The sequence below is a fragment of the Muntiacus reevesi genome, chromosome 2 (assembly GCF_963930625.1).
Source record: "Muntiacus reevesi chromosome 2, mMunRee1.1, whole genome shotgun sequence".
Taxonomy (NCBI): Eukaryota; Metazoa; Chordata; class Mammalia; order Artiodactyla; family Cervidae; genus Muntiacus; species Muntiacus reevesi.
Window position 1 is genome coordinate 181,338,296 of NC_089250.1, and position 275,195 is coordinate 181,613,490.

A 275,195-nucleotide genomic window follows, 5' to 3' on the forward strand; every position below is an offset into this window, starting at 1 on the left:
TCTTTCGCTTAAGCATGTTTTTAAGCCTCATGTGTGATATAGTGTGTCGTGGATAATAGATGTTTAGTCATTACCAGAAAAAAGCTTCTGTTCAGAAAGTAAGTACTGTAGTTTCAGGTGCTGTGGTAGGACATAGCTTTAATAGAATAAAATCATGCAGTGTTTCATGTTCCTGTTGTTCCAGGGCTGCTGAGAAAGGGAACTTTGAAGCTGCCGTGAAGCTGGGCATTGCCTACCTCTACAACGAAGGCTGTAAGTGCTGCCGGGTCTGGGGCTGGCCTCGCCCTGATTGACGTTGACACTTTAGAACAAGCGCTAGGGACTTCCCTGGTGGTCCAGGGTTAAGACTCCAAGCTTCCAGGGAACTCAGATCCCACGTGCATTACATTGCAGTCAGAAAAAAAAAGAAAACTAGAACTCACATAAGCCCATGCCCGTGTTAGCAGTTTAGTCGCTGCTCTCGCTGTGTCTGGCTGTGTACCATTGTATCTTGGGAGCTTGTGTCAGAGAGGCGTCCTGCTCAGGGACTCATTGATGAGCTTTGATTCTGTAGGTTGGGAGGTCACCTCTTACTTAACGAGCCTTTAATTTCGATTGACAATGAGTGGCTTTGAGTAGAGACTCGGAATGGGGACTTCTCAGGCGAGCTAGCCCTCCCGGCTCCCTAGTTAACACCATAGCCCACAAGTAGACCCCAGCTTCTCTCCTTGGCCACAGCTAATTTGAGGGACTTGGGGCAGCAGTCATAGCATGCCTGATGCCTGGTGTCGGTAACACAGGGAGGGAGCCAAGGCCCTCTGCGGGAGGCAAGTTCAGGCAGGCCAAAGCCAGCTGGTACCTAGATTCCTTCACCCCCAGGGGCAGGTGCTGCTCAAAAGAGCTTGATACAACCCTCTCTCCCGACTCCTGCTGATCTGCTGGGCTCACTAAGGAACCTCATCCTGGTTCCTCCTGCAGGCAGGAACCAGCCTGCACCTCATCATGTCCCAGCTCCCAAAACACAAAGTCTTGAGTACCTCCACCATTTTTCTGCTTCTAAAAGACCTGGCACCTTGCTGAGAGGTCGCCCCAGTCATAGTTGGTTGACTGGACTGTTGACGTGGAGACGATGAGCCGTCCTGTGCCCACCCTCCCGTTATCTGATCATCCCATCATCCAGGCTTTGCCCAGAGAATTCCCACCGTTCAGCTCACCCATCCAGGTGTGCAGCCCAGTCAGTGTCTTCAGAACTGTGCGACCAACACCGCTCGTTTTGAAATGCTCTTGTCACCCCAGAAAAAAGCCCCTGCTAAGCGGGGGCTGGGTGGCAGTCGCCCACAGGAGGGTGGGCCTGTGATACCTCCATGGGGTGGGGGGTGGGGGGCACCTTCCTGGATTTTCAGACTCCAGGCTGTGGGTGGAGCCACAGGGCACTTGGTTCACAAAACACAGGAAGAAAAGCATGGAGCCCCCATCCAGGCTCTTCTGTCCTAAAGCACCAACAACCTCGCGTGGCAGCGGCCTAAGGCCCTAGACTTTTCGAAAGGACTGGGGGCACCGCTGTGCCCACCCCCAGACATCCTGGCTCACTCTGTCCGTCTCTGCAGTGTCAGTGTCTGACGAGGCCCGAGCGGAAGTGAACGGCCTGAAGGCGTCTCGCTACTTCAGCCTGGCGGAGCGGCTGAACGTGGGCGCCGCGCCCTTCATCTGGCTCTTCATTCGCCCGCCTTGGTCGGTGTCCGGGAGCTGCTGCAAGGCCGTGGTTCATGAGAGCCTCAGGGCGGAGTGCCAGCTACAGAAAGTGAGTCCCTGCCCGGGGTGCGGGTGGGGCACCCCACAGGGTCCCAGGAGAGGAGACTGCCCTGGGGGGAGATGCTGTGGACTGGGTGAAGTCAGGGACTTGAGGGCAGCGGAGGCTCTGAAAACAATGTGAATATGGGAGCATCTGCAAACAACCAGCAGGAGACGTCAGAGCTAGGGTTGGGGGCCTGGGGGCAGGGCGGGGCTGCAGACGGTGCCCGCGGAGAGGGACGGCCAGAGGCTCCGTGACACGGTTGGCAGAGGCCGGCCGGGGAGCAAGAGGACCTGCACACGGGGGTGCAGCGGGGGTCGGGGGCCCCAGGAAGTTCCCCACTGACGGTCACCCTTCCTTCTCTAGACCCACAGGGCGTCCATACTGCACTGCCTGGGAAGGGTGCTGAGCCTCTTCGAGGTGAGTCCCCCGCCCGCCCCCGTGCTGCTTGGCGTCCTGGCCCGGGTGGGCACGGGCACAGCGGGTCTGCGGCTCTGTGCTGCTCGCCTCTCCGGCAGCTGCAACCACCGAGGACTAGGACGCTCATGAGAGGCCGCGGGAGGGGACCGGGAGGTCTCCCAGCCGGGAGGAGCCTGTCTGTACGCCGGTGGAGCCAGAGCGTCTGATAGGCAGGACGGCCCGCATGCCTCCCGACCGGCTCCGGGCGGCTCCCTCCGCCTCCTCACACCGTCGACTCCACTTAGCACAGGGCCCCCAGCAGCAGTTTGGGGAGGGCGGTGGCCTCTGGTGACAGGCGCTCTGACTGCAGCAGGGCGGGATGCGGGGTGTGAGCGAGGAGCCAGAGGGCCTTGGGGATCTCCACCACCCCCCATCTTCGTCACCGAGCGGGCAGCTCCGGGCCAAAGCCAGCCCAGCCCCAGGCAGGAAGAGCAAGGCCCGAGGGCAGAGCTCTTGGGCTCACACCACCTCGGTTCTCACATGGCATATTTCCAGGGAAGTTGTTTCTCTGCTAATTTAGTTGACTCATTTTATTAAAGGTGAGCACTGCATGTGTGGTTACTTATTCTAGGATGAAGAGAAGCAGAAGCAGGCCCGGAACCTGTTTGAAGAGTCCGCTAACCAGGGGTGTCTGACCAGCTCATACCTCCTCTGGGAGAGTGACAGGCGGATGGATGTGAGTGGGCCTAGGTCTGGGAGAGTGAGGGTGACGCGGGCCAGAGGCTTGGTCTCAGAGCAACCCTGGACAAGGGTCTGCCAATGCAGGGAGTCCTCCTGGGTCCCCCGGGGCTGCTCTCAGCTCCACCCTGGGAACGACCACCACCACTCGGGGCAAGAAGGGTCAGAAAGAAGGCCCAGCTGGGGCCCCTCTGGGGGTCTTGGGGGAACATTGAAGAACCCCGGGGGTTGGTTCTGAGTTCCTCCAGAGACACGCCCATGTAAGGGCATCTCACATTGACAGATGCTGGACCCCGGACGGTGCCTCCACAGCTTCCGGAAGCTCAGGGACTTTGCTGCCAAAGGCTGCTGGGAAGCGCAGGTGAGCTGGGAGCCAGTTTGGTCCCAGTGCCTCCTCTCTGGGACCCGGGGCAGGGCTGCCAGGCTCCCGTGGGGGGCAGGGGAGTCATGGCAGGGCAACTCTGAGGGTGGTCAGCTCTGAGGTGTGCAGGGAGGGCAGCCTGGGGACGCTTTACCCATGGCACTGAAGACAGCCAGCCTCGTCATCCTTACGTGCTGTGGACTAACCACAGCTGCTGTCAGTGTGGACAGCTCCCTAAAGCAGGCCTGCGGGGACAGCATCTTGGCAGCGGGACCTGAGGCTCCTTAGAGCAGGTTGGCGTGAGGAACGCTATCCTCTTCCCAGTATCTGACCCCTCACCAGGTGGTCCGGCGTTGGACCTGGACGTTGGAGGGTTGTAGTTGGCGTTCACCATACACTGTCCCTGTGCAGCTGTAAGGAAGTCACTATTTCCAGACAAATCAGAGGAAGTCCCCGTTGGCCAAGCTGGTGCCTGTGACCCCATCAAGTTGGGACTTCAGTCACTGGCCGTTAAAAACTTGGGACAAAGTCTGCAGCAAGGATGCCCACCTGCCACATGACAGGCCACTATAATGTTTGTGTCCAGGAAGGCACGCAGCACGTTTACGAGAAATGTAACGATCAACAGTGTGTTGCTAAGACAAGGTCAGACTGATGAGTAAAAACAGTAAGGCCCCATAGAAGTACACAGGGCCTCAGTATGCTCAGAAACGAGCGAGTAAATACTAGCCGTCAAAATACGGGGCAGGTTTGACCTTCACTGTTCATCGGAAAGGCGCCCGTTCAGAGAGGTCATGGCCAATCCCACGAGCAGATCACACACATATTCTTTGCTTCTGAGTGGCTAGCTAGTAACTTCTGAAAACAAACACTCTCAAGGAAAGCAGTTTGGGCCAGCCAAGATGTGATAAGATAGCCTTCAGTGTTCCTGTGATGGGGGTGACAGTCCGAGCAGGCCTTCCAGAAAGCGTCAGGGCACAGGCAGTGCCCACCTGGGGGTCAGCCACATGGCAGAAGGCGCACAGGCGTGCACAGCGGCGGCCCCCCAGGTGACAAAGCCGACAGAAACCCCCTCAGAGCAAGAGCAGGGCGAGGAGGGGCCGACCTCCGATTCTGTACCTTTCATCCGTTTTAAACGTTCTACCATGACTTACTAGTTACTTCCAAAAACGTAAGTAAAATTGTGGTCCTTCTGTTCCGGCAGGCTTAGAGGGTGTAAATGGGCCAGGGTGTTGACAGACAAGAAGGCCCTGCCCCTGCTCACCCCACGACTCTTCCGCCCGCAGCTGTCTCTAGCCAAAGCCTGTGCACACGGACACCAGCTCGGATTGGAAGCAAAAGCCTCCAGCGAGATAGTCTGCCAGTTGTTCCAGGCCTCCCACGCTGTCAATAAGCAGAGGGTCTTCTCTGTCCAGAAGGGGCTCAATGACACGATGAGGTGAGGGGCCAGAACTGCCCATGGTGACGAGGTCCTGTGACAGGCCCACCGGGATTCCCCACCCCCACCCCCGGTGTGCGTGTACATGCATGCACATGTGTGTGTGTGTGTTTTCTAAAACCAGTAATGCCCGAGTTATCTAGGGCTTTGGGAAAAAAAGAAAACTCCCATATGAGTGTCTGTTCTCTCCAGTTTCCCTTTTTAAGCGTCAGAAAGTGTTAAACCATTTTAAACACCTTTCTAAAATGACGCCAGAAAAACCACCTTTTTTTTCCAACCCATCCTCACGAGCATCAGCATCAGCAGGGGAAGTGGGGGCCTGCAGCCTCAGAACCCCGTGACCTGCCTCTTTCCGCAAGTCCTTCTCCTCTGAAGTTTGGAGATGACACACTGTTACAATCACAGAACATGTGAGAAAGCAAAATGGAAAATGTGAATAATTTTTCAAGCTTATGCGAGGGATCTTAAATGCGTTTTAGATGTATAACGGGCAGGCCCTGGCTGTGCTGCTACCTCTCCGCTCACAGCAGGGGGGCAGTGTCCCCTGCTCCCACGCTAAATGTCACCAAACTGCTGTACCTTTTTTCTTTTTATTTGACTAATTTATCTGGCTGCACCAGGTCTTAGTTGCAGCATGCAGGATCTCTTAGTTGCAGCACGTGGGATCTAGTTCTCTGACCAGGGATCGAACCCAGGCCCCCTGCACTGGGAGCTTGGGAGCTCGAAGTCGCAGCCGCTGGGCCACCAAGGGAGTCCCAAGCTGCTGTGCTCCTGAGTCGACCTGCCTTGGTGGTGCCCCTCCTGCCTTGTGCCCTCCCAGTCTTTCCGTTTTTTTGCGGGGGTGGGGGGCACTGTTGCTATTCCTTTTGTGTGTTGGGAGTGAGGGTTAACATAGACAACCTTTTTTGCTTTTCAAAAGCTAAAGTAGTTTTATTGAAATAATAACATAATATTATTTCAGCCACAAGTTGAGCATTTGTCTGTTTTCCTCCATGTCAGACAAGAGCCGACTTCTTCCTTTTCTTTAGTTGAGTTATAATTGATTTCCAACATTAGTTTCGGGTTTAACCACTTTAAAGTGTGTGGTTCGGTTGGTCGGTTTTTGTCAGGTCACTGTGTTTATCCAGGGTATCCTCGCAGGGAGCATCGTCCTCTGCTCCCAGTCGTGGCTGGTATGGCCCTCACACTCCTGGGTGCTCCTCCCGGCCGCCCCCTCTGGTCCCCTGCTCACTCTGCCCTCACCCCCCTGTGCCTTCCCTCTGCCTGTGAAACACGCTCCTGTCTGGCTGCCCACCTGGAGCCGCCCTCCACCTGCACAGAGCCCCTCGCCATCACGGCTCGTCCCTCTGGCTTCTGTTCTCCCATCTCCTCTCCTTTGTCCACTCCGCCCGGGCATCCTTGCCGCTGCGTGCAGTGTACCCTGTGACGTCAGGGTCCCGGCTTGGCCTTGGCGCCATCGAGGAGGAGGGACCCTGTGTCTGCTAGCTCTGCAGCCCGAGCCCTCCATCATGGTCACCTGGTGGCTGAGAGCTCAAGCACCCGGGCTCAATGCATCCTGCTTGGGCTGCATTCCTGGCTCTTTGCTCAACCTCAGGGGGTTGTGACAAATGACCCCATGGTGAGGGTTCTTCAGGGAGGAGACAGGTTTCCAGGATAGTAACCTTTCACCTGTGACTGTCCCCAGTCTCCAGAGCAAATCTGCTCTGCCCCTTTATAAGTGACAGTCCAAGTTTATCCAGTGCCAGGGGGCCCCTGGGTGGGGGTGGGCAGGGTCCATATGTGTGCGCCCACCTGCCTCCCAGGAACCAAGTCAGGAGTGGTGGGGCCCCCACCCCCTTGGACGGCTGCCGGCATAAGCCCGTGACGCCCGAAGTGACCACTTGCCCCTCAGGATGGCTGGCTGGGCGGGACTGGGAGACAGGACCCCGTGGAGGTTCGGGGAGCAGGAGACAGGACCCCATGAGGTTCGGGGCCCTGCAGAGGCTCTGCCTGGTGTTCAGGGCCCCATGGAGGTTTGGGGAGTGGGAGACAGGACCCCGTGGAGGTTTGGGGAGCGGGAGACAGGGCCCCGTGGAGGTTTGGGGAGCGGGAGACAGGACCCCATGAGGTTCAGGGCCCTGCAGAGGCTCTGCCTGGTGTTCAGAGCCCCATGGAGGTTTGGGGAGCAGGAGACAGGACCCCATGAGGTTCAGGGCCCTGCAGAGGCTCTGCCTGGTGTTCAGGGCCCCGTGGAGGTTCAGGGAGCGGGAGACAGGACCCTGTGGAGGTTCGGGGAGTGGGAGACAGGACCCTGTGAGGTTCGGGGCCCTGCAGAGGCTCTGCCTGGTGTTCAGGGGCAGCACTCTTCCCACAGGTACATCCTCATCGACTGGCTGGTGGAGGTCGCGACCATGAAGGACTTCTCGAGCCTGTGTCTCCACCTGACTGTGGAGTGCGTGGATCGATACCTACGGAGGCGGCTGGTGCCCCGGTACCGGCTGCAGCTGCTGGGCATCGCCTGCATGGTCATCTGCACGCGGTGAGAAACCCCTGGCTGGCCCTGCCCAGGTCACAGGCTGGCTTCTCAGTGGGATGAACAGGGCTTCGGCACCCCACCTCATGATAATGGGGCTCTAATCTCAGGGGTGCCCAAAGCAGGTGGTCTTCCCCACACGGGGGCAGCAGGGCTGACCCTCCATGCGCGGGCAGCCGCCGTTCATCCCTGTGGTGGCCTTGCTTGGGCAGGAGCTGTGTTCCCCTGGCCCCTGAGGGCAACACGGAGATGCGGGAGGCCACAGTCGGCTGCCCTTCCAAGTCAGGCTGTCAGCTCTGTGTCTAGAGACCCACGTCCAGCCAGGTTCACACCCCCTCCTACCCTGGGGACAGGATGCGGGCTCCTCAGAGGTGGCTGTTCTGACTCTTCCCGTCAGCCGTCTTAAGTTTCACGAAAGCCCACCTTCCTAAAATCAGCACTTCACCCACCCAGTTTTGCCTTTGGACAGAGCGTGGGTGGCACATCCCACCACACATGTTGCTTTTTTGTGTGTTTTAAACCAGCTTTCTCCTACATGGCCTGCCATCGTCCGGGGCAGTGCCTGTCTGTAAGGCTTAGGGGGTGAGGGGCAGGCTCACTGCACACAGTGGCGTCAACTACGGAGGACTGGTCTATCTTTGGAACAGTGACCCAGAGGCGTGTGTCACTGGGGTGTAGTGTATCTGCTTCATCAGCTCATGCAGGCGCCTGAGGCCCTGACTTGCTCTCTGCCACTTGCCATGGCCCCTGAGGCCACCCGGTCCACGCCTGCAGCGCGCTCCGTCCTGTGGCCCTGATGGGAACTGGGCGCTATGGTTTCCTGGTGGCCAGGGAAGCAGGGTGTCCACAGGCAGAGGGAGCGGGGCTCAGGCCACACGCGGTCTGGCACCTCTCACACGTGCCTCAGAACCCGGAGCTCCGGGTCTTGTCACCAGAGAGGGCTGGACAGATAGGTCCCCAGCCTCCCCAGGTCTAAACGCCATGGTTACGTCCTTGCCATCAGAGACTGGGGGACCGGCCGTGAGATAATCGCTTTAAAAGATCTTTAGGGGCTGAGACACCCCTTCGTCCACTCTGCCACTGCCTGAGCACAAACTCGCGTCCACCCCTCTCGACGTCACTGCACCCCGCACCTATGGTCCCCACTGTTCTGTCCTCTCAGCCAAGCCACCGCGGGAGCTACAGAGTGACCGAGTGGCTGCGGGCTCAGCCCCCATCACCCTGGCGCAGGGAGGGGCCCTCAGAGGCCACCAGACCAGTGTGTCCCTTGCTAACTGGCGCTGGGAGAGAGGAGAAAACAGGGTGACCACCTGCCCAAGGACCGCCCAAGTCCCTCTGCCCGACCCTGGGCCAGGTCCAGACCTCCAGACAGCCTCTGACTCTGGTTCTGCTGACTCGACTGCCTTCCGGGTTGAAGCTGTTCATGCTCGCTCCGGAGCGGCTGGCACAAGGCAGGGCAAACCCTCATTTGCCGCTCCCTCCCTTCGTGGGGAGGGATTGGCCGCTGACACCCTTCGTGGCTAGATTTTGCAGAGACACCTGCATGCCCAGCAGCCTAGCCACTCTCCTGCCACAGGTCTGTGGCGCTCATACCCCTGCCCCTCAGCCTCTACGACAGGCTCACATGACCATTACAGTTAACCTCACCCGCCGGGGGCAGCCAGGTCAACTCATTGGACTCCCCACCCCATCGCTGAAGCCTGAAGCCCGCCGAGGGGCATGAGCTCAGACCCCTTGTTGACACTCCAGGTTCATCAGCAAAGAGATCCTGACGATCCGGGAGGCCGTGTGGCTTACAGACAACACCTACAAGTACGAGGACCTGGTGAGGATGATGGGCGAGATCATCTCGGCCCTGGACGGGAAGATCCGGGTAAGCGGCCACTCGCCTTTTCCTCCTGAATCGAGGCTGAGTCGCACTGGGGGGTGGGAGGAGCAGAGGGCATGTGCATGGCTCTGGGCTTCTCTGCTCAGGGAAGCCCTCCAGGACCCAGAGGGCACAAGGCCACAGCCACTCGGCGTTTCCAGTGAGTGTGCTGGCCACTAGGAGGGCAGTGTGTCTGCAGTCCAGCCTCCCCCGAGCTGGCAGAAGGGCCCTCTGCATGCCGTGACCCCACGCCCACCGCCCTCCCGCCAGGTCCCCACCGTGGTTGATTACAAGGATGTCCTGCTGACGCTCGTCCCCATGGCACCAAGAACCCAGCACTTGTGCGGCTTCCTCTGCGAGCTCTCCCTGCTGCATACCAGCCTGGCCGCCTACGCCCCGGCCCACCTGGCTGCGGCCGCCCTGCTGCTGGCGAGGCTGACACACGGGCAGAGTAAGCGGCAGGTCCTTCCCGCCCGCCTCTCAGAGCCGGGCTGAGCCCGTGGGCGAGGGTCTCCGAGAGTCAGGAGCTGGTGCTCGGGTCCTGGGGAGGGAGGGAGACAAAGCAGCATGCTCCTCTCTCCTGAGGAGGAGGCAGCAGGATAGACTAAGAGCCCTTGTCTGGGGGTGGCTTGGTATTCCCCCTGCAGGGCGCAGCGGGCATGCGTGCCCTGGGCACAGGGCCTTTTCAGCGCTGAGCCCTAGGAAGCTCCATTCCAGAACCACTGGGGCTGTGGGTGTCAAGGTGGCCCCACGACCCCCACTTCCCTCCCCAGCGCAGCCCTGGACCACCCAGTTGTGGGACCTCACCGGCTTCTCCTGTGAAGACCTCATCCCCTGTGTCTTAAGTCTTCATCAGAAGTGGTAAGTGTGTAAGGAAGTGAGCCCCACACACAGGGTACATCCTCCACGCCGTGGGTCCAGAGGGAGTTCATGTCACAGGAGGGCTGTCGGGCCATGAGCTGCAGGTCTCAGGGTTGGCGTTTAGAAGTCCCAGGGCCATGTTGCTTAGCGAACATGTTTTTAACGTTTGCTGTGTGGGCAGCAGCTCCTCCCCACCCAAACCTAACTCCACAGACAGTAGAGCATAAGAAAAGACGGTGGTAAATCACTGGAGGCTGGCATTGGCAGACTGCAGCCTGGGCACAGGCCGGCCGCGCCTGCCTCAGGGGCTCAGCCCTTCCCCTCTCACCTCACCCCGGCTGGCAGCCTCGCTGCTCCCACGCGGTCCCACCCACACTGCGTGCTCCGAAGCCCCCAGGGTCTCCTCTTTTCTCAGGCCACGCGGCCTCAGCGTCCCCTTCCCCCACCCAAGGGGCCGGGTGATTCTGCCTCCCTGCTACCTTCCCCTACTTTTTTTGTTTTTTCAATCCAGATAAACTGGAAATACTTATTTACAAATGAAACTTTTTTTTAAGTGTGCAGTTCAACAGGCTTTTGGTATAGAGTTGTGCAGGCATCACCACCATCAATCAAAGAACATCTTCTCCCTCAAAGAAACCTGCAGTGCCTCCCTAATACCTTCAGGTGTCCCCTCCCCACCGGGCCCCACCCCGCAACACTCCTCTCCTTCCTGTTCTGGACGCTTCATCACAGGCTCGTGCACCACGAGGCCTGTAGGTGTGAGTGGCCTCCCACCTGCACGGTGTCTCCACTGTGCAGGGAGCCCCCAGGCAGAGAGGCCCTGTCTTACTTCTCCATCTCTGCATTGACAGACATTTGGGGGTTTTCTGCCTCCCCACTGCTGTGGATGACTGTGTCCAGGTCTCTGCGGGGACCTCTGCCCCCCTTTCTCTTGGGGACACACCTGGGAGTGGGCACTGGGTCATAGGTGCCTCTCGGGTTAACCGAGGGACTGCTGGGCGTCTGCACGGTGGTGCTGGGCTCGCTTCGAGGACGTCAGGTCCTCTCCCGTCTGAGCGGGGGCTGCAGGTGGAGCCTCCTGGGGGCGGTGCCAGCACTCCCTGCCCCCCGCGGTCCTTCACGTGTCTGTCTGTCTGTCGGTAGCTTCCACGATGACGCCCCCAAGGACTATAGGCAGGTGTCTCTCACTGCCGTCAAGCAGCGATTCGAGGACAAGCGCTACGAGGAGATCAGCCTGGAAGAGGTACCGAGGGGTGCCGGTGGCGGGCCCCCCTGCCCGGGGTCTTGCCACCCTCTGACCGTGGCTCCCCTGCAGGTGCTGAGCTACGGCCAGCTGTGTGCCGCCCTGGGCGTGAAGCAGGAGAGCCCGGAACCTGCGCCCTTCCTCAGCGCAGGTGATATTCACGCCTTCCTCAGCTCGCCTTCTGGGAGGAGGGCCAAGCGGTGAGTGAGCCCACGGGCCCAGCTGGGCTCCCGTGTGACCCCTGCAGCCCTTGGGGATCCCCCGGAAACGGAAGCTGGGCCGGTAGTCTACACTGCCTGCAGCCCTGCCTCCTCCCCTGCGTGGCTCCAGCCCAGCTCCCTGTGGGCTCAGTGGTCCTGAACACAGGTGGAGCCCCCCCAGGCCACGCTGCCCCACCACGCGTCGCCCCAGCACTCCAGCTGCGCCCCGAGGAGAGGCTGGGGCGCTCGGTCCCCATCACCCCATCACCCTGTCTCTTCTGTCTCAGTGTCCTGGCTGTGGTGCCTGGAATAAGCTCCCCTCCGCGCCCCCCCCCAAAGAACTCCTATTCATCCTACAAAGTCCAGATAAGCAGGGACCTCACTGTGCTGCCGGCCCGACCTCTGTGAATCAGCTGCGAGCCTCCGAGGGCACTTCCTGGGTGCTCACAGCACACGGGGCGGGGCGGGGCGGGGCGGGGCGGGGCGGGGCAGGTGCGTGCCAGGGACGCTGCCGCCTGTGACTGCATTCCCAACTCCCTTCCCCAGGAAGCGGGAGAACAGCCTCCAGGAGGACAGGGGCAGCTTCGTCACCACGCCCACCGCCGAGCTGTCCAGCCAGGAGGAGACGCTGCTGGGCAGCTTCCTGGACTGGAGCCTGGACTACTGCTCAGGCTACGAGGGCGACCAGGAGAGCGAGGGCGAGAAGGAGGGTGACGGTGAGTGGCGGGCGGCGGGCGGGCCTGGCCGGGGCTGCGGGAGCTCGTGTCCGAGGAGCCCGGAAGAGCAGAGCAGCCGGCACTACAGCCCACAGGGAGGCCACGCTGTAGCCCGGCCGGACATGTGCTGCCGGGAGGACTGCACAGGGCAGGGGCAGGATTGACCCACCTGCGTTCATGACAAGATCTTTCTAGAACATCCTGTGCTATGTGCCCCCGCTCCCCCGCTGGGTCCTGTGCCTCGGGCATCACTCCAGGCCAGGCCGCAGAGGCTCTGTCCCCATGTCTGCTCAGCCATCTGCAGACGGGGGGAAGGGAACTCGAGGGCCCGGTTTGAGGCCATGTCTATGGATTTTCCAGTTGCATGCTTCTGCGTCCACTCAGGATTAAGTGTTAGATGGCCCTCAGTGTCTTGTCCCTTCTTCCTGTTCCCCATGTCACATGGGTGTCACCCCGAGCTTGGAGGACACACCTCGCCCTTGACTTCTTAGGCAAAGGGAAGGGGACTGACCGGCAAGGGTGAGGAGCTGTGGCTGAGACGGGACCCTGGGCTCCCCTGGGTCCTGGCCGGGCAGAGGCTCACCCCGACGTCCCCCGTCCCCCACAGTGACGGCTCCTAGCGGCATCCTCGACGTCACCGTAGTCTACCTGAGCCCCGAGGAGCACTGCTGTCAGGAGTCCAGTGACGAGGAGGCCTGCCCGGAGGAGGTGTGGGGGGCCCAGGACACACAGGCGCTGGCGGCGGGCTGCCAGGCACTGCGGACCCCAGGGCCGGAGCCCCCACTGTGCGGCAGGCGGGGGCTGGGCAAGGACGTCATGACGTCGGGGTACTCCTCCGTCAGCAGTGCGAGTCCCACAGACTCCGGGCATGCGTCGGGGGGGCCCCCCCAGTCTACCTCAGAGCTGCCCATGGGCAGCAGCTTGAACACACCACCCTGCCACCACCACACCCGGAAGTCGTGTTTACAGTGCCGCCCCCCCAGCCCCCTGGAGAGCTGTGCTCCCCAACAGCAGGTGAAGAGGAAAAACCTGTCGGCCCCCAGCGAGGAGGAGGAGAACATGAACTTGGGCTTCTTGAAGCTGTGAGTGTGTCTGAGCGTGTGCCGCAGTGGACGTCCGCTGAGGGGGCGCTGCTGCTGTGCTGGTGCGGGGCGGGGGACGAGACGGGTCCCTGCGGGTCCCCGCTGGCCTCACTTGGGCCCGAGAGGAGGTCTGGAGGCGGGGACTCTTTCTCCAGGGGAGCCCATCACGAGCCGTCAGAATCTCCAAAGCACAACGAAAACTCAGATCCTTCTCTTTGGAAAGTTTAGCCTCGAAGCAGTCACACCATGCCTTGTCAGTCCTGTCTCTCTGTCCCCTCCCGTGTCTTGTCTTGCTTCCTCTGGAAAACTCAGCCCACGTCCTGGGTGAACATTCCCCACCCCCCCAGCACCCCAGGAACTGAGCTTTCACAGCTGAGAACATGTGTAGCCCAAGTGTCCACACACAGCTCCCCGTACCCCCGTCTGTTTCGTCTGGGGTCCTGGGAGATCCAACAGCCCTGAGCATGTCGCCATCCATGGGCCCACACTGCCCTGCCCTGGGCATGCATTCCTTTCCTCACCGGCTGGTGCCTCCTGCAATGAGAGAGCTCTTCCCCGGGCACCGTGGTGGGCTGTGCGTGAACACCAGGCTCGAGGTCCTTGATTCTCGGTCACAGGCTCGCTCCCTCCCATGTTCTCAGCTCCTTTTAAAAATCTGTCCCTTCTCCTGCAGTGGTCCATCTGTGTCCCCAACAGTTGGTGTCTGCATGACCCTCTCTCTGCACTGAATTGCTGGACCATTTCTTTCCCTGTCTTTATTTCCATCCTTCATCCCTCTAGGATAAAAAACAGAAGAAAAATTAAAAATAGAAGGTATTACATTTTTAAAAATTCTCAACATTATTTAGGCTCAACGAAAAATGAAAATTTGATTCAAACTCCTCAGTGCTCTCCTGACATTGTATGCAAAATCAGTTTTCCCAGAGAAGTTATCCAGGAAAAAATTAAATGTCATTTGTAACATCTGAGGTGACCAAGACACGGAAAAGCATGAACCAGAGGACTGGCTTGCTGGGTGAGGGTGAACCTGCTGTGACTTCCTGCAAATCGTGACCCTGACCGCTCTCCCCTGCTGGGCTGACCCCAATACACTCACCTGCTGTTGCTTTTGCTTCCTCTTGAAATGTCAGAAAGAACCACTTAACCAGGGGTGTCCCCCAAATGCTCTTGAACCAAAACTACAGGGACCAGGAGACGCTCGCCCGGAGAGGCTTTTCTGGGCTCTTGACTCCCTGTGGGAGCTATCTTTTTTGCTGCTGTAGGCAAATTCTGACCACCCTGGGTAGGCCGTGGTTGAGTAAGGGAATCCCAGCATCGGGACTGCAGACCTCCCTTGTCGACTGTGTGCCCCTAGGCTTGTGTGAGCCTCAGTTCCCTCATCTGTACGATGGGGTGACAATACCTACCTCACAGGGGTGTTGTGAGGATTAAATGTGATGAGGATAGTAGTAGCTGAGTGATGTGCATGTCTGAACTGCCTTGGCTCCTTGGCCCCTTATCAAAACCCAAAAGTTCTCTGCCTTCTGGCCAGCCTGCATCCGAAGAAGGAGAGTGCTCTGGTAGGGACCTAATACCACCTGACTGGGGGGTGGGGTCTCCCTGTGTCTGCTCCCCTCCCCTCCTTTCTCACTGAGAATCTCATTTCAGGCTTCCCATACTGGGCAAGAAAAGAGGCCGCTGCTGATGGAGGTGCCCACCCTAACAGCAGTCCCAGGGCTGCCTGGGTCCCACTCGACCTTCCCCCTTTTGTCCCAGCACCCTCAGCTCCCTTCCTTGGCATCTGTTCTCTGCTGTGGCACCTTCCTATTAGCAACAGTGAAACGGACACTCTATCTTTAAACAAACCCCCTCCCAGGTCTGTCCTCCATCCTGCTCTCCCCTGAGATTTCTTGGCCCCTGTGGGGTTGGCACTCATCCTTTTTTCTTGTTAGATCCAATTACAATGGGCCCTGCTGCCAGCATCACTCCTCAGCCAGCATCTGTCCCCACCACCCCCACTCCCACGTGTCTCCCGCGGACACTCCCTCCTGGGACAGGCTCCTGTGACACCAGGCTCTGCTGTCCCTCCACCACCCGGCTCCAGCTCCCCCTCACCTAGCCCCATCCGGGCACCCCTGCCCCACCGGGGACCAGCCTGCCCAGCCCCACTGGTCCTCGTGCCCATCTCTGGCTCCTGGGCCTTCTCCCCCTCTGCCGAGGTGCCCACTCCCGGATGTCATCACCTCGTCAGCGTGTCCAAAAGTGCACACTCCCTCCTGCCTTGTCCCTGCTCCCGACACACGTCATCCGTACCTCAAGCCACAGCAGTAAATACCTATGGGCCCGTCCGCGTTCCCGGCCCTGCGCTAGGTGCCCCGGGGTCAGCAAGGTCCCAGGGCCCTGCTTTAGAGCGCCCTCGATGCAAAGACGAAGCCGACCGTTAAGGGACCACAGGAGCCTCCATCTACCCCGTTATCCAAACCAGAACTGCGCGTCTTCCGAAGTCCCCCAGCTCGCTCTGCTGCCCCCGGGCGGGGGTCGGAGCCGGTCACTGCTCGGACCGCCGACCAAGGGGCGGGGCTAGAGGCGGGGTCGTCATCGGGGAAGGCGGGCCCTGACGCTGGGCTCGGGATTGGGCAGCCCGGCCGGAAAGGGCGGTCTTCTAGTCCGGAAGGGGCGGGATCTTCCGACGGCGGCAGATCGCGAAGATCCGTATCGTTCGTATGCTGCCAGCGGAGTGCTCGCGCCGGTGGGTCCGGCGTTGCTGGAGGGGCGGGGGCGGGGGCCCGGCCGGGCGCTGAGCCTCCGGTGCTTCCCTCCCAGGCTGGTGGCCGAGCTGCGGGACGCCCTGGACTCCTGCGCCGAGCGACAACGGCAGCTGGAGCAGAGCCTGCGAGTCTCCCGACGGCTGCTGCGGGCCTGGTACGCGAACCCGGAACCACCCGGCTAGGCAGCCCTCGGGCCGTCAGAACCCTGCTTGGAGCCCCGGGTCGGGAGGCCGGGCTCAGCGCTCACTTCCGAGTTGCGGGCTGCCAGTGCCCCCCGCTTTTCCCGAGGCCCTGAGAAGGGGCGCCGGCTCCTAGGCCAGGCGATTATGGGGGTCTGTTGGGCCCTGGCCGTGCCATGGCTGCCCTGTGTCCTTGCAGGGAACCAGCCGAGACCCCGGCTCCGGAGCCAACCCCAGGGCCAGAAATTAATGAAGAGGCCCCGTCTTCAGGTAAACCTTAGCCCCCCACCTTCTACAGGTGTCGTCCCCGACCTGTCTTCTGGCTGGCAGTGATCAGGGGCCTCTACCTGACTCTCGGCTTTCACAGCATACCCACCCAGCCCTCAGGACCTCAAGGAGCTGGAGCTTCTGACCCAGGCACTGGAGAAGGCAGTACGAGTGCGAAAAGGCCTCTCAAAGGCTGGAGAAGGAGTCAAGGCCCACAGCTTAAAGTCTGGGTCCACTTCCCCTGCCACCAGAGCCTCTGCCCCACCCAGCACCTCACACTGCGCTGGCAGCTGTGCACCAGAGACAAAACCCCCCAGGGGCGTCCGCCACCCGTGGGTGCCCGCAAAGGATCTCCCTGGGCGCAGGCTTCTATTGGTGGGAGATGGCGCCCATATAGGGAAGGGGGCCGGAGCCAACAAGCCTGAAGCAGGCCTCAGAGACCAGCAGATTATCCCCCAGGCTGCTCCTCAGGTTCCAGAAGCCTTTACACTCAAGGATAAGGGGTGAGTTCCCCAACAGACATTCCCTGGAGGAACTACTGTCTCTGCCTGATCAAATCCTGGGCAGCTGCAGGAGGCTAGGTTTGGGATGACAGGGAGGGCCCAGCAGTGTGGGTGTGGGTGTGGGCCCGGGAAGCCCCAGAATGTCACCCCATGAGGCCCCAGCCCGGAATCTGGTAGGTGGGACTGTTGGCGGTGACGGTGCCATGTTTGACGTCCTGGGGCCTGTCCCGCTCTCCTCCCTGACTGTTCTGTGCCCCGTGCACTTACCCACCCAGCCCGGGGGCTCCAGATGCGCTGGAGACGGCCTGGGTTCTGCTCCCCTCTCTGCCAGGCGGACCCCAGCTGCGCTGGCTCCCGTGGTCACTCTGGAAGCCCTGTCTGAGGGTCGGGAGAGCCTCACCCCTCACTGGGTTCTGAGTGGGGAGTGGGACCTGCAGCCCCCAGAGTGGGACAGAGCTGCCCTGAGCATCAGCTTCCCGACAGGGCCCTACTGCGGCTGCCAGAGGCCTTCAGGAAGGCGGCTTCCCGGAATGCCCGGTGAGGCTGGTGGGGGTGCGGGGCCCCGGGAGGGGAGGGGGAGCCAGGGGAGTGGCGGTGGGGGTGGTGGGGGCACGGGGTGGGAGAGCAGGGAGGTGGAGGCTTGGCCCGCAGGCCCCTCTGCTTGCTTTCCTGGGCAGTGACACTCTCACATCAGGAGAGTCTGCCGCCCTAGGACTGCTCTCGCGGACCCAGCTCAGCCTCTCCACTGTGAGACCTTGAGCAGGGTGCCAGGTGTCCCCAGGCCCCAGGTTGTGGAAGTGTCGTAGGGGTTAAGCCAGGTGGTGCTCAGGTGTACCCGCTGTGCCGGGTACGGAGCCAGCGCCCAGAGCTCTAGTTCCCAGTCAGTGCCAGCTTCTCTCCCCTTTTCCCGAGAATTCTTTCCTGGTATTTCCCCAAGTGGGTCAGCTCTGTCCCCCTTCCATGGGCAGTGTTCCCTCAGTTCCCTGGGCCCCTCCCCTGGGCCTCGCCTACCTCCCAGGGCCCTGGCCCGCTGACTGGCATCATCACATATTGCTCTCTGGTTTGCGGGCTGCCCATGTGTGCGTCCAGACTGTGGGCCCAGCTCAGCTCGATGCAGACTGGGGATTCTGTGGATGCTGCTGCTGCCACCGCCAAAACCGAGTTTCTCCAGAAAATGCAAACATCCGTATCCTTGCGGGGGTGGGATCCTTGCAGAGGTTCTGGCTCTAAACCTGGTTTAGAGTGTGAGGAGGAGCCACTCCAGGAAGGGCCAAAGCCACCCTGGGACCCAGCCCTGGGGGAGAGCGGAGGGGCCCGCCTGTGGGGTAGTTTCCCTGACCCGTGTGCAGGCAGGCCAGCCCGGCTCCAGGCTCAGCTCAGCAGAGGTGGAGCGCCTGCAGAAGGCCTGCTTGCTGCTGAGGCTTCGAATGAGGGAGGAGCTCACAGCAGGTTAGTGGGCCCCGTGTTGGGTCTCTAGTGGGACAGGGAGGGCTTCAGAACCCTCATGGACCTGGCCTGTGTTCCCCCCGGCTCTCGTGTAGACCCCAAGGACTGGATGCAGGAGTACCGCAGCCTGCTCACCCTGGAAGGGCTGCAGGCCCTGGCGGGGCAGTGTCTGCACGGGCTGCAGGAGCTGCACTCAGGTGAGGCCCGCCCGCCCTGCAACACGAGCTGAACTGTGTGCATGTGTGCCTGCTAAGTTGGGACCTTATGGACTGACTGTAGCCCGCCAGGCTCCTCTGTCCATGGAATTCTCCAGGCAGGAATACTGGAGTAGGTTGGCACTTCCTCCTCCAGGGGTCTTCCCAACCTAGGGATCGTAACCAAGTCTCCAATGTCTCCTGCATTGCAGGAGGGTTCTTTACCTCTGAAAGACTGGGGAAACCTGGTCGGGGTCAAAGTCCTCCAGGAACAGGGCAGTGTGGGGACTTGAACAGCACCCCCAGGGGAGTGGAGGCAGGCAGGCACGCCCTCCCCATGTCCCCCACGGGATCCTGAGTGCTCAGTAGCAGTGCTGTGGAGCTGGCCAGTGCAGCACCCCCGCTCCAGTCCCCCCTGCCCACACACAGACCCCACCAGTCTAAGTAGCTTGTGCATTTATCCACTTAGTGGGAAAGTTTCTTGTAAGAATCAGAGATTCTGGCACACGCTTGGTGTTGCAAGAGAGAGTTGTTTGTGGACAGCAGGGCTTCACCCAGGAGGCAAGGGGGGACTTTGCACCCCTAGCTGGAGCCTGGGAAGGAGGGCCCTGGCTGCTACTCATGGGGCGGTGTTCCCTGTTCTTGCAGCAGTGGTGGAACAGCCACAGGGGCCGTGGCCTGAGGGGCCCCCCAGGGCCGCCTCACCCTGTGGAGGAGGCACAGACCCAATGTGGAGCCCCCAGCTGCTTCTCTACTCCAGCACCGAGGAGCTGCAGACCCTGGCGGCCCTCAGGCTGCGGGTAGCCATGCTGGACCAGCAGGTCCATCTGGAAAAGGTACTTCCAGACTTGGGGGCGTAGGTCACCGCGTGTTCAGGAGGCGTGGGCCATGAGGAGGACTCCAGGCTGAGCCTCTTGGTTCAGCCCCCAAGATCCACCAGGGAAGGAGTGGGGGAGGGCACATGAGAGCGTGCTGGAGCTTTGGGAGGCAGAGGGAGAACTGGAGCGTGGTGCCTTGACTCCTGCCCTAGATTGGGTCCCCCCAAGTGTGCCAGCCCCCCCTGAGCCCTTGGCCCTCATCACCCCCCAGGTCCTGATGGCTGAACTGCTCCCCCTGCTAAGCGAGCAGGAGCCCCTGGGGCGCCCCTGGCTGGCGCTGTGCCGGGCTGCGTACTGCCTGCTCTGTGAGGGGGGCCAGCGCTTCCTCACCGTCCTGCAAGATGAGCCTGCTGACCGACTGAGCCCTCCCTGAGGCCAGGCCCACCCCAGCCCCCAAGCCCGCAACAAGGGAGGCTGGCTCTGCCCCCAGCCCGACTATTGGCAAGACCCCACCTTCCTAGTAATTAAATGAATGGGCATCAAGAGCATTTTCACTGGTGCAGTGAGTGGGGGCCAGAGGAGCCTGTACCCCCTTGGGAAGCCAGGTTTTCAGCCGGCGGGAACTGCCCCCGGCTCTTGCTGGGGAACTTAGAGCCTTCCTCACATTTGCTGAACCTGCTCGTCAGGGTTTGGCTTTGCTTGGCCTTCCACTAGCTTGGGAGAAGAGAGGCTATGGAGACTTTCTGAGCTACCTGCTTCCTCTTGCTGCACACTCATAATCCGCTGTGTGACACCAAAACTGCTTTAGAAACACGTATTTTTAAATCATACTAAGGTGGGACTTGGTGCATGTTTGCTTTTGTCTTCATGTTTTTTACTTAAAGCACATATCAAGTATATTTACCAAGAACAGGCATACTCATTTTGTACTGCAGGGAGGGGGCCCGGCCCCTCGAGGTCGGCTGCCCCGGGGCCTCACCGCTTGCTCTAGCCCTCGCACACCTGAAACCTCTCCCCACAAGCACCTGGCTGCGTCCTGGGCTTACCCAAAGAGCAGAGAGCCAGTGTCCCCGTGGGCAGCACCCATGTCCACCCCCGCCCCCTGTGCTGTTGCTCTGGCTGCTTTGGGCCCCCCAGAATGAGTCCCCTTCGGGGAATGGGCCCATCACTCTTCCCTGCTGAATGAACCACCGTTTCCTGGAAGGCAGGAAAGTGTAGAGGCAATGTCGCCGCCTCTGGGTTTCCATCGGGACTCATTCGCTGCAGTGGACCTTCCAGCATGATTCTTGAAGACTGCGTATTGTCCCCAGGGCCATTCTGGGTGGTGGTTATCACCGCTGGGGTGAAGATGAGTAGGATGGTGTTACAGGCTTCACAGCCCTGGGGCCTGAGGAGGGCTGCCAGGCGGTGGTGTCCCTTCCGTGAGGCTTTAGTGAGCACCTGTGTGAAGCAAGCACAAGCCTCAGGGCTGGGCAGTGGCCCTCTGTGTGGACAGTGATGGGTGGGAATAGTAACACCGCTTCTGCCTCAGGTGGCCGACAACTCCTGGAGAAGGCCAGGTTTCCTGTGAGCCTGCTGAAGCACTGCAGGTGTGGGAGATGAACTGGGTGATGCTGAAGCAGCCTCGGGGTGGCCCCACCCTGCAGGAGACTATTTGTAAAGGGCCCCACTGTTCAATAGGCCAGAAACCTTGGACATGGAGTCCCAGGCCTTTGGGGCTGCTGGGGACCAGGTGACAGACCAAAGTAGGAAGGGAAAAAGGCTCTCACTGCACTGAGGGGCCCCTGAGGAGTGGAGCTCAAGGAGAGGGAGCAAGAGAGAGGGGCCTGGGGCACACCCACCCCCAGAGCTTACTCCCAGGTGCTGGGATCTGGAGGAATCCGGGCGAGCTCCACCACCACCAGGGTACCAGCTGCTCCAGACTCGTTTCCATAGGAGGTGGCCTCCACCGCAGTTATCTCATCCACTTTACTGTGCACCTTACCCATTGGCAGGGGGGTGCTACCCCTCCGTCTCTAGCGGAGCCCAGAAGGTTATTGACTCAGTGACCCACCTGTCCAGGGCCAGCCCTGCGGGCCGCTGTGGGCACCTGAGTCTTCACGGGCAGGGCGGTTCCAGCAGATAACTGGGGGGGAGCGGTCTGGGTGGGTCCCAACACAAGGCCCCCCAGAGACGGAATGGCAGACCGGCTCCGGGTCAGCGCCCGCCCACCCCATTCCACACCCCCGCCTGGAGGCGGCAGCGAAGACCTCCTGGCCCCTGCTGGCGTCACCGCCTCGCCGGCCAATCCGCTCCGAGGTGGCGGGGCGAGTGGGGCTGCAGGGAGCGCCCACATTCACCCGGAGTGCAGCCTCCGCATCGCAGGCATGAGCGCGGCCGAGCCCCCGCCCACGGCCGACGCCCTCGAGCCCCCCGGGGCTCTCCGCGCGCTTCTCTTGGCCACCGGCGGCGCGGGGGGCTCCTGGCCGCGCTGCGTCCTGCCGTTCGGCGCCGTGGCTCTGCTGGCGGGCGCCGCCGCCACGGCCATCACCTTCTCGCTGCGCGGACCCCGCCTGGACCTGGCCCAGGGCTCGGCGCTGGCGGCGCTTGGCGCGGGCCTCGGGCTCCTGGCCGCAGCCTTCCTGTGCTGGCGCGCGCGGCGGCGGCGGCGGCGGCAGAGGGCCGGGCGCGGGGGGCGGCGAGAGCCGGGGGCGCCCTGAGCCCGCGCGCCGAGCCGCGTCCCCTGCGAGATCATGGCCAGCCGGCGCCTCCTCCATGCAGACCTCGCCTGGGCCCGGCTGGCGCCGTGCCACGCGCATCGCGGAAGCCTCCTCGCCAGACGCCGTCCCCAAAGCGTTCCGTTCTGACCCCTCAGGAGACCCGAACTGTGAGGGCTTCGAGTCACTTCCCTCCCCTCCCCCGACTCGGCTCTGCTCCTGTCGCACCCGCCTCCGCCCAGCGCTGCTTTTCAGCGTCTCGCTTGGCGCGCAGAGCGGGCCTGGCCGCGGTCGACGCGGCCCGCGGGGCGCAAGGCGGCGTCGGCTGGGGACTCGGCGTGGCTACCCACCTCCGGGCGAGGCACAGTGTGCTGTGTCCCCCTCCTAGCTGTCTTTCTTCCCCGCTGGTGTGGAAGCCCCTCGGGGTAAAATAAGCGCTCAATAAATGTTTGCGCTATAAATGAAAAAGTGGTGGCTTGCAAGCGTCTGGTGGGACTTTAGGCAGTGAGCTAAGTGGGGAATATTTGATCAGTTGGCCTTTTAAGGGAAAAACCCCAGCCCCTTGAGGCCTGTCGGGACCCCAGATGGGTACCCAAAGCTCACAACTAGGCGCTGCCCCTCTGCGTGAGGGCAGGGGTGGGAGGGCTGCAGGTGGGTGTAGAGGCCGGGCCTCTTCTAAGGTGGCAGGTGGCGGGCAGGGCCAGCAGAGAGGCGCAGAGCGTGAGAGGCCCCAGTCTGAGACGGACAGATGGCTGAGTCCACGAGGAGCACTGATATTGGCTGGAGGGCTGTGGGGAAGGCCCTCCCTAGCTCCCCTCACGCCATCTGCCCGGGCCACCCCAGGGCCAGGAGAGAATGAATATCTCCTGGGAAGAGCCAGCCCCACAGCCTCCTCCCTGAGGGGCTAATGGCGCAGTGACCCTCTGGCTGGAGGCCCTTCCTGCTGACCCCATGAACACTCTTCAGGCTGAGCCCTGGGGGTCTCCAGCCACACCAGAGGCCACCAGCTGTTCTGCCGACCCTAGACTCTACCCCCACCTCACCGGGAGGCTGTGCAGCACACGAAGCCTGCAGGGCTGGGCGAGGGGAGCTGCTCCCTACTTTCCTCCTTCCAGGCAGGAGTCCTGAAGTTCAGACAGCCAGGCTTTCCCTGGAGGCTTGTCTCAGGCCCCCGGGAAGCACTGTCTTGGGCCTAGGCCTTTCTCCCCACCGTGGCTAGCTCTGTGCTTGTAACAGTCCCCGCAGGATCAATCCCCACACAACCCCAATCCCCACACAATCCCACACAACCCAAACTCCCACCAGGGCCCCCCATCCCAGATGGGTTTGGGGTGATGATCAGAAGAATCTTGAAAAGAATGGTTGGGAAGGCGCTCCTTCTGCACCCGACCCATCCCAGAGCAGAACCATGCGCCCTGCCAGCTCTCTCATTCGTGCCTGGCTGTTGTAAGGGGCATGTTCTTTATTGGGAAGTTGAGGGACAGACCCCAGTGCCAGTGTCATCGCTCCCCACCCTCACATTTGAGCCGCTCAGGCCTGGTAAAGGGCCCCACCAGAGAGTGTCAGTCACCGCAGGTGGCCCAGCGCCCTTTCTTCCTGCTGCTCCTTCTCCAAGGTGCGTCCTTCAGTATCTATAACACAGGATTCTGCTTCTGTCCATTCTCCCATTCTCTTCTGTCCTTGCAGTGTCTCTGGCCCAGCTGAGGGTGGCAGCCCCGCCTCACAGACACACCCCAAGCTGTCGCCACTGACAGCTGGCCTGGCCTGGGGTCAGCCTCCCGTGGAACTTCAGGCCTCAGAGATGCTCCCCGGTGGACATATTCCAGTGTTCCTGCCCGCTCCGCGGGGGGCTGCCCCTTCCTGGGTCGCTTTGCCCTGACTCAGGTCTGTTGAGCTCCTATGAGGCTCAGGAAATCCCAACAGCAAAGGGGAAATAATAGGCATCTGGCTGATGAGAAAATTGAGGCTCGGGCAGGTTGAGGACTGGAAACCACACAACTAGAAACTGGAGCGGTGTGGATTCGAAATCAGACCTGGCCCCAATCCTGAATTCTTTCTGCTGGAGCAGACTGCTGCTTCGGGGACACCCCACAACCACCAGCCCAGCCTGGCTCCCTTTGCCCCGAGTGTGCCCTGTAGGGACCCAGGCGAGTATCCGGAAACCAGTCTTCAGCTCCAGGGCCCTGCGTGCCCCAGGGGCCCGAGGGAGGAGGCACCGGACCCCCGCCCAGCACGTGGCACAACCCCAGGAGCAGTCAGAGCCTGGCTGCGGGCCGGGGGCCGGCTGGGTGGTCCCCCACGGGCTGCGTGGCGGGGCCACCCGCTCCAGCCCCCTCCCGCCAGCACATTCCTGGCTCCGCGGCCCCTCCCCCGGCTCCAGGGCCTCCCGGCCCCCTCCCCCGCTGGCCAGGCCAGCGTCTGAATCTGCTTCTGATTCCGGCTCTGCCGACGCGGCCCCCTCCTCTCCCCTCCCTCCTTCCCGGCCGAGCAGCCCCGCCCCCGGCTGGGCCCAGGCTGGAGCCCGCTGCGCCCCCCACCCCCTTTTGGCACAGCTCGCCCGCCCTCGCTGCAGCCGGGAGGAGGCGGCGGCCCGGGCGCCCCAGGCCCCGCCCGCCCTCGGCCCGTCCCGGGAGGCCGGGAGACCTGCTCGACCCGGCCCTCGGTGGGTGAGTGGGAGCGGCGGGCGGCGGGTGGGGCCTCTGCAGGCGGAGGCGCCGAGGGCGGGGGCGACGCCTGTCAACGGTCCAGGCCCCGCGGGAGGACGCGCGGGCGTCCCCGCTGCTCCGCTCGGCCCGGAGCGTGCCCGCAGCGGCGCCCACCTCTGGGCCCCGATTGGGGCCGCCCGGGGGCTCTGGTGGCTCGGCATCCCGGGCCAGCGGGCAGAGCCTCGGACCGGGCTCTCTCTCTCCCGAGGGCAGCGACGTGGGGCCCCGGCCGGCCGGCTGACCCCCGGCGGCTCCGGCCATGCCGGGCTGGCCCTGGGGGCTGCTGCTGACCGCGGGCACGCTCTCAGCCGCGCTGAGCCCGGGGCCGCCGGCGCCCGCCGACCCCTGCCATGACGACGGGGGCGCGCCCCGCGGCTGCGTGCCGGGCCTGGTGAACGCGGCCTTGGGCCGCGAGGTGCTGGCCTCCAGCACGTGCGGGCGGCCGGCCACGCGGGCCTGTGACGCTTCGGACCCGCGGCGGGCACACCCCGCCGCCCTCCTGACCTCTGTAGGCGGCACCGCCAGCCCAGTGTGCTGGCGCTCGGACTCGCTGACGCAGGTGCCCCACAACGTGACCCTCACAGTGCCCCTTGGCAAGGCTTTTGAGCTGGTGTTCGTGAGCCTGCGCTTCTGCTCGGCACCCCCCACCTCCCTGGCCCTGCTCAAGTCGCAGGACCACGGCCGCAGCTGGACCCCACTCGGCTTCTTCTCCTCCCACTGTGGCCTGGACTTCGGCCGCCTGCCTGCCCCTGCCGATGGCCCAGCTGGCCCGGGGCCCGAAGCCCTGTGCTTCCCTGCGCCCCAGGCCCAGCCCGATGGTGGTGGCCTGCTGGCCTTCAGCGTGCAGGACGGCAGCCCGCCAGGCCTGGATCTGGACAGCAGCCCGGTGCTCCAAGACTGGGTGACCGCCACGGACATTCAAGTAGTGCTCACAAGGCCTGCCGTGCTGGGAGACACCAGGGGCTCCGCGGCCATGGCCCCTTACTCTTACTCAGCCACTGAGCTCCAGGTGGGCGGGCGCTGCAAATGCAATGGGCATGCGTCCAGGTGCCTGCTGGACCCCCAGGGCCACCTGACCTGCGACTGCCGGCACGGCACCGAGGGCCCGGACTGCAGTCGCTGCAAGCCCTTCTACTGCGACAGGCCGTGGCAGCGGGCCACCACCCGGGAAGCCCACGCCTGCCTTGGTGAGGCCTTGGAGGGTGGCCTGGGGATCTGAAACCTGGCCGGCCTATCCCTGACCCACCCTTCCCCGCAGCTTGCTCCTGCAATGGCCATGCTCGCCGCTGCCGCTTCAACATGGAGCTGTACCGACTGTCTGGCCGCCGCAGTGGCGGTGTCTGCCTCAACTGCCGGCACAATACTGCCGGCCGGCACTGCCACTACTGCCGGGAGGGCTTCTACCGAGACCCTGGCCGTGCCCTGAGTGACCGCCGTGCCTGTAGGGGTGAGCCTTCAACCAGCCACCTACACGCCTCACCCTCCCAGGGTTTCCCCAACCCCAGATGGGCTTCTGACCATCCCACTTCTGTCCTCAGCCTGTGACTGTCACCCTGTTGGTGCTGCTGGCAAAACCTGCAACCAGACCACCGGCCAGTGTCCCTGCAAGGATGGAGTCACTGGCCTCACCTGCAACCGCTGTGCCCCTGGCTTCCAGCAGAGCCGCTCTCCGGTGGCACCCTGTGTTAGTGAGTTACGGTGCCCTGCTTGGACCACCTCGGCAGAGGTCACTCCAGCTCTGAGCAGAGGTCACCCCAGCTCCGAGCTGCTGCCTACCTGGGCCCCACAGATCCCCGGCTCCCCTCAACTGTTCCCTGAGCCCTGCAGATCCCCCTGGCCCCCCTCAAATGCAGTGCATTATCCTGTCCTCCCCACAGAGACGCCTGTCCCTGGACCCTCTGAGGAGAGCAGTCCTGTGGAGCCCCAGGGTGAGCAGAGGTCCCAGAGGGGCATGTCCTTGGGGGGAAGGGGTGGTGGTTTCCCGAAGGACCCGAGGAGAGAGTGGGAGGAGGAGGGCAGAAGATGGGGATCTGTGCCAACCTCCTCTTGCGCCCTCCTCCCAGACTGCGACTTGCACTGCAAACCCGCCCGTGGCAGCTACCGCATCAGCCTGAAGAAGTTCTGCAGGAAGGACTACGGTAGGCCGCCTTCTGGCCTCCCACCCTCAGGCTTCCTGCCCGACCCCCGCCCCTCCTCACCTTGACCTCCCTACTCTCCCTTTGGAGGTCCTAAGGCCATTCCCCCGGTCCCTCAGCTCCTCCGTGATCACTGGCCCCGCCTTGCCAGCCCCCTGGGCCTCTCGGTGCTCCCGCTGCGGCGTATCCGCTTTGTTTCCCGCCTCCGCGCCCCCCACCCGCACACACCCTTACCCGCACCCTGGCTGGCGCTCTGTGCGCGTCGGCTCCGGCCCCCTCCAGGCCCCGCCCCGCCTGACCCCGCCCCTCTCGCCTCCCCCGCAGCGGTGCAGGTAGCGGTGGGCGCGCGCGGCGAGGCGCGTGGCTCCTGGACGCGCTTCCCGGTGGCCGTGCTCGCCGTGTTCCGGAGCGGCGAGGAGCGCGCCCGGCGCGGGAGCAGCGCGCTGTGGGTGCCGGCGCGGGACGCCGCCTGCGGCTGCCCCCGCCTACTGCCCGGCCGCCGCTACCTGCTGCTGGGGGGCGGGCCGGGGGCCGCGGTCGGGGGCCCCGGGGGCCGGGGGCCGGGGCTCAGCGCCGCCCGCGGGAGCCTCGTGTTGCCCTGGCGGGATTCGTGGACGAGACGCCTTCGGAGGCTGCAGCGGCGCGAGCGGCGGGGGCGCTGTGGGGCTGCCTGAGCCCCCGGGCCGGGCGGGGGCCGGGCGGGGCGCTCCCCACTTATCAAGGCTCACCTTCGTCCAGTGCATCCGCCTGACGAGAAGTCTTTGATCGCGTCGCGCGCGCCGCCCCTCTGGGCCCCCGCCCCGCGCCTCCCCCGGTGCCCCGAGCGCTGTCCAGGAGGGGTGAGCGACGCAGCGACACCCACGCCCCAACACGGAGGGGTGTGGTAGCCCCGAAAAGCGGTTTCGAGCCCTCCTTGGGCAGTTGTCATCCAAAGGTCCCCATGGCTCCCCACCTTCGAGCTATCTATCTCCTCCAGGGGGGCACCACGATGCCCCAGAGTGCTGTGAACCCCCTGCGAACACCTCAGGGGCCTCGGTGACACACACCCTCAGCCCCGCGGGTCGTGGTTCCTCAGCGTTCCCGCGTTCCTGAGGCACTGACACCGCCCCCCCAAAGTTATGCACCCCCTTCTGATGCCAGGACCCATAGAGCTCTGAGAGCACCCCAAGGACCGCCGAGACGCCACCTCCTCGGACTCTTGATTTCCCGGAGAGCGCCCCGACGCCCCGAGAGGCGGTGCGGCCGCCAGAGACGCGCTGGGCGACGCTGGTTGCCCGTCCTCGTCAGGACCGGCGGGGGGCGCCATGACTCCTCCCCCAGCGGCTGAGGCGGCGGCGGCGGCGGCCCCGGGCTCCCGTCACTCCTGCCGGCGGGGCGTCCGCGTCCCTGTCCGCGGTGACTCTGTTCGGCCTTTTCTGGCCCATTGTGTCCGTGTCTCTTGTCCCTGTCCGGCTGTCTCTCTCGACCCGGGTCTCCCGGCTCCTCCCCTCAGGGCTCGCCCGGAGGCTCCCCCCCGCCCCCCCCCCCCCCCCGGCAGCCCGGACGTCGTGCCCACAAACGACCGCGCGTTCGCAGGCCGGCCCGGCGCGACCGCTACCCCGGCGGGCACCACCCCTGCCCCGGACTCCCGATGCCCCCCGCCTTGCCGGCGCCTGGGCGCGGCGGACACCCACAGCCGCGCGCGCACCCCCTCGCCTCGCGCCGGGCCGGGCGCGGAGCCGGCGCATGCTCCGGCCGCCCGGCCCCGGGGCGTCAGCGCGCATGCCCGGAGCCGCGGCCTCGGAGCCCCGCGGGCGCCGCGGGTGGGCAGCCGGCGCTGAGGCTCGGCGGGGGCGGGGCCGCGCGCGCGCGTGCGCAGACGCGCCGGCGCCGGGGCGCGCGGCGAGCAGAGGAGAAAGCGGCGCGGCGGGCGGAGGTGGGCTCGCGGCCGGCGCCGCAGGAGGGTAGGTAGGTCGGCGGCGGGGCCGGCCGGCTGGCGGGGGGGCGCGGGGGGCGCGGGGGCCGTGGGGACGGGGGGCCGGCTGTCACCGCGGCTCAGGCGTGCTGACCGAGAGGCGCGCGGGGGCCGGCCGCGGCGCGGATTGGGGGGCCGGGGCCCGCGGCCGGCGCTGCCCACTGCCCCCAGCGCTGCGCCGCGGCCCAAGCGCCCGGCGGGGCGCGACGTGGGGCCGGAGCCGGCCTGGGCCCCGCGCGGGACCCCCATCCCGGGGGTCGCGTGGTCGCCCCTCGCCAGGCGCTGGCTGTCCGGCGGGCGGCTCCGGCGAGGCGGCGGTGGGAATGAGCTGGCTTTGGGGTACTCCTTCCTCGGGGGATTTCGGGCTCTGCGGGGTGGGAAATCCTCTTATGGATTCGAAACTGCAACAGATTCTGTGATAACGCTCTGTCTTGGAAGACCTGCAAACTGCTCCCGTCCCGACCCTCCGCTTGCCCCAGGTTGGCACCCCGCCCGCCAGCCGCCTAGGGATCTACGCAGCCTCTGAGCCCTACCTCGCGGGTCTGGGGTGACTTGTACCCTCGGGTGGCTGCTGGGCTGTGCCGGGGACAGAAGCGTTTATTTCCACAGGGCCCCTGGGCACTGTACTCCTCAGCCTTGAGAAAGCACAACTGGAGGTCGGGGATGGGACTGGAGAGGTCAAGGTCCTCTCCCAGAAAGGGTGCTGGTGGCCTGGTGGCCTTACTCGGTAGGGGACACTTGCTCAGTAGGGAGCACTGGGCCTCCTGGATCACCGCCTGCTGCGCTGACACTAAAGGCCAGAGGCAGTGTGAGCACCCACTGGGCTAGGTGAAGGCGTGGGTTGACTGTTAGGATAGCGGTGTGCCTGGGAGGCACAGTCCCCACCTCACGTGGCTGCTGCTGTGAGGCTGATCTTGAGATCTTCGGCTAGCTGCTTATTTGTAGTGAGCAGTCTGTCTGCCTTTCCAGGGCCAGTAGAAGCACTTGCAAGTGATTTTTCTTATTTCTCTGTATGTTTGCTCTGACATCAGCAGGAACTTGCAGACAATTACAGGAGGGGAAAAAAATTCCATTATTTGACAGGAATAGTGGTTTACCCTACTTAAATGTGGGGGCTCCCTCCATCTTCTTGCCCCAGCACATGGTAGCCACCTCTGAACATTTACTTAATTGTCTTGAAGATAGGTGTGTTGGTTCTTTTCTTTTTAAGGGATCCAGGCTGGAAGAAACAAACCAAGGTAAGAAAAGATCAAGAAATCTCACAAAGGTATTACAGTTACCATTTCTGAACAGTGCTATAACCCCCAACATGTGCTTTCTTTATCCTGAAGGTTGTTCCTCATTTAATCTTCTCAGACCTTAGCTAAAGCCTGTAGGAGCAGTGCTTATTCAGGATCCAGTGCTTTGTTTAGAAACTAGTCTCTCCCTGTGAACAGAGCTGGGCCAAGTCACAGTCCTCTCTGCTCCCCCATTGCGTCACAGAGAATGGTGAAATGAACTCGGTGCTAAAACAAGTGCAGTAGTTTTCATCTGGGTGAACGGTGACCTTTGGGGCATGTAGAAGTAATCTAGTTATTTAGGCCGGGTTTGCATAATGAGGACACAATTCACCTCCTGGATTTGCAAGTTCACCTGCAGGTGAGCTGTGCTAGCTGTCAGTGACCACGCCTGCCAGGACGGTCCAGCCGGCCAAGTGACCTTGGTCACACCATGTTGCTCCCAAGTCTCGTTGCAGTCTGAGCCGATCTCAGAAGACATATTTAAGTGTTTGCTTTTAGATGGTTTCTGGCTTGAAGTACATAAGGACAATAAGCAGGTTATAAAAAAGCACTTAACATTGACCCTGTTCAGTGTTTTACCTGTTTGAGCATACCTTCTCTGTTATGACAACTCTGTGCAGGGAAGAAAGAGAGCCTTTTTAACTCGAAGCAGCTGTTTCAGTGGCTGTTTCAAGTGTCACTTTCCAAATGGAGATAATATCAAAGAAGCAGTATCTCGGGCTTTTCACTAAAGACTAACCTAAATTCATTATTTGATGATTTTCGTTGTTCTTTCAACACAAATTTATCCAAGTCTTACTTCACATGATGAGGACTTGTGCCCGGTGCTCTGCAGCTCCAGAGTTGAGTGAGCCTGTGCCCTTGAGATTGGGGTGCAGTGAGGAGACAGGTCAGGGAGCTGTGGTGCAGCGGGCGGCACTCCCCCTGAGGTGGGCTGAGCTTGCTGTGGGCACAGAGGGGTGGAGTCCAGCTGGCCTTTGGTGGTGGCTCCTGAGAAGCACTTAAATTAAATTTTGAACATCAAGGAATTCCCTGGCTGTCCAGTGGTTAGGACTCTGTGCTCTCACTGTCAAGGGCACGGGTTCAGTCCCTGGTCAGGGAACTAAGATCCTACAAGTCATGTGGTGTAGTAAAAATAGAACAGCCACGTGAGGGAGCATCTTCTTGGCTAAGGGAAAGTGTGTGAAGTACCAGGGCAGTCTCCCGGCTGTTGGAAGAAGGGCAGTGGGTAGCAGTGGTATTTGGGGTGAGGAAAGGGAGATGGAGTTAGGGAGCTAGGCTGCTGGCTGTCAGGAGAGCCATGAGTACCAGTCCCCAGTTTGCATTTTGCCCTGAGAGCGGTGGGGAGCCACTCGGGGATCTTGAGTTTGTGAGTGACTGGTCAGATTGTGCCCTCATGGGTGACTTGGGGTGGGTTGGTGCAAGGCTACAGTGGGCCACAGTGGTGATAGTGGGCTACAGTGGTGGTTAACAGAACACTGGAAGGCCCAGCACCAAGGAAGAGCCGTGGGAACAAAAGAAAGAGCAAGACCACACAACAGGGGGCCGCGGGGACGGGAAGGCCCAGGGATGGAGGAGGACTTTGGGAACGCTCCGCGGCCGGGTGACTTGGCAGGCCCGGCTGCACTGTGTGCTGGAAGGGACAGGCCTGGAGTGGGTGACGGCGGGTGGTGTGGAGAGGCTGAGAGTCCTCAACAGCTCCTCGGTAGAGACTGCTCTGGAGCTGTGAGCGCTCCTTTCTTCGTGGGCACTGAAGCCAGGGTGTGGGGTGTGCCTTCCCAGGAGTGTGTGTGGGGTGAGAGAAAGAAGACTGACCCTGGAGAGGCCTGATGCTTCACGTCCTAGGACAGAGTAGATAAGGTAACAAAAATCTGATTACCTCCTGCCTTTTGAGGGGATGGGGGCAAGATAGTGGGCTTCTTGTATCTGTCACAGAGCCTCAGGTTGTTGGTTAAACAGCAAAATGTAAGATACCAAAGGTGCAAAATCACATAATTGATTCCCAGGGCCTTCCTGTCAAATGTGTTTGTTTGCCTTTCGAGAAAGTTCCAGATTGTCACTCAGCTCAAAGGACCTCATTCTCCTCCAGCCTGAGGGTTGGTCCTTTCAGCAAGTTCTCATCACTAGATCTCTGGAAAGAGACCTCCTCAGATCCAGAGAGGGATCCAAGAACTCTCTGGGTCCTCTCGCTCTCCTCCCGGGACCCGTTTCTGTGTAGTGCCTCAGTGTTAGAGTCGATGGGACTTTGGAAGGACTGTTGAGGATACAGAGGCCAAGTGTGTAGTGCTTCCTCCCAAGCTTGTCCCCACGCCGAGCGGCCGCCAGGAGAGAGTAAGGAAAGGCTGGCATTGCACCAGGAGTTCCTCTGCCCACAGGAGGCGCAGGGCCCCACAGGGCTGTCTGGTCTCTGGACGAGTGCTGTTAACAGTGACCTTCGCCTCTTATGGAACCTGCTCACGGAGGGGCACAGGAGACGAGCTCTCCTTCTGCCCTGTGCAGTCCCGGTCCCCTGCCTGGCTCTTGGACCTTAGCTGTTTCCCCTGGATATTGCCCATGGAGCTGCTGGCAAGGGGTCACGTGTGAGCAGTCATGCTTTCTTCCTCCAGCCCGCCCAGGCTGCACTCTCCTCTTACAGGCCATTGAGAAGCCACTACACATGGCTTGGCCCGTTTCACATAACCTGAAACTGTGTGTCCACCTAATCGTTACACAATTTTAATTGGATACCAGTTGTTTGCTGGTGGGTGATTCTGTTACCAATAAAAGCCCTTTCGCTGCATAGCATTCTAAATGAAGCTCAGTTACCTGAGTCCCACCAAGAGCTCTCCTGGCTTCTGTCCCTTCAGCCTTCCCTTGAATTTGTTTGTCCTCATTCCCTGATTACCCTGTGTAATTCCTTTCTTAGCAGGCGTGGTTCCTGCCTTCCTGTCTTCCTAAACTTGTGGGCCTTAGAGGGAGCCATAGGTGTGTGTTCACTCCACTTGCCTCTGGTTTCTTTCCCTGCCTCCCTGGGTCGTCTCCTCCCCCACCTCCCAGCATATAGGCGCGCACTCCTTTCTCAGTAGCCCGGTGAACCCAGGCCCTGTGGCTTCTTGGAGCCAATGAAGCTGGACTGTAGAAGTGTCTTTGAATATGAACTGTGAATGACACTCACTGGCCCCAAGCAGCTGTTCTTTCCAGGGCTGTCTCTGCTGCTTCCTGGGTGCAGGCCGTCTCAGCCTTCAGGATCTAGGCCAGGTGGGTGCTGGCGGGGCAAGGCTTCCAGGCCCCTCCTTCCTCATGGGCTGGGGGCCCAGACATCCTGTGCTTCTCCCTCACAGCATCCGCACCTGAGTTGGTAGGGTCAGTACGCCATGTCCCCACATCCTGAAGCTCGCTGAGCAATGGGGTGGCCTTGCATCCTCGTGTTCCAGCACCCAGCACTGTGGCATTCAGAAAGCATCTCGAATGCCTGTTGAAATGATTCAGCCTGCAAGATTCCCTCCCAGCCCACTCTGCAGTCACGCCTGAAGATGCTTGCCAAGAGCCTGCTGTGTGCCCAGCATTCTGAGGCACGCCTGTCACCGGCACCTTGCTTGGAATTCAGACCAGTCAGGATTCTAGCTTCTGACAGCTGGGCTTCCTCCTCCTGCTTCTCATTCCCTGCAGCTAGCTGGTTTCTCCTGTGCCCTTGGGGGGTGTTTTCCCAGACTTACTGCTGGGAGGACCTTTTAAACTCAGAAGATAAAGATCCTGAATTAGCGGAGCCCCATTGCAATCCCAGCCGTCTGTGGGTAGACCAAACCAGCGGTTTGCTTGAAGGAAATTGGTTCCTCAACTAGGGATCAGACCTGGGTCAGGGCAGTGAAAGCACAGAGTCTCAATCACTGGACCACTAGGGAATTCCTCGCAGGGAACCTTTTTGAGTGGCTAATACCGTTAGGACTTTACCCTGCTCGGGTCCCATCTTTAGGCTCAGGTGCCACCGCTAAAACCTGCATTTGAACTTCCGACCAGTACTAGCAGATGGGCCAGCCAGCTGGCCTGCGGTGCTGTGACTAATGCCTCCTCAATGGTTACACCCGTTTATGCCTGGCACGTGCCTTCCATTGTGTGCCATCAGCCAAGGGCCCCCTATCGGGTTCCCGGTAGCTGGCACTCACTGTGGAATGCCAGTTGCCACTAGTATTTGAAAAATTCCCTATGCTGCTTCAGGGCTGAGGCAGAACCCAGCTTGCCATCTCATCACATGAGGATGCCTGCTGGGAAGTGCACATACCTAGAACAGACAAGTTGCCGGATGGCCCCTGTGGTTGAGAGTTAAATTTCCTTCTTGGGCCCAAGTGGTCTGGGATTTTCCTGAGTCTCCATCTGATTCCTTCTCTGTTTCCTCCTTCTTGGATGCACCGAGTGTGGGATGTGAGACGCCGGGCTCCAAGTCACAGTAGGGGAGAAGGGCTGGACTCGTAAGCAGGTCATCACGGGCGTGCCAAGTTCAAACAGATCCAGAGAAGGAGGCGTGGAGGTCAGTCCTGCCTGCAGGGTCAAGAGTCTGGAAGGGCCGGTGAAGGAGGGAGCATTTGAAGCAGATTCGCCTGAGAGAAGAAGGAAGAACCAGCGTGTCCTAGCTTTCCCCCTTCCCACTGTCAAGACTCCTGAAGCTGCCATTGGAGGGTAGGTAGGGCCAAATGATGAAGGGGGCAGGGCCAGTGGACGTGAGGGGGTTTCAAGGGGAGAACAGGGCAGAGCTGTTTGGGAGTCAGAGCTAGCTGCCTTTCACGGGGAGTGTGTGAAGGTTAGGAGGTTACAGCAAAACACTTGGAGGTGTGGGACCTGAGAAATCTAGGCTTAGAAGAGGATGGACGTGCGCACTCAGTCATGTCTGACTCTGCGACCCCAGGGACTGTAGCCTACCAGGCTTCTCTGTCCATGGGGTTTTCCAGGCAAGAAGACTGGAGTGGGTTGCCATTTCCTCCTCGAGGCAGTCTTCCTGACCCAGGGATCAAACCTGAGTCTCCTGCATTGCAAGTGGATTCTTTACCACTGGGCCCTCAGGGAAGCTGGGAAGAGGATGGACTTCTGCAAAAGGAACATTTGAGGGACAGGAGCAGCAGCCGCCAGAGAGAGGAGGAGACAGATGGGAGGGAGGGGTTTCCGGAGGCCTGGGGGAGGAGAGCTGAGCGCAGTGGGGTCAGCTGTGTGCGTCAGAGAGATAAGAGCTCAGAGGTGTCTGTTAGGTCAGGCAGCCAGGCAGTAAAGGCATCGAGGGCAAGGACGGAGACGCTGCAGGCTGCTCTCCCCAGAAGCTTGGCTGGGGAGAAAAGAAAGAGGACTGGCGTAGCTCAAGGGGAGTGTCGGATGCTGTGGTTGGGGTTGAGGGCCTGGCTAACCAGAGAGGGAGCATTAGAGATGCAGGAGAGTCGGAGTCCTAAGAGTTTAGATCCAGAACCAAGGGTGGTGGTTGCAGATCAAGGGCCAGGGTCAGACACGAGTGGGTGCTCCGGTTTGACACCCGGTTCTCAAGGAGAGGGGGAGGTGTAAAGTTGTCAGCTGCTGTGGGGCTGGGAGAGGGTGCCTGGAGGCAAGTGGAGGGCTGCCAGGCGGCTCCGGGGGCGTCAAGTGGGGCGGTGTGACTTTACCTCTGTGGTTGGTGTGTGTGTGTAGAGAAGCATGCCGTCAGGCTGACTTCTCATGGGGGTTCTGCCGGGTAGCTGAGACAGGAGCTCGTGACTGGTGAAGCGGAGGTTTGGAGGGTCGGGTCAGGCCGAGCAGACAAGGGAGTAAAACCCCAAAGGGCTCATGGGGAGGGCAGATGGACTTGTGGCAAGTGGGAGGGGGAAGTGAAGCGCTCCAGGACAGTCAGGGTGTTTGTGGTATGTGCCCAGGATGAAGAGCTCCTGGGGCCGGCAAGGGTGTAGACAAAGCATCAGAGATGTAAAGGCTTCTAAAGCTGGGAGGGTTTGGTTTTTTTTTTTTAGTAGGTAAGGGGTGGATTTATTTAGAGAGAAACACACTCCACAGACAGTGTGGGCCAGCTCAGAAGGAGAGAACAGCAGCGGGATGTGGGGCTGTCAGTTTTCAGAGGGGTGGGTAATTTCATGGGCTGGCGAGTGGGAGGAGTGGTGGTGTGGGGATTTTGAGGTTGTCCCAGCCCCCTTCCCTCCTGCCTCTTTACCTTCTCAGATATTTTACTCCCATATTCTCACGGGAAACAGAGGGGCAATGGTTTGTCTTGTATAACTGCTTCAAGGTTGATCAGAGGCATCGTCGACTCTGCCTTTGGAGGTGTAAAAATCTGTGGATGCCTGATCTTGGGGGCTCAGGGGCAGGTCAGTGTGGACTGGAATGCTCACATAGCCAATCATCTTGATGTGAAATTGTTGTAACTGCTTCCATAGCATTTCTGTGAACCTCCTTGATGAAACTGTAAGAACTCTCAGCTGTGGCATGTGGAATCTGGTTCCCTGACCAGGGATCAAACTCAGGGCCCCTGCATTGGGAGATGGAATTTTAGTGCCTGGACCACCATGAAGGTCCTCTCCTTCAGTCTTTTAACTGTAAAACCATCAATGGACAGGAGGCCCACGTCACTCTGGCATCTGGGATATTCCCTCTTCCAATGCCCTGGCTCTTTGCAAAGGACACATAAGTTGCAGTCCTCCCTTAGTGCCCCTTTTGTCTGCACAGGGTACCCTGGTCTTGTCTGGGTACCCCTGAGCCTAGTGGCCCACCAGAAAAACCGATTCCCCTTTGGTAGTCTCTGAGTGGACAAAGCCAGTACCATCATTTGGGCCTTCTGCATATTTCTCTGGGTGTATTCAGCCTTTTCAGATAACTCCCTATTATTGAAAGCTGAGTAAGCCAATGAAACAAGTTATTCATTGGAGCCTGAGGACCAGCAGATGCTTTTTGAATTTTGTGCCTGATGTCTAGGGAAGACTGGGCTATGAAGTGCTTAGTCAAAAGGGCGTGTCCCCCTGGGGAGGATTCTCATTGCTGTGTTTCCTGAAGTCTCCACTAGTCTCCCTTGGAAGACCGCAGGCTTTTCATCCTGTTGTTCTTGAAGTTTTTTGGTTTTGTTTTTTTTTTTTTGGAAGTTTTTTTTTAGCATTTTTATAATTAACAGGTTTTACTGTTAGTGTCTTCCAACTGAAACTATGTAACTCAGATTGAATCCACATACTGGGACTGGAACCCAGTCAAAATCCACGGTTTTCCAGATGAGATCAGACACCTGGTTTCAGAGCTTAGTGAAGCTCACTTGGTGTCTCATCACATAAAGAATTCAGTAAGAGACAGAGTGATAGGTAAGAAGTGGGTTTACTTAGAGAAAAAATAAAGTGTGGGCTTAGAGTGTGGGCTATCTCAGGTGAGAGGGACCTCGGAATACAGTTTGGGTAGCTTTTATGGACTGGATAATTTCATAAGCTAATGAGTGGGAGGATCCTTTTAGCAATTTGGGGAAAGGGTGGGGATTTCCAGGAGCTGGGCCAGCACCCGCTTTTTGGTCTTCGGATCACCCTTGGAGCTGTCAGTGCCTGTGGGTGTGTCCTTTAGCTTCCCTGACATGTTGCGGTCAGTCATATGGCCGTCTGTCTCTGCCAGTAGCATTCACAAGGCGATTCCATCATGGGCCGGCCTCAGAGACGGCCTCCCACCCCCCTCAGTGCCCTGCATGGTCCCACAGTGGGACTCAGCAAAATGTCCTCTGTGTTTTTCCTAGAGTCATCCCTCCGAGCTAGACATGCTTTAAATTCCTTTTGGGTTCCACTGCCTAGATACAGAGTCATGAAAATTTGAATATAGGGTACTCTTAAAAATTCCTGTTGTCTGAATCTTTCCTAACCCTGGAGTATATGGCCCAGAGGGATATTAGCCAAATTGACGCAGCCCGACCCATTCTAGACCCAAGCCCGAGGTGATGTGTTTAGCTGCTCAGTCTGAACAAGATTTGCACTTAGATCTTAGATGCTATCCCTCCCAAAGCAGTCTTCCAACCAAGCATCAGTGCCTGAAAAGTTGTTGCAAAGGGACGGCACAGAAGGTTTCCCCAGCGGTGTTGATGATGAGCAGGAGTAGGTCAGTTGAAAGTAAAGGGTCAGCACTTGTCAATAAAAAGTCCGTCTTGGCAGTCACACAGATCTTCTGGGGTTAAGAGAAGCAAGATATGAAACAGGAGTGAACATAGAACGTAGGAGGCAAACGTCAGAGTCAAGGAGAAGTCTGGATTCTCAAATGCTGCCTCGATAGGCCTGTCCTGGCCTTGTTGTCGGACGTGCCTGAGCATAGCCATTCCATGCCACCTTCCCATAGCAGACCAGGGCAACGGCTGCCATCCCTCTGGTCCAGAGCTAGGTTCCCGATCAGAGCCCCGAAGTGTTTGGGATTGACAGGCCTGACAGAAGCGGGCAGACATCACTGGAGCGTCCTCCCCAGTACGCCTGGCTCGGGCATCGCACAAGCCTGTCTTGGACCAAGACCTAACTCTCAACGTTTTCTTACCTTATCACTGTCACTTCATAGCTCTTGAGATCACACACCTGGTCTTAGGACTTACTAACGCTCAGGTTCTTGATGTCTCATCGCAGAAAGAATTCAATGAGAAACAAGAAGTCAGTTTATTTAGAGAGAAACACACTGCACAGAGTGTGGGCCAGCTCAGAAAGAGAGCAGGTGAAGTTGGGGAGCTTTGAGCCAGGCCGGCATGCTTGACCTTTGAATGCCCTGTAGTGAGGCAGCTGAGAGAAGGGGGCCAAGAACTGGAATGAAGAGGGTGGGGGGTGGGGAGACCCTGCAGAAAGAGGGTCAGGGCCCCCTGCTCTCTGGCCTGGAGGAAGGGTGCATTAAGGGAGAGGGTGGGGCGGGGAGTTGTTTGCCACAAACAAGCTCCAGAGCAGGAAGAGAGCTGGAGCTGGGGTGAGGGTGGTAAAAACGGGACAGCGAGGGGAGCGGACGTGGCGTGTCAGGCTGCGGTCGGTGACTATCACCCCCTGTCTGTCAACCACCGAGTGGGGGCCATCTGACTGCTGAGGCCTTGGACTGAGAGAGGAGCGTCCTCCCCCCGCGTCCCTGACGGTCCTGAGGCTGGGTCCCCGAGGCCTCCAGCAGATGCTCGGGAGTGGGCTTGAGCGTTTCCCTGGGGTCTGCCCGGGGGCAGGCACACTGGGCCTGCCATGAGGAGCTCAGGCTTGAACAGACTGGGCCTGCATCCTGCACCAGACCTGCCTCGCCCAGGCCCCCCTCACCACCCCACTGATTGTCCTAGTGCTGGCCCCTGGGATAATGCTCACCGTCCCCTGCTTCTCTGCCTCAGAGCTCCTCCCACTCTTCCCTGCTCACCAGTCCAGACGCCCTGTGCCCCCTGCCCTGCCCCTCTACTCAAGCACCCTGGGAGCAGAGCCGCATGCCCAACCCCCAGCGCAGGTCATCTGCCCTTCCCTGTCCTGCCGCCACGTTCCTGCCTGGCCCCCTGAGTATCAGGCAGTGACCAGTCCTGTGTCTTTCTCACCCACGCCCCACACGCCCTCAGGGCTGGAGTGGGGCCACCAGGTGTCAGGGACCCATCGCCCTGCCTGCCCTCGCTGGGGACACTGCCCGAGAGGCGCCGGTCTCTTGGTCACTTGGGACTCCCTGGGCCTGGGACTGCGCGCCTTGCTGCCCGCCTCCCCATCTGCCACCCCATCCTTGGTCTGCAGGGCTGGACCCAGCCTCCTTCCTCTTCTCTTATTTCCTGACTGCACTCCCAGGAAACAGGCGGGGAGTGTCCCGTGAGGAGGGAACAACTGAGACAGCCTCGCCGCCCGCTGTCCTGTGGCGCAGTGACTAAGGCCCGGCCAGGCTGAGCCCCGGGAGCTCAGACCTGAGCTGTTCTTGCTGCCAGGGCGGGCGCGGGGTCTAGGCGGGTGGGCTGGGCAGGGGTCAGCGGGACCAGGCAGCGTCCGAGCCCCCCTCCCTCTGCGCTGGGCTGTCTCCTGCCAACTGGGTCGCAGTCGACTCCTCGGTGGGCTCTGGGTATGTGGAGAGGCCGTGTGCAGGCTGTGGGTGACAGAGGAGTCAGGGTCCAGTGCAGGGGTGAGGGCTGATGGCTGGGTGTCTGGGCAGGACCTCAGCACAGCAGCCCAGCTCCTCCTCCAACCTGAGCCTTTCACAGCCCCCCAGGGAGCGCCTCCTCCGCCCCACCCGAGCCCCAACCCTGGGCCAGCCTTCTCTGTTCACTGCTGGGGCCTTTGTCCCCCACCCCCAGGTCAGCGTGTCTGGTGGAGTCCACCCCCGCTCATCCTGCCTCTGCTTCTGGACTCTGCCCTCTTTCCTCCTTCGCCACCAGGGTTTTCTCTGAAATGCCGATCTGGTGCGTCACCTTCTGCCTTGGCTCTTCTGCTCCCTCGTGTGGGGATGACAGCTCCTGCCCCGCCTCCCAGGAGCTCCCCCATTTGCATTTGTCCCCATCCCCAGTGTCACACACCCTGGGGTCCTTATCCCTCCGGCACGCACGCGGAGTCCGTGCCCTGCTGGCCTCTCGTCTAACTGCGGGCGGTGTGACCATCGGGCTCCTGGAGAGCTGTCTCTTATGCTTGTGTCCCCGGGACCCTGCCCAGAACAGGCGGCTATGGAGAAGTTTGTAAAACGAATAAAAGTTTAAGTCAAGGGGGTGGAAGGGGTGCTGGGCACTCCTGGAGAGGCAGTTTATAAGGGGGCAGAGCGCCCAGTGTGGTTGGGTGGTTAAGATAGAATCTCCCCAGGCTTAACATAGGGGTCTGTTTGTCACTTGAAAGCGAGTTTTTTTTTTCAAATCCAGTTTGGGAGAATTAACATTCCCCACTTACAAGGTGAGGCAGGCAGAGGTCTCGTGTCTCCAACCACAGCTAGAGCCATGTGGCGTGTGGAGCCAGGCCTGAGGACAGGGCGGCGGGGCTGCCCCCTAGGTGAGCTGCGCTCCAGGGGGGAGGGGGTGTCAAACACGCTGCAGGCTCGCTCTTGAGGCTGCTGGCTGGGTTCTGCCTGTGCAGGGCCCCCAGAGCCTTCTCTGCATCCGTTCCCTCACTGGGAAGTTACCTGCCGTGGGGTTGAAGGAGACAGGGATGAGGTTGCATTGCCTGGCGACCCACTGTGGAGTCTGTCCAGCAGCCCTTGAAGGGGGCGGGAGGGGGCCCCATGCGTCTCTGTCCTTCGTCCCATGACCGCTTTCTCCCCCCACCCCACTCCTGGTCTGGGGTCTGTCAGGAGGGCAGCACCACTCCTGGAGCAGAGCTGGCGGGCACAAGGCGCCCGGGCGTCTCCTACCCACTGCCGCCTCCCTCCTCCTGCGGGGCTCCGGTGGCTGCTCCTGGCTGGAGCATGGTCCCTGGAACCCCCTCCTCAGAAAAGCTGCCTGGCCCAGGGCCCGTGGGGCCGCCAGCCGAGCGCTGCATGACCCTCTAAGCAGAGGTCACCGAGTCCCACCGAATACTTTATTTTTTCCTTTATGAGACAGACTTGCTTTCCATTAGGAAGCACGACCTCTATTTGTGAGGGAAGGCATGACAGACAGTGACTGGAGGGGCTTCCGGGTGGGGAAACGGCCACACCAGCGGGGAGGGGTGCCCGCAGAGGCCTTTCAGAGGGACTGTCCCGAAGAGAGCAGGCGCCTCCCAGGGCCCTGGGGGAGCCGTGGCTGCAGCCTCGGTGGCTGCACCCCCAGAGCCGCTGAGCCGGGAGCCCAGGGAGCGCTGTCCTGTCATGCTAGGCGGGAGCGTGCTTTCCAGGAGCAGGCACGGCTCATCCCCACGGCACTCAGTTCCAGGAGCAGGCAGGCTCAACCCCACGGCGCTCAGCTGGTAGTCACGGCTGCTGGGGCGCGTCCCTTCCCTGCCCCCTGCACTCAGGTGCTCCTCTGCACTCCCACCCCAGTGCCTCCGCTCTCCTTCCTTGCTGTGCGGCCTACTGGACGCCCTCCCCTCCTCCAGCACCCTGGCCCCTTCCCGCCTCTGGGCCCTCCTTGGGAGGGAGCAGCATTTCCTCAGCTCCTCTGTCAGCTTCTGTCTCAGCATTTCTGCTCTGATGGGGGAGACCCCCTGACAACTCCAGCTAAGGCAGCCACCACTTTCTGGACGCGCTGTGTGATATCCCCACCATCCGAAATGACCACTGTCAGCTGTTCTTGTGAGTCCAACAGGAAGTTGAGTGGAATTTTTCCTGTTTGCCCAGAATTGCAGATTAGGCCCAAGCTCAGGGCAGAAACGCAGAGTTCCTTCCTGTGGTCCAAGGCCCGGGAGTTGTGCCTGCGGGCTGATGAACAGACGCCACGAGCCTGCCCCGCCCCTCCACAGTGAACTTGAGACTGGGGGTGGGGTGGCCCCAGGGCAGGTGCAGAATTTATGATTAGAATTCATTTCCTCCCTCAGCTTCCTGAAGCCTAGGGAAAGTGGTATTCCAGGGCCCCTGCTGGCCAGGAAGAGTGGCTACCTGCCCCGGGCTGCCGCAGGGCCAGAGGGAGAGAGTGGGGTGTACCTGTCCCCACACCCGGCCAGCACAGGCGCCATGCCCGGGTCAGGGCCCAAGGCAGGCTTGTGTTCATTGGCTCCGTTTTAGAGAAGGGCACCTGTGTTCAGTGTTCAGGGAGGAGGTGCGGCTTTCCTGAGGCCAGCCCAACCAGTGGCAGCCGCCCGGACCGGCGGCTTCAGACTGGCTCACTCTTTGCCGGAGCTCTAGTCTGTCTTCTCTACGACCACCCGTCGGGTGAGGGTGGGAGCACGGCTGCCTTCCTGGGCCAGGCCCCTCTGTCGGGCGCTGGGCGCTACAAGAGCAGGTGAGGCCTGCGTTCCTTGCAGGGCAGGCGGCGTGGACGGTGTGGGTGGTGTGGCCAAAGCCGCGGGAGGGACAGCTGGGGAGGCCGCAACCTCGGCCCGGGCGAGGGTCCCGCCTGGTGACTGTGATCTGTTTCCTGGCTGCTGCCTCCCTGCTCCCCATAGCCAGCGTGTGCTGTGAATGTGTGCACATGTACATTGCAGGAAGCAGCTTCATGAACTCAGATGTGAGGGGTGGTGGCCTTAAGGAGAAGAGGCAGGGGGATTGAGGGGTAACTTAAGCAAGACTGTATATTTGTAGTCTGTAATTTTGAGTTAGTTGTTGTTTTTGTGATCATTCATTCATGTAAAAACCAAACCAGACAAAAAGCTGCCCTGGGACCTGGCTTCATTGACCCCTCAGGAGGTCAGCACAACTTTGTTTGCCCTTCTCCAGAAATACCACATGCTCTCAGGTGTGAGGAGGCCTTCAGGGGTCCAGAGAGTTCCTCTGGGCTCTTCTGCGCCTGTCTTTGCCTCGGACTCCCCCAGCCACTTGTTGCAACAAGTGAAACTGTGGGGGCTTCCCTGGTGGTCTGGTGGTTAGTGCTCCGGTGCCTCCACTGCAGGGGGCGTCAGTCTGATCCCTGGTCAGGGAACTAAGATCCGACATGCTGTGCAGCACAGCCAGAAGCAGCAAGGAAAGAGAACACGAACGCTGGTCTGCTTCTCTCCGAAGGTCCTTGCTGAAGGGGTTTGCAAGGCGCAATAACTGTTTAATGTTCAACCTGAATCTTAGGCCAGCTGAGTGAGGTTTGACACTGTCCTGCCCAGCTCTTGTTCTGTTTATAAACATGTTTATCGCCCTGATGAGGAGCAGGTTCTATTTAAGAAAACAGGATAGGCCTCGGGTCCCTCCAGAGGTTAGTGTGCTCGGAGCCTAGAGTAAAGGATGAGACTCTATAGGTAATTTGCAGCCTGGGGAAACGGAAGCCCCTAACTGCTGTCCTTCCCAGGACAGAGCAGACAGACCAGCTGCCATTTGGGATTCTTTTCTGGGGAAGAAGTTTCCAGCATTGGCGGCACCTAGTCCTGCTGCAGACAAGGCTCCTCCAGCGGGACGAGGTAAATGGATGTTGTCAACAAAACCTCATTTCTGTGGGAAAGTCCCTGTAAAGAAATGTATCCAAGGACTTGGATAGACACTCATACAGCTGTGTTGACAGCAGCATTACTCCCAACAGCCGAAAGGTAGGAACAATCCAGATGTTCATTGACAGGTAGACAAAGCGTGTTCTGGACATACAGTGGGATATTATCAACCATAAGGAGGAATGAAGTTCTGATGTTGCAGGGGGCAGAGATGAACAGGTGGGGCTTTTTACGATACTATAATAAGGTTACATGTCATTTTACTTACATGTGTCCAGACTCATAAAATGTATGACACCAAGACAGAATCCGCGTTAATTCATAGATTCAGTGACGTGTCAGTTTAAACTCATCAGTTGTAGCAAATGTCTCATCTGTGGGGAAGGTTGATAATGTTGAGGCTGTGCCTACATGGACAGAGTATGTGAGACTTCTGTACTATCCTCTCAATTTTGCTGTGGACCTAAAACTGCTCTAAATAATAGTCTTAAGTTTTAAAAATGTATCTCATACATGGGCTTCCCTGATAGCTCAGTTGGTACAGAATCTGCCTGCAATGCAGGAGACCCCAGTTTGATTCCTGGGTTGAGAAGATCCACTAGAGAAGGATAGGCTACCCACTCCAGTATTCTTGGGCTTCCTTTGTGGCCCAGGTGGTAAAGAATCCTCATGGAATGCGGGAGACCTGGATTCAATCCCTAAGGGAAAGGCTACCCATTCCAGTATTCTGTCCTGGAGAATTCCATGGACTATAGTCCATGGGGTTGCAAAGAGCTGGACACAACTGAGCGACTTTCACATTCACTTTCACATTCTCGTACATGCTGTCAACATTGATGAACCTTGAGGACTTTATGATCAGTGACATAAGCCAGACACCAAAGGACAGATATTGTATGATTCCACTAATACGAGGTGCCTAGAGTGGTCGAATTCATAGAAAGCAGAGTGGCCGTTACCAGGGGCTCGAGGCCAGGAATTGGGAGTTGGTGTTTAATGGGTGCAGAGTTTCCATTTGGGGAGATGAAAAAGCTCAGAGTTGATGCTGTGGTGGTGCAGCTTTGTGAATGTTCAAGTATTGCTTGCTTTTTCTGTTTTCAGATAAATGTTCTTGATGCAAGCAAAACAGGAATGCTCTGATCACTTACCAAAGGTCACTGAGGCAAACAGCCCTTTGTGAGATCTCCGGACAGTGTACCATCCCAGGCGGAAAGGTGAGTCTGAGGTGCATGGTTAGTACTTCTGTGCTGAGGACAGTAGCCTCTGGCAAAAATCAGATTGTGGTAGACGTCTGAGCGGTAGACTTCCTTCTTGCTGTCCACGTGCAGCTGGAGTTTCAAATAGCACCTGTTACCCGCTTTTTAAAAAAACATCTACAGGAATCTCCATAGATGCCCATAATGGAGAGATGGTACCAAATCCCCCAATACCTCTGGCTCATTTGGTTCCAGAAACTTCTGATTCTGAAACTGTGACACCTTCCATTTATTTCTCCACCTTCATGTCTTCTTCCCACCAGTGACTCTTCTGTGGAATGCCTGCCTGCAGCATAGCTGCTATTTTTAGAAAGTTAAGAGCCAGTATCCAGGTTCCAGACCAGCGACCGTGGGGCAGAGTAGGTGTGTGCCCTGCTCATGACACACGGCCAGGCAGAAGCTGTGAGCCTGTGTGAGCTGGGACACGGCGTCTGGTGACCTCCCGGGGTCTTCCGGACCAGCGACTCCTTTCAGAGGCCCCCAGGCTGCAAAGGGAAGAGTGAGGGCCAGGCAGGCCACCACCCCTGAGCAAAGAGATGTTTACTGTTGAGTCAGCCTCTCAAAGCCTTTTCTCATGACCCAGAGCCTGTGTGACCTCTCCCAGTACCCTCAGAAGCCCTATGAAAAGAAGTTATGCTCCAGAGCTTGTAGTGAATTCTCAAGAATATCCACTTATCTTAAAGGGAAGCCCTACTGATAACTTTGTAGAAAGATTAAAACAGACACTTTTTAAAGAAATGTAAACCTTCATGCCACACACGTTATTAAGCATGGTTTTTAATCCTGTAGGGCGTGGGATGGCAGACAGGTTAGCCAAGAAGCCTCAGAGAAGGTGCCGGTGGATGTAGCTGTCCTCTGCCCCCTCCTGCCCCCCGCCACGCCCTGCATGATGAACCCCCCTGCCTACAGCTGCTTTGTGGACAGAGACAAGATGGACTCGGCCATCCCGGACCTGGGGCCCAAGGAGCTGAGTTGCATGGAGCTGCCGGAGCTGAAGCAGCTGGCACGCCAGGGCTACTGGGCCCGCAGCTATGCCCTGCGGGGGCAGGTGTACCAGCGCCTGATCCGGGACATCCCCTGCCGCACAGTCACCCCCGATGCCGGCGTGTACAGAGACATCGTCGGCAAGATCGTGGGCAAGCACAGCAGCGCCAGCCTGCCCCTGCCCGAGTTTGTGGACAACACGCAGGTGCCCAGCTACTGCCTGAACTCGAAGGGTGAGGGCGCTGTGCGCAAGATCCTGTTGTGCATCAGCAACCAGTTCCCCGACGTCTCCTTCTGCCCTGCGCTGCCCGCGGTCGTGGCTCTGCTGTTGCACTACAGTGCCGACGAGGCCGAGTGCTTCGAGAAGGCTTGCCGCATCCTGGCCTGCAAGGACCCCAGCAGGAAGCTGGTAGACCAGAGCTTCCTGGCCTTCGAGTCCTCCTGCATGACATTTGGGGACCTGGTGAACAAGTACTGCCAGGCGGCCCACCAGCTGATGGTGGCCGTGTCAGAGGACGTCCTGCAGGTGTACGCGGACTGGCAGCGCTGGCTCTTCGGGGAGCTGCCCCTCAGCTACTTCGCCCGTGTCTTCGACGTCTTCCTGGTGGAGGGTTACAAGGTGTTGTACCGCGTGGCGCTGGCCATCCTCAAGTTCTTCCACAAGGCGAGGGCGGGGCAGCCGCTCGAGTCGGACAGTGTGAAGCAGGACATCCGCACCTTTGTCAGGGACATCGCCAAGACCGTATCTCCCGAGAAACTGCTGGAGAAGGCGTTTGCCATCCGCCTCTTCTCTCGGAAGGAGATTCAGCTCCTGCAGATGGCCAACGAAAAAGCTCTGAAGCAGAAGGGCATCACCGTCAAGCAGAAGAGGTAGGCAGGCCACTGGGGCCACCTCTGGGGCCTGGATGGGGTGGGGCCTGTGAGGAAGCATCCTGGGGGCTTGGTGCCTGAGCTCGACCAGCCGCTGGCTGGTAAGCCCTCCGTGCGCATACAGAAAACCACTGGCCAGGAGACAGGGCCTGCCTGGCGCCGCTGCAGGCAGCCAGGGCAGCTGTGGGTGCTGGGCCATGTGGCCGAGACAGAGGCTGCAGCCGATGGTGGTGCCCGCGGGCCCAGGAGGGAGCCAGGCTGGCCTCCCTGGGTCACTCTGGAGCCACTCTTGCTGCCCACCCCTCAGCTCTGGGTTCCCATCCTGGTAGCCCCCCGTCCTGAGCACAGACCCCTGGGGAGCCAGCCTGGGGAGGGCCCATGTGTGCTGAGACCTCAGTGGCTGTCACTGTGCCCCAGCTGTAGGTGTGGAAGCCTTTCTCGTGGGCCAAAGGCAGGCGTGTCCTGGGTGATAGTACTTGCCACTAACCTCTCCTTGTCTGTTTTATTTTTCTTCCTGTTCTTCGTGTCCGTTGCTTCCTCCTGTTTTTCAGTGTTTCACTTTCTAAAAGGTAGGTCTGGAAACCGTGTCTCCACACCTGGCTTCTCTCTGTCTTCCGGCCTGGCTGCTTGCTCCAGCTCTCAGGGCTGGCTTCAGCAGTGCTGCCCCAGAGCCTGGGTGATGTTCAAGCCCATTTGTCTGTCTGTCTGCCTATTGGTGCTTGGCTGGCCAGCGTTCATGCCTGTCTGTCTGTCTGTCTGCTGTCGGTGCTTGGCTGGCCTGGAAGCATTGTCTTGCCAGAGCTGACTCTCTCTGTCCCCGTCTCTTAGAGAAAGGGGGCTTTCGTTCTCACCCCCAGGCTGGGCTCTGTCCCTTCTGTAGCGGGGTGGGAGCGGGACTCCAGGGCTAGCTCCACCCCGTGCCCTCGTGAGGGCCCTTGAGGCCCCTACCAGGCTCTGACCTGGCTCTGCAGGTAAGAAGTTCCCTCCAGGCTGAGCTCCCATGAGAGGCTCACCCCTCCCAGGAGGGGACAGGGTGCATGGCCGGGGCTGGGGCTGCAGCTCTGCTCTGACCTCTGCCCGCTCCCTCAGGCAGTTCGTGCACCTGGCGGTTCATGCAGACAACTTCCACTCAGAGATCGTCGGTGTGAAGGAGATGAGAGACATCTGGTCGTGGGTCCCTGAGCGGTTCGCCCTCTGCCAGCCCCTCCTGCTCTTCTCCTCGCTGCAGCATGGGTACAGCCTGACCAGGTAACGCCCGGAGGCAGGGCCCTGGGCCTGCCCCCTCGAGGTGCTGAGGTCTGGACGCCAAGGGCCAGACGGAGCAGAAGGGGTGGGGCTGCCCAGTGTCTCATCCTGCCTGCACGTCCTGGAGGCCACAGGCCTCCTGCAGACACAGGTGCCTGGGGAAGGCCCTGTCTCTTCCTGGGGCCTAGACTTGGGAGCCCCTCTTCTGAGCATCTCTCACTCCAGGGCCACCCCCACTGCAGGGGTTAGGGTTAAGGTCACTGCAGCACACACAGGGCTCCGCGGCCTCACACAGGCGTGGTGGTGATCAGGAGCAGGCTCCCCCGACCTCGAGCTGACAGAATGTCAGGACAGCTCGAGGCGGCCGGCCTTGGGTACTGCTCTTCCACCCCCGTTTCACCAGTCCACACCAGGTCCATCTTGGCCCTGTGGGCTGTGCTGGGCCCTTCCCAGTGTCCAGGGGATTCTGGCAGGTTTCCCCCGAGGCACCCCGGGAGCCTCAGATGGCTTCTGACCCACGCTCTGTCTTGGGTCACGGGCGATACAGACGGAGGGGGCACCACTGAGCGCCACCTGCATATTCTGGCATAGCCAGCCCCCCCTGTGTGGTGTGGGAGGCCCATGGAGGGATGCTGGCCAAGCCCTGGGCACCTCCGCTGGCACAGCGGTGACCTCAGGCCTCCTCCTGGCTCCCCGGTGCTGCCAGAGCCCGAGAATGCTCCAAGCTTTCCCAGAGCACAGACCTGTTCCTCTGGTTCTGGCTTCCCCAAAGCTCTTGGCACATGGCTGTCTGCTAGGGGCCGTCTACCCTGCCGCTTCTTCTCTGGGCACATCAGGGCAGAGTGTCCAGGACTCTGACTGCTTGGCCTGCGGCCTCCTGGCTGGGGCTCCCCGTTGGCAGAAGCGCCCAAGCCCAGGCATTGCCATCCAAGCCATGTGCCTGGTTCCCAGGAGAGGAGGACAGGCAGGTGTTAGGTCCGTCTGCCCACCCTGGGCAGCCGGGGTCAGCAGCGGCTGGGGGGAGGCAGCCAGGGAAGGGGGCAGCGGTGGGTGCTGCTGTCAGAATGGCAAGGCCATTCTCTGCCCCCAGGTTCTACTTCCAGTGCGAAGGACGAGAGCCCACCGTTCTGCTGATCAAGACTACACAGAAGGAGGTAAGAACCAGCCAGGGGTCCCTGGCTCCTGGCCTCTTGGGAGGGTGGGTGTTCCCTGGTAGCCCCCACCCAGGTTTCCTGGGCTTAGGGGTGCAGAGCACGGCTTGCCCTCCACAGAGAGGTAAATCTGGCCTCCTTACATGACCCCCCAAGTTCCCAGGGCCTCCCTGTTTCCCCTGGGGTCCAGACCCACAGCCTGACTGGCCCGGCAGTCTAGAGGAACTTTGCAGAAATGCTGGCTGAGCGAGGTCCCACGTCCTCCTGCAGTAGTCTGCCGGCGCCTTCCCCTCCTCCACCCCAGCAGGTAGTTCTCAGAGCCTTGTTCTCTGCAGTGACTGTCATCTGGAATGTACTTAAGGTGTCTAGAAAAGTGAGCGCCTCCATCCTGGAGCGTCTGCGTGCTGTGGTGGCTCCCAGACGCCCAGCTGCACCTGCAGGACTGTCTCCTCAGCCTCAGACCCTGCGTCCGACTCCCAGGAGGAGCCCGGGTGTCTGTTACAGCAGGTGACCCGAGTGTCAGATACCTCCGTAACCACTCGGAGGAGTGACTCTAATGGTGAAATCAAGCACTTTGCTGGCTGATAGGAAGCCTGGGAAGTGTTTCCTGAGCAGGTGCCTCCTGGAAGCTCCCATCTGAAGGGCCTCCCTGGGCTGATGCCCATAGTTGGGGTGTGGACATGGGCTTGTCCCCAGGCTTCCGGGCCCAGGGGGGAAATGGAAGTACCCCAGGAGCCGGCAGCGGCCAAGGCATCCTCCAAGCCTGCTCCGAGCCGACCCTATCTCCGCACTCTGACCTTCCCTGGCCCTCCGATGGTCAGGGTGTGCGGCTGTGACTACGACCCCCCAGCGGTGACTGAGCCTCGGCTCTCAGCTGCCCTGAGTGCTGGGGGGCTCCCGTGGGCGCACCAGGTGCAGCCCCACCCTGAGCCTTCCTCCCCAGGTGTGTGGCGCCTACCTGTCAACAGACTGGAGTGAGAGAAACAAGTTTGGGGGCAAGCTGGGCTTCTTCGGGACCGGAGAATGCTTCGTGTTTAGGGTGAGTGGGCCCCCCGCGGGAGGTCACCCTCTCATGTGACCCTGCTTCCTTCCAGACGCGCCTCCCCCTGTCGCCTGCTGGGGTGTGACCCTCAGAGGCGAGCTCGGCGAGCAGGCGGCCCTCTATGGTGCGGGTCCTCGCGCTGGGCACCGACGACGAGCCCTGGGGGAGAGCGGGCGCCGCGGTCAAGTCCTCACACCGCCCTTTGTCCTCAGCTGCAGCCCGAGGTCCAGCGCTACGAGTGGGTGGTCATCAAACACCCAGAGCTGACCAAGCCCGTGTCCCTGGAGTCCACGTCCCTGGAGTCCACCACCGTTTCATCCTCCCCGAGCCACTCTCTGTCCTCTGAGAGCTCCGACCGCCTCTCGCCATTCCTGGCTACTCGGCACTTCAATCTGCCCTCCAAGACGGAGTCCCTGTTCATGGCCGGGGGCAGTGACTGCCTCATCATAGGTGGGCGCTGCCCTCCACCTCTGGCCTGCTCCTGCCTGTCTGCGGTCACTTAGCTGGGAGGAGGGTACAGGGTCATGGGTGCCAAAGCCCTGGGCCAGTCCTGGCTGAGCTGGGTGGTAGGTGCCTCACCTGAGGGACAGGCAGAGCCCCCTCAATGGCAGGAAGAAGGCTGCAGATCGTTGGGGGTGGAGCAGGCACGTGGGCAGCATGGGGACCTGAGGCTGCGTGCTGGGGGATGGGGCACAGGTTGCCATAGAAAGCAGCCCTGTGGCTTTACAGAGGCCTCTGGCAGGGCTGAACAAGGCCAGCCCAAGACTCGCCTGGTCTGAAGGGAGTGGCTCAGGAGCAGGAGGAGGGTCCCCCAGGGCAGTGCTCGACAGCGGGCAGCCACTGACCGAGTGTCCCGCAGGTGGAGGGGGCGGCCAGGCGCTGTACATCGACGGGGACCTGAACCGGGGCCGCACGGGCCACTGCGACACTTTCAATAACCAGCCTCTCTGCTCTGAGAACTTCCTTATCGCTGCTGTGGAGGCCTGGGGCTTTCAGGACCCTGACATCCAGTGACGGCCATGAGCCAATGGTGACCAAGCTGCCGCTGCCGGCGCGGGAGCGGGTGGTAGCTGGGCCCCCCTCAGGGAGGTGGTGGTGAGTGAAGACCCCCACATACGTGGGCACCGTCAGGGTGCAGCTGGGCACAGTGCTGGTCTAGGCAGTGGTGCCACGTCCACAGCTGGCCCTCCTGGACCTGCTGTACTTGCTACTCCTTCATCCTGCACTCAGGCCCTGGCACGCGTCTGGGCAGGTGTCCAGTGCAGGAGGCCGGGTCTATGGCCCCTGAGCCTCATTCCCCCGGGGTGAGAGGGTGCTGGGGCCGGCTGAGCCGACCGGGGTGAAGGAGCCTGCTCAAGCGCAGGCCCATGGCTCCCCCTGCTGGTGCCTCTGGGCATCTCCCGAGGAGACCCTGCAGTTCCTGCCGGCCTGTGGCAGGCAGGGCCTTGGGGCTGTGGGTCCCAGGAGACCACAGGTGCTCTGTGGACTATACCTGGTGGAAGCGTCTGTCTAGAGCCTCTGACTCAGTTCCATCCTCCCCCCCCGGGCCCCTCTAGAACAGGAGCCGCGTGCAGGGCTCCGGGCCCCTTCCCGGGGAGGGTCAAGGGCCAGAGGGGATGATGTGTGTCCTTGTGTTTTTGCAGAGCCTGAAGCCTCTGCTGGGCCTCAGGGTAGAGTTATGCCTGGAAGGACCCTCTGGGACAGACCCCACACTAGCCAGCAGTATTTCTGGGCCCTGCCTGGAGAAGCCCGGACCCATGGATCCTTCTGCAGCCTCCTCTTCTCCAGCTCCAGGCCTCCTTAGTTCCCCAAGCTCCCTGCTGTGGCCCCACTTGACTGCAGTGACCTGGCCCAGGGTCTCGTCTGACCTCTCACACGCGCTGTCTTATCCCGCCTCCCCTCACCTGGTGCCACCTGCCCTCCCAGCTCCTGCCACATGGACCTTCCTGACCCACTATCTGTGCATCCGTCTCACAGTGCCGCCTGGGCCTGCAGGTGGCCCTCCACCCGTGACTCCCTCAGCTGGTCCTGAGGGCCTGGCCACCCAGAGGGAGGAGAGACGTGGACACTCCAGGGATCCTACCCCCTCGGTGCCCCATGCGCCCCCACCCCAAGCCTTGTGCTCTCCCTGCTGGACGTGCATCCTCACTGCCCACCTCCTCAGATCTCCGCTGAGCCCGGCCACAGTGATATGGAAGGACACACCAGGAACCCTGTGGCTTTGGGCAGGCCAGTGAACCTGTCTGGAACTCAGTTTCCCCAACTGTAAAATGGGGGCCGTTCACCCTGTGCTGCAGGCCCCGCAGGGCTGCTGAGAGGCCTGCAGAGGGGAGAGGTGTTGGGGGGGACAGCTTCCTCCCCAGACACCACAGCCCTCGCTGCCCCTCCTCGAGCCCCCTCAGCCCTCACCTGTGCTTCGGTGTTCATTAATCAGCTGTGTGAACTGCAGGGATCCGAGTCTGGTTTCTTCAACCAGAGGGACCTCCCAGGGCTCACCGCCCGCCCCGGCTCGCCTCCTGCTTGGCCCGCCCCGGCTCGCCTCCTGCTTGTCAGTCCTGGTCACAGAACATCAAAGGCCTTTTCAAAACACAGCCTTTCAGAAGCAGCTGAAGGCACACCTGAGCACCATCTCCTGCCCCTCGGTGAACCTCCTGAGCTGTGGAGTTCTTTTCCTGCTGAGTAATTCCACAGGATTCTCTGAAACTGCCCCAGGCCACCCTCCACCCAGCTTGGCAGTGGTAGCTGATGAGTCACCATTTCTGTATCGTGAGATCTTTGTGTGTGTGTGTGCAGGCAAGGTACTCGCTTTCTTTGAATTTCCTATCTTCTCCCTGACTTTTCTGCTAAACTAAAAGGTATGTGTGATTATTATCTTCCGTTTTTTTATTCTGATTACTGTCCTTGTTATCTGATATTCGGTCTTCCCAAATAGAGTATAATTTATTTTGTTGACATTCTATGTTATTTCTTCCTGATTATTATTAGCGTTTTCTGTAAAAATTAGCCAAAGTTTTACGGAATTGCAGAGTGAATTATCATTTGTTTTTCTAGAAACATTTGAAAATGTATTTTAAGAAAAAAATTGAACATAGTTTAAACCAGTTCATTATCAAAGTAGACTGTATGCATTTAAGGCTTTAGAAAATCAGTTTTCCTAAAAGAGCTTATATTACAAGAGTAAGTCCATTGTATTTTATGAATTTTTCCATTTTAATTATTGAATTAAAATAAGTATTCAATTTTCCCTATTTTTATACGTTCTTTTTTTTTTTAGTTTTTCAGGACAACTTGTTTTAGAAAATTCTGAAGATTTCACAAGGTCTTCAAATTTATCAATTTCCTGAAGCCACAGAGCCCTTATAATAATCTTCTTACATACCTTATATTTAGGAGATTCAGTTTTTGTCACTTTATTTTGAAATAATTTTAGACCTACAGAGGAGTTTCATGGAGGGTATAGAGCTCCCACCCCCACTACCCCCCCCCGCCCCCCCTCCCCACGCCCAGATCATTTATGAAACCCGAGAAATGAACATTAGTACTCACTGGAAACTTAAACTGCAGTCTGTATTCAGATTCCCTGTTTTTCTATAGTGATTTTTGTTGCAGGAACAGATATAATCTTTACAACTGTTTATTTTCCCACATTTTAATTAAATTCTGAATGTCATCAAATTCACCCAACACTGATTTTAGAAACACATTGCCACAATGAGGCCATCCAGGACTGTGTCACATGTGTTCCCACATCCCGACTGTCCTCCCCATGTCCTTTTTGCACAGAGAGGTCACCAGATCAGGCAGGAGTGCCGAGCACACCGTGCAGTGCCTCACCCGACATTGTCAAGTTCGGCAGAAAGGAAAGCATGTGCATTTTTTAAAACAACCTATTGTGGAAAAGGAGTTTATGTTCTTCGTTATATCCGTGTCAGACTGTGCTCAGAGTTAGGTGCAGGTCATGTGGCTTGTGACTGGCGCTGAAATGCCTCCCACGTGTGCAGACCACTCGTTTCACCCTACCACGGGGATTTCGTCCACACCATGCCTGGGGCCAAGCAAGCAGAGTCAGCAGACACATACTGTGACAAGGGACACACCAGCTAACAAAAGCTGCCACCTTGGATCACTGATGCCCAGGACTGGCCACTCCATCAGCTCCCCATTAGACACGACCCTGGTCAGGGGAGCCTGTGGACCCGATCCCGTCCAGGGCCGAGTCCGTGCTGTCCCCATCCCTGTCTCTATCTTCACGCAGAGACACAGCCCTCCCCTGTTCTGTTTCACCCTGAAGCACCTTGACTGGCAAAGGACATGTCTTGTCAGAAGTTTACAAGCTAAAGAGGGAAAAGAAGGAAGAATTGTGTGAATAATTTCACCCTCTTGTTGTCGTGTAGCATGGTCGTTGGCTGAAAAATGGATTACTAGACTGACAATCTGGAGCATTTCAATGAATGTAATAAAGAATTCCCAGGACCTTGTGAAAATATGTGTGGTGATCAAATGTGGCAGTGAAGCAAAAATCTAACTTTGGAAAAAGTAAAAACAAGTGATTCAGTGCTATGTTTTGTCAATGTTAATTCTGAGCCCTAAATAAAGTTAACAAGAACAAATGGATCAACATCTCTGTGAAGTATTTGATATGAGAACATTTCAGAAGGATGGGAGTTCCTGGAGGAGGCACTAGACGTGACCATGACGGACAAGGAGAAGTTTCTCCATCACCGAGGAAGATACCTGCAGCCGAGGCTTCCCCTGACAGATCTTGTTCGTGGCTCCCGGCACGTGGACGTGCTCCATAAGCATGAGGAATGGCCATCAGGAATCATGGCCCAAACTTCTCGGTCAAGAATTGAAAGGATCCTGGGACTTCCCTGGTGGTCCGGTGGTTAAGACTCCACCCTTCCTATGCAGAGGACGCAGGTTCAATCCCTGGTTGGGGAGCTAGGATCCCATGTGCTGTGCGGCACGGCCGAAAAATAAAAGAATGGCAAGGATCCCTGTCACGTGTAAAACTCAGCATCAAAAATAGTCATGCTCATCAAAATGAGACTGCTACCTGGAAGTTATGGAAGTCACCACCACTGTCTGAAAACCACATGCCTCTCAGGTGTGCATATAAACCACCACCAGCACGGAAGACCTCTTCTCTCTGCCCACGCTCATGCACGTGCCCCTCCTCCTGTTCCTCCCAGGGCTAGCAGGCCACCAGCAGCCCTGCCATCCTGATGGAAGGCAGCCGAGGTGGCCGGACAGGCGCCCCCGCTGTCCCCTCTTCCTTGGTGGTTCCCTCCCAAGACCCGCTGGTTCCCGCTCCTCAGCCCCTTCCTGCTGCCGCCTCAGGGCCCAGAAGTCCAGGCTGGGAGGGGAAGAGAGGCTTGGCCCCAGGGCTGCTGGAGCTTTGACACCAACTGTTTCAGTTCCTCTTCTGAACCAAAAGCCTGGGTCTCTGGGCCATTTTCCGTCGTCAGTGGGCTGCGAGCCCCTGCCCGGGACCCTTCCCCAGAGGCCCCCGGGGACTCCGCCGTTGGCCAGTGTGCCCACCCCTCCCCTGTCGGCCTGTGAGAGCTGGAGTCCGGTGGCCCTGCCTGCTGGTGACCGCGGGCAGTTCTCACGGGCTGGCTGTGCACGCATCTCACATGACAGCATGGGTTCCTGAAGCCTGCGGTCCACTCCTACTGCGCAGGGCTCAGGGCCCGCTGTGGGGACACAGGCCAGGGCTGGGCCCCGTGCCTCCCCGGGCGGGAAGACCCTCTGTCCTCCCACACCTCAAGAGGCCAGCCCCCCTCAGGCTGGATCACTGCCCTCTCCTCCACCACTGCCTCACATGCACCCCCTCTGGGCCGGGTCCAGGGTAACCCCAGCAGGGTAACCCCAGCTTGAGCTCCCACCTGCAGCCAGCTGCGGAGGTGCTTTGTTTTACTGTCTCTTCAAACATTAAGATGGTTGCCTTCAAAGGGACTGATGGCACAGTGGCCGTCACAGTGCTGTGCACCCACCACTTCCACCTAGCTCCCCCATTTTCATCCCCCCAAAAAGGGAACTCATTGAAATGCTTGTTCCCCATTCCTCCCTGTCTCCTGGTTTTTTAAAGCAGTGAAATGTGCCCCTCATAGAAAATCAGTCCAGCACGGGATACCCACAGGGTGCCGGGGGCCCACTGCCTTCAGCAGCCCTGCGTGCACATCCGGTGGGGCCTGCCCCTGTGCCCTCTCCCCAGCCAGCTGCCTGTCACCTAAGCACACCCCAGGGCTCACCCACCAGCTCCCATCTCGCCAGCAGCTGCCCAGCTTTCTGTGATTTGGATGGTCTGTAATTTCAAGCACAGACAGGATCCTGTCTCTCCTTTGCTCAAACCTTCCTCATCTTTTAAGCCCTCATTAGAGATCACCTGCTGGGGGTTGTCTGAGCCTCGCGGGGCCCCTCCCTCCTTTGTCGCTGATTTGGCATAGGGAGCTCACTGTGTCTAGCCACCCCCCACTCACCCACCCACCCACACACACACACCAGGTAGAGTGGGAGCTCCCTTCTCCAATCTGTATCCCCGGAGTCTAGTTCAGCGCCCAAAGACAGTAGTTGCTCAACATGGGCCAGACTAGTGACTTAGGGCCCAAGGCTGACTGTTGGGGCAGAGGAAAGTCGCGCTGACCTTCAGGGTGCTGAGCCCACACCAGGCCAGACCGTGCCCTCGTGGGCACCCAGGGCTGAGGATTCATTCAACATCCTTTCTGCGAACCTGCTTGCCATGCCGGCTCAGCGCCAGCCCCTGGTCTACTGTAAAACCCACAGGATCCCCGCCCCGGCCCTGGGGAAAGAGCCGCACACCGCCCCCTGGTGGTCGACTCCGGCCCGGCTCCCTGCCTGCTGCCAGTCTGGTGGTCACAAGAGTGGAGTCTCAATCAGACTGGAACTTCCCTGCTGGTTCAGCGACTCAGACTCTGCGCTCCTGCTGCAGGGGGCCTGGATTTGATCTCTGGTGGGGGAGCTAAGCCTCCCCACAAACAGCTCAGCTCGGCCAAAAAGGGAAGAATCAAGCCCTGTCACAGTAGCCCTCAAGGCTGTGGTCAGTGAGAAGGGCTGCTCCATCCCTGGGATCACCCCCTCCCTCCACCTCTTGCCTCTCTCGGCCAACATCCAGCTGGAGTCGCTTGGGGGATACAGTTTCCCCTGCAGGGCTGGCTGCCCCAAGCTGTGCCTCGATCTGCCTATATAGAGAACAATTTTTTATTTAAAAAGAAAAAACACCAAAGAACCATGTATCATTTTGTGAGCTCCAATTATTTAAATTATACTCCAAAAATCATCTTATTTATCCCACCCCTCCCCCTCTGATAGCACAACTATACTTTTTCTTCCATCTCCTCCCAACCGTGCCTGGGCCACACACAGCTCTTATCTAGCCAGGTCAAGAGGGCCCAGTGCCCTCTCTCAGCGCCACACCCTCTGGTGTGTCTTCATCGCTACTCAAGAGAAAAGGCTTGTCCACTGGGAGAGGGCACTCTAGTTGGACACACCCTCTTCAGTTTCCTGATTTGTTAATAAAGTTTCCACGTCAGGCTGCAGGACTCTCTTCTTTCTTCCCTGAAATGGCCTTCCTCAGGACAAGTTCAGCTTTCCAATCATCTGTGGCCCGTTGCTGCTCTATTCCTGGTCTCTGTCTCCCCGGCCATCCTCTCCCTTCCCTGTGTGCAGTGACATGTGTTTACTGTGTACTAAGTCGCTTGAGTCGTGTCCAACTCTTTCCAACCCTGTGGACCTTAGTCCGCCAGGCTCTCTGTCTATGGGTTTCTCCAGGCAAGAATACTGGTGTGGGTTGGTTGCCGCACCCTCCTCCAGGGGATCTTCCTGACCCAGGGATTGAACCGGCATCTCTTGTGGCTCCTGCACTGACAGATGGGTTCTTTACCACTAGCACCACCAGGGAAGCCCTTCCTCTGCAAAGTGTCACTGGGTTTCTCTCTCCTACCATCTTCCAGTGCAGACAGTGGGTTTGTTCACCTCCGTTAGAACCCTCAGGGAAAGTGGGACTCCACCCCACATCTCTGTATCTCTCTCCCTACCAGGGTCTCCGGCTTGAGTTTCCCAAAGCTCCTCCTTTCATTTATTTGACTGTGCTTGGTCTTCATTGTGGCACGCAGCATGTGGGATCCAGTTCCCTGACCAGGGGTTGAACCTGGGCCCCCTGCATTGGGAGCGCAATCTTAGCCACTGGACCACCAGGGAAGTCCCAGCACTTCCTTCTTTATTCCTGGAAATCCCCGCCCGCACTGAGACAGGCCAGCAGCTTGTGATGCTGTGACTTCATACCAGGCGCTGCACAGCTGGCAGGGAGAAGGCAGAGGTGTGTATCCCTGGCCAGTCCCTTCCACATCCCCTGGACCTTCCCCCACCCCCAGGGCCTGCCTGGAGCTGGGAGGCCAAGGGGAAGGTGACCTGGGTCCCTCCTGAGTCTGTCACTGGTCACCAGACACTCCCTGACCTCTCAGGCAGGAAGCAGGCGGTGTAGAAAGCTGCACGGACCACGCTCAACCAGTGGGGCTTGAGTTTCAATTCCGCTCCTCATTAGCTGACTGACACCAGGCAAGGTGCTTCACCTTCCTAGACCTGCTCCTTGTCCACAGGATGAGGGTAACGGTGAAACCTTCCTCAAAGGATCATTAGGAGGATTAGGTAATGCACCCCTCCCCCAATGCTTAGGGGGATGGTGAAGGATTCCCGATGTACCCATCAGGAAGGTCCCCTGAGACAGGGCGGGGAAGACTGGGCAGGTGGCCAGGTGAGAGGCTGTGAGGACACCCAGGGCAGAAGCGCAGGTCCACCTGAGGGGCGGCGGCACTGGGGTGGGGGCACAGCTGAGAGCTGGGAAGCCACAGAACCTCGGGGTCTGGTGAGTAATGAAGAGTGAGGCGACTGCCTGAATGGTTGGTTGTGCCTCTTGCTGGAAATGGAAATAACCCAAGGGGAAGCCGATGGTGACGTGGGGGGAGGTGAGCTCAGTTTGAGGTGTCAGCGGCCCACTGGAGATCCACTGGGACCTCTCACACCAGAACTTGGGCAGAAAACCAGAAGCCAGTGAGCAGAGCCGAGCTGCCCTCTGCACCTGTGGGGGGAATGGTCTCCCTGACCTCCCAGTCTCGGGACTTCAGCCATGGAGGGGTTCGCACGCTCTGCCACCGCCGTGCTTTTGGCTGTACAGTTGTCCGAGGGGGGCTGTCCTGCACCTCCTTTCCTTAGTCTGAATTCTGCCCCAGCATGCAGCCTCCCCCCACCCAGCCGTGTCAGCTCCCTGCTCTGAGCTCCCCAGGCTGTGGACCCTGAGTGCCTGGAGTTATGGGGGCTGAGCCTGGGGCGGGCACTCAGGCACCTGCTTGCCCGGATGGCTTCAGGTGAAGAAATGTATGGCTGATCACCCAGGGCATGGCAGGCGGAGCCCTGGGAACACCCAGAACCTGCAGTGATGCCGAGGCTTCAGCACCTGGGCCCGTCTTTGCTTCTCCTTGTGACTCGAGGAAGGTCATGAGCACAGCAGGGCAGGTGGGGGTGAACTAGAAAGAGTGGAGGGGCGGGGAGACGGGCAGCAGGCCGAGGCAGCAGACAGGCCCCTTCAGAGAACCTGACAAACTGTCAGCTCGGTCACCAGCAACCTGCCAGGGCAGCGGGCTGGGGAGGAGCTGCAGACACTGAGTGAAGATTCCTCTTTCCAGAAGTCAGAGTCAGGTGGTGGAGGGTGGTGGGGAGGGCTCAAGCCGAACAGCGGCGGCCTCCTCTCTTTGCAAACAGGACAGACATGACACTCAAGGGCTGCAAGTTTGCCGCTGGGGGTGGTGCAGACCCAGCCTCATGGTGGAGAAGAGGCTATGAGGGAGGTTCCTGGTGTGGAAGATGGGTCCAGTGGGAAGACCAGGCCACAGGTAGTGACCCCGCTGCCCACATGGAGAAGGCTGATGACTGCTACAGCTCAGGTTGTTCACGAAGAGAGCTTTAATGTCAGGGCAAGGGGTGGAACTCAAGGGAGACCCAGGATCAGATGGCAGTCACCCAGGGCTCCTGAAATGGATCAGATGAAAGGGCAGAAGGAACCAGAGCTGGTGGGTAGAGAAAAGGCAGCCAGTCGGGGTACCAGGATAGCCACACGAGACTATTACAGCAGTCCCAGCCCCAGGTCAGACCGTCTGCTAGGCTCAGAGGGAACCACTTACTGCTGTTCCAGAAATAAGGGCAGCCCTGGATTCGTGGGCTTGCGGTGGGAACAGGCAGGACAAGGGACCCCAGACGCTTCAGCCATCTGGGGAAGACTGCACAGGTCGTGCAGGGTTTCAAACCAACCGTGCCTACAAGCTGAGGGGTAGAGACAACTCCTCCAAAACAGCAGTCTAGGTCCCTGATGCAAAGGAGGGCACAGATGCAGTGTAGGGGCCCTCCTTTTCCTCGGAAGCCACGGGAGAAATCCCGAATTGCTGGGCGGGGGCCGGCGGGCTTGGAAGAGACTGGAGACGGGGTCGACAGGGGACGGGGATGGTTGGGGGCGGCTCTACCGGGGACACGACTCCGGCTCCGCCCTCAGGTCACCCCGGAGGGTGTGAGGACGTTGGGGGTAGACCGCACGCAGTCCTGAGTCCCTGCGTGCTGGACCGTGAGAACCCCGCGGCCGGGCTCCAACACCGAGACCGTAGAACGCGGCAACGCTCGTAACCGAACCCCCGCGGGGCCGCGCAGCCGCAGAGAAGGCGGGGCGTCGAGAGCCCCGCCCCGTATGCTAATCAAGGCGCGCCCCGCCCCGCCCCGGCCCTGCGACCGGACGGGCCCACCGTGGCGGGGTCCCAGGGGCGCCCGCGGCGGCCGGCTCGGGGCGGCGCGCTGGGGTGCAGGCCGGCGGGGCGGGGCGCCCGGAGTCCCAGCCGCGGACCCCCCCGCCCGCGCGGAGTGGTGCGGGCCGCAGGGGCGGGGCCCCGGTCATGTGACGCGGCCGCGGCCGCCATTTTGTCCTGCGGTGCTGGTATTTAGAGCGCAGCGGCTGACGGGCCGGGTCGCCTTCGCATCCGCCGGACAGCTCGCCTCGCGCAGCCCGCTGCTCGCCGCGCCCGGCCCGACCTCGCCCCGGCCTTGGCCTGCTGATCTCGCCCCCTCCCCACCCGCAGACATGTCCGAGGCCAAGAGCGGCCCCGAGTACGCTTCCTTTTTCGCGGTCATGGGCGCCTCAGCCGCCATGGTCTTCAGCGGTGAGCGCCGTGGCAGGAGGGACCCGGGAGACGGGGGACGCGCGGGGCTCGTGCCTGTTGCTCCCCGGGGTTCGGCGTGTGACGTCATTGTGACGTAATTTCGAGCTGTTGGGGGGGGGTCCCGGGTCTCACGTGACTGCGGGGGGGTGGGGTGTCGGGATCCTGAGGGCTGCAGGGGCCGTCGGGTGTCTGGAGAGCGGGGCCTGCGGACTGGGCCCAGGTGTGGGTCCCAGGGTGTCCCGGACGGCCACCTGCCAGCTGGTCTCGTCGGTGCGGGGGAGGGGCGGCGGCGCCGCTGCCATCTTAGTCCCCGGAGAGGCGGGAGCAGACTGGGGTGGGGGCCCGTGGTCCTGCGCTTGCTCGGCACCCGCCCCCCCGCCCATCTTGCTGGCAGGTGTGACATCACGCCTCGGAAAGCTGCCCCCACAAGGGGCCGGCGCTTGGGTGCTCCCCGCGGAGGTCCACAACCCTCGCCCTTGTGGCGGCCTGCCCCCCGCCTCCATGGGGCAGCGGGGGTGGGGGGCGTTCAGGTGGGTCTGCACTTAAGCATGTGCTTCCGGTTAGGGCTTGTCAGTGTTTCCCAACACTAGGCTGTGTGGGTTGGTAGGAAAAGCTGGGTTGAGAGGTTGGTCTTGAGAGCAGGGCAGGAACCCAGAGGTGGGAGTGGAGCGGAGGGGTGGAGGTGGGTCAGACAGGCCGAGGGCGCAGGGTGGGTGTCCGGGGAACAGGTCAGCCTCCGCACTGTGTGTGGACGCTTGTCTGGATGGGCGAGTTAGCGTGGAGCCTCATCGTTGAGGGGGTTGAGCTTTTTTCCTTGGGAGGAGTCTTCATTTCAGGCCTGAATGAATGAATGACCTTTCTCCCCTTCCCTGAGGCCTGGAATTGGGAGGGGCTGCCCCAGGAATGGAGAAGGGGGCCTTCCAGGGTTCTAAGTGGCCCTCTAGTTTTGAAGTGGGGTCTCAATAGTCCTGGGTGTAAGATTCAGTGAAAATTGGTCTTTCTGGGAGAAGAGCACTTGGGGCCAGCTGGGGATGTGGGATCCAGGGAAGTGAGTCCTGACCACCCTACAGCCCCACCAACTTGTTTGGCCTGGTCTAGTCCAGGCTTCCTTGGGTTCGTCTGGTTTGGGGCTTTGATGACTCGCTCTGCCCCACCCTATCTGGGACTGGAGAGGCTCCCTGTCCAGGTATGTGCAGGGATTGAACTCCAAACAGTCTCTGCTGACTGTAAACACCAGTGGGGTGGGGGTGTGGGGACCTCCCTCTGCCCGGGCCTGCCTACCGCAGGTCACAAGCCGCTGAGTGGGCACTGCCCTTCCCATCAGGTCGAGTTAGGGGTCATTTGTGGTGGGAGAGATGCCTGTACTTCCCCTTCCACCCTGGGTGCCGCCCACTATTTCCTCACCTTCCAGAGCCGCCTGTGCCTGCTCCTTGCGGGAGACAGCTGTACCTCCTTTTCCTCCAGTCTCTTGCTGTTTGCTTCCAGAATACCTCCAGGGCCGGTGCCTGGCCACTTGTGGGTTGTGTCTGTCATTGGCCATTCAGCCAATCTCAGTTGAACTCCTGGGTGCCAGACACTGGGGGACATCAGTGAGCAAGACAAGAACATTGCCCGCATGGAATGTGAATTCTGGCTTTGTTTCCCCCCAAGCCTTTTTATGTATCCAGCTCCTGGCCTCCTTCCGGGCACCAGGTGCCTCGCTTCCCCCTCTTTCTAGAACTTACTTGTTGCCTTTGAGCGGAGCCCTCACCAGTAGGCCTTTGAAAGTTCCTGAGAATAGGGTAGCAGTGATCCAGGCTCTTGGGGGTGGGGGCCACCTGCTCTGCTTGGCTTGTACACAGCTCCACCCTTCTCCCCGCCCCATAGGCGGCTTACTGTGGCCATGCAGTCGCCAACTCTTTACACTTGTCCAACTGGGTCAAACTCTGGTTTCATTTCTCTCTTGAGCCCATTTCTTCAGGACTTGTCTTCATCCACCTCCTTGTGCCTGCCTGCAGTTTCCAGGCTTCAGGTGTTGCCAGGATGACAGCAGTCTGTGTCTGCTACCCTTGGCTCAGATGCTCCTGGCCTGCCTGGATTGGATGAGGTCCACGCCGGATCCCCGTCTCCCATTCCAGCTTCCCCTTTTTTTCTTACTTTGTGACCCAAGTCTTGTAGATTGTTTCTTCGTCCTGTTCCTGCAGGCCCGTCAGCGGCTTCGTCCCTACTCGTGGGCCTGCAGAACCATCTCCTTATTTCTGTCTGTCTTGCACCATCTGGAACCGCTTCCGGCCTGGCCTGTGGAGCTGGTGTCAAGGCCTGCCTGGGCCAGGCTGCTTCTCCTTCTGACAGTCTTCCTGTTCCTTCCCCTCATTCCTCTGGTTGCTCCCCACCCCCAGCCACATTATCTCTGTGCTGCCCTCTGTGGGGACAGGCCCAGCTCACTAGCTGACTCCCCAACTGCAGCCTTGCTGGGCCCACTGCCTGGGATGCTGGCTTCCCTGTAAGGTCTCACCCGGCGCCATGCAGCAGCCTGTGCCCGTGCCCTTGCCCTTGAGCAATGAGCCCCGGCACTGGCCTGCTGTGGTGCTGCGCCTGCAGGAGGCAGCCAAAAAATGCCCTGTTGCTCCAGGAACGGCTTCGTAAAAACCAGCACCTAACGGCCAGACATCTGAGCACGTGCGGCGGCGGCAACCATGCAGGTCCTTTGCCCTGCCCCTGCTGGCTGTTTCCCTCTGCTCCCTGCCCAGTGTCTCCGCTCCATGTGGTCTGGAATTGTCGTCTTTCTCTTGCCCTATCTTTCTATGTCCGCCACTTCACTGGCATCCCTCCGCTCAGTTAGCTCCTGTATGAAGCCCTTGCCCAGACCTCCCCACTCTCCTGAATGTGTTGCTGTGCTTGGAGGGGCCGTTATCTGTCTCCTCATCAGGCGCAGAGCCCCTCTGGTTTATCGCTGCTCTGCAGTGAGCGCAGACTAGTCATCTAGCCACCCAGCTAGGTGAGTCAGGTCCAGAGGAATGTCTGCAGCTGTCCTGGCCCCGCCACCTCTGCCCCAGGTCGGCCCCTGCTCAGGTCAGGAGCAGCCTCGGGGGCAGGCAGCAGTCAGGTGTCCTGTTTGGGCTTCCTCTGGCTTTCCCTTGTGCTTACAAACGTTTTTCTAGACTTGGAGGACAGGCAGGAGGAGGGGGGTTTCTGGAAGGCAGTCCACCCTGGGAAGAGGGAGGAGGGACGATGGCTAGGGAGACGGGAACCCTGTAGTGCCTAGACACCCACTCCCGCCTTACTGGAGAAACTGGGCTGCTCAGAGGTGTCTGCGGAGGCCTTGGGGTCGGCCTGGGTGACGACTTCACAGCCCAGTGTCCTTCCTGTCCCTTGTTTTCTTTGATTGCCTTTGTCTGGTTGAGATTCTTCTCGAACTCGAGGGTTCTGGCCTGCTGTGTGCCAGGAGGGCCTTTCCTGATGGAGTTCTCAAACAGCAGCGCTGGGTGCAGCATGTCCTGGGGCCAGAGCTGTGGGGACTGCCACGTCCTGGGTGGGGAATGGATGAAGTTCTGGCCTAGAGCATGAGTTGCCGGGCCAGCTTACCCTGACCCTGCCCTGCAGGGGTTCTGTGTGCTATTTTGATGTGGTCCCAGGGTTGGTGGGCTGACCCTGGCTGGACGTCTGGGCCATTGAGATATGCAGCTTGTGCTTTTCCAGGCCTTTCCGGACTTGGGAACGAGCCTGGAAACCCAGACAGGCGAGAAGCTGCCTGGAATCTGCACTGCTGCTGGGGCCCAGCTACCCGTTTGCCCGAGTGGCAGGGCAGCCTGTCCCAGCGCCCCTTTAGGGGTCTGAGGCTCTGTGGGAGTGTGGGATCTGTGTAGCAGGCCTGGGGAGTGCTGGTGAGCCTGGGGTGGGGTTCCACAGGAGCAAAAGAGCCCAGGTAGGCTAGACAGCCAGGAGGGCCTCTGGGGGAGGGACAGAGGAGACCCCAAGTGCTGGCCTGTGGCCGGTCTTTCCAGAGGCCACTTCCGGCCCTCTTGCCCTCGGAGGTGAGAACTTGTATTGGTCCTGGAGTACACCAAAAGCTGCCTGCCGGGTCCTGGCCCCAGGTTCTCTGGGCTAACCTCACTTTCTCCTGCCAGCCCTGGGCGCCGCCTATGGTACAGCCAAGAGTGGCACGGGTATCGCAGCCATGTCTGTCATGCGGCCAGAGATGATCATGAAGTCCATCATCCCGGTGGTCATGGCCGGGATCATCGCCATCTACGGCCTGGTGGTGGCAGTCCTCATTGCCAACTCCCTGAATGACGGCATCAGTCTCTACAGGTGAGGGCCAGCGGGCTCTCCCCTTGCCCGCCTGGGTCGAAGCTGTGGGCGGGGAGGGGCCTTGGGTGGGCTGCTGGTGCCTGGTGGTGGACCGACGTGCCTCCTGTGTCCTCTCTCCCCCAGGAGTTTCCTTCAGCTGGGCGCGGGCCTGAGCGTGGGCCTGAGCGGGCTGGCAGCGGGCTTCGCCATCGGCATCGTGGGGGACGCGGGCGTGCGCGGTACCGCCCAGCAGCCGCGACTCTTCGTGGGCATGATCCTCATCCTCATCTTCGCGGAGGTGCTTGGCCTCTACGGTCTCATCGTCGCCCTCATCCTCTCCACAAAGTAGCCCTGCGGGCTGCAAGCCACAGAATACGATTGATGTCAAGACCACCCCCTCCTCATTCCACAACAAACAGCCTGACACACGTACGGGGCAGCCGCCTGCCAGTAGTCGGTCTTGTAAATGCGCAGTGTCCTAGTGCCCACTGTCTGTTGCCCCAGCCTCGCCCCTGCCCTCCCCGCCCCGTGCTGTGGACATCTGGGCCCACCAGTCCCCATCCCGGCCCTGACCAGTGAGGACACAGGCCTCCGGCCACCCCCACCCATCTGCCCTAGAGTGCTCTGTGTATAAGGATGAATTAGGGTTGTCATTTTCTCTTCACTGGATGTTTATTTATAAAGATTTGACCTGTTCATACGTCTGTGGAGCAGCTCTCGTCTCCCAACTCTATAGTAACCTTAGGTAGACTTGTTGCGTTGTGCGGTTACCGTTTACCCTGAGACCCATTGGATGGAACCACCTCCTGCTGCCCTGGGCCGTGGGCCAGTGTGCCGGGCCGTGGGCCCTGGTGCCGCTCTGTGTCCAATAAAGCTCTCAGATGTGACCGGATTCCTGTGTGTGGGTCGCTGTCTGGGCCCCGGCGCTGGGGCGGGACGCCGGGAGGGAGGGGCGGAGGGCGGTGCTGAAGCCGCCGCCACGTCACTGCGGGCTGCGCGGGTCAGGTGGGCGCGCCGGTCACGTGGCTGCGCCTCCGTCAGCTGAGGGTCACGTGGGCCAGGCCGGAACCCGGAGTCTCCCGCTCGGCTGGGCTCAGGATGCGCGGCGGGCAGGGCGCGGCGCGGGCCCCGGTGATCCAGTTCACCAACTGCCGCATCCTGAGGGGTGGCGCGCTGCTCAGGTGGGCGCGGGTGCGGGGCGGGGGGCGCGGGCGGGCTATGGGCCGGCGACGCGAGCCCCCGCCCGCTGTGTGTGCAGGGAGGACCTCTGGGTGCGCGGGGGCCGCATCCTGGACCCGGAGAAGCTGTTCTTTGAGGAGCGGCGCGTGGCTGACCAGCAGCGGGACTGCGGCGGTTGCATCTTGGCGCCCGGCTTCATCGACGTGCAGATAAACGGTGCGGCCCGGGCCCGCGGGGCGGGGACCCCGAGGGGGAGCTCCGAGCCCTAGGCGAGCCCCTCTTTTCTGTGGCCGCAGGTGGGTTTGGCGTCGACTTCTCACAGGCCTCGGAGGACGTGGGTTCGGGGATCGCCCTGGTGGCCCGGAGGATCCTGTCGCATGGAGTCACCTCTTTCTGCCCAACGTTGGTCACATCACCACTGGAGGTTTATCACAAGGTGAGGTCAGCCTCCCGGCCTGAAAGGAAGGAGGCTCCGTGAGCACCTGGCCTCTTGATTTTCAAATCTCATCTCTTTGGGTCAGCCAGCAGCCGGTTGGCACTCGAGCCTGGCCTCACCTGCTGGCCGCCTTCCCCCGGGCCTGGGCCCCTCTCCCGGTCTTTTCTCATCCAGGTGGCCCTCTGGCTGGTCTGCCATTGCGGCGGTGCCCGCGGGCTTCCTCGTTCCCAGCCTCAGCACCTTCACCTGCCACACAGCCCTCCCCAGCCTGCATGCCGGCCGCCTCCAGGCACCAGAAACCGCCGCCTCCGCTCAGTCGTGTGTGTCCATCCCCCGCCCCAGGGACTTTCAGGTTGCCACATCCTAGCTGCTCATCCCAAAGCGGTCCGTGGCAGGCAGCTCCTGGGAACAGCTTTCGTAAAGGAGCCCCATTGTCCACCCCAGGCTTCCTCTGCTGCTCTGGTCCACACCCCCTAATCTTCACTTCTTTAAGTTTTGGGATTTAGCTGTCCAAGGTCCATTGTTCTTTAAGAAGTTTCACTCTGTACCCAGGTTTTATGGTTTTGCTTTTTATCACATTGTACTATTCCGTCTTGTCTTGTTTTGTGTATTGTTCTGCTTCTCTGAACTGTTGCAGGCATACATCATGCCTGTTTATTTGGTACTAAACTTTTTCAAATGCTTGTGGTAACACGAATAGCACAGAGTTCTTGAGTTCTCAAAGTTAATCAGGTTATCCTTTCCTCTACCTTTTATGTCCCAGTTCTGTAGTTTTCCTCCAGAACAGGGTCCAGCCCAGGATCCCAGGTTGCCTGTCTGGTACCGGGTCCCCATCTGGGGTGTGCGCAGACTCACAGCCAGGGCTGGAGGAGGTTGGCCACACTCCCTGGGTTCAGTCCCGGCCTGCTGACTTCATCTGTCAGCTGAGCAACACGGGACGTTCATTTCTTGTTTCCTAGTCTCATTTTCGTCAAAACTTAAACAAGGTTTAAGGTTTGAATAACAACAGTGGAATCCATTTATTAGTGTTGTGTGCTCAGCACTATACTCGGTTCATATTAAGCCTCTGGTAGATGTCAGCTGTGCACATCTTTCTGGAAATTTCCCTCGACTCTCTCATCACAGAGTCCGGTGTCAAAACCAAGCTGAGTTTCCTGCTGCAAGCTGGCCCCAGTTCTGTGTTTTCTCTCTTAGTCATCAGGCCGTGATCTTCCTGCTCGGGACCTGGGAACAAATCCACTTTCTTGCTCCCTTATTCTTTGTCCTCATATCTCCGGTCCTCATCAGGGGGTGCTTCGTGGCTGTTATCCAGTCTCCCCACTGCTGTCCCAGCCCTGCTCCTGCCCAGGTGTTTTCCCCGGGTGCCTGGCTCTGCCCATCACCCACCCCTCTCCAGCTCCCCTGCAGCAGCCCAGGCAGCTCCCTCCTTTGCCCCCAGGTGTTCTGCCCCGAAGGCCTTTGCTTTGCTCTGTTGGCCCCAGTAGTGGGCGCCTGCAGCTTCTTTACAGCACCTTCGAGGATCCTGATCTTAGGGAAGGAGTTTCCGGCCAGTAGGGCTTCCATCTTAACGTTTTCTTCCCAGCACTGGTCACCCCTCAGAAATGCCTTGGGAGGTAGATAGTAAACTGATTTGTGGAGGAAATTGAGGAGGGCTTTGAGTATGAAAATGTTAATACAAGGTGATCGCTGTAGAAGCTACAGGACCGTTCACTTGCAGGCCCCCACGCGCTGCTCCTGCTGTTCTGCCTGCCTTCTTCCAGGGCCTGTTAACAGTGGGCGGAACTGGATTGCTAGTTGGTCAGAAGTTCTTCAGGTCCACTGAGGCCACCTGCTCTTTCTCTGGGGTCTCCTCCTCCTGCCTTGACCTTTCCTGCCCTTCCAGGAGGAGGGTCAGAGCACCTTGTCCTCCACTTCAGCCCCACTGCCTGCTAAGTCAACATCAGGCACCTCAGGGTGACAGCCAGGCCCTCTGTACCTTGCCCTTTCTGCTGCCTTCCTGCTTCGCACGTGCCTCATTCCCTTTGCTTCAAGACTGTCTGTTCTGTCTACTCAGTCTTTCTCTTTTAAAACTCTTTTCCGGGAAAACTCAGCCATTATCTTTTTTCTTATTTTCACTCTTTAACTCTGTAGTGAATTTGCGTGTATCACTTGGCCTGTTAGGAAAAACTTCAGCCCTTTGCTCCCACCAGTTCCCTCTAAGAGAGGGTCACTTTCCACTCAGCTAACCTGTGGAACTTGTCTCCATATCTCTAAAAGTTGTACCGATACTCCTGTTTTTTGGTTTAGGGCAGCGTAAACGGGCTGGGAAAGATGCGCATTAGCTTCTCGGCAGCCCCTGGCCCTGTCTCACGTCCTTCTAGCCCCCACCCTCCCCAGAGTCTCCCATGGTTCTGATTCACTCAGTTATTAAGACATTCAAGTCATTTTCTCATCTGTCAGTTCTGTTTTCCTCGGAGTTCACCTTCTTTGTTTGCCTAGATTTTTGATCTGCTGACTCGGCCCCACAGTTTCAGCCTGTTGTCTCCCTCTGGGTTCAGAATTTTGGGGTTCCGCGAAGGTTCCATCTGTCCTGTCTTCCTGTGGGAGCTTTAGTGCCCTGTTCTCGCTGCCCTGGCTGCCCACACCCGCCTGGACACCAGTGAGGCGTCTGACTCAGCTTGCCTATTTCCTGTTATCTTTGTCCCACTGAGCTTAAGCCTCTTAAAAATCCCTATCCTTCTCCACGTTGAAGGGGGGTGTGGGCTGGGACTCCTGCCTGCTTTGTCCACCTCTGAGATGTCTCACCTGAGCGCCTGTCACACACAGGTGACTTGGCCCCTGGTGTTCAGACCCCGGCACAGCGTGGCCGCACCCTTGGTTCCTGAGCTCTCCGGCCACTCAACACTGCCTCGGCACCTCGATCTGCCTGGATGGCGTGCACGCCTCCTGCCTCAGTCCCACTTCCTGGGCCTACAGCTTGGCGACGTCAGGCTGGTAGCCCTGGCTGGGTCCAGGCCCTTGGTGTGCGGCCCGCTGCGTCCTGGCTGCTGTCTTACAGGGCCACCTTGAGTACCCCGCTGCCCTGCTCCTGCCCCCTGCCTGGGCGCTGTCTCCACGCCTCTAGGTCATCTCGGGCAGGCCAGTCCCGCGCCCCCAGGTCATTTCTGGATTGCTGTGCTTCCTGTGGTTGAGGCCTTCAACCATCTTCTAACACCTGAGGGCAGGCCAGCAGGGGCTGAGCTCTGAACTCTGGCCTCTAACCTTGGTTGGGCTGTGACCTCTGGGTGCTGGGCCGTGGGGCAGGGCTTTAACAGCTGGTTCCCCCCAGGTCCTTCCTCAGATCCCCGTGAAGAGTGGTGGTCCCCATGGGGCAGGGGTCCTCGGTGAGTGGCTCGCCCCTCTCCCCGTCCCTACCCTGGGAGGCTCCTTGGGGACCTGTTGGCAGCCCCTCGCCTTCCAGATGCCCGACCAGGGAGGGAGGGCAGGCAGGCAAGAGGGGCCAGGGTGGGGGCTGCAGGGCGGGGGGTCTGCTAGAACCAGCCCCTCCCCTCCCCCCAGGGGTGCACCTGGAGGGCCCGTTCATCAGCCGGGAGAAGCGGGGCGCGCACCCGGAGGCCCATCTGCGCTCCTTTGAGGCTGATGCTTTCCAAGATGTGCTGGCCACCTACGGGAGCCTGGACAATGTCCGCATCGTGACACTGGCCCCCGAGCTGGACCACAGCCACGAGGTGATCCGGGCACTGACAGCCCTCGGCATCTGTGTGTCCTTAGGTAAGGGAGGGGGGTGTTCTTGCCTCAGGGGGTCTGCCCCATCTCCCAGAGCTGAGTCTGAGTCTGGGTCCCTGCAGGGCACTCGGTGGCTGACCTGGGGACTGCGGAGAAAGCTGTGCAGAGCGGGGCCACCTTCATCACTCACCTCTTCAACGCCATGCTGCCTGTGAGTCCCGGGCCTGCTCTGGAGGAGGGGGGCGGGGCCCTGCTGTCACTTACTGCCCCCTCCTGCCCCCACCCAGTTCCACCACCGTGACCCGGGCATCGTGGGGCTCCTGACCAGCGATCGGCTGCCTGCAGGCCGCCGTATCTTCTATGGGATGATCGCTGACGGCATACACACCAACCCAGCTGCCCTGCGCATCGCCCACCGGGCCCATCCCAAGGGTGAGTGGCAGAGCAGGGCGGGGCGGGAATGGGCGGGAAGACCCGGTGGGGCAGGTCCTGAGGCCCCTCTCCCTGCAGGGCTGGTGCTGGTCACTGATGCTGTCCCTGCACTGGGCTTGGGCAATGGCCGACACACGCTGGGGCAGCAGGAGGTGGAGGTGGATGGGCTGACAGCCTATGTGGCAGGTAAGTGACCCTGTCCCCAGCACTGCCAGCCTGAGGTCAGCCACTCGGCACGCTGGTGGGACGTGAGAACCCAGGTGTTTGCTGCTGACCCCCGGGTGCCTGGTGTCCTTCCCCCGCTTCCCGCCCCCAGAACCTGCCCTCTCTGCTCTCAAGGCACCAGCACGCTGAGCGGCAGCATCGCCCCAATGGATACCTGCGTGCGGCACTTCCTGCAGGCCACAGGTCAGTGAGGCTGGGGGTGTTGCCACGTGTGTGCCCGGCGGTGGGGCAGAGGCTGCCTCTGGGAGAGGCTGGAGGCAGGAACCACCAAGGCCTGTGTCTGGTGGGGTCCCCAGGAATGTGCCCAGGGTCCCGCCTGCAGGAGGTTCGGTCAGAAGGAGAGGGCGGCGCGAACCAGCAGGGGGCCGGAACCCAGAGCGACTGGGCCTGGAGCCACAGCACCCAAGGGTGGGGCCTGTGAGATTGTGGTTATGAGGGGGAGGGGTGGGTGTCTGGCAGAGGCCGTGGTGGGCCAGGCCCTGCGAGGCTCTACGCAGTGCCCTGGGGCTGGGGTGTCAGGCTGGGGGGAACACTGTGGTCCAGGATGCTAGTTGGAGGAGCAGGGAGATGGGTTAGGAGGCAGATGACAACTTGGGGAATGAAGCAGGGGCTGGAGAGAATTGGGGTACCAGCAGCATCCCCAGGTTTGGGGGAGGGGGGCTTTGAAGTTCCAGGGCTGGGGGGCACCCCGCTGGGGACCATCTTCACACCATGCCCCACCCCAGCTCTGCAGGGACCCCACTCACAAAACACTTGGGGCCCAGATGCCTTCAGTCACTCCCCTTGGCTTACAGAGAGAGCACCCTTCCTGGAAGCAGGACCCCGGGCATCCGGGAGGCCACCCAGGACTCTGTTTGCTCCTCCCCCCCCACCCCATCGAGTGGCAGAGCCAGCCGGGGATCAGGGCTGGTCACCACCACCCGTGTCCCCAAACAGGCTGCAGTGTGGAGTGTGCTCTGGAGGCCGCGTCCCTGCACCCAGCACAGCTGCTGGGGCTGGAGAAGCGCAAGGGGACCCTGGACTTCGGGGCTGACGCAGGTCAGGGCGCAACAGGGGGTGGCCCGGGGGTTCCCAGGAGGCCTGGGACAGGGCCAGGGTGGGGGCAGGTGGGCCGGAGGCAGGTGCTTCCCCATTCCCAGGGACTTTGCCTGGCCAGGGCCTTGGTCTGTCCCCCTTCCCCCTCAGGCAGGCCAGGCCTCTGGCTTCCGAGATGGGCCTGGCAAGGGTGTGTGGGAGCACTGTTGTCTACCCTCTGCTGCCAGGAGCCTTGCTCCCGGGGCCTCAGTTGGTCTGTGATGGGCCAGGGTGTCCTGTGGAAATCGTGTTCTGGGCCTCGTTTTCCCCCGCCCACCCCCCCAGCCTCGTGGTGGGGCAGCGGCGACCCTGCCTCTGCCCCCTTCTCACCACCCCACTCTGACCCAGACTTCGTGGTGCTCGACAACTCTCTTCACGTCCGGGCCACCTACATCTCGGGCGAGCTGGTATGGCAGGCGGAGGAGGCCAGGCTGTGACCCAGGACCACCATTGGAGGGGATGCCCAGCCCCAGCTGGACACTGTCGGCTGGGCATCGGGGAGCTGGTCTCCAGAGAGCGAAAGGAGCCCTGGCCCAGGTGGAGGCCTCAGCCCAGAGACGGCGGCTTGGATAAATGTGTGCCCCGTAGGGACGCGCCTGGTCTCTGAGTTTTGCTTCACAGTGGGACTTTGTTCCGCCCTCACCCCGTGGCCCTTCGGTGGGGGCGGGTGGGTATCTGTTCCTTAGGGTTGGGAGTGGCCGCTGCACCCTGCCTGTGGGATTCTGGGGCTCAGTGGAGGCAGTGGGGCCCCTCTTTGTAAGACAGATGTGTTGGAGGCCTCAGGCCCACAGGCAGATGGGTCGGTTGCAAAGAAGTGAAGGGCTGGAGGAAGGGGCTTAGGGAGCAAGTGTGAGGGTTGAGAAGTTTGCCTGTGGTGCTGAGGGAAAGGGAGCTACATCGTGGAATGTTCAGGAAAGAACGAGATCCATTTCTCCTGGAGACAAGGAAATGGTGGAAGGAGCTGGAGAAGGGAGGGGCCTCCGGTGGGCACCGCAGAGGGTTTGAGAGGCAAGGGTGTGCTGTGGGTCATTGTCTGCACTCTTGAGTTGGGTGGGCAGAGTGGAGGCCCAGGGTCACAGCGCTGGACCTAGACCCAGCACTGGGCCCTCCTCTCTGACCTCCAGAGTAGTCTGCACTGGCCTTGGGGCCCCTGCGGTGACCCTGGTCAACCTGCCCAACCAACAGTCCCACGCTGCCTTGAGCCCTTGGGATAATTAGGGTTCCAACCCCACTTCCTGACCCGACTCCTGAGCAGATGCAATGATCCATGTGTCCCCAGGGTTGGCAGAAATGTGGGCAACCCTGCCTGGTGCTGGTGGGCAGCTCGAGGCCCTCAGTGTGTGTCCCCCACCCTACCTCTGTGTTTGTCCATCAGTGTCATCCTGTGCCTTCTGTGGCCCTGGCCCTGGCCACAGCCCCCCCATGCTGGGAGCATGGGCTCTTGGGCTCCTTGGATAGAGCAACTTGGAGGTGTGGGGTGGGGGATTCGGGGGTGCCCTGCTGGCTCTGAGGACCATGACCTAGCAGGGGTTGGTGCAGCCCCAAGCCTGGGGTCGTCTTGACTTCCCTTCATTTGGGTCCTGGGTGGGCGCCCCTTCCCCCTTCACAGGGGAGCAGGTCTGGGGCAGAGTTGTCTACGGCCCCAGCCACTGCTCCTGCCTCCAGACACTAAAGGAGGTGTCTGGGCCCAAGTGGACAAAGATGGTTGCAGGTCCCAGCGACTTGTGGGAAGGGCAGCCATGTGATGCAGGGCTGAGGGGTGATCTGGGGCTGGGGGCCACCTACCAGAGGAACACAAGCCCCTCCACCTGTTCAGCCCAAGGCCTCCTCCAGGTGTTCCAGTGGATTACCCCCTCCCTTCCTTCTGTCTGTCCACTATCCAAAGGGGGTGTTCCTATTTGTCAGCTGGGGAAGTGGGAGCATGGGGTCCCAGGGCTGGTGAACATTAGCCAGAATGTGGCCTGAATGCCCGCCCAGGGGCTTCTGATAACGCTGCCTCTGCAGAATCACGGAGGGGCCCATCGACGTGGTGGTTGGGGGGGTGACATCAAGGAGGGTGGGCTGGAGGCCAAGGGAACTGCCCTGCCCAGACCCAGGGCTCAGGCTTAGTATTGGGTTGGAGGGGGTGACTTTGGAGCTGGAGAGGAACCATGGCGTAGGGAACTGAGCCCTGCAGCTGGGCTGGGAGTGTGGGTTTTGAGATGGGGCATTGGGTTTTTTTTTTTTTTTTTTTTTGATGTTAAATACACGGATCATTCGCCATTGTAACCGTATTGAAGTGCAGAGTTGAGTATGTTCACATTGTGCAGCCCTCACCAGCATCGTCTCCAGGTCTCCACAAAGCCGACCTGCGCCAAGGACACCCTCGCTTCCACCCCTTCCCACCCCGTCACCCACCTCGCTCACTTGTCTGAGTTTGAAGCTGTTGGGTTTTAGACACAAGGGTGCCCCGCGTGGGTAGTAAGGAGACCCTGTAGGGTGGCAGTGGAGCCAGACTCAGGTAAAGTAGGGGGACAGGCTTGCCTTGATGTGGCCGTGGGGGGGGTGGGGGGAAGGTGACGCCAGGTGTATGCTGAGTCACTAGTGAGCGCTGGCGACTTTCACCATTTGGAGAAGCTGGGGTGGGATGGGGCGGTGACCTGGCATGCTCCCAGCTTCTTCGTGGTTTGTTTGGGTGTGGGTGGACGTGGGTAAGAGGCTCTGCAGGGACGTGCCGGTCCCACGCAGACGCCACGTCGCGACTCCCCCGAGCGGGGGAGGGGGCCACCTGGCGGCCGAGCCCGGGCGCTGTGAGGCTTCCCCTGGCTGTTGCTGGGGGCTCCCTCCCGAAACCTCGGGCCCGTCTACGAGATGACGGGTCTCCAGGCCCCAAGCGCACCCGGCAGCATGGTGGGCTGTGAGCTTGGAGCCGGCTGCAGGCGTGTGCAGTGATTACAGCCGGAGAAGCCGGCTTGGGCACAGGCGTGTGGACAACGCGCCGAACCGGGCTGTGCCGGAGAGGCCGGGCGTCCACAACGAACCTGGTCCAACTCGCTCCGCCGCGGCTCGGGCGCCGGGCCTGAGCGGGTGCGCGGGTCGCGGAGGAGGTGCGGCGCCAGAAGACTCGCGCGCCCTGGTTGGGGCTCCGGCTCAGGCCAATCAGGGCCGCCCTGCGGAGGGCTGCGCCTCGGCCGAGCAATAGGGGCGCGCGGAGCTCTCTGACGTCTTCAAGGGGTGGGCGGGGAGCTGGAAGCCTTGCCCGGCTCCTCTGCCCTCCTTTCCCAAACCTGTAGCGCCTGCACCCCCGTCCTCTTCACGCCCCTCGGCGCCCCGCTCCCCCCAACCTGTAACAGCTGGGTGTGGTACTTCATAATGTGGTCCTGGACCCCTTTCCACATTTACGGCTTTGTTTTACAAACCGGAATTGCAGTTGTAATACGGTTCTGCCATTCACTAATTTTTTGAATTGAACGACATGAAGGGGAGAGCTTCCCATGTGGGTGTATGTGGACCTGTCTCACTGTTTTAACAAGGTGTCCAGTGTTCTCCAAGATGGATATTCCTTGACTTACCCACCGTGGACCTATTGAGTTCCCCCCACCCAACCCCAGCTGCCCTGGGGAAGATGGACCGTGGAGTGACAGACAGGGAATTCTGTGAACTCCGGTGTTCAAGTGTGTCTAGAAGGCTGCAGGGGGCCCTGCCTGGGCACTCCTTTGGGTCCTGTGGGTTCCTTCTCCATTCTGTGGCCTCCGATGGGGCTTCTGTATTAATTTCTTAGTGCTGGGGAAAAAATTTCTTAGTACTACTGGAACAAATTACCAAAACCTAAGTGGGTTAAAAAAAAAAAAAAACAACTGGTTACTTTACAATTCTGGAGGTCAAATTCAAAAATAGGCCTCAGTGGCCTGAAGGCAGGGTTGTGTCATCTCTGAGAAAGACACTGACCATCACCAGCTCATGCACACCACCGGCACTCCTTGGTTCATGACTCACTCCCACTGGCCAGCAGTGGTGGGCCAGCCTCACGTCCCACCACTCTGCCTCTTTAAGGTAGGGGTCCCCAACCCTCAGGCCGTGGTACTGGTCCCTGGCCTGCTGGGAACGGGACCCCACAGCGGGAGGTGAGCAGTGGGCGGGCGAGCGACAGAGGAGCCATCTGTATTTACAGCTGCTCTCCATCACTTGCTTTACTGCCTGAACTCTGCCTCCTGTCAGATCGGTAGTGGCATTAGATTCCCATAAGAGCACAAACCCTACTGTGAACGGCACATGCGAGGGATCTAGGTTGCAAGCTCCTTATAAGAATCATCCCCCCCCCCAAAAAAAAAAAAAAAAGAATCATCCCCAAACTTTCCCCTCCTACCTGGTCCATAGAAAAATTGTCTTCCATGAAGCCTGTCACTGGAGCTAAAAACGTTGGGGACTGCTGCCTTAATAACTCGTGACTATATTGGGCTTACCTGGATGAACTCCAGACTTTAAGGTCAGCTCCCTGGCAAGCAACCTTAATTCTCCCTTTTCATGTAAGACAGCATATTCACTGGTTGGGAGATTAGGGTGTAGACATATTAGGAGGCTCTGTTATTCTCCCACTGTGTCATCTAGGGAGAAGAGACTAGGCCTGGGCTCCCCACGGCTACCATCATTTTATGAAGGTGCTGTTGCCCTACATGGTGATCAAACCGCATGTTTTCAGTCTTTGGAGTTTTGATTGATTTGAGGAGTCAGCCCATTTTAAAACTGAGAAAGCCCAGTTCTGCCCTCCCCCTCCCAACACATACATGTTGCCCAGGCTGTGGGATCTTAGTTCCCTGACTAGGGGTGGAACCCAAACCGTGCCCCCTGCAGTGGCAGCATGAAGTCTGGACTGCCAGGGAAGTCCCAAGAAGAAACCCAGTTTTAGAGAAGGAAGCTCACTTACCTGAGACCTCAGGCAACTTTCTATTTCCAAAATTCCAATCTAATGTTTTCCTCACAAAGCATGATTCATATGGGAGGATGTTTAGCCAGATGGCTTGGAAATCATTGACTGAGTCTGGCATTTTTCATCCATCCACCAGCAGCCAGGAGCAAAGGCATCTTGGGAACCTCAGGAGTGGTGACCAAGGACTTGGCAGGCAAAGGCAGAGACCACGCGTGGTCTCCAAGCCGTGATCTCCTGACAGTTCCCTGTGTGTGTGTACTCACTCATGTCCAACTCTGCGACCCTATGAACTGTAGCCCCACCCAGGCTCCTCTGTCCATGGGATTCTCCAGGCAAGAATACTGGAGTGGGTTACCATTTCCTCCTCCAGGGGATCTTCCCAACCCAGGGATCTCTTGTGTCTCTTGTGTCTACTGCATTGGCAGGCAGATTCTTTACCACAGCGCCACCTGGGAAGCCTGGAGAGTCCCCTTCTCTCTCCCTAACTGGATGCGCCCTGACTGGTCTCCCAGCCTGCCTATTCCCAGGTACAGCCCTTTTTTTCCAGACCCATAAACCTCCAGGGGTGTAGGCCTGCCACCCTTCTTCTTTTGTCTTCCCCTGTGTCCCAGCAGAACTGGAGTCCTGGCTCTGCCCTTGACCAGCTGTGGTGACCAGCCTGGAAGGTGGCACCCAGTAATCCCACTTCCTGAAACCCACACCCTCCTGCAGTGCCTCTCACCTGGTACCAGGAGGTCCCATGTGACCAGTGGACTGTCAGAAGTGATGTTGTATTGCTTCGGACATTAGGTTATAAAAGTCACTGTGACTTCCATCTTGGGTGTTCCCTGGGGAATCATTCTTGCTGGGGACAGCCCGCCACCATGGCACGGAGACAGACTGCCCTGCGGAGGGGCCCCCGTGATGAGGAACCCAGGCTTCCACCAGCAGCTGGGTGAAAGAGCCCTCCTGGAAGTGGATCCTGCAGCTTCAGTCGAGGCCTTTCAATGACTTAGCCGCCGCCACCATCTTGCCCACAACCTCATGAGAGACCCTGAGCCCGAACCCACCAGCCAAGCTGCTCCCGTATTCCTGACCCACAGGAATCATGAGAGCATCAGTGTGCGCTGTTTCATGCCTCTGTTTTGGGATGATTTGTTCACAGTGCTAGATAATTAACACACTAGCTCTGCGATGTTAGGCAGGTTCTGTAGCCTCTGAACCCCAGTTTCTTCCTTTGCGCCCCAAGAGTCATAGAAGTGACTGAAACATAGAAAATGGCACAGTGCAAGCACAGGGCCCGGTTTGCTGTGAGTACTCCACACCTGTGGGCTATGTACTTCCCGGCCCCCTCCTGCCCCGCCCTGGGCGGGACTTGACCTCACAATGTCAGGCCAAGCCAATGCACTCTTGGCCTGAGATCACCCTTGAGCCGGTCAGGGACAGAGGCTCTGCCCAGGGAAGAGAGTAGGGGGCCGTTTCTCTCCTCTAGCTGGGGCGCCAATGACCTGTGCCAGGCCAGGTGAGTCCATCTGCCCTCCTGCCCACTGCCCTGGGATGGGCAGCCAGAGGCATCCATGGAGTGGGTGCCTGGCCTCTCCCCAGGTGAGAAGAGCAGCCTGGCCTGACCTGGGCTCCGCACGCTGGTTGCCTTTCTGCCCTGTGAAGGCTGAGAATTGTCCTGCGTTCTTCTCTCACCTGACCCTCTCTGCTGCCACTCAGTAACCTTCAGGGTCACAGCCTCCCCTCTCCCCTCACCCTGCCCCTGAGTCTGACCGGGCTCAATCCTCCCCACCTGCTCTCCAGGGGGCTCTAGCATTGACTACAGACTTTTCCCTCAAGCTTTGTTCCCCTCCCTGTTTCTCTTTCAATAACTCAAGATCACCATGGCCATGGTTTGGTGTCATAGACTCTAATTAAAAAAAAAATCTAAGACTCCAGTTCATATTCTGCAGCTTGCGTCTTTGCCCTTATACTTAGTTTCTGTGTTATCCTTTGCCTTGTGCTTTTCAGCAGCTGCAGAAAATTGAGGACAAATGTACCTAATTTACTGCTCTTTCAATAAATATTTTCGTGTTTTTTTTTTTTTAATTTGGCTTTTCTGCTTTTTGCTTCATAATAAAGCCATGTGGTCATAGACATCCTCACACAGCTTTACATTCATGGGTGAGAGCTTCTTAGAATTTCCATGAAGAAGATACACCATTTTGTTAATCTTTTTAAAAATAATTTTATATTTTTCTTTCTTCTTCATTTTATTAATAATTATTTGCATCGATGTTTAAGAGGCCAATTAGTCCTAGAAAGGCTGGAAATGAGAAATAGCAGCACCCCCCCCTCCACCTCTCTAGCCACGTTCCATTTACCGCTGGTTCTCCCGGGAAGTATTCTGTTATTTATGTCCATCTTTCTAAATAATATCTTTGTACTTTAGGACTTGCTGTATTGCTTGTGGTCATTAACTGCTGCCTTTCTGTTAAAAGAGGGAAGGATTCAGCTGTCTGTTACTCTCCTTCCTCTCCAGGTCCTGCCAGGGCGCAGTAATTACCGGTTGAATCAATGCATCTGTGTTGTGCATGCGAGTAACTATCACTCAGGCTGAGATGAGTGAGCTGCCTCCTGAACTTCAGATGGCGCTTCCTTTCTGGTATGGCTGTTTTTCTGAAGTTTTCCTCATCCGTCTATCAATTTCTTCATTTACTTTTGTTTTTTAAGAAGCCACCTTGCATGGAAGGATCATTTTCCTTTTTTAAAAAAATCTTTAAAAATGATTATCATTTGTTTATTGTTGGCTGTGCTGGGTCTTTGATATTGCGTGCAGGCTTTCTCTAGTTGCAGTGAGCAGGGGCTACTTTTCCTTGCAGTGCACAGGCTTCTCATTGCAGTGGCCTCTGTTGCAGACCACGGGCTCAGTGGCCTTGCAGCATGTGGGATCTTCCCGGAGCAGGGTTCATACCCAAGTCCCCTGCATTGGCAGGTGAATTCTTAACCACTGGACCACCAGGGAAGTCCCTTAATTCACTTTTTTTTCCTTAATTAAATTTTTTACATGGTGAAATCTCTCATAGAAGCTATCATTTTCAGTATTTTGGGGGAGCTTTCTGAAGCCTGTTCTCCTTGTGTCTGAGGAATCTTAGGACTTCTCCCCATTAGCCATTTCAAATTGCATTATCTCTCTGGGTACTCCTAAGGCCCCACTTACTTGATTTTTTCTCCCTCACAGAATTTATCTTCCAACATTCCATAAGATTTGCTTATTTATGATGCTTGCTGCCCTCCCCGGCCCCCTCCATACACACTGTCTGCCCTCCACTGGTGGTATCAGAGTACCATGAGGGCAGAGGTTTTTGTTTTTTGTTCACCAGTGTCTAGCACAGTGCTTTGCATGGAGAGGAGGTGCAGTGCATGCTTGTTGAATAGACAGTCTCTGGGACTCCTCTTCGTGGTCCTCCTATGTGCTTACTTCCTCATGTGGCAGAGCTCATCCTTCAGTAATTTTCTGAGAAAGAGTGCTTGTGAGATAGATATTTTCAGACGTCTATAGTTATGTGTATATTGACATGCACATTTAGCATAGAGTCTGTAAATTTCTTCACATGTAGTTCAGTTCAGTTGCTCAGTCGTGCCCGACTCTTTGCGACCCCATGGACTACAGGCTTCCCTGTCCATCACTAACTCCTGGAGCTTGCTCAAACTCATGTCCCTCGAGTCAGTGATGCCATCCAACCATATCATCCTCTGTCATCCCCTTCTCCTCCTGCCTTCAATCTTTCCCAGAATCAAGGTCTTGTCCAGTGAGTCAGTTCTTTGCATCAGATGGCCAAAGTACTGGAGTTTCAACTTCAGCATCAGTCCTTCCAATGAGTATTCAGGACTGATTTCCTTTAGGATTGACTGGTTGGATCTCCTTGCAGTCCAAGGGACTCTCAAGAGTCTTCTCCAACACCACCGTTCAAAAGCATCAGTTTTTCGGCACTCAGCTTTCCTTATGGTCCAACTCTCACATCCATACATGACTCCTGGAAAAACCATGGCTTTGACTAGATGGATCTTTGTTGGCAAAATAATGTCTCTGCTTTTTAATATGCTGTCCAGGAAGGTCATAGTTTTTCTTCCAAGAAGCAAGCGGTTTTTTAATTTCATGGCTGCTGTCACCATCTGCAGTGATTTTGGAGCTCCCCAAAATAAAGTCTGACATTGTTTCCATTGTTTCCCCATTTATTTGCCATGAAGTGATGGGACCAGATACTTCATGTTTAAGGTGGTCTCTCCAGGTTATTCTGAGAAGATAAAATGGTTAGAATTCTTTGAGGACAAGGTATTAATAGTTTATGAAGATTGAAGTATGTATAAAATAAGGATTGTTGAGGCAGCTGAGTCCAGTGACTCAGGGTCACTGAGAGCAGGGTGTCGGTGTAGGTCGGGCTCATTCTGAGTCCTGTGCTCTGTAACCTATTAACTCTATGACCAAGAGTAATCAAGTTACTGAAGCCTTGGCTTCCTTGTGTAAAGAATGATCATAGTACCTGTTGTTTATGGGGCAAAATCTGATACACTGCTCTGAATATACAGTAGGTGTTATTGATGTACAATATTGTTGGATGTGGCTTGGTATGGGAGTAAGGGCAGTGTCTACCTTGGACTTGCCTTTGTGTCCCCTGAGGGTTACAGTGCCTGGAGTGGGGTAGCAAAGAGCAATTTACAGCAAAAGTCTTGGGAAGGATACCGGTGTTTTGACTCCCATTTCCATCTGCTAAGAATTTATCTTAAGGAAGGAAGTAAGTGTGTGTCCAGATTGACCTACAGGGCCTTGTTCATGACATAAAAGTCTGGGAACCGCTTCAGTATCAGGTGGGAGCTTGATCAATATCATAGATTTGGAGCTTACCAGGTGGATCAGTGGTAAAGAATCCACCTGCAATACTGGAGACACTGGAGATGTGTGTTTGATCGCTGAGTTGGGAAGATCACCTGGAGGAGGAAATGACAACTCACTCCAGTATTCTTGCCTTGAGAATCCCATGGACAGAGGAGCCTTGCGGGTTATAGTCCACGGGGTTAGAAAGAGTTGGTCATTACTGACCGGCTGAGCATGGAGGCATAGACTCTAGTCTTCCTCTAGTGGAATCATCTTTAGCCCTTACAGTTGAGGAAGACAGATATCCCGAGAGCTGGACAGGATACAGGAGGGTACATTGTTAAGTGAAAAAAGTGAGTGTCAGAACAGCAGGAGCCTTCTGAGGGATGGAGGTTACATTTGCCTTTTTACTGGTTATTTATTTATTATTTAATGTTTGGCCGTGCCACGCAGCTTATGGGATCTTAGTTCTCTGACCAGGAATCGAACCCCAGGCTCGTGGTAGAGAAAGCTTTTAACCACTAGACCACCAGGGAAGTCCCTCCCTATTGGTATTTTAAGGTTTGTAAATAGAGGATTGAATGCCTGGACAAATAGAAGTCATATAGTGTAATTGTCAAAGCACAGTCTCTCGTATGTGAGTATCAAGATCCTGGGTCTGGTGATACAGAACTCCTCTGGCATGTGAGTATCAAGATCTGGGTCTGGTGATACAGAACTCAGGGAAAGCTACAGAGTTATGCTATGCCTCAGCTTCCTCATCTGAGAAGTGAGGCAACAGTAGCTGGATGCTTGTTCTGAGTAAATGAGATTAGACATGAACAATCCTTACTGAGAGTAAGCACTGCTGCTCAATGATTAATTTTGACCAGTGAGATTAAGGATTCACTTATCTTACTGTTACTTCTCTTTATTGTCTAAATAGTTTTTTTTTAAGTGAAGATATATTTCTTCTGGAAACAGTAAAAAAGATATTTTAAAATATACAAACCTTCAGGTAACAGAGTGATTCTAATTTTGTTTGAAATAACATCTTAGAACAACAACGTGAATGTACTTAACGCCACTGAACTCTAAACTGGTTAAGGTCTTAAATTTTACCATAGTTAGAACAATAGTACCACCGTCATCATCAACAATAACAACTACAAAAAAGGTAATAAGCAGAGAAGGAAGTCCTGAAGGAACCCCTGGGACTCTCAGCAGGGATGAGATGCTGGTTTTCTGCCTTACAGCTGTGGCTTTAGAGCCTCGTTTTGCTTCCGTGAACACTTCTCAATTTTGCAACTAGTGAAGTTGCTTCTTTCGGTGTTTACTCAGAGCCCAGCTTCCGAGTCCGCGCCGTGCGGCTGGAGCCCAGCCGCTGCGCCTGGGGCGTGACCTTGGCCGCCGCGTCCCTGCCCGGGCGAGCCTCAGTTTCCCGGTCCCGGAGCGAGGATGACAGCTCGCCGGGTACCGCGCGCAGCCCCGCCCCACGAACCGCGGATTGGCTCTCGTGGGGTCGCCCCCCCGCTCCGGGGCGGGGCCGGGCCGCTCCCGCCTGCTAGGCCCCAACCCGGAAAGGCGGCTCGGGGGCGCCGGCCGGGCTGGCCCGAACCGTGACAGAGCGACGGCGAGGGAGACCAATGGGCGCAGGCGGCTGCGGCGGCCCGGCGGAAGTCCCGCCCGGCGTCGCGCGGGGGCGGGGCGGCGCCGGGGGCGGTGGGCCGCGGGGCGGGCGCAGGGTGAGGGCGGCCATTGCTGGGGCTCCGCCGCGGGGAGGAGGACGCTGAGGAGGCGCCGAGCCGCGCAGCGCTGCGGGGGAGGCGCCCGTGCCGACGCGGGGCCCATGGCCAGGACCACCAGCCAGGTGGTGAGTGCGCGGCTGCTGCCCGGGCGCGCCGGCCCGTCACCCCGCTGAGCGCGGCGGTCGCCCGGGCCCGGCAAGGAGGGGCGGTCCTGGGGGCCCGGTGGCGCCTCCTCACCTGCGGTGAGCGGCCGGGCCGGGGACCGCGGGTGCCGTCGGGGCGTCGCTCGGCCGCCCCGCGAATCCCGGGCTCGGCTGAGGCGGGCGCTGGCCCGGCGCGGGCACTGACAGGCGCGCGCAGGGCGGGGGAGGCCGGGGAGGTGTCACCGGCCCGCCGCGGTGGAAGTGCTTGGAAAGTTTGTTTTCGGCGCGGCGCGGCCTGTAGTCGAGCCTCCGGCGTTACCTTTCGGACTGTCTACGGAGAAACAGCTCTAGGCCTTCACTTGGGACCGGTGCCTGCTTCCGCTCGCCGCCGAAGCGGGATGTGCGAGTTCTTGCCAGGAGCACCTGATGCTCGGGCCCCTCCGAATTCCCGTTTGGGATGAAGTCCGATGCACTCGGGTGCGCTCCTTTCCTGGCCCCGCGGGGCGGCGTGTGGGTGCTTTGCGTGCCTTGGGGCTCTGCTCCGGCATCGGAGTGATGGGATACCTCGGGGAGGCCAGGCTTGAACCCACCGCCGCGGGGTGGTGAGCGTGACCGGGCGGAGAGATTTTAGGGGGATGGAAACGAAAAAGCGCTTGTTGGGTTAAATGTGTTGGGAATGTATCGCTAGTGTTTCTATGTTTTCTGTCTGTTGCTTAAAGTACCCCAGTCTATGCTTGCCCTCTCTTAAGTTCGGGAGTCTTGGGAAGACGGTTTAAGGATTTATACCTTGCATGCAATTGTGAAGTGGGTGCTGGATGAAGGTCTAGACTGCTTACAAAATCGGGTTCGAAAGACGAATTCCTCCAATAGAGGAAGACCCAAGAAATTGACTCGACCCCTTGTTTTTCTTATTTTTTGCAGTAGTGGCTGTTAATATTTTTGATTGGTCATGGATCCTTTAAAAACTCAGGGCTTCTCCGAATTTTGTAGTTACTTCGGGAGGTTCTTGAACCTTCTGCCGGTGGTCCGTGGACTCGAGAATTCTGCTTTGTAGAGATCGGTGATAATCTGAAGTGTGAGAGGAGGAAGACCTGGGCAGGTGAGACAAACGGTGAAAGGCGAGGAGATGTTTTTGGCTTTTGCGACACGTATGACCGTGCCCTGGGGGGCCTGGACTATGTGCAAAAAACACCAACTAGGATGCTTGGTGGCCCTCAGTGGCGGCTGGGGCTGACAGATTGTGGAAGTTTGTGAGACGAACTTTCACACAGAGATGCTGTGGCAATGCAAGGTGTGCGCTCCGTCGGCCTCCAGGGGAAGAGGAAAAGAGCGTATCATGTCATGGTCTTGGTAGTTCCACATGACCGACACTTGACATCTGGAGGTTTCTGTGCAGAAGGCAGCTTTTTTGTACAAAAACGCTGAAATCCAGTGAGAAGAAATGAGTTCCAAAAGTAAGAATGGATGTTCCCATCAGGAAGTGAGAGGAGCTAGGCTTTCGTGTTTTCGTCAGCTAGATTTTCCCCACATGTCTGGAGGAACATGCCGTGTTTCCCATCAGTAATGGCAGAGATGCCCCCAATAGTGGGTTTTTTGTCTGAAGACAGGTGGATTTGCTCTGTTCAAGTGAGTTTGCACCTGGATTTTTATGGTGGCACTTTATGAGAAGCCCCATTATTTTCCCCTTTATTTACATATCTAAAACCAGCGGAGCAGCAGAATGAGTGGGGAGGTCTGGAAACGGTCCAGCCTGGTTTGATACTAAATGGGCCGGAAGCTGCGGGAACCGGGTGTCGAGCTCTTACTTTAAGGCGGGCCCTTTGCCAGATAGTCGTCCTCGTGCTGCTGGGCTTCCACAGTGTTCCGAGGTCAGCATTGCTCCCGTTTTACAGGTGCGAAAGCTTCGGTTTCCACAGTGTGGAGAGGTTGAGTACCCATCCCATGGAATGCAGTTTGAGCCCACGTCTGACTGATGGCAGAGGCCTGGGTGCCACCCTGCCTGTCCCTCCTGGGAGTGGTGCCCTGAGGGAGAGTCGCAGCTTACTGCCTGAGGAAGTCCTCAGTGCCCCTGCCCAGGGCATCTTTCTGGGGGCCGTGCGTGTCCTCAGATTGCCACGGACGAGGCGGGAGGGACGTCCTCTCGTAGACCAACAGCACACTTAGTTTTTTCTCGGGACAGATGGCTGAACTCTGTGACCCCTGGAGCCCGTTTCAGCCTCATGCTGTCAGAAAGACGCTGTTTGGAAAGAGGCTCTGGTCCCTCCTTATTTGAGGGCTGGTTTTCTGAATGGTGAGCTTGGGAATCCTCCCTTGGTGAGAAACTGCAGTGATGTTGTTAAAGGTGAAACTGCCTGCTGGGAGTGGTCCCCTGCACACGTCAGGGTGGCTTTTGCAGGGTGGCTGTGTGCGTGGGAGGGCGGTGGGGAAGGCTGACAGCTTGGGAAGAAGTGGGCTCCGATTCTCGCACGCCCTTGTACATAGCTTCTCCTCATGTGGCGTGTGCAGAGCGGTGCACTCTCACCCTGCAGCGCTTACCGAGTCGAGTCCAGAGCTGGCAGGTGGGGGCCCCGTACTCACGTACTCATGAAGGGTGGACGTGTAGGTTTGCCGTCCTCCTCTGACATGTGTTTGATAAGAAGGACTGCAGCGGCAGCTTGGAGCAGTACTGGCACTGAAGAGAGGCCTTGGGCTGCTCCTCAAGGCAGGATCCAGCCTCTGGGCTACCTGTAGCAGTGGTGTGGGGAGGAGGAAGAGGCAGCTCTTGGGTGGGCCCTCTTTTCAGCCTGTGCTCTCCCCCACTGACCCAACTAATGGTGGGTTTGGGTGGTGCATGGAGAGCAAGTGTGTTACAAATTGGGAATTGGTGCAGAAGGGAGGGGGCGAACAAGATTGGTGCCTTCCTGCTGGTGGTGTGAGGCGAGCCTCCACGGGCCCTACACTTTGCCCCTTCTTGAGGAGGAGCTTCTGTGGATGTGGACTTTTTTTTTTTTTTTTTTTAGTTGGAGGCTAATTACTTGGATGTGGACTTTGATGGGGTCCCACGTGATGCTTCACTTCTGTGACTACAGAGTGAGGACCCACTGCTGAGGAGCGCTTGATGCAGAAATGACTCCCTCAGCAGGTGCGGGGGTTGGGGCCGGCGTGTGCGTGCTCTGTGCCTACCCTTGTGATGACAGCTGGCCGTAGGGGTGCGGAGCACAGTTGTTTTGATGGCAGGGTCAAAGGGCAGATCACCAGGGAGGAAGTGCTGGTGTGGAAACTGTAGATTGGGACATGTATCGTTAAGGCCTTTTCAGTAATGCATTCTTCTCTAACTGCGTTACATTCTTGTTCCCTGTGATACCAGACCCTTTAGAAAACTATTTGAATATTGAGAACCAGTTGTGTATCCAGTTTATATACCTGTCGACAGGCAGGGTGCATTTTTCTCAAGAGCAGTGGGGAACGTGTTCTGGTGACGATGGCTTAAAAAGAGAGAGGTCTATTGGGTTCATGATGGTTCGTGGGGTCTGTTTTCTGTGCTTGGCACTGGTTGTGTTTATACAGTTGCACAAAGTCTGGTCCTATTCTCTTGGTCTAGGAAACTTTAATAATTTAAACTGACACTTTTACTCCAAGAAATCCCAAGTTATTTTGAATGTGTTGAGAGAGAGTTCACTGTAAAGGATTTACAATTGTGGGCTTCAAATCCCTTACCAGAGCAGCTGGTTCAGGTGTCTGTCTACATAGTTGGATTACACGTGGCCTCCCAGAAGCGAGGACTGACCGCACTGCAAGCTCTGCGTGTGAAGAGGCAGTGCAGACCTGACCTTTGCAGCCGGTTCCTGGGGGCACAGCCATGTGGAGTGTGGCCGAGGGCCCGATGAAGGGGGCGCAGAGCTCCTGGCGGCCCAGTGACCTCCTCTGTCCTGCAGATGGGCTTGTGTACCCACTGTGCCAGCCACTTGCCGCCTTCAGAATATTTAAAGGTGTGGTTTGAAGGTATGTCTGGAGGTCCGTGTCTTCTGCCTGTTTGTGGAGCGGGTGGCAGGTCTGCCCACGCTGAGAGGGCTGATGAGAGGCGCTGTGTGTGTGTATCTCTCGGCAGTATTTCAGTCAGAATTCATCCGGCTAAAAGCTTATTTAACAATGAATTCATTGTTAAAGTCTCATTCTTCAACCTGTTCTTTTTTGGAATTAATTTTAGCACAGCAGGAGTTGTATCTCAAAGTGACAGCCGAATATTGGATGCTGTCAAGAAAGGTTGGTAAGATTCGCCTGGAGGCTTGGAGCCTCATTGACTTTCTCCTTAAGTGCCGTGGAAAGCTGTGGGGAGAGGGCTTGGAGTTAACTTTTCTGTCCCCCACCCCCCTGGATGCTGAGAGGTTGGGAGGGCCAGGCTGCAGGGGACCCGGAAAACTACCATGTGCAGGGGGAGACCTTGTCTGAGCGCCTGGGCCTGAGTGCGGAGGTCGCACTGGTGGATGCCCTCCTGCGGTGCTGTGCTACCACGCCGTGTTCTCGTCCTGTTCTCTCGCCTGGTGGTGCTGGAAACGCGGACACACTCTCTTCTTCGTTTTCCCTTTCCTGGTGAGGAGGTGCAGGGCTGCTGGGGTGGTCTCTGAATTCTGATGCTCCTGTGCCTTCCAGGCTCGTCACTTAGCTCTCCTCCATGCCGGTCCCTCAGACGCCCCCGCCGTGTGGCTCTCTCCCTGGCCTGCCCAGCCCAGGACAGGTTCAGAATCTCCGACCGCCAGGCTCTTCTCTCCAGGCCCATCCTCTTGGCCTGAAGAGACCCCCTCAGGGGAAACACCCCCTCCCCGCCCCAGCTCTGAAGCTTTTTCTAGCCAGTCAGCTTCTTCGTGCCCCTTCCTGCCCTCCGTCCGCATCAGCTTTGACTACATGTGCCGTGTTCTGTTTCTCTGGAACGGGTGTGTATAGCCCTTGTTAAACGTGTCTCCCTGAACTTGGAGTCTCTAGACGGTTTTTGTTACTCTTTCTCACACTTTTCTCTTCATTGTTTTCATCCCTGTCATAGTTGTCAAAAGACATCTCTGAATCCTGCATGTATGTTCTGACTCCCTGTGTTCAGAGCTGAGTGTGTTTGAGGGGCGGAGGGTCTCACCGTAGTCTGTTTGTTGCTTAACATGAAAGCTTTCCAAACTGGAAGTCAGATGGTTAGAAGCATAGTCCCATGTTCCATTTCTTAATTGTTTAAAGTAATGTAATTCAGAAAGGAAATATGTATGTGTATTATATTTCGTTCTTTATACATACTGTATCACCTACCTGAGCCTTGAAAGGTTGTATTTCAAAGCCATTGGTTCTGTTTTATCCCACAGCCCCTCCTGGGAAGTTTTCTGATCAAATGCTGGGTGAAATCTGGGTGAAATCTGGGTGAGTGAGGAGTCAGGGTCAAGCGTGCGGTGCTCTGGGCTGAGGCTCGCCACATTGGCATGCTGCCCTGCTCTGGACCACTGTCCTCACGGTCCGACCCTGAGTGTCTAGCCTGGAGAACTGCCACCGTTGGCAAGGTGGACCCTGACTGCAGGTCAGGGTGTCCCTAGCGGATTCTCGGACCAGACGCCAAACTGCTTTCCCCTCATGCTGGAAGCAGCCACCCTGTGCTGCGGTCCTCTTGGCACCTCTCTGCTGCTTTGGGGCAGGTTGGAGGGAGCGTTTCCCAGCCCTGGGCTCTGCTCTGTTTCCAGGAGTGCCCTGTCCCAAGAGGAACACGTGCTCCGTGGGTGCATGCGGCCCTGGGTGTGAGTGGCTCCACCTTCCTGAGACAGCTGTGTGCTGGTGGTCCTGAGGGATGCAGGCACTCCGTGTCCAAGCAGCCCGCTGCCTTGGGGTTTCCTGCTGGGCACCTGTGCACGGCCATGCGGTGAGTGAGTGAGTGAGTGAGCCGGCAGCCTGGGAGGAGGGTGGCGGTGGCCTGGCACTTGAGACCCCAGCGTGTGCCTGCTCTCGCTGCGTGCAGAGTGTCTCCTTTGGGAAGTGATGGGAACAGCCTAGTCTCTGGGAAAATTGCCCGGATGCTGGCTCTGCTCAGGCACATTCTCAGGAAGGTCTGATCCTTAGTGGCTGGGCCCGGGGGAAGCAGGGGCTTGTAAGTAAGTTACAAGCTCAGCTGCTGGATCATTGCTGTTTCCAGGGTCTTGTCATTAGTGACCTTGAGCCCTTAGCTGTTCCGTTTTCCTCTCGGAGTGGCCTGTGACTTAACCTGGACCGGAGGCTGTTCCTTCATTGCAGGGTCTCAGGCGCTCAGCCTGCGCTGCCTTCTTTTCCCATGTTAACCCATTTTTTCTTCTTAGAGTTTGGCATTTTTCTTTCAGGGTTTTTTTCAGAAATACAGTCTACTGATTGTATGTACATAATTGGTTATTATCAGTTGTACAGTTTTAAAAATTGAATCTAAGTATAGATTTTATTTGTGAATCTATTTATTCTCATTCCTAAAAAAACAGAACTCATGTCATCTAAATGTGATTTTCTTTTATTTAAATAAAATCTTAGAAAACTCTCGCCTGGAAGTGGCTGACCCTGAGCTTTATGTCTCTGGGGTGGAAGTGGGTGGGGAGGGCTGGTCATGGGTTAGAAGAGGTGTCAACAGAACAGGTGTCCGTGCTCATGCCCTGAAGGAATCCTTGGGAAAAAGGCCGCGTCTGCAGCTCATTGGGTGGGGGGCAGCTCACCACTCTCTGAGCCCCACCAGCCATGGCCCTGCTTCGGGGAAGGAGGGAAGTGGCCAGCAGCACCACCATTGCAGATGGTGCCCAAGGGGAGGGCAGTGCCATGCCAGGAGGGGGTGGCCGGCCCTTGTGGGGCTGCTGCCGTGAGAAACCCAGAAGAACCGGGCCCCAGGGTGCATGGGGTGTGCTGAGCCGGGGCCGGTTCTGTCCGGCAGACGTCGGACAGGCGCGAGGGCTGGCTGAGGGCTGAGCCGTCCGAGGAGGGGGCGCCCCTTTGTTGCTGGGAAGACAGGTGGGCTGTGCCTGCTGTGCGTCCAGTCATGGATGTCTTTGCGACAGTGCATGATGAAGAAGGTGGTGGTATTTGGAAATTTATACTGCGTTTATTCAGAGTCAGGGTTTTTCCCTTTCTGTCAAGTGTATTATTTTCTTTGAGTAGCCATATATTTCTCAAATTAGTGTTTAGCATTGACTCTGAGTCAAGTTTTTTTTGGTTGCACCCTGCAGCATACAGGATTTTAGTTCCCCAAACAGGGATCATACCTGTGCCCCCTGCAGTGGAAACGCAGAGTCCCCACTACTGGACCACCAGGGAAGTCCCCTGAATCAAGTTTTTAATGACACAGATGTTTTCAGATCCTTTCAGTTTGCTTGACCAACCTACACAGCATATTAAAAAGCAGAAACATTACTTTGTCAACAAAGGTCCGTCTAGTCAAAACTATGGTTTTTCCAGTAGTCATAGATAGATGTGAGAGTTGGACTATAAAGAAAGCTGAGTGCCGAAGAATTGATGATTTTGAACTGTGGTGTTGGAGAAGACTCTTGAGAGTCCCTTGGACTGCAAGGAGATCCAACCAGTCCATCCTAAAAGAAATCAGTCTGAGTATTTATTGGAAGGACTGATGTTGAAGCTGAAACACCAATAGTTTGGGCACCTGATGCGAAGAGCTGACTCATTTGAAAAGACCCTGATGCTGGGAAAGATTGAGGGCAGGAGGAGAAGGGGACGACAGAGGATGAGATGGTTGGATGGCATCACCGACTCAATGGACATGAGTTTGAGTAAATTCCAGGAGTTGGTGATGGACAGGGAGGCCTGGCGTGCTGCGGTCCATGGGGTCGCAGAGTCAGACACAACTGAGCGATTGAACTGAACTGATCAAAATAACCTTCAAAACAAACTTACTTTTAAAATAAACTTGATTTTTGGAATAAGTTTAGGTGTATAGAAAAGTTGCAAACACAATGTGGAGTTTCTGTAATGCCCATCATCCCACTTTCCCGGATGTTAGCATGTACACAGCCCGGCCACATCCGTCAAAACTGAGCTCTAATCCTGCCAACACACTGTGACTACGCTGCAGACCTGCTGGGCTTTCCTCAGTTTCCCCCACCATCCTCTTTCTGTCCCAGGACCCCACCCAGGGTACCACATTGCGTCTGGCTGTCACGTCTCCAGGACGATCTCTCAGTCTTGTCTTATTTGTCATGCACCTGATGCTTTTGAAGCGGACCGCTCAGGTATTTCATGGACTGTCTTGCAATTTGGATTTGTCTGATGTCTTTTGGTGATGAAACTGGGGTTCTGAGCTAAGGAAGAATCCCAAGGACGTCAGGTACGCCTGGTGTGACCTGTCACGTGTCACTGGCAAGGTGATACGTGGTTCTGAGTGATTGGAGGCAGGCCTGTGGCCCTGCTGTGCTCTGCGGTCCTTGCCGATGGTGTGTCCCAGGATGACCACAGTATTTCACTTGGGGAGGGACTTTCCTGCTCACCCAGTCAGATCCTTCTGGTTTCCAGATGAAGACAGTTGGGACTTGGAGGGCTTCTGACTTATGTATCGGGGTAGGACTGGCAGGGGTCCAGGTGCTTTGCCTGCTCTGGCCTCTTTCTGTGGGCTTGGGCTCTCCCAGGACTCTGCCAGGACAGAGCCGTTTCCGGGTGCTGAGTGAACCCAAACCCACTGACAGAAATGGTTCCTCCTGGGGAAGGCCCGTGTCCTGCGGGAGTGTCTGAAGGTTGCCGTGTGTGATCTAATTAGCACTCTGGTCCTGTGTGCTCAGTCTCTCTGTGCCTTCTTTGCAAGTAAGAAGCTAGTCCTGTATCACCTGGGCTTTGTGAAAGTAGGTGGTCAGCTGCGATATGTTCTTCTTTGGCTCTTTTCTTGCCCATGAAGCTAGAGTGTTATTATTGTCTAAAGATCTTGAGTCGAGATTGACTTGTGGGCTGTTAACTCTGAGACTCTTAGATTGAACCAAGAACAGAGCTTGGAGTTTCTTCAGCAGATCTCTGAAGATAGGTATTTTCAGGAAAATCATGAGTTGGTTTTGTTTTCTCACCCATCTATGGATTTCCCCTCCAACCTCTTCTCTACATGACCACAGCGAAAACAAGACTATTACAAAGGTAAGAATTGGTAGAAGGAATGACGAGGAAAGCACTTTGAAGAAAATGAGGGAGCCGGCTCCTGGCCGCCGCAGGGAGGCCTGAGGGTATTGCAGGCCGTCCCCAGGACTCTGTGGAGCCGGACGCTGTCTAGGTGTTGGAAGTGGGCTAAGAGAAGGTGGGACAGAGACTGGCCGGCCTGCCTGCCCTTCCTTCCTTCCTCCTTCTTTCTTTGTTTCTGGTAACTGAACTCTCAGTTGGTGATCAGTGGAGGTGTGGATGAATGTCATGCTAGACAGAGTCGGTCTTTCTCTGCATGCTGATGCTGTGAAGCTTTGCTGTGGGAGTTGGCTGTTCACAGTGGGACAAAGTCTCTCTGTCTCAGTTGGTCATTATTGTTCCCAATAAGACGCTCTTTATTCAGAATTTGTAGATAAAGGCCCTGGAAAGGAAAGCATCTGTTAGAGGAGCCTTTTCAGGTATCAGGAGAGGCAGTCTCAGTTAGAAATAAGCTGAGTGAGTTGACACTGCTGGAAGGGCGTTCCTGCCGGATGATGTTTATATATATGGCCAGTGGCATTCTGGGGGTTGGTTGGGTTTTATTTTCTATTTCAAAGAGAGAGAAGCTTTAGAGGATTAAAAAACAAGTCTAAACACATTAATCTGGCTTTTTTTTTCCAACAGGATAATCTGTTAGGGCTCTTAGAACAGTTACCAGTGTCAGTGTGGTTGTCTGTTTATAATGGAGGATAAACAGTACCAGGGCCTTTTGGGGTTGTCCCCACAGCCCCTTTGCTGCTCTCAAGGACCCCGCACCCTGCCGAGGGAGGCGCATGAGCCATGGGCCGGTGTGGACAGTGCAGTCCCCACTGAGGTTGAAGGACACGGGAGAGGGCAGAGCTCATGGGCCAGGTCAGCCAGGGGAAGGTGGCGGGGCTGCCGGAGCGGTCAGAGGCATGGGTAGTGCCAAGGGTCCCAGCCCAGCAGAGGGGAAGGGGGCTGAAGAGGGGGCTTGGGAGGGCTGGGACCCTGGAGGACAGTCTCATCTCACTGACAGTGCCCGTGTGCTCTAGATTTCATTTTAGCGTTTGATCTTTTACTCTTGGAGGCTGAGCGAGGTTTCCTCTAAGGAACTGGGTTGGGAGCTAGAGAGCAGGAAAGAGGAGCCCCAGGCCTGGCTCTTCTGGGCAGGAGGGGAGACAGCTCCGTGCTGCTGGCCTCACCATATATATCACTTAACTTTCAAGATGCCCTGCTTTGGACCAAGTTAGGTATCACTTAGTTTCCCAAACTAGATTGTAGTGAAAAAACGTTAGCTGAATGGGTTTAATTCCCAAGAGAAGATTCATTTGTAAGTGGTATAAGTGTGACTTGAGTTTAGAAGCTCAGTTTTTCTTCTTAGTTGTCAAGTTTAATATATCATATTATTTTAGCAAAACAGAAGGCAAGAGCTTGTTGATATTATTGTTTACTGATTACTAATAGATTTTAGTGAGTAAAGCTTTTATACACATTCTTTCTAGATTTCATTCATGTCATTTGGCTGTGAGACAGAATCTTAAGTACCTGGATGGGCTTCCCTGGTGGCTCAGATGGTAAAGAATCTGCCTGCATTGCAGGAGACCTGAGTTTGATCCCGGGGTTGAGAAGATCCCCTGGAGAAGGGAATGATTATCCACTCCAGTATTCTTGCCTGGAGAACTTCCTGCGCAGAGGAACCTAGCGGGCTGAAGTCCGTGGGGTCACAAAGAGTCGGACATGACTAACACACACACAGTTACCTTTGAAGTGCTACTGTTTTTCTCATACAGCTCTGGGATGACAGACTTCGAAAAGCAAAAGTAGGATTTCCATGCTGGGCCCCCACGGTGGTTAATGATTTCTTCCTCACATAAAAGATATCTAAAAGATACCAACATTCATCCGCACATTAGCAAATGCTTTTATACATCACGTGTCTTTTCTGAATGAATGAACTGATGGACCTAGAAGGAAGTTCAGGAAGTCTGTGGGCCCCATGTGGTTGGTGTGCCATTGACAAGGTCCCTTGGAGGTCCCCACTACCTCAAGTCCCTGCATCTATTGACCCTCCTCGGGTGGATTCCATCCCTTGCAACTGTCCAGTATTGTAGTTACAGGGAACTGACTGGAAGATCTGTCTTTCCTTCACTCAGAGATCATCACTGTTTCCTTTCTGTATTTTTGTTTACTTATTTTAGGCAGCTCTGGGTCTTTATCACTGGGTGCAGGCTTTCTCTAGTTGTGGAGAGCATGCTACTGTCTAGTTGTGGTGCTCAGACTTCTTGTTGCAGTGGCTTCTCTTGCTGTGGAGCCCGGGCCCTAGGTACGGGGGCTTCCGTGGTTACAGGTGCCGGGCTCTAGAGCACAGGCTCGGCAGTTGTGGCACATGGGCTTAGGTGCCCTGTGACATGTGGGATCTCCCCAGACCAGGAATCAAACCGGTGTCTCCTGCATTGCAAGGCGGATTCTTAACCACTGGACCACCAGGGAAGCCCCTCCTTCCTGTATTTTTTAAAAAATCATTTGGGACTCTTACTGTATATCTGAGATAGTTTTGTCTCCTATTTTCATTGAGTGTTTTGCATGAGCCACTTGCAGTGGCTGTGTGATACTCCCCTCTGTCAGTGAACCGTGAGCAGCCATTGTTCTTTTGGTGGACATTTACATAGGCTGTTTCCAGCTGTTTGAAGTAATTTCTTTTTTTTTTTTTTTAATATTATTTTATTAGTTGGAGGCCAATCACTTTACAACATTTCAGTGGGTTTTGTCATACATTGACATGAATCAGTGAAGTAATTTCTTAATAAATGCTTTCATAGTATAAATCTCAGTATGAATTTGTTGCAGCTAGATTCAGTGTGACAGAAGTTGTCGGAAGGACTTGAGCCCAAGGCGAGTTGTGGAGTGGTCACTGACTGCTTCCCGGATGGCCCTGTGTGCTTGTTCCGGCTCACACTGAGCATCAGCTCCCCCCGTCACCGCCCCCAAGCTGGGCAGGACCGAGGGAGTGTGCATCTGGCTTCACTGCTGGGCTTGGGACTCAGACGGGGGCCTGGTCTGTGCCTTAGTCTCTCAGTCTGTAAAGAGGGTTGCTAGTGGTCCTCATGCCCAGAAGTTGTTTTGAGAACTGTGATACCATGTGTGAAATGCTCAGAAGTGTGTGTTATTAAACAGTAAGTGCTTAATAAAAGTTATTAGAAGTAGAGAAAAATGGCAGTTCATTAATTTCCCTTTAAGTAATGTTATTTAAAGTTGTATTTATAATGGGCGCATATAGAGAATTTGAAACAAACTGGCCCGTGCCTCCACCCTCCTGTAAACACAGGGTTTTGTTGAGCTCTTAGAAGCCCCCTAAGTGGTCCTGCTGATTATAATCTCCCTTCACCTGCCCAGAAGTCACCCACATCCTGATGCTCACCTTAATCAAGTTCATGGCTTGTAAAGTGTACCTGTATGCAGTTTCAGAGTATGGCAGGGAAGTGAGAAGGGCAAAAAGATACTATATTTCAGTGTTTTGTGGTATATACAAAGTTAATGTTGGAGGTGCTCGTTTAGCACAATTCAGGGACAGCGTTTGCTGAGTCTTATGGTCTATTAGACTTTACTGGTGGCTCAGGTGGTAAAGCAGCCTGCCATGCAGGAGACCTGAGTTCAAATCCTGGGTTGGGAAGATCCCCTGGAGAAGGGAATGGCTGCCTACTCCAGTATTCTGGCCTGGAGAATCCATGGACAGGGGAGCCTGGTGGGCTGCAATCCATGGGTTGCTCTGTTAAGCCTGAGGACTGGACTTCATTCAGGCGGCTGGCAGCCATGACCTTATGTTCCTCCTCCTGCCTCTGGCTGGGTGAGAAGGTCCAAGGGGCTGGAGAAGGGAGGAGTGGGACGGATTAAGTGGCCACCCTTGGAGATCACCCACACGACACTCCCCCCTTTGCTCGTGTCCTGTCTCCACCCTGGACTGCAAGGAGATCAAACTAGCCTATCTTAATGGAAATCAGTCCTGAATATTCATTGGAAGGACTGATGTTGAAGCTGAAACTCCAATACTTTGGCCACCTATTGTAAAGAACTGACTCATTGGAAAAGACCCTGATGCTGGGAAAGATTGAAGGTGGGAGGAGAAGGGGACGACAGGATGAGATGGTTAGATGGCATCACCGACTTGATGGACATGAGATTGAGTAGACTCCGGGAGTTGGTGATAGACAGGGAGGCCTGGCGTGCTACAGTCCATAGGGTCGCAGAGTTGGACACAACTGAGTGGCTGAACTGAACTGAACTCTCTTTACCCTGCACCATGGAACAGCAGAATGTCTTACTTGGGTGTTCATTGAGATCCAGTCAGCCATCCACCCGGAGTTCCTCGGGGTCGTTCCGTGCTGGTCAGGAGTGGTGGCATTTTGCTGTGTGTCACACTGCACACGCTCATTGGTGACCGAGGTGTCCTGTGGGCCAGCTCCCAGTCTGCCTGTGCTTGGAGGCTCCCGTGGGTGGAGAGGGCGGCCGCCAGTGTTCTCGGCGCGCGCAGACGGGCACCCAGGCCCCGCAGTCCAGCCTCAGCAGTGGCCGTGTCTTGTCTGCCCTGTGGACACAAGACATGCCCTTCCCAGAGTGCCTTTGAGCTCCTGTCTGTCGTGGGCACCCAGCAGCCCTCAAGGAACAGGTTAGTGTTCTCGACCTCTCTTTACAGAGCCGTGAACCGTGGCTCAGAGAGTGGGGCTCAGCCCTGGTTACCCCTGATCTCAGCGAGCTCGCCGGGGGTCCTCGGCTTGGCTCCTTCCCTCTGGCTCCTCATGGTGGGGTCTGGGCGGGGCTGGGAGGTTGTGGTTGCTGTCTCCGCCTCTGCCAGGTTCTCTGCGCTGGGCCCAGCTTTGTGGGATTTCTTGAGCTGCGAGGAGGTTCTTACCAGAGTGTTCTTTGCCAGTGAGCACTCCTGACTGGAGAGCAGTGTCCCTTTGGGGCTGAGCTGCTTGGCTTGGGGGGGGGGGCAGTCCACCGCCACCCTCGTGCAGCACCGGGAGGGAGGTGCCCGTCTCTTCGGTGTGTTGGCTGTGCCTGGCAAGGCCTTCCGGAGCGTCGCCTCACGCTGCGCCAGGGAGGCCTGTTGAGTTTGGGATCCTTTCTCTGGCTGACTGAAGCCTTAGACAGCAGGACGGTATCCTGACCATAGAAGGCCTGGCTGTGATCCTGATTCCGGAGCTCAGCCATCCTGTATCATCTTGTCTGCCTCGCAGTTAGAGCTGGGCCTCTTCATTCAGTACATTGTTAATTCAGGTTTACTCACAGAAAAGGAAATAGTATTTGGAAAGGGGTTGAGCTTCATTTTGGTCTTGGAGGCTTTATTTTATGATCTGATGACCCTTGGTTAGGAAAACTGTGTGTCTTCTGTGTTCTTTAATCATAAAACTGCTAATAGCATGCTCCGTCTGAGTCGGCTTGAGTGCTTTGTGTAGATTAACTCATTAAATCCTCCTGCAAGCCTGGAAGTTCTGGTTCTCCTTATCCCTGCTATTAGGTGAAGAGTCTGAGCCGCAGAGAGGTGACATAACACGTTCAAGGTCAGATGGCTAGTGAGGAGCGGAGCTGGGGTCTGGCCTGGCAGAGTGCAGCTTTGAACAGTTTGGAGGTAACTTTTCTTCTTGTACCTGTAACTTGTTTGTCTGAGGTGGTGACTATTAATACGTGAGAGGTTTGGGTGGTTTAGTAAGTCATGGTTAAGCATCTGGGACAGTTTACTGTTGTGATATCATGGAGTTAGTTTCTTCCTCAGCAGGTCTGTAGGTAGAAATTTGGAACTCCTCGGAGCCAAGACACTTTGAAAGCATCTAGTTGCGATTGCTTCTGTACGGGGTGTGGGGTGTCTAGGCCCCCAGGTTTGAGTCCTTGGCTGCGGTGTGGAGTGACAGGCTCCCCCCTCAGGCTGAAAGACTGACTCTCATCACGCCAACCATGAGTCTAGCTTCAGACTTCCAAGCTTGTTCTTCATGTGAAATTCTTGCTTAATGTGCACTTTATCCTTTCTAAAGAGATAAAGATACAGAGATGAGAAAGAAAGATCCAAAGGGATCCGAGGAACTTCAGGCAACCCCGCTCCCCTGTGTCCCCTCCCCTGCTTCCTGGTGCTGACTCAGGTGCTCTTTGCTTTGCTCGTCTTGGTCCCCGGGGCTCAGGTAGGATTGGACACCTGGTCAGCGCTAAGTGAATATCTGTTAGGATGAACAGATAAGTCACTTTCCATTGTAAAGTTGTTTTTTTTTTATTTAATAATTTTATTCATTTTTGACTGCGCTGGGTCTTCAGTGCCGCTTGGGCTTTTCTCTGGCTGCGGTGAGTGGGTCCTCCTCTCTTGTTGCGGAGCACGGGCTTCTAACTGCGGTGGGCTCTCTCGTTGTGGAGCGTGGCTCTAGCGTGTTGGCACTTCAGCAGGTGTGGCATGCAGGTGCTGGAGCGCAGACTCAGTATTTGTGGCACATGGGCTTAGCTGCTCTGCAGCGTGTGGGAGCTCCCCAGGTCAGGATCGACCCTGTGTCTCCTGCATTGGCCGGCGAATTCTTCACCACTGAGCCGCTAGGGAAGCCCCATTGTAAAGTGTGTTAAACTACATTTCAAAACGAAGGAGGAGAAACCATGAGTCTCTCGTCCTGACACAACTTCTCTGCACGCTCGCCATGGTGCCTGGAGCTGGTGCGTGGTCGCCCGCTCCGCTTCCTCCTCTGCCTGGCGCAGTCCCGTCCTGCTGCCAGGTAATTAAGGTCTGGGGTGTGCTTTAAAAACACATGGCTCTGTATTTTAAAAACCAGCTTCCGTTCACCCGGCGGTTGGTCTACTAAGGATTAGGGAAGTTGTCGCCTGCAACTTGGGAAGAGGTGCCATGTCTGGTGTAAGAGACTTGATGGAAGCTGGAAAAGAAACCTGTGGGTCATTGTTTTCCTTTCCTCCAAATTCATTTGCATTTTCATCTATTTGTCAATCAAATAGTTGTCACATTTAGTAGTTTTGAATGTGGGATACTGGGTTTGTTTTTCAGTGTTTATTTGTTTATTTTACTTGCGGGGTGGGGGGCGGGTTTAGTTGCGGCGTGTGGGATCTAGTTCACTGACCAGAGATGGCCTGGGCCCCTGTACTGGAAGTGTGGAGGCTCAGCCCCTGGACCACCAGGGAAGTCCCTGGATTCTGGATATTTCGATGCTCATATTTTCCTAAACTCCCTTAGTGGTTGATAGTGTCATTAAATTAAACCTTGATGTGTTTTTGTGGATATGAAAATTAATTCATCTCAAATTAATTTTTCCTTTAGAGTTTCTACCTCTTAAGAGGAGACTGCTGAACTCAATTCTCAAAGAAATTGAAAATCCTATGTTCTTACATACACATCACTGTAAAACTAAGTGTACAGAAAACGCCCAGTTTATGGACGATGCTTTTCCAAGTTCATTTGGAAGTCGGTTGTTTGAGACTTGGACTTGTCTTCTGTTAGGGGTGCTCATGTGCTGTCCTGGGCCTGCCCAGAAACGGTGGGCCCTCGGGTGCCATCTGCTAACTCAGTCACATGACCCAGTGATGGTGCAGGACGCGGTGAGTGTTGGGCGGTGTGACCGCGTTTCCAGAGACATCACAGGTGCTGGATGTTGGTGGCAGCGGCTCTTCAGGCTAAGTTCAGTTGAGAACAGCCGTCCATCCTTGTCTGCCGTGGAGCAGAGCCACAGGCTCCACTTAGTGCATTTCCAGAAGCCAAAGAGAGAAGCAGAGGGGTCCCGTCCTGTGTGGGTTAGAGGGTGCTGGTATCGGGAAGTGGGGGAGCGGGGATGGGGGTTGCAGCCCCTGGCAGGGGCTCCAGCCTTCCCTCAGTGGGAGGTGCTTCACTCAGGGTGCGCCGTGTGTGTCAGGAAGGCCTGCAGTCACGACTTGTGACGCTGCTCTGTCAGGACCCGGTGGAGAGCTGTGTTCTTGAGGACTTGTGACCAGGGCGGAGGAGGCTGGGGGACAGGGTGCTGGAGCTTTAAATTGCTCCTGAGACTTACATTTCAGAAGCTGTTGAGTAACCAGGTGTATTTGTTTACCATGATTTTGGGTCAGCAGGTGGGTGGCGGGCTGATGGGGCTGTGTTGGATGGCAGTGACTCACCTGAGGCCCTGGGCGCCCTGGGCAGTGCTGTCTCCACAGGGCACAGGGCCTGTGGGCTGGGAGGAAGGTCCTTGTGAGCCTGACCCCCGCCCCGGGCCAGAGCTGGAGAGAGTCCTCCAGACCTCAGTGAGGACTCTCAGAGTTCCTTCTCTGTAGCTTAATTATCACCTTGAAATATTACAAAATCAACCCTTTAGAGTAACAGTGGTAGTACAGATAAACATTTGGACTTTTCACACTGGGGAGGGCTTTCTTTGTAGGCTTATTCATTTTACAGTTGATGCTTTTAAAATGCTTTAAAAGGTAACATTGCGATCATCGTTTTACTGCCGAATTGAAACTGTTCATTAAAACATACCCTTACCAGTGAGTTATGACTTCAGGGAGAGAAAGCAGGAGCCCTGAGCTGTCCCTGTGAACGGCACTCCGTCAGCGCGGCCCTGAGAGGCAGTCTCGCGCTGAGGCACGTTGCTGGGTTGCTGTGGCTGAGGCAGGAAGGAAGTTGCAGAATTCCACGAAGGAGAAAGGCTGGCAGTAACAGGTCCCTGTGTCACCATGGCCGTGGTGCTGGTGCAGAGCAGGAGCTTCTGGGGCACGTCCAGAGCGGCTGTGGTCTGGTGGCCTGCATCTGCTGCCCAGGGCTGATGTGTGACCCCACAGTGGGGTTCGCCCGGCATCAGACTCAGGTGCAGGAGGTGCTTGGACCCTACGGGAAACCCCATCTCAGGCTTCCCCCTTGAGGTTTGAGGTGCCCAGAGGGTGCCAGGCATGGCCAGAGGAGGGGGTTTCAGGGATCCTGAAGTCTTGCCTGTCATCCAGAGGTCCTGTCTGGAGGTGGCCCGTCCCGAGGGTCAAGCGGACAACTGTGAGTCTAGAGCTGCTCTGCCCCCGGGCCTTTGCATTCCCCAGTCCTCTCCCTGAAGTTTACCCGCCTCCTCAGGTCTTTGTCAGAGGTCACCTTCCCAGTGGGGGTGCCTCTGGTTGTTACATTTTACCCCTCCTGTCTTCCTTCCCTGCTGTATTTTCTCACAGGGATTTATCACCATTTGGAACACTGGGTTTTACCTGGCTTTTGTTTTTTGGGGGTCAGCCTGCCTCCACTAGAACATGGGCCTCCTGAGGGCATGGGCTCAGTTCTTTGCTGTATCTCCAGTGCCTCGGGCAGTGCATGGTGCAGAGTAGGTGCTCAGTGAATGTTTGTTAATGAAGTAGATAAAACTATGTTTAAAAAAATATCATTTATTCAACTGCTCCAGGTATTAGTCGTGGATATTTGTTGCAGCATGCAGGATCTTTAGTTTTGGCATACCGATTCTTAGTTGCAGCATGTGGAATCTAGTTCCCTGACCCGGAACGATCCCGGACCCCCTGCATAGGGAGTACTCCGTCTTAGCCACTGGCTCACCAGGGAAGTCCCTGAAACTGTGTGGTCCTGAGGACACTGCATTTACCATAAGTCCCTGAAGCGCCTGTGAAGTGCTAGTGGTGGCCCTGCTGTTTCTCATAAAGCCTGTGGGGGAGAAAAGCAGGTGTGTGTGTGTGTGTGTCTGTGTGTGTGTGTCTGTGTATTACATCATCTATTATTGCCATTTCAGAATGGTTGGGTTTTCCTTCTGACTCATAAAGGCCGCTGAATCTGAATTTTGAGTCTCAAACATTAGAGGAAAGTGAAACTCTACCTGTGTGACACGTGGTTAGTTACTTTTGCATCTTGCTTTGTGTGTGTGTCTCCCTGCAAGCCATCGCAGCACCCCTGAGCCACTGTCAACCTCCTGGGACCTGCGGCAGCGCTCCCCCCTCCTCCCCGCTCCCTCTAGCTTGCTCCGCCAGCCCCTCACTGCCAGCCCCCGGCCCCCCAAACACTTCCACCTGTGCCCAGCTGCCCGCACATTCTCCTCGGTGAGTTCTGGGTGTGAACCCGGAACTCCCTCTCCCTTAGGATGTGGCTTCCTAGAGGTAGGGACCACGTCTGCCTGGACCTTTGCTAGCAGTGGCCATGTTTGTTGAGTCTTTGGGTTAACAATGTAGTTCACTTACCGCCTTTAAGAAACAGTGGTGAGCAGAACGAGTGCATATGTTTTTATGAAATAACAGGTGGTGTTGGAGAAGAGGGCGTCCTCAGGGAAGTCGCTGAGGCGCGGTTGGCGGGGTGCGGTCATGGTCTCTGAGCTCCGCCATGCTGGCGTGGGCCTGCTGTTCGGGGTGAGGGTGCAGAGGTTCGGGGGCGGGGGCAGGCTTCTGGTGTTTGAGGCTGGGACGGTGCTTCTGTCCGGACGGGGCGGCTGGTGTGTGTACAGACCCGGCGTCCTGTTCCCGCCCCGCAGCCTGGCCCCAGGGTCACCTTTCCACCTGCCGGCAGCTCCAGCGCACATGGTTTCTCTGCTCCGACTCCAGTCAAGCCTTCTGCTTCAGTGCCCACCAGACTGAAGTGGGCGCAACTTAGCTCTGGCTCCAGAACCTTCTGCAACTGTCCAGAGCATGCCTACAGTTGTAGCCAGCTTCCAATGACAGAAGACTTACTAGTTTATGTTAGTTTATGTGGTGTGTGTCCTTCAAGAGTGGCCTGTCAGCTCCTTCCTTCAAACCTCTCATTGAAGTTGTGCTTTGGGTCTGGGAGCTTGCCAGAGTTCAGTGCTTGTGAGAATAAGCATCAGTCTCAAGGGCCTTGATGTTTACTGGTGGGAAAACCCTGGGCTCCAGCCTTTGTCTCGTGACCAGCTTGTGGGGGATACAGGTGGCCAGAGCGTCTTCCAAGGCACTCACTGCGGACTGGTGTTGAGGAGGACCTGAGCGGATTTCTCCAGCACGACCGTCTGCTCCTTCCCTTATCGTTGCCCGGCCAGGGGCGCTCCGTGTCACAGGTCTGGAGGCAGGTCCAGCTCTGTCAAGATGGTTTGATCTTCAGCACGCCTCGTGATTTCTGTGTGTCCACCAGAAGTGCTGCCGCCTGGAGGGAGGCTGTGTATGGGGTCTGTGTTGCTGTCAGGAGCAGACCTCTGTGTTCTGTGCTCTTCGAGAACCTGTTCTGGAGAAAACTGCTCTGATGGAGAGGAAGCACTCAGGAGCATGTCCGTGTCAGCTAGAGTCTCATTAAACACACCTGTCTTTGTCTTTGGAGGCTGCCTCCGTGGGCTGGACGCGTGTTCATTTCGCATCCAGGAGGCTGCAGCTGAAGAGTGCGACCCTTGACAGGTGTTCCTGAAGCAGGCAGAAGCTGCGTTTACCGTGTGAGCCTCCCCGGGCTGCCTGACTCCAGGGCCATCTGTCCTTGCTCTAGCTGGATCGAGGGTGGTCATCCTGCCAGGTATTGTCCCCGTGCATGCAGACGCCCGGAGCCCGCCACCGCACCCCGCCTCCAGCGCCCCGCCTCGGGGCTGTCCCTCGCCTGGGCTGAGACCCCATGTGCAACCCACGTGGGCACCGTTGCTGGAATAGTCACTGGGTCCAGAAGCATGTCTGTAAAATTACCTTTTTCAGGTCCATGAATCTACTCATCACATTTTGTTATCTAAAAACTTCATGTTTGAGATTTTACTCAGTAGTTCATGTGTCAGTTTTGAATCAGAAGCAGCATTTGCCACTGTCCGGTGCATTTCCCATTGTCTCCTCGAGCCTTGCTTGGCGGGAGGTGGGCGCTGAGGTGAGGTCCGTAACCGGGCGGGACCCGTGGTGCTCCCCCTGCCCCCCTCCCATTGGGCAGCAGTGACCCCGCTGGGGGTGTGAGCCGCCAGTCTGAAGCAGTGCCTGGGGTGGCGCTGCTGGAGTGCCGGCTCTTTCCTCCCCCGTCTTGTGGAGTCCCTTTGGGTCCCACAGCCCTGCTGTGCCTCAGTCCTGGGCCTGGGAGTTTGCACTGGGGATGACCCACGGGCACAGGGAGCGCTTATGCCTTGGCTGTGTCTGGGAAGCCCGTGAGGTGCTCGGTGCCCTACTGGGCACAGCCTGGGGTCATCAGGCCCCTGGCCTGGATGCTGAGCACAGCCCGGGCCTGTCTTGGTTCCTGATGGACCTCGGCATGGTGACTGTGACCTCCTCCCTACTTCCCACTGCCCTGGAGGACAGAAAGTTCCAGCTGATATCCAGGGGAAGCTACTGAATTTGATTACGCTTCTGTTAGCTTCCCTGGTGGCTCAGGGGTAAAGAACCTGTCTGCAGTGCAGCATGGTTCGATCCCTAGGTCAGGAAGATCCCCTGGAGGAGGGCACGGCAACCCACTCCAGTGTACTTGCCTGGAGAATCCCGGGGACAGAGGAGCCTGGCGGACTATAGTCCATGGTGTCACAAAGGGTCGCACACGACTGAGCAGCTAAACACTTCTGTTAAGAATGTATGCTTTGTTTATAGGGACAAACCCTTAAGGTACTGGCCCTCAGGACCTCTCCCGAGATGGAGGGTTTATGAGGTGCATCAGGCACACTAGACTTCCTGTGAGCCTCAGTGTGTCCACGGAGACGGCAGTTTTCCAGAAGGAACCGGTCGCCTCGGGCTCCCATTCCAGCTAGAGAGCCTGCACTGCTGGTCACGTTTGTGCTGTCGGCAGCATTTAAAAAGGCAGGTTCTCTTAGATAGTCTTTACAAAGCTTGTTAGTCAAAGTCTCCTAGTGTTTCATTGATTCTGTGCGTTGAGTTAATTCCTTCATATTTGTGTACCTTGCCTGAAGTGAAAATGAAGCCTGCCCGTCCCAGCTGGGGTGCAGCTCTGGAGCTGGCATGTGATGTGTCTTCTGGGGTGACCTGCCTGAGCCAGCCTTCCCTGGCCTGGCCTGCCCCACCGGGGACGGCCCAGGCTCCTGCCTTCCTTGCCATCCACTGCCTCACTTCTCCTCCTCTGTGCTCATCACATTCGGGTCACAGGATGTTCCATCTAGATGTGTTTCTTACTTACTTGGCTTTTGTGCATCTTAAGATGAGCGTCTATCTCCATCAGCTTTTCTCTTGTGGTTGAGCTGTCGCACTCTGCACACTGTTGGTTACTGTGCCCGCCTGTCCAGCCTCTTTTGGTGTACTTCCTGTAGGACTCTGGCTTCTTTATAGTTCCCTGCATCTCTCTTCCTTGTATTAATGGAGAGAGAAAATTTTTATCTAGCGTTTCTGAACAAACACAGTTTGAGCAAACTCAGGGAGATGGTGGACAGGGAAGCCCACGTGCTTCATTTCAGGGGGTTGCAAAGAGTCAGACACGACTGAGTGACTGAAAAACAACAATATACATATAAGAAACAATTTTGGCCACACTCCTTTACGTGTTTAAATTAATAAAATTAGGTGTTCAGTTGTCTTCAGCCTGCTTTTGTGTTACTGTGTTGATGTACTTCTTGCCACCTACCTGTGTGTGTTGTTGCAGTCTTGATTTTCCCCAGTTTCAGCTTATTCTTAGTGGCTGTACTTAGGTTTGCAGGGACACAGCGTGGCCAGTAACAACCCCTACAGGCCAGCTTCCCTGCCTTTTCCTCCTACACAGACAGCCTCCTTTTCAGACGTAGCAGAGGATCACAGCCCATGTTGACAGCCTTCTTCCTGTTCCAAGATGTGGCGCCAAGTGCTCTCCTGGGTCTTTTAAAGGGCAGGACTGTTAGGAACAAATCTGGGTGCTCTGAGTTCATTCCGTGTTGTTCCACAACAGTCTGGTGATGAGTAGGCCCATGATGTCACTGTTGGAATGCTTTAGGCTCAGACTGGAAAGACTTTTCTTTTTAATGGTTGTGGGCACAACTTTTGTGTATTTCCGATTTAACTTTGACACTATCTAAAAATCCTTCCTTAATGGCCATCTAAATTTTAACTGTACGTCCGTCCACCTCTCGTGAGTGTTTTTGTGTATCCTACTGGTGAAAGTTCTGTTGTCGCTTTGTTGATGGGTCACTGTATCGCTGTCCAGAACCATCTTAGTAGCAGCACGGGTTCATGGTCCCAGCCGCAGCTGTATGGGTCGGCTTGTCCTGTATGGGTTGGCATAGTCCTGCCAGCCTTTGGTTTCTCTGTGTTGTAAACATACTTAATCGTCCTTCTTATCTAATAATTCATCCTCCCAGCCTCTCGCCATAGTTAAAAATGTGTGCCGCGGTCTCTGGGGCTCTCGCTTGTATTTGAGACACACATTTTCACAACTCTGAGCTACTTGAGTTTTTTTGGTGCCTATTCTTGTGTTAAAAAACAGTCTTGATGGTTTATGGATTCGAATGAGATCTTATATATAAATTTATGTAGGCATTGTGATACAGCTATTTTTATAACAGCTTATTGAGATATTCATATACTGTATAATCCACCCATTTAAAATGTGTAATTCAGTGGTTTTAGTGTATTTATGAGGTTATATGTCTCCACTTTCCAATTCCAGGACATCCTCATCATTCTAGAGAGAAACCCCTGACCATCAGCAGCCACTCTGTTCTCCCCTCCTGCCAGCCGCTGACAACCACCGATTTTCCTTTCTTTGTAGATCTGCCTCATCTGGACATTTCATACAGATGGAATCACACAATATGTGGCTTTTGTGTCAGGCCCTTTTCACATCCCATAGTGTTTGCATGTTATTCTGGTTTGTAGAGTATATCAGTACTTCCTTTTTATGGCTGAGTATTCAGTTTTTTTTAATAGCTGCAGTGCATTTTGTTTATTCATTTATCTGTGGATTGTCCTTTCCAATCCTTTTAGTTATCTATAATGCTGCTGTCAACATGCTTGTACAAGATTTGTGTGGACCTGTGTTTTCATTTCTAGGAGTGGGATTGCTCAGTTGTATGATACCTGTTTCCTTTTGAGGAACTGTTGTAATGTTTTCTGATGTGGTTACCCCATTTGACTTCCTACCAGCAGTGTGAGAGTTCCAGCTTCTGTGTGTCTCCATCAACACTTGTTATCTCTTTGATCCTGGTATGTGTGAAATGGAATCTCACTGTGGCTTTGACTTGCATTTCTGTAGTAGCTAATGATGGTGAACCTCTTTTCAGGTACTTTTTGGCCATTTGTATGGTTTTTTCCTTGGAGAAGTGTTTACTCAGATTTGTTGACTGTTTTTAAATTGTGTTTTGTTTCATTTTTATTGAATTGTTTGAGTTCTTTATATAGTCTGAATACAAGTCCGTTATCAGATAGATGATTTGTAAATATTTTCTCCCATTCTTTGGGTGGTTCTTTGCCTTTGAAGCACAGAAGCTTTAAATTTTGATCAAGTCCCTTTGATCTGTTTCTTCTTTTGTTCCTGTGCTTTTGGTTTCATATCTAAGAAACCATTGCCAAGATCATAAAGATTTACTCCTGTATTTTCTTCTAAGAGTTTTCTAGTTTTATTTCTTACATGTAGATCTGTGATCCATTTGAGTTAAATTTTGATGTGGGAAAGGCAGCCACCTTTGTTTTTCTGCGTGTGGATATCCAGTACCATTGGCAGAAAAAGGCTTTTTCCCCTTAAGGGTCTTGGCACCCTTGTCAAAGATTGGCCATAGACTTAGGAGTTTATTTCTAGACTGTTCCATTCCCCAATGTGTGTATCATTATACAGTACCACACTGTCTTGATTACTATAGCTTTGTAATGAATTTGGAAATCAGGTAGTGTGAGTCCTCCAGTTTTGTTCTTTTTTTTTTGAGATTGTTTGGCTATTCTGGATTCCTTGAATTTCCATAAGAATTTTAGAATCATCTTGTCAGTTTCTGCAAGGAAGCCGCCTTCTTTTAATAGGGATTGCAAATTTTAAAACCTTATTAGGTTTTTAAATTTATTTAAATAACTAAAAAAACATACATCTCTTTAATTGATTTGGAGGTAACTTGGGTGTGCAGTGAGCATTTTGGCTCTGAATCAGTTACTTTTTCAAGATGTTAAGCATTATTCCACTGCTGTTCTTTCTGAGTGGCTCATTCTTCTCCATCAGCTGTGCCTTGCATGTGCAGCAGCAGCTCTTGGACTCTTCTTTGCGTTCGGTCACGCTCCATGTGCCGGGACTGCTAGGTGCCTGCCCTGTCCAGCTGTGGGACACAGTCTGAAGCTGCCCTTTCTGTCCAAGCCCTGGTGCCTTCTGTGCGTCTTGCCTGGTATCATGTGTGGGTGGGTGAGCAGGGAGGGGTTCTGGAACCGGAGACCCTGAGGTCATAGGGTTTGGACCAGCTTGCTCTATGACAGGCCACAGAAGGCGTTTAGGCTAGGCCCTGTGGTGGGAAGGCCAGCTGAGCAGGGCTGGGGGCGCCGGGGGCATGCGCGGTGCTGAGGGAGAGGGTGCGGGCGGGGGGTCTGTGGGCACGCAGATGGGGCAGGGCGAGGTTTCAGCGGGACGAGACTTCTGAGTAGAGGGCCACAGCCTGGGCTGCACGTCCGAGCGCCAGACGGCCTGCCCTGTGCTTGGTGGGGGCTCAGCGACATCTAGACTTGAGTTCATAAGTTCAGAAAAGTGAGCCGCCTTGAACCTTACCTCTTTTTTCCTGTGTCCCCCAGTATGACACGGTTCCCATTCAGTCCAGCGTGGTGTTATGCTCCTGCCCATCCCCATCAATGGTGAGGACCCAGACTGAGTCCAGCACGGCCCCCGGCGTTCCCAGCGGGGGGAGCAGGCAGGGCCCCGCCATGGACAGCACCGCGGCCCAGCCCCGGGCGAGTGCCAGCGCTCTGCAGCACGCCGCGCAGCCCCCGCAGCCCCGGAAGAAACGGCCCGAGGACTTCAAGTTTGGGAAGATTCTCGGCGAAGGCTCGTTTTCAACAGTGAGTACATGCCGCTGCTGTTTGTTGGATGAGGGTGTTTTCCTTGGAAGCACTGGCCTTTCTCCGGATGGGGAGCTGGGCGCCAAGATGCTGTGGTGGCGCTCCACCCCAGAAGAACGTCTCGGGCCCCTTGGGGACTCACTTGTCTCCTGTAGTGAAGGTGACTTGGGGCTGGCTGCCAGCAGGCAGATCAGATGGTTAAAATATCTAAGCTGTGACTTTTGTAGGTGAAAGCTTTAAAAGGCATTTCATGATCTTGTTTTTAATTTTCTAAAGAAATTTTATCCTTGTCAGGCATTGGCAACTGACATTTCATATCATTGTGTCCTATTGGCAAGACCCTGGGAGTTTTCCTTAGATTGAACGTCAGTATTGGTGTCAGTGTCTGTTCATAGTTGTTGGGATACATTCAGTTCAGTTCAGTCGCTCAGTTGTGTCCAACTCTTTGCGACCCCATAGATGGCAGCACGCCAGGCCTCCCTGTCCATCACCAACTCCCAGATTTACTCAAACTCATGTCCATCGAGTTGGTGATGCCATCCAACTATCTCATCCTCTGTCGTCCCCTTCTCCTCCCACTTTCAATCTTTCCCAGCATCAGGGTCTTTTCAAACGGGAAACATTGAACAACCTTTATTATTTCTGCTGTTTTTAAAATGTATGTAAAAAGTACACACTTGATGTTTGCTCGAGTTGCAACCCACGACCTGCTAGCTTCCAGATCTTTGTGTTCTCAGTTTCATGAACAGAAGCATTATCACAGTACTGTTGAGTCACACTTGCGGTATACTCTTTTTGTTTCCTGAGAGAGTTGACCTGTCTTGTCGTATTTTCCCTCTTCAAGCAAAGATATGAAGGTGCAAAGCTGCTGTTTGCTGAGGAGGAGGCCTTATGAGCTGTGGTGGGGCGGGAGGCTCGCTGCAGGCACAGGGAGGCCAGAACCGCGGTCCCCCGGCTGGCGTGGGGTCTTGTCTCCTGTGCCTTCAGGAGAGACAGGCTCCTGCCGCCCGCCCTGGTCTCCTGACGGCAGCAGAGATCCTGAATAATGAGACTTCCCTGCCTGGCCTTTCTGTGAAGAAACCTTGTATGAAATTTGTTTTCCTTTTCTCTTTTTCCATTTGTGAAATATTTCAAAATACAAGGAACATGACATCTACAGCTCACCCATGTTCCCAATATCATTTTAATTGTTAACTTTTGCTCTGTTTACATTTTTAATTTAGATTTTTTTTTATTGGCCGTATTTAAGTTATGGAAGAATTGGGTCCTCATGATAAAAACCTTTAACTTTGAGGATCAGCCCCAGTAGCTCTGGTACTCACAGGTTCTTTCAGAAAGAGAAAAATTGTTTTGGAAAGAACCTTGGGTGTTTTGCAGTTACTTGCATGAGTCCAGTAAAAGAAGCAGTGTTCTTTGCTTCTCTCAGCTGTCCCTCACAGGATGTTTATGTTGCCTGGAAAATGAGGACATGTTTGTGACGTCCCCCCAGTGTCCCTGGGTTTCCACCGTGGGTGAAAGTGCATGCCATCTGTTCTGGATGCAGAGAAGCCCCAGCTGGTCTGGTCTTCCTGGTGCCCAGGAAAGCCGAGAACTCGCAGGCTCTTTTCTGGCACTGCTGGGAGTCCTGCAGCCTGGGGTCTCCGATTCCATCTGCTCCCCACAGATTTCTCCCACCACTCTTGCAGCAGATCTCCAGGGCGGGAGTGGAGGAGAAGAGGCGACTCCCAGGGTGGATCCTGGGCGGGGCCCTCCCTGGGGTGGAGCTGGTGCTGGCGAGGGGAAGCCTGGTCCCCTGCCCACAGCTCCCCGAGGGTGCTCCTGCCGTCAGCTTGGGCTGCATGGACGGACATAGGAAACCTGCATGGAATGTGTGGAGTTCACACGACAGAAGGATGACCAGTGTCTCCTTCAGATAGGGTTCCATTAAATGTTAGCACTCGAGCCATGCCCTTCCTCTTTTTCTCCTTACCTGGCCAGTGTGTGCTGCTGTCAGCGTTGCGTCGGTCTGTAACCTTGAGGACCGGCCCTTCACCAGCCCTTCTCCTTACGTTCCAGCACCTGAAGGCAGTCCAGGGTTCCTCTTCCACAGAGATCCTTCCCGTCTTTCCACCTGAGCACACGTAATCCAGCCTTGCTCTTACTGAGTGCAGAACCCAGGGTCACTTGGGATGAACTGGAGGGATTCTGTGATGGGATAGAACTCACAGCCCTGGAGCAGGCAGGTTTCCGTCTGCTCGTGGGTCCTCGGCCGTTCCCTGCAGGTGTCGCAGGAGAGGAGTTGGCACCGGATGCTGGTGGTGGGGGCCGCCCCCGCTCACTGCCGGGGGGCCATTGGGCACTGGGAGGTTGTTGCTCAGGTTGTGCCCAGGTGTGTGGGGGAAGGTCTCTTCTGTTGTGTGGGGCCCACCAGTGCTCTGTCCCTGGGGTTGGGGGTCAGTTGAGGGTCAGGTGGTGCTGTGCCAGGAGAGGGCACAGCCGGGGAGTGGTGCCGGCATCCTGGAGGTGGCTCTGCCTCCCTTTCCCACGCCCTCCAGGCAGGTGTGGGATTTATAGCATCTGCGGGGGGCATCAAGTGAAATGGATGGTAACTGTTATTGGTAAAAGCCCAAATTCAGGGCAGCCTTTTACAGTGAACATGTACCAGGGACATATCCATAGAGTTATTTTTTGAAGGAATTCCCAATACCCACTTTGTGGAGGTATCTTGCTGCTGCTTCCCACAGTTTGTGATGGTTACGCCAGTGCTAAGGTGTTTGTGAATATATATTTCACCACATTAAGGAATATTGGCAGATGTTGAGGACCCTTCTGGAAACATGTGAGGAATATCTGTTCCTTTACCTGTGAGAACACGTTATCTTAGTCACTGACCGCGTTTGTCCGCACAGGGCCGAGAATGCGTAAAGAGGAATTTCAGAGGGGGGGGGGTAGTCCTTGTGGTTGGTTGCAGGGTGACTCGTGAGACTCTGTGCCCTAGTTACATTGGTTGTTTTTTCTCTTCTTTTTCCCCCTTTTCTTTCCAAACCAGGTTGTCCTGGCCCGAGAACTGGCAACCTCAAGGGAATATGCTAGTAAGTAACTAACTCCAGCGAGCTAGGCTACTCAGTGTCTAGGAAGCAGGAACAGCGCCCGGGCCCACCCTCGCAGGGCTCTGCGCTGGTCTTGGGGGACAGGACACTATTGGTCTCAGAGATCACAAAGCTGGTGGGTGTGTTTTGTGAAACACTTTTAATTTGTATCTGATACTTTATGTATTGTGTCTTTAGTGTTTTCTTATCATTTCCAATTGCAGTAACTTGCTTCTCTCTTAAGTTAAAATTCTAGAGAAACGCCACATTATCAAAGAGAACAAAGTCCCGTATGTAACCAGAGAGCGAGACGTGATGTCGCGGCTGGATCATCCCTTCTTTGTTAAACTTTACTTCACGTTTCAGGATGATGAAAAGCTGTGTATCCTTTCAACAGTCAAAGCGTCTGAAATGCCATGCCAGCAATCGCTTATTGTTTTGGAACCATGACTCTGGCTTTGTTTTCAGAAGTAGCCCCTTCCCTGGAAAGGAAAGGGTAGCAAGCATATTCTAGATACAGATGAATTCACATCACTTGCTTTGGGACCCCTGGGACTGCAGACAGTCACTGAAGTCGAACATTGCTTCAAGGGAGATCATCACAGCCTTGTGAGGTTTTCTGTTGGTAAGCTTCCTAGTTCAAGAACTGTTTCAATGCTGATGTTGCTAGACCTTTATTGAAAGGCATTTCCCACCACTCCTTTTAACCAGTGTCCGTGCAGTATCTATCAGGTGTTGCATCCTGTGCGCAGAGCAGGGACGTGAGTGAGACGGGTCATGGGCATCCAGGGAGCCTGGGAGGTGGGCACCACTCTGCCCTCCCTGGCCTGGGGCTCTGGGGTTTGGTTGGAAGGGGCATCTTTCCCAGGCTCAGCTGCCAGGTGAGACGTTCAGCGAGCGACCCCCAGAAACCCAGAACCTTTCTCCCTGCCTCTGGGGTTGTCCTCTCCGAGCCAGGTCCTCTCCAGCCCTCCATCCTTCCCTCCTCGCCCCTCCGTCCAGGGCTGTGCTCCCTGCTTCTCCAGCTGCTTCTCTGGCAGGGATGGCACACCCTGCCGATTCTTCACTTTATTTCAGGGCGTCCCCTGAACCTGTTCCCTGACGTGTCCTCTAATCCCTGAGCACTGTCATTTTTCTTGCTTCTTTGCTTGGGGTTGGTGGCCCTGTTTATGCTGTCAGCTTGTCGAACTGGCCCGTGCTCCCTGCTCCCAGCCCCTCTCATGCAGCTGTTCTTCCAAACCTAGCCTTTCCTGGCCCCTGGCTGCCCGGAGACGCTGTCTGAGCCTCAGCAGCAGCTCAATGCGGGAGGTCACTCAGGTTTAAACCTTGTTCAGGCTTAAACCTCAGTCTGTGCATCTGCTCTCTTTCTTCTGCCCTTGGGTCGCCAGAGCCCCTTCTCCGCCCTCCTCCCCACCTCAGGGTGGGCCTGCCCCAAACCCCCTCCCCTCCCGCCCTCCTCTCTCCACTCTCCACGTTCTGGGTTAAAACTTGTCTTGATCCTGTTTCCCCTTTCACACCACTTTCTGGCTCCTTCAGCCATCAGTTGAATGTTCTTCTGTTCATTGAGAAGGCCTTGTTGAGTGCCGGGGTGGGAACACGCTGGTGTGTCAGGTGAGGGCTCTGCCTTGGGGGGCTTGCATTTCCCTGCGGAGTTAGATCTACACGGGTGATTCCTCGCTGTGTGTAGGAATCAGGCCAGTGGGAGTGTTGGAGCTGCTGTTTTAGTGGTCGGAGGAGAGGACGTCAGCCAGAGGCCTGGACAGAGCAAGGGCAGGTGTGGGTTGGTTGCGGGGGAGCCAGGCCCAAAAGACCGGAGTCCCAGCAAGAGTTCTGGGTTTTCTTCTGAGTGTGGTGCGGAGCCCAGCAGGGTCTGGAGCAGCCGCCTCATGCTCTCACCAGGGCTGCTGCTGGGAGGAGGCTCTTGGGAGGGGGCTGGGAGACCGGGGCCTCGGAACCTGTGCACGTCGCTCCCGCCCCTGACACGCGTGCTGGTTCCTGCCGCTTGAGACCCCGAGGTCAGGTTAGTGTGCAGACTGGGGGGGCTTGAGGGCTGGAGCAGACCCAGCAGGGCAGAGCTCCAGAGAGTGGAGACGGCAGATCCCAGGGCCACGGCCAGCTGGTTCCGGTGAGGGTGCTCACCTCCCGGCCGGACAGTACCAGGTAGGCCAGTACTTGGGCGCAGGCCTGAATTGTGGATCAGCCCCTAGGGAGGTGTGGAGAGTGCAGTCTGGGTGGGGCGCGAGTCTCGAGAGGGGCGAGCAGGCCCAGCTGGTTTTCCTGGTATGCTCTCAAGGGGACCGGTGAAGGGGTCCAGCGACCACGGCCTGCGGGGCGGGGAGTCCTGCAGGCTTGTTTGCGGTGTCACAGTGGGTGCACCTCCACCTGGCCTTAGCATCACCTGCCCCGCCTGCGTGCTGCCTGGGGCCTCCTGAGGACGGCGGAGTGCCCCTCAGCCTCCTCTGGGTCTCACCTCTGAGGCTGCCTTGACCCCTCGCTCCTTGTGCTCCTCTCTGAGCCTGGGGGGCTCTCCAGGCCAGTTTCCCAGGTCTGGGCTTCCAGCAGGGCCCCTGGAGAACGCGTCTTGTTGGCTGGGAGGCTCCGGCAGGTTGCGCACTGACGCCGTCTGCTCCCAAGGTCGCAGGCAGTGGGGGCAGGCCCTCAGAGACCGGGGGAGGGAGCTTGCTGTCTGAGTTCAGACGGGCCTGGCCAGAGTAATGCAGGCAAAGGGGACTCTAGGTCTGTCCAGCGATATCTGTTGCTTTTGACCTTTTAAGACCCCTTTGACAGCCTGTGGAGATTGCAGGGGCTCACTTGCCTCTGACAGGAGTGAGACCTGCGGGACTGTACCTTACTCAAAATCTTTTGTGGCGCACAGTGTGTTGAAAGAGAAAGCAAAGGAGACACTTTGCCTGAAGCAGAGCCCCAGCGTGCATGGCATCCTCCCTGTAGCCGTGATGTGCCTGCTGCGGTGAACGGTGCCTCCTGCAACTGCAGGGTATCCCCCCCGGCCCCTGGGACAGACGCAGCAGGGCCTGGAGACACCCCTGCCACATCCTGAGAGCAGGCAGGTTGGTCCTTGAGGGGACTTCTGGGCTCTGGCAGCCTTTTTACCCTCTGGAGGTTCAGCTTGACTGACTCAGTCCCTGCTCCCAGGAGAGGCTGAGCTCAGGGCAGCCCGCCCTCCCTCCCTAGGTGCGGGGCAGGGCTGGGCGCCAGAGCCAGACGGCCAGGGTGCCTTTCCTCCAGCAGGGGTGAAGCTGGAGGGACTTCAGGACTGTTGCCAGGCCAGCCTGCGTTTTTCCTCCGCCGCCCCCTGCCCGCGCTTGGTGTCCTCTTCCAGCTTGGGGACAGGAATGGTGCACTAGACCACAGGAAGCTGCGCTCCAGGCTGTGTGACCTTGAGTCAGTTGCTTAATTTCTGTGGGCTGGGTTCGCCTGCAAAGTGCAGGCATTGGGCCTAGCAGGCTCTCCAGCTCTGCCACATGCCTGTGCTGCTCATCCCAGGAATTCCCCTGTTGCTGGTGAGAGAGCAGCCTTGTCTCCTGCCGTGAAGCCTTCGCTGTGCTGGGGAGGAGGAGTGGAGCAGCGAGCTCTGAGAGTATTCCTGGGGAATGAGGAACGTGTGTGGGCAGAGAGAACATGGACTTGGAGCTGTGATCCTCAGCATCTGTCGTGTTCAGAATCGTCGGTCACTAGCTCCCTGGCTGGGCAGAGAACTCAGAGTGTCCTTCACACAGGAAACAGGAACTCAGGGAGTGGGCAGATAAGGGGCAAAACCTGTGAAGCCGGAAGAGGCCCCGTGGCCGTGGCCGAGCCTCTCCTCTCTGGGAGACCGCACTCCCGAGCGGGGGAGGCACTGTGGCCAGTCCAGGGCTGGTGGGACCTCCACTCAGAGTTGGCTGGGCTGGAGTCTGCAGGCCACTGGCGAGGCTGGCCGTGGGTGCTGGCCTTTCCCGAGGAGGGGTTGGAGTGAGGCGAGGAGGGAGGGGGCCCTGACTGAGGCCCTTTGCTTTCCCTGGAAGTAAGGTTGGTGTTCCACTTCGGCTGCCTGTTGGACGTTGTTCTAGTTGGAAAGGCTTGGGTGGCCATGGAGGGGGCTCGGTCAGAAACAGCTTTGAGCAGCTTAGGTTGCTGGTCTTTTCCCTCCTGGCCTTGTCCTTCCTGCACCGCAGTGTCAGGCACCTTTCTCCGTGGGCGATGCAGGGCCTTGGTGAACAAAAACCAGATGGAACACCTTGATCACAGGCCACCCCCAGCCCCCCGGAGCCATTGCTCAGGGTGGGCGAGGCCTTGGGTCACCCTGCCCCTGGTGGCCTGTAGCTTCCATTAAGAGGTACTGTTGTTACGTGCTTCCAGGAGGAAGCAGTTCTATGGGATCTGTCACTTGTTTCAGCCTTTAGTCCGCTTTGAAAAAGGGAGAAGAGAAGCAAAACAGTGCACTGCAGTGTCCGAGGGAAGGGAAGAGAACTGGGCTCCTCGAGTCCCCTGGGGGACTCGAGTTAGCGAGACAGCGTTTTTCCCATGGAACTTCTCACTTCACACATGCTGGGAGCCTTCTTTTGAGGAGCCTTTCCATGACTTGGCTCCGCACAGCCTGAGATGCGAGGCTGGCGCAGGCTGTGAGGGTGGAAGCTCTGCCCACATCTCCAGCGGCTCCCTTCACGGAGCCCACAGGGGTCTTCTGGGGATGGGCGTCCGGAAGGGGCACTTGGCCAAGAGGCCAGTGTTTCTCTGTTGTTGATGAGAACCCCCGGGGGCCTGTCCTGGAGCCAGGCCAGGGAATCCCTCCAGACCCAGCTCCGCAGGTCTGTGGAGGGCCTGGCTGGGGCCTGGGCAGCTATCTCTGGCCACAGGTACCTTCAATTTTCATTAATTTAAAAAAATTGCTACTGGGGTGCTAAGATTAGTTTAAAAGAATGACTTTTTTCTGTCTTCCTTAACCATGCAATGTTTAGATTTTGGCCTTAGTTATGCCAAAAATGGAGAACTACTTAAATACATTCGGAAAATCGGTTCGTTCGATGAGACGTGCACCCGATTTTACACGGCCGAGATGGTGTCTGCCCTGGAGTACTTGCACGGCAAGGGTGTCATTCACAGGTACAGAGCCGGGCTGCCGGCTGCTCCCCGTGCCCGCGGCCGGCTCCGGGCTCTCTCCTGGGGGTGGGTCACCTCCCCGTGGGAACCCAGAAGTGGGCCCCTCTCCCTGATGCTGAGACCGCGAACCTGACATCCCAGGTGAAACTGGCCAGATGTCTCTTTCGCCAGGCTAGTGATTCTCTTAGCCATCTTGGCTGCTGCTTTTACTTTGTCAGATTCTGTATGTACTTACTTCTGGTCTCATTTTCCAGTAGTCAAATTGAAAGTATTCATTTGAGCTTTTTTTTTCCCTTACAGATTTTTTTTTTTTTTGGTGGTAGTGGTAGTAAAATACACATAACATAAAAATTTATCATTTAATCTTTTCCCCCCCTCCCTGTTTTATTGAGAAGTAGTTGACATCCCAAGTTTAAGGTGTGCGTTGTGATGGTTTGATTCACATTTATTGTGTAAAGATACCACAGAAAGTTTAAAGGCTCTTTATAAACATGAGAGATTATACTTCAGTTAAAAGTTTATTAAAATGATGCAGTTATGAAATGATTGATTTGAATGTCCTCACTGGATGCAGTTGATATTGTTCAGTGCTAACTTTAGACTTGCATTCTTGGTCGTTAGTCTATAAAAATTATAGGCATTAACCAGTTCATTTTGTTTATAGCTAAATTTGGAGTATGTAATGTTACTGTTTCAAATATTTCATCTCAAGTGTGAAAAATCTGCTTTCACAGGGACCTGAAACCAGAAAATATTTTGTTAAATGAAGACATGCACATCCAGATCACAGATTTTGGAACAGCGAAAGTATTATCCCCAGAGAGTAAACAAGGTGTGTGTTTCATTTCCTGCAGACCCCGTTCCGTGCTTCCGATCAAAAACCTCTTAGAAACCGGTGGAGTGCCCTGTGCTCATCATAAGTGACAGTTGTTTGTAGTACCTGTGTTATCGTAAAGGAGGTGCTTGCCTGTTCATCAGGGAAGCCCTTGCCTCCGGGCGGCTCTAGCAGAGGGCCTGGTCTAGTGGGGGCCGGGAGGAGGCTTCCCCAGCACCCGTGGTTGGTCCTCCTGGCCTTGAGTGCTGCTGGGTCCCCAGGCGCTTTCTGCAGCTTGTCACAGGGCTTCAGACGCCTGCCATGCCTCAGCCTCCCAGTCATCTTCCTGGGAGGTGCTGGGTGCTTCATTTGTTCTGGTCTCCTGTACAGGGGCGTGGGCTCAGTGCGTTCAGCTCCTGTTGGCACTGTGGGTTCTCCAGGGCAGGGGAAAACACATTCACGATGCCCACTGTCTGCCTGTCTCCTGTGTGCAAATGCCAGGGGTGGTGGCCCCAGCATGCCGATCACACATTCTGTAAGGTCACAGAGTGAGAGGGGGCTGGCTTTCCCTGCTGGTCCAGTGCGCGTTCATCACTGCAGACCCTCCTAACCGCTGCCCCTCTCTGCTGTTTCCTAGCTGGGTTATGTGCCGTGACAGTCGCTGACAACCTGCCTGGGGTAGAGGAGAGCCTGGATGTCTTAGCTAGCCAGGGGCATCTCGGCCAGGGTGGGGGGTGCAGGCGTCTTTCAGCCCTGCAGGTGTGTGTTGACTGGAAATGATAAACTTCGAAGTATACAGAATGGCAGTTTAACTCTGAAAACTGTGTTCAGGTGTTGGGGTAGAGAGAGAGAACATAAAGTTCTGTGTAATGAGGTTGCAGGAAGCTCAAGGCCCCTGTGTGAATTAATAAATGACCCTGAAAATGAACCTTGGGTGTGGGGCCAGGTGTGACGGTCAGAGCTCCCCTGACCTGAGAAGCTGCTGCAGGGACCCCCACGTAGGGCCTGTGCTTCTGCTGGGGCTCATGGGTACCTGAGACAAGGACCTTGGGGGGGTGGGGCCAGACATCCTGGGGTGGGTAGAGGGTTTGCTGGTGGAAGGAAGGTTCAGACAGAAGCCTCTACTTTGCTGCCGCTGCTCTTTTTATCTGTAGCTTCTTGGCATCTCTGTTTTTTCTCCTTGTGTCTGTTGAAGAAACCAGGTTGTTTGTCTTGCAGAGCTTCCCAGAGTTTGTTGATGGCACCTCTGTGGAGTCCTGTAGCATGCTCCTTTCCCCTCTGTACTTCTTGAAAGTCAGGAGTTGGATGTGGCTGCTTGATGACATTTAGGCTCAGTCCTTTCACACCTGCGGCTGGTGTGCGTAGCATGTTCTTCATTTGGGAGCATGTAACATCCAGTCATCTCTCCCTCTGTGATGTCAGCAGCCCTTTATAGCTGCAATGGCCTAGATCTATCGGTTCATTAGAGAAGGCAGAGTGATCGTAGCCCAGTTCTTTCATTCTGGAGCTGGAATTCTTTCAAGAGAAACTTCTCCTTTGCCACTATTTGGTTAACTAGTGACATTGATTGTAAAGGAAAAGCCGGATAAATGCCCGCTTCTTACCCCTTTATTTACAGCTTTTGAAAAGTGTGAATTGGTTCATTGTCCTGATGACCAGTTCATCAAAAACATTATTACCCCACCTCACACCGTACACAGAAGTTAACTTGGATAGATCAGAGATCTGAATGTAGGAGCTAAAATTATTACACTCTTGGAAGAAGGCATTGGAATAAATCTCCATGACCTTGGGTGACGTAGTGGTTCCTTAGATACAATACCAAAAGTATAAGCAGCAGAACAAGTTTTAAAACTTTGGTGCTTCAATACATTAAGAAAGTGAAAAAGACAACCCGTGGGGCTGAAGAGGAAAAAAATTTTCAGCTCCTGTATCTGATAAGGGACTTGTACTCAGAATATATGAAGAATTTGTAACAACAACAAAAAAATTTTAATGGGTCTGAGTAGACGTTTTCTCCAAAGAAGATAAACAAATGGCTGATAAACACATGAAAAGATGCTCAATATCACTCATTACTAGAGAAATTCAAGTGAAAACTACAATGAGATATCACCTCACACCAGTCAGATTGACCTTCATCAAGAAGTCTACAAACAATAAATGCAGGAGAGGGTGTGGAGAAAAGGGAACGCTCTTGCACTGTTGGTGGGAATGTAAACTGAACAGCCACTATGAAAGATGGTATGGAGATTCCTTAAAAAACTAGAAATAAAAACACCACATGACCCAGCAATCCCACTCCTAGGGATATACCCTGAGGAGATAAAAATTGAAAAAGACACATGTACATCCCGTTGTTCATTGCAGCACTATTTAAAATAGCTAGAACATGGAAGCAACCTAGATGTCCATTGACAGATGAATGGATAAAGAAGTTGTGGTACATACACACAGTGGAATATTACTCAACCATAAAAAGGAATGCCTTTGAGTCAGTTCTAATGAGGTGGATGAACCTAGAGCCTATTATACAGAGTGAAGTAAGTCAGAGAAAGATAAATATTGTATTCAAACACATATATATGGGATCTAGAAAAATGGTACTGAAGAATTTATTTACAGGGCAGCAGTGGAGAAACAGACATAGAGAATAGACTTATGGGCATGGGGAGAGGGGAGGAGAGGGTGAGATGTATGGAGAGAATTAATATGGAAACTTACATTACCATATGTAAAATAGATAGCCTATGGGAATTTGCTGAATGACTCAGAAAACTCAAACAGGGGCTCTGTATCAACCTAGAGGGGTGGGATGGGGCGGGAGATGGGAGGGAGGTTCAAAAGGGAGGGGATATATGTGTACCTTTGGCTGATTCATGTCAGGGTTTGACAGAAGACAACACAATTCTGTAAAGCAATTATCTTTCAATTAAAAAAAATTAAAAATAAAAGCAATTAGAAGGGAAAAGAAAATACATAAAAGGAAAGAAATAAGAGCAGAAATCAGTGAAATTGGAAAAAAAAAAAAAAAAAAACGTATAGAAATTTAACAGAGCCAAAGTCCAGAGGGAAAGAGGCTGAGTGGTCTGGGGATGCCAAATGTGAGGACCATGGGTCTGAGAGGGAAGAATGCCCCTCAGTGTTACCAGGTCTTTGTAGAAACACCCAGTCCCTTGGGGGTCTTTTTGACACTGACATTTTGCCTCAGTACAGAGTTGGGAGGCTGGCATTATTTTAAGGGCATTTGAAATTTTAAAATGTTGGCATAATCTTATGTTGTGCCTGTCACTTTTCTATGCTTCCATTAGCTCTTTCTGCCATTCAGCACTCTTAAGACCTTCGCTCTTTCTCACCACCATTGCCTTTGCTGGCTCGCAGCAATATATAGTACACACCTATGGAGATTTTACTCAGGACGTAGTACCTGTAGGGCTGGACTTGGGCTTGATACAAGGTCTCCAGGAGAACCATCTCTGGAAGAGAGGGCTCCCTGTTCTTGCTTCAGTTTAATATGTTGAAATTTGCAAATTCCATGCATACTTGTTAGAATGTCAGTTACAATTTAGTCTATAGGAAATGACCATTTGATCCATAAATTTTTGCTTTTAATTAAAAAAAAAAAAGTGGAAAAGGACAACCCATGGGGTTGAAGAGGAAAAAAAAATTTCAGCTTCTGTATCCAATAAGGGACTTGTACCCACAATATGTAAAGAACTCATAACCAAAAAAATGTTTTTTAATGGGTCTGAATAGATATTTTCTCCAAAGAAGAGAAACAAGGGGCTGATAAACACATGAAAAGATGCTCAAGATCCTTAGGGAAATGCAACTCAAAACCACAGTGAGACACCACTCCACACCCACTAGGATAACTGTGGTCGAAAAGACCACAAGAAGTGTTAGCAAGGTTGGGGAGAAATTGAAGCCCTCGTATTCTGCAGATGGGGTTGTCAAATGATGCAGCCGCTTTGGAAAAGTCTGGCAGTTCCTTAAAAGGTTAAGCATAGTTATGTTGTAATCGACAGTTCAGTGTCTAGTTAATATATCCAAGAGAACTGAAAAACGTTTATATAAAAGGTTGTACACTGGTGCTCATAGCAGCTTTGTTTGTAATAACCAAGGAGTGGAAACAGCTCAGGTGTCCATCAACTGACGGACGGATAGACAAAGTATGGCTCTCTGTCCAGTGGAGTGTCATTCAGCCTTGGAAGGGGTGCAGTTCTCATACAGGCTGCAGCCTTGGTGTGCTTGAGTGACAGCCAGAGGGGGTCAGGGCGGGGCTTGTGTTTTGTGGACAGGTCGGTTTGGGAGTGCTGCTGTCTTAACAGTGTTGTCTTCTGACTGTGGAATGTCTTTCTGTGTATAACTTCTGTAATTTCAAAAAATTTTTGTAGTTTTTGGTATTATAAGCTTTGTGCTTCTTTCGTTAAATTTATTCCTAAGAATTTTTAATTTTACTTTTGAGGTTATTGTAAATGCAGTTGTTTTCTTAATTTTCAGATTTTTTTATTGAGAGTGTTTAGGAATATGGTTAACCTTTTTGGTGTACTGATCCTACGTCCTGCAGCCTGGATGGATTTGTGTATTACTTGGGATAGTTTTTGAGCAACTTCCTGGGGACCTTTTATGTATAAGATGGTGTCATCTGTCATTAGAGATAGTTTGACTTCCTTTGCAGCCAAGTTGCCTTTTGCTTCATGTTCTTTCCTGCTTTGACCCTCCCATTGACTAGCGAGAGCGGGCATCATTATCTTGTTACTGATCTTAGGGGGAGAGCGTTCAGTCTTTGATTTTTGTTGTTCACCACTGAGTGTGATATTCCTTGTGGTTTTTTCATGGAGTCTTTCTCAGGTTGAGGATGTTCCCTTACTGTTCCTAGTTTGTTTTGTAATTCATCATGAATGAGTATTGAATTTTGTTAGATGCTTTTTCTGCATTTCTTGATCAAGTTGGTCATGTGGTTTTTGTTCTCTATTCTTCATTTCTTTATGGCTGTGCTGGGTCTTTGTTGCTATGCATGGGCTTTCTCTAGTTGTGGCAGGTGGGGGCTATTCCGCGTGGCGGTGGCAGGTGGGGGCTATTCCGCGTGGTGGTGCCCAAGCTTCTCATTCCATTGGCTTCTCGTTGCAGAGCAGGGGCTCTAGGCATGCGGGCATCAGTAGTTGGGGCACACGGGCTTGGTTGGTTGCCCCGCAACATGTGAGATTGTCCTGGACCAGGGGTTGAACCTGCATCTCCTGCATTGGCAGGTGAATTCTCAACCACTGGACCACCAAGGACGTCCTTGTCCTTTATTCTAATGATGTGATGTCATAAATTGATTGGCTTTTAATGTGCTGAACCACCCTTGCATTTGCAAGATAAATCCCACTTGGTCATGGTGCACACTCCTTTTTATGTGTTGCTGGATTCAGTTTGCTTGTCTTCTGTCCTAGGGCTAATAAGCACATTTTATGGAGTGTTTGCTTTGCCTCACATGTGGGTTCATGGGTAAGACAGTGGCAGTCTGCACTTTTGGCTTTGGAGAGAGTGTGGGTGTCTTCGGACCTCAGCAGCACGTCTGGTCCCTGTACCCCCACTGGCACCTCGGGGTCCGACTTGCAGACCTGTGGTGGCTAGAGTGGTTCCCAGCCCAGGGTACTGGACAGGTGTTTTGAATCGCTTGGAGGGTGGAGATGAGAACCCAGCTCAAACCCTCCTCCTTTGGCCTGACCCTGTGGCCCTGGGGAAGTGGTTCTGGGCCTGGTCTCCAGGGCCTGGGGGAGTTTGCCCTCTGGCTGATCTCTGAACTTCCAGGGGAGGTAACTAGATTATCTCTGTGGTTTGCTCATGCTCTCTCGGGCTCTTACCTGAGTTGCAGATAGAAACCTGCTATTTGTGAAGCTGGAGAGGAGAACAGTCCTTGTTTTCACTAACCTTTCAGTGAAATGCAGCATTTTTTTCACTTATGAAGGTGGGAGCAGACGTCTGTTAGTAGAAACCACAGAAGTTTGCGTGTCCTGTCCCGGTCAGCACAGAGTCCTGGTCTGTTGTTTGTGCTCACCGCCGGATCTTGTTAGCGCATTAAAAAAAAAACACCAGACACTGGTACCTTATGCATTTATTACTTTAATATTTTGATGTTAAAGTTATGTATATAGTCTTATATATTTTACTTTATATCTTCAGAACATCATTCTGAGGACAGGAGTTCTTTTCCATACTGTGGAGGAGTGATTCATCTCTAGACTAGTGAAAGAGCTCCTTTCCGGGGGGGGGTGACTCAGTACACCCCCAGGGTCTTGGAGTCCCTTTAAGAAGGTGGGGCTCCTGGGAAGAGGAAGCAGCAAGGGTGGCAGGAGACAAGCAGACGTAGGCCCAGAAAACTTAGCGCAGTGGCGGCAACAGCAGCACGGTCCGGTGCCATCGCGATTTGCTCTTTAAAGCCCTGCTGTGCAGTGGGGTGGGGTGGGTGGGGGGGGGTGTCCAGTCCACTTGTTTTGTGCAAAATGTAGCTATTGCAAAGCATCAATGCCTCTGCATACTTTGTGAAAGCCTGAATTATTTAATTATGTGTAATGCTTATCTTTTCATATAAAGTGTATTTCTAGAGCTTTTTAATAGTAGCATTAAAAAAAATAAATCATAGAAGAAATGCAGGATTATTACGAAGAGCAGAAACACTGCCCGGGTGAAGTATCTTGTGCAGGCCCAGCCCCCAAAGGGTTGTGTTTTTGTCCTGCTGTCCATGCTGACTTCATCCTGGAGGATCAGGTGCCAGAAGGGGAACTGTGGGGTCAGAGGGCAAACCTGCCTCTTCTCTGTGACTTTTGATGTTTGTTGGAAAATTGCTCCCCAAAGTCACGTCATTTCACATTCCCACCAGTAGCACTGCAAGGTCTTCCTCCTCACATCCTGGTCAGCACTATGTGTTTTCCTTCTCTTTCGTCGTTGCTGGTTTGATGGGCTGTCGAGTGTTCACTAACATGTCTGATTTATTGTGAGGTTGAAGGGTTTCACTTGGCTTCGGCTCCTGCTGTGCTATCTTCCTCTTGCAATCATCTCCGAGCTCTTGGTGTATCCTGGTCCTGGCGGCTGCAGGAGAGTCCCTGGCCTCGGGGACCAGTCACAGGTCACAGGGCCCTAAGAAGCTGGATACCTCTGCGGGACTGAGCGCGCCTTGGCCCCAGGAGGGCGCTGGGAGCGGGTGTGGGGCCTCTGTTGTGGGCATGTCTGGGGTGGGGGGGGCTGGGGGTGGGCCAGGAGGAAGAATCCCCAGCTCTCCTTTCTTCTCTGGGGAGGCCCTGGTGGTTCCAGGGCCTGGAAACCAAACCTGGGAACAAAGGGGGAGGAGGCAGCAGGGCGGTTTTGTCTCTGTTCTTTAGCCTCTGCCTTTGGAGGTCCTTGGATGCAGGCAGGAGGTCTCCCCCATGGGAAGCCCTGCTGGGTGCCCACCCCAGGGATGGCAGGTGGGGAGCTGAGGGCCACTGTGGCCAGTGGGCAGCAGACCGTTGCATGCAGAAGTGGTGTGGCCATCGGCCCTGGGTGTTTTTGCCTTTCCATTCTGGTATTAGGTTATTTGTACCTGTGCGCGGTGAGGACTCCAGCCGTGGGCAGACATAGCACGGGTCTGGCAGATTTACCACAGGCAGCCGCACCCCATCAGGCTGTTTGAGGCGGGCTTGAGCTGAGGCACCCAGGACAGAGCCTTCAGCCTGTGCGGGGGTGCAGCGTGGCCCCCGGACTGGAGCTCTGGGTGGAGCAGGTGGTGGGTTTCAAGAAGGAGAGATGAGAAGGCGCTCCCTGCCGTCCTGCCTCCCCGGCTCTAGAGCATCCCCGTACCAGGCCAGCTGCCCCTGTGGCGTGCGGGGCCGGAGCTCGTGTCTGAGAGAGCACTGTTGCGGCCCCTGGGCCTGTGGGCTTGGAGAGGTCCTAGGGCTCAGTGAGGGGCTGTCTGATGCCCCGTCAGCGTGCTTAGGTGCACCCCTGGCTTCTGTCCCCTTGGTGACGGCAGCCGCTTCCCACCCCTCTGTCCAGGAGCCAGTTGTCCACAGCTGAGGCAGGGGGCCAGCAGGCAGGCCCCTCGCCCAGTGCCCGTTCCTGTCCTTGGCGTTGTCTTACTCCAGGTGAGCCTGCAGGGCCAGAGCCCTCTCAGTGGTTGGCATGTAATGTTGCGCCTGGCACACTTCCCAGGTCGGCTCAAGGAAAGGTGAACAGAGAGACTGGTAGTTTCTAGCCCAGGTTATTAAAGATGGTGAAGGAAAAGTCAGCTTGACCTCAGAGGGTCAGGCCAGATGAAAGGGCCTGGTGTGTCTGGAGCCTGTGGTGTTGAGCTGGGTGCTGTTGCCCTGCGGAAACCTGTTGGAGGGACCGGTGCTGTGGGTGTCCCTGGGGACCCACCAGTGGGGTGACAGTACTTGACGGCGGGGCGCTCACGGGAATCCCCGGCCCCGTGTCCTCTGGCTGTGGGCAAGGCCAAGAGCGGCTGTTCACACCCATCATGGGCATGCCTCCGGGGTAGGGGCAGGGGGCGCACAGACTGGCTGTGCCCACTGTGCAGCTCTGTCAGGGCTGCCAGCTGGGGAGGAGCCCCAGGATCTCCTAGGGTGACGCAGCGTCTTGCCTCCTCAGGGCCGTGATGGGTGGGTCCGGCACCAGACCCTGCAGGGCTGCAGTTGACCTTGGAGAGCCTTGCTCGCACAGTCTAGGACTAGAGGGGACAGAATGTTGGAAGGGGGATGGGCGGCCTGAGTCTTATTCCCCTTCTGGCCCCTCGGCTCCCTCAGCTGTTGTTACGAGGAGGGGTCTCCCTACGGGGGGGGGGGGTCCAGTCCTGGCCACACGCTGTGTGTGTGTAAGGCTGGTTTAGGCACCCCGGCTCCAGCAGTGAGCAGATGGGAGCGCGCTGGACAAGGGCCACTCTGGCGTGTGGGCGGGAGAAGGGCGGGTCGGAGGACTGCCTGGAGTCAGGGTCACCTGGGAGCCTTGGGGCGGGGGTGGGCCCCAGAAGGGGATGTGGGGGTGGGGCCCCAACAAGTCCCACTCTCAGGAGGGTACAGGTGGATGGCTGGTGACCGCGGCGTCCTGAGAGGTGAACGCCGATGGCAGCATCCGCGGTGGAAGCGCTGTCTCAGCATGACCGTCTCCTCTCCCCTCTTCTCATCAGCCAGGGCCAACTCGTTTGTGGGAACAGCCCAGTATGTCTCTCCAGAGCTGCTCACAGAGAAATCGGCCTGTAAGAGGTAACCTGCTTTCCTCTGACCCATGCTTCTCTCTCCTCTAAAGTAGCTGATACTTCTTTCAGGTGAAATCAGTAGTTAAGAGAATGCCTTTCATGGCCTTTACCTAGCCGAGCCTCCTTTGGAAGAAGTTAGCATTTTGCCGTTTAACCAGTATCTTTCCTTTGATAACCTGCTTGTTAACTTTATTGTCACTGCTTATCCTTCCTGGGTGGTGGTTACTTTTATGCTCTGAGATTTGGTCTTGCTCCTGTAGGAACTCCTGACTGTGCAGTGGGGAACAGCGTGGCCAGCAGGTCTGTCTGTTGACCTGAGGCTTCTCCGTGGCCGGGAGCCCGGGGGCCTTGGTGCCGCCTCTGCTCAGGCCAGCTGCTGAGTGCGCCATGCTCTGCAGGGTGCAGGTGGGCCCGGCTGGCCCTCCAGGAGCCGGGCCCGGCGATGGCCACAGCTTGGAGGACCCAGACGGAGGCCTCAGTTGTGGAAATGAGAGGTTCGGGGGCTGGGATGCTGTTCCCAGAGGGAGGTCCGGAGCGTGGAGAGGGTTGGCGACAGACAGTGGAGGTAAAGCAGGTGGGCGCTGATGGCCTGGGGCTGGGGGCGTCTGGGAAGCTGTCTGGAGCAGGTGTGAGGCGGGTGAGGACGCAGAGGCAGCGGTAGGAGTGGGTCGTCAGGGTTCGGGGACAAGTTCTGTGGTGAGACCTTTTTGGCTCTTCTTGCCCTGGGCCAGGCCCTCGGCCCGCTGGCGCCATCGGAGCTGACCAGGGCCCAACGGCCAGTGTCTGCGCCCGTGGGCTGCACGGCCGCCTTCTGGCGCGGCGAGCCACTGCCAGAGGCAGCAGAGGTGAGGATGGTTCTGGGCACAGCAGCTGTTTCTGAGCCTGAAGGTTTTTCAGAAACTCTCAGGGAGTGGATGGACCCACAGGGCACAGACATGATGGGCAGCAGGATGTTAGGAAAACTTGGCCGTCTTAGCAGTTGCCGGACTCTGTTGTTTGTTTTGTTTACTGAATCACCAGACTTGGAGCTCTTCCTGTGGCCAGACACTGTTGTGGGCCAGGGCTTCCCCGTGGGGCAGTTCCACCTGCCAGGGGACTTCTGGTCTGGACTTCTGGTCTGATGTCACACTTCACAGGGGGAGGCACTGGGTGGAGCAGGGGGTGCTGCCCAGCATCCCACAGTGTGAAGGCCCCATCGAGGACGGCAGGTCCCGGGCCCTGCTGTGGAGCTCTCCTCCAGGCGCGCTCAGCCAGACTCTCCAGTGTGTCCCTGATGGCCGGGAACTGGCTTTTCCTCTCATTGGGGTCACTTTTAGAAAGAGGAAGCTCTCAGCGCTGATAGAGGAAGGTCTCCAGGCTCTGCTGAGGGAGAGGAGGGCACAGGGTCGCTTGTCTGTGCGTTTAAACCTCTAGAAGGACACGCAGGGCGTGGACAACTGGCTGTCTGTGGGGCAAGGGCTACACCAGGACCATGAAGGACATGCCAGTGGGTATCCTTTATGCTTTTAATTCTTAAAGGCATGTGATACTTAAAAATAGTTAAGAATTTTTTTTTCCTGATTGTAAAAATGATACCTTTTCATTATAAAGAATTCATAGAAAATATGAAGACTTAAAAAAAGCAATTAATAGGGAGTTCCCTGGTGGTCTAGTGGTTAAGATTCAGCACTTGCGCTGCTGTGGCCCGGTTTCAGTCCTTGGTCGGGGAACAAGATTCCTTAAGGCGAGCAGTCAAAACAAGAGCAAAGAAAACTCCCTCACCGTCCCCAGCCCACCTGCACTCACAGATTGCTGCGTCCATCTCTCCAGCTCCTTTTTACTCTGTGTTGCATATGTGTTTACGCAGTTTTTGTGCAGCTGGAATCACACTGAATGACCAGTTTTGAATCACACACTCTGCGATTAGGTGATGGACGTCTCCCATGTCCCTCACAGTGTTGGCAGAAATCTCTGAAGAGCTGTGTGGTTTCCTCACTTATGACCTGGGTGTAGTTCATCCAGCTTCGCTGTGGTTCCTCCCTTGTCGCGTCAGGCTGCGCCTCCCAAGGCCGGGCGCCGTGCTGCCCCGTGGTCTGCTTTGAATTTCAAGAATAGAGTGACTTGGTTTAACTGAGCATTTAAAAAAATCACTGGTGCATACTGCTTTCCAGAAATGTTCACTGGCTTCCCCTTTTAGTTTTCATCATATTAAAAAACATTAAATGATAAGAGGCTTGTGGAAGGTTAGCCCGTAGCTGGTTCTGCTAGCAGTCTTGCTCCCTGCAGATGACCCCGGACAGCTAGGGAGGCAGCTCCCCGACACGCACACAGCCCACCCCACCCCACCCCCGTTTCTGGACACTGTCACAGCACAAAGCCGATGCTTTTCTGTCGGCGTTTGCTTGTGTAGCTCCCTCTCTTAACTACACCAGACAGCAGAGCATGCCAAGTGTTAAGAGCTAGTTATTGAGAATGCACGTTTGTTTTTAACATGCCTTCACCCCACCTGTGTGTTGTGACTCAGATTTCTGATTTGTGGCATTTTTTAACTCATATCGAGTCCTTCATCTGCCTGCCGTGCTGGTGATACGGGTCTGAGGACAGAGCCTCCACTGAGGCCCCCAGCTCTGTAACCAGCCCGTTGTCTTGCCCACGACCTATGAGCTTATCTTCGGAATGCCCGGTGTGGCCTCTTCCAGGAGCTGCCTGTGTCCAGCACCCCACGAGCCTCGTACGTTTAGGGCTTGCAGGGCGGCAGCTGGCCATGCAGGGCCAGTTGCCTCTTGGTGCTTTCCTAGAGCTGAGCTGGGAATAGAATGCAGAACTTGCAGAGGAAATAAAGTATGCAAAGTAGTTCTCAACGAGGACTGTGATGCCCTGAGGGGAGGGCGTGGGTGAGAGTGGGGCGGCCCCTCCTGGGTTCCTGCAGCTGGTTATGGAAGCTCAGAGCCCCAGGGTGGCTTTCCGAGTGTGTGGTTGAAATGCTCACGAGGGGTGGGTTGTGCACCTGAGTCCAGGCCGGGGAAGAGAAGTGCTCTGTATGGGCCTGACACGAACAGTGTCCGTGTCCTCGGGGCGATGGTGACTGAGGAGGGACTCTGAGTCTGTGCCCTCCCTGGCTCTGGAGGAGGGCTTTTCTGCCAGTGGCTACTGCCCTCAGGAGTGACCACTGCTCCCTGGTCAGGCCAGGCCAGGCCTGTGGGGGCGCTGGTTGCCCCCAAGGGAGGCACCTGGCCTGGCCCAGCGGCACCTGTGGTGTGTGCTGGATCCTCTGGTCCCAGACCAGCAGGGAGGCCCCCTCAAGGGGAGCCCAGAGCAAGCGAGGTTCCCACCGCACACTGAACTGGTTTTAAAGGAGAGGAAGGGGTGAGATGCTGACTCGGGTGGTGTGAACAGACGGAGGGACGTGAGCTCTGCTCACCGCTGAAGTGTTACAAATGTCACTCTTCTGTGTTTTCTCTTCCCGTAAAGTTCAGACCTTTGGGCACTGGGATGCATCATATACCAGCTTGTGGCAGGACTGCCTCCGTTCCGAGCCGGGTAAGAGACCCTGCCCAACTCTGGCCAGCCCTTACGTAGCAGCTTGATGGAGGGGAGAGGGCGGTCCGGGGCGGGCGCGTCGTGATGGCTCTTTAGTGACCGCGGTGGCTCTCTGCGGGAGAGGGAGCCGGCTGTGCCCAGAGGGGTGCAGCTCTGTCCTGGGATGGGCTGGGGTCTGTGTGCCCCGACCCAGAATGACGGCTTTTCTTGTTTTACAGAAATGAGTATCTTATATTTCAGAAGATCATTAAGTTGGAGTATGACTTCCCTGAAAAATTCTTTCCTAAGGCAAGAGATCTTGTGGAAAAACTTCTGGTAAATGTTTTGCATTTTCTTCTGGTGAGCTCATCCAGTAGTCACACCCTGAGTCCCTCTCATCTTGTGGTCCGAGGGGCTTTCCCTGGCGGCACCGTGTTTAATGAAGGGCGTTTGAGGGTAGATAATGGTTGTAGGTAGATGCGTGTCTTCAGTCTCTTCCTGTCAGGCCTTTTCAGTTCCCAGGTATCTGATTTTTGACCTTAGTGAGACAGGAAGTTACTCTAGCACTCTGCGGTTGCTCTCCAGCACACGCAGCACTTTAGGTTGCGGGGCGCTGGGGCTGGCTGTGCTGCGTGGCTGGTGGTGTCAGTTCCGCACAGCGACGTTGGTGGGTGTCTGCCTTGGAGTCAGGTCCGCGAGGTGTCAGATGTCAGCACAGGGACCGGGTGCCCGGGAAGGGAGTGTCTGTGTGTTCTGGAAACTGCAGTGTCCTTCCTCTGGTGTGTGTTGGCTGCATACCTTCCCTTTGCTTGATTTGGGCGAGAGGGATCCGTCTGCCCCTGCCTGCCTGGCCCTCCTGCTCTGTCCTCAGTGAGGGAGGCCTGCGTTCTCCATGGGGCTGGGGGCAGTCAGATGCTGAGGTCCCTTGGAGCCCTCTGCATGAACTCTTCATTCTCTTATTGAAGCCAGTGAGTTTCTCTTTTTCTTATTTTAGGATTTTAAGAGGATACTTGTCACTATCCGTGAACTTTTAATGTCGTGATTTATGTCCTGTGTGAGGAGGGGCAGAGACTCCCGAAAAGTGAAAGGATCCCTCAGGGTGACTCCGTTGTCCACAGCCCTCCATGTCCTTCCAAGTTCCAAGAGACCCCAAGAATTGAGAACTGCTCAGAAGAGTTTTTTTTGGTCAGAATTGTATTTTAACCCCAATGCTGACATGTCTCAACTGCTGTTTCAGGTTTTAGATGCCACAAAACGATTAGGCTGTGAAGAAATGGAGGGGTATGGCCCTCTGAAAGCCCACCCGTTCTTTGAGTCCATCACGTGGGAGGACTTGCATCAGCAGACACCCCCGAAGCTCACGGCTTACTTGCCGGCCATGTCGGAGGATGACGAGGACTGCTATGGCAACGTGAGCTGCCAGGGGCGTCCCGGGGGGTGGGACAGTGGCTGAAGCAAGAGCCCGTGGAGATCCGTGGTGGAGGACGGTGAACACTGTGGCCTCGAGGTCCCCACTGGGACTGAAGAGGCTTCCGTCCGCCCCGAGCACAGAGTGCCAGGCCCTGGGCCGCGTGCATCCCTTTCTCCTTTCCTCTAGTTAATTTTTGCTCAAAGGGATTGGACTAGAGCCTGGGCACAAGTTCTGGTGGGCTTCTGTCTTTGGGTTTTGGCTGGTGTCTGTATAATTGTGTATCTGAAGACATTCTAGAATGCTCCCTGTATTTCCCAGAGCCCTGGGCACTGCTGCTTTGAGCTTTCAGGGGACATAGCGTTGAGGATGGACGCTGGTTGCCGTCAGCTCTTAGTGCCCGATGCCAGGCCTGAGGGGTGGGCAGCAGAGGTCCTTGGTTTTCCTTGGTTCCTTAACTCTCCTGGGGAAGGTAGTGTTCATGTGCACATTCAGATGTTTTTATTGTCAGCCACAGTCCATTTTTCTGGTGTGATTTCTGTCATTGTGGCTTGTAACCAGTCATCATATATAGCGCTCCACCTCTGTTGACTGGGGAATTCTAGAGTTTATCTTAAAAGTCACTCACAACTGAGTTAAAATTACAACAGCCATCGCCTCCTGGAGATCAAGAGTGCCTTTTCATGTCTTCCACACCGTTTAAAGCAGCACATCCCCCTTCTTTTGCCCTAAAGTATCCTTTATGCTCAGACTCAAGGAGAGCCAGACGTGGGGTGTCATCTGTGCCCCCCTCTCAGGTCTGCTTCCCTGTCTCACTGGCTCCAGCTGTCCGTGTCCTTTGCACACGCAGAGGACTTCCTCCCTGGCCCTAGTGGCTGACCAGGCCCTTGAGCCCTGATGCTGGCATGGGCAGGGTCCCCAGGGCGTGTGGCAGGGGGGGGTCCCACAGAGGGCCACACTGCTGGCCAGGCTCCAAGGGAGGAGTTGTCTCTGATCTCAGTGCCCAGGGACCTTGGCTCCACGGGGCGTGTATACACTCCTGCGTGTCGTGTGCAGGCCCTCTGTCTGCTGTCTCATCGTGTTTACCAGGGTGAGAGCTCCGGTGTTGCCACCTTAATTTTGACTTGCAGGGCGGCATGGGACCCACGGAGGTCAGCAGGCCCAGGTCCTGGCTCTCCCCTTCCTGTAGGTCAGGACTGAAGATAAGCGCCTCTCTCAAGGGTGAACAGCTTCTGAGGTTGCTGTCAGAAGCGGGGCACAGGGCAGGCCGGGCCCAGCCTGAGGCTTGGTGGCCAGCTGTGTAGTGAGGAGAAGTCTGAGTGGCCCATACTGGTCAGGGTACTCCGAGCGGGGCCATTGGTCGGCAGCTTGTCTCCCCAGGGCCTCGACCTTCGGGGCATGGGCCACGGGGTTCCCTCTATGGCAGGAGGCCAGGACCCTGGGGGCGGAGAGGAGCCAGGAGCCAGGTGCTGCGCTCACTGCCTGTTCTCCCCGCAGTACGACAATCTTCTGAGCCAGTTCGGCTGCATGCAGGTGTCTGCGTCGTCCTCCTCGCACTCCCTGTCGGCCGTGGATGCGGGGCTGCCCCAGCGGGCGGGCAGCAATATCGAGCAGTATATCCACGACCTGGACACGAACTCCTTTGAACTGGATTTGCAGTTTTCTGAAGACGAGAAGAGGTTGTTGTTGGAGAAGCAGGCCAGCGGAAACCCTTGGTAAGGGCGCAAAGGCGTGAGCAGCACCGCGGGTCCCGCCCTTTGTCCCTGCTGCCGTCAGGGCCCCGTCACGTGCAGCTGCCTTTTGCACATGAGGACCCAACCCTCGAAGCGCCGAACTGGAAGTGGGCGTTTGGTGCGCTGGCTGGGGGCTGTGTGGGGTTGGCCCCCCTGGGGCTCGGCACGCCAGCAATGTGGTTGGACTGGGATTGGCTGTGATGTGAATAACCACCACCCCCTGGTGGAATGTTTAGGATGTCCCGAGTTTTTGCTGCTCCAGATGACCCTCTGCATGTGGCTTTCCTCATTTGTGTCTTTCACGGTGCGCCCTGAAGTGGTGGGTTGGGGTGTACCTATTTAAGAAGTCAGTGCTCTGTGTCCACGGCGAACCTCCGTTTCCCGAGGGCCCGCCTGCCCTTGAGCGTCTGGCTGCTTTAGAAATGGGCCGTGTGAGCGGGCGCCTGTATTCTGGTCGGGGCATACCTCTTCCATGTGTGTTGGCCACTTGTATTTATTTTTTGAGGTACTTTTGTGTTCTTTGATCCTTTTGGGGGATGCATTTTGCGTCTTTTGAAAATTGACTTTTCAGCGCCATGGATATGAAGACTGTTCCTTGTTTATTTTGAGAAAGCATTTTTCTTCAGTTTATTTTTTCATTCTATTTGTGCATCATATTTTTGGGAGGGGAAGTTGCAAATTCTTACAAAGTCAAACCAGTTGGTATGTTTCTTTTCTGCTTTCCGTCTTGGTCCTGTTGAGAAGAGGTTCTCTGCCTGTACATTGTCTTCAAGCATTTTCATGGTTTCACCTTTCGCACGGGCAGAGAGGAGCCTTTGCGGGGCCAAGAGGTAGACCCTGAGTTCTCTGAATCATGGGAGGGAGGAATCCACTCCAGAGAAACTGGGCACAGCTGTATGAAACAGACGCTGCTTTCCCTGCTGTGGGGTCTGAGCAACTTGCTGTGTTGTGTCTGTGAACAGTATCGTTGCTGTTTTGGTGCCCGAGAAGTTGCAGCAGCATCTGGAGACCAATCACTCAGAATTTCAGAGATAAAAGTGACACGTGACAAGCTCTTTCTAACCCAGACATCGTGAAGCCCCTGGAGCGCCTTAGCCTGGAGTTAGCTGTGGCAGAGTGCTGGGAGTCCGGAGAGTCTCGGGCCACTGGCCCTGCTGATAGCCACTGGGGACATGAGCATGGTCCGTGACTCACTGGATTGAAGATGTGGCTGCTGACATGGGGAGAGAGTTGGTGTCTCTGCCTCCACGTGGTCCTCTTCCCTTGCAGGTGGACAGAACTCCAGTGGGACTGCACTCACTACTTTGCTGGCGTCTGCCTGGTGCTTGCCCCAGCTTGCCATCAAAGAAAGTGTTCTTTTACGTTTTCCCTGTGTGCTTGGCAGGAAGCGCAGTGTGTGAGACAGTCTGTGTTGAGCACCCCTTTTGAATGTCACGATTTGTTCTGGAACAAACGTGTGGCTGTGTAGTGATAGTGCCAGAGCAGTTGTGGGCAGACCCGCCAGCCGCAGGGCCAGGCCGTGCGGGAGGAGCAGGCTCTTACAGCCACCGGTCACAGGCAGAGGAAGACAAGCAGGGAGGACACATCTGGGGAGTGTGCTGTGGAGCGGATGAGAGGCCTGCAGAACGCCTCCTGCTGCCCCTGCCTCCAGGACGAGACCACTGAAGACGGGCTCTGTGTGCTGAACTCACTGGGAGCTGGGTGACTGGTCTGCTCCTGGACGCCCATTTCCGCTGGAAGGTCTACCTGCCAGTAGGGGTTATTCACTCAGCTGTTCAACCAGTGTTCTTCTGGGAAATGAATGGAATGAGCCTGTAACTACAGGGGAAACAACTGCTAGTGTTTGTTACCAATGATAAAATCACAACCTTCAAGTGAAAATTAGAATTTGGGGAAGCTTTACCCGTCACTATGAGCTTGACATCTTCCCAGTGCTTAAAAAACTTTTGAGGAGAAAGGTAGCGATGTTTGTGGATTGATTTGTTGATTTCATAGAATGAAATTGGTTAGGATTCGAAAGATCTCCATAACTCAGCGAACCGGTATTTTTCAGATGACCAGTTTTGGGTGCTGTCAGACCATGTCAGGGCGGAGGATCTAATCACAGTGTAAGGTGATGGGTGGGTTCTGATGTCACAGAGTATGAAAACTTCATTCCTGGGGATTTGGATTCCATGTGGCAGCTAACCTGCAAGAAACGACAGTTGGAGACTTCAGGTGTAGTGTCAAAGAAGATGCCCACAGATACCTGGGAGGCGTTAAAGTGCTCCTTTGAGGTCTTTGTGCGCTTCAGCCTGGATGCCACAGCACAGCAGAGTGAAGGCAGGGACGGACAGGAAAACCCAGCTCCTTGTGGAGCCGGGTGTTAGAGGGGTTTGTAGAACATACAGCAGCGTAATGCATCTTGTCAATTACCTTTGTTTTGAAAGAAGTTATTTTTAAAATTAAATCATTTATATTAATATGGGGTGGATTTATTTCATCTTATAATGAGCTAAACGTTTGAAATCTGTTTTAATTTCTTACACATAAGTATCAACGCATCTGACCCAAATGAAGGAGAGCTCTTTGGGGTTTTCGTAAAGTTGAATGCATAAAGGGGCCTCACGCCCTGAAGGCTTCAGAGAGGGCACTTGGAGTGAGCTGGCCATGGCTGCCTGGCCCTCCCTCCCCTGCCTGGCAACCTGGTGTGGGGGCCCTGCCACGGGGCCTGTGGAGCTGCCTCGGGGCTGTGGCTGGCTGACAGTCCTGCAGTGGCCCGGGCTCACCGGTGACCTTGAGGTGGGCCTTCTTAGGGTCTGGGTGGGGTGGGAGAAGGTGAGGAGGAGGGAGCTGGCTCTGGAGTCAGGAAAGGGGGGTTACCCTGTCACCCCATGTGAAGTGACGCGGGCAGCTGGCACCTGAGCAGTGGAAGCCGGAGGCTGTGGGGCACGGGCTGTGTCAAAGCCGTGGCCACACGCCGCCTATGTGCTGAGAGTCAGGTGTGTCTCTGACTTGGGTCTGCATGCTGCCAGAGAGGTGGTGCTAGCACCGGGTGGGGCCTGGGGCGCTCCCTTCAGGAAAGTGGGGGTTGACTTTCGGAAGTGAAAGATGAAAATGCTTTATACACATTTCAGGGTAGCCGACAGGTGGGTCAGCGGAGTGAGTGGGCTGCTGAGCTGTGGCTACTGCCCAGCCCCTCTGCACGCTGCTCCTAGGCTGTCTCACTGCGGCCGCCGCATCCAGCCTGCGCCCAGCTCAGGCTGCTCCTGCCCTGCCCACCGTGGTTCTCCTGTCTCGGGAGAAACCAGGAGGGAGCGTGCGGCCAGAGGCCTTGCGTAGGGAGAAACCGGGAGGGAGCGTGCGGCCAGAGGCCTTGCGTAAGGAGACGCCAGCCCTGCGCCTGCAGGTTCACGGACGTGACTGTTCCTGCTGTGAGCGTGGGTGCTTCTCTTTGTTATCTTTTCGTCCTGAGGGTGAATTCCTGGGAGCGGCATTCCTGCGGTATTCCTGGGAGTCCCTCCCGCGGTCACAGTACCCCAGTGCACCCCAGAAGAATGCCAGAAGAGTAGGGCTCAGTTTCTTTGTTTAGAGCCATGGAGAATTTGGGGCCATTTCACTTTTTGGGGAGAATTTCCAGTCTGTGTCCTTTGCTCAGCTTTCTCTCGAGGTTTTAACCCTTTTATGCCGCTTTGTGTGCACTCTGGAGCACAGGTGTTGGCTCTCTGTAGGTTGTGTTTGCGGAAGGTCTTCAGCCTGTTTTCCTGTAACTGTGGTTATTTCTGTAGTTAGAGGTTCCTTTTGTTCCCTTGTATCGTGTCTGTTACTCTGTTTGGTGACTTGTTTTCAGCACAGAGAAGGGTCCCTCCCACTGAAGCTTGCCCGCTGTCACCTGCTCTCTGGTCCTCCTCCTGTGTGACCTCTTTATGCCGTCCCTGCTGAGGCCGCAGAGGCTGCTGCTGTCCATGCCTGTCTGGCTTCCCGGGCGACCCGGTCCCTGCTGCCCAGTTAACTGCGGGCCTTGGCGGTGAGGTCCTTGACCAGCCTGGGACGAGACTGTACTCGGGGGACACACACACAGAGACACAGATGCACACACACGCACACACATGCCTGGGACTAGACTGTACTCGGGGGACACACACAGACACAGATACACACACACACACACACCTGGGACAAGACTGTACTTGGGACACATACACACACATAACCCCGTTATCAGATCAGATAATCTGATCATCTCAAGTTGTTTTCAAAATCCACATGGTGCCGTGTCAGTTTAACTGGTCTGGGTCCTTTGTCAGGGGCCCTGGTTTAGTGGGCTCTGTGGAGTGGGTGTTATCTGGTGGGTTCGGTGGGCAGACCTGGAGGCCAGTTAAACACAGGAGAACGTGGCCCCCAGCCGGGCTGGTCTCTTCACTCCTGTGCCAGTCCCAGGATGAGTCAGGGAAGTGGGTGGTCTGTTCACTTCTGTGGTAAGATCCTCACTGTGTGATGTGACAAGTGTCTTATGCCTTTCACTGTTTCTATAGAGAACCTTTAGATCAAGAATTTTGGTCAAGTCAGACAAAACATAAAGTGGTAACGGCTAGCTTTAACCAAGAAGAGAATCTGCAGACACTAAGGTCCCAGGAGTCAAAGTGGCCGGTGCTTGTTACTAAGATGTTTTAAGTCAGAGTCTGTGATTGGGAGTTTTTCTTCTAAATTCCTGCCATGTTTGGATGCAAGTACTTTGTTACTATGATAGAAACACCAGATGAGATGCTCTTAAACCAAGTTTCCGACTTGACTCTTTCTGGATTTGTGATTCTAAAGAGCTCAGTAGCTTCTGAGTGCTGTGTCGGGGTCCCAGCTTGGTGCAGTGACGTGAGAACAGCAGTCTCTCTTTCACCCCAGCTTTGCTTCCAGGTGGTGAGCACATGTGTTCCTGCCATCTGCCCGTGCCTTCCCCCTGTTGAGCAGACGCTGCTGAGGAGAGCCGAGGCTGGGGTCCTGCCAGCGCCTGTGGCCACGGGCCCATGGGCAGGCGCAGTTCTGTGCGGTGTGAGCACTGAGGCCCATCTGCAGTTTCCTCCCCTCACTGGAGTGTGCTTGGGTCCCTGAAGGGAGAGGCTTGATTGAGGCAGAGTTCACAGTGCCATCGAGGAGTTTGTTCTGAGGGAGGAGTTTGGAGAGTTTCTGACTCTGACATGAGTGTCTGATCCTTGTTTTCTTCTTTTTATAGGCACCAGTTTGTAGAAAATAATTTAATACTAAAAATGGGTCCAGTAGACAAGCGGAAGGTAAGTTAGAGTCCAGAGGTGCCTTCCTGAGCGTCCGTGTCTTCCTCCCATTCCTCCTCCTCAGAGATCGTCTCTGCATGTCAGTGCTGAGGACGACCTCAGCCACTTGGGGAGGCCTCTTGAGAGTACACGGAGGCTGGGCAGACAGAAATTCGGCCTCTTGTTGCTGACTGGGGAACCAAGGTTCTGATTTCTGCCCAGTGCTGGGGTTGGTCAGTGAGGTCAAGGTTTCTGTCTGGTTGAGGAGCCTCTGTTTAAATCCCAGCAATTTGTTTATTACTTTATCAGGATTGTTTTTGAAAATCTTACTTTGTTTTATGAATTAATTAAATGGGTTAACGCGTCCAAAAATATCAGACTCTGCGCACGTTCTCTCTCTGCTGCTGCGGGCCCTTGTCAGCTCAGGCTTCCCCACCCTGGGCTGCTCTGCCCCGAGAGCCTCTGTGAAGGCGGCAGGCGGGGGGTCAGCATTCAGGACTCGGCCTTGGCGTGGAGCAGAGAGCCTGGGAAGCGGCAGGGCCTGGGTGCTGAGGGCAGGCGCTGGGGGCCAGGGTGCGGCCCCGCCTGCGCGGCAGCCAGAGTAGGACACCCCATCCTGCATGTCGGGTTCTGGCTCGCACCAGCAGGCGTGCCGCCACTTCCATCTGACTCAGGGGCCTGGTCCTGGTCGGGGGAGGTGCACCTGCTCCTGTCCCAGGCCAGTGGGCAGGGGCTGGTGGTGGTCCCCATGCTGGAGCGCCCCGACAGTCCAACATCCGAGCAGCAGCGGGAGCGCCCAGCCTCCACTCTGAGCCTTAACGGGCAGTGTCCTTTCTTTCCTGTTGTCATTTGCACCAGGGTTTATTTGCACGGCGACGACAGTTGCTGCTCACGGAAGGGCCACACTTGTATTATGTGGATCCTGTCAACAAAGTCTTGAAAGGTGAAATTCCATGGTCACAAGAACTCCGACCAGAGGCCAAGAATTTTAAAACCTTCTTTGTGCACACGGTGAGTTTGTCCCCATGGGCTCTCCCTTGCAGGGCACTCAGGCCTCTGTGCTTCATCCAGAGCGGCCGAATGCTGTGGCCCAGCGGGACAGGTGGAGTGGGGGGTTGTGGTCCCCCCTTCCCCATGTGCCAGGGATCCCAGCGTTCACAGCTCAGCTCAGAGTTGGGTCAGGAGACACCCATGCTTGTTCTCAGTCTCGGGGTGACCTCACCCCCAGGGAACTGCAGGTCCTCACCTGCACGTTGACCCTCCGCACAAACATGGAAGGAAAACGCCCACCTGCTCTTGGGCTTCCTGGAGGTGCTTGTGGTCGCGGGAGCCGGCACTGTCTTCGGTTTCTCACTACCGGGTGGGTGCCGGTTGTGCTGGGACCTCTAGGGGAAGAGTCAGCGTGTCTCTCTCCGCAGCCGAACAGGACGTATTACCTGATGGACCCCAGCGGGAACGCGCACAAGTGGTGCCGAAAGATCCAGGAGGTGTGGCGGCACAGGTACCAGAGCCACCCGGACGCCGCCGTGCAGTGACGCCGCGGCCCCCCCTCGCTGCGGGGCCATGCCCCGCATGGCCTGCCGCCTCCGGACGCTTCCAGACCACCTGCCGGCCATCTCAAGGGGGACGCAGACGGCGGAACCTTGCAGCTTTTTTATTTAAAAGAAAAGAAGAAAAAAAACACCCAACCACACAAAGAACAAAACCAATAACGAAAAGGAATTCAGGGTCGCTTTGCTTGCTCTCTGTGCTGTGTGGAGCTCTCTACGCTCTGCTCGCCGTGGGGACCAGCGCCGTGCACGTCCGCCTGGCTCCCGCCCCAACTCGGGGACAGACTCGCAGCACCAACTCTTCACCACGGGCCCATCATGCCCGTCCTGCTGTGGCCCCTGGGCCCAGGCGTGTCTCTGGGCTCTCCCTGCCCCTGGATCATCGGGGAACCAACTCTTCCCCAGGGAGCCAGACAGGCCCCTGCTGGGGGGCCTCCAGCTGTGCGGGTGGGGGGTTCTTGGCTTTTGTCCGTTTCCCCTTTCTTCTCGTTCCCCGTGTCTGGCCTGATCCCCACGACCGCGCTTGGCTCCTCCGGTAGTCGTGGCTGTGAGATTCCTGCGGTCCTTGCTGTCTGTCTGCAAGCACTCCTGCGTCACGTCGGCCGGGCAGGCTCCGGGCGCTGAGAAATGGAACAGGTTGTCCAGGCGAAGTGCAGAGCCGCTGCTGTGTCGGAGGGCGCCGGCCAGGCCTTCCAGTGTGACACCCCAAGGAGTAGCATTGCCCCGGGGAGCCCCAGGAGACGGGGTCTGTGGCCCCCTCCCCACATGAGGCTGAGCCAGCGGGGCAGACAGGCCTGGTGGCCTCCTCTCGGAGGAGCGAGCACCAGTGGCCCTTCTGAGAGTCTGGTTGGAAGGTGGAGTGAGTGTGTCCGGGTGAAGTTGGGGCTGCGAGGTGCCCGGCATTGGCACACGGGCTGGTCCTCCATCACACCAAGGCTGCCCTGTGCACCCTTTTCCTGCTAAAGTTGCCCCTTCTCCTAGTCTAGCTCAGCATTTTCACGTGTCCACCAGGAACGTTGAAAAGCCCTCTCTCGTCGTCAGGCGACCTGGTCGCTGTCACGTGGGCTTCACCTGGAGAAGCGTGGCGTCACTCCCCTTGCGCGGGGGCAGGAACAGCACACTTGAACCCGGGCCGCCAGCTCCTCTCCAGTTTCAGGCTATTTCCTCTTGCTCTGTAGGGGCGCACCCTGCCCAGGGGGTCCCTGGGGCAGTGGAGGAGGAGCTGGCGCTGTGGCCCTGTCCCCAGGGGAGGGCTGACTGCCATTTCCTTTGGACTTTGACAAAGGCACCAATTTAAACTCCCATGGAAAAGGTCCCCTGACAACTTCTGTGCCCCTACCTCCTGTCTCACCCATCACCGTGTGTGATCCATGGTCCACGCGGAGGGAAGGATGTCTTAACCTCTATTGGTGATGTCACAACAGCGGCTGTTAAACTCGGAAGGAGGTTGGGCTGTGGAGAAACGCACTGTGCGGGGGCCAGCAGGGGGGGCTGGAGGAGCGCAGAGATTCCGCCGGATTCGCCAGAGGGTGTGTGTGTGCGCGTGTGTGTGTGTAGGATACCAAGGCGCAGGGGGTGCCTGCCCGGGGCAGGGGGTGGCCCAGAAATAAGGCACTGACCTGGGCGTGTAGCTGTAGACAGCCCCCTCTCCTCCTTGCTTTGGAAAAGGCTTGCCTGTGTTCACCTGCTTTCCAAAAAGTGAGTCTATCTTGAGCCTTTCTTTCAGGATCAGGACTTGGGTTTCAGGTGCACACCCTGTTCAAATGTCCCTTTGCCACAGCGCCTGCATCTGTGTGCGCACTTGGAGGACAGGGAGCCGCTCCCTGCGGTGTCTGTTCTGGGTGTCTGGGTGCGGGAGTGATAGGCAGAGCTGAGTCCTGGCTGTAAAAGCACGCTTGGCTGGGCTGCTCAGGGAGAGACAGTGCTCCCACTGCATTCTTCCCTCTTGAGAGCGCCACTACCTCCTGGGCTCAACCGACAAGCTCCATCTTAACCTCCAGAGCCAGAGGCCCAGGGCTTTGGGGTTGAGCTTGCAGCTGGCAGAGTGAAGTGACTGCCCTGGCCTGAGCCAGTGACAGCTGAGCCCTTCTTTGTCGGCCACCTTTCTCTACTTACTCACAAGCCTCTTCCCTTGTTTTTTCTTTTAAAGGCCCTTACATATTCTCTTCTTACCCTGTGCTTCCTCATGTAATCTTTAGTTTTATCCACCTCGTCCTTTGAGCCATCATCCTGGCAGGCAGGTGCCTTACGTTCTAAGATGTGGATGTGGGTGGATGTCAGTCTCCGTACACACGCAGACATGCCTGGAAACATATACATAAATGTGGGCTGATCCAGGGTGAGAAAGAGAACGCCCTAGTGTTCAACAGCTCAGGAGCCCGAAGTCGTACGAGAAGGGCAGGGCTGGGGGGGTGGCCGGAGCCGGAGCCAGTGCCTGTTGGACAGCGCCACTCCCTCACTGCTCGGCCCCTTGCCACACAGCAGGGGCAGGAGGGCTCTGCCGGCTGGCAGCGTCTGGCCTCCCTCCAGGGGCGTGAGGAAGCCAGGTGTGACCTGACCAGGGCAGTGGGCAGCCCTACCCCGAGAGGGCACCACGAGCCTGCCATCCTGAACCTTGCGTCTCAGGAGGCTGGTTAGACTTGCTTTGGGAAAGATGACTCTTGGGGTCAGGCCGGAGCTGACGGGAGCTGCACCTGCTGCAGCCCCCTTGGGGGGCAGGCTGTGGCGCTTGTGGTGCAGGCCCGAAGGAACTGCAGGAGGCCTGTGTCACGGACCCCCGAGGACGGGGTGCCAGCACGGGGCTCCGGGGCATGTTGTGTTTGCTTAAAACATCTGTGCTCTGAAAACAGCGCGAGGCTCAGCACCCAGGAACGACTGCTGCGTGCGTCTGTATACAGGCCCAGCCTGCCGCCTCGCTGCCCCACCTGCACACGTGTGTTTCGCTCTTGTAACTGACCTGGGAACATGACAACGCACACCATTTTGCATCCAGCTTTTCCCGCTTGGTAGTTTTTGTTAATGTGTCATGTTTGAACAGTGATTGAAAAATCTTATTTTTAATGATTGTAGAGTTTAATATTGGTTAATAATTTTTATCATAATTTATCTGACCATTTCACTGCTATAAAACATTTAGGTGGCTTCTGGTTTTTCACCATTTAAATAATGCTGTGATTAATATCCTCATAAATCTTTGATTTTGGACTTTGAATCTCCCTCGCCCCAACCCTGCCCAGATTCCTAGAAGTGGTGTTTTGGGGGCAAAGAGTTTGTTCATTTTAAAGGTAGTGCAGTGTCTCTTCTCCTCTGTCTTGATCTGATGAGTAGATGCTCAGAGTTCCAGTACAGAACTTCCTTAGTTGTGTAGTGCAGATTCTGAACAAATCAATTTCTGGTAAGCTGTGTGTTCCCAAGAATGTTTGAGTAAGATTGCCGCCCCCCCCCCCCCCCCGCCCCTTAATCCTAAAGTGATGTCATTACTGCAGGCCATTTGTGACATTTTTCCAAAAGCCAGTTTCCTTATTTTCATTGAGAAAACCTGGTTATGCTTGCATGTTACCGTCCCTCCCCTGCTGCTATGGCTTTCAAGTGCTTGGTGACACTTCCAGAATCTTGTACTTTGTGTCCACAATGGTACTGAATTTGCATCTGCACAGTCAGCAGAGATAAAGTGTTGAACTGACCTTGCCACATACTTAGTGGATAATTTGTAATGAAGTTTGTAGACTCAGAAAGTACACTGGGCCATTTGGAATCAGCAAGAGAGCAAAGGCTCTACTTGAAACCATGTAGACAATTGGATTTTAGGGAAGTGTGCTTGCCCTCATGTTCTTCAGATCACAGGACTTAGGTCTTAGCAGTTCATTAGAGCATGCTGGCCAGGTTTTTTCATTGTAGAATGTGATTGTCCTGGCTGACAAGGATTTAAGGATTTCTCCTCCCCTCTCCTTGCCCACCAGTGTTTCAGGTTGCCTAGTTGTCTTTAAGTCCAGACCACCCAAATTTGGCTTCTTCCTTAATTTCTGCACTTTAGATTGGGGTCTGTCAATTCTGAGGTGAAACACGCATGAGAGACTTTTCTGGGTGCCATACTCAGTGCCACTGGACATTGTCAGAGGTTGTATCCAGATTGTGCAGAATTAGATCTCCCTTCCCTCTGATCACCTCCTTCTGGTTGGTCCATAGACCAGAGCAGAGGCTGAGCAGCTGTGAGATCATGGTGAAGGTACTGTTCTTGGAGATGGCACCATATGCGTTTCCCCATGTTGTTTCCTTTCATACCCAAACCCAGCATGAACTGATGGTGACTCGAGTGGGTGTGGCCCTTGCCTCTTAGGCAGACTACATGGCAAGTGCCTTAACTCAGGGCAGGAGTCACTCCCAGAGCCTCTGAGGGGTGCAGGCTGCTGGCCCAAGACTGCAGGGTTGTGAACTAGGCTGCCTGTGGAGATCTGGCCTGGGGAGGAAGCTGTTCAGCACAGGGCAGTTTTATCTGAGCTCAGACAGCATGGTGGGCAAGCCTCCAAGGATACCTGAATTTCCCCCAGACCCATTTCTTCACTATGAAGAAATACCAAACTATGTACAGAGAACTTTTTACAAAAGGCAAACTTTTTAAGCTGTGTAATACACCCTAGTCTAACCCATCTGGCTGAATAACTAATAGGGGTTCATTTTGCTGATGAAAAGCCTCTATTGTGATGTTTGATTGGACATCGACAAAATCAAATTTTTGCAATATTTAGAGCTGCTGTAGCTGTTCCTTAACAACACAAAATAGGCTGAATCAGTAGTATGTTAGCTGTCTTTCAGGTTGGTGGCAGTCAGTTATAACGTGTAATATTCTCTACCTGGTCTGTAGCTGTAACTGTGATGTACAGGCAAAGCAAAAATTAAAAAAAGAACTTATGAAAACAAATAATGCAATGATATTAGGATATACACTTTTGTATTTTTATTCTTATATAAGGTTATTTGCTGGCTATTGTTGGCCTCTAGTTCAGTCTGTGTTATTTAAAATCTAATATATGAATTATTTGGATTGAATTCATGTTCGGGGCCACGTTGTTGTATGTATGGATGTACAGCCTTGAATGTGAATAATTATTGTAAACTATATTTTACAACTTTTTTTTCTGGCTTTATTATATAAATTTTCTATTTGGTCGATGATTTAATCATATCATAATTTAATGAATCTGTTTATTCTTTTTTTTTTTCCCAAATATTTGTGCTTTAGATGTAGTTACCGGATGATGAATTTTCCACGTATGCTCGGTAGTCTTGTAATAAAAAAGCATGTAGAGTGTAGCCGCTCGCTGACGTAGCTCTTCCTTTGGCCGGGGCGCGGGTCGGGCGTGGTCGGGCGACCAGGACTCGAGCCCGGGAACCGGGCGTCCAGGCACGGCACGCGCCCGGCGGAGGCTGGCGAACCCCTCTCGAGCCCGACACCCGGCGCCACCGCGGCTCGCCCACGTCGGCGTCACCGGACCACGCCGCGCCGGGCTCCGGCCGGAAGAGGGTACTGCCGGCCGCTTTTCCGGACCGGAACTTCCGCCTCTCGCGTGACGCCGGGGTGGGCGCTTTACGAAGGCGGACCCGTGGGCGGGACAGAGCTCGGAGGACCGTATTAAAGACCGGACGCTTCCGGTGGCGAGGAGCTCTGGCGGGGCTTGCTGGGATCATGGCGGAGAATCACTGCGAGCTGCTGCCGCCGGCCCCGGGCGGCCTCGGGGCGGGGCTGGGAGGCGGCCTGTGCCGGCGTTGCAGCGCGGGGCTCGGCGCCTTGGCCCAGCGTCCCGGCAGCGTGTCCAAGTGGGTCCGGCTCAACGTCGGCGGCACCTACTTCCTCACCACTCGGCAGACGCTGTGCCGGGATCCGAAATCCTTCCTGTACCGTTTGTGCCAGGCCGACCCCGACCTGGACTCGGACAAGGTGAGGGCCGCGCGGGCCAGTCAGGAGGGTTCGGGTCGTCTTGGTCAGCGGCCCGCCGCACGCCCCCTGCCCCACGCTGAGGAGATTCGCCTCGGCTCCGAGCCCCGCGTTCTCCGTTACCAGCTTGACCCAGGTTCGCGACTCCTTTTTCGGGCTGGGGAAGGAGAGGATGGCGCCCTGGCGCCCACCACACTCAAGGATCCCCGGCCCGTCCGTCTCGGGGTGTCTCTCTGTCTCGCCCTCTCTGGTCTTCTTGGAGGAGGTTTTCCAGACCTCAGAGTACTGTGGATCTACTTTCTTTCCTCCCTAGATTCTTTGGCCCCTGGTGTGGGCACCTTCTCTTCTCCGTCCCGTGTACTTACTGGCCCTGAAATCTGAGAGCCCCGGTGTTCTCGTCTTCTCACGTTCCAGAGGCTTGTCTTTACGTTGCTATGGGGGTTTACATCGGTGGCCTCTCTTTCCCAGTGACTTGCATTTAGAGAGTTGGCGCTCCATGGTTTTCGGCCGCAACACGCACCCACTGAGCACTCTGAGAAAGTGCCGTCCATAGAGTGCTTTTTCAGAAGGAAGGTTGCTCACATTAAGGGATGGTTTAGGCGTGTTAAGGAAGGGCTAGGTAGGAAATTTTGTTCCGTCTTCTTTCTAATTAACCTAGTTTTCTTAGTGCTCGCTCCAAAGGATAGGAATCTCTCAGTTGGTTTGCCGATTGTCTTTCATCAGATTAAATGCTCCTACAGTTGTGCAGAAACTATTGTGATGACTACACTTATAAGATTTGTGTGCCTGAAGGAGACTGCCTCGAGCTGAACATAGTTGGCACTCAGAAGAGGCCCTTGGAAGAACAGTTTTTACCTATATTTTCCCTCGTTCACAAGTCTTATTCTAACTTTCCTGTGTCTTTCACTTGAGCCTACATAATTGCACTTGGCTTGGAGCCTTGCCAGCCTAGCATTTGCCAGGCACAGGCTTCTCAGAGAGATTCAGATCTGCTTCAGGATGCAAAGCCTGACCGAGACCATCCTCCGTGTGGCATGACCTTATGATCAGGAAAGGAGAGCTCGAGTTACCACAAAACCACCAGTCATGGGTAGAAATCAGAGTTTGGGCTGCCAACTCCCCGGTTCCCACCACCCCACACACACCCTCCCCCTCAGCTGCCCAGCTGTTTCCATTGCGCATTTGACCAAGCTCTCTGCTCTCAGAGAATTGACCTCCCAGAAAATGACAGTCATCTCCAGGATAGAAATAGGCTTTTGTTAGCTGTGATTTTCCTTTTATAGTGTGAGTGTATGTTTTACTGTTTAAGCAGTGAGCCTTAGTGGTCATTCACTTGCATTTCTACTTGAGCCTTTCTCTTTTGTATACTGAGTCCATTTTACATTGCTCTTGTCCATTGGGTTGTTTTGAGGCAGTACTGTCTATTCAGCACTGAGGCAGTTGATTCAGGGCTGATTAACTATAGTTTGCCTGTTAAGTCAGTTTATCCCTTCATTTTACTATCTCAAGACTACTTAAAAAAATTATACTTTACTGTATAGTAGTTTTTTGCAGGGGGTAATTTATCAGAGTATAAATTATCTCTGTGTTACAGCTGCTATTTTTCATCTGTTTGTAAAGTTGGAATTCAGAACATGAAGGTAATGCAGCAGATATGGTTTCTGTCTCATCAAAGAGTTGATAGTAACTATGAGTTAGTTTTAGCCACAGATGTGAACTTGCCAGAAAGAGTAATGCTAATTCCCTTTAGTCATGATAGTAGAGTGTTCTACTTCAAAGGAGAAAATGTATAAGGTACTCATTCTCCTCAGTCTCCCCCCGCCCCCACGACTTTGGTTCTGATGAAAGAATGCCCCAGAGATTCACTCCTGGGTAACAAAATCTTGAGTAAGGAAGTCTTGAGGTTGAGGGTGGAGGGAAAGGGGTGTGTTTGGAAGAGTGGGATGCTAGCAGTTATGTGATGGAAGAGAAAACAGGATGTTGATTCACGTGTAAAAATCTCCAAGCCCTGACCTCATAGTTAAGATTGATGGACGCACACCTCAAAGATATGCACAGGGCTGGACACACCTAGTGGACGATTTCCTGCTGGGCATATTTCTCGTGTTTATTGAGCACTTTGGCTCTCAGAGTAGTGCTTGGGTCATGTTTGGGTGGGGAGACTTACTGGGGAGGAGTTCCCAGACGTTTAAGGCTGGAATCTTTCGGGAGCCTGATGGGATTGAAGTTTGCTGGGAGAGTGCCTAGAGCTTGCTATTAAACACAGAATGTCTGGCAGGAGCTCTGTCAGGAAGGCCAGTGGGAAAGGTGGTGTCAGGATATTTCTCTGGAGGAATGCTTCGTTCAGCAGCGGACAGCCAGGTTGTCAGGGGCACTGGGAGCCAGGCTGTCGCTGGGCCCCACTGCTCACTGGGCCCTCTTGTCTGCTGTTCTGACCCGGGCCCCTGGCGGCCGTGACGTTCTGTCTGCAGTTAGCCCCAGTGTGAGTTCTCACTTCCTCCTGGTGCTTCCCCAGCAGGGCTGGGGCTGCACCCTTCATTTCGGTCTCTGTTCATCTACTGTCCTGGGCCATTTTTCTCTGCCCTCTTCCATCAGGGACGGGCCAGGTGTAGCACCTCTTCCCAGAAGTGCTGTGTAAATACCCGGCATGTGATTCACTTGGGCTGTCTCTCTCTGTTCCACAGTTCCTGGCCCGGTGGCATATTGAAAACAGGTTTGAGTTTGTTCAGAGTTAAGTCCATCCCTGCTTCTGTGGGGAGATGCTTTAGGAATTAACAGGAAACAGGAAATACTACTTGGTGGTTGGAAACCACTCAGATTAAGTAGGATTTGCAGGGGAGGGGGTTCATTCTGTGCCGCTGAGCCAGGTCTGGAGAAAACTGCGTTTCTCATCAGCCTTTGCCCTTCAGCAGAGCCCTTGTCCTAGTTTCGGGGCTGCTGGTGCGGGGGCATCAGGTGGGTCTCTGAGGGGTGGGCCATCAAGGTGTTCTGATGACATGCTGTATCTCACACAGGTCTTGGCCTGTGCTGACCCCCAGGTGTTGGCTAGAGTTTCAGGATTAGAATGATAGTGAAAGGAGTTTCACAGACAGGGCTAAGTGACGGGGGTGTGGGTGGAAGGACTATCTTTTAAGCCGCTTGGCAAGAGAAGTGGGGATTACTTAGAGTGAAACGGCAGATTATGTTCTGTGTGACTAAGTCAGAGGCGAAGGCTGTGAGCATCGTAGCCCCACCGAGAGGGCTGGGGTCTGGTGTGAGGCAGGAGTGGGGGTCCCCAGGGGCTGTGCGTTTCATCTCACACTTTGCTGGAGTTCCAAGCGTGTCCTCAGCCCTGGCCCCAGGCCTGGCTCAGGCCCCTGGCGGGGGTTGTCCTAGTGCAGAGGGGCTCACTCGCTGAGGATGCTGCGGTCATCTCTTCACAAGGCCCCTCAGCCCTGACCAGCCCGTGCGTCAGAGCAGGGGCGTCCCGAGAAAGGGCTCGCTTCTAGGGGAGAGCTGCTGCGGGCCAGCGGACTCGGCCGCCCGCCGTCCACGGGAGGCCGGGAGGAAGTGGTCGTCTGCTACAGAGCAGTTCCTCTTTCTGCCGACAGCTTGGGCGGCCTTCACTCACTCTTGGCCGGCGGGCCAGTGACTGGCCTCGGTTTCCAGCAGCAGTCAGAAAGCTGTGGTCCACCTGCCTGTTTTGCAAACAGAGTTGTACGAGAACACAGAGATGTTGGCTCCCGGGGCTTGGCTGTGGCCACATTCCCCTGGGATGGCCATGCTCGGCTTCTTTCCGGAGGTGCCTGAGGACCACAGTCACTGGGCTGACCATCTTTAAACACACTGACTGCCTGGTACCCCGGGCACAGTCTGCGTGGCCAGGGAGCCCACAGGCTGCCTCGAGCACGGGGCGCTCCCCAGGCCTCCCTTGGGCAGCTCTCCTCAGCCTGCAGAGCGCCCAGCACATTGTGGTCTAGAGTTGGTGGGCTGCGGGAGTTGGGGTGCAGGACGTTTTTCCTGGTGGCCAAGTTAGACTCACGCCTGACTTTGACTCCACCCATAACCCAACCTGCCCTGATGTGGGGCAGTTCCCGGACCTCTCTGAGCCAGAGTCCCAGGGGAGTTTGAGGACCAGAGACGCAGGCATCAGCTCCCCTGCCGGGTGCCCCACGCTGTGTCAGTGCAGGAAATAGAGATGGCACTCCCTGGGCTTCATATACCTCCGTACATTGTTTTTAGAAGGAATGTCCCAAGAGTGCTGTTTTCTTGCTCGGAACTTGTTGTTTGTTTCCGTTTGTCACTTTCACATACTCACTCGGGCGTGCACACCTCATGCCGCTGGCAGGGGAGTCCTGGCTGCTGAGCCAGCCCTGTGGTGGGGGGTGGACCCTGGGCCCTGGAGGCCTCCCAAGCTGCCAGTTCTCAGGACAGGCCCTGGGGGTCTGTTCCCAGTGTGGCATTGGGGCTGTTCCACGGAGGAGGGGCACAGGTTTCCCTGCTCAGAAGGACCACGATGCCCTCGAGCCTGCAGGGCTTAGCTCCTCCCGTGTGCCCCTGGGGTGGGCTCCTGGCCTCAGGGAGGCTGTGTACCCTGCATCTCATCGCTGTCCGGGGTCCATTCCGGGGGGCTCTGGTGTCCTCAGGCTGGGCGTCCAGGTTCCTGGCCGGCTTTGCAAGTCAGACTTAGCTGGGGCTGGCTCTGGAGCCCCTCTGCCGCTGAACAGACCAAGGCGGGCTTCTCAAAGCAGTAAGGGAGAGGCAGGCAGGCCTCGGTGAGCACGGAGTTGGGTGAGGGCGCAGAGGAGCTGTGTGCCTGCCCTTCGGCCCGGCAGAAAGGGAGGGTGAACTCTGCACTCGCTCCGCCAGCAGGGCCAGGCTCAGAGAACAGAGGCCGCCGGGAGCCAGCAGGGCGGTGCCGTGGGGGCTTTGGGAGCAGCGGGTGCAGCGTGAGCCTGCTGTGGGCGTCCTGGCTGCAGTGTCCTGCCTGCCTGCTGTAACTGGCATCCAGGGGACCGGAGTCTCTGGGCCTGAGGGGCCCCACCTCCAGGCTGGCAGAGCTGCTGGGGAGCTTTGTGCCAGGGGCCCTGGGCCCTGTCTGCGGGTGCTTCTGTCCCGGGCTTCCTGCCTGTTTCCACCTCAGGGTGACCTCCTGGCTGCTCGCGCGCACGCTCGCTCTCTCTCACCTCCCTCTCCCCTCTCCCTCTCCCCCCCACCAAGATAAGTAGCGTGGCATCTGTAGGGGATTTCTGTGCAGGTGTTCTGTAATTGGACTGTCTGTAGGCAGGGAAGTACCTGAGAGGTCCGGACAGATGGCTGCCCCCTTGCCTTTGACAGTGGTGTTCGTGGCTGGTGGGTCTCCCCATGGCATCCTGCTCACAACTGCCCCGCACCCTGGGTGCCCGGCCCCTATCTCTGCACCCAGTTGATATGGTGTCAGCGCCGAGCGGGCCCAGGTCCTGTGAGCCATCTCTGCTTGTTCAGGGAGCTTGGTGTGATTCCCCACACCCCCCACCCTCTGGTGGATTGGGAGCACGTTGGTTCTAAGAGAAGAACCAGGAGCCTCATGTGGGGGTCCTGTCACACACCCTGTGGTTTGCTTCCGAGTGAGCTTCATTGGAGTCGTGGGTGTCACCCTAGATTCTGTTCCTAAGCCACATGCTAGGACTGCGAGGCAGCCAGGGGTCGGGGTCCCAAGAGCCCAGGGCCTTGCTTCCCCTTTGTTCCCTGCCTGTGCCGTGGGGGTGCCCCGCCAAGGTGTGCAGGGCGGCGTGGGGTCAGGACCACCGGCTCTCCCACACTCGTCAGCGCGGCCGCTGCTCGCGCGGGCCTCTACTCTCTGACTTCTGTTTCCGCATTTGGAACTGGTGATGTCTCAGGCCTCTTCTAGGCCAGGGATTTGCCAAATGGTAGAAAACAAAAGAAAGGAGGGCAGAGGTGAAGGTTTTAAGTGACACAGAATCCCTTAAATGGATAATTTCAGAGTGAAACGTCTTTCTAATTATGTTGATCGCAGATATTTGTGCACAGATAACTGCACACTTCTGCGTTTAGATTTCAGATGGGTAATTTTGACAGCCCACCTTGTGTTTAGCTGGGGACACTCAACCCCCTTAACTTGTAGCCTCCGGTGGCCGTGCGTTTCTCTTACGACAACTGCGATCATGTTCTGTTTCCTGGTGTGTTTGTTACAGTTGGGAAGGTGGCTGAGAGGAGCCGCGTACAGTGAGATGGTAACAGGATTCGTCTCTGTTTACAGTCTCACCTGAGGGCCCAACTTCTCCACCCTTGTCCCTTATGACCCTTTTCCTTTTTACGGCCCTTTGCGTGGGCGGCTTCCTGCTGTGACCCACGGTACTTGCTGGGCAGGGCGTTCAAGCCTGCCTGGACTGTGCGGGCCAGGCACAGGCAGGCAGGCGTGCTGCCTCCTAACCAGCACCAGGGGCTGGAGGGGGTGGGAGTGGCACGCAGGATCTCCCATCAGGATTCCCCTCCCTGCCTCCCTACTCTGACTGCAGGTCAGGGGTCCCCTGGGTGCCTGTGGCGTAGGCTTCTCCAGAGGAGGGACACGGGCAGGGTGCTCTTGGCCATGGCCAGGGCGTTGCCTCTGTGGGCCAAGGCCCAGGTTCACTGTTCACTGGAGCCCAAGGCTCAGCCCAGGGCAGGGAGCGAGCAGACAGTGAGAGACGCCTGCTGGGCATGGCCTCTGTTAAATATTCATGACCAAGTTCAGCAGTTCTCTCTTCTGAGCCTTTAGGGTGGATGTATATTTAAAAGCCAGCACTGCGAAAGTAGGTCAAATGCTAAGTCAGTGAGAAGAGGGGATAGTCAATAAAAAAGGGTTTGTTGAGCAAGCCATCTTAATTCTGGCTCTTTTACAAAAAAATACAAACCTCAAGTCTCGACACAGCCTTGTTAGGTAAACTGAGGGCAGGAGAGAGATCCTCAAGTCTTCCTGCCTGTTGTTCGTCTGGCCAGGCCAGGCGCATGTCACAAGCTTATCCTCCCAACTAGACAGCACAGAGACCGCCCTCCCTGTCCTGTGGCTCAAGTGAGCCTGAGGCTGCTGAATCTGGGACGTAGGGGTCTTCTCTTCTTCTGTGCTCTGTGTTTTTCTTTATTTCTGCCTTAGGCTGGATGCCCCGGGCTGCTTACACACAAACAGCGTGAGGGCCCAGGGCCCTGGCGCCCCCCAGGTGCAGCCTAGTGCCCAGGGCACAGCTGCCCTCACCGGCGCAGACACACTCCAGCAGCGTGGGCTCCAGCATGGGCGCGGTTTCTGCAGAGCCCCTGCCTGTGTGCCTTAAGTGAGCATGTGTGGTCTTCTGGGTGGGGGCCCAAGATGAAGCCCAGTGGAATTTGGGGGGCCCATGCGCCTTGTAGAATGAACACACACACACAAACACACACACACTCACACACACACCCCCGGCTGCTCAGCCCGTCCTGACTCTGGAGTCTCGACCTTGTTTCTTAAGGAAGCTCTTCCGGTCAGAACAGGTGCTCGCAGAGAGACTGCGCCTGAGAGCTGTGTGGGGTCCACAAGGAGGCTGCCGAGAAGCCTCCTCAGGTCCGCCCTGACGAGGTGGGCCCGCCGCTGCCAGAAGGTGGCCTCTTTCCTGCAGCATCTCAGGGTGCCCGGTGCCTGCACTTCCAGGGCCAGGTGGGGGTTCCCTCCCCAGAGGGGTTGCAGGGCCGTGCAGCTGGGGCCGTCGTGGCGGCTGCTGAACTGAGTGTCCCGCCCTCAGCTGGCGACACTGCAGGGGAGATGCGTGGATGAAGCCCACTCCAGCTGGCCCCGTCCCCTGGAGGCCAGCTCAGACAGTGGTTCCTGGGACCCCGGGCAGCTGGCGCATGTGCCCTGAGGATGGGTGGGTGCCCAGCTCTGGGCGGCCACGCTCTGGCGCGGAGGCAGTCGAGATAGAAAATGGTAAAAGTACACGGAAGGCATACGTGCTTGTGTCCCCTGGTCCATCCCAGAGTTCGCCTTTCCTCCTTGTGGACTCGACAGAAAACCCCTGAGGCCCCCAGGTTTACTCCATGAGATTCCGGGATCTGATGCTCACGAGGGAGAAAGGAGCACTCGCCCAGCACGTTGCTTCACGGTTGACAGTGGCTCTGTTACCCGTAGGCTCACCTCGTCCAGGAGGTCCGGGGGTGCTACTGCACCCCCTCCTAGGACCTCTGCCTCATCCCGGCAGGTGCCTTCTGGACAGGGAGGCCAGGCCGACGCTTCCTGACTTACGAGCCACCTTGTCTCAGTGGAGCCCTGGGGCCCTTGGTCCAGGTGCCGAGGGAAGGGGGCTCCTGTGTGGGGAGGCCGCTCAGTCCCCCACCCTGCCGGCAGCCCAGGCCAGGTCGCACTCAGCAGACCAGAGAGCCGTGCAGCCCAGGACATGGTGTCCTGGAAGAGGTGGGGCCGTGGCCTTCCCTGGACCCCAGACGCCGTGGCCCTTGTCCTCTGCACAGACCCTGCCCTGCCTGCGCATCGACGGCTGCCACAGGCCTCCACGTCGGCGCCCCCACGTGTGGGGACCACAGCCTCCCCTCTGCCAGGGCATGTATGCCCGCCTCTCTTGGCCACGCCTGCAATGGCCGCTGAGCTGACGCTGAGGACCCCCCGCGGGCAGTGAGGGATCAGAAAGACCCTGGCCCTGCAGGGGGAGCAGGGCCCACCAGGTGCAGAGGGGCACCTTCTGAAGACAGGCCCGGGGAACCGCCTCCTGTCGGGGAGGCGTCCTCAGTGGTCAGTCACAGGGAAGCTCTGTTCCCTGAGCCTGGGACCCCACCCCCAGCCCTGTCCAGGGAGGAACCCCAAAATGAGCAGGGCAGCCCGGGTCTCTGAGGCCTTCAGACACCGACCCAGCATCAGCTGCTGTCCCGGGGAGAGTGTGGAGTCACTAGGGGGCGGGCCTGACTGAGTGAAAGGTGAACCCGCCTCAGGAGTCCTGGGAGCTGAGCAGAGAGGCCTTGTGCACGGCCCCCTGCCCCTGAGTGGGGGTCCCCTTGCTGCCACAGAGCTGAGACTCTGCTTCACCTGCAGTGGTGATGGGTCAGGACCAGCAGCCGCGGGTGGCTGAGGCAGGCAACGCTGCTTATGGGTCCCTTGAAGTACCACGAGCACTGATGTGCCGGTTGTGGGTGAGACCTCTCTGGCTGTGGCCTGGCAGCCAGCTGCAGAAACCGCCCTGTTGTCTGGGCTCAGCTGGTCTCTTGCTTTCTGCAGGACGAAACAGGTGCCTACTTAATCGACAGAGACCCCACCTACTTCGGGCCTGTGCTGAACTACCTGAGACATGGGAAGCTGGTCATAAACAAAGACCTGGCCGAGGAAGGTGAGTCGGAGGGGGAGGGGCAGGCGGTGGGGGCCCTCCAGCCCCGGGAGTGGAGCCCCCCTCCTTCCCCAGCTCACTCCCTGTCCTTCGGGGAGAGCAACTCTGGCCCGGGGTTCACTGCTCTCCGGGGGTCCTGGCTGACACAGCCTGGGGGCCACATACCTCCTGGGGTCCCTGGGGTCAGCCACCCTGGGTCTGCTCTCCTCCGGGGCAGCCTGGTCACCCACTCTGCGTTCTGCCTGCGTCTGCAGATGCCAGCCATGCTCTGGCTCCCAGCATGGAGCCGGGTGTCCTGAGAGCCCAGGGCTCGGCCCCGTTTGCTTGTTGAGCTGCGCCCACTCCCTCCTTCATTCTGGCCCGTCTTGCTCCTGCGACCAACCTGTCTGCATCTTTTTCTGCAGCATCTATTAAGTGCATACACGTGTGTTTTGTGTGTTTTATTTGTGCACGGGCCTTGGGTTCACTGTGGGGTAGAGACACAGCATTTATTTGATCTGGTGGAAATCAGTTATTTTTCTTTATCCTAGGGGTGTTGGAGGAAGCAGAATTTTACAATATCACCTCACTAATAAAACTTGTCAAGGACAAAATTAGAGAGCGAGACAGCAAAACATCACAGGTGAGATGAGTGACTGGCACCAGAACCTTCCAAGCCCTGCTTGGCGACGAGGCTCGCTCCCTTCTTCCAGCTGACCAGTTCCTCTGGAGCTGTCCTGGGGCCCTGCCTTGCCCTCCAGGTACCTCTTGCAGTGCCTGCCAGCTGGCGCCCTGGCCAGCAAGGAGGGGTGGAGGAAGAGCGAGAGGCCTCCCGGGCCTGTGTGTGTAGCTATCATCTCGGGGTGGACATTGCAGGCAGAGCTCCGCAAGTGGGAAGGTCCTGTGGTGGCCAAGTCCTTGGCCCATTTGGAAGGCTGGCGGGGAGCCTGGGGGAGCTGGCGGTGGGCTGGTGCTGACGGGGATGGGGGTGTAGGCAGAGCAAGCTTGGCTCTGATCGGGAAGGAAGGGCTCAGTGGACAGCTCTTGATGCTGACCCAGTCCTAAGGGTATGGAGTCCGCGTGGGATCTGTTTGCATTGTGGCCACAGTCAGCAGTGCCAAAGCCGGTATGGGCACTCCGCTGCCTGTTGGGCTGGTGCGTTTTGAGGCAGCTGTCTGGCACCGTCCCCGAGGCAGGCTCCTGAGGGTCTCGGCCGCGGTTCTGTCATGGGGCCAGCTCTGCAATGGCTGCAATAAGGCCCCTGCCCGGGGCCACTGTGCGCTCCTTCCCTGAGAGCCCGTGTTCCTAACTAAGCATCTCTGCCCTCTCACCGCCCTGCTACTGCCTTCCAAGCCGGGCTTCTCCCCAGGGGCCTGCAGGCCCGGGGCTGGCCCTTTCGGCCTCTCTGAAGAGCTTGCTGACCGGTGGCTGGTCAGGGGCCAGGGGAGGGCAGGTGATGGCGGCCACAGGCGCCTCAGTCATCTCCAGCCAGTGTGCGGCCTCGCTCCCCGCTGCCAGCCCCCTCGGAGACAAAGCCTGTGACTGGGCCGGCCTGGCCCTCTGTGCCCATGGGGATGTGGGAGAGGCCCCCATGGGCAGGGCAGCGCTCCGTGCCCTCCGTGTGTCCCAGGTGAAGGCTCTTGGGCCGTATGGGGACCGGAGCACTGGGGCTGCGACCCTGTCCCTGGGGCAGCCTCAGGGCAGAGCTCTGGCTGTGTGGCCTGGGCCGGGAGTGGAGCTGGGTGGAGTTTGGGGTGGGCGTGGGTGGACGGAAAGGCCCATGGGCTCCTGTCCAGCCGTGTGCTCCGCTGAGCACTGTCTTCTGGGGGCGGACCCGGGTCGGTCCTGCCTGGCACTGCCGCTGGGTCAGACCTTGGTGAGGCTCCCCAGGGCCCTGGCGGGGCTGCCCCTGTGCGTTCGCATCCAGCCACAGGTGCTCTTGGGGTTTCAGGAACATGACTCATTTTATTTTGGAATTTAGAAGTAGAAATATTTTTGGAGGTGGATGGGGAAGCAGGGCGCGGCAGCTGTTCCAGCATGTTTGTTTTGCTTTGTGGATACCTTTGGGGTTCCTGTGGGCGTCACAACCTGGGCTGAGAGGTGGGGGGCCCCGTGGCTGTCCCTGGCGTGGCCCCCACGGGAACGCTCACCCGTGGCTGCTCTCAGGTGCCGGTGAAGCATGTGTACCGTGTCCTGCAGTGTCAGGAGGAGGAGCTCACACAGATGGTCTCCACCATGTCCGATGGCTGGAAGTTCGAGCAGGTAACGGCCTCTGAGCCCACAGGGTGGTGAAGCTTCTGATTACCAAGGCCCTGCCTGGTGCTCGGGGCAGCTGGCCCCGGGGACCAGTAATGAGGCGTCGGGTGGCCTGCGGTTCCTGGAAGCTTGGTCCCCGGTGTGTCCCCCACGCCTCTCACCATCAGCAGCCTGTGCCAGGCCAGGCTGGATCACCCATGGGCGCGGGGCGCGGGGCTGGGGGCAGCAGGAGTTGGGTCTTAGGGTCCCACTACCCAGTCTTCGCTCCACAGTTATCTTTCCTTGTTCCGTCGCTTCTTTGTGGTACGACTGTTCCCTGGGCTTCTCTGTGGCATCTCTACATGTGTGCGTGTGTTTGTGTGTGTATACGTGTACGTGTGTGTCCTTGAGTATATACATGTGTGTGCTTCTGTGTGTGCGTGTGATTGTGTATGTACTTGTGTGTGTACATATATCTGTGTCCTTGTGTATATACGTGTGTCTGTGTTTACATATTTTGTACATATGTGTCCTCGTGTATATACATGTGTGCTTGTGTGTGTACATGTGTGTGGTTGTGTGCCATGTGTGCACGTGTGTATCTGTGTGCGTGTGTACCTGTGTGTATCTATGTGTGCGTATATATGTATATCTGTGTGCACGTGTGTGTATTGTTGTGTGTGCATGTGTATCTGTGTCTGTGTGTGTGTGTGTATCTGTGTGTGTCCGTCCTTGTGTATATAGATGTGTGTGTGTATCTGTGTGCATGTGTATCTATGTTCTCGTGTGTATCTATGTGTGCGTATATATGTATATCTGTGTGCACGTGTGTGTATTGTTGTGTGTGCATGTGTGTATCTGTGTCTGTGTGTGTGTGTGTATCTGTGTGTGTCCGTCCTTGTGTATATAGATGTGTGTGTGTATCTGTGTGCATGTGTACCTGTGTGTATCTATGTTCTCGTGTGTATCTATGTGTGCGTATGCATGTATATCTGTGTGTACGCGTGTGCATGTGTGTGTCGGTGTGTGTGCATGTGTGTATCTGTGTGTGTCCATCCTTGTGTATATAGGTGTGTGTGTATATCTGTGTGTGTGTGTCCCCCACCCACTGGCCTGTGTCCGCCTTGGCCCCCCAGGCCCTTGGTGCTGCTGTTGGGGGGGTGCTGCCCGGAGGGCTCCTGCCCAGTCCTGCCCGTGACTGAGCAGCGCTGCTGACTCTGGCCTGACCCAGCCGCTTGCTTCCTCAGCGGCGCCCCAGCAGGACCACAGGGAGAAGGGCCGAGAGCAGAGTTTCTTCTGCCCGCCCGCCCACTGCCCCATCCAGCGCACTCTTGACAGTCCCATGGGCACACTGCCCCCTGTCCCAGGGGCCTGCAGCCCGTTGGGGGCTTCTGCCCACGGCCAGGGTGTCCTGTGAGTGGGCGGCACCCCACAAGATCAGTGTCCCTGTCCATGTGTCTCAGGCTGAGACTCTGAGGTTTAACCTCACGACCCCATGACCCCGCTGGCCCTCTGGCTCCTGACAGTGTCCCCTGGAGCAGACTGCCAAGGGGAGAAATTGCAGGGCTCCTCCTGGCATCTCTCCTGGTTAAGGGGACCCCTTTTAGGGGTGTTTGAAATAATCACACTGTCCTTGGCCCTCCTGTGAGTCATGAAAGGGGCTGGCTTGGCCCTCCTCGGCCAGCAGCCCTGGAGCAAGGAAGCCCCAGCCTGGCTTCCCTGCGGGGTCTCGCCCTCGCGTGTGCTCACGCATGTGTGCTCTGGCCCATGCTCACAGGCAGGACAGAGCACTGTGGCCCACTCCTGCTCCTGGGCCTGGCTCCAAGGCGTCCCCCAGCGCCCTGCCTGCTTGGTGCCGGCTCCAGCACCATACTCCCCTCCCTTTCACTGCTCGTCCCCTCTGGGCCCAGCCAGGACCCCTGAGAGGAGCTGGACACGCGGCACAGAAGGCCAGTCCCGCATGGCACGCGTGTGTGCGTGTGTGTGCGCGTGCACGCACACGTGCATCTGAGCCTGAGCCCAGGTGTTTGGAGACTGTGTTTTCAGCAAGTTTATAAAAAGTCTCTTGACTGAACCCTGTCCCTGGCTTCTCTGACTGGGTGTCTCTGAAGGCTTCCCTCCCGGTGGGGCTGGTCCTGAGCTGGGGGGTGACTGTTGACCTACATCCCACTGGCCCTCTCTCCCCCAGCTGGTCAGCATCGGCTCCTCCTACAACTACGGCAGCGAGGACCAGGCCGAGTTCCTGTGTGTGGTCTCCAAGGAGCTGCACAACTCGCCGCATGGCCCCGCCAGTGAGCCCAGCGAGAAGGCCAAGGTGGGTGCGCTGTGCCTCCTCCCGTGGGGCTGGCTCCCTCCTTCCCGTGTCGCCACTCACCATCATCGCTGCGCTGCGGGCTTCCCAGCCACCCGCTCGCCCTGTGCATCTGCTCTGTCGTTCCTCACTCACCCTGGGCGTGTCGGGAACAAAACTCAGGAACAGAGGGTGCAGACGTCCCTGGGCCGTGGGGCATGGGGTCACTGGACACCCAGGCCCCCACCCCTGCCCACAGGTCTGCTCCTGAAAGTGCCCTCCTTGGTGGGGGCTGCCCTTCTGAGTGATGTTTTCCTGGGGACAGGACGTTGAGGCTGGAGGGCAGGGCCTCCATCACCTGTGTGGGGGTAGACGGAGCAGATCTGGTGGGTGTGTGATTCTCTGATTCCACGGAGCGCAGTCTCGGCTTGGCACTGGCCCCTCCCTGTGGGCCACCGGGCACTTCTCCCCAGAGCAGCTCGAGTGAAACAGGCAGGGAGTGGTTGCTACCTTTGCCCGAAGGAAACAGGTTCTAAGGGCACGTCTTCTGGGCTCGTCCCTGGATCAGGACCCCACATGTGTCTGTCTGTGCAGAGTCCAGCATCGGCATGGGCAGGACTTCCGAAAGTGGTGCCTGGACGACCCTGCAGCTGGCTCAGGGGTGCCCAGGGGCTCTGTGGCAGCCAGCCCATGAGGCCAGGCCCGCAGACGGCGCTGGTGGAAGGCTCAGGCGGCTGTCAGAGGTGTTCTGAGGGAGTGTGGGAAAGGTCAGAGTCAGGAGGGTTTTGACTGATGACATTAAACTATGGCTCCCCGGCCTTCCCCACACTCTTGCCCGGGGGACACCCCATCTGCTCCAGGCTTACAGCTGTGCCGTGAGCCTTTCAGGGTCTTCCTTGGAGGCACGCCCACAGTCCATGGTGGCTGTCCCCCTCCTCCTCCAGGGCTGCGGGCGCCTCCTCACCAGGGCTCCACCAGGGTCTGGAGGTGAGGGGCGCTGGTGGCTTGCCTGGGGTGGGGTTTCACGGGCTCGGAGTCGGCCCACCTCCCGAGAGCCTCAGCCTCCAAAGAAGCCTCGTCTCCCTGAGCGTTTGCAGGGCTCCTTTGTAAGTTGTCTGTTTTTAGCAGCTTTTATTTCTGAACTTGAAAAATTCTCATAGCCGAGCTCCCCAGGCAACCACTTGGTTCATCTCCCTCAGGTGGTTTTCAGCCACGGGGGACGCGTCTGTGCCACCGGGCGTGACCCCAGATCCCTTTGCCAGTGGAAGCGCGGCCCTGTTTCTCTCTCCAGAAATACCTGGCCCTGGAGTGTTGTCACCGCAGCGGCTTCTAAATGGGGGTGGTAGCAGAGGGGGCCTTGGAGCTGTGGGGTGTCGTTGGGGGCACCTGCGCGCTGTCTGGGGGTAGCGGTGCTGTGTGCTCCGAGGGCCCCGTCACGGTGGCCCCTCTCTGGGCCGCGGCCGGGCTGGCCTCCCCCACACTCACGTCTCTGGGGAAGTGACCCAAGAGAGCGGGGGCGGAGCAGCTGGACGAGGGGCCCAGGCGCCCGGGTCAGGCATGGCTGCGTCACTCAGAACTCACTGCCCGCCGTTAACGCGCACAGGAAACTTGACTCGGGTGTGGGGCAGAGGCCAGGAAGTGGGCCCACTTGGAGTTTACGCTCAGAGGTGCCCCTTGGGCCACGGGGCCCTGCCCCCAGGGACGCACCCCCAGCCTCTGTGTTCAGCCAGTCTGCGGGGCTTGGTCAGGTAGGCGTGATTGATCCGTGGATCAGTGATTGATCACCTATGTGCCTGATCGCAGTCTCCAGCCCCCCGGCCAACTGACCCCACCCCCATCACACGGTCAGACTGGTCTGTCTTGGAGGTCATGGCCTCCCAGGAGCCGAGGGTAACGGCCAAGCTCTGGGCCTGACCCAGTGCTTCACGACGAAGAGAGAAGGAGGACTCTGCAGCTTCAGGGGCCCAGGGACGGCATGGCTCGCTCCGCTGTGGCCAGTATGGCTGCTCCGAGGAGTCTGGCCCGTCTGGGTGGGCTCCCCCTGCCCCCGCCCTGCCTGCACTGAAGGGTGGGCGCCCCCCGCCCCGCTCACACTGACGCGCCCTCTCTTCTTCTCCTCCTCCCTGCCGCCTGCCACATGCTGAGCCAGAGTGACGACGAGGACACGGGTCCCGGTGACAGTGACTCAGATTAAGTGTAAATGTCATGGTGAGCCTGCCACCCTCGAATCTGACCACGCACCTTTGCGTCCTTGACTCCCACTTCCCCTGCCGCGTCTGTCCCACACCTGTAGTTGACAGAGGCCCTTCCGTGCTCAGTACCAGCACCGACCTGTCCGGGAGCAGGGCTGTCTGTCCCCTGGAGGATGCCCGCATGGGGGTGGGACCTGGGCCGAGGCCCCCGGGCGCTATGTGTATCGGCCTGGGGGCGCAGCTGGGCCTCGGGCCTGTGCCTCCCAGGGGCACGCAGCCCCAGCCTCACAGTCTCTCCACCCTGTCCCAGCCAGTCCCCGGGCTCAGGGCCGAGGAGTCGCTCTTGTGCCTCAGAGGGGGGCCCTGACGCCCTGCTCCCCACACCTCATGAGGCTTGCTGGTGGACAGGGTTCTGTGCCGACCTTCCAGTTGGCTGTTTCCAGAGACCTCGGGGCGCCCCTTGGCCCCGCTGCTTGTCAGGCCCCTGCTGCTGCCTGGCCAGAACCTGGTCATCAGCGAGTGCCAGGTCTGCCCCCTTGCACGGCCAATGGAGGTGGAGCTCTGAGGAACCAGGTGCAGGCATCTCCCGGGGTCCCCTGAGCCCTGAGGTCTAGTCTGGGGGTGCGGGCCAGGAATGGCTTCTTCGTTGGTGGTGGTGGTTTTTCTGGTGGCTGTATGAGTACATATCTGCAGTGTGCCTCTTGACCCAGAAATTGTGCGGTGTCTGCCGCCTGGCCCTTTGAGCAAAGTCTGCAGGGCCTAGTGTGGGCCGGTGCAGTGCAGGTTCAAGCTGTCGTTTTAAACTTTCCAGCGTCCACGTGGACAAAGAGAAGGGACACGGGGAGTGGGTGCGAAGACTGTCAGCTGTGACGGACCTGACACTCGTTTCACCAAAGAAGTCAATGAGGGGTCTCACTTCCCTCTTCTCAGCCTGGAGTCAGGCGTGCAGTTTGCGGGTGGGGCCCCTCTCAGCTTGGAGTGACCGCCCCTTAGGGCTCAGCTCAGCCCCAGCCCGGCCAGAGGTGAGCCACCCTGGGGTGCGGGAGCGCAGAGGAGCCAACCTCCCGGAGGAGGGTGGGGCTTCTTTCAGCACCAGCCCGGTGATAGCTGTCGTGTGTGCTGGCAGGAGACCCTAACTCCGGGCGTGGCCCACTGGGGGTGCTGCCCTGGACCTGGAGTGGCCCCGGCCTGCTCTGTGCCTGTGGCGGCTGAGGTGAAAGCCCGTCCGGGTAGACGGGCCGTGCCCACCGCAGCTCCCGCACCGGGTCTCTGCCCTCATGTGCAGACAGTTACTGGGGCTCTGGCTGCAGCGGGCTGCTCCCTTCTGCACGGTCCCTCACTCTCAGCCTGCCTTGACCTTTCCCTGTCTCAGTCCTGTGAGCTCAGATGCCCGCTGCCCTGGTGGCCTCCACAGAGTGGGCAGCTCGCGGCCCCCCAGACTCCAGCTTTTCATGCTGACTGCCACGGGGCTAGGGCGAGTCCAAGTTGGGGGCTTGCCCCATCCAGCCTGAGGAGGGGCTGTCTGCCCATGGCCCCCCAGCCTGGCGAAAGGTGCACCTCCTGGGCGGCCGGTGGGCAGGGCGGGAGGGCAGCCTGGAGGCCCGGAGTTGTCGGATGCCATGGTAGGCGGGGGCTGTCGGGGTTGGCCGGAGAGCTTGGACTTCTGTCACTGGAACACGCCCACGGGGTGTGATAGCTGGACGCCTGGCTCCGGGCGGCTGTGCTGGTGGGGAGCTGCTGGCCTCGAGACAGCAGTCTGTCAGTGCCCACAGGGCCTCACCTGACCAGCCTCCGTGTGAGCTCGCCCTGCCAGGCACGGCCCGAGCTCAGGGGGTCCAGGGCTCAGCACCGCTCCTCAAGGCCGTATCTCTCTCAGCTCTGAAACGCAAGTGGAAGATGCCCCCAGGAGGCCTCTTTCGCTGCCAGTGAGGTCGCAGGGAAGGTCATCTTACCGCTTTGACCTGGGCTGGGTCAGCCTGTCTGGACAGTGTCCTTCCTGTCCTGGTACCAGGGGTCAGAAGTGTGTCCCAGTCCCGTCTGGTTACAAGGAGGGAGCTGGCCCCCCAGTCTGGGGGTCTGGTTACAGAAGACAAGACTCAGCCAGGCAGTGTATGGACGAGGGGGTGACAGGCAGGCCTGGGGGCCAGGTGGAGGGGTGTGGATCACAGTGGGGCATGGAAGGAAAAAGAGGCCGGTTGGGCCGGGGCCCTGGTCGCACACCTGTGTCTTCCACCTGGACCAAGCTGGGCTGGAGAGAAAATCAAGGTTTGGGGGCAGTTAACCCCCAAGTGGCTGCTGGCACCCTTGGGAGTGGGGATCCTCTGGGCCTCAGTGAGGAGCTGTCTCCCGGGGCCGCAATGGTGAGTCTCAGGCAGCCCCGGAAGCGCCGTGGGGACAGGCCTGTGACTGCCCCGGGCGTGGACTTGGTGGTTTCCCGCAGCCTCCATGCGTTCATTGCTTCCTGGGTCGCAGCCCACAAAGCTGCCTTTCTGTTTATGGCCTGAATCCTCACTGTCTGCTTTTGGCATTTTCAGATTTTGCAAGAACGGGGCTCGAGGATGTGAGAAACAGTGTTGAAGCTGAAGAGACGTTTTATCTTTTCTCAAGATGCAATGATCAGCCATGTCGAGGAAGCTTGGCCATGGAAGAAACGTGCTTTTGACAATTTCTCTAGAGATTTGGGTGTGAATGCTTTTTCTGCCTCTGAGGTAGGTGGTGAGAGACGGGCCCAGCTGTCCGAAGCTGGGCATCGCTGCGCGCAGGCGGCTTCTGCTGCGTGGGCATCTCTGCGGGGACCTCCGCTTGGTTTCCCAAGTGCCGCTCAGGTCCAAGGCAGGGCTCCTGACTGACCCTTATATCACCGAAGATCATTTCAAGGACCGCGTTCTTGGTGCTACATAAACAGTCTGTGACGGAGCCTGGACCTCGCTGGTAGGAGGTGGGCACAGTGCCCCGGGCTCTGGGTGCCCACCGGCCACCCTGGTCCTTGGGGCAGGGAGTCTGCTGTGCCTCCCCGACATGACGGCTTGGTGGTCTCTCTCGACCTCCGCGTGTTCACTACTTCCTGGGCCTAACCCGGCCCGGCCAACCCAGGCTTCTCCGTTTGTAGTTTCCAGACAAGAGACTGTGGCGTCCTTTCTTTCCCAGTATGGACAGACTGCCAGTGCTTTCGCTTCCTAGAGACGCCTGAAAGTGCTGCTGCCTTTTGGGCAGATCTGTTAAGTCATTTAAAGGGAGGTACAAGTTTTGCCTCGTCTGACCCGCCCAGGGGCGCGGGGGGCAGCTGGCGCCCGTCAGTGCCTTGGTCTCGCCTGGGCTGGAGGGTGGGGTGGGAGACCTGTCCACGGGCTCCTAGAGCTAAGACTCCAGGCCACGCTGGAGATCGGGTGTTTACAGCGCACACAGACGTCCCTCTGCCGGCTCGCGCCTCTCTCGTGTAACTATGCAGTTCTCTGACATTTCTGGGGCGCTGGGGAGGAGCCTGCACAGCCTGCCCCCGCCTGACGCTGGAGCTGCCGGATTGGATTCCTTTGAGGACGGCTGTCCGCATGCTTTGAGAGCTGACCTTCCCCAGCGGGTCGGGGGGCCTGGCTGTCAGGAACCTGTGCCCCCATCCCATCCAGGCACTGACCTGCCTGGCTCCAGAAGCTACCGGAGGCTTCTCGCCTGCCCCCCTTCTTCTTTGCCAATATTACCTGATGAACCGAGTTCTCCAGCACTAGGACTTACCTCCTTTTGTAAGGTCTGTTGTGCGTGGTTCAGCGTTTGACTTCACATCAACCTTTCCATAGGGCACACTCGGCCCCGAGACCCGCCCTCCCCGCGGAGCCTCGGGGACACCGTGGGGCGCCGCTGATTGCTTCGCGTCGTTTGATTTGTGACCTTGACATAATAGATAGGCTTGTGGTTCGTTTTTTTTTTTAATTTAAAGATAATAAGACTTAATTCACTAAAATTTATTCTAAGGGGATATTTATACTTTTGTACTTTTTTAGGTATCCGTATTTTATCAGCTTACAGTTTAATGCCTAAGTTTCCCCTGAAAATAGCAAATAAAGTTGTGTATTTATGACTGAGCAGAACAGCTGTTAGTGTCTTAAAGCACATGGACGACCTGCTGCCGCGGAAGCACCGCCTTGAGCTCACAGCAGCTCCACCGGCTGCCTGGGTCCCTGTCCAGTCCAGGCCCCCGCCCCCATGGCCAGGCCAGCCCCCGCCGCCTCACCCGGCTCTTGTGGAATCGTTTAAAAAGTGCCGATGCCTCACTGAGGCAAGCGTGTGCACATCTTTCCCTGGCTGGAAGCACCAACTTCAGAGACAGTTCCCTGAGTGCCCCCCCATAGCCTCTCTGGCTCCCCCTGGTGGCGGCTCCTCAGGCTTTGGGGAGGTTCCCTGGACAGCAGCCGCCTGCTGGGCTAGGACGTCTGTGACCCTCAGAGGCTGCTCTCTGACTGCCTGTCGTGTTTCCAGTGGCCGCTCGGCTTGAGTGGGACTCCCTGCCAGAGGGTGGGCGTGGGGGTCCAGGCGTGCCCTGGATAGCGGGGCACATGGGAAGGACTTCAGATTCTCCAAGAAGTTTGCTTTCTGCAAGGACTAAACGTGCCTTCTTCCAGCTCCCTGAGGCCAACAGCAAAGTTGGACCTGCCTCCAGGCCCCTCTGCCTGGCAGGCGCTTGGAGACGCCCCAGAGCAGCTAGTCCTGCAGCGCGTGCCCATCTCCTATCTGAGCCCAGGGCCAAGAGGAGATGGTGGTCCAGTCTGGGGCCTGCAGCCGGGGGTCCCTGTGCTGGGTCCTCAGGATGGGGTGGGGCAGTTGGGGGCACACCGCCACCCACCCTTCACAGCTCTGAGCCCACTGTGAACGGCGTCAATAAAGTCTCTTCCCCTCCCGTCTCCTTGAGTGTCTGCCTGGGTCTGGGTGGGGTTGGTGTCTGGGAGCCCAGGACATGGGGGACCTGCCCTGGAGTCGCATGCTGGCCGCCCCATGGCAGAGGCAGGAGGCTGGTGGGGTGAGGGAGACCCCAGGGCACCCAGAAAGCTGGGACAGCAGGCAGGGGGAGGCGGAGACGGGGTGGCAAGCCCTCCAAGGGGAGCCTAGTGCTCCTCGATCCCCATGTGGCCCCACCCTGGCCTCTCTCCACAGAGCTTACAGATGGGCCGCCCCACCCTCCTCTGACCCCACCATGGCAGGACCTGGAGCTCTCTACTCCCCCAGGCAGGGTGGCCTTTCCATGGCGGCAGGACCGAGGCCAGTCCCTGCTCCCAGCCCCTGGGGCCATCCTCAGGACGTCTGCAGTCCTGCCTTCCCTCCGCCCCCCTTCCCCCAAGGCCTTGGAGCCCGTCTTTGCTCTGGAGAAGGAGCTTGTAGACAGCCCACTCTCCGGGGCCACTGGGCAGCGCTCCCTGCCCACCAGGAGCATGCCTGGGCAGAGCGGAGCGGACAGGAACGTGGTGTTTATTCCTGTCTCCGTCCCCAGGGTCGGGCTGCAGCAGGTGCCTGCTAAGTGCTTACTGGTTCATTCCATAAACAGCCAGGCCCGTGTTCCCCTGGCACCGGCCGCACCAGCTGGGCCCGTGCACGCAGTTGCATGTGTGTGTGTATTTGTGCATGGACGTGCACTTGTGTGCGTGTCCACGTGAATGTGAACTGCAGTGTGTGTCTTTGTGGGTGTACGCGTGTTGTGACCAGCATGTGGGCATACGTGTGTAGCATGCAAGGCCCAGGCTCCCAGGTCCACTCATGGACACTGAGCAGGGCGGGAAGCCGCTGCCTTTCAGGAATCGGCCAACACCGGGGAGCGGACTGGCTGGCTGCAGGCCTGCTGTGGACACGTGGGCCAGGCGGAGAAGCCGGGGCGGCCTCCAGGGACAGCCACACTGTCGCGGCCGTGATGGAGTCAGAGCAGGCTGTGGGCCTGAGCTCTGCGCCTGCTGGATTCCTGGGCCGGGCCGGGGGGCAGTGAGGTGGGCTGGCTGGTGGGACAAGGGGCGGGAGGGGCAGCGGCACTGGGGTGGGGGTGCTGTGGGCAGGGAATCCCCAGGGATCCTCGCAGAAACCATGAACGACTCCGGCAAACACGATCTGAATCCCAAACGTGGAGGAAAGGGGATGGTGGGGGTCCCGGCCTAGGGAGCTGTTGAGGCTTGTCTCCTGGGAGCTTGACCTGCTGACCTCCGTGCCCCCACTGTGGCCTGGGCATCCTTCTTCTGTGTGACATCATCCGAGCCCGGACGGCACCGTGCAGACTCCAGGAGGGCCCTGTCCACCCCTGCATCCCCAGGTCTGGGGGTGTTCAGCCTGCTGGGTGTTGGGTCTGTAGGGTCCCCGGGTGCTTCCAGGTGGGTGTGGCACCTTGCCAGACGAGTTCATCGTCCATGCCGTGACCTGGGAGGCTGGTGGGGGTGCTGCCCAGGGTCATAGGAGACAAACGGGCTCAGAGGAACCAGTGGCTTGTCCAACGTCTCCCAGCTTGTGTGGACCCTGACCCCAGCCCCCCACCCCCCTGGAACTTCAGATTGACCTGTGGGGAGGTTGACACGGAGGGAAGGAGGGTGTGGAGGAAAGGAAGCCGGGGTTCGAGGGGCCCTGGGGCGCCGGGAGCAGCCCCTGCCCCTGCACGGCATCTTAGCCTCGGGTGCGTCACCAAGGAACGTTGTTGGGCGATTCGGACAGGCATTGGGGGTTGCTCCCCGACGCCCCGCAGAGCCCCCCTCCTCCAGAACTCTGCTGGGCCCCCCTGCCAGTGTCGGTCGCTGTGCCCAGGGCCATCCCCGGGTGACCATTGGTGACACACGGTGACAATCAGGTTGGCAAGGACATAGGCAGGGGGGAAGTGGGGAGGCCACCTGTGTGGGGCTGGGTGACGGCCAGCTTCCGGTGTGGAGCCTCGCCCCCACACCCCTCCCGAGCACCAGACCCCCCCGCCCTGCCCCCTGAGGGGCCACACCCAGGCAACTAGCCCTGAGGTTGGGTCTTTATTGGAGAGTCAACATAAATAAAAATAAGCGGGAACTTGAGAGGAGGGGGAACTGGAGAGTTATTTACAAATGTACATCGTGGACCTGTCAGCCGCTGCCCACCGGCCAAGCAAGGCTCAGAGCAAGGCGATCAGGGCTGCGAGGACCAGGAGGGCGGCTCGGGCGGCCGGGCAGCGTGCAGAGTTCCGACCAAGGGGCTGCAGGTTCCGGGGGTCCCGCTTCTGGGCACTGCCCGGCCCTGCCCGCTGGAACTGCAGCTCTGGGATGATCCGGTGGATCCAGTCATGGTGGGAGGTGAGCCGGATGTAGACACCTGGGCGGTTCCGGCGGGCGCAGCCCTCGCCCCAGCTGATCACCCCGGCCTGCAGCCACATCTGGCCCACGAGGCACACCAGGGGTCCCCCGGAATCTCCCTGCGGCCGAAGCAGAGGTACCTGTTTCGGTGCACACGGGCCGGCGAGCCGGGCTCCACAGTTGCACGGCTCACTGCCCGCGCCTGTCTCCCTCCCTTCGCTCTTCTCTGCCCAGGATACCCCCATCCCCACGGTCCTTCCTCTCCAGCCTGGGGTGCCCATTTCTCTAGCATTGCCACACTACCCACCCTGAATCACCTAGAGAAGTGTCTTGAAAATGCAGCTTCCTGAGTCCCACCACAGACCCACTGACTAACTCCCCCAGGGGGAACCCAGGAGCCTGCTTTCCCAGCTGGTTGAATGCACAGCTCTGGTCTGGGCCCTGTGGGCCCACCTCCTGGGCCTTGTCCCTTGTCCCACGCGGGCTGCTTTCCGCCTGGGGCCCAGGGACAGGGCCCAGCCTCAGCCCTCCCCGCCCCAGTGCCCACCTTGCAGGCGTCCTTCTTGCCCTCAGCGAAGCCCGCACACAGCATGTCGTCCTTGATGGTTCTGGGCTGGAAGCCAGACTCCGCACCCTTGCTGTAGAGCAGGTTGCACTTGGGCGTGCTGATGATGGGCACGGCGAGCTTTTGCAGGGTCCGGGGTTTGGGCAGGCTGTCTGCGGAGAGGAGAGACAAGGTGTGACTCAGGGGACAGTCTCGCCGTGGGCCCCAGGCCCTGCTTCTCAAGAACCGCAGCTCTGTCCCACCTGCTTTTCTCTTGTGTTTTTAGATCTTCTCTTCTGGCTGGAGGCTTTGTGGGACAGAGTTCCTTCTTCCCCCCTGCCACCCACCAGGCCAGGCTCTTTCTGTTCCCTGTGGCTCTGCTGCCCCTTTCCCATACCCACTCCACCCACTTGAGTAGAGATCTTGTGGTCCTTCCTGATGGCTCCCATGGTAAAGAATCTGTCTGCAGTGCGGGAGACCAGGGTTTGATCCCTGGGTTGGGAAGATCCCCTGGAGAAGGGAATGGCTACCCACTCCAGTATTCTTGCCTGGAGAACCCCATGGACAGAGGAGCCTGGCGGGCTACAGTCCACGGGGTCACAGAGAGTCGGACACGACTGAGCGACTAACACATGTGCAGCAGTTTCAACTGAAGATGGTTGGTTCAGGGTGGCCCCCAAGCTGTCTTCTCTAGGCGTGTCACCCATTCTCTCCCCTCCCTGCCCCTAGTACCTTGTTCACTGGGGCTGCCCCAGCCGGTGACCCAGCAGTTCATGCCCGTCTCAAAGACGACCGAGGGGTCAGGCACACACACGGGGAGGATGTAGTTGGTGAAGGTCACAGGTGCCTCCAGCTCCACCAGGGCCACGTCAGCGCTCGAGGCCATGCCTTGGTACTGGGGGTTGCTCTCGACCCGCTTCACCCGGGCATACACAGCATGTGGCCCTGGCCTCGCCAGTTGCAACACCCCCAGCAGGACCTGGTACAGGGGTGTTTCAGAGGTGCTGGTGGGAGAGCAGAGACCCGGCGTGAGGCCGCCCTGCAGGCGTCAGCGGAAGTTAAGTGGAGATGAGAAGTAGGGAGGAGTTGGACTTCCTTCCCGCTCCCCAGGGTGCTGACAACTCAGTCTACACTTTGTCTTCCGGAGCGCACTCTCCAGGGGGTTGTACTACGGGATGAGGTGGGAAAGGGGAAAGGGTGTAAACTCCAAGCAGCTTTTAATTCCTAGCTCCACCCTGGCGGGCCCAGCCGCTGCGCAAGTCACCCAGCAAGTTCTCTGTGACTTGGTTTCCTTGTCTGTAAAATGGGGACAGTAACAGCCCCCACCTGAAAGGCTGTCTGTGGGGGTCAAAGGAGGCGATCACCCACCGGGGCCCAGCCTGAGGCAAGTGGCCTGCTCCCTCTGAGTCTGGATTTCTGAACTCGAGATGTGAGATTTTAGAAGAATTGCAAGAGCTGTGGTGAGGTGAGAGCTGAGATGCCTGGGCAGCCCTGAAGGCTAGGACCAGGTGGGTCATGGCATGGCCATTTTGGATAGGGCCATTGTAGATGACCTCGGAGTGAGGAGGAGGAAGGGCCATTCTGCTTCGTCCACCTGTGCCCAGAGCCCCAACCAGGAAGGGAGTGTCTGGATTTGAGGTGTGGGAGGAGACGAGGAAGAGAGGTAGGCAACGGGAGGAGCCTGCGGGCAGCAGCAGGGGCGGCCTGTCTGACGAAAGCACCTCACTGTGAGCCCCCAGGGGGGAATGGACCCGTCCCAGCTGGGCTGGGGGCAGCAAGAGCCCGGAAGCAGGGGCTGCTGCTGGAAGCTGGCCCCGAGGCTGAACCCAAAGGGAGCCCTGGCAGGAAAGGTTCAGATGTCGCAGACGCAGCCTCTCTCGGGCTGTGGGGGCTCGGCCTGGGCACCCCGCACCGCCGCTGTCCTCGGGCTGGCGCTGTCCGTGGTGCTGAAGCCCGGCGCGGGGAGGGGGCGGTTCCGTCTGCACGATCTGTGCCCCGGCCCCGCCGGCGGAGGGCGGGGAGCGAAGTGTGGGGCGCGGCCGACTCACTTGGAGAAGCAGTGTGCGGCGGTTAGGACCCACCGGTCCGTGATGAGGCTGCCCCCGCAGAAGTGGCTTCCGTTTCGCTGAATGCTGACCTGCCAGGGCCACTCGCCCTCCAAGGCGTTCTGGCCGCCCACCATCCGGTTCAGCATTCGCGGGCGTCCGCAGGCTGGGGGAACAGAGCCGGGGAGGGGTTGGGGGGCGCTCCCTGGAGGCCCATCCCCCTAGCTCTGATTCCCACCCTCAAGCCCACATTCAGGTTTTCCTATCCTGTTCACTTCCTGGCTTTCCTGCCTCTGACCGGCTCCAGGACCTTAGGCCTAAGTCGGAGGCCTGGGCATCAGTCAGCCTCTGACGCAGGCTGTGGGCCCCTTGCCCCTCACCTGTGACACCCGACCCTCTGGGCGGTGGGGGTTAGATAACACGGGTAAAGGTCTTACCCCCCATCCCCCCAGCCTGACAAACAGGCTCCCGGACCTTCCTCTTCCACCCCCCAACTCCTGTCTGGGCTCCCCAGCTTTCCCCACTGTGGGATTCCCGTGCCAGGCCCATTCATTATGGGTCTCACTGGGGAGGGGGGCTCCTGGCCAGTCTCGGAGATCTCAGCCAAGCCCACTCCTGTCCCCCTACCCAAAGGCCTTGAATGCTTACCGTTTAGTGCCTCACCCCCCTGAGTCCCTGAAAATGAGAAAAAGAGGGTGATCAGCCAACTTTGCCCAAGCTGTGGTCTACTCCTCCCCTCCCCAACGACTGGTCAGTGTAGCCCGTCCTCTGCTGCACACGTAGCCTCCCATGGACTCCTCAGGACTGTCCACTGGGGACCTGGCAGGAGAGGCTGGCAGCCTTCAGTTTCCTGCAGGTCCCACCCCTGTGGTGTGCACAGGCCGGGCTGTGGGCCAGAGCTCACCTGCAAGGGCAGACAGGTGCCTTGCCACACGTGGACCAATCAGAGGGGAGGGGACCCCGCCAGGGCCTGACTCCCATCTGGGGCAAGAGGGCTCCTTCCGGACCCCACCAGGGCTTTCCCTCCACACCCCACACTTGTCCTCATCTGGAAGCTCTGTGGAGGATCTGGCCTTTGGCCCCAGGGCTGTGGGACCTCCCCCACCCTCCCCCTCCACCAGCCTGGGGTTGGGATAAGGGGCCAGACAGAGTGAGCGAGGCTCCACGTCCGACCGCCCACCCAGCTGCTTGGGTCTCGCTCGTCTCAGGGGAGTAGAGAGGCCAGCCGGTGGTCGTGGGTCAGCCCTCCCAAGATCCCAGATTCCCAGGTGCCAGCCCCTCTCTCAGATGTTCCAGCTAGCTCACAGGAGGCCCCAGGACCCCTGCCGGGCCTGGCACCCCTGCCTGTGTGAGGGACAGCGGGGAGGGCGGGGGACACTCTTGGAAGTGGACCCCTCTCCCCAGGACCCACTGTCCCCCAGTCTCTGGACAAGGCACAGGGCCCACCTCTTGGCCTGGATAGGCCCTTCCACTCCAGCTCGGAGACCCCAGTCAGGCCTACAGTCTTGACCAGCGCCAGCGCAGCTCCAGGCAACCCACCCCGTAAAGAGAGCCCTGCTTGTGGATCTGATCACTGGGACAGATCTGATCAGAGCTTGGGGAGTCAGCACAGCCTCTCCCCACCTCACACTCCCCCAACACCCCAGCCCCTCTCAGTAACCAGTCCCAGGTGGCGGAGGGGCCCCTGGGCCCGGGCAGGAAATGGCCAAGCTGAGCCACACCCCTCTGTGACCCTGGGGGTTTTGACAGGACCCTATTCTTCCAGCTGAGGGGTGCACTCCCCAGTGCTGGGGGGGCGGAAAAATGAAGCAGTTGCGGGGGTTGCTGAGCATGGGCCAAGAGGAGCGGGCAGGCACAGGCAGGACTGGCCACTCTTCCAAGTTGAGGTGCCAATAGACGCGTGGGGTTTGAGAGCAGTCAGCCCAGGCCAGCAGGACGTCTGCCCAGACACTGATTGTATCAACAAGGGGCCCTTTAAAAATGCACACGTGCCCCAGGCAGGCATTCCCTCCAGCCCCTTGTCTTAGTATAATCTGATTTAGTCAGACTGATAACCCTGGACCCTGCGCTCTTGCTTCTGCTTGCATGAAGCTGAAACGCCCTGGCCGGCTTTTTCCCTCCCCGTGGGACTTTCCCAGAGCCTTGTACAGGTTCTCCCAACAGCCATCCCCACTCCTGTACGGGTATGTGGCTGCACTGTCCACGCCCAGGATCGAGGGCACTCGCACCCTGCCTGGCAGACCGTCCTGCGGAGGCTCTGCAGCCTTCTGCACCTCGGCTTCCTGCTTGGACTGAGCCCCCGGCCTCTGAGGCTTCCCTGTTGGCTCAGACAGTAAAGAATCCATCTGTGATGAAGGAGATCCAGGTTTGACCTCTGGGTCGGGAATTCCCCTGGAGAAGGAAATGGCTATACACTCCAGTATTCTTGCCTGGAGAACCCCATGGACAGAGGAGCCTGGTGGTCTACAGTCCCTGGGGTCACAAAGAGTCAGACCCAGCTAAGCAACTTTGACTTCACTTTTCCTGCCTCCGAATGTTTGTCCACAGCACCCCTTTCCTCCTGGGTCTAAATCCAGATTCTAGAGAGTGCTAATCCAGATCCTAATCCACAGTGCTAAACCTAACTGAAATTCCTCCCCCTACTCCAGGCAGTCCTCCTTGATTGTACTATCTGGGCAGCCTGGCTCCCTTTTCTGAGCTTTCTGTCTTCCCACGTGGCCCCACCTTGCCCTGGGGGTGGAATTCTCATCTCATCTCACCTGAGCTCAGGAGCTCTGTGGAAGCAGGGCCCACATCCTGGGAGCCTGAGCCCAGGGAATGTGTAAGAGGGACAGTGGGGGCAGGACTGCCTGGGGAAGAGGGATGTGGAGACCCAGGCTGGGCAGGGTGGGCATCCTGTTGGGGCTGGGTAAGCCAGCAGGGTGTCAGGCACCCCCTCTGGATCCGGGGCCCTTCTGCTCCTGTATCTGATGGCTCATGGAGGCAGGGGAGACCCGAGGCTTTAGGAGGGAACAGCCAGAGATGAGAGGCCAGGATGGTGCTCAGGAGTTCAGGCCTCTGGTGTCAGCTTTGGAGAGGCAAGTGCAGGCCGCTGTTTGCACTTTGGCAATGACCTCGATTACTCCACCCACCAGGAGCAATCACAGGGTTACACACCCTGGCAGAGACGAGCTCTCTCAAAGAACGTTGTTATCCTGGTGCCAGGGGAGGAAGACAGGGCAGTGAGGCCTGGGGGGCCCTGCGGAGCCCAAGGAGTCTGGGGCCTCCCCACCAAGGTGCCTCCGCCCCGGTGGGAAGCCTGGAGCCCCGGGCAGGGCTGTGGCCCAGGCTGACAGCCCGGCCCTGCGAGGTGACTTGAGGACACGGAAGTGAGGCGGCGGCTGGGCGGGCCAGGCGGGCCCAGGAATGCAGGAGAGTTTCTCCGGCAGAGAGCAGCCTGCCTGGCTGGGAGGGGCCTGGCAGGTGGGGCCCCTGGCTGACACCTGCTCACCCTTACTGGGGCCTCTCTCACCTGCACCCCTGCCCCATGCCCCACTGACCCCCCAGCCTTCCGTGGCTCCCTGGCTCAGGCCAGGCTCGGCCACCCCTCCTGGCCCCGCAGATGCTGGCCCTGGGCTGGAGGCCAGCAGTCTTGAGTTCAGATCCTGCACCCAGGCAGCCCTGTGTTTGTGCCTTGGAGACGGGAGAGGCCGAGATGAGAGGAAGTGGGGTGCCAAGCCCAGAGCTTGGCCCTGCTCGCCCAAGGCAGTGGGAGCGGGGTTGGGGGTGGACCCTGTCCCAGTCACCACCTCGGGGCCCTCGCAGGCCTGCACCCATGCTGCCTTCCCCACTTCACTCCCCCAGGTGGGGTGTCTGGAACCTTCCTCCTGAGGGAAGAAGAGGAGGCCCTTGCTGCAGCCCCCAGCCTGGCCAGGGAGTGGGGACTGGGCTACAGCTGCCGGCAGGACGGACCTGCAGGACCTGTAGGACTCTCCTGCTACCTTTAGGACTCACCGGACCGCAGCAGCAGCAGGAGCAGGGCCACAACTGGCAGCTGCCTCATGGTCTCGGCCTGGCTGGAGTGCCCACCGGGCAGGGGACAGTGGTGGCAGGAGCTCCAAGTGCTCGAGCACGAAGCTCAGGGCTCCATGAAGTGGGTTATATGCTGAGGATGAGTGTCAGCTTGGCTATGCCGCTGGACCTGTCAGCCCGGCCAGCCCAGTTCCTCTCGACAGGAAGGAGACACCCCAGAACTCTGGTTCCTCCATGACCTGGCCCTGAACCCCAAGAGGCCAGACCCCTCACCCCAAGGGTTTGAGGCCAGGGTGTATAGGCCCCATTTAGGCAGTTCGTGGTATGGCGTTCCACCCCCTCTACCGTGGCTGACCACACCCCCCAGCTGACCACAGGCCCCACATAAACTGACTGCAGTCCGCCCATAAGACCCTCCCTGTTTCATCCATTCATTCATTTGTTCATTCATTCATACTGAGCATCTACTTCCCAGGTGACACTAGTGGTAAAGAACCTGTCTTCCAAAGCAGGAGACACAGAGCTGCCAATTTGATTCCTGGGTCAGGAAGATCCCTGGAGAAGGAAATGGCAACCTGCTCCAGTATTCTTGCCTGGAAAATTCCATGGACAGAGGAGCCTGGCGGGCTACGGTCCATAGGGTCACAAAGAGTCGGGCATGACTGAGCGCAAGAGTGTGTGTACACACGCGGACACACACATACCCACACAGTCCATGGGGTCACAAAGGGTCAGGCATGACTGAGCCCAGGAGTGCGCGCGCGTGTGCACACACATACACACACACACACACACACACACACACACGCACGCACGCACACACACGCTATGTCCCACATCAGTGAATGAGAGTCCAGGACTGGGTTTTACACTTTGGGGGGGGATGGGCACGAAAAAGGCCCCCTGTGCTTATGGAACAAAGTGGGGCAGAGAAGGAGTCCGGAGGGGGGTCCCCAACCGACCCCAGCGCCCTGGCTGGCCCTCTGTCCAGGGACTGGATCCCAGCAGTTCCAGGACTCGTCCTAAGGAGGCCACGACCGCCTACCCCAGCCGGGGGCGGTGGGGGGTCTTCCCGGAACCGAGGGCCGGGTGGGCGGGGCGGAAGGTGGTTCTGGGAAGGCCGGGCCGGGTGACCGGACCTTGTCCCTGCCCTGGGCGTGGCCGGCCGGGTTGGGACGTGCGGCCACCGCGGAAGCGGCTCCGGGATGAAGTTATCTGGGGCACGGGGCTGACGTCAGAGGCTCAGGTCTGGGCTCGGCTTGGGGCCGGGGCCGGGGACCAGGTCCGACGGACCCCCCACCCCAGGCTTGGGGTGGGGAGCTCTGGAGCACAGGCAGAGCCCGGCCTCAGCCTCCCGGCCTGCGCAGGGGGGTGCGGCGCGCCCCCCCCCGGGAGGCGCGGGGGCCGAGGTCGGCCGCCCCCTCCCCGCTCCCCTGCCCCCCAGCCCTGGAGCGCCGGGTCCACGCAGTCCTGCCCTCGGATGGGGATGGCCGGGCGGCCGGGCAGAGCCAGGCCTGGTGGGGGTTCCATCCGCTCCTCGCTCCTCGCTCCTCGCTGCCCCCTTCCTCCCAGTCCTGTCCCTGTCCCCCTCATGCTCCCCTCCCCTCCCTTCTCTTCTCCAGCAGCCCTGCGAGGGGAAGGGGGCGTCACCGCAGTTCGGGTCTGTCACACACGCCCCCTCTCTCCCTCCTCCTCCGCGGCCCCCTCGGCACTGTGTCCCGGGCCCTGTGCGGAACGGGCTCCCTGGGGAGGGGCGGAGTATGGCAGCTGGGCCCAGGCTCACTGGGGCTCATTGCACCCGTGTTCTGTGCGCACGCGGGGGGCCCAGCCCTGTCCCGGGCGGGGAACGTCCAGGTGAACGGTGTGGAGGACCCTGCCAGACAGAATGAAGCTGAAAATAACTAATCGCAAACTTGGGAAAATTTCAGAAGGTCAGGACAGCGACATTTCTCCAGCACCTGACGGTCGATTCCCTGGATCTCAGAGGACTCTCAGATTCTTCTGGGCCAACACTGCCTCTCCAGCATCCTTCTTCTTTTTCTTTTTTAAGCCAATTCTAAGAAGGCTATGTCTTGAAATCAAGCAAGCAACAAAAGTCAGGAGTGATCAGACAGCCGGGACGCAGGGAAAGCTGGGCTCCCAGTGACTCCAGTGCCTAGAGAAGCGGCTCGTGTCCCACTGGGCACCTGTGGGCCTGGGGTGGGGGCTGCAGGGTGAGCAGGAAGCCAGGCCTCTTCCTCATTCCCTCACCAAACAAGCGAGAGGAATTGGAATCCAGGAGGATTCAGAGACTTGGATATGTTTTTATCAATTCCTCCTTAAAAAAAAAAAAGTGGCTATCTATCAACTCTGGCAGGGAGCATGTTTTCTAATTTTAGAAGTCACAGTAGGGGCTTCCCAAAGGGTCCAGTGGTTAAGGTTCAGAGGTCACAGTTCAGGGGGCATGGGTTTGATAGTGGCTACCCACTCCAGCATTCTTGCCTGAAGAATTCCATGGACAGAGGAGATAGACAAGCTACAGTCCTTGGGGCCACAGAGAGTCAGACACAACTGAGACACTAACACTTTCACTGGGAACTAATATCCCACGTGCCGTGTGGCAGAAAAAAAGAAGTCCCAGTAGACAACATAATAGAGATGTGGCCATAAACCAAAGAAGTGCAAACAAAATTGACTTCAAAATAAAAAATCAGGGGCTTCCTTGGCAGTCTAGTGGTTAAGATTCTGTGCTCCCAGTGCAGAGGGTAAGTGTTTGATCCCTGTCTGGGGAACAGTGAACTCACAGGCCACATGATACAGCCTAAAAAAACCCAATTTTTAAAATTAAAAAAAATTAAAAAGCAAACAATAGGAAAAATATTTGCAGGAAATGTGGCCAAATACTGACAACATTATCGTCCAGAGCACTCAAGAAATTGATCAGGCAAACCCCGGGCCCCTGAAGACGAAATGAATGAAGGACACAGGCATGTCTTGGAAGAGGAAACCCAATTTGGCTAATAGACTTACTGAGAAATATTCAGCCTCAGTAATTAAAGAAATGCAAATCAAAGCCACAGCAAGGAGATGTGTGGAGTTATATCAACCTTGGTGGAATGCTGTTAGTCAAGGCTGTGGGGCAATGTGCCAGCTGGTGGGCACGTAACTGGCCCAGCCCATTTGTAAATCAGTTTGTTAGTGTTTGCTTCAACTTTTTAAAATAGTTATTCCCTTTGACTCAATGAATTCATCGCTGAAAGTCTATTCTAAGAAGAAAGTCTTAAATACAGAAAAAGCATGAAGATGTCAGTGGACAGCTTACTTATAATTGCAAAAACAAAACAAAACCTTGTTTGGACATTGGTAACTAAGACAGCCTTTCAATATAATTTTAAAAAATTATACTTTCATGGAGAATGGGTAAGTGTAAAAAATGCTCATGATATAAGGGGAAATTTTTAAAGAATGGGTATAAAGATTTTTAGGAAGTAAAATAACTGAAAATTTAAAATTTAAAACAACAGCAGCAACCTCCAAAGGAAAAGTTTGCAGAATGTTCAGCAGTGACCATCTAGGAGGGATTCTGTAGTCAGTTGGGTTTCTTTCCAAAGGAGATGACAGGAAGCCACCTGACTCTTACGAAGCACAGCGGGTGTCCATGGGACCTCTGCTTCTGGTTCGTGGGCCAGTGCATGGGGTCTTCCTGTGATGTTCCAGTGGAGGGACAAGCTTTGGGTCCCGGTGGACAGATGGCCTTCCTTCTAGCCCCCAGGTGGTGATTTGGTTCTCCAGTCTCCAAGATGACTCCTGGAGCCAGGCACACTGCAGTCTCTTCCTCCAGGGATGCCAGTGAAGAAGGCTGGAGCCCGCCTCTGTCCCATCCAATGTGAACACTCCCAGGGAAGAACCGTAACTGTCTCACAAGTTGCCCAGGCTGGTGACACCGCTACTATGTGGCCGCAGCACAGTTTGTTAGCAGAACGGAGAAGGGAAGGAAACAGGTCAGCAAGAAGCAATAGCCACCACACTGACTCCAGTGTGAGAGTGAAATAAAGACATTTGGAAACATGGAAAGTCTCAGGAAATTTTATCCCCAGGCACAGTTCTTGGGGGTGGGGAGATGTTCTCTGACTAAAGAAGAATTAAACCAAAAAAGTAGGAAATGTGGGCTGTAGAAAACAGAGATCAAACTCAGAAGAGGGAGAAGGGAATCTGTGGGATGCTAGTGAAGGGAGATTCCAGAATGGCAGCTGTGCCCCAAGCAGAGAGGGCGGCCTTCATTCACGAACACCGTGACAGAAGAGACAGGAATGCTGATGTCACAGTGTCCTCATCGTGCCCCCTGCCATTGCGCTATCTTTTCAATCAGATGAAACATCTGGAGAATGTAAGCCAAGAGGAAGACGTGAGACACAGGACGGGAAACCCCGACCAGGAGAAAGACCAATGGAACCCCAGGATGGGAAAGGGAACTCCCAGGACGACAGAGCTACCCAGACAGCAAGTATCCCAGAAAAAGGAAAATGGGTGCATCAAGGCGGGATTAAAAAGGAGAAGGGGGAAAAAAAAGAAATATGTTCCTTAATGAGATTGTTCTGGTGGAGAGTCATAAAGTGTGGGTAGGTACAAAGGAAATCAACAACAACAAAGGTGATTATTAACTTAAGGGGAAAAAATTAAGAAAGGAAACAAACATAGTACACTATAAGACTTGGCCATAGCCCCTAAAGTCTCATCCCATTATGGTATCAGCCAGCCTTGAGGTCTAGGGTCTTATCAACTAAGCTAGATTTACATGCAGTTGAGGCTTCTTGGGCATAATTCCTCTTGATCTGAAGAACTGTGAACTAAAGAGGTCACCCTGCCCACCCAACATTCAGGGGTGAGGAAGGGACAGGATAACCATGAGGTAACCCATTCACAGCAAGGACTGGTCCATAGCATATCTGAAATCTTGCTACACAACGTGCTGCCCCCTCCTGCTCAGGAGCGGGAGTGTATACTGTCCCGCATCCTGGAGAGAAGCTCTTCATGACTCAGCTCTGCACTCTGGGCTGTTGGCTTTGGCCTCTGAATCATCTGTGCTTTCCCATAAGACACGGTTCATGTCTATAACTGAATAGTTTTCTCTGCCAACCTGCTTCTTGTCTGTAGAAAGTTGGGAATCTAAAGAACTGTCCCTTTCAGTTCAAGTTTGTAGAATTCGCTGACTTCTCAGCATAAATAATGGAGGCCAGAAGACAATGGAACATCTTTAAAGTGCTGAAATTGGGAATTCCCTGGTGGTCTAGTGGTTAAGAGTCTGCCTTCCAATGCAGAGGATGCAAGTGTGATCCCTGATCTGGGAACTAAGATACCACAAGCAAAGAGGTGCAGCCAAAACTAAACAAATAATAAACAAATAAGGGGACTTCCCTGGTGGCAGTGACTAAGAACTCACCTGCCAATGCAGGGGACATGGGTTTGATCCCTGGTCCAGGAAGTTTCCACATGCTGCAGAGCAACCAAGCCCATACACTACAACCACTGAGTCTGTGCGTCAGAACTGCTGAAGTCCTCTCACCTAGAGCCTGTGCTCTGCAACAAGGGAAACCACCGAGACTAGGAGCCCAGGTACTGCAATGACGAGCAGCCCCTGCTTGCTGTAGCTGGAGAATGTCTGTGCGAAGCAACGAGCACCCAACACGGCCGTTAATTAATTAAACAAATGAGGGTCCTTGTAATTTTCTCCTGACTCTTACCCAGATAAAACAGTCCATCCATTTTTAGAAGCCACTTGATCACTGATGGTTGACCAGTCTGATCCTTGACATTTACCCCCCAAAAGAGGCCTGGGTTGACTAAACAACTGAATGCAAGATATGTTCTTACAATACTTGTGATAGTTTTCAGATCATTCTGCCCTTCCCCAGTGTTTGATATTCAGGGGCTCAAATTTTGCCACAAAACCGTTTTTCTGAACTGGCACCAACTAATCACTCCACGTCAAAATAGCCTCTGTCAAGCGTGGTGCTGGAGGAGCCTGCTTTGAAGGGGTTGTGGAGAAATTCGGGCATTCCAGGTGGCTCAGTGGTAAAGAATCTGCCTGTCAAGGGAGGGGATGCAGGAGACATGGGTTTGATCCCTGGATTAGGAAGATTCCCTGGATTAGGAAATGGCCATCTACTCCAGTATTCTTGCCTGAAAAATTCCATGGACAGAGGAGCTTGGAGGGCTGCCATCCATGAGGTCACAAAAGAGTTGGACAATGGCTGAGCTGGGCACACATGGATGTGGAGAAATTCTGACGAGGGAAATGGTGCACACCTGGGTGAGGCACGAGGCACTAATGAAGGACAAAGGCAGGTGTCACACAGGTGTGTCTCATCACCTGGGCTCTGCCACACACCTCTCAAGGTTTCCCCAGAGTCAAGAAATAACTGAAACTGTCTTCTCTGATACTTCAAGGAAACCTACTCAGGACAGAATGGGTAGACTTTTGCTCTGCTAACTAACTGACCTCTCAAAGTATGCAAAACAGATTAATCTTTGCCAGACCATCTGGTTTGTTTTTCCCTTCTTTCTCTTTGATGGTATTTATTTATTGACTCACTCCACTTTATGGAAGTATAATTAACAAATAAAATCTGTACATATTTAACGTGTACAATGTGATGATTTGATATATGTATACATTGTGAAATGGTTACCACATTCAAGCTAATTAACACATCCATCACCTGTTACCATTGTGTGTCGGGGGGTGTGTGGGGTGTGGTAAGAATGTGCATGCTTGCTCAGTCACTCTGTCGTGTCCAACTCTTTGCGACCCCATAGACTGTAGCCCACCAGGCTCCTCTATCTATGGAATTTTCCAGGCAAGAACACTGGAGTGGATTACCATTTCCTTCTCCCGGGGATTTTCCTGACCCAGAGATCAAACCCACATCTCCAGTGTCATAGGCAAATTCTTTACCACTGTGTCGCCTGTGGTAAGAACAGTTAATATTTAATCTCTTAGCACATTTTGAGTGTACAATACCGTGTCATTAACTGTAGTTACCATGCTGCACATTCGGTCCCCAGAACTTACTCATCGTTTTTCAGATTTTTTTTTTACATTCATTTTTGGCTGCCCTGAGTCTTCGTTGCTGTGCTGGGGCTTGCTCTAGTTGTGGCAAGCAGGGGGCTACTCTTTGGTTGCTTTGCGCAGGCTCCTTGTCACAGTGGCTTCTCGTTTCGGGCATGGCCTCTAGGTGTGTGGGCTTGGTAGTTGTGGCTCATGGGCTCTGGGGCGCAGACCCAGTGGTTGTGGTGTGCGAGCTTAGTTGCTCTGTAGCATGGGGTATCTTCCCGGACCAGGGATCAAACCCAGGTCCCCTGCATTGGTAGGTGGACTCTTTATCACTCAGTCACCAGGGAAGTCTGAACTTATCAATCTTGTAACCAGAAATTTGTACCCTTTGACCAGCATCTCCTCATTTCCCCCACCGCCCAGCCCCTGTCAACCACCACTGTACTCTCTGCTTCTCTGAGTTCGGCTTTTTAGATTCCATGTAGAAGTCAGGTCATACAGTTTTTGTGTTTCTGTGTCTGGCTTATTTCACTTAGCATAATGTCCTCCAGGTTCATCCACATTGTCCCAAATGGCAGGATTCCCACCCCCTTCTTTTTTTTTAAATTAAAAACAATATATATTTTTTGGCTGTGCTGTGAGGCATGTGGGATCATAATTCCCAAACTGGGGATTGAATCAATGCCCCTTGCATTGGGAGCAGAGTCTTAACCACTGGGCCACTAGGGAAATTCAAGATTTCCATCTTTTTATGGCTTAGTAATATTCCACTGTATATTTACACCACATTTTCTTTATCCATTCATCCATTGATGGACACTTGGGTTGTTTCCATACTACTGTGAATACTGTTGCAATTAACATGGGAGTGCAAATATCTTTGAAGTACTGATTTTATCTCCTTTGGATATCTACCCAGAAGTTGAATTGCTGAAACATAAGGTAATAGTATTTTTATGATAAACTACCATACTGTTTTCTGTAATGTCTATATCAATTTATATTCCCACCAACAATGAACAAGGGTTCACTTTTCTCCATTCCCTACCCAACGCCTGTTAGCTCTTGTCTTTTAATGTTAATATTAGCCATCCTCAGGGATTTTGTGCTTTCACTGCCGTAGGCCTGGGTTTGATACCTAGTCAGGGAACTAAGATTCCATAAGCCATATGTATTAGCCATTCTAACAGGTGTGAGGTGATATCTCAGTGTGTTTTTTTTTCTTTTTTATTGTGATTTTTATTTGAATTTTCTCAATGATTAGGAACGTCAAGTATCTTTTCATATACCTATTGGAAATCGTGTGTCTTCTTTGGAAAACTAGTGACTCAGGTCCTTTGCCCATTTCTTTATTTATTCTTACTCTTGATATTTATTAGTTTATTTGGCTGTGTTTTGTCAGTTGTGACACTTGGGACCTTTAGATGCAGCATGCAAACTCTTAGTTATGGCGTGTGGGATCTAGTTCCCTGACCAGGGATCAAACCCAGGCCCCCTGTCTTGGGAGCGCAGAGTCTTAACCACTGGACCAACAAGGAAGTCCCTAAATTATTTTTTAAAAATATCTTCAGGGGACTGACTTTGAATCCAGACACCCAGCTAAATGATGAAGTTGCATAAAGTTTCCAAAATGGAGTGTGTGTGTGTATGAGAGACAGACAGACAGACAGAGACAGAGAAAACAAGTGTGTTTGAAAAAAGCTTCTGACAGGCAGCATGGGCCAGCTGTGGAGTCAGGAAACTTCAGCCACACTGGGAGTCAGTATTCCTTCTGGCTGGATCACAGAAGGAGGTAGGAGATGTGGCTGGAACTGCGTGTTGCTGCAGACACGGCAATCAGGACAGGAAAATACAGGGAACACCCCCCAGCCACTCGGTCAGGACCGGCTTTGTGCCCCCATGCTGACCACTGCGGCTTAGCCTTGGCCGTGGGAACACCGTGTTTCCAGACCCATCTCCCTCCCCTCAGCGCTCCTCTTCCAGCCCAATCTCCAAGGCCCTCTACAGACCCAGGCCTTTGCCTGGCGGTTCTCTCAGCCTGGGACCCGCCCCTCTTCTTTTGACAGCTACAAGCCCCACTTGTCTGGGCTGGGTCACATCTTCCTTGCCTCTTCCAGAAAGAATGAGTCAATTGCTTGTTGGCCTTTTGGCTAAGATCAAGTGCAGGAAGAGTGAGTCACCCGTTGGCACCTGGACCTGCTTTTTTCAATGCACTTATCACACTCATAATATTTGTCAGTTTACTATCTCCTGAACTCCCCAGGGCCATGGATTGTGATTTACACTGTTTTTCACAGCCTTGCCCCTACACAGGGCCTGAGTGCTGAATCAAGTCTTGAATGAACAGGCTGATTTCCTTGATTCCATTCCTTCCTCTCTTCAACCTGTCCTGCACACAGGCCCAATTCTCACCCCAAAGTAAAATTTGAATTATATCACCCCAACTCAAAATCCTTCCCTGGCTGAACTTCACCAGGGAAACTACTTGAATTGTTGGCATTCAAGGCCTTGCATGCCATGCAGTGAGCACTGTTAGGTCACTTGGAAAAAGGTCAGTTGAGAGGCACAGTCAAGGTTGGACAAGTTGATCTTAAGAAAATGGAGAGACAGCCCAGTTTAGCAGGTAACTTCCTCTCTCCCTCCCTTCCTCACTCACTGAGCACCAGTGGTCAGGACCTGTGCTGGGCCTGAACAAAGAGGAAAGCAATTATGTCGCTATGCTGCCCACCCCACCACACACACATACCCCCCAAAAGATGTGGGGCTTGTTCTCTGTCCACCCTACCCTTGTCTGACCAAAGCAGTGTGCTGGTGAATGTTTGACCCCCAAGGGAAGTGGGGGTGGGGTAGGGACTAACTTCTAGAGTTTGCGAATTTCGGTGTAAATATTCTCTTTATGGCTGATGTCAGACTACCAAGGTGGTCACTGAAGGTGGAGTCAGATGTAAATGTATAGAAGCACATCACTGGTATTTCCACCATATGGATATAATAGATACAAAAACCTCAAGAACATAGATAATAGTAAAATAAATAGAAGTGATTATTTTTATTTGCCACTTTTGTCAATATAATTGTAAGTTTATATAATGCAATTTTTTTTTAATGTGCTGGGTCTTTGTTGCCATGTGAGGGCTTCCCTCCTAGTGGAGCACAGGCTCTAGAGTGCTTGGGCTCAGTAGTCGCAGCGACCAGGCTTAATTGCCACCTGGCATGTGGGATCTAAGTTCCCCAACCAGTGATGGAAACTGCAACCCCTTCCCCTGCCTTGGAAGATGGATCCTCAACCACTAAACTGGTCCACAGAAGGGAAATCCCTATAATGTAATTTTTAACAATGAGTTTTAAAAGATAAAAGACTGTATTGCACATCCAGCTTGCAAAACTCAACATATTCTCTCCTCCCATTTTTGATTTATATTGTTGTTCAGTTGCTCAGTCGCGTCCGACTCTTTATGACCATGTGGACTGCAGCATGCCATGCTTCCCTGTCCTTCACTACCTCCCAGAGTTTGCTCAAATTCATGTTCATTGAGTCAATGATGTCATCCAATCATCTCATCCTCTGTGGCCCCCTTCTCCTCCCGCCCTCAATTTTTTTCAGTATCAGGGTCTTTTCCAATGAGTCAGCTGTTCGCATCAGGGGGCCAAAATACTGGAGCTTCCGCTTCAGCATCAGTCCTTACAATGAATATTCAGGGTTGATTTCCTTTTGGATGGACTTGTTGGATCTCCTTGCTGGCCAAGGGTTAGGTGTATATTTTACTTCATCCACTAGGCTGGGAAACAAAAGCGGGAGGAGGAATGCGGCTCCGTGGGAAGCAGAAAGCCGGGCTGGAGTTCCCAAAACGGCCACCGGGGGGCGCCAGACACAACCTGATCGGCAGCTCAGGCCAAAGGCCCTTGGGGTCCGCGGCCTCTGGGGGCTCCTGGATCATGGAGGCGCTTTTCCTTGTATTTTGGGCTCGTTCAGGACCGGCGCCGCTAGCAGGGGTCTCGAAGCACGGAGGGCTCTCCCCTCACCGCGGGCCCTAGTCTGAGAAACCAGAATTCTCGACCCACCACCCAGTCAAGCGGACACCCACCTTAAGCCCCTACCCGGCAGCCTTTGCAGCCGGAAGTCGGCTGTCCTCCGCCTTCCCGGCATCCCCCGTGCTTCCGCCGGCTGTGTCCAGAGTAAGCCTGGGTCGTTAGCTGGCCGGAGTGAATTAATCTGTAGGCAATTAGTTTATATTGTCCTCGGGCTGGATTAGTGCGGAGGGACGAGGGACAGGAGTTTCCTCCTGAGTCACCTTGAGGCTGCAGAGCCCGGGAAATCAGGGAAGGAGCTTCCCAGGCTTCCGGTGCAGGTGCGGACGAGGGCCATGCCTCGCCAGGCGGAAAGGCCTGCGTTCTCCTCCCAGCTTTTTGTCAACAGTCTGCGTGGCCTTGGGCGAGGCGTTTGACCCGGCTGGGCTCGGGTTACTGCGGCAGACGCTGTGGGTTGACTCCCAGGCACCTGTGCCCCTTTTTCCGTGTTGGCAGGTAGCGCCTACCCCTCAGGGTTTCCCAGGTGGCGCTAGTGGTAAAGAGCCCGCCTGCCAATGCAGGAGATGTAAGAGACGCAGGTTCAATCCCTGGGTGGAGAAGATCCTCTGGAGGGGGGCATGGCAACCCACTCCAGTGTTCTTGCCTGGAGAGCCTCTTAGATCAGAGGAGCCTGGTGCGGTACAGTCCATGGGGTCGCCAAGAGTCGGACACAACTGAAGCAACTCAGCACGCTCACCCCTCCAGGGGGGTTTACTGCAGCGCTTTGTGCCCGCTGTGTCGGTCCTGTTCCTCTCATCAAATACTGGTTCCTTGAAAATACCATCAAAACTTCCTGTCGCTAAGACAAAACTGCGTTTGTTGCTTCCCTTGTTCAGGGAGCAGCATCTTGAAAGACTCCTTCCTGGAGAGGGCAAAGTTGAGATAGGCTTCAGAGTCTGGCTTAATTTAAGGTCGACCTTAATGAGGATCGGTAGGGATCATGTTACATAGTTTAGGGCTGTTGGTCATGGTAGTTGAGGGTTTATAGTCTCAGCAAGGGAGTCTTGGATCTTCGCCAGTTATTTGATACTACCTATTTTCGAAAATCGTGTGGGTTTTGATGGATTTTTCTGAGGTCAAGGTGTAAAATTATTTGCACATTTTCTCTTCCTGGTCAGGTGTTTACGGGAGTAGTAAACTGGTAGTAACACAGTCATGCTATTTTGCTTCAACCAGGATGAGTCACAGCCCTCTTCTGCTTGCACCCTGAGGAATCCTGTGTGTGGTTTTCTTGTGCGTGAAAAGGGGATTGTGTTGCAGTGGGAGGGGGCGAAGACCAACAAGGTTTCACCCTGTAGTAGCCTTTCACGGTGGGACTTAAAAAATGTCTGCGTCCTGAAAAAGAGTTCTTACTCTCAAATCTGGAAACAGAGCTGCCAAATTGAAAAGAATAGGTGTGTATTAAATGTCTCCAAGAAGTCACTATGTTTATTTGCCAACTGCAACTCAGAGCATGTAGTTAAGGGGTCATTATATTCACTGGGCAAAGGGAGGTGTGTGTTCACATGTTGATGGCACGTAGTGGAGGCTTCAGGTTTATGGATTATCAAGGTCTTAAAATGGCCACGGGGCATTTCACTCTTGGCCTTCCTTCTTCCCAGTCTTCTAAGTTGGGGTGAGCTCCTCCCCTTTCTGTGTTCATTTCCTCCTAGGTCCGGTGGGGAGGACAGTGCTCTGAGCAGAGTAAGGAGGCTGAAGTGAGGTCATGTGTTGAGTGTGGCAGCTGGCAGTTGCAGCTGAGGTGTGGATGATTCTGGAGCCCTGCGAACTGGGGTCTAGGGCCGCTGTGAGAGACGGGGCCCATGGGAAGCACCAGGGAAGGACGCAGGGGGTTAATCAGGTTGGGAGAGAAAGCAGGAGAAACGCAGATGACAATAACTACACTGTCCCAGCTCAGAGAGTCTGTGGCTTGTTTCAGTCAGTTCCTGCAAGGAAGTTCCTAACCACCCCCCTGCCCGCCCCCAGGACAGGTAACAAGTGTAGGGACAACATAAAAAATATTGAACAGCCAGTTCTTTATAGGCAGGAAACAGAAGAGGGTGGCTGGAGTCTGAGTCTCTTGGAGGTCCCGTGTCTCAATGGATCTTAACCTTTAATTGTTCTATTGGGGGTGGACTGGAGCAGCCAGGCTAATGCACTTGGGGGCTTGAGGAGGCAGGTATTTGCAGCCTGTAGGTGACATGAAGTTGGGCCCCAACAAGGCATCCTGGCCGGATGTCTGCTTTGCTGGGGGAGGGTGGAGGTGGCAGGTGTGGGGTGGGGGAGGTTGGCAACACAGCTGGGTTCTGGGCAGGCGTGGGTGAGGGCCACATTCTGGTCAGGTGGCCCTGGGTGCTGGTCAGGGACTCCCAGACCCTGGCACCTGGTGAAACCTGGGCTCCTTGGGCTCTGGAGGCATGGACCAGAGCACAGAACTTCGCCAGGCTTTCTGGTCCTTCCTTCATTTAGACTGGGGGAATTCCTTCCCTCTTCCTGTTTCTAGCATTTCCTGTCTCCTCATCATTCCCAGCAGACCTGAGGGCAAGGTTAGCCTGAGATCAAGTCTTTAGCAATTGGAGAACTCGTTCTCCTTTCCTCCAGGGCAAGAAAGACAGAATCATTAGACTCTGCCAGGATATGAGGGCAAATATTTGCATTTCATCTTTCTGTGGCAAAGAGAGGAAAGGAAAATAAGTCACTGTACAATTTTAGAATAGAGACTCGTTTGACCATACATGCCAAAACCTGTCTATACACTTAACAACCTTTGACCTAGCAATTTCTCTTTTAGGAATGTAACTCCAGAACATACTCAGAGATGTTCTTCAAAGATTTCTGAATAAGATTGTTTTCTGAAGTGTTCTGTACAACAGTAAAAAGAATGAGTGTCCAGTATTAATAATTATGTTATGAACAAATAGTTTACTGACATGGGAAGCTACCCAAATAATTACATTTAGAAAACAAATTAATATAGTATCATGGTTCCAGTGGAAGGACTGATGTTGAAGCTGAAGCTCCAATACTTTGGCCACCTGATGCGAAAAACTGACTCATTTGAAAAGACCCTGATGCTGGGAAGGATTGAGGGCAGGAGGAGAAGGGGATGACAGAGGATGAGATTGTTGGATGGCATCACCAACTCAATGAACATGAGTTTGAGCAAGCTCCGGGAAATGTTGAAGGACAGGGAAGTTTGGCGTGCTGCAGTCCCTGGGGTTGCAAAGAGTCAGACACAACTGAGCGATTCAACAACATGGTTCCAGTAATATAAAAGGGTAAATATAGAATCTATAGCCTATTTTATCAGGAAAAAACTTGTGAACTGTTTCATTAAGTAATCAATTGACTCAACAAAAGTGGGAGACACTACATCCCAAGAACTGTGGATATAATAGCTGTTAAAAGTGACCTGACTTCCTGGCTCCCAATGCAGGGGGCCCAGGTTCTATTCCTGGCCAGGGAACTAGATTCCACCTGCCAAAACTGAGGAAGAGTTTGTATGCTGCAGCTAAAGATCCCCTGTACTGCAACTAAAAAGGGTCCCACATGATGCAATGAAACTCGAAGATCAAAGTTCCGGAGCCCTGCAACTGGGGCCTGGCACAGCCAGAAGATAAAGAACTGAATAGAAGTGTAATTTTCAAAAAAGGTAAAAGCATGACTTTCAAATAAGTATAAAAGTGGCACGTATCAGAGATTTTAACTCATTCACGAAGAAGGAAACTATCAAGATACTACAACTGATTTAAAATAGAAACAGAAGAAGAGATATATACACGGGACGTCAGGAATGGTGAGATCCATTTGCTAATCACAGATGCAAGACTGTTTAGGGACTAGGGACTTCCCTGGTGGTCCAGTGGTTAAGATCTGCCTTCCAATGCAGGGGTTAAGGTTTGATGCGTGGTCGGAGAACTGAGATCCCAAGTGCTGAGGATCAGCCCACATATTTCAGCTCTTGAAATGAAGAGCCCTTGTGCCGCACCTAAGACCCGATGCAGCCAAAAATGGATAAATAAATACTTTCTTAAAACATAGTTGAGTGTAAAGCAAGAAGACGTCATGTTTGGCATCACCTCTTCTGCAGGACAACAAGGATGCCAGCCGGCAGTGCTGTCCATCCTCACAGGTAGTAACCAGTCACATTGGTGGGATGTGCTTGGCTTTTCTAGGGGCAGGCCTGATTGGCATTGCTGTCAGTTAACTTCTGTCTCCACAGAGCTGTCAGCCAGCCTCATCACAGACACAGGCACACACACGCCCCTACGGGACCGGATGATCCCCGGAGACTCATACTCGCGTTGGGAAGGCTGTTCAGGCCTCTCATTTGCCCATTTGATGTCTTCCACACTTTCCCGGCAGCACAGAGAGGGTGTCACTTAAACTAAGGCCAAAGGAAAAGTGAAGATGTCGGTCGAGACTTTCCGGGCAGACAACAGCATGTGCCAAGGGTGTCGAGGAAAGAGAGGCCCCATGGGGCCGACTGTGGGCCAGCAGTGAGGACAGGGAGCATGGAGGATGCCCCAGCACCTATGGGGAGGGGACGAGGCGCTGGGATCTCCTTCTCAGTGCAGTGGGTACTGCTGGGGCTCTGAACAGGGGGATGCCATGAGCTCGTTGGAGTTTCGTTAAACATCTCGGCCGCTGCGGGAGAGGAGCCTGGAGGGGAGCTGGAGGACCTGTGTCAGGGGAGGGAAGAGGAGGCCTGGACTTTCCCATCAGCCTGTTCCGGGCTGGAGGCACCAGGACGCGCTGATGGATCGGTGGGACGTCAGAAGTGTTGCTGTGGCCGGCTCAGCCTGGTGGTGAGGAATGCCTGAGCCCCACCCTGAGCCACACAATACGGTGAGGCCCCCACAGACGTGTTGTGGCTGGACTGGCCCCTGGGGTTCTTACTGTGATCACAAGACACACCTTAGCAACAAGCCTCAGGAAACTTTGGAAAAAAAAAACAGATTTATTACTCACAGGTCCTGGAGGGCCCACGGAGCACCCTAGGGCCACACGGTGAGGTTGCGGGTAGAGTCGGGGTAGGGTGCGGACAGGGCACTCTTTATTAGGGTCCAAGGGTGGGGAGGCTGGGGTTCCCAGGGTTCACTCTTTGCTGAACCTAAACTCGAATTCCTTGCTGATTTTAAAACCTAAGAGGGGTAATTTGGGCTCAGGAAGAGAAAAGAGGGGGTCAATCCACTGGTCAGTTATCTGGGTCATCCAGGGTTTTCTAAACGGGGATCCTCGTGATTGGGGCCCCAGGCTCCGTAGCTGGTGGTCAGCTCAGAGCTGTGTCACACAGCTGGCAATGCGTTCACTCGAGATGGTTGCCTTTGAAATAGATCCTCCAGCAGACAAAAGCTTAATGTCAGAAGCTAATACTGCAAATATATATGCACTGGTCCCTGCCCTGCCTCAGCCCTGTTCCTGGAGCTCTTAGAATTCCCGGGTGATAGTATCTTTTGTTCTGTTAAGAGGATTCTTGGTGGTCTCTCTGGCTCCTGGATGGTGGCTGATCACCGGAAAGACCAAGCTGTGATTAGAAGCTTGAAACCTTCATCTTCTGGGGAGAGGATTGATAATGGACCATGCCCACGTGATGAGCCTCCATAGAAATCCCTGAAGTACAGGGTTCACCAGGTCAGGAACACATCCGTGTGTGGGGATGGCACAACCCAGCTCCACCAGGACAGAAGCTCCTGCACTCGGGACCCTCCGGACCTCTTCACCTGACTGCGCCTCTGTGTCCCTCATCATAGGATACACTGGTCACGTAAATAAGTGTTTCCCTGGGTTCTGTGAGTCATTATAGCAAATGAGCAAACCTGGGCTCATTTGGACGGGCTTTCTGGGAACTCCTGATTCGTAGCTGTGTCAGATGGGAGTATGGGTGGCCTGGGGACACACCACTTAGATTGGCATCTGAGGTGGGGAAAGTCTTAGGGGACCGAGCCTGTAACCTGTGGGGTCTGCACAAACTCCAGTTAGTGTCAGCATTGAGTTAAATCATACGACACCTGGTTGGTGTCCACAGAGTTGCCTGGTGTGAAAAACACCACACGCTTGGTGTCAGAAATACTCTGTGGCTTCGCTGGTGGTCCAGTGGTTAAGAATCCATTTGCCAATGCGGGGGACGCGGGTTAGATCCCCAGTCTGGGAAGAACCCACATACCTTGGGGCAGCTAAGCCCGTGCCCCACAACTACCGAGGCTGTGGTCTAGAGCCTGGAACCATACCTGCTGAAGCCCAAGATCTCTGGAGCCCGTGCTCCGCAGCAGGAGAAGCTGCCGCAAATAAGCCTGCGCACGGCCACCAGAGTAGCGCCTGCTTGCTGCAACTAGAGGAAGTCACGCAGCAATGAAGACCCAGCATAGCCAGAAATAAACAAGTAAACCTTTAAAAAACGTGTACAGAGAAGGAGTTTGTTCCTTTCCAACTGGTAACGGGCGAGGAGGAAAAGGCTGAATCAAGAATGACTCAAATGTGCTGGTGCCTCTGGGAGAACAGTGCCATTTTCTGAGATGGGGCGCCAGGGGAGCCCAGGGACTCAAGATCCCTAGTCTGAGATGCTGGCTGGGAGTCCAGGTCTGCAGCCCCCAAGCCTGCCTCTTGGAGGCTCAACTCAGGGGTGTGGGTGGGGATCTCTCTCTCCCCAGGCCCCCGTGCAGAGGGGCACCCCAGTCCCAGCTGCCGACCGACTCCCCTAGAGCCTTCTGTCCTCCTGGCAGGAGAGCCGGGAGAGCCTCTGCGCCCTGACTTACCCAGGAGCCATTTGTGAGCAGTAATTAACACCGTGGATTATTTCCCTGGAGGGTTGATGGGGGAGGAGGAACGTGGTCGGCCGCAGGTCTGCACCCTGTGGGGGATGCTGGAGCTGGTTTCTCCACGCCTCTACTCTGGCCGCCAGAAGTGGCTGCTCAGTAGGTACCCGAAGGCAGACCTGCAGAGCCTAGCTCTGTGTCCGGAGAACTGGGGCTTCTCATTCTGCACCTGCCCTCAGGTATCATTCATCCTGTACAGTCAGTCACTTCTTCTCCAGGAACCCTTGGCCATGACCTCTGACCTTAACAACCCCTAGGACTGAGAGTAGCTGATGAGTCACCAGGAGTGCTGGATGCGGCCCAGGCCGGCAGTGGACACCCAGCGAGGCAGCTGGACCAGAGCACCCGCCCCCTCCATCCTTCCCAGCTCAACTCTTCCCATCAGCTCATCTGGGCTCAGCCCTTCCCAGCCTGGAGCTTCTGTCTCTGCCTCTGGTGCAGAGGAAGTGCAGCCCTTCCAGACAGACTTCTCGGTGTTGCAGTGAGAGGCGTTCTAGCTGGTCCCAGGGGAGAAGAGGGAGTCCTGCGCTTGACTGGGGATGAAAGGAGACATTGCCGGTGATGTGGGAGGGCTGGCCACCGTTCCCTCTGGAGGTTCCCAAACAAGCTGCTGGGAGGTTTTTCCGGGAGAACAACAGAAGTCAGTGAGGAAAATGGGCTCTAAGAATTCTGGTGTGCAGCCAACTTTTCTGAAGGAGGGGGAGATTGTGAACAGACCCAGGAGAATGCTCTAAGCCATGGAAAGAAAATTCTGGAGGAAGCTGACACAGAGGAAGAGACGGGCCACTAAGGAATGGAGGGACAGGTGTAAATGCAGTTTAAAAAGAAGTGCGGAAGCTCTCAGTGGACCACATGAACAAATAATACTCTGTATTCCAGGAAGACATTAGCAGAGTAAAGTTACATGGAGTCACACCATTAACATCCGGACCCTGGAGGACCAGCATCCTAAGAGTTAGTGTCGGGGTGAGGGAGCCCTGCATTTAGAAAGTATGGGATTGAGGATGAGACCAGGGAGCGGGGACCCCTAAGATTACAGAAAGGAAGGCTGGGCAAGGAGGGGGAGGCTCAGCTTCCATTTTAAGGAAATGTCAAGAGGACAGGCAATACTGGTGTGAGATGGAATTTTCTTTCCAAGAATTCTAGGTGGGAGTAGGGTGGACCACATAGCCAAGGGTCAGAGAGCCTGAAGATGGGGAGAGGACTTGGTGTACACCTATATGATGCTAGGCTTCTTGTGGAAACCAAACTCTGGGATTGGGATGGCAGTGAGCAGACCGAGAAGGCCTTGAGGAACTTGGGAAGAGGAAATGTGAGGTCTGGGGCCACAGGAGCCATGGGAAGGTTCTGAGCAGGGCCAGGAGCCCCAGATGGGGCTGGAGTCAAGTCACACCCCAGTCTCCAAGAACCAGGGAGCCCCGAGTGACACTGAAAAGGAAAAAGGAAAATTTTACTTAACTTCCTGCTCCTTCTGCCTCTGTAACAGCTTGCTCCTTGCAAAGTCTGGATCACGTAGGTCTCAGAAAATGGGGAATCACAATATTAAGAAATGGAGCTTATTTCACTCACCCTTGTCCCACTCTTTGCAATTGCCCAGCTCCTGGAAACCCACAAACCTGCTTAATCATGTCTGTCCATGTATAAAAATGCTGTAACCCCTTTGTCCAGGGTTCAGAGCTTAGAGTGTTAACTCCTCGGGGCCCGCCTGCGTAACAAACCTGATTCTTCAACTGAGTGTGGGGCTTGGTTTCTCAAGTACTGGTTTCTGCAACATTTCTGGAGGTCACAGGGAGATTCCAACCACGCTGGCCCCTTGAGCCACCAGACTGGTGGCTCGGCCAGGCTGGAGCGAAGGAACCCCGAGACGAGTGAGGAGGCGCGCCACCTGATGGTATTCTGGGTTCTCTTTCGGACCCGTGTTCTGACTCTCTGGATGACCGAGCCCCAGCTGGACTCAGTAGAGGGACAGACCATCTCACCAGGAGTAGCCACAGGGTCGGGTAAGGCCCAGGCCAGTCCCCAGTTAGGTCCTACCCCAGCAGGTAGAAGAGGAGGCCCACCTCCTTGGGCTCCCAGGAAGGGAGCATTAGATAGGGAGACCTGGGGACTCAGGAGAAGGGAGGCATTGTGACAGCCTCTGAATGATTGTGAGTGCATGATTGCTGATTGAATGGAGTGAGAGAAGTTTTTCTTTTGGAAACTACAAAACCAATTCGTTTGCATATACAATTGAAAACAACTAGCTTGTTAAAAGGCCTGCCTAGGAAAAAAGCTTAAAATTAACCCTTTCCATGTCCTTGAAATACACAGTCAACTTTGCCTGAGACCTCAGCCTTGGACAAATTAGAATTTCAAGCAAAGAAAAAAAAAGGGGGGTCAAAGAGCTGTTTTAAATCTCAAACAGAAAACTGTAAGATCTCTGTCAGTCTGTCTGTCTGTATTTATATATGTCTCAGGGTATGTCTTGTTTTTTTCTGATAATATTGTTGAAGTTGTAAATGAATTCTAATTTAATTGGCCTAAAGGAAAGTAATTGCTTATAAGTCAAACAATTCTAAATACAAGAAAAATTAAGCTAAATAAATTTCAGATACACATAAACTTGAAAATATTCAATATTAAATATCTACTATTAATGTTTGTTTGCTAACCTAATAAGGAAGTATGATATATGTTTTTAATAAAAAGGTATAAAAACAAAATTACATTTTATGAAGGGAAAAGAAAGTAGGTCTGACTTACAGGTGGCTGTTACAAAATGTGATTAGAAGGTTTGTGGAAAGTGACCCTGAAAAAAAAATTTTTGTGCATGGTTAGGACCAAATTAAAATAAATTTAAGTAAGTTTATCTAAATAAGTTTAAAGTAAGCTGGTGCAAAACTTGAATTCGGCCTTCCTCTCTTTTAAGAGGACATACTTTCTTCAGATGTTGAACTGCTTTTAATAATAGATTTAAGTTTCTTTACCTCTTAATTGATCTGTTCTGTATTTACCTTTAAAATCTTTTGTTACCTTTGGCTAAGTAAATAACTTATTTCACAGTGACTTATATGATCCTACCTGACGAGAGTTATAAACCCTTTTGATATTTATCGACAAAACTTCCTAAATAACTTGACTTCTAGCTAACTTTGGGATGCTTCAGAGGGCCCCTAAGACATTCCAAAGAGCTATTAAGCCAGCTGGGCTCACTGGACATGTTGAATTACATGGGAAGTGCTGTTGAAGGGGTGATAAATCTTTTCAGGTTATACTGTATGGTTGGTGTTACTAAATAGATACCCTAAAATTGTGTGGAATTCATGTAGATCTGATATGCCCTGAAAAAATATGGTCAATTATAGTTCTAGTTATCATATTAAAGAGTACATATCATAACAATGACCAGGTTTCTTTGTCAATTACAATAGAATCATATTTTAAACATGCTTTCTATGGTTTTACTCTCATGCCTTTAGAAGAATACTGTTAGTTCTTCAAGATTTATGGAAAAGACTTTCTAAGATTTAACAGATAAACAAATTTTGTTATTAACAGTAAGTTGGTACCAGACTAGAATTTGGTCTTCTCTCTCTGTTTAGAGAACAAAGTTTTCTTAGAATGCAGCTTTTGATAACAGATTATTAATTTCTTTGCCTTTAAGTGATTTATACTTGTTTTTAAAATCTTTTTGTTACTTTGGTAAAATAACTAAACAATATTTAAGATTATGATGTGGGCCTTCCTGGTAGTCAGACGGTAAAGAATCTATCTGCAGTGTGGGAGACCAGGGTTCGATCCCTGGGTTGGGAAGATCCCCTGGAGAAGGGAATAGCTACCCACTCCCATATTCTCACCTGGAGAACTCCATGGACAGAGGAGCCTGGCAGGCTACAGTCCATGGGGTTGCAAAGAGTCAGACACATTGTGGCTCAGATGTTAAAGAATCCACCTGCAATGTGGGAGATCTGGGTTCGATCCCTGGGTTAGGAAGATCCCCGGGAGAAGGGAAAGTCTACCCACTCCAGTATTCTGGCCTGGAGAACTCCATGGACGGTATAGTCATGGGGTCGCAAAGAGTCGGACACGACTGAGTCACTTTCACTTTCAGTTTCAAGATTATGATACATGTAGACAAAGCTCATTCTGCTTCTACAAAAAATAACCCCTCATGGTAAGACTTTTGCTATCCTGATGTCCTTAAAACATGGCAATAGTCTGCTCCTAAAACAGGAAATTTAAAATGGATAAACAACAGCTGAAAATCAAAGAGCCAGGGCTATGGGAAATCCAAGATGGCCGCCTGGCTTTTCCCAGCTCCCTGACAGACCTCATTTTTATTTGATGGGTAGGATCACAATAAACTCTGGAAAATTCGAAAAGAGATGGGAATACCAGACCACCTGACCTGCCTCTTGAGAAACCTGTATGCAGGTCAGGAAGCAACAGTTAGAACTGGACATGGAACAACAGACCGGTTCCAAATAGGAAAAGGAGTATATCAAGGCTGTATGTCATCATCCTGATTATTTAACTTATATGCAGAGTACATCATGAGAAATGCTGGGCTGTAGGAAGCTCAAAGCTGGAATCAAGATTACTGGGAGAAATATCAATAACCTCAGATATGCAGATGACACCACCCTTATGGCAGAAAGTGAAGAAGAACTAAAGAACCTCTTGATGAAAGTGAAAGGGGAGAGTGAAAATGTTGGCTTGAAGCTCAACATTCAGAAAACAAAGATCATGGCATCTGGTCCCATCACTTCATGGCAAATAAATGGAGAAACAGTGGAAACAATGGCAGACTTTATTTTTTGGGGCTCCAAAATCACTGCAGATGGAGATTGTAGCCATGAAATTAAAAGAAAATTGCTCCTTGGAAGAAAATTTATGACCAAACTAGACAGCATATTAAAAAGCAGAGACATTACTTTGCCAACAAAGGTCTGTCTAGTCAAGGCTATGGTTTTTCCAGTGGTCATATATGGATGTGAGAGTTGGACTGTGAAGAAAGCTGAGCGCCGAAAAATTGATACTTTTGAACTGTGGTGTTGGAGAAGACTCTTGAGAGTCCTTTGGACTGCAAGAGATCCAACCAGTTCATCCTAAAGGAAATCAGTCCTGAATATTTACTGGAAAGACTGTATTGAAGCTGAAGCTCTGATACTTTGGCCACCTGATTCGAAGAGCTGACTCATTTGAAAAGACCCTGATGTTGGGAAAGATTGAAGGCACAAGGAGAAGGAGATGACAGAGCATGAGATGGTTGGATGGCATCACCGACTGAATGGACAGGAGGTTGAGTAAACTCTGGGAGTTGGTGATGGACAGGGAGGCCTGGCATGCTGCAGCTCATGGGGTTGCAGAGAGTCAGACATGACTGAGCGACTGAACTGAAAGCCTTCCCTGGCTACAGTGTTAATGCCCTCACAGTGAGTTCTCAAAAAAAAAAAAATTATGTGTCACTGAATATTAAGTTCTAGTTTTGTTAATTAAGGTCTGTGCTTACTAAGACTCACTTCTGAGCTAGTTCCTTGTTATGTTATATTGCTAAACATTTTAATTAAGCTTTTAAACAGGGCACTCTAAGATTGTTTCTAAAGCTTATCTCAGTAACCAGTCTTTGGATAAAGGTCAGAGGCTCCATGATGTACAACCAGGAGATTAACACTTGGGCTATAATCATTTAACTGGGTCAGATGACCTGGGTTACACCGAGCTATACCAATGAAAGTTCATGACTTAAATTTTTGCTTATGACCTTATTAATAACTGCTAGCTGTATTATTTTCTATGTAGTTTGTTTCAGAAGATTATTTCTTATGTTACCAAATGTGTGACTGAGCCTGTGATAAAATGTTGATATGCAGTTCCATATGAGATCAATAATTGTAATAATGTAACTCTAGATATGGGAAGAAGCAACAAGATGAAATACTTTCCTGGACCAAGAGGCTAGTAAGACAGGTTTGGTCCTGAGACCTTTGCTACTTACAAGGCCTGGTCTAGTGACAACACTGAGTGGCCTGTAAATGGAATCTTTGTTAGACTTGGGAATGAGCCTTCCCAGCACCGTGGGACACAGTGACCGTGAAATGCCTCCATAACATGGTCAAGTATGTGGCTATGAAGGGGCCCTGATGACTGGATGTTGGCCCTTGCCAGCTGCCTATACAAAGATGAAATCATGACCACTGCAAGATGCTGACCTTCAACACCCCCTTGAAAGGAGTTCAGGGTGGTGACAAAAAATAAGGTACTCTGTGCTCTGGGAAAAACCCAGAAAAACAAGCCTTCAGATAATCAGATGTTTTCAGGTAAAGATTTTCATGAGTCCAAATTCTTGCATCTTCTCATACCTAGAGAAACACTAATGTCATGAACCAATGTCTGGACCTGGTTCTCCTGGTTAATCCCACAACAACTTTCCTACTTCTAATAATCTTTGTGCCATATATCTTTAACTTTCTTGTTCAGTTTGTTTCTCCAGGTAGTATGTTGCCCTACAGGTCCAGGAGTGAGTGACGAGAATGAAAAGAGAACACAAAATCTGGTGCAATGGGTCAGGGGATCTGCAGCCTCTATTGGACTGAGGTGCAGAGTCCACTCTGCATCCAGCTTTTATTCCTGATTGCAGACTACAAAACTCTCTTTGATCTATCTTTCCCGAGACACTACACTGACATAGTCCAGATCTCCTTGTTTCTACCCCAGGCCGTTCCCTTCTGGGAAAGTCTCAGGAACACTCAGCGAGTGTGTAGGTGGCGTTCATACCTGACACCGACCTGGTGTTCCAAGGTCCATGCTTTCATGATCCCAGTCATCCTCCCTTCTGGGTCTGGCCTTGGGGTCTGTAACAAGGTAATTATTCTAAGAAAAACATGAAAAATGTTTTTCATCATTATTGATATATCATCAACACAGTTTCTTGATATATGCTGTTTTTCCAGGTGCTATTTCTATGAAATTTCTCAAGGCTGTGAAAGTACATTATTAGAAATTCCCGCTATATCTCCCCGTTTTTGTTTTTGCAGGAGTAGATACACTGTCTGAGCAACTTCTTTCTTCATCAGTTCTCATATCGTTTCTCTCATATATCTAAGGACTAGACAGTTAAAATATACATCTTGATATTATAGTACCAAGCAATCCTCCTCCTAAAGCTTTAATCCACATCATGGGGTTAAGTTTATGTAAACTTTCCTCAATTTCTTTAAATAAATCAGTTTCTGGGAGTAATTGTAAGTGGACATTCTCCATTTAGAAATAGTAGCCTGTAATTGGGAAATATCTAAGGATAGATTATTATGAACATGTCCTCTCAAATGTTTAGATAATTGATCTCAAGTATATGCACCTTGATTATATTTATGAGGTGTGATACAAAATGAAGATATATTCCAATCACACTTAAGATGAATTTGTAGTTTTAAATTTTGTATTTCCTTCCCTAGTAGGAGAAATGAATTTTCTAAATCAGTCAATCGTTCATTAACTTCTTGGTTGATGTGGGTCTGACTTCCCAAGGCAGAACTTGTGTTTTGGTCCCACTATTGTACAAATGTAGTCGCTTGTATGGTCTGATGCAGAGCCACCCCGGCTACTGCTGTGGTCGTGGCTGTAGCAATAATTCCCACAATAGCTGCTATGAGGAGTCCAATAAACCTTTTGGAACATTGCAGTACTTTCTTTATAACCTTTAAAAGAATATGTATTTCAGGGGAGCATTCCCAAGGTCTGGTTTGATTTACTAGATGCCGTATTCCCAATCTTCTTCTTAAGGTAACAAATGAGTGATTAGGATTATAAAGTGAAGAATTTAAGCAAGTATATAATTTGTAATCCTGGCAAGAAAGTACTTGTACACTTTCATTGATAGAAATTGTTCCTTTTAAGAGCACATAAGGATCTCTCACACAAGCCTGAATACAAAATGTCCAGTTTGTACTACTATTAAATGTCAATGAATGATTAGTTTTATTGGAATAATGTCCTTCCCAAATTTGGAATTTTCTAAGACTTAAAGCCAATTTCCAAATCTCTCCTTGCCCTCTTCCTTGATCCAATTGTGGGAAGGGGGGTGACATGCCACTGCCATGCCATATAATTGGATGATCTGAATGAGTGGTAATATTAATATGGTCAAAGACTTTATGCACCTGCCAACACAGCCTTTTGTGAGGATTGCAGGACTGATTTTAAAGAGCACAGTTAGAGACTGCATACCCCTTGGGGGACCAGTCCCATACAATTCCATAGGAATCATTAATCAAAATTACTCCCTCAGTTCTGCGACAATTATTCCACTGAATACGATCTTGTTTTTCAGTCCACAGCTTGCGATGCTCGCATAAAGGTCTGTCTGATTTGGTGTCATTATTGGGTTTTGAGTCGTCATAAGCAAAACTCAGACCAGAGAGAAGATGTAGTTGAACCTTAGTATAGTTATGATTTAAAGAATTAGTGGACAGCCCCGCTTGCATAGATAATTTAAGACATCCTGTAGCTGCTCCTACACAAACTGGCCAGGATTCACACCCATAACTAACACTGAAGGGAGTCCCTTCCTCTTTTTAAACAAGAGGCAGGCGTGTATCTTCAGGTCCTGGTATCCAGGAAGAACCATTAACATAAACGGGGATCATAGGATCTCCCCAATCAATGGGTTTTAGTAATGGGGGGTTAGGTATATATACCCAATAAGTATAATTGTTTGCTTCTGCCGAACCAGGGGTATACTCACTGCGATGGTTATCAGGGCAAACATAACCATGATGAGGCTGTCTGGAGTCACTGGTTGTTTCCGCTCAGTTTTACTCTACGAGCTAGAATCCACACAGGTTCTAGACCTTCTCCTGGGGAGATACAAGCAAACCCTCTTTCCCATGCAATTAACTTTCCCAGTGACCAAGCGTTTGTTAGTGGATCTTGCCACCAAATCACAGGCTTAGCTGTCTTTGTGGATGTAGCCTGAAAACGTCACTCAGCTGTAGTTTCCATAGTTTGTGTTGAAATGTTCAAAAATTGAGAGTAGATAAAGTTTTATTCAATATTGGTTATTGTCCTATGGCATTTCCCCCTTTTTGTTTTTGTACTGCATGTTTAAGTGGTTGATTAGCCCTCTCCATTATGGCCTGTCTTTGTGGGTTATAGGGAATGTCAGTAGGATGTTTTATAGATCAAATTTTAAGAAATTGCTGGAATGTTCTACTGGTATAAGCAGGGCCGTTGTCAGTTTTTATAGTTTTTGGTAGTTTTATAACAGCAAAACAAGCATATAAATGTCTTTGTATATGTTTTGTAGTCCACATAAATTGAGAGAATGTATCAATAGTCATATGTACATAAGAGAGTTTATCAAAGGAAGATATATGAGTTACATCCATTATAACTATGGATTTTATATGGAACAGTATACCATCATTATATCAGTGGCTCAGTCACACATTTGATAATGTAAGGGACAACATTTCTTGAAACAGGCAATATAGAAAACAATATAGCTAGCAGTAATAGTAAAATCATAGTAAGAATTTAAGTCAAGAAGTTTTATTAGGTATAGCTCTAATCTTTAAGTCATCTGATTTAGTTTCTTAAATGACTATAGCTTGTTAATTTCCTGGTTGCCGATTCTGGAGCATCTGATCTTTATTTAAAGACTGGTTACTGAGATAAGTTTTAGAAACAAACATAGAGTGCCCTTTTTAATGAATGACCTTTTTAATTTAAGTTAATGAATGTCCTTTTTAATTTAACTTAATGAAGCCTCTTAGCAATGTAACATAACCATAAGGAATTATCTAAGAAGTGAGTTTTAGTAAATACAGATCTTAATTAACAAACTAGAACTTAAATTAAAAATTAAAAAACTAGAACTTAAGATTCAGTGAAACATTAGATGTCATAGGCCTGACATCAGTTGGGTGGATATTTCTTTTAGAGCTCCCCAGTATACTCTTGAGATTTTTGTATATGTCTGGAGACAGTCTGTTTTTTTAAACCTTGATGAAGCTGTCCAGAACCCAAATGTTTCTAATTTCTGGAGGGACAAGCAGAGAGAACAGAAAAATGTTTTAATTTTATCCACAGGTGTAAATCACTAAATTGTTTTAAACCATCAGTGACTTGAGGAGAAGAGCTTTTTTACATCTGAAAATAAAGATTAGAAGCCAGTAATAAGTCAGACAAAAAGTCATGAAAATTGTAGTCATATTTAGCAGTCTGTTCAATCTCTTGTAACCAATCCATTTGTTTCGTGGTCCTTGCCTGATGACCGAGGACATTAGTAAAAACGATAGTCTTCAAGAAGTTTGTGAAGTTTTTTGTCAATGTCTGTATGACCTGTCTAGCAAAATGGGTGTCCCAATCACTGGAGATCACAGAAAATGTATTTTAACCATTTTTTTTCATTGTGAGATGTTAACCCTACAGCCAGGAAAGGCTTTATCCTATCAAATAAAAGTGAGGTTTGTCAGGGAGCCGGGAAAAGCCAAGCGGCCGTCTTGGACTTCCCATAGCCCCGACTGTTTGGTTTATAGCCATTTTTTATCCATTTTAAATTTTCTGATGAGGGGTTAATTTTGTAGAAGCAGAATGAGCTTTGTCTATGTGTGGCATAGTTTCCATTGTGGCATAGATCATTGTGAAATAACACTCATTCATTTTATCAAAGTAACAAAAGATTTTAAAAGCAAGTATGAATCATTTAAAGACAAAGAAATTTACATAGTCTGTTATCAAAAGCCATATTCCAAGAAGACTTTGTTTTTTTTTAAACAGGAAGAGAAAAGTCAAATTCCAGATTGGTACTAGCTTATATTCATTGTGAAACAATAGTTATTCACTTAGTCAAAGTAACAATAAAAGATTTCAAAGGCAGTTTAATGCCTTAAGAAACTTGTATCATGCACAAAACTCTCTTCCACTTGTCACAAACCTTTTTTACACTTCTGTATTCATCACTCTGCCCATTTAGAGAACAGCCACTTGTAAGTTCAGATGTACTTCCTTTTTCCTTAATAGAATGTAATTCCATTCCTTATACCTTTTTATTAAAAATACACATCTTACTTTTTTTTAGCAACCATGAACTGTCCTGTGTATTAGCATTTTGTAGATCGGTGAACATAAATACCAGTTTTAATTTTTTAAAAACATTTGCTTATTTTCTTTAAATAGAGAACATCTCAGAATGGCACCAAACATATTTATTAATAGTTCAAAATCTCTTTAGTTTTTCTGTAAGAGGAAATTAATGTTCAGTAATTAATATTTTAAAATCTTGTTTTATTTGGAAATGACCTGGCTATTTAATAAACTTATATCATTTAGTTTAGTACAACTCTAGAAATTTAAGTTACCCCAATCCTCAGAGATTATTTTAGATAGATATTTCTAAAATATAATTATTTTTAATAAAGTTTATCTAAAAGTTTTCATCTCATTTATGCATATTTATATATATATAATTACTTTTTTTGTTGACAAATTTAGTTTATCTTAAACCTAGACACAGTAAAAGTATTACACAATGTTGATGACTTAAGACACGTCTTAATTAGATTAGCAAACAAACATTAATGTTAGACATTTAATATTGAATATTTTTCTGTTCACATGAACCTGAATTTAAATAGAGTTTATTTATTTATAAATTAACCTCATATTATCCAAAAACAAAGACACACACTGAGACATGGATGAATTTAGACAGACAGATGGACAGAGATCTAATAGTTTTTCATTGGAAATTTAAAATATCTTTTTGCCCCTTTTTTTTCCTTGGTTTGAGTTCTACCAATTTGTTTATGGCTGGAGTCCCAGAGAGAGGGGGCTGTGTATCCCAAGGACATAAGAGTTAACTTCAGGTTTTTTCCCAGGCCTGTTTTTGTTTCCCAGGCAGAATTGGAGCGCCAAAAAGGTGTTTTAAGAAGTCAACTTTTCCTAATTGCACGTGCAGGAAGAACCAGTTTTGTAATTTCAAAAAAGATTTTATTTTAACCAGGTTTCTCCGAAGTCTAAAGAATATCATGGCCATTCAGTGTCAACAATGTCACCTCTCTTTTTTGTAGTCATAGTATATCATCCATATAATGAATGTTATATGCATGAGGGAATTACTGTCGCACTGGGTGTAAAGCCTTGGCTACAGAATTTTGACAAATAGTGGGACTGTTAAGCATACCTTGAGGTAATACAGTCCATTGAAATCTTTTATGTGGCTTCTTTCTTTATTTATTTTTTTATGTGGCTTCTTTAAATTAATGGAAGGAACTGAAAAGTCAAATCTAGGCTTATCATCAGGGTGTAAAGGAATAGTGAAAAAACAATCTTTGAGATCAAAAACAAACAAATGCCAATTTCTTGGGATCACACTAGGATTGGGTATATCAGGTTGTGAAGCACCCACTGGAACAATAACAGCATTAGCAGCTCTCAAATCAGTAAGCATTTTCCATTTACCAGGTTTCTTTGTGATAATGAACACCGGGGAATTCCAAGGGCTGAAGGGCTCAGTCGTCCCTTGCTAAGTCAGTCATTAATTAATGTACGTAAAGCCTCCAATTCTTCTTGTTTTAGAGACCACTGCTCTATCCACACAGGTTGATTAGCTTTTCAATTAAGAGGTGTAGGTATGGGTGGAGGAAGATTAATACGAGCAGCAGCCACTGGTGAAAAAGCGGGGGGTTTGAAATCTTGAGCTGTCAAAAGATAAATTCTTCCTTGCTGATTTTTGCCCAGTTCTAATCTTGGTATATAACCCTGATTGAACATAATCTGGTGACTGGCCTCTCTATATTGATTTTGAGGTTTTTCAGCAGAGTCATTATCACTGTCATCAAAAGAATCAGAAGTCTGAAAACGTTCCAGTGCTGACTTAATTAATGCCCATGTACTCCAGATGGAAATGGGGGCGGAGTTCCTTATATATGTTCTGTCTTTAACTCAACTCCAACCTTTTCCCAGACTTATAACCTCAGGCTGCTATTGACGGGATCCAGCAGCAATATTAATCCACTGCTTGTAACAATTCTTGGAGAAGGAAATGGCAACCCACTCCAGTACTCTTGCCTGGAAAATTCCATGGACTGAGGAGCCTGGTAGGCTACAGTCCATGGGTTGCAAAGAGTCGGACACGGCTGAGCAACTTCACTTTGTAACAATTCTAATAATCGCCCTTCACTAATAGAAGCTCCTCCCACTTTCAAGAGCTGTCTTAATAAACAAATATATGGGCAATAGCATTCTGCACTCAACATTTCCCATTTCAACCCTGGTTAAGTGCCTGAGGACTTACCAGCAGGAATTTTCAGAGGCCTCTCAACTGTCCCAGGTTCTGTGGCGCTGTATTTTCACTTTTGCTCACAGCGGTCTTGCGCTCCAGCCCAACGTTGGGCTCCAGGCAATTGTTGCCCCAAAGGTCCAGGAATGAGTGACAAGAATGAAAACGACACGAAATCTGGTGCAATGGGTCGGGGGATCTGCAGCCTCTATTGGACTGAGGTGCAGAGTCCACTCTGTGTCCAGCTTTTATTCCTGATTGCAGACTACAAAATTCTCTTTGATCTATCTTTCCCAAGACACTACACTGACACAGTCCAGATCCCCTTGTTTCTACCCCAGGCCGTTCCCTTCTGGGAAAGTCTCAGGAACACTCAGCAAGTGTGTAGGTGGCGTTCATACCTGACACCGACCCGGTGTTCCAAGGTCCATGCTTTCATGATCCCAGTCATCCTGCCTTCTGGGTCTGGCCTTGGGGTCTGTAACAAGGCAATTATTCTAAGAAAAACATGAAACATGGCTTTCATCATTGCTGATATATCATCAACACAGTTTCTTGATATATGCTGTTTTTCCAGGTGCTATTTCTATGAAATTTCTCAAGGCTGTGAAAGTACATTATTAGAAATTCCTGCTACAGTAGTCCAAGAATCCCCCCTGGCCAGCACCCAGACAGGGCTGGAACAAGCTGCCTTACCATCCTGTGCACTGTCACCTCCCTCCGTAAATGCACCCTGGGGTCCTCAGGTTTTCTCCCATTGAGATCTTACAGGGAGACCACCCCCGAGATAGAAAAGCTCAAGGGAGACCACCAGCAACTAGCTGACCTGGAGATGTCCTGACACCTCCAGGCCCTGGGAACAGTCTTCCGCCGTATCTTCAGATAAACCTTAGAAAGGACACCCATTCCTTTGGACAATTGGCTTCATCCCTATCAGCCAGGAGATGAGGTATGGGTTAAAGATTAGGGGAAAAAAGCCCACTTCAGCCAGTTTGGACAGGCCCTCATACAGTGGTCCTGGCAACCCCAACTGCTGTTAAAGTTACAGGCGTCAGCTCTTGGACCCACTACACTAGAGTCAAGAAGGCAGCGGCTTCCTGTGATGAGGACCCCTGGAAAGCAGTTTGGGACCCCAGAAATCCCCTCAAGGTCCAGTTCCAAAAACAACGGCCCTCACCCATGATGGACGCCGAGCCCTGCTGTAGTTGCTCCGGAAGCTGACTAGCCCAAGCACGGCCGAAGCATGAGGATTCCTCAGCCTGGCTTCAGCCACACTCCGGCAGCTGGCTGATCAATGCACGCTGGAAGCTTGAGGATCTGGCTATCAAAATATCAGTGGATTTTCATCGTCAGCCCTGGCTCTCCCCCTGATTGCTGTTATTGCTGTGCTCTTCGCTACAGGACTAGCTTCAGTCACACCCCAGGACTCGGATTTGGGTCAGAAGCTGTGGTTAGCTGTCTGCTATCTCATCATAGTGGGAAGCCTCATTCTTATTAGATGTCTCTTATGATCAATTCTTCCTACTAACTAAATTGCTCACAGTATAGCTGACCCCATTCATGGTAGGCTCCTTGCTATAGCCATGGCAACCCAAAGGTGGGAGGAAACCTTTTGCTAGTGTTCAGTCATCTGTTACGTGCAGGTGCTTTGCAGCCTTCTGGTGTTCCTTGCTGTAACATGGTGCCGTTCCTTATCCGTCGTGCACCTGTCAACATTACAGTCAACCCCTAGAAAATTGCTTACTTAACCAACAGCTAGAACAACACATAGATAGCCAATCCTATAGGCCAATCACCCACTGCCTTCATAACCATGCATATGATGTATATCCAGGGCCTGTTTTCCAGTCACACCCCCCACTGCTGCTACCTTGCCCCAACCAGAGGATCCAAACCTGGGCAGTATCCCGACACCATAGCATTGCCATCATGCCCCTGTGCCTTCGTCTACCCCCAAATGCCACACAGATGTTACAACCCAGAACAGGTTTCTGTCTGCCAAATAAATGGAAAAACCTACTGGCAGGAACAATAATACAAACGAAATCACGGACCAACTTTGCCCTAAAAAGCCAGGCTCTGCCTGCTGGCAGTATGGCCCAGGTTACAGAGTTAACTCCCCCCAGGCCCTCGTCTGTACCAGCTTCTCAATGCAACTCATCACCGTGTTAATGACACCAGCCCCCAGCTGGCTGGGGATTGCTGCTGGCTTTGCTTATCCTTCAGGAGCTCCAGGCTACTTAGCTACACCAGTACCATTGAATAATACAACAGCCATGGGAACTCCTGTAGATCCACCCTTACAAGGGCCAGTCTTAAGGGCAATTGCGTTAACTCAAAAGACTCCAGAATGCTTTACAAATGATGGAGGAACTGAACATGTAGCCCATTTAGCCACGGATCAAAGTGATCAAACTGTAAAAGGTGAGTGGCCCTCTCATCCTCCCACAATCACAATAAGGTGCTGCCCCATCAAGGCCTTTTCTTTGTGGGACAGATGCTTACTCATGTCTACCTGTCAATGGATGGGTATCTGCACCTTAGCTTTCCTCACTCCCCAGATGAATATTGTCTCGAACAAGCAGACTCTCACCGTACCTCTGACAGCACATCCATGATTAAAGAGAGCCATCCAGTTTATATCCCTACTAGTTGGTCTGGGAATCACGGCTGGGATAGGCATGGGAATAGGAAGAATTGCTTCATTAACCTCCTTCTACCATACACTATCCAGGGACTTCACAGACAATATTGAGAGAGTGGCCAAATCTTTAGTGGCCTTACAGGACCAACTGGACTCCCTGGACCTACTGCCAGCTGAAAAGGGAGGACTCTGCCTCTTCTTAAATGAAGAATGCTGCTTTCACATAAACCAGTCAGGAATAGTCAGGGACAGGGCCCAACAGCTAAGGGAACGAATCATAAAACAGAGAGAGGAATTAGCAAATTCCTGGGGTGACTGGAACAACATCTGGAGCTGGGCATCGTGGCTTCTCCCTTTAACTCTCCTCTCTTCATGTTCTTTGCAGTGCTCTTCTTTGGCCCTTGTATTCTCAGTGCTATTACCCAGTTCATGATCTCTTGAATTAAATCCATAAAGTTACAAATGGTAATAGCTCAGTATAGCCCCCTAAACGACGGGGAGCTCTGAATGTCCTACCAAAACATGAGATGATGCTTTCTACGAGTGACAGAAGCATCAAGAGGGGGGAATGAAGAGGAAAAGTTAAAATTTTACATAACTTCCTGCTCCTTCTGCCTCTGTAACTCAGCTGGCTCCTTGCAAAATCTGGATCATGTAGGTCTCAGAAAGTGGGGACTCACAATGCTAGAAACTGGAGATTATCTCACTCACCCTTGTCCTGCTGTTTGCAATCGTCCAACCCCTGCAAACCCGCAAACCCATTTATTCATGCCCGTTCATGTATAAAAACTCTGTAACCCCTTTGTCCCGGTTCAGAGCTTGGAGTGTTAACTCCTCAGGGCCCGCTGGCGTAACAAATCTGATTCTCCAACTCTGAGTGTGGGGCTTGGTCTCTCAAGTACTTGTTTCTGCAACAATACCTGAGCTCCCAGGACCGTTCAGAAGTGTGTTAGAAAGAAGGAAGGGAGTCCTGGCTGGGAAGGTGACAAAATGTCAGCTGGGGTCACAACAAACTGGAAAATTCTTAAAAAGATGGGAATACCAGAACCCCTGACCTGCCTCCTGAGAAATCTGTATGTAGGTCAAGAAGCAACAGTTAGAACTGGACATGGAACAACAGACTGGTCCTAAATCGGGAAAGGAGTATGTCAAGGCTGTATGTTGTCACCTTGCTTATTTAACTTATACACAGAGTACATCATGAGAAATGCTGGACTGGATGAAGCACATGCTGGAATCCAGATTGCTGGGAGAAATATCAATAACCTCAGATATGCAGATGACACCACCCTTACGGCAGAAAGTAAAGAAGAACTAAAGAGCCTCTTGATAAAAGTGAAACAGGAGAGTGAAAACGTTGGCTTACAGCGCAACATTCAGAAAACTAAGATCGTGGCATCTGGTCCCATCACTTCATGGCAAGTAGATGGATAAACAGTGGAAACAGTGGCAGAGGTTATTTTTTGGGGCTCCAAAATCACTGCAGATGGTGACTGCAGCCATGAAATTAAAAGACATTTGCTCCTTGGAAGGAAAGTTATGACCAACCTAGACAGCATATTAAAAAGCAAAGACATTACTTTGCCAACAAAGGTCTGTCTAGTCAATTCTATGGTTTTTCCAGTAGTCATGTATGGATGTGAGAGTTGGACTATAAAGAAAGCTGAGTGCTGAAGAGTTGATGCTTTCAAACTATGGTGTTGGAGAAGACTCTTAAGAGTCCCTTGGACAAGGAGATCCAACCAGTCCATCCTAAAGGAAATCAGTTCTCAATATTCATTGGAAGGACTGATGCTGAAGCTGAAACTCCAATACTTTGGCCACCTGATGAGAAGAACTGACTCATTTGAAAAGACCCTGATGCTAGGAAAGATTGAAGGTGGGAGAAGAGGGGACGACAGAGGATGAGATGATTGGATGGCATCACGATGCAATGGACATGAGTTTGAGTAAGCTCCGGGGTTTGGTGATGGACGGGGAAGCCTGGCGTGCTGCAGCCAGTGGGGTCTCAAAGAGTCAGACACAACTGAGTGACTGAACTGAACTGAGCAGTGTCCCTGAGACCAGCCAGGCCACATTCCTCAAAACCACTAGTGCCCCAGAAAACCTCACCTGCAGACTGCACAGCCTGACCACTGCTCGGTCGGCACTCAGCCCGGAGCAGCCGCCAGCCCTTCACCTGCAGGATCGTAAGAGGCATGGTGGTGCTGACAGGTCCTCTACACAGATGGGTAAACTGAAGCCTGGTTGGAAGAAACCACCACTGTGTCCCTGGCTCCTTCAGAGTACTCCACTTGCCCTGGGAGCTTACTCATCACCCGATGGGGACAGAGCTTCTGTTCTGTTCCAGGCCCTGCCCTCCGAGAACAGAGATGCCCAAAGTCACAATGGCTTGACCAGCACCACAGTGTGCAGGGGTGGGGGTAGGTCGGGCTGGAATCAGGCCTCTCAGCCCAGCGGGGCCCGGTGTTGCCACCGCTCCTGAGGTTCATGAAAAGGTAGACATTCAGATTTCTTTCTCCATCTTTCAATTGTAGTGAAATATACAGAAGATTTACCATTTTAACCATGTGCATGTGTATAGCTGATGACGTTACATATGTTCAGTGTTGGGCAGCCCTTCATCTCCAGAACTCTTTCATCTTCTCAGACTCCCAACCCATCAGACCCTAACTCCGATGCCCTCCCCCTGCCCCGGGCCCCTGCCCTCCACTTTCTATGAATTTAGCTGCTCTGGGTATCTCAGGCCGCTGGAATCATGCAGTGCTTGTCCTCTTGTGTCTGGCCTGTTTGACCCGGCGTGATGCCCTCAAGGCTCGTCTGTGCTGCAGTGGGTGTCAGTGCTCCATTCCTTTTTATGTTGAACAGGACACAGTGGACCACCTTTTCTCTATCCGGTCATCCACTGGTGGACACTGGGTTTTGTTTCACCTTTTTGGCTGCCGTGGACATGCGTGTGCAAGCAGGGACTCAGGTGCTTGTACATTCGTGTTCACAGCCACACTGGTCGAAACACAGATTTCTTTGCTTTTTTGGCACGCCACACAGCATGGGGAATCCAGTTCCCTGACCAGAGATCGAACCTGTGCCCCCTGCACTGGAAGCGTGGAGTCTTAACCACTGGCCTGCCAGGGAAACCCCCAGATTGGTTTTTTTTTTTTAGTGTGAATTTGGCCAATTGAAAAAACAAACACAACAGTGCAGGTCTGACTGGGGGGCGGGATTCCACCCTGGTGTGCAGGCAAGCTGGTCTCAGAGCCGAGTGGCCACCACCCCACCCCTAGCTCTCCTCCTCAGCTCAGAGACCCAGCCTCTCCTCACGGAATAGTTTGCAAGCTCAGAGCCAGGGCCCGACGGCGTGGAATCGAGCCCCAGAGGGGAGAGCAGGTCCCGTGGCCCGCGCTGTCTGCTGGGTTTCTGTCTGCGGGGCTCCTGCCCCCAGGCCAAGGCTCCCTTCTACGGGCGGGTCCACGAGGACCCTGGTGGTCCGGTGGCCTCTGTCCCGAGCACCCTGGCCCTGTGCCCTGAACCGTGGCCTCTCACCCCGGAATGCTCTTCCCACCTCCTAGTGTCCCCAGCTCGTCCTCTGGAGCCAGGCTCAGTGACACCTCCCCGGGGAGGCCGGGAGGCTGGGCCAGGCCACCCCCAGTTCCACCCACCCAAGCTTTTGTTCTGTGGCCATGTGGCCTGCGGGGTCTTCGACCCCTGAGCAGGAATTGAACCTGTGCTCCCCACACTGGCAGGCGGAGTCTTAACCACTGGACCACCAGGGAAGTCTCACCCGAGCCTCTGAGTTGGTTCCTCCTGCGGCTGGAATGGGCTCTGACCTCGGCCCTGTCCTGCCAGCCTCAGCTCAAGGCTGCACTGTCCTGAGCTCCTGACTTAAGATTATGACCCCCCACCCCGCCCCCCACCTCCCATTCTCCCTCCCACCCTCTGCCATCCCCACCCCCTCACCAGAGCGCCTCCCGGCTTTGGTTTTCCCCATAGACTTGAGCAGCTACTAGATTAAACAATTTATTCGCTCATGTTGTTTCTTCTTTCTCCCCCAGCATCTCTGCCACAGGGGCAGGATAGCTTCAGGATGGCTCACGGCTATATCTCAGTAGGTGCTCAGTAGACTTCGCTGCATGATGAAGGGATACCCCTGATCATTATCAGTCAGATCAGGGATGTCTGCCCTGCTCGGCCGGTGCCCACAGCTGAGATCTGGGGGAGGGGTGGGGCGCGAGTCACTTCTTTGGACTGAGCTTTGCTGGCTCTGGCGGCTTGCCCTCAGGTACCTCTGCAGCCCTACCTGCCACCCCCAGTTCTCTGCAAATTCACCAGCAGCCCTGGGATGGCCTGGCAGGGACACAGAGAGGGGGGTGGCAGGGTGGGCAGCCCATCCGCCTCCAGCCCCGGTGAAGAGATGCCCGGCCAGATTGCCTGGCATGCGTCTGCGGTACAGCGGGTCAGGGTGGGGACTCAATGAATATTCTGTTTGAATGAATGCTGGATCAGGCCAAGAGCTCCACTCCTTGGGAACTGGGGAGCCAGTCTGGGGGTCCCTTTTCCAGGACTTGTGCCAGGAATTTTCCACTGGCTTTTCTGGACTTCCTTTTCTCCCCATCTTCCTGGCCACCCCATCTCGAGGATAGCAACATCTCGGGGCACATGCCTGCCGCTTGGGTCACCCGGGCAGTGGTGCAGAATGGCAGGAGAAGCTAGCACAGAGAGGAACCGGAGAGGCTGGTTGGCGCAGCTGGTCCCCAGTGGAATTCTCCAGACTCAAGTCTCCCTCACTTGTTTATTCGCTCGACAAGCACCCATTGAGCACCAGTGGGCACCAAGTCGCAGCCCAGGTCCATGGGGACCCTCCTCACCATCCCTCACCTCTGGGAGTCGCAGCACACGGCACCCACCCTCAGGAGGGCCCTCCAGGGCCCACCCCCTCCCCCCCTCCCCCCTACTCCCGTCCCAGGCCTCTGTGCCCGTCGGCCCAGGACACTGTGCTGTCACCACCTGCTCACCTGCCCCCCACCCCCGGGAGATGTGTGCAGCCTGAGGGTAGGACCTGATGTCAGCCCTGGACCCGGCATACAACAGGTGCCCAGTAAATGCCTGTGGGGTGAGCTGGGGAAGCCAACCACTCTAGCTGCACGAAGGGAGTGGGCTGGGGGAGCATGAGGGGCGCAGAGGTGGACCCAGGACAGAGAGCAGGTGGGGGAGGGGCCGGGGGGACGCCCTCCCCTCACCCCGCTGGCGTTGCGGCTCGGATCCCAGCGGAGGTGCCCCTCACCCGGGCCACCCTGTCTCCCCGCAGTCTCCCTGCCCCCAGTCCTGGGACAGAGGTGAGTGAGTCAGCCAGGGGCCGTTCAGGCTCGGGCGCCCCACCCTGGCCTTGTCTTTGGGTGGAGCGGGGCAGGGGCCTCCACGCAGCAGGAGGGCACCTCTGGACCCAGGTTTGAGCTGCCTCCTGCCCGCCCCACCGAAGCAGGGGCCAGTGAGACACACCAGTGGTCCTTGGTACCGACCATCTCCAGTGAGTCTCAGAGGCTCTTGGAAGCCCTAACAGCCTGAGAAGGTGGGCAGGCTCGGGGGTGGTGGTGCAGGATGTGTGCTGGCTAAGCCGTGGGGTTGGGAGAAGCCCTGGTGGGCAGTCTGCCCGCTGAGGACCCGCATGGCAGGCCCCAGCGCCCCGACTCACCCACCAGGCGCTTACTCCCTCTCTCTCTCCCCCAACCTCGCGCTTCCTTCCCCTGAGGCCCCCATTCCCAGCCTCTGCAGGATCAGTTCCAGCCTTTCCTTCAGCCTCCCCCATTTAAAAAGGAAAATTATTTACTCCTGGCTGAGTGGGGTCGTCATCGCTGTGCATGGGCTTTCTCCAGCTGTGGTGAGGGAGGGCTGCTTTTCCTTGCAGCGTGTTCTCAAGGCTGCGGCTTCTCTTGTTGCAGAGCATGGGCTCCAGGGCGCAAGGGTACAGTCATTGAGGCTCGTGGACTTAGTCGCTCCGAGGCATGTGGGATCTTCCAGGACCAGGGGTCGAACAGGTTTCCCCTGCATTGGCAGGCGGATTCCTAACCACTGAATGGTCAGGGAAGTCCCCAGCCTCTCTTCCAAGGTCTCCTTTCTGAGCAGCCCTCGCTCGCTGCCCTCGTTCCCTGCCAACATCAGGTGCCTCCCCTGGGCTCCCACCTACTCCACACTTCTGACCCGGGTTTGTCCATCGACTGGACTGGACTCTGAAATGGGTTCCTCCACTCACCAGCTGGAAGACCTTGGGTAGGCCACTAACCTCCCTAAGTGGGCTCAGTTTGCTCACCTGCAGAATGGGAATAATAATAGAGACTTTGCAGATTAAAGGGGGTGGCTATTGTTGTTCTCATGGCTGCAGCCACCATCCACGGTGATTATAGAGCCCATGAGGAGGAAATCTGTCTCTGCTTCTACCCTTTCCCCTTCTGTTTGCCATGAAGTGATGGGGTCAGATGCCATGATCTTAGTTTTCTTTAATATTTAGCTTTAAGTTGGCTTTTTCACTCTCCTCCACCTTCATCAATAGGTTCTTTAGTTCCTCTTTGCTTTCTGCCATTAGAGTGGTAAAATCTGCATATCTGAGGTTGTTGACGTTTCTCCCGCCTATCTTGATTCCAGCTTGTAATTCATCCAGTCCGGCATTTCTCATGCTGTGCTCAGGGTGGAGGTTAAACAAACAGGGTGACGGCTGAAGACATAATTCCATAACACATAGCCATGCACTCAATCGATGTGCATCCTCCAGTAAAGCCCAGCCCCGATGTCTTAGAGGAGCCTCTCTGCCCATTGTCATAAGCCAGTCTAATTTTGTGTGAGACTATGAAAACTCAGTGTCTGCTGACGGCCAGGCGCATGCCTTCTCAGTCCTGAACCAGTCAGTCGTTCCGTATGGGGTTCTAACTTGCTTCTTGACCTGCATACAGGTTTCTCAGGAGACAGGTGTGATGGTCTGGTATTCCCATCTCTTTAAGAGCTTTCCACAGTCTGTTATGATCCACACAGTCATAGGCTTTAGCAGAGCTGATGAAAGAGTAGTTGCCAAGTCGGGTCTGACTCTTTGCGACCTCATGGACTGCAGCACACCAGACTTCCCTGTCCTTCACTATTTCCTAGAGTTTGTTCAAATTCATGTCCATTGAGTTGGTGATATCATCCAGCCATCTCATCCTCTGGTCATCCCCTTCTCCTCCTGCCTTCAATCTTTCCCAGCATTGGGGTCTTTTCCAATGAGTCAGTTCTTCACATCAGGTGGCTAAAGTATTGGAGCTTCAGCTTCAGCATCAGTCCTTCCAATGAACAATCAGGGTTGATTTCCTTTAGGATGGACTGGTTTTCCTCCTGTTATGTCCATTCACAGTGAAGGCCAGCGCAAAGTTTGCGGATCAAATGACGGAAGGTCAGAGATACACAGTTCATCTTGGAGAAAGCCCCACTCCTCCTGCTTGGGGTGCGGGTGTCTGGAAGGCAGATTGCAGGGTTGGAGCTCCGGGATCAGGTGGGCAGGCTACTCAGGGAAGCACCTGGATTCAACACCACCCCTGCTCCTGGGGCTCCCCCCTCAATAACTACCCAGCAGCCCTCTGACCCCCAGTGAGGAGTGGGGGGGGGGTAGTCCTGGGAGACCAGGGGCAGGGTGTGGGGCCTCCCAGCCCTCCGCAGGCAGCCACATCTGTCTCGGCCACCTGGACAGCTGGCTGCCCCGCCCGGGCGTCCCGGACATCCAGGTGAGATGAGTCCTCTGCTGCCCAGTGACAGGGCCCACAGGAGGGTGGACCCGGGAGAGGCGGCTCCTGGGGGCCTGATTCACGGGCCTTTGGGAAGTGGGTTAACGGGATCTGGAGCCCCGGGCTGGGCCAGGTCTTCCGCTGAGTCACAGGGCCCGTTAGGGAGCCTCTGGCAGCCCCTCGCCAGCCCCCACCTCCCCAAGGCCCCGGGGCCTTCCCAACAGCCCACACCCAGCTTCCTGGCCTGCAGGGTCCAGTGCCTCCTTTCCCCACCCGGTGCCAGGACAACGTCCCTTCTAAGCTTGGGGGGCCTTCCTCTGCCCCACCCCCCAGCCAATGTCAAGGCCCAGCCTTGCCCCTGCAGAGCCCCGATGCAAGCCCCAGGTAGAGGGCCCAGCTGGAAGCCCACCCCCCAGACCCCTTAAGGGCTTATTTCCTCCCCGAAGCCCCACCCCTGTGACCTACCGCCACTCACTCGGGGGACTGGTCCGACGGCATTCCGCCTCCCAGGATAAAACCTGGGGCGGCCTGCGGGGGAACCGGGCACTCCTGTCGGCGCGCCATGGTGGTTCCCGCGACTCCCCCCTTGCTGGGGGCGCTCTGCCTCCGGGTCCTGGCCTCCCTGTTGATTCTGGCTGCTCCAGGTGAGTCCTGAGGGCCTGTGGGCCCAGGCCATCCCCCCTGTCCACCCCCGCTTCCTCTGGTCCTCCTGAGTCCCTCCTCTCCTCTCCCCTGCTGTCTCGGCCTCTCTGTTTTGTTATTTGCCTGCTCTGAGCCTCAGTTTCCCCCGCAGCCGTGAGACTCACAGCAAACACTGCAGGTACACCTAGGCCCGGTCAGTGCTCAGGGCGCTTGGCTCAGCTTCTTTACCCTCTTCCCTTCCACTCCTGTCTCCCCCGTCTCCTTGATCCACTGCTGGGGAGGCAGCATCCGGACCTGGGACCTGTGAGGGGGTTCTCATGCTCACCCACCGTGAGACCCACCCCCCAGACCTGGTCCCCCACAGCCCCCAGGGCACAGGCTGGACACGAAGCTACGGGGAGGCCGAGGCTGCCGCTCACAGCCAGGGCCTGAGGTGTCTGCCCGCCCTGCCCAGGCTCCGGGAAATGCCCCACCTGGCAGCGTGACCCGGAAACTCAGCTACTGGGGAGGGTCGCAGGGCACGGGAGTGCCCCTCCACCGGCCTGACCCTTTCTTTCTCTTGCCCTCAGCCACCCTAGATGCTGTCAAGTCGGCTGGTGAGTCTGAGCTGACCTCAGGGAAGCAGGGGAGGGAGGAAGCCTGAAGGGCAGGGCAGTGTCTGTGTGTCTGTCTGTGGGGGGCAGGTCAGGAGTGGGAAGTGGGGGCAAGAGAGGGTTTGAGCTGGAGAAGAAGGCACGCCAGAGAGGAGGTCCAGAGGGTCAAGGTGTGGAGGAGAGGCGGTGTGTGTGTGTGTGTGTGTGTGTGTGTGTGTGTGTGTGTGTAGTGAGGGGGTGACTGCGCTGCCCCAGCAGGTGAAAGGACCAGGGGACTAGATCACGGAGTGCCCAGCTCAGGGAGGGCAGAGGATGGAAGGGTCAGGGCGGGCAGGTGGCCGGGCCGGGTTGAAGGGAGAGCGGTACACAGGCCTCGGTGTTTGAAGTGGGGAAGGGAGCTGGAAGGGGGGCGGACGGCGCCCAGAGTGTGACAGACCACCCCCCACCGCACCCCCGTCGCCAGGGCCGCCAGCCTGTGGGAAGCGCCTGCAGCTGAACCGGATCGTGGGGGGCGAGGACAGCTCAGACGCCGAGTGGCCCTGGGTCGTGAGCATCCGCAAGAACGGCACTCACCACTGTGCGGGCTCCCTGCTCACCAGCCGCTGGGTGCTCACAGCCGCCCACTGCTTCAAGGAGTACGTGCCCTCCGCCCGCCCCTCCACTCGGGTTCCCGGACCCCAGGCTGCCCACCCGGCCCCGATTTCTGGGCCTCCATCTGGTCTTGGGTCCCTCAGGAGAGCTCCGGCTTCCGCCCAGAAGCCCCTTTTGCACGCAGCGAGTGTGTGCCCAGTCTTGTCTGGCTCTTTGTGACCCCCATGGACTATAGCCCTCTGGGCTCCAATGTCCATGGGATTTCCCAGACAAGAACAGCTGGAGTGGGTAGTCATTCCCTTCTCCAGGGATTCATCCCGACCCAGGGATCGAACCCCTGTCTCCTGCATTGCAGGCAGGTTCTTTACCACTGAGCCACCAGGGAAGCCCCCCTTTTGCACTCCAGGGGCCTTCATGTGCGTGCCATTCCCCAGAAACCCTTCCCAGTCCCTTCCTCGCCACCCAGCAGTTCCTGGCTGATGCCACCCCCGCCCTCTTCCTTCTAGTAATCTGGACAAACCAACCCAGTTCTCTGTGCTGCTGGGGGCCTGGCAGCTGGGGAACCCTGGCCCGAGGTCCCAGGAGGTGGGTATCACCTGGGCACAGCCCCACCCTGTGTACTCCTGGAAGGAGGGCTCCCGTGCTGACATCGCCCTGGTGCGCCTGGAGCACTCCATCCAGTTCTCTGAGCGCGTCCTGCCCATCTGCCTGCCTGACTCCACCGTCCAGCTCTCTTCGGACACCGACTGCTGGATTGCTGGCTGGGGGAGCATCCACGATGGAGGTGCGGCTTCTTCCGGGGCGGGGGTGGGTGGGGGCAGAGGGTAGCAAACACTGGGAGATACAGGTCCCATGGGTGGCAAAGAACAGAGGGCAGGGGCTGAGCATGATCCAGAGGAAAAAAGATGGTCTGCAGCCCAGAGATGTGATGACCTAGAAACCAAGGTGGACAACTTCAGATCAGTTCTAGTTTAAGGTAACTTTGACTGTGTTCTGACTGCCAGATCAACCAAACTATGAAGTGATATAGGAAAGACTGACAGGTTTCTGGGGCTTCTCAGGTAGCTCAGTGGTTAAAAATTCGCCTGCCAATGCAGGAGACACAGGAGATGCCAGTTCGATCCCTGGGTTGGAAAGATCCCCCCGGAGAAGGAAATGGTAACCTGCTCCAGTATTCTTGCCTGGAAAATCCCAAGGACAGAGGAGCCTGAAGGGCTACAGTCCATGGGGTCACAAGGAGTCAGACACCACTTAGTGACTGACCACACACACACTAGAGATTTCTATGGGGCCAAGCCCAACCGGGTGAATACGAGGACAGCCCTAAGATTCCAAATCAGAAATAGGTGCCCCCTGGTGGCATCATGACACAATTGCAGGCAAAATTCCCAGGATAAAATGCAATCTCCATAAAGGTAAAATATAATTGACAAACCAAGTCTGGAAGTTTGGAAAACCTCATCTAGAACACAAAGCAGATTAGAAAGTAAGAAGCAGATAAGCTGTAATGTGTGTGTGTGTGTGTGTGTGTGTGTGTGTGTGTGTAAAAAGAGAGAGGGGGGAGAGAGGAGAGATTAAGAAAGGATAAAATGTAAGAAAATGGGACTTGAACCAAATTTCAGAAGAATTAAGAGAAATGACACCATTTTGGGCATCTGGGGAATCCCACTGACACTGAAGTTTCAGCCAGCCTCCCCATGGTCATTCTTATGGGCTCCTGGGAAAGCTGGATTTATGGACTGGGGAAAGTGACCAACCAACCCTAGGGTCTACAATCCCTCTAGGGGATGGGAAGGTCTTTCAAGTCCCGATAACATTCAACACCCAGCGGCCATTAGTCTGTAGCAGTCCATGAGTAGTGCCTGAGACCGGACAAGCAGGGTCATTGGTTTGAACCTTCTTGTGGGCATCAGAGATCTCATTAAAGATTCAGAATCCTTTAGGATTCAGTAGGTCCAGAGTGGAGTCCTGGAATTTGGGTTTTCTGCAGGCATCGTGGCCGAGTCTGACAGAGTTGACCCACTTACCCTTTGAGAAACTCAGCGAAGGAAAATGGAGGGAACTGAGGCCAGCAGGAGAGCCTCCCAAGCTGACTCTCTCCTCTCTGCTCCCAGTGCCCCTGCCCCACCCTCAGACCCTCCAGAAGCTGAAGGTCCCCATCATCGACTCGGCCACCTGCGGCCGCCTGTACTGGCGAGGAGCCGGGCAGGGCGCCATCACCGAGGACATGCTGTGTGCTGGCTACCTGGAGGGGGCGCGCGACGCCTGTCTGGTGAGCAGTCGCCTCCTTCCCAGCCCTGCCCCACTCAACTCCATCACCCTCGCCTTGCCGGGCCTCCGTCTAGAATCTGCCCTGACCTGGCAGTCCCCCTAGACAGAGAGATGCCTACAGAACCCAGCCCCAGCCTGGCTCGGCGGCTCTTGCCTTTGTTCATACATCAGACATGGTGAGCACCCATGGTGTGCCTGACCCCATTCTCAGGGAGCCGCATCCAAGGAGGGGGTGCTACGGTCCTGCCCCCCTCGCCCCCAGCGGGCTACAGGGAGGAGGATGGCGGACTGTGGGATCTTGCACACCCGGTCTGAGACACTCTTCTTTCTGAGCCGTGGTATCCTCATCAGTGACGCAGATCACAACCCTCGCTACGTGCCTCCAGGGCTGTGAGGGAGACGGTCTAGCACTAGGTACTTCTCACCAGGAGTGAGCCTGGGAAGGGGGCGCTCCCTGCCCCGGGGGCGCTAGTTATGGCTCCGTAACCCAGGGTCTGGAGAAATGGCCCGTCCGCCACCTGCAGCGGCGCGGGTGCTGGGCTCGGCCCACCCCTTGGCCCACGCGGGCCCCTCACCTTCCTTCCTCTCTGCAGGGCGACTCCGGAGGCCCCCTGATGTGCCAGGTCGAGGGCACCTGGCTGCTGGCGGGCGTCATCAGCTGGGGCGAGGGCTGTGCGGAGCGCAACCGGCCTGGGGTCTACATCAGTCTGGCCGCCCATCGCTCCTGGGTGCAGAGGATCGTGCAGGGGGTGCAGCTCCGCGGGCGCTCGCTGCAGGGTGGGCCCGCAGGCCGCCGGGGCTGGGCCCTGGGGGCGCGGCGCCCTCGCCGGGCGGAGAGGCGCCAAGCGGACTAGGGACCCGGGGAGACCTCGCGCCTTCTCCTCCGTTGTAAATAAGCCGTCTACCTCTGGGGGGCGCCCGCGACCCGGCGCCGGATCGCCTCCGCGGGAGGCCCCGCCCCTCGCCGGGCTCAGGCCCCGCCCCCTAGGCCCGGAGCGCCTTTCTGTACATACATGTCAATGCTTTTTACAGTTATTTGTAACCGCACCTAGGTATCTTATTTATTCCTCCAACTTCAATAAATTATTTATTCCCCCTTCTGAGTCGTTCATTCGTGTCCAACACTTTGCGACCCCAAGCCCGCCAGGCTCCTCTGTCCATGGGATTCTCCAGGCAAGAATACTGGAGTGGTTTGCTGTTTCCTTCTCCAGGGGATCTTCCCGACCCAGGGATCCAACCTGGGCCGCCAGCATTGCAGGCAGATTCTTTACCGTCTGAGCCACCAGGGAAATCCACTTATTGATTATTTATTCCCCAGTTTCTGTTTTTTTCCCCTGGGTATGGGGGACACTGGTCAGCAGGGGTCCAGTTGGGGTTAAAATGGGGGCAGGCTGGTAGGAGTTTGGATGGTGGCCTGGCCAGGGAGCCAGATGTCCTACCCACCTAGAAGTCAACATCCTGACCTCCGACCTTTGCACTGTCCTTTCATAACCCCCTCCCACCAGGGAGGCCAGCTGGGAGAGGAGACATGTGGCCCAGCTCTGTCACCCGAAAGTTAGGTGGGGGCTGCAGGGCCAGGCAGGCCCACGACCTGCCTGTTGAATTTCTGAAATGGGGCTGGGTGGGAGAACCCCCCAAACACACAAGAGAGTGGGGTGTCCCCCTCCGCCTGCCCCGCAGAACCAGCTGTCTCAGATTTGGGCTGAGGCAGCCAGGGCTCCCAGAAGCTGAGTCACCAAGTGACTCACTGCCAGCTCTCTGAATCCTCCCTCAGAAGGACGAAGGAGAAAAACAATGAGATGGCAGGTCTCCGCTTGGGGGGCGGGGGGAGCCTTGAGTCACCTCAGCTGCCCCCACGGGTAGGGCTGGGAGCCCAGTCCTAGGCCACCAGGGGGTCTGCCTGGGACCAGCTAATGTCACGCAGGCTCCCCTTTCCCACTGCCTGCCCTTCTTCCCGGGGCCCGGGAGGCCGAACACTTTCTGGGACCCTGTGCCAGCCCACCCAGGCTTCCCAGCGTGCAGAGAGAGGGCTGGGTTGTTGGTTCGATGAGTGTGTGCGAGAGACTTTTTCCAACAGGAAGACATGTAGGCCCAGCCGTGCAGGAGACAGAGACGCGTGGCTGCCTCAGGGTCCCCAGTGGAAAACGTCAGTGCAGTGGACTTGAGAAGGCAGTGCCAGTGTGGTTGGTAGGTAGGTATCCTTTACTGGCAGCACTGTTTTTAGACTTTTGTTTGTATTTTATCACCCCCATGTTAATACTGGGCTTCCCTGGTGACTCAGTGGTATAGAAACTGGGTGCAATGTAGGAGACACAGGAGGCTCAGGTTCAGTCCCTGGGTTAGCAGGAAAGTCCCCTGGAGGAAGTCATGGCAACCCACTCCAGTATTCTTGCCTGGAGAATCCCATGGACAGAGGAGCCTGGCAGGCTGCAGTCAGTCCATGGGGTGGAAAAGAGTCAGACACGATTGAGTCAACTTGGCACCCACTCACGCATCTGGTTAATATCAGATTGAGGTAAATGCTGTGAGGTTGGTCTTATTAACACACACTGGGACTTCCCTGTTGGCCCAGTAGTTAAGAATCCTCCTTCCCGTGCAGGGGACTTGGGTTTGATCCTTGGCTGGGGAACTAGGATTTCACATGCCTCAGGGCAACTAAGCCCACAGGTTGCAACTACCGAGCCCAAACACTCTAGAGCTGTGTGCTGCAGCTAGGGAGGCCCGCACATCACCGTGGAGATCCTGTGTGCCACCAGTGAGGCCTGACACAGCCAGATAAAGAAAGAAATGTTAGGCAAATAAACAAGTGCTAACCTGGCCTGGGAAGCGAGCAGGTGTCGCAGGTGTGGCCCCTTCCCTCTGTGACCTGGTCCCTCTTTGTCGCCACGCTTCCCTTGTCCCCTTACTTGCCTCTCTGGGCTCAGTCCTCCGCCACCTCATCCGTCGCCCTCCTCCCTGCCTCGGTTTCCCCCCTGTCCTCCAGGCCCTCCCTCTGCTCCTTGCTCCCCCACGCCCTGTCCCCTTACCCTTTCTCTGTCTCCATCTCTGCTCTCTGGCCCCTGGCTCCTCATGCCTCTGTTTCCCCCACACCCTGTCCCTTGCCACCCTCCACCCCTGCCTCCGATGCCGTCCCAACCGAAGCCCCTGAGAAGGCCATGCCTTTGAGCCCCCTTGGTGGCAGACTCCGTTGGTTGGCTAAGGCAAAACCCATTCCAATGCCCCTCCCTTGCGTCCTCTACCAAAGAGACTGGAAAAGCTGGATGCTCCCTTCCAAAGTCTCCTGCAAGGTCACCATGGAAGCAGACATCCGATGGGTGGTTTATTGGGAAGACTTTGTTGTTGTTGTCGTTTTTTCGAATAGAAGGGACCTATTCAGCTGGCATGACCCTTTCCCACCATCCTCCTTCTAAGATGCAGATGTAATACCTAGCCTTTAGCAGCCATCTTATCACCATGAGGTGATAAATTGATGTGCTAAATTGGCAGTGAACAAAGATTCAGAAGCTGCAGGTGTAAGGATGTGGTTGAGAATCTGCCCCTATCCCAGAGAGCCATCTCTATCCTTCTTGTGTGCTATTAAGCCACTGCTGGTCAGATATTCTTTTACTGCAGCTAAATGCTTTTGTAACTGATATACCAGTGTCAGATCCTCTGTTTTGAATAGTTTTAGATTTACAGAAAAATTTTGGCTTTTTACAGAAGACTCTTTTCCTTGTTTTGGAAACAGATTATAAAGGTTTTGAGCTCACAGCTGCCCACAAGAGCTTTGGACCTTCAGGGGGTGCCCCCGTTAGTTTCAGGTTTTCACGTCATGCTTACTCAAGAGCAAATGATCAAGTCTTTTTGAGAATCCACCTAACAATGTAGGGGAGGCAGGTTCAGGGCAACTAAGCCCCCACACAGCCAAATAAAAAGTAAGTAAATAAATAAAGCAAGTTATTTTTCTCTCCCTTTCCTGCTCAAAACATCCCAGTCAATGCTGCAGCCCGAGGTGGCAACTGAAGGAATTTCATCATTGCCCCTGTTGACGGTGCCCTTATGAGCTCACCAGTCTTCAGGCCAAGGGCAACATCTCCCCAAGCTCCCCAGACTGCCTGGGGAGTGTGTGATTCTACATGAAGGTGGAGAGAATGGTTTTTCCCAGTTTCGAGTCAAACTTTGCTACCAGTGCCCAGGCGGTTGTGCTCATAGCATCACAAAGTTGCTCACGGGAACTATGACTGGGCTGTGAGTAGGACCTTCAAAGCCTGCAACCTTAGACCTCATGTGACGACACCAGGCAGACTGGCAGTGAGCTAGTGAGTAAGAGTGAAACCAGGGCACGGGGGAGGGCGGCATGTGTCACTGTGGGGGCCGAGTTCATCTGCATCACCTCTTGACCTTGACCCCATGGGCCCGTGGGTCTGATTTCCTGTTGGCAGCTATGAAATAATCACGCACAGGCAAACCAGGGCAGATACCAGTTTTCAGGGACACTGTTGTCTCAATTCATGCCAAGTGGGGAATAATCACTTTCACAGAACACAGTCTATTTTACTGATTCTTCCTGTTTTTCTCACCCTCTCCGTGGTGGATGCCCCAACATCAGTGTTGGGGCTTCTCCACTCCTTTACCTCCTTGTATCCCTGGGTGATAACATCTGGTTTCTCAGTTCTGCACACCACCCATAAAGGTGACTCCAGAGTTCTCTCCCCCCACATCCACTCAAATACTCAACACCCCCTTGTACATATCATATCATATAGCCATGTCAACCTTATTATGACTCCAAACAAATCCCAATATTCCCTCTCAAACTTGCTCCGCTGATAGAATTTCCCATCTCAACACAAGGCAACAGTCCTTCCTTCCAACTGCTCAGTCTAGGAACCTCAGAATACAGACAATGCCTAGGGTCAGCAAGGACACCTAGCAACTGGAGTGAAAAGTTGTATCACCCCTGTGGAAGTGATGCTGACTGTTTCATATAAGGTTGAACATCCACGCAGCAATCCTACTCCGAAGACTGATCCAAGATAGAAGAGAACATATTCACACAAAATCTGTCTGCAGATATTTATAACAGCTTTATTCAGAATTGACAAAAAAGTGAAAGCAACCCAAATGTTTCTTCAGCTGTGATAAGCAAACTGTGGTCCATCCGTTCAGTAGAATTCTACTCATCAGCAAAAAGGAACAAACTCTACACAACACGGGGCTTCTCAGGTGGTGCTGGTTGTAAAGAGCCTACCTCCTAATGCAGGAGCCGTGAGAGACGTGGGCTCCGTCCCTGGATCGGGAAGGTCCCCTGGAGGAGGCACGGCAACCACTCCAGTACTCTTGGCTGGGGAATCCCGTGGACAGAGGAGCCTGGTGGGCTATAGTGCATAGGATCACAAAGAGTTGGACACAACTGACGCAACTCTGTATACACGCATGCACACACAACATGGTGAATCTTAAGCACATGATGCTGAGGGGAGACAGCGGAACTCCAGAGCTCCATACCAAGATTGCATCTATATGACACAGTGGTGGAAAAGACAGCGCTGCAGGGCCAGAGAGCAGACAGGTGGTTGCTGGGGGCTGGGGTGGGGGAAGGGCCCCCAAAGGCGCATTGGGGGTTTTAAAATAATGACGGAACTGGCTTATATCTTTTTTTATTTTAATTTTTTTTTGGCTTATATCTTAATGGCAGTGATGTTTACCTGACTGGATGCATTTACCAAAACTCGTAGGACTATAGTTTATTAAAAATGGTGATTTCGAGGGGACTTTCCTGGAGTGCTAAGACTGCACTCCCAATGCATGGGACCTGGGCTCCATCCCTGGTCAGAGAAATAGATCCTGCATGCCACAGCTAAAACCTGGGCAGCCAAAATAAATAAATATTTTTTGAAAGTGGAAGTGTTAGTCCCTTAGTCGTGTCTGAGTCTTTGTGACCCCATGGGCTGTAGCTCGCCAGGCTCTTCTGTCCATGGAGTTCCCCGGGCAAGAATGCTGGAGTGGGTAGCCATACCCTTCTTCAGGGTATCTTCCCTATCCAGGGATCGAACCCAGGTCTCCTGCATTGCAGGCGGATTCTTTACTATCTGAGCCACCAGGACAGCCCATACCTCCATAAAACTGATTTTTTAAAAATCCCAACACAAAAACGTGTAGTCTCCCTTTCTGCTGTCTTCTTCTCATTCTCTAAACTCGAGCCATCAGCAAATCCTGTGGGTTCTATCCTATCTCCAAAATATGTCCAGATCTGGTCACTTCTTCCCACGCCATCCCAAGCCCCTCTCCTCTTTATCCCAGATTTCCGTCATGGCCTGCTGTCTGGTCCTCCTGCTTCTGCTGTTATTCCCACCAGGCTGTTCTCAACACAGCAACCAGGGTGGTTCTCCTAAAACCAAAGTCGGGGACTTCTCTGGTGCTCCAGTGCTTAAGAATCCGCCTGCTAGTACAGGGAAAACCAGTACCATCCCTGGTCCTGGAAGATTCCGGACATGCTGTGAGGGAACTAAGCCCATGCTCCACAAGTACTGAGCCCGAGAGCTGCAAGTGCTGAAGCCCGTGGGCCCAGAGCCTGTGCTCCACAACAAGAGACGCCACAGCCAGGAGCCTGTGAGCCGCGAGGGAGAGTAGCCCCCACTCACTGCAACCAGAAAGAGCCCGTGAGCAGCAAGGAAAAAACAAAAAAAGTCCCTGCTTGACTCCAGCTTTAAAGAAAAGCAAGAGACTGAAGTCAGATCCCATCATTCCTCTATTGCAAACCCTAACCAGAGCAAATGACGTCATCCTTTTGGCCTCCCTTCTCACCTCTGTCCTTCTTGTTCACTGTGCGGCAGCATCGTTGGCATCCCAGCTGGGCTCAGGAACACAACAGGCGTGTCCCTGCCTCAGGGCCTTTGCACCCACAGTTTCCTCTTCCCCCGGAGGACTGCACAGCCACTCCCTCACTTCCTGCCAGCCCCTGCTCACGTGTCACCCTGTCATCATCCTGTTTACAGCAGCAACGTCCCTTCCCTCCTCTCTTGTTCCTTTTCTTGCTTTCTCTTTTTCCAGGACATTTATGACTATTTAACATACTATTTGGTTCATTTGTTCTTTATCATCCCCTCCCAAACACACACAACCAGAAGGTAAGCCTCTGTCCCTGCCTTTGTCATGTTCTCACATTACTCTCTGTTTACTTGATTATCTTTTCCAGGAAATACTCTGGGCTTATGAAGGGAGAGACCCTTATCTTATACACCTTGATGTGGTCAGTGTCCAGAAAATGGTCCTGACAAAATAGCAGATGTTAGAAAATGTTCTTTCTTTCTTTTTTTCTATTTTTTAAAAACTGATTGATACACCATGTTTATTTTTTTATTTTTACTTAAAAATATTTATTTTATTTATTTATTTGGCTGCTTGGGGTCCTGGTTGCAAAATGCCAAATCTTTAGCTTCAATGTGCAAACTCTTAGGTGCAGCATGCAGGATGTAGTTCCCTGGCCAGGGGTCAAACCAGGGTCCCCTGTATTGGGAGCTCAAGATCTTACCCACCAGACCACCAGGGAAGACCCTGCAAATGTTTCTTGAGTGAATGGTATGATCAGTGTCATCAGTTTAGTAGACAATGTGGACACATTCCTTTCATTTCTCTAATTCTTCACTCAAGCCCCGTGTTCTCTCTTTAGCAGATGTTTAGTCTCTCCAGATGGCCCTGCTCTGCCCAGAAATTATCTGAGAATCCTACAGGTTGACTTGATCTGTAGGGACCCGCTCTATGAGAACTGGAAAGTCATATTATTCCTTCAGTTTCGTTCCCTTGCTTGGGTCAAGGTCAAGTGGGGACGCCATGAACATGACAATCTGACGCACACTGACCCCCTCTCCCCAGTTACACTATAAGCAAGCTCACGCCAGCCCGCCCTAAGGTCAAGCACGTGAGGTCTGCCCTTGCAGGTCTAACAGGTCGTACTCAGAGACCAGCACCTGGGGGGCCGTGTTCAAGGAGCTTCTAGCTCCAACCATGAGCTGACTTCCAGCCCTCAGCTCATGCTGCTGACCCCATCCTCCAGGAGGATTGCCTTTGGGGTCCTTGGAGTTAGTTTCTGCTAATGAACCATGTTAGGACTGTCTGAGTTCATCAGAGAAATTCCAGTAACACCAAACTCACTATTCAATTTTCCTTGCTCTACTCAACACATAACAAATGAAGGTTTTTTTTGTGGTATCACCATGATCCCAGGAATTTCTACTGTCCATGAGCCACAGTTACCTCTGGGAAGAGGAAGTGAGTGGGGCCCTGGATCTCCCAGACACAGGGGTGATGAGCTGCCTGCAGGATTACGTGGCTCCACGTCCACTCCAGGGAGGCCGGACCAGCTCCACTGACCCTGGCTTCTAGGAGGGGGTGGCCTCAGATGAGCCTGCTGTCCCCAGCCTCCTCTCGGCCATCTCCCTGGAAGGGCAGGACAGGAGCCTGAGAACAGGGCTGGGCCCACATGTAGGAGCGCGGGAGGAGAAACAGAGGATGAGACACGTCTGATGTGTGAGGCTGGGCCACGTTCCCACCGGCCCGGCCCTCCAGGGTGCGGCCCCTCCAGGGAGGCCAGTGCCAGGAGCCATTATGGGAGATCCCACCCATGACGAGGTCATGAGGAAAAAACCTGACACGCAAGGCCGTCCAGGACACAAGGGACCCTCCAGGTTGGCCTCGGCCTCTCCCCCACCCTATATCCTCCCCCCTTTTCTGCTGTTGTTCTTGTTCGCCCTGCTTCAGATTCTTGTGTTGACTGCCGAGAGCTCTCCTGTTCCTCTTTCACTGAATAAAGACCAACTTAAAACCCTAATTAATAAATCTCCTAGACACTGGTACCCTATGAAGTGGCCAGGGATGAAAGAAATGCTTCAATTCAAACCCTTTTGCTGGCATTCTGACTTGTTTGATAAATGTGTGCTCCCATTGCAAGAGATTAGCTGGTGACTTCTTGCAGGCAGTTAACTTTTTTTTTTTTTTTTTTTTTTTTTTTTTTAATATTATTTTATTAGTTGGAGGCCAATCACTTTACAACATTTCAGTGGGTTTTGTCATACATTGACATGAATCAGCCATATAGTTACATGTATTCCCCATCCCGATCCCCCCTCCCACCTCCCTCCCCACCCGACTCCTCAGGGTCCTCCCAGTGCACCAGGCCCGAGCACCTGACTCATGTATCCCACCTGGGCTGGTGGTCCGTTTCACCATAGATAATATACATGCTGTTCTTTCAAAACATCCCACCCTCACGTTCTCCCCCAGAGTTCAAAAGTCTGTTCTGTATTTCTGTGTCTCTTTTTCTGTTTTGCATATAGGGTTATCGCCACCATCTATCTAAATTCCGTATATATGTGTTAGTATACTGTAATGTTCTTTATCTTTCTGACTTACTTCACTCTGTATAATGGGCTCCAGTTTCATCCATCTCATTAGAACTGATTCAAATGAATTCTTTTTAACGGCTGAGTAATATTCCATGGTGTATATGTACCACAGCTTCCTTATCCATTCATCTGCTGATGGGCATCTAGGTTGCTTCCATGTCCTGGCTATTATAAACAGTGCTGCGATGAACATTGGGGTGCACGTGTCTCTTTCAGATCTGGATTCCTCAGTGTGTATGCCCAGAAGTGGTATTGCTGGGTCATATGGCAGTTCTATTTCCAGTTTTTTAAGAAATCTCCACACTGTTTTCCATAGTGGCTGTACTAGTTTGCATTCCCACCAACAGTGTAAGAGGGTTCCCTTTTCTCCACACCCTCTCCAGGCAGTTAACTTTTAGACTAAGAGCCTGTTTTGTGCTATATCTGCTGTTTTTGCAATCCTTTGCATTTCTGTTCCATAATAATGTAATCCCATCTAGTTCCCATAGAGATGACACCTAATAGAAAGAAGATAGATTTAACCACAAAAAAGACAGGGTCGGCTACTGAAGTTGCTTAAAGTTACACCAGGTGCAAGACATAAATTGTCAACAGGCCTGAAAGCCAAAAGATATCATACATAGAGATTAACCATAAAAAAGGCCCCTATAGGCACAGAGCCCTTCGGCAGGTGAGGAAGCCCTATTAGAGAACATAAAAATATTATTCTAAACGAGGTTATTGGATCAATGTTTGATTGCTGTTAATGTGCTGAGGTTGTGCAGTAGAAAATACTGTTAATATAGTTAAAGATCTAGAAAAATAAGAGTTTAGCCCTAGTGTAAAAACAACAAGATAATTGTTAATTTTAACCAGGACCACTAAACAGGGGCTGCCTCACCAGAGCCGCAGAGTCTTTGTGTGTTAAACTTTTTAGATAAATTTAGCTGAGAATTTCTGCAAAAAGACTGACCTTTATGTTAACAGGATTGTATTTCTACTATGTTACAACCTGCTGTACCAAGAAACTGCCACTTTTCTGTTTTCTGCTAAGCTCAAGGCCAGAAGATAATGTACAAAAAATCTATGGGAAAAGCCTTTCATAAACAAAAATATACAGAGCACACCTGGTTTCGTGAATGACAAGCTGATGTAATGTTAAACTAAGTCTGTGTGCTTATCTCCCCCTTAGAAATGTACCAACTTCGGGTATAAAGGCTACGGTGAAAAATAAAGCAACTGCCAGACTTTGCTGCACATCCCGGTCTGGTCTCTTTCTCTCTCTCTCTCTCTCTCTCTCTCTCTCTCTCTCTCTCTCTCTCACTCGCTGATGGTGTTCATCCTGAGGGTTCCCCTGGATCCTGCTGGGGCTGGACCCCAACAGGCCAGGAAGACTGTGGGAGACCGAGGGGCCCCCTGAGGACCGTGCCTGCCTCAAGTTAAGCTGGGGACGGGCTCGAGGGGCAGGAGGGTGGGGCTCCGTCTCCCACCTGACCTCATCAGCCCTTGCCCCGGGCCCAGGACTTGTGCCAACACCTCACCAGCAGGGCCCCCAGGACAGTTCGCTCTGTGTCTCCTGGGTCCATCTCCTCTGCCCACCCTGCCCCAAAGGCCAGGAGCGCTCTGGGTCAGGGTCCCTGCTCTCTAAACTGTGGATCCCCCGGGGCAACATCTGCTGGTAGGACTGGGGGCCTTGGTCCAGCGTCCAGGATTCTGCCTGTGCTTGGGCCGATGAAGCTGAGGTGAGAGGTTGTGAGGTTAGCAGGGCCCCTCGGTCTCCAGGTAGATGCCTGGGGCTTGCACTTGCTCCCCGAGCCCCTGCTTCCAACTCTGGGAGGAGGGAGGAGCGGGGTGGGAGGAGCCGGAGATCCATCCCGGCGGGGGGGACCTCGAGAGGCGACCCTGCCCTTTAGGGTCTGGGAGACCAGCCTGTGGTGCATACAGGATGGCCCAGCCCCCAGGACCAGCCTCCCCCAGGAGGGCGTGTTCTGGCCCCTGTGTGAGTAGAAGGGCTCCTACCAGGTGACAGCGGCTTCCGGGTGCCCTCTTTCCGTGTGTCCCCACCCTGTCCCCACACCCACACCCCAGGGTCCCCGGAGCATGTTTGCCCAGAACCCCGGCCTCAGAAGAAGGTCCCAGGCTCAGGGCTGGGGGGCCTGGTGCTCAGACCCTGCCTCCCTGTCCCCAGGGTGACATGGGGGCCGCTGCTGTGTCCTCTTGGTGGGACTTGGGTCCAGGCTGCACTGTGAGCGGGCAGTCAGGCTGTGTTGGGCCACACGGGCCTGGTGTCTGCAGCCATGTGCCCACCTACGCAGACTGGAAGGGGGAACCCTGGCAGGGTCTCCCTCAGGCACCACTGGGACCCCTGCTTCCATTCCCTCCTTCTGCAAATGGGGAAGCAGAAGTCATGTCCCTCTAGGGCTGCCGGGCAGGGAGCTGAGGGCGGACAGGGCAGCCTCTGCACCGTGGCTGAGGGGCAGGCTGCTGCAGTCTGATGGAGGCGTTGAGAGAATGTGCCAGGCCTCGGGGATGCTTTCCTTTCCCTTCAGGCTGTAACAGATGCCCGCTTTTCAAGAAGTAGGGTCCTGGGTATGTCTGGCTCTGGCCATTCCCATGTTGATCTCTTGGCCTGGAAGGCCTCCCTCCCTTAACCCCACCTGGCCAGCTCTCACTCAGCCCTTAAACTGAGCTCAGATATTGCCTCCTCCAGGAAGTCTTCCCTGAAGCACACCCACCACTGGGCATGTGCCTGAGCATAGGGCTCTAGGTCTGTCACTATCAATGCAGATGAAACCACCAGTTGCCTCCATCTCTTTCTGCATCCACTCCCCATAGGGAAACCCAAGCTGGACGCATGGCCCATTCTCTGTTCCTCCAGAGTACAGGGAGCCCGTAGCCAGCCAGGGGGCATACCTGATCCAAATGGGTGAATGAATGATTGAGTGACTTCCCCAAGCCTCTGCACACTCAGAGAATCCTAGAATTGAGCCTGGATAGCTCAGGTCACCTGCATGGCCTTTCAGAGAGCCAGGATGGGGCCTCTGGGAGCCCCGAATCCTCAGAGATTATGGGATCGGCTGGGGTCTGCATGGGCAGGCCCTGCATCCTGTCAGAATCACCCAGCCCTGGGGTGTCAGACCCCCTCCTGCCTCCTCCTGCAGCTCCGCCCCGAAGGCCTCATCCCCACAAGCTCAGAAGGCTTTGCTCGCATCCCTGACCAAGGAGCACCCTGGACCCACTGTGGCTGCAGAAGCTGAATTTATTGGTGGATTCTGATTCAGGGCTGCACTCAGGTCCCTGGTGCCTTGTGTCCATCACCAGCCAGGCGGCCTTGGCAGGAAACCCATGGCCCCGCCCTGTGGATCCAGAGGGATCATTTCTCTTTGGCTGAAATGCTATTTGCTTCAGTTTGAAGGATAATCCCAGTCAAAGCCGATGCTGGCAATGCCCTGAACTGTATGCTGTCCGTAGACTCCAGTGAGCTCCTTCTGGCTATCATCAGGGGAGGCGATAAAGAAGTGGCCACATGGACATCCAAAAATGGAAGAAGAGCCATAGGTCGGTGTGTACTGCCAAGTAGGAGAGGAAATGCCTGAAGGAGCCGAGGACTCCTGTAATTTGTTCGCTTGTCTGCAGGTGGAATTCCTGAGGGTTCAGACCTTGAGCTCCATATAAGTGACTCCAGAAGGAGCCGTGTCTCACCTGGAAGCTGAGAAGAAGGGGGAGCTTTGAAGGATCTGGAGACCCCCAATCCCAGGTCCTCTATCCCCGCCTTAACCAGCAAGGAGGACAGCCTGTCACTGCAGCATAAGTTCCTGACATGGGACTTTGGTGCCTGAGACATTCTTCCTGGTCTCAACCCCTGCTCTGACACTTTCATGCTCTGTGATTTGGGGCTTGTTACCCAGTATCCCCGGGCCTCAGTTTGCTCATCCGCAGAGTGAGAGTGATTTTGTGGAGCAGTCACTGAGATCTTCCATCAGGAGAGCTCCCCAAGGTGCACAGTCACCAGGGCCCTCAGGAGGTGCAGCTGGTCTCACGACTCAGAGCGGGGAGCTGACCCCGGGCCCAGCATTTGGAGCCCCAGTCACTGCACTAGACCAGGTGGGGGCCTCAGGAGCAGATGACCCATATCTATGACCTTCCCCCACCTCATTGTCCATCCCAGAGTGTCCCCTCGTAACAAGGCCCCGCCCAGACGCTGACCCCCATGGTGCCTGCTGCTCTGGCCCATTCCTTCTCCCCAGGTCCCTGGGGCTCCATAAATGCAGAGCAAATATCTACCCCAGACCTGGAGCAAAGCCGTCATTTAACCATTAGGGGAAGACCCTGGGCTTGCTGCCTCTACACTTCTGGTATTCAATCAGTGGTCCACTCTGACCCTCCTTCCTTTTCTCTTTGACCCTAACCTGGGCAGAACTTCTGCTTTCCCATAGGCATTCTCAAACGGAGAGATCATTTCCAGTTGAGCTGAGTTGGGGTTGAAAGGAGACAGTGGGGAGAAGCACCCCTCCCTTAAGATCAACCCAAGAAGCAGAGGCTAGACTTGCAGGGGGAGAGAGGAGGGGACAGGGCTGGTGTGCAGGAGAGGAAACAGCAGAGGAAGAGGGACAGACAGAAGGTGCTGGCTGGGGGCTCCAGGACCCCGAGGCCTCAGCTGACTCAGGAGACATCAGGACCCCAGTGAGGGTGGTGGGAGGAGGGACCAGCCCCCTCCCCAGGTTACCGAGACGGGGGCAGGGACTGGGATGCAGTGAGGGGCTCCAGGCCCTGCTCCTACTCACCTTCTGATACAGTGAAAATGACCCGTAAACACTAAAAATCCTGGTGACATTATTTTGGAAGTCTCTAGAAGTACTGAAATAGTCACCTCCTCCAGGCCCAGATATCTCTATTATATGACATATTGGCTGTTTCTGCCCAGAGGAGGACACAGCCACTCCTATGAGGGACAGGCCTGAGAGCAGAGTCCGTCCCCTGGAGGGAGGGAGGGGAGAGAGGGGGACCCCCAAGGAGACAGGCTGGGGGACCCCCAGCCAGACTTATGCTGTGCCCACCAGGTGGGGCTCCACAGGAGGGCGAGGGTCAGCCACAGCAGCATGGCATCTGGCTGGAGAGTCAAGGGCTCCTGGCGAGAAGAGGACAGGCCATCTGATCTCAGAGAGGGGCCTCCCCTGACCTCGTGGGCCAAGCCTGGTGGGGGCGGGGCCTCACCTGGCCTGCGGAGTCCTGTGGTCCCGTCCTGGTGCTGGGAGTCTGATGCCTGGGCACCCTCCTCTGGGCCCTTTATGCCCTCCTGGGCCATGTGGCCCCCATCAGGAGGAACGGTCAAGGGGCCACGGGGACAGGAAGGAGCTGGGGGCTCTTCCTGGGGGACCCGCAGAGCCATCCGGGGGAGGGGACGCGCTGCGTTCACTGCCTTGGCCTCGTGGTCACCACAGACAACACGCGACTCGGGGCATTTTACTGTCACCTCTGGGCTTCCCTTCTGGACCCTGCACCAGACCCCGACCTCAGCCGTGGGGCGGTGTCCTGAGAGCCCTTCGCAGTTAGGGCAAACAGGGGCAGCCCCTCGGGCACCTCAGAGTAGTGCCCCCAGCAGCTTCCCGGGGATCAGGGCTCCTTCCTCATGCAGAACCCGGTTCAGGGCCTCATTCGGGCCTGGGCAGGGCCCTGTGTGCCCTGGGCTTTCCCCTCCAACCCTCAGAGCTGCAGTGGACAGTTCAGTTCTGAGGGCCTTGGCAGGTGGTAGAGACACCCCGGGCCTGGCCCTCCATGGCCTGTCACTGGAAGACGCCTGTCACCTCCTTCCAGCCGGGTCTGATGTAGCTGGGGATGAACTGGGCTCCGTGGGCTATGGGATGACTGACAGCAAGGACCCCAGGACAGGAGGGGTCACAGTGATGCTCCAGGTCAATTCTCCCCAGAGCACCTGGGGCCAGGCCAAGGGGTCACCTTGTCTGGGAGGGAATGGGGCGCTTCTTGAGGGCTGGGGATCTGGGTGCGTCGAGGTCCAGCAGGTCCAGGCTCCCTGTGACTGGATGGTGCTCAGGTTGTCTGCACAGCCTCCCCGACCATTGGGAAGAGCCACAGGGTCACAGAACTCAACACAGGGGTGACTGTGGGTGTGGAGTTGGAGCCTGTCAGGTCCAAACCCCCACTTCCCTCCTCCCTGGCCCCCCTTTGGGGAGCTCAGGTCACCCACGTATCTCAATTGTCCCCCTGTTATATGTGGGAAGCAATAGCCCCTCCTGACAGGGGTTGTGAGATTTCAGTGACACCCTTCTCCATCTAGGGTGAACGCTGGGGTCTTACACCTGTGGGCAGGGGTGCAGGTTTTCCTTTGAGCAGACTTCACAATCACACAGGATAGAAGTAGAAAATTGCCCTTGTTTTCTCTTTTTTGTCTTTTTAGTTGCTAAGTCATGTCCAACTCTTTTCGAAACCATGGTCTATAGCCTGCTAGGCTCCTCTGTGCGTGGGGTTTCCCAAGCAAGAATCTGGAGTGGGTTGCTATTTCCTTCTCCTGGGGATCTTCCCAACTTAGAGATCAAACCTGTGTCTCCCCGCATTGCTGGAGGATTCTATACCAGCTGAGCCACAAGGGAAGCCCCAGAATACTGGAGTGTGTAGCCTATCCCTTCCCCAGGGGATCTTCCCAACCCAGGTGTAAAACCGGGGTCTCCGGCATTGCAGGCAGATTCTTTCCCAACTGAGCTATCAGGGAAGGCGTGGCTTCATGTAAAAGCACATCTTTGTGGGGAGAAGGGAGCAGAGGGCAGCTTTGTCCAGAAAACTGGCCCCTCCTTCTAGGTCTGCACTGGTCCTCCTGGACAGGCTCCTTAGGGTTCAGGCCCCCCAACTCCTGTGGCAAAGGTGAGGACCCCCACCCTGTCCTCCAGAGCTCTGCATGAGCCTCCAGGCGCCTCCAGCCCCGTGATGCATCTTGGCTGGGGAAGGGCTGTGTCCTCTTCTGGGCAGAAATAGCCAACATGTCACTGTGTGTTTATTTTTTTTTCTCTTCCCCACCTGGTTCTTTCATATGAGACATCTGGGCCTGGAGAAGGTATCTATTTTAACACTCCTAGAGACTTCCAAAACAAGAGAGGGGAAAGCCTCTCTCTGCAGGGGGCAGAGAAGCCCTCCCGGGGCCCCGGATCCTCCTGGGGAGGCAGAGACGCAGGAGGCCTAGGACCCCGGCAGGTACAGCGGCTGGAGGAAGGGGCCCAGAGGCGGCACAAAGGGGCCTGTGTTCCTGCCCCAGCTCAGCGTCAGGCACTTTTTCAGATTTTTCTAAGTCAGTTGGGAGCCTTCCTTCTCTCTGCAGGCTGCCAGTGTTTGAGCTCAGAAGGAGGGTCTGTCTGGCTGGGACCCCAGGATGCAGTACCCAGGGCGGGAGTTGGAGGAAGTGTTGGCTGCCGGTCTGGACAGAAGGGATGACAGGACTTGCCCGAGGGCATGGGGGTTGCATTTTCCCGGAGCACAGGCACATGGTTATAACGGATGCACACCGGAGCTCAAAAGGCACTGCAGGCTCATCACTGGATCCACTTCAAACACACACACCTGCCGGCTGTCCCAACAACAGGAGCTTGCACATGCTCTTACACATGTATACACCATGCACACGTAAGCAGCAAGCCCCCGTCCCGGGGGAGCTCTCTTCCTGCCCTGCAGACGGTGGCTTTCTCTCTGCGTCCTCAGTGGGCAGACACAGGGAGCTCTCGGCTGTCTCCTTCACAAGGACATGAGTGTTGCTGGTAGAAACTGCTTTCTGTTGAGTTTGTGTGTGTGTGAGCAGTTCTTCTGTGATTTGATTTATTCCTGCAGTAGTGGATGGATGGATGGATGGATGGATGGAAGGAAGACTAGCATTAGGCCTGATCCCCCGTGGGGTCAGGCCTAATGCCTGGGGGTTTCATTTGATCTCATTTAATCCTCACAGCCCCTCTCAGAGGGGTGTTCCTCTCCTATCTTCAGGAGAGTTGACATACTACACCCAGTGAGCTGTGGGATTAAACCCCCCACCGCTCTGCCCCCGCATTCAGATGTCCGTCCAGGGTCCATCGGGTGCCCTCTGGGGAGAGACGTCCTTTCCCGTGTCCCCGCACCCCACGTGCCCACGCACTTCAGACTCCCATGACTCGCGATCTCCCTGCAGGTTTCCTTCTGTTGCTCTGGGAACTCAGGGCCAAGATGCTCAAGGGCCTTTGGCAGAAACAGCCCGGTGCCCATGAGCTCCTTTCCGGCGGTTCTAGAAATTTCAGAGACCAGACACGTGCCACACCTGAGCCCTGGGGTCCAGGCTGAGGGAGGGGCAGCTTATCCTGGGCTTGACTCCTGCTCCTCATCTGGTCTGTGGTCAGACGTCAGCCTCGCGGCCTTTGGAACATTCCAGGGCCTCTAACCCCTTCCTTACCCGTGTCCCAGCTGAGTCATGCAGGGTCCTCGCGTGTGCGCTGTGAGCGGTTTCTCCTCTGCAGCACTGCCCAGCGCGGCGCCCGGCCCCTCCCCTGTCCTGTCCCTGGACGGTGGCCCTCGTCCTGGGCCCGCCAGACGCCGATCAGGGCTCAGGGGCCGGCCAGCCCCGGGGCCTTGAGGGACATTCAGCCATGCAGCCGGGGGTGGGCAGCCAGGGGCCAAGAGGAGCTGCTGGAGGCGGGGCTCCCTCTGCCCCCAGGAGAACCCCCACGGGCCCCAAGAGACCCTCTTTGTCTGTTTTCCAGGCCGGGGCTGGGGTGGAGTTCTAGAAGCACAAGGGTCAGTCTTCCGAATCCTCTGCAAACAGCCTCTGGAAGCTGCGGGCAAAGAGGACAAGGGCTCCTGGAGCCTGGATCCTGGCCGAGGTCGGGCTGCAGGCTCTGGGCTTCAGGCTCCATCCTCCTCACTCCCTGGTGACAGCGAGAGGCGGGTGGGGGCGGAGGTACCCCGGGAGCGGAGCGACTTCTGCTGTCTGCTGCCGGCAAGTGTGCGGGGTCTGAGGGACACACACACACAGACACAGAGAGATACACACACACAGACACACACACACACAGAGACACACATACAGAGACACACAGAGACACACAGAGACACACACACACAGACACACACACAGACACACACACACAGACACACACAGAGATACATACAGAGATACACATACAGAGAGAGACACACACACACACAGACACACACACAGAGACACACACACAGAGATACACACAGAGATACACACACAGAGAGAGACACACACAAACACACACAGACACACACACAGAGACACACACACAGACACACACACAGAGACACACACACACAGACACACACACAGAGACACACACACACAGACACACAGACACACACACACACAGACACACACACACAGACACACACAGATACACACACAGACACACACACACACACACAGAGACATGCACTATACACAGGGTGTTTGGCCTCAGTGATGACCAGCTGGTCCAGGACTCACCATCACCAGAGTCACTGTGATGGTCTCACATGCCGGGCTGCCTCCTTCGGTGCCCCGGCTTGGGATGCGGCTTTTCTATCACTGTCGAGTCTCCTGGACCACAGTCCCCACCAGAGTGTAAGTCTGGACTCCGTCACTCAGGGCTCCCAGGGTTCCAGGAAGAGTACGGCCAGCTGGGCTGCAGGAGGGTCCCAGCGGGGACCCCGGGTTGCCTGAGGCGACCCTGCCCGGTCCCCCTTCCTGTCTGTGCTGGTGGGCACGTGAGTGTGGACACCAGGCCAGAGTGGCCCAGGCAGCCTGACTGCCAGCTCACAGTCCTGCCGGGATCCGAGTCCCACATGGGGACAGAGCAGTGGCCCTCACGTCACACCGGGGACAGGGAGGCGGGACCGGGCTCCTGGCCCCCCAACCTCACAGCAGGACTGAGGGGCTGCCCTCACCGGAGCTGCAAGGGCACAACCACCACAACAACCCAGCAACAGTGCTGAAACACAACCCCAGCCACACGACGGCAGCCACGCAGCAACAACCATGCCAGCGGCATGGCAACAACCCCACAATGACCACAGGAAGGGCAGCAACAACGTAAAACAGGGCACGTCAGGGTCTGCTTCCTGACCTGCATCCTGGGCCAGGCTCAGCTCTCCGTCCGGGGCCACAGGTGGAGACCCCCCTTGACTCTCGCTGACCATAGCCTCCTGGTTAAAAAAGCCCAGCTGTTTCTTGCATGCAAATCAACCAATCAGTAAAGACCCAGGAGGGAACAGACACAGGTCTTCGGGCGAGGTGAGGAGCTGGTGGTCACCCTCCACCCACCCTACCCCCTGGCAGAAGCAGTCACGCTCAGGGCGTCCAGCTGGGGTGGGTGAGGGAGCCCCACCGAGGCCATCCTCAGCTGACCTGCAGTGGCCACGGTTCTTCGGGGCCCCTTGGTGTCCCACAATCCTCCCGGCCTCCCTGGAGGGGCCCCTGGAGGGATGGGCAGCTGGGAACCAGGCTGAGACTGCAGCCAGGCCCTCTGAGGGAGCAGGGTCAGCGGAGCTGGTGGGGCCTTCCCAGAGTGGACGTGGAAGCACCGTCATCATCCTGCAGGCAGCTTGTTACCAGGAGTCCAGGAGGCGGAGGGTCCTCACTCCCTGCTCAGGGAAGGCCATCCCATCCCCCAGCCCCATCCAGGGCCCGTGAGGTCTCCCTGTGGACTGGCCACCTCCTGGCTTCCTTCACCCCAGAAAACTGCAGCTCACAGCATGTAGAAACCCCTGAGTTCAGGGTGATTCCACCACAATCCTTCATTTCTTATCTGTAGAGTAAGCCAAGGGAATAATTCATTATTTGGAAAATTGGTAAATAGAAACAATAAATCAATGATCAAGCACTTGTACATAACACAAATCTACAGTACATAATTTGTACCTCAAGAATATTAAATACAAAAGGAAAACTGGCTCTTCTTTAATTAACTTATATTTATTCCTGCTGGGCTGCATCTTTGTCGCTGCACTCGGGCTTTCTCCTATTGCGGCGAGTGGGGCTACTCTATAGTTGCTGTTCCCAGGCTTCTCACTGCAGTGGCATCTCTTGTTGCTGAGCACAGGCTCCAGCACGTGGGCTTCAGTAGTTGTGGCTCCCAGACTTAGCCATCCTGAGTCACGTGGGATTTTCCTGAACCAGGGCTGACCGCTGCATTGCTTGACACATTGTTAACCACTGGAGCCCCAGGGGAGCCCCCAAAATTGACTCTTGATGGATGAATTCCAGCTACTCACCAGAGAAGGGTAAGAGAATATCAGCCTGTTGCAGTCGAAGGAGTTCACTGATCTCGGCAATGGTCTCCAACAAGTCTTTGCATCGCCAAAAGACAGGCAAGCTTCATGCACTCACTGATAGAAGTCACACCTGCGAGCCCCAGTAGTTGGGAGAGGTGACAGGGGTATGTGTTTGAGGAGGTATCCACCTGTGAGCCTATGGTGCCTCTTGAGTTCACACATGTGCACGGGCGTCCCTTATAACCGTGTTCATGTACTCTGTGAAAATATGCCTCCCTGTTTCCTTGGGCAAGTCCCACCATACCCCCCCTTGACCAGACTAGCAACCATCTCTCCCTCTGTCTCCCACTTCGGGTACTGCTTCCTTGCATCCCAGACCAGATAGGCCATCCTTCTGGGCTCAAACCCTGGCAGCTTGCAGAGAAAAGGAAGGCCCCCAACTGGCAGCTTAACAGAAAAAGTGCCTTCTGCCCTCTGCTCCCTTCGCACAGAGGCTGGTTGTTATGTGGAGCGCCCGCCACCTCCCTGCAGTCAGCACCATGGACAGAGCTGCCTCTGGTCCTGGGTGGGGAAGAGGGGTCCCCCAGAAATCCTGATTCTGTGAGTGAAGGGCCACAGGGGTTACTGTTCTTGGCCACAGAGTCTCTGTCAGAACTCTCCCCATGCCTCTGCACTGGGAACACAGCCCCAGGTGGCATCTCCATGAATGGACAAGAGCGCATATAAATAGGCAATGAATGACATTGGAATTTCAGAGGTTTTCACATGTCACAATTTTTCTTGGAATTTTTTTCTAACAGTATAAATAGATGAAAAGTATTCTGAGCTCAGGCTTCCCAGTGGCACTAGTGGTAAAGAATCTGCCTTCAATGTAGGAGATGCCGGTTTGATCCCTGGTGGGGAAGACCCCCTGGAGGAGGGCATGGCAACCACACCCACATTCTTGCCTGGAGAATCCCATGGATAAGAGGGGCCTGGCAGGCTACAGCCCATGGGGTTGCAAAGAGTTGGACATGACTGAACCCACTTAGCACACATGCAGCCTGAGCTCACTGGTTGTGCAAAAACAGGAAGACAATGGGAGTTTAACTTCAAGCCATAGTGTGCTGATCCCTGGCCTGGGGACCTGACGTAAGTAGGCGGTGGCAGCTGGACAGGGCCTCCACCCTGACACAGCCCCCCACACTACCACCTAATGAAGCCAGGGTCCCCAATTCCTGGTGGCTTGCAATTCCCGAGAGAGGCTGTGGACACGCCAAGCCATGCTCTGCACCCCTTCTCCTTGCCCCCATGTGGGAGCCTGGATGCTCCAGCCTCTGCCCAGCCTGTCCTAAGGCAATGTATCAGCACAGTCTGGGGTCCACCCCTTCTCCGGGCCCGTGTAGCTTCCCCCATGGCGAGGATACCTCCATTCATGGAACCAGTCACTTATGGACAGATCTGCCATTCCTAATCTTGAAAGTGAAAGTGAAGGCATTCAGTCATGTCTGACTCTTTGCGACCCCATGGACTGTAGCCTACCAGGATCATCAGTCCATGGGATTTTCCAGGCAAGAATATAGGAGTGGGTTGCCATTTTGATTGCAAAGTCTGCTCAAAGGAAAACCTGCACACCTGCCCACAGGTCTAAGACCTGGCGTTCACCCTGGGTGGAGAAGGGTGTCTCTGAAATCTCACAACACCTGTCAGGAGGGGTTATTGCTTCCCGTATATAACAGAGGGACAATTGAGATACGTGGGTGACCTGAGCTCCCCAAAGGGGGGCCAGGGAGGAGGGAAGTGGGGGTTTGGACCTGACAGGCTCCAACTCCACACCCACAGTCACCCCTGTGTTGAGTTCTGTGACCCTGTGGCTCTTCCCAATGGTCGGGGAGGCTGTGCAGACAACCTGAGCACCATCCAGTCACAGGGAGCCTGGACCTGCTGGACCTCGACGCGCCCAGATCCTCAGCCCTCGAGAAGCACCCCATTCCCTCCTAGAGAAGGTGACCCCTCGGCCTGGTTCCAGGTGCTCTGGGGAGAACTGACATGGAGCATCACTGTGACCCCTCCTGTCCTGGGGTCCTTGCTGTCAGTCATCCCATAGCCCACGGAGCCCAGTTCATCCCCAGCTACATCAGACCCTGCTGGAAGGAGGTGACAGGCGTCTTCCAGTGACAGGCCATGGAGGGCCAGGCCCGGGGTGTCTCTACCACCTGCCAAGGCCCTCAGAACTGAACTGTCCACTGCAGCTCTGAGGGTTGGAGGGGAAAGCCCAGGGCACACAGGGCCCTGCCCAGGCCCGAATGAGGCCCTGAACCGGGTTCTGCACAAGGAAGGAGCCCTGATCCCCGGGAAGCTGCTGGGGGCACTACTCTGAGGTGCCCGAGGGGCTGCCCCTGTTTGCCCTAACTGGGAAGGGCTCTCAGGACACCGCCCCACGGCTGAGGTCGGGGTCTGGTGCAGGGTCCAGAAGGGAAGCCCAGAGGTGACAGTAAAATGCCCCGAGTCGCGTGTTGTCTGTGGTGACCACGAGGCCAAGGCAGTGAACGCAGCGCGTCCCCTCCCCCGGATGGCTCTGCGGGTCCCCCAGGAAGAGCCCCCAGCTCCTTCTTGTCCCCGTGGCCCCTTGACCGTTCCTCCTGATGGGGGCCACATGGCCCAGGAGGGCATAAAGGGCCCAGAGGAGGGTGCCCAGGCATCAGACTCCCAGCACCAGGACGGGACCACAGGACTCCGCAGGCCAGGTGAGGCCCCGCCCCCACCAGGCTTGGCCCACGAGGTCAGGGGAGGCCCCTCTCTGAGATCAGATGGCCTGTCCTCTTCTCGCCAGGAGCCCTTGACTCTCCAGCCAGATGCCATGCTGCTGTGGCTGACCCTCGCCCTCCTGTGGAGCCCCACCTGGTGGGCACAGCATAAGTCTGGCTGGGGGTCCCCCCAGCCCATCTCCTTGGGGGTCCCCCTCCCTCCCCTCCCCTCCCTCCAGGGCTGGGGTCTGGGCCAGCCCTTGTCACAGACAGACTCTGCTCTCAGGCCTGTCCCTCATAGGAGGGACTGTGTCCTCCTCTGGGCAGAAACAGCCAACATGTCACTGTGTGTTTATTTTTTTTCTCTTCCCAACCTGGTTCTTTCATCTAATAGAGATATTTGGGCCTGGAGGAGGTGACTATTTCAGTACCTCTAGAGACTTCCAAACAATATCACCAGGATTTGAGTGTTCATAGGTCCTCTGGGCCTCATTAAGAGGTGAGTTGAGCAGGGCCCAGAGCCCCTCACTGCATCCCAGCTCCTGCCCTGGTCTCGGGAACCTGGGGAGGGGGCTGGTCCCTCCTCCCACCACCCTCACTGGGGTCCTGATGTCTCCTGAGTCAGCTGAGGCCTCGGGGTCCTGGAGCCCCCAGCCAGCACCTTCTGTCTGTCCCTCTTCCTCTGCTGTTTCCTCCCCTGCACCCCAGCCCTGTCCCTCCTCTCTTCCCCTGCTAGTCTAGCCTCTGCTTCTTGGGTTGATCTTAAGGGAGGGGTGCTTCTCCCCACTGTCTCCTTTCAACCCCAACTCAGTTCAACTGGAAATGGTCTCTCAGTTTGAGAATGCCTATAGGAAAGCAGAACTTCTGCCCAGGTTAGGGTCAAAGAGAAAAGGAAGGAGGGTCAGAGTGGACCACTGATTGAATGCTAGAAGTGCAGAGGCAGCAAGCCCAGGATCTTCCCCTAATGGTTGAATGCGGGCGGGCTTTGCTCAAAGTCTGGGGTAGATATTTGCTCTGCATTTATGGGGTCCCAGGGACCTGGGAAGAGGGAATGGGCCAGAGCAGCAGGCACCATGGGGGCCAGTGTGTAGGCGGGGCCGGGTGAGGAGGTAGGCTCCAGGACAGGCGCTGAGCTGGGGGAAGATCGCAGATCGGAGTCACCTGCTTCAGGCCCCCCAACCTGGTCTAGAGCAGTGACTGGGGCTGCAAATGCTGGGCCCGGGGTCAGCTCCCCACTCTGAGCCGTGAGACCAGCTGCACCTCCTGAGGGTCATGGTGACTGGGCATCTTGAGGAGCTCTCCTGGTCTCAGTGACTGATCCACAAATTCAGTCCCATTTTACAGGTGAGCAAACTAAGGCTGAAGAGGCTGGCTAACAAGTCCCAAATCACAAAGCCTGAAATCAGCAAAGCAAGGAGACCTAAGACCAGGAAGCCTGTCTCAGGTTTCAATGTCATGTGTCACGGGCTTATGCTGCAGTGACATCCCCTTGTTGATGATGGAAAATTGAGGACCTGGGATTTGGGGCATCACCGAGGTCCTGGACCTTCAAAGCTCCCCCTTCTTCTCAGTATCCAGGTGAGATACAGCTCCTCCTGGAGTGAGAAATACAGAGACCCAGGTGGGTAACTCAGGAATTGCTCCTACAGCAGGGTGAACACATTATAAGACTCCACCACTCCTACACGAAATACCTTCAATCTTTGCTCATGTGCACTGACCTAGGATGTTCATCCAGTTTGAAAGGAAATTATACAACACTTTTGCTGCCTCCTGTGATGACGTAGAGAAGGTACTCACCAGGGTCTATGGACAGTGCACGATTCAGCTTTGACCGGAATTATCCTTCAAGCTGAAGCAAATAGCACCTCAACCAAAGAGAAATGACTACTCCTGGGTCCCCAGGTCTGGGCCTTGGGTCATCTGACTGATGGTGGGCACAAATCACCAGAGACCTGAGTGCAGCCCCGAATCCACCAATAAATCCAGCATCTGCAGCTACAGTGGATCCAGGGTACTACTTGGTCTGGGATGCGAGCAAAGCCTTCTAAGCTTGTGGGGACAGGGCCTCCGGGGCAGAGCTGCAGGAGGAGGCAGGAGGGGGCCCGACACCCCAGGGCTGGGTGAATCTGACAGGATGCGGGGCCTGCCTGTGCAGACGTCAGGCCAATCCCATAATCTCTGAGGATTCGGGGCTCCCAGAAGCCCCAACCCCGGCTCACTGCTGCAAGGCCTTGCAGGTGGCCTGAGCTGTCCAGGCTCAATTTCAGGATTCTCTGAGTGTGCAAACAGCTCCAGAGAAACCATTCAATCATTCTTCACTCATTCAGAACACGTATGGCAAACCCTGGCTGGCTACGGGTTCCCTGGACTCTGCAGGAATAGAGGATGGGCCATGTGTCTAACTGGGGGCTTCCCATGGGGAATGGATGCAGAAGTAGATGGAGCAACTGGTTGTTCCATCTGCATTGATAAGGACAGGTCTAGACCCTGTACTCAGACTTTATTTTTTTGGACTCCAAAATCACTGCAGATGGTGACTGCAGCCATGAAATTAAAAGACACTTGCTCCTTGGAAGAAAAGTTATGACCAACCTAGACAGCATATTAAAAGCAGAGACATTACTTTGTCAATAAAGGTCCAGCTAGTCAAAGCCATGGTTTTTCCACATGTATGGATGTGAGAGTTGGACCATAAAGAAAGCTGAGCACTGAAAAATTGATGCTTTTAAACTGTGGTGTTGGAGAAGACTCTTGAGAGTCCCTTGAATAATAAGGAGATCAAACCAGTCCATCCTAAAGAAGATCAGTCCTGAATATTCATTGGAAGGACTGATGCTGAAGCTGAAACTCCAATACTCTGGCCACCTGATGGGAAGAGCTGACTCATTGGAAAAGACCCTGAAGCTGGGAAAGATTGAAGGCAGGAGGAGAAGGTGATGACAGAGGATGAGATGGTTGGATGGCATCACTGACTCAATGGAAATGAGTTTGAGCAAGTTCTGGAAGTTGGTGATGGACAGGGAACCCTGCAGTACTGCAGTTCATAGGGTCACAAAGAGTCAGACACAACTGAGCAACTGACCTGAACTCAGGCACAAGGCCAGTGGAGGGTGTGCTTCAGGGAAGACTTCCTGGAGGAGGCAACATCTGAGCTAAGTTTAAGGACTGAGTGAGAGCTGGCCAGGTGGAGTTAAGGGAGGGAGGCCTTCCAGGCCAAGAGATCAACATGGGAATGGCCAGAGCCAGACATCCCCAGGACTCCACTTCTTGAAAGGCGGGCATCTGTTACAGTCCGAAGGGAAAGGAAAGCAGCCCCCAGACCTGGCACATTCTCTCAACACCTCCATCAGACTGCAGCAGCCTGCCCCTCAGCCACGGTGCAGAGGCCGCCCTGTCCGCCCTCAGCTCCCTGCTCAGCAGCCCTATAGGGACAGGACTTCTGCTTCCCTGTTTGCAGAAGGAGACAGTGCAGGCCCAGAGGGCACAGAGGCTCAGCCTGTCACACGGCACTAGTGGCGGAGTCGGGATTCAGGAGAAGGAGGTCTGGTTGCAAAGTCTGGGCTCAGGTCCACAGACCCAGAGAAGGTTTCCTTACTGATCATCATCTCTCTGCAGTTCCCTCGCTGATGTGTTCCTCTTCTCTACTTTTACATTAATTGTAAATGCTGGTTGTGTGTAGGAGAGGGAGTGTCAGGTCCTGGGCCCCACAGGGACCCCCGGAGAGAATCCTTGCCTTTACCCAGAAAAGAAATCAAGAGCACGTCAGAGTAAGGGGTGAGCAGGTTTATTTGGGGAGATGCACACATCATAGGCAGAAGGCAGTCCATCTCCGAAGCCTAGAGTGGTGCCAGGGCTTGGGGTTGGAGGTTTTTACAGACTCAGTCATTTCACACAGTAACGAGTGGTGGGACATTCTTGCTATTTCTGGATAGAGTGGGAATTTTCAGGAATTGGGCCACTGCCTATATTTTGGTCTTTATGGTCATACTCAGAACTGTTGTGGTGAAGGGGGGTGATGTTCAATAATAAAACGAAGGCAGAATGAGCTAAAGTTAAGGACCCAGCTGTTGTCAGAGTTCCCTTGGCTTCAGCTGGTCCAGCCTGTCTTCACTGCCTGCTGGCCGCCTCCCTCCTGTCTCAGCGAGGGTTGCTTGGTGGTTCTTAGCCTGGAGTCTGCGGGAGGAACTCAGGGATCCGTGACCCAGGGAGGAGAAAAGCTCCGATGTTTTCCCTGTCCTCTCTGGGAAGCTTCCGGTTTCCTCTGGTTTGTTGAGACCTGGGTCCCCCTTTCACAGTGCCTGCACCCTCGTCCCGTCAGTTACAGTCACCCAATGCCCTTGGCCATGGGGTCTTTCCTCTGACTCCGTGTCTTCTCCAGTCCTGGGCCCCATCTCTCAGGGGTTTCCAGCTAAGCATGGATTGTGTGATCTTTTCCACATCTATTCCTATGTTGGATGAGGTTGGCAAATATTATTGTGGGTAAATGCACAAATTATGAAATTTACCATTTAGATCTTTTCAAGGAAAACAACTCCGTGATTAAGTACATTTGCTGGTTTTGCAATATTACTGCTATTCAGCTCCAGAGCTTTTCTATTACCCCTCAGAAACCCAGTATCCATTAAGCAGGAAGTTCTGCTATTTTATCTCATTTATACAATTGACCTTAAAAACACTTTTGTGAATACAAGTTTTCCATTTCATTCTGTCACGTCTGTCCAGGTTTTGCTCGGTGATCTTGTTTGCCTCTTCTAACGTGATCATGTGACCCTCCACAAGGTTTTCATAGTCAGCTATATTCTCTCCCCAGTTTTCCTGTTTTGTTTTTTATTCAGCTTTATTGAAGTACCCTTTACATGCAATAAAATGCTTGTGTGGTAACAGTTTGATGAGCTTTTGACAAATGTATACACTGATGTTCATGCATCTCCCACCACACTCAGACTGAGGAAAGTTTCTGCCATCCCAAAACGGCACCTAGCACGCCCCTTGGCATTTGGTCCCATCCCAAACTCAGCTTCCTAATCACAGGTCTGCTTTTGTCACTATGAATTGCTTTTGTCTTTTCTAAAATTCCACATCCATGAAATTATATGGTATTTTCTCTTTCATGTCTGTCTCCTTTTAATCAATGTTATGGGATTCATAACATAACAAAATTCATCTATGTTAATTGCATTTCAGTAGCTATTGCCTTTTTATTGCTGAGTAGTATTTTATTTCTACTTCATCTTGTCTAAATTATCAGTGGGTGAACACTTGAGTTGTTCATTTTGGGCTATGATGAATAAAGATCCTAAGCATATTTGTTTGTAAATCTTTGTGTAGACATAAGTTTCTATTTCTCCTGGGTAAATGTTTAGGGGTGGAATTGATGACTCACATGGTGAATGTAAGTGTAAGTTTACAATAAGCTGTCAAATGCTTTCCAAAGTGGTTCTTCCATTTTACCTTCCAACCAGCCATAGGAGCATCCCACTGGCTCTGAATCCTCACCAACACTTGGTGTTGTCAGTCCTGACACTTGGGGCATCCTCCAACCAATGATGAGCATCTTTTTGTGTACATGGTGGCCACTCGTATACTGTCCTTTGTGAAGTCTTACCCCAGATCTTTGTCCAGCTATTGGTTTTATTTATATTGAACAGGTAAAGGAAGATCAAATGGTTCTCTTACTTCACAGTCCGAGAATGTTCCTTCCCACTGCCAGACTCCGTCCATGTCTGCCTGGGCTCACCCATGGGCCCCGCAGAGACCACAGAAATGCAAACTGGTGCGATCTGGGCCAGGTTGTCTCTTGTCTGCAGAAGACGGATTTTCTCCGAGATCTTCACTTTCTCATTTGATGCATGAAATGTCCCTGCCACCTTGAAGGGGTGGTCCTTTCGTGAACAAACTAATACCTTTCAGGTGTACTTAAGTTGGCAGAGCACAGGCTCAGTAGTTGTGGCACACGGGATTAGGTGCTTTGTGGCATGTGGGCTTCTCCCAGACCAGGGATTGATCCCATGTCTCCTGCATGGGCGGGTGGATTCTTTACCACTGAGGATTGAGAGTGCTGGGACAGGGGGTGGGGTGGGGAGAGAGAGAGCAGATAGGCTTATATCATGAGAAATTCTGTTCCCACGTGCTGCTTATAGAAATGGGTTTCTCCTAAAGAGATCTGTGTGTGTGCTAGCAAGTTTCCTGTCTGATTTATTTATTTCCTATCTGATTTATTCCTTGAATGAGGGGATGAAGGGTGGGTGGATGGATGAATGGATGGAAAGATGGCATTAATTGTGCACCCAAGTGGGGCCAGGCGGGATGCCAGGTGGTTTAACAATTATCTGATTTAATCCTCACAACAGCTTTCAGTGAATGTAAATCTCCCATCATCACAGATGTGGAAACTCAGGCTGAGAGAGTTGAATGTAGTTTGTAACAGACTCTGCTGTTTTTAGTAAGAACCACTATGTGGCGCTCAACCAGCATGTAAAATGAAAATAAAGGTAGACAAGAGGAACACGTCAGCCAAGTGTCTTCCCAGAGATGAGGGTTTGTCTGGAAACCTTTGCTGGGCCTGTGGATCTGAGCCCAGACTTTGCAGCCAGACCCCCTCCCCCTCAATCCCGACTCCTCCACTAGTGCCGTGTGACAGGCAGAGCCTCTGTGCACTCTGGGCCTGCACTGTCTCCTTCTGCAAACAGGGAAGCAGAAGTCCTGTCCCTCTAGAGCTGCCAGGCAGGGAGCTGAGGGCGGACAGGGCGGCCTCTGCACCGTGGCTGAGGGGCAGGCTGCTGCAGTCTGATGGAGGCGTTGAGAGAATGTGCCAGGCCTGGGGGCTGCTTTCCTTTCCCTTCAGGCTGTAACAGATGCCCGCCTTTCAAGAAGTGGGGTCCTGGGGATGTCTGGCTCTGGCCATTCCCATGTTGATCTCTTGGCCTGGAAGGCCTCCCTCCCTTAACCCCGCCTGGCCAGCTCTCACTCAGTCCTTAAACTTAGCTCAGATGTTACCTCCTCCAGGAAGTCTTCCCTGAAGCACACCCACCACTGGGCATGTGCCTGAGCACAGGGCACTAGACCTGTCATTATCAATGCAGATGAAACCACCAGTTGCCTCCATCTACTTCTACGTCCATTCCCCATGGGGAGCCCCTGACTGGACTCTTGGCCCATTCTCTATTCCTCCAGAGTCCACAGAGCTTTTTGCCAGCCAGGGTTTGCCATATGTGTTCTGAATGAGTGAATGAATGGGGGCTTCCCTAAGCCCTTTACATACTCAGAGAATCCTGGAATTAAGCCTGGGCTGCATGGGCTGCCTGTACTTGCAGAACAGGGGATAGGGTCTCTGGGACCCCCACAATCCTCCCAGATTATGGGATCGGCCCGAGGTCCACATGGGCAGGCCCTGCATCCTGTCAGAATCACCCAGCCCTGGGGTGTCAGACCCCCTCCTGCCTCCTCCTGCAGCTCCACCCCGGAGGCCTCGTCCCCACGAGCTCAGAAGGCTTTGCTCGCATCCCAGACCAAGGAGCACCCTGGACCCACTGTGGCTGCAGAAGCTGGATTTATTGGTGGATTCTGATTCAGGGCTGCACTCAGGTCCCTGCCGCCTTGGGCCCACCGCCAGCCAGGTGGCCTGGGCGGGAAGCCCATAGCCCAGCCCTGGGGACCCAGCAGTGCTCACATCCCAGACACATCTTCAAGCTCTTTAGAGGATGAGGTAGTACCTTCTCGATTATGGATCAACTATTGGATAATCCCAGTCAAAGCCGATGCTGGAGATGCCCAGAGGCTTATGTTGTCCGAAGACTCCAGTGAGTACTTTCTCACTCCCGTCAGGGAAGGCAGAAAAGCTCCGGCCACCATTCTCTCCAAATGTGGCATCATGCCCATAGCTAGTGTAGATGACCAAGTGCCGGAGGAAAATCTTGTAGGAGCCATCAACTCTTGTAATGTATTCACCAGGCTGCAGGAGAAATTCCTGAGGGGTCCCACCTGGGGCTCCATATTTCTCACTCCAGGAGGAGCCAAACCTCACCTGGATACTGGGAGAAAGGGTTAGCTTTGAAGGTCCAGGGTCTGGGTGACCCGCAAATCCCCAATCCTCTAAACACCACCGCCCCCCACCCCATGTCCAGCAAGGACAGCCTGTCACTGCAGCATAAGTCCCTGACGTGACTTTGGTACCCAAGACAGGCTTCCTGGTCTCAACCCCTTCTCTCCCATTTTCAGGTTCTGTGATTTGGGGCTTGTTGACCAGCCTCTGGAGAAGGCAATGGCACCCCACTCCAGTACTCTTGCCTGGAAAATCCCATGGATGGAGGAGCCTGGTTGGCTGCAGTCCATGTGGTTGCTAAGAGTCGGACATGACTGAGCAACTTCACTTTCTCTTTTCACTTTCATGCATTGGAGAAGGAAATGGAAACCCACTCCAGTGTTCTTGCCTGGAGAATCCCAGGGACGGGGGAGCCTGGTGGGCTGCTGTCTAGGGGATCGCACAGAGTCGGACACGACTGAAGCGACTTAGCAGCAGCAGCAGCAGACCACCCTCTCCTGGCCTCAGTTTGCTCATCTGCAAAGTGGGACTGATTTGCAGGAGGAATCACTGAAAACCTTCCATCAGGAGAGGTCCACAAGGTGCCCAGTCACTGTGATCCTCAGGAGGTGCAGCTGGTCTCCTGGCTCAGAGCAGGGAGTTGACCCCGGGCCCAGCATTTGTAGCCCCAGTCATTGCACTAGACCAGGTGGGGGCCCCAGGAGCAGGTGACCTGTATCTGTGACCTTCCCCCACATCAGTGTCCATCCCAGAGTGTCCCCTCCTCACCTGGCCCCGCCCACACACTGGCCCCCATCATGCCTGCTGCTCTGGCCCATTCCTTCTCCCCAGGTCCCTGGGGCTCCGTAAATGCAGAGCAAATATCTACCCCAGGCCTGGAGCAAAGCCCTCATTTAACCATTAGGGGAAGACTCTGGGCTTGCTGTCTCTACACTTCTAGTGTTCAATCAGTGGTCCACTCTGACCTTCCTTCCTTTCCTCTTTGACCCTAACCTGGGCAGAACTTCTGCTTTCCCATAGGCATTCTCAAACGGAGAGACCATTTCCGGTTGAGCTGAGTTGGGGTTGAAAGGAGACAGTGGGGAGAAGCACCCCTCCCTTAAGATCAACCAAGAAGCAGAGGCTAGACTTGCAGGGGGAGAGAGGAGGGGACAGGGCTGGTGTGCAGGGGAGGAAATAGCAGAGGAAGAGGGACAGACAGAAGGTGCTGGCTGGGGGCTCCAGGACCCCAAGACCTCAGCTGACTCAGGAGACATCAGGACCCCAGTGAGGGTGGTGGGAGGAGGGACCAGCCCCCTCCCCAGGTTCCAGAGACGGGGGACAGGGGCTGGGATGCAGTGAGGGGCTCCGGGTGCTGCTTAACTCACCTCTTAATTATGCCAGCAATACCTATAAACACTCTGATCCCGGTGATCTCATTTTCATTGTCTTCAGTTGTACTGAAATATGAGCCTCCTCCACGCCCATACAAAGCTATTAATGAGAGAACCAGGTGGGAAAGAGAAAAGAAAATAAACATGTTGTCTTTTTCTGTCCAGCAGAAAGCACAGCCCCTCCAGACAAGGGGACAGGTCTGAAAGCAGTGTTAGTCTGTGACAAGAGCTGGCCCAGACCCCGGGCCGTGGATGCTGGGAGGTGAGGGTGGTCTCCGGGGTGATGCTTTGGACAGGGGAGCCCCAGCCAGACTTACCCCCTGCCCAGCAGGTGGGGCTCCACAGGAGGGTGAGGGTCAACCACAGCATCATGGCTTCTGGCTGGAGAGTCAAGGGCTCCTGGGGAGAAGAGGACAGGCCATTCGATCTCAGAGTGGGGCCTCCCCTGACCTCACGGGCCCAACCATGGTGGGGAGGGGAGGTTGTCTTACCTGGCCTGCAGAGTCTTGAGGTCCCGTCCTGGTGCTGGGAGTCTGGTGGTGCCTGGGCATCCCCTACTGGGCCCTTTATACCCTCCTCTTGGGCCCTGTGGGCCCCCCTCCTGGAGGAAGGAGCAAAGGGGTCACCAGGGCGGGCAGGAAGGAGCTGAGGGTGGGGGTTCTTCCTGGGGCAAACCCCAGAGCCATCCAGTGGGGAGGCTCCCGGATGTGCTGTGTTTATTGTCTTGGCCCCGTAGCCTACACAAATACAAGGAGACAATGACAGGTATTTTACTCTCACCTCTGGGTCTCTCTTCTGGGCACCTGCGCTTGACCTTGACTTCAGAGGTGGGGGAGGTGTCCTGAGAGCCCTTCCCAGTTGACCAAACAGGGTCAGCCTCACAGGGGTGCTTCAGGGTAGCTGCCTGCAGCAACTTCATGGGGCTCAGGGCTCCTACCTTGAGCAGAGCACGGTTCAGGGTCCAGAACCCCCCATGGTAACAAGGAGAAGGGGTGCAGAGCATGGCCTGGTGTGTGCACAGCCTCACAGGAGAATAGTTGGCCACCAGGAACCTGGGTCCCTGGTTTCATCAGGATGGCAGTGCTGGGGGCCTGTGTCCGGTGGAGCTCTGTCTAGCTGCCACCTGCCTACTCACACCACGTGGCTAACCCAGGGGTCAGCACACTATGGTTTGAAGGCCAAGTCCCACCCTCCATGGGTTTCTCCCCCACTACTTGTGTGCTTAGAATACTGTTTACATTTTGATATGGTTAGAATAAATTTCAAGAAAATTTGCAACGATTGGAAAACCCTGAAGTTTCAGTCATTGCCCATAAACACATGTTATTGTTCATCATCTGGATATAGTGTGGGGCTGTGTCCAGGCTGGAAGTGGCACTAGGGAGCATGTTCCATGTACTTTATGACCTGGAAACATCAAATGTGTGGCCCTTCACCCACCACGTCAGGATTCCTGGTGGACTCCTCTTCCCTGCCTGGGAAGAGACCACACTCTGCCCGTGGTCCTGGCTGCAGGGGCTGGAGAACTTCATACAACAATCAGCCTTTGTGCAGAGAAGGGAGCAGAGGGCAACTTTGCCCAGAAGCTGGCCCCTCCTTCTGGGCCTGCACTGTTTCCCCTGGACAGGCTCCTTAGGGCTCAGGCCTCCCCCCCCCACCCCGACTCCTGTGGCAAAGGTGAGGCCCCCACCTGTCCTCCAGAACGCCGCACGTGTCCCCAGAGGCCTCCAGCCCCGTGATGCCTCTGGGGAAGGGCAGGGCCAGCCGGCTGCAGGGGGCAGAGAAGCCCTCCCAGGGCCCTGGATCCTCCTGGGGAGGCAGAGATGCAGGAGGCGTAGGACCCTGGCAGGTACAGCGGCTGGAGGAAGGGGCCCAGAGGCGGCACAAAGGGGCCTGTGTTCCTGCCCCAGCCCAGCGTCGGGCACTTTTTCAGATTTTTCTGTCAGTTGGGAGCCTTCCTTCTCTCTGCAGGTTGCCAGGGCTTGAGCTCAGAAGGAAGGTCTGTCTGGCCAGGACTCCAGGAAGAGTACCTGGGGTGGGAGTTGGAGGAAGGGTTGGCTGCCGGCCTGGACAAGGAGGGGATAACAGGACTTGCCCGAGGGCACAGGGGTGCATTTTCACAGAGCACACGATTATTCGAGATGCACAAACACGCGCACGCATGCTCAGTGGCTTCAGTCATGTCCGACTCTGCAATCCTAAGGACCGTAGCCCACCAGGCTCCTCTGTCCATGGAATTCTCCAGGCAAGCATGCTGGAGTGAGCTGCATGCCCTCCTCCAGGGGATCTCCCCAACCTAAGGATTGAACCCACTTCTCCTGCATTGGCAGGCAGATTCTTTACCACTAGTGCCACCTGGGAAGCCCACATATACACAGACATAAGCTCAACCAGTCAATCCTAATGGAAATCAGTCCTGAATGTTCATTGGAAGGGCTGATGCTGAAGCTGAAACTCCAATACTCTGGCCACCTGATACAAAGAACTGACTCATTGGAAAAGACCCTGATGCTGGGAAAGATTGAAGGCAGGAGGAGAAGGGGACGACAGAGGATGAGATGGTTGGATGGCATCACCGACTCAGTGAACATGAGTTTGAGTAAACTCTAGGAGTTGGTGAAGGACAGGGAAGCCTGGCATGCTGCCGTCCATGGGGTTGCAAAGAATCGGACACGACTGAGCGACTGAACTGAACTGCAGCTCAAAAGGTACCACAGGCTTGTAGGCAGATACACCTTCAAACACACACACACCTGCCAGCTTTCCCGACAACAGGAGCTGGCATATAGTTCCTCCACCTGTGTATACCACACACACATAAGCAGCAAGCCCTCATCCCAGGGGAGTTCTCCTGCCCTGCAGTCACCTTCTTGCTGTGCCCTCCCAGGGCTGATGTAGCCAGCTCTCTGCTGTTTACAAGGATTCTGATTCCATTGAGAGGGCCCCACACTAAGGCCCTCATCTCACATAAAGACTTCCCAAGGCCCCATTGCCCAACTCCCATCCTGTTGGGGCAGGGCTGTAACAAACGGATTTGGAGGAAGCCCAACTTTCAGTTCGTAATCCATCCTGTGCAGACTCTAACTTATTTTCCTGCCTCTGTGTTTCCTGCTTATTGATATTTGTATCCAGAGGCTTGAGCAAATACAAATCAATTTTTCTGGACAAGATACTTCAGAGTGGCAGGTGTGTCTTCTATCAGGAGGTGTGTGACACTTGCTCATCTCTTGGTGATGAAGGTAATTGCTGGACATCACTGCAAAGATCAATTTATTTATTTGATTGCAACATGGTGATATTCTACAATTCCTTCTCTGCTAATTAGCTGCAAATTGTCTGTAAAGAGTAATTTCCTCTTCTATTTAATTATTCTGAGGTACAACTCATGTGTGACTGGAGCCCGGGTCTCCCAGACACAGGGGTGACGAGCTGCCTGCAGGATGGTGTGGCTCCACGTCCACTCCAGGGAGGCCGGACCAGCTCCGCCAACCTTGGCTCCTAGGAGGGGTGGCCTCAGATGAACCTGCTGTCCCCAGCCTCCTCTCGGCCATCTCCCTGGAAGGGCAGGACAGGAGCCCGAGAGGACCGGGGTGAGCGGCGGCCCGGTTGCCATCAGTGATCCAGGCCGCCAACCCCTGAGCAGGGTCTGCAGAAGGAGGGGCCGTGGGGCTGGGCAGCCTCCTGCTGCTCCTGATGCCAGATCTGCTGACCCCGAGGGGACCCTCCACCCCTGCCCTGCCCCTACTCTGCTCTCCTGTGGGGCTGGGGTCACCCACTTCTCTCATCCTCCAGGGAACTTCCTGGATGTTCGGGATAGGGCTGCCGGCCAAGGCCTGGCCTGGAGGGCAGCGAGCCTGCTGGGGAGGGGGCAGGAGAAAGAATCAAGGAGGAGACCCGGAAGCCCCTCAGTGGGGGTGGGTCCCCCCAGCCCGGACGGAGAACTGGGGCTCGCCCTGTCCTTGCACTCCTGGCCTTTAAGACCAGGAGGGTGACCCCACCTCCTCCATCTGTCTGGTTTCCTAGGGGCCCTTGGGGACGTGCAGCCTCCAGGAAGGCCCAGTCCTGGACATTCCAGCCAAGGATCCAGGCCGGGGGCGCACGTGTAGGAGACACTGGAGGAGAAACAGAGGATGAGACACGTCTGATGTGCGAGGCTGGGCCCCGTCCCCACCGACCCCGCCCTCCAGGGTGCGGCCCCTCCAGGGAGGCCAGGAAGACTCTGGGAGACCAAGGGGCCCCCTGAGGACTGTGGCTGCTGCACGTCAGCTGGGGACGGCCTCAAGGGGCAGGAAGGTGGGTCCCCCTTACCCCCCAGTTGGGCATCCTCGGGCTTACAACTTCCTTGGGTGGGCGGGGTGGGCGGAGAGTGACCACAGGCTCCTCACCTAGCCCCCAGCACCTGCGTCTGCCCCACCTCTGTCCTGATTGATTGATTGATTTATGTGGTTGGGAGCAGCTGCGCTTTATTGACCAGGAGGTTGTCATCAGTGAGCGTGAAGGGGGTTCTCCACCCGGGGCCCTGGATGCAGAGCCAAACACAGGCCAGAATATGGGGCCAGGGGCCTGTGTGCGCCGGAAGCTGAGCCGATGCTCCAATTCTCATTGCTACCTATCTTCACCAGCCCCTGACCCCGGCCCAGGACACCTGCTCACCGCTCCCGAGCAGGGCCCCCTGCTCACCCCACCGCTCAGGCCACTCCAGCCTGGTGTCTACACCCCTGACCTACACAGACAGGGTGGGTGAACCCTGCAGGTCTCCCTCAAGGAGCGTCATTGCCCGCCCCCCCCCCCCCCGCCCCTGCTGCAGCCGGTGGCCTTTCTCTTACTTGGAGCCCTGTAAACCCTGAGTGATGGAGTCCAGATTCACCCTCCCGGTGAGATTTGCAATTCGGGAGCCTTGCTGCTGACACAGAAGATAGTGAATCTCAAATGGATTTGGGAGTTCCCTGGTGGTCCAGCGCTCAGGACTCAGCACTTTTACGGCCAAGAGCAGGCTCAAGCTTTGATTGAGGGACTAAGATCTCACAAGCTGTGAAACAACCAAAAACAGAAAGTCAAACAAGCAAAAAAAAAAAAAAAAGGTGGGGGGGGGGGGCTTTGAAGGAGACAGCCAGGCGCTTGAGGCCCAAGACTGGTGCGTCATGAGTCCTGGTGCTGTGGAATCTGGAGTTGCAAAACACACCTCGGACACTCAAGACGGTGAAGTACAGCTTATTACCCCAGCAGGTCCAAGGGGAATCAGCTCCCAACAAGGACCCTGATATTTCTGAGAGGCCGTTTTATACCCCCCCACTACGTGACTGGTTACATGTTAGCAACCTCTTTGTTGTATATGATTGAGTTTTACAAGTAGGTGCTAGGAGAACAAACAATTAAGGTTAAAGAGGGGGGAATAATGATTATGCATCAAGGGGGGATGTCTCCATGTTTAATCTAACAGGGGCAGCCTGACCTCAACAGCTGTTTGCTGTCTGTAAGGAGAGAAGTCTCCAGGAGTACTGGTTTTCACCAGCAATGGTTTCCTCAGTCTTGGGCAGGGCTCAGGCCCAGTCCACATCTTTAAGACCAATGACAGGCTCCAAGACGGAGTCGCTCCTGCTTTCCTCAACTGGCCCCAACACTGGGACAGCTGGTCATTACTGAAGCCAAACACCCCGTGTGGAATGCACATCTGTGTGTGTGTGTCTGTGTCTGTGTGTGTGTGTCTCTGTGTGTGTCTCTGTGTGTGTGTGTGTCTCTGTGTGTATGTGTGTCTCTGTGTGTGTGTGTGTCTCTGTGTGTGTGTGTGTCTCTGTGTGTATGTGTGTCTCTGTGTGTGTGTGTGTCTCTGTGTGTATGTGTGTCTCTGTGTGTATGTGTGTCTCTGTGTGTGTGTGTGTCTCTGTGTGTATGTGTGTCTCTGTGTGTGTGTGTGTCTCTGTGTGTGTGTCTCTCTGTGTGTGTCTCTGTGTGTGTGTCTCTGTGTGTATGTGTGTCTCTGTCTGTGTGTGTGTCTCTGTGTGTCTGTGTGTGTCTGTGTGTGTGTGTGTGTGTGTGTCTGTGTGTGTGTGTCCCTCAGACCCCGCACACTTGCCGGCAGCAGACAGCAGAAGTCGCTCCGCTCCCGGGGTACCTCCGCCCCCACCCGCCTCTCGCTGTCACCAGGGAGTGAGGAGGATGGAGCCTGAAGCCCAGAGCCTGCAGCCCGACCTCGGCCAGGATCCAGGCTCCAGGAGCCCTTGTCCTCTTTGCCCGCAGCTTCCAGAGGCTGTTTGCAGAGGATTCGGAAGACTGACCCTTGTGCTTCTAGAGCTCCACCCCAGCCCCGGCCTGGAAAACAGACAAAGAGGGTCTCTTGGGGCCCGTGGGGGTTCTCCTGGGGGCGGAGGGAGCCCCGCCTCCAGCATTTCCTCTTGGCCCCTGGCTGCCCACCCCCGGCTGCATGGCTGAATGTCCCTCAAGGCCCCGGGGCTGGCCGGCCCCTGAGCCCTGATCGGCGTCTGGCGGGCCCAGGACGAGGGCCACCGTCCAGGGACAGGACAGGGGAGGGGCCGGGCGCCGCGCTGGGCAGTGCTGCAGAGGAGAAACCGCTCACAGCGCACACGCGAGGACCCTGCATGACTCAGCTGGGACACGGGTAAGGAAGGGGTTAGAGGCCCTGGAATGTTCCAAAGGCCGCGAGGCTGACGGCTGACCACAGACCAGATGAGGAGCAGGAGCCAAGCCCAGGATAAGCTGCCCCTCCCTCAGCCTGGACCCCAGGGCTCAGGTGTGGCACGTGCCTGGTCTCTGAAATTTCTAGAACCGCCGGAAAGGAGCTCACGGGCACCGGGCCGGTTCTGCCAAAGGCCCTTGAGCATCTTGGCCCCGAGTTCCCAGAGCAACAGAAGGAAACCTGCAGGGAGACCTTGAGTCGTGGGAGTCTGAAGTGCGTGGGCACGTGGGGTGCGGGGACACGGGAAAGGACGTCTCTCCCCAGAGGGCACCCGATGGACCCTGGACGGACATCTGAATGCGGGGGCAGAGCGGTGGGGGGTTTAATCCCACAGCTCACCGGGTCAAGTACCTCAACTCTCCTGAAGATAGGAGAGGAACACCCCTCTGAGAGGGGCTGTGAAGATTAAATGAGATCACACTTGTGAAACCCCGGGGGATTAGGTCTGACCCCATGGGGGTTCAGGATCAATGCTAGTCTTCCTTCCATCCATCCATCCATCCATCCATCCATCCATCCACTACTGCAGGAATAAATCAAATCACAGGAGAACTGCTCACACACAAACAAAACTCTTCAACAGGAGTAGCTTCCACCAGTGGCACTTGGGAACTAGCTCCTTTCTGTTGCAGTATTAATTCCTTGCCCCTGACTTGCTAAAAGGGGCAGTCATTTCAGTCCTGAGGAGACTGGACCCCTTTTCTGGTGCCCACCTCCTCTGGTGCTGGCAGCTGGGAGGGGGTCGCCTGACAGTGTCTCCTGGTTGGGGAAAGGAGGGTCAGGATAGAAGGTTGATGGAAGGAGGTTGGTGGAAGAGACAGGACTGATGTTCACAGCAGGCCCTGCCTTAGTCTGAGGAAGGCAGGAGAAGAGGAGGATGTGGAGGAGAGCGGGCAGCTGGGGCAGAGGTGTGGGGGTGGGGCAGGGTGCCAGCTGGGTGGGGGGCCCTTGTGGGGGTTCATTGCGAAGCGCATGCCCGGGCACAGTCCAGCCACATTCAGGAGCCGGTTCTCAGGGATTCCCTCGTGGTTCCCACAGCAAACACCGAGGCACCCTCCAGGCCGATCCCTGCCCCACAGAGTCACGCTGCCCGGGTCTTCAGCATCTCGGGTGATCCGCATGCGAGGCTCACACCGTGCGCAGGCCGGCGGCTAGCACCCGGGGCCAGGGAGCCTGGGGGCCCCTGGAACCACCGCCCTCGGGAACAAGAACCAGGCGTGCACACCTGCGTGCAGGACCTTTATTCAATGCGGGCACTTAGCGTTGCTCTGGCCTTGCCGACTGGTACCAGCCCTGGGTCACCTGGCCTTCGGTCCCGACAGGTGATCGGAGCCCACCTGACCGCGAGGAAGCCCCGTGCGGGGGGCGGATCCGGGACTGGGTCTCGCTGGGTCCTGCTTCCCCGGGGGGTGCCGTCGGCTCCCCGGTCACCGCGGCGGGCCGACTTCGCGGACGGCTTCTCAGGGCCCAATCCCCACCTGAAGCTGATTACCGAAAGGCAGAGGAGCGGGTGCAGGCAGCCGGCGGACTGACCCGAGCGGCGGCTGGGAGGCGGGAGCGCGTGGTACCCAGCGGCGGCTGGCGCCCCTGCTGGTGCCGCAGCGCGGGTGCGGGACGCGGCCGCCGGGCGATGCCTCTAGCGCGTCCACTGCGGGGACTCCAGTCTAGGCTGCTGGGGGCCCCTGACCGCGGGCTCCAGTGTGCCCCAAACCCCAGCCGGACGCTGGGAGGGAGGCATACTCACCGGCCTCCCCTCCCTACCATAGCACTCCCCTCCCCGCTCCAGGACTGATGTTTGTTCTGAAACACCCAAGATGCACAGAGCCGGGGGTTTTGGGTTCGTTGGAAGGAAGAATTCAGGCAGGTTCCACCCGAGGTGACCCCCCAAGGAGAGACACAGAAACAATGGCCTAACAGAAGCTGACTGCAGAGAAGGTGGGAGAAGGCCCCACCCTTCCCTCACTTGGGTGGAGTTGCCTGAGCTCTTGGTAGATTTCCTGTGTAAATTACAAATCTAAACCCCTGCCCCTTCCACAGACATGGAATAAGGTATCACTTGGATCAGGCCTCCAGATCAAGTGTCTGAACCCTGGTGACATCACGTCACCGCTTTTTCCCCACCGTAACTGAAGGAACAGCCTGGGAGAGGTTGATCACCTTGCCCGAGGCGCTTTGGGGACATGGTGGCCAAGGTCAGACAGGATCCTGGGGACAAGACCTGAGCCTGACCATCATTGCCACACGCCATCACCCCGGATCTGCAGAGACCCCGCTGAGCTCCAGGTGCCCTGCTCCTAAGTCTCCTCCCTGTCCCTGGTTCTTACAAATGTCCCCCAGCTAAGGGGCACATGCGGATCTCAGCACAATCCAACCCACCTTCCCAGGGCACTGCACAGGAGGACAGCTGTCACCCACTCCACCCCCTGGGGGCAAGTGGGAAGCCCGCCCACAGGAGAGGGGATGCAGAAGAGCTGCCAGCCGGCTAAGCCCTCAGCAAACAGGACGCCAGGAAGCCGTGAAGACAAAGCTGGAGAGCCCCCCTCCGCCACGTGTGAGGCTGGAGAAGCTCTGCTGTGAGTCTTGTTGCCTTTTCTGGATCCTTCCTTCTGCCTTCCCTGACCAGAAAGAAGGGAATGTCCTGAAAAGCAATTGCAGATACACCTGTTGACGTGTGCCTCATAAGCATCCTGTGAACCCCTGTGCCTTTTTTACTGCTTCAGGAAGAGACAGATCTGGGAGTTCCCTGGTGGCCTAGTGACTGGGATTTCGCTATGAAGGTCTGGGTTCGATCCCTGGTCCGGGGACCAACCTTTGTGCCTTGAGGCCTGGCCAAAATACAAAAAGGAAAAAAAAACCCAGAAAGGCAAATCTGCAAACAGCCAGAATTTAGAAGTCATGCTGAAAGTGAAATTCAAGCTATCTGGGAGGACGGTAATTTACATGACAAGGTCACAGGTGATGTGAAAGAGTGGTCTGAAATGCCCTTTATACCAAAGGAAAGATGAAATTTCCATAGAAGATGATGAAAACATCAGAACTTTCTTCCACATCTGAGTTCCTGGATTCCTGCATTTTCCCCACAGACTCCAGGTTAAAACCACAAAGTGACCCTCCTGTGTGGACTGTAGCCTGCCAGGTTCCTCTGTCCATGGGATTCTCCAGACAAGAATACTGGAGTGGGATACCATGCCCTTCACCAGGGAATCTTCCTGACCCAGGATTCAAACCCGGGTCTCCCACATTGTAGGCAAGATTCTTTACCATCTGAGCTACCAGAGAAGCCCAAGTGACCCTCAACAGGCACTTAAATTTAAAATTAGAGAAGAGGAACACGTCGGTGAGGATCTCCTCAAAGAGATGAGGATCTGTCTGGAAACCTTCACTGGTCTGGGGGTCTGAGCCCAGACTTTGCAGCCAGAACTTCTCCCCCTGAATCCCGACTCTGTCACTCGTGCCGTGTGACAGGCAGAGCCTCTGTGCACTCTGGGCCTGTGCTGTCTCCTTCTGCAAATGGGGAAGCAGAAGTCATGTCCCTCTAGGGCTGCCAGGCTGGGAGCTGAGGGCAGACAGGGCGGCCTCTGCACCATGGCTGAGGGGCAGGCTGCTGCAGTCTGATGGAGGTGTTGAGAGAATGTGCCAGGCCTGGGGGATGCTTTCCTTTCCCTTCGAGCTGTAAGAGATGCCCGCCTTTCAAGAAGTGGAGTCCTGGGGATGCCTGGCTCTGGCCATTCCCATGTTGATCTCTTGGCCTGGAAGGCCTCCCTCCCTTAATTCCACCTGGCCAGCTCTCACTCAGCCCTTAAACTGAGCTCAGATATTGCCTCCTCCAGGAAGTCTTCCCTGAAGCACACCCACCACTGGGCATGTGCCTGAGCACAGGGCACTAGACCTGTCATTATCAATGCAGATGAAACCACCAGTTCCCTCCATCTCCTTCTGCATCCACTCCCCATGGGGAACCCCCAACTGGACGCATGGCCCATTCTCTGTTCCTCCAGGGTACAGGGAGCCCGTAGCCAGCCACGGGGCATACCTGTTCCAAATGGGTGAATGAATGATTGAGTGGCTTCCCCAAGCCCCTGCACGTTCAGAGAATCCTGGAATTGAGCCTGGACAGCTCAAGTCACCTGCATGGCCTTTCAGAGAGCCAGGATGGGGCCTCTGGGAGCCCCGAATCCTCAGAGATTATGGGATCGGCCAGGGTCTGCATGGGCAGGCCCTGCATCCTGTCAGAATCACCCAGCCCTGGGGTGTCAGACCCCCTCCTGCCTCCTCCTGCAGCTTTGCCCCGGAGGCCTCGTCCCCAAGAGCTCAGAAGGCTTTGTTCACATCCCAGACCAAGGAGCACCCTGGACCCACTGTGGCTGCAGAAGCTGGATTTACTGGTGGATTCTGATTCAGGGTTGCACTCAGGTCCCTGCTGCCTTGTGCCCACCACCAGCCAGGGGGCCTTGGCAGGGTAACCCACAGCCCAGCCCTGGAAACTCAGGAATGGTCATTTCTCTTTGGTTGAGGTGCTGTTTGTTTAAGAATGAAGGATAACCCCATTCAAAGGCAATGCTGGTAATGCCCAGAAGCCTGTAGTGGCCATAGACTCTGGTGAGCACCTTGTCACTGTCATCAGCGAATTCAATAAAAGTGTTGCCATCTTCCTTCCCAAATAGGAACTGCCTCCCTTGGTCTCTGCATATGACCAAGTAGCGGAGGAAATTCTTATAGGAGATGTAGATTCTTGTAATGTGTTCTTCTGACTGCAGAATGATTTCCTGAGGTGTCCCACCTGGGGCTCCATATTTCTCACTCCAGGAAGAGCCATATCTCACCAGGATACTGAAAGGAAGGGGGAGCTTTGAAGGTCCAGGATATGGATGACCCGACAATCCCCAATCCTCTAAACACCACCCCCAGTGTCACCAGCAAGGACAGCCTATCACTGCAGCATAAGTGCCTGAGCACGTGACTTTGGTGCCTTCCTGGTCTTAACCCCTACTCTGACACTTTCAGGCTCTGTGATTTGGGGCTTGTTGACCAGCCTCTCCTGGCCTCAGTTTGCTCATCTGCAAAGTGGGAGTGATCTGGGGGAGCAATGACTGAGATCTTCCATCAGGAGAGCTCCCCAAGGTGCACAGTCACCAGGGCCCTCAGGAGGTGCAGCTGGTCTCACGACTCAGAGCGGGGAGCTGACCCCGGGCCCAGCATTTGGAGCCCCAGTCACTGCACTAGACCAGGTGGGGGCCTCAGGAGCAGATGACCCATATCTATGACCTTCCCCCACCTCATTGTCCATCCCAGAGTGTCCCCTCGTAACAAGGCCCCGCCCAGACGCTGACCCCCATGGTGCCTGCTGCTCTGGCCCATTCCTTCTCCCCCGGTCCCTGGGACCCCATAATTGCAGAGCAAATATCTACCCCAGGCCTGGAGCAAAGCCCCCATTTAACCATTAGGGGAAGACCCTGGGCTTGCTGCCTCTACACTTCTGGTGTTCAATCAGTGGTCCACTCTGACCCTCCTTCCTTTTCTCTTTGACCCTAACCTGGGCAGAACTTCTGCTTTCCCATAGGCATTCTCAAACTGAGAGATCATTTCTGGTTGAGCTGAGTTGGGGTTGAAAGGAGACAGTGGGGAGAAGCACCCCTCCCTTAAGATCAACCCAAGAAGCAGAGGCCGGACTTGCAGGGGGAGAGAGGAGGGGACAGGGCTGGGGTGCAGGAGAGGAAACAGCAGAGGAAGAGGGACAGACAGAGTGCTGGCTGGGGGCTCCAGGACCCCGAGGCCTCAGCTGACTCAGGAGACATCAGGACCCCAGTGAGGGTGGTGGGAGGAGGGACCAGCCCCCTCCCCAGGTTCCTGAGACAGGGGCAGGGACTGGGATGCAGTGAGGGGCTCCAGGCCCTGCTCAACTCACCTCTTGATGAGGCCCAGAGGACCTATGAACACTCGAATCCCAGTGATGTCGTTTTGGAAGTCTCTAGAGGTACTGAAATAGGTACCTCCTCCAGGCCCATACACCTCTATTAGATGAAAGAACCAGGTGGGGAAGAGAAAAAAAAAAAATACACAGTGACATGTTGGCTGTTTCTGTCCAGAGAAGGACACAGTCCCTCCTACGAGGGGACAGGCCTGAGAGCAGAGTCCTTCTGTGACAAGGGCTGGCCCAGACCCCAGCCCTGGAGGGAGGGAGGGGAGGGATGGGGCCTCCAGGGGGATGGGCTGGGGGGACCCCCAGCCAGACTTACGCTGTGCCCAGCAGGTAGGGCTCCACAGGAGGGCGACGGTCAGCCATGGGAGCATGGCTTCTGGCTGGAGAGTCAAGGGCTCCTGGGGAGAAGAGGACAGGCCATCTGATCTCAGAGAGAGGCCTCCCCTGACCTCGTGCACCAAGCTTGGCAGGGGGCGGGGCCTTACCTGGTCTGCGGAGTCCTGTGGTCCCGTCCTGGTGCTGGGAGTCTGCTGGTGCTGGTAGTCTACAGTTCACGGGGTCACAAACAGTCGGACACGACCGAGCAACTCGGCACACATGGAGCAGAGGGCAGCTTTGTCCAGAAGCTGGCCCCTCCTTCTGGGCCTGCGCTGGTCCCCCTGGACAGGCTCCTTAGGGCTCAGGCCCCTCTGACTCCTGTGGCAAATGTGAGGCCCTCACCTGTCCTCCAGAGCTCTGCACACGCCCCCAGAGGCCTCCAGCCCCATGGTGCCTCTGGGGAAGGGCAGGGCCGGCCGGCTGCAGGAAGCAGAGAAGCCGTCCCGGGGCCCCGGATCCTCCTGGGGAGGCAGAGACGCAGGAGGCCTAGGACCCCGGCAGGTACAGCTGCTGGAGGAAGGGGCCCAGAGGCGGCACAAAGGGGCCTGTGTTCCTGCCCCAGCCCAGCGTCAGGCACTTTTTCTGAAAAAGCTGCCAGTTAGGAGGCTTCATTCTCACTGCAGACTGCCAGGGTGTGAGCTCAAAAGCAGGGTCTGTCAGGCTGGGACTCCAGGATGCAGTACCTGGGGTGGCAGTTGGAGGAAGTGTTGGCTGCCGGCCTGGACAAGGAGGGAATGATGGGAGTTGCCCAAGGGCACATGGGCGGCACATTATCATAGATGGCAGGCGCATGGTTATAAGGGGCACACATGCACACATGTGCTTACAAATGCATGTGTGCAACACAGGATGCACCTTCTAACATTTGCCCAGCTATCCCTACACCCAGGAGTTTGCACTTGCCCTGCACGGCCGTGTGCAACATGCACACCTACGCTGGAAGCCCCGCCCCCTCGGTCACCCTGGCCCAGTGCTGGCTCTGAGCCCACTGGGGAGATTTAACACAGGCCCTTTGTCCCTGGGGATCAGAGTTGCGCATGAGGGGGTTTAGGAGCATTGAAACCATAATCCCCTCTGTGGGTGTGCCCCGGATCTCAGTCTGCCAGGAGCCCGGAACAACTGGGTCCCCTTCTCCCAGCCGCGGCAGATGCTGGGCCGACTGGCATGTGGGTCGGGGGCAGGTCAGGTCTGACATCCCTTGCCTCCCTCCCTGCTGTCCTCTGCAGCCCCAGGACACCAACTGAGGCCTCGGCCCCAGCGCACTCAGGGCCGGTGGGCGTCTCCCTGCGGTCCCTCGACCTGGAGCCCCTGCCTTGCTTGCTTGGAGGCTGGATCCTGCATCCCAGGCTCAGGCTCCTGGGGCAGGGTAGGGGGTGCTGGGTCCTGCAGGCGGCCCCATCTGATGTCCGAGGCCCCAGGAATCAGATGGAAGATCCTGCTGAATAGGGTAGCGAGGAGATCAAGAAGGGAAGAGGCATTCTGTCCCTGTCCCGAGAGAAGTCCAAAGCTGGCCTTTCTGCCTGGTGGAGCTTCCATGGTGGCTCAGACAGTAAAAACTCTGCCTGCAATTCAGGAGACCTGGGTTCTATCCCTGAACTGGGAAGATCCCTTGGAGAAGGAAATGGCTACCCACTCCAGGATTCTTGCCTGGAGAATCCCACGGACAGAGGAGCCCGGCGGTCTGCAGTCCATGGGGTTGCAGAGCCGGAAACGACTGAACGACTTTCCCTCGCTTGCCTTTGTGGGGCTGTTGCCACACCAGGTGGCCCCTCCAGAGAGACAACTTAGCTGTGTATTTCTGAAGCTCTTGATTCTCACACATTTAAAAATCTCATTGAATGCTCTAAGCAAAACATTTATCTCCAGTTTTTTGCAGAGAAACTCAGTACTTTTAATGGAATGCCAGGTAGCCTGGCCATACGTTTTTGTCTGATCTCATATGTAATTAAAGTCCCATTAGTGCAAGTGCTGAAAATAAAATGACCTCCACCCAAGGGTCAGGTTGACGGAGGCAAGATCTCCAGGTTCAATTCCCCGAGGCTTCCCTGACACAAGTGCTTTTCACCTGGTGTGTCCGTTAGCCTGGGCTGCTGTAACCAACACTGCAGACCGGGGGGAGGAGGTGGGCCTCAAACAACAGAGGTTTACTTCTCACAGTTCTGGAGGCTGGAAGTCCAAGACCAAGGCTCCAAGTGACTCGGTTCTTGGTGAGAGCTTGCTTTCTGGTCCAACCCACTGCAGGGAGTTAACCAAACAGCCTGAGGTTTTCTGAGAGCCTCTCATGAACCCCAGATCCACTGTATCCTGCCTACAAGCCCCTAGACCCACGTCAATGCAAGCCCATCTGCCTACCTCTCTCTCTTTTAAATTTAATTAACTTTTTATTTTTGTCTGTTCTAGGTCTTCGTTGTTATGCATTGGCTTTCTTTAGTTGCGACAAGTGAGGGCTACTCTGTAGCTGCGAGCATGGGCTTCTCGTTGCCGTGGCTTCTCTCGTTGGGGAGCAGGGACTCTAGGCGTACAGGCTTCAGTAGTTGTAGCGTGTGGGCTTGGTAGTTCTGACACACAGGCTTAGTTTCTCACTTGTATATGAGGTCTTCCTGGACCAGACATCGAACCAGTGTCCCCTGTAGTCGAACTGGTGTCCCCTGTAATCTCCATTACAAGACTGATTCTTAACCACTGGGCCACAAGGGAAGCCTCTGCTTATATCTTTGAGAGGCTTCACCAACTAAGAATTGCTGGGGTCCAGCATTCTTAGCGAATTACTCTGTACATATCGTGTTGTTTTCTAGAGTTTGGAAGTGTCTAAGAGAAGCAGGTCTCCATGTGCCCCACCTGCTTATTTTTCCTTCCATCTGCCTGCCCTTGAACTTGTCTTTCCAAACCTATTTCTGGAACAATGTTCAAACAAAACTAGGGTCACTTCCAGATGGTGGAATTTAGGACATTTTTCTATTCTCTTCTCTGTTCTTTTTCGTACCACTTCCATTTTTTTAATAGGATTGTACTAATTTTACAAAGTAAAAATGATTGTTCTTTTTTTAATGGGATACATTTTTAACCTATAAGTTCTCAAAAGATATGAAACTGGAGGTTCCCAGGGTCAGGAACAATGTGGGGAGTGGGTTCTCTTACTTCCCTGGGGGAGTGTACTGAGGACCTTCTCACAACTTAAAAACCTTAAAAACATGAAGCCCATTTGGCTAAAACATTGTGCCCACAGAAAAGTTATCCTAAGAAATGATGAAAAAAAAAGAAAGAAATGATGAGAGGGACTTCCCTGGTGGTCCAATGACTAAGACTCCATGCTCCCAACGCAGGAGGCCTGGGTTCGATCCCTGGTTGGGTAACTAGATCCCACCTGCCACAACTAAATGATCCTGCATGCCATTACTAAGACCCGGTGCAGCCAAATAAATAAACGAGTGGAAGTGATTGGGAAGGTGTGCTGAATTTATAAATTAAGGTTTTCCTGAAGATATCATTTTTAATGACAACAACTTTTCAACTATCCAACACTAGGAGACTGATTACAAGTTTGGCTCGGGTGATTTTTTTTTTAAAGTCTCTTCTTTGAGCTCCTTTGATTTTTATTTTCTAACAGGAAGGCATTATTTTGATAATCATCATAAAGCTACTTTTACTTTGCTAAGAAGTTCAGTTCTGCAGAGCGATTTTCCCATTTTCTGAACATTTGCCCAAGGTGGGGGCGTGATGAGTAGCCCCAGACAGGACACATGCCAATTCTTCAAGCCATGATCTGCTTCCCGCTTTAAAAGGAAAAACAAGCCTCTTTATTAGTCAGACGACCTGGTGGCTCTGCCATCGGATTCTGTAGAGGAGAGATCTCCTGGAGGTGGACAGAAAGGGAGACCCCCGTGAAGAGGGACTCTATGCAGGGAACCTGGGCAGCTGGTGAATGACAATGAGGGTGAGGGCAATGGGGAGGCAGGGCCCAGAGCTGTCATAACATAGACATGAGTGCATGGAAATGAGCATTGTGTCAGGCACCTCAATTCGCTGTATTTTCACTACCGGCTGTATTTAGTAAAATAGGAAAATGTCAATGTCGTGCCATTTCCTCACTTCTAGATAAACACCGGGCCGGCTTGAGCAGTCGGATCTCAGCTCACTACCGCCCCCTCGTGTCAGATGGGGCACCCGGGAGGGACAGGTGCAGAAAGGAAAGGAAATTGTACTGGAGAAAAATCCACCTGAGAAGAGAACTGCGAATTTTCAGCCTGGCCCTAGAGACGGTGGGGCAGCATCCACACATCCCTTAAGAAATCCCTCACAAGTGAGGGTTCTATGGTCAAGAAATGTGGGAAACACAACCCACCATATTTTCTCTTTCAGATTCCTGATGCATTTTAGCAAAGAAAAGTCATTGGAAAGTTCTGCAACAAAAAAATTTTTATTATTACAACTTTTATTCTGAAAAACTAACTTTTTCCTTTTTATTTATATTTTTTTATTTTTTATTGAAATATAATTGCTTTACAGAATTTTGTTTTCCGTCAAACCTCGACATGAATCAGCCATAGTTATATCCCTTCCCTTTTGAACCTCCTTCCCATCTTCCTCCCCATCCCACCCCTCGAGATTGATAGGGAGCCCTTTTTTACACATGGTAATGTAAGTTTCCCTGTTACTCTTCCCATACATCTCACCTTCTCCTCCTCTCTCCCCATGTCCATAAGTCTATTCTCTATGTCTGTTTCTCCATTGCTGCCCTGTAAATACATTCTTCAGCACCATTTTTCTAGATTCTGTATGTATGCGTTAGAATACGATATTTATTTTTTTCTTTCTGAGTCACTTCACTCTGTATAATAGGTTCTAGGTCATCAAAAAAATCTCTTAAAAGATTTAACTTTCCCCAACGTCTGTGATCATAGGATCCTTTTACAAATGAAGTCTATTCACAGCCCTGGGAAATAACATTCCATGATACACATGTTGGGAACTACTGCTAAAATGGAGCCATGGCTGAGGAAGACTGGGCTGTTCCAGAATCGATCCAGAGAAAGAGAAGTAAGGTGGTCATTCTGGTGCTCACACTGGGGCCTCAGGAGCTGGGCATTCTCTTCCTTTCAAAATCCTGCTGGCTGGGTCATAGGGTGATGATGGTGATGTTGGTGATGGTGGTGGTGGTCGGAGTGGTGGTGGTGATGAGAGCCCACGCACAGTGCTTATTCTATGTTTGTTGTTTAGTCACTCATTTGTATCTGACTCTTCTGTGACCCCATGGACTTTAGCCTGTAAGGTTCCCCTGTTCATGGGATTTCCCAGGCAAGAATACTCGAGTGAATTGTCATTTCCTCCTCCAAGGGATCTTCCCAACCCAAGGATCGAACCAGCATCTCCTGAATTGCAGGTGAATTCTTTACCACTGAGCCACCAGGGAAACTTGCTTCTCCTATACCGGATATTGTTCTAAGCTGTTTATAAATTAACTAATTTTATTCTAACCATCTGTAGGAAAGGTACTAATTTTTAGATATAAAAAATGAAGCTGAACTCATTCATAGCTAGTGGGAACATACTATTGGTACCTCCAGTTTAGAAGACAGTTGGGTGTGTCTCCCAGGCCGCTGTACAGTTTGTGGCATGTTTAAATTAAAATAACACCTTCGGGGCCACCCACGGGGCCTCCTGATGGCCTGAGGGGGCTATTTCTTCAGATAAGAGGCTTCCTGAGAGGCCCACCGGTCTCAGGTGAGATTCTCAGAGGTGGATACTGAGGGGGGTGAGGATGGCGTGGTGGCTGACTG

The 275,195-nt window shown here is 55.2% G+C and overlaps 11 protein-coding genes across 34 annotated transcripts in view; 9 read left to right on the plus strand and 2 right to left on the minus strand.

The window, feature by feature from the left end:
- CCNF (cyclin F) overlaps window positions 1-13,192 on the plus strand; it is a 16,597-nt gene extending 3,405 nt beyond the window's left edge. The window contains exons 4-17 of one of the 4 annotated variants that reach the window (XM_065924085.1): window positions 185-252; window positions 1,587-1,780; window positions 2,138-2,191; window positions 2,802-2,906; window positions 3,192-3,269; window positions 4,556-4,707; window positions 7,061-7,225; window positions 8,969-9,092; window positions 9,357-9,537; window positions 9,860-9,947; window positions 11,091-11,190; window positions 11,263-11,390; window positions 11,937-12,106; window positions 12,714-13,192. In XM_065924085.1, the coding sequence (XP_065780157.1) occupies window positions 185-252; window positions 1,587-1,780; window positions 2,138-2,191; window positions 2,802-2,906; window positions 3,192-3,269; window positions 4,556-4,707; window positions 7,061-7,225; window positions 8,969-9,092; window positions 9,357-9,537; window positions 9,860-9,947; window positions 11,091-11,190; window positions 11,263-11,390; window positions 11,937-12,106; window positions 12,714-13,192 (2,086 nt within the window). The other 3 variants (XM_065924087.1, XM_065924088.1, XM_065924086.1) reach the window with 3 other exon arrangements.
- A 2,656-nt stretch (window positions 13,193-15,848) lies between these two features.
- On the plus strand, window positions 15,849-20,170 carry TEDC2 (tubulin epsilon and delta complex 2). 3 transcript variants are annotated; one of them, XM_065924089.1, is made up of 10 exons: window positions 15,849-15,916; window positions 15,991-16,089; window positions 16,314-16,384; window positions 16,482-16,884; window positions 17,368-17,421; window positions 17,974-18,070; window positions 18,234-18,333; window positions 18,426-18,527; window positions 19,173-19,360; window positions 19,614-20,170. In XM_065924089.1, the coding sequence occupies exons 1-10, from the start codon at window positions 15,891-15,893 to the stop codon at window positions 19,773-19,775; spliced, it is 1,302 nt and encodes a 433-aa protein (XP_065780161.1). In that variant the 5' UTR covers window positions 15,849-15,890; the 3' UTR covers window positions 19,776-20,170. The 3 variants fall into 3 exon arrangements, with proteins under 3 accessions (XP_065780161.1, XP_065780163.1, XP_065780164.1); XM_065924091.1 differs by having other exon boundaries at window positions 19,176-19,360; XM_065924092.1 differs by lacking the exon at window positions 17,368-17,421.
- Window positions 20,171-24,733: 4,563 nt separating this feature from the next.
- Window positions 24,734-27,552, plus strand: NTN3 (netrin 3). The gene is made up of 6 exons (XM_065920266.1): window positions 24,734-25,930; window positions 26,002-26,190; window positions 26,282-26,431; window positions 26,621-26,671; window positions 26,807-26,881; window positions 27,203-27,552. The coding sequence occupies exons 1-6, from the start codon at window positions 25,003-25,005 to the stop codon at window positions 27,550-27,552; spliced, it is 1,743 nt and encodes a 580-aa protein (XP_065776338.1). The 5' UTR covers window positions 24,734-25,002.
- A 1,165-nt stretch (window positions 27,553-28,717) lies between these two features.
- Window positions 28,718-53,800, plus strand: TBC1D24 (TBC1 domain family member 24). Of its 12 annotated transcripts, XM_065924095.1 has the most exons (12): window positions 28,799-28,821; window positions 31,895-31,972; window positions 34,503-34,765; window positions 45,106-45,218; window positions 46,050-47,114; window positions 47,666-47,683; window positions 48,204-48,362; window positions 49,450-49,513; window positions 50,454-50,549; window positions 50,765-51,002; window positions 51,412-51,582; window positions 52,196-53,800. In XM_065924095.1, exons 5-11 carry the CDS (start codon window positions 46,147-46,149, stop codon window positions 51,564-51,566), a joined length of 1,698 nt encoding a protein of 565 aa, XP_065780167.1. In that variant the 5' UTR covers window positions 28,799-28,821; window positions 31,895-31,972; window positions 34,503-34,765; window positions 45,106-45,218; window positions 46,050-46,146; the 3' UTR covers window positions 51,567-51,582; window positions 52,196-53,800. The 12 variants fall into 12 exon arrangements, 11 of the variants coding, with proteins under 11 accessions (XP_065780170.1, XP_065780171.1, XP_065780168.1 ...); XM_065924096.1 differs by lacking the exon at window positions 31,895-31,972 and having other exon boundaries at window positions 28,743-28,825; XM_065924097.1 differs by lacking the exon at window positions 31,895-31,972 and having other exon boundaries at window positions 28,773-28,821.
- A 7,722-nt stretch (window positions 53,801-61,522) lies between these two features.
- Window positions 61,523-66,929, plus strand: ATP6V0C (ATPase H+ transporting V0 subunit c). The gene is made up of 3 exons (XM_065924109.1): window positions 61,523-61,768; window positions 65,875-66,058; window positions 66,182-66,929. The coding sequence occupies exons 1-3, from the start codon at window positions 61,690-61,692 to the stop codon at window positions 66,384-66,386; spliced, it is 468 nt and encodes a 155-aa protein (XP_065780181.1). The 5' UTR covers window positions 61,523-61,689; the 3' UTR covers window positions 66,387-66,929.
- Window positions 66,930-67,066: 137 nt separating this feature from the next.
- On the plus strand, window positions 67,067-75,558 carry AMDHD2 (amidohydrolase domain containing 2). 4 transcript variants are annotated; one of them, XM_065924107.1, is made up of 12 exons: window positions 67,067-67,218; window positions 67,296-67,432; window positions 67,513-67,652; window positions 70,960-71,014; window positions 71,190-71,402; window positions 71,480-71,568; window positions 71,645-71,789; window positions 71,868-71,975; window positions 72,129-72,197; window positions 72,311-72,422; window positions 72,951-73,052; window positions 73,374-73,511. In XM_065924107.1, exons 1-11 carry the CDS (start codon window positions 67,136-67,138, stop codon window positions 73,045-73,047), a joined length of 1,248 nt encoding a protein of 415 aa, XP_065780179.1. In that variant the 5' UTR covers window positions 67,067-67,135; the 3' UTR covers window positions 73,048-73,052; window positions 73,374-73,511. The 4 variants fall into 4 exon arrangements, with proteins under 4 accessions (XP_065780179.1, XP_065780178.1, XP_065780177.1 ...); XM_065924106.1 differs by having other exon boundaries at window positions 67,069-67,218; window positions 73,437-75,558; XM_065924105.1 differs by lacking the exon at window positions 72,311-72,422 and having other exon boundaries at window positions 67,069-67,218; window positions 73,374-75,557.
- Window positions 75,559-84,538: 8,980 nt separating this feature from the next.
- PDPK1 (3-phosphoinositide dependent protein kinase 1) lies at window positions 84,539-147,535 on the plus strand. 4 transcript variants are annotated; one of them, XM_065924112.1, is made up of 16 exons: window positions 84,564-84,683; window positions 85,623-85,800; window positions 87,701-87,822; window positions 110,340-110,603; window positions 113,632-113,674; window positions 113,916-114,053; window positions 118,627-118,771; window positions 119,503-119,600; window positions 128,731-128,806; window positions 132,250-132,318; window positions 132,537-132,633; window positions 133,535-133,708; window positions 135,203-135,420; window positions 140,645-140,702; window positions 141,540-141,692; window positions 142,100-147,535. In XM_065924112.1, exons 4-16 carry the CDS (start codon window positions 110,397-110,399, stop codon window positions 142,214-142,216), a joined length of 1,593 nt encoding a protein of 530 aa, XP_065780184.1. In that variant the 5' UTR covers window positions 84,564-84,683; window positions 85,623-85,800; window positions 87,701-87,822; window positions 110,340-110,396; the 3' UTR covers window positions 142,217-147,535. The 4 variants fall into 4 exon arrangements, with proteins under 4 accessions (XP_065780183.1, XP_065780184.1, XP_065780185.1 ...); XM_065924113.1 differs by lacking the exon at window positions 87,701-87,822; XM_065924110.1 differs by lacking the exons at window positions 85,623-85,800; window positions 87,701-87,822 and adding an exon at window positions 90,392-90,567 and having other exon boundaries at window positions 84,595-84,683.
- Window positions 147,536-147,870: 335 nt separating this feature from the next.
- Window positions 147,871-168,246, plus strand: KCTD5 (potassium channel tetramerization domain containing 5). Its single transcript, XM_065924115.1, has 6 exons — window positions 147,871-148,166; window positions 157,369-157,477; window positions 158,005-158,096; window positions 159,620-159,715; window positions 161,877-162,002; window positions 166,705-168,246. Exons 1-6 carry the CDS (start codon window positions 147,915-147,917, stop codon window positions 166,732-166,734), a joined length of 705 nt encoding a protein of 234 aa, XP_065780187.1. The 5' UTR covers window positions 147,871-147,914; the 3' UTR covers window positions 166,735-168,246.
- Window positions 168,247-171,263: 3,017 nt separating this feature from the next.
- Window positions 171,264-178,072, minus strand: PRSS27 (serine protease 27). Of its 2 annotated transcripts, none has more exons than XM_065920267.1 (6): window positions 178,024-178,072; window positions 174,679-174,705; window positions 174,034-174,196; window positions 172,718-172,989; window positions 171,989-172,158; window positions 171,264-171,560 (listed from the first exon to the last, which is right to left on the minus strand). In XM_065920267.1, the coding sequence occupies exons 1-6, from the start codon at window positions 178,070-178,072 to the stop codon at window positions 171,264-171,266; spliced, it is 978 nt and encodes a 325-aa protein (XP_065776339.1). The 2 variants fall into 2 exon arrangements, with proteins under 2 accessions (XP_065776339.1, XP_065776340.1); XM_065920268.1 differs by lacking the exon at window positions 174,679-174,705 and adding an exon at window positions 175,043-175,047 and having other exon boundaries at window positions 178,020-178,072.
- Window positions 178,073-220,099: 42,027 nt separating this feature from the next.
- PRSS22 (serine protease 22) lies at window positions 220,100-224,618 on the plus strand. Its single transcript, XM_065924116.1, has 6 exons — window positions 220,100-220,230; window positions 220,798-220,824; window positions 221,285-221,456; window positions 221,919-222,196; window positions 223,527-223,684; window positions 224,277-224,618. The coding sequence occupies exons 1-6, from the start codon at window positions 220,149-220,151 to the stop codon at window positions 224,535-224,537; spliced, it is 978 nt and encodes a 325-aa protein (XP_065780188.1). The 5' UTR covers window positions 220,100-220,148; the 3' UTR covers window positions 224,538-224,618.
- A 30,114-nt stretch (window positions 224,619-254,732) lies between these two features.
- On the minus strand, window positions 254,733-256,966 carry ZG16B (zymogen granule protein 16B). The gene is made up of 4 exons (XM_065919268.1): window positions 256,918-256,966; window positions 256,744-256,825; window positions 256,421-256,526; window positions 254,733-255,042 (listed from the first exon to the last, which is right to left on the minus strand). The coding sequence occupies exons 2-4, from the start codon at window positions 256,796-256,798 to the stop codon at window positions 254,733-254,735; spliced, it is 471 nt and encodes a 156-aa protein (XP_065775340.1). The 5' UTR covers window positions 256,799-256,825; window positions 256,918-256,966.
- Window positions 256,967-275,195: the final 18,229 nt, after the last annotated feature.

Bases quoted from the DNA above. Each gene is read 5' to 3' on its own strand.
- TEDC2 (XM_065924089.1), top strand. From the start codon at position 15,891: ATGCTGCCAGCGGAGTGCTCGCGCCG. The intron at 16,885-17,367 runs GTGAGTTCCCCA...GCTTCCCGACAG, and splicing joins TTTACACTCAAGGATAAGGG to GGCCCTACTGCGGCTGCCAG. The intron at 18,071-18,233 runs GTATCCTTGCGG...ACCCGTGTGCAG, and splicing joins TCCAGAAAATGCAAACATCC to GCAGGCCAGCCCGGCTCCAG.
- NTN3 (XM_065920266.1), top strand. From the start codon at position 25,003: ATGCCGGGCTGGCCCTGGGGGCTGCTGCTGACCGCGGGCACGCTCTCA. The intron at 25,931-26,001 runs GTGAGGCCTTGG...CCTTCCCCGCAG, and splicing joins GGAAGCCCACGCCTGCCTTG to CTTGCTCCTGCAATGGCCAT. The intron at 26,882-27,202 runs GTAGGCCGCCTT...CCTCCCCCGCAG, and splicing joins GTTCTGCAGGAAGGACTACG to CGGTGCAGGTAGCGGTGGGC.
- TBC1D24 (XM_065924098.1), top strand. From the start codon at position 46,147: ATGATGAACCCCCCTGCCTACAGCTGCTTTGTGGACAGAGACAAGATG. The intron at 49,514-50,453 runs GTAAGAACCAGC...CTTCCTCCCCAG, and splicing joins TCAAGACTACACAGAAGGAG to GTGTGTGGCGCCTACCTGTC. The intron at 51,003-51,411 runs GTGGGCGCTGCC...AGTGTCCCGCAG, and splicing joins CAGTGACTGCCTCATCATAG to GTGGAGGGGGCGGCCAGGCG.
- ATP6V0C (XM_065924109.1), top strand. From the start codon at position 61,690: ATGTCCGAGGCCAAGAGCGGCCCCGAGTACGCTTCCTTTTTCGCGGTC. The intron at 61,769-65,874 runs GTGAGCGCCGTG...TTCTCCTGCCAG, and splicing joins AGCCGCCATGGTCTTCAGCG to CCCTGGGCGCCGCCTATGGT. The intron at 66,059-66,181 runs GTGAGGGCCAGC...TCTCTCCCCCAG, and splicing joins GACGGCATCAGTCTCTACAG to GAGTTTCCTTCAGCTGGGCG.
- AMDHD2 (XM_065924105.1), top strand. From the start codon at position 67,136: ATGCGCGGCGGGCAGGGCGCGGCGCGGGCCCCGGTGATCCAGTTCACC. The intron at 71,403-71,479 runs GTAAGGGAGGGG...GGGTCCCTGCAG, and splicing joins CGGCATCTGTGTGTCCTTAG to GGCACTCGGTGGCTGACCTG. The intron at 72,198-72,950 runs GTCAGTGAGGCT...GTCCCCAAACAG, and splicing joins GCACTTCCTGCAGGCCACAG to GCTGCAGTGTGGAGTGTGCT.
- PDPK1 (XM_065924110.1), top strand. From the start codon at position 90,496: ATGCAGGCACTCCGTGTCCAAGCAGCCCGCTGCCTTGGGGTTTCCTGC. The intron at 132,634-133,534 runs GTAAATGTTTTG...CTGCTGTTTCAG, and splicing joins ATCTTGTGGAAAAACTTCTG to GTTTTAGATGCCACAAAACG. The intron at 133,709-135,202 runs GTGAGCTGCCAG...TTCTCCCCGCAG, and splicing joins ACGAGGACTGCTATGGCAAC to TACGACAATCTTCTGAGCCA.
- KCTD5 (XM_065924115.1), top strand. From the start codon at position 147,915: ATGGCGGAGAATCACTGCGAGCTGCTGCCGCCGGCCCCGGGCGGCCTC. The intron at 158,097-159,619 runs GTGAGATGAGTG...GGCTGCTCTCAG, and splicing joins GAGACAGCAAAACATCACAG to GTGCCGGTGAAGCATGTGTA. The intron at 162,003-166,704 runs GTGGGTGCGCTG...TGGCATTTTCAG, and splicing joins AGCCCAGCGAGAAGGCCAAG to ATTTTGCAAGAACGGGGCTC.
- PRSS27 (XM_065920267.1), bottom strand. From the start codon at position 178,072: ATGAGGCAGCTGCCAGTTGTGGCCCTGCTCCTGCTGCTGCTGCGGTCC. The intron at 172,990-174,033 runs GTGAGTCGGCCG...CTCTCCCACCAG, and splicing joins GCCGCACACTGCTTCTCCAA to CACCTCTGAAACACCCCTGT. The intron at 171,561-171,988 runs GTGGGCACTGGG...CTTCGGCCGCAG, and splicing joins GCAAGAAGGACGCCTGCAAG to GGAGATTCCGGGGGACCCCT.
- PRSS22 (XM_065924116.1), top strand. From the start codon at position 220,149: ATGGTGGTTCCCGCGACTCCCCCCTTGCTGGGGGCGCTCTGCCTCCGG. The intron at 220,825-221,284 runs GTGAGTCTGAGC...CCCCGTCGCCAG, and splicing joins AGATGCTGTCAAGTCGGCTG to GGCCGCCAGCCTGTGGGAAG. The intron at 223,685-224,276 runs GTGAGCAGTCGC...TCCTCTCTGCAG, and splicing joins GGGCGCGCGACGCCTGTCTG to GGCGACTCCGGAGGCCCCCT.
- ZG16B (XM_065919268.1), bottom strand. From the start codon at position 256,798: ATGATGCTGTGGTTGACCCTCACCCTCCTGTGGAGCCCCACCTGCTGG. The intron at 256,527-256,743 runs GTAAGTCTGGCT...TCTCATTAATAG, and splicing joins CCCCACCTGCTGGGCAGGGG to CTTTGTATGGGCGTGGAGGA. The intron at 255,043-256,420 runs GTGAGTTAAGCA...CCTTTCTCCCAG, and splicing joins ATTGCTGGCATAATTAAGAG to TATCCAGGTGAGGTTTGGCT.